This window comes from Coregonus lavaretus (assembly GCF_964263955.1).
Source record: "Coregonus lavaretus genome assembly, chromosome: 22".
NCBI lineage: Eukaryota > Metazoa > Chordata > Actinopteri > Salmoniformes > Salmonidae > Coregonus > Coregonus lavaretus.
In genome coordinates this window covers 25348494-25613673 of record NC_140009.1, presented here as the reverse complement: position 1 = coordinate 25613673, position 265180 = coordinate 25348494, and the positions used below count along the sequence as shown (strand labels likewise).

Genomic DNA, 265180 nt, shown 5'->3' with positions numbered 1-265180 from the left:
AAAAGCTTTTTTGAAATCAACAAAGCATGAGAAGACTTTGCCTTTGTTTTGGTTTGTTTGTTTGTCAATTAGGGTGTGCAGGGTGAATACGTGGTCTGTCGTACGGTAATTTGGTAAAAAGCCAATTTGACATTTGCTCAGTACATTGTTTTCACTGAGGAAATGAACTAGTCTGCTGTTAATGAAAATGCAGAGGATTTTCCCAAGGTTGCTGTTGACGCATATCCCACGGTAGTTATTGGGGTCAAATTTGTCTCCACTTTTGTGGATTGGGGTGATCAGTCCTTGGTTCCAGATGTTGGGGAAGATGCCAGAGCTAAGGATGATGTTAAAGAGTTTAAGTATAGCTAATTGAAATTTGTGGTCTGTATATTTTATCATTTCATTGAGGATACCATCAACACCACAGGACTTTTTGGGTTGGAGGGTTTGTATTTTATCCTGTAGTTCATTCAATGTAATTGGAGAATCCAGTGGGTTCTGGTAGTCTTTAATAGTTGATTCTAAGATTTGCATTTGATCATGTATATTTTTTTGCTGTTTGTTCTCTGTTATAGGGCCAAAAAGATTGGAGAAGTGGTTTACCCATACATCTCCGTTTTGGATAGATAGCTCTTTGTGTTGTTGTTTGTTTAGTGTTTTCCAATTTTCCCAGAAGTGGTTAGAGTCTATGGATTCTTCAATTACATTGAGCTGATTTCTGACATGCTGTTCCTTCTTTTTCCGTAGTGTATTTCTGTATTGTTTTAGTGATTCACCATAGTGAAGGCGTAGGCTCAGGTTTTCTGGGTCTCTATGTTTTTGGTTGGATAGGTTTCTCAATTTCTTTCTTAGGTTTTTGCATTCTTCATCAAACCATTTATCACTGTTATTACTTTTCTTTGGTTTTCTGTTAGAGATTTTTAGATTTGATAGGGAAGCTGAGAGGTCAAATATACTGTTTAGGTTTTCTACTGCCAAGTTTACACCTTCACTATTACAGTGGAACGTTTTGTCCAGGAAGTTGTCTAGAATGGATTGAATTTGTTGTTTCCTAATTGTTTTTTGGTAGGTTTCAACACTACTTTCCTTCCATCTGTAGCATTTCTTAATATTATTCAGTTCTTTTGGCTTTGATGCCTCATGATTGAGTATTGCTCTGTTCAAGTAGACTGTGATTTTGCTGTGGTCTGATAGGGGTGTCAGTGGGCTGACTGTGAACGCTCTGAGAGACTCTGGGTTGAGGTCAGTGATAAAGTAGTCTACAGTACTACTGCCAAGAGATGAGCTATAGGTGTACCTACCATAGGAGTCCCCTCGAAGCCTACCATTGACTATGTACATACCCAGTGTGCGACAGAGCTGCAGGAGTCGTGACCCATTTTTGTTGGTTATGTTGTCGTAGTTGTGCCTAGGGGGGCATATGGGGGAGGGAATGCTGTCACCTCCAGGTAGGTGTTTGTCCCCCTGTGTGCTGAGGGTGTCAGGTTCTTGTCCAGTTCTGGCATTTAGGTCGCCACAGACTAGTACATGTCCCTGGGTCTGGAAATTATTGATTTCCCCCTCCAGGATGGAGAAACTGTCTTCATTAAAGTATGGGGATTCTAGTGGGGGGATATAGGTAGCACACAGGAGGACATTTTTCTCAGTTGAGATAATTTCCTTTTGAATTTCTAACCAAATGTAAAATGTTCCTGTTTTGATTAATTTAATAGAGTGAGTTAGGTCTGCTCTATACCAAATTAGCATACCCCCTGAGTCCCTTCCCTGTTTCACACCTGGTAGTTTGGTGGATGGGACTACCAGCTCTCTGTAGCCTAGAGGGCAACCAGTGGGTCCGTCTCCTCTATACCATGTTTCTTGTAGGATGACAATGTCTGTATTTCCGATTTCTTCTCTCTCTCTCTCTCTCTCTCTCTCTCTCTCTCTCTGTCTGTCTCTGTCTCTGTCTATGTCTCTCTCTCTGTCTCTGTCTGTCTGTCTCTCTCTCTCTCTCTCTCTCTCTCTCTCTCTCTCTCTCTCTCTCTCTCTCTCTCTCTCTCTCTCTCTCTCTCTGTCTCTGTCTATGTCTCTCTCTCTGTCTCTGTCTGTCTCTCTCTGTCTCTGTCTGTCTCTCTCTGTCTCTGTTTATGTCTCCCTCTATCTCTTCTCTCTCTCTTTCTGTTATCTGTTGATGACAGAGCTGAAGAAAATGAATATGATGTAAAACAGTGGCTACTTAATAATGCTTCTGGAACATTGGGGACATGCAGTCCTTAAATTGCACACACAGCCAACAACATGATGAAAACCATCCTGTACCGTTTCATTCTGCTCTAAATTTGCATCAATGTTTTTTCTCTCCTTGAAGCTCTGTAATCAAAAGGATTGCTAATCATAAATACAGTGTGTGCAGTGAGGATTTTCAAGACAGAGATAAATGTGTAATATGCAGTGTGTGCACAGGGAATTCATGAATACAAATGCTGAGGCTCTTGATAAAACAACTGCTATTCAAACCTTGCATTAAGCTCCATCAATATCACAATGACAATTAATTAAACTATGTTCAATATAACCTTGACTTTGAACTCTTCATGTTGTTATTATGTCATTGATCTGTGTTACAGCTCCAAGATATACTTACTGTGAGTTAGTTTAAGTTACAGTATCTGCATCTCAAAGCTGCTTATTTCGATACATAACCTTATGGCGAGGTTTTGGCTTTGCTGCATGGCTAGTCTACTTGGCATGACTTGTAGCATGTAGACCTTTCCTGTAGCTATTATACTCTTCCTATAGCTGTGTTTGTTCTCAGTACCATGCTCAGGGCTGTGTTCACCCTTTGTTGATACTGTGTATTGACTGTTGATGATTTGACAGGAGTAATCAAGCATGTGGTGTGAGGGTGGGGAATGAATCAAGTCCCACTGAGAACATAGATTGAAACTGCTTTACCCATCTTCATGAGAGATAGAGAGAAAGAGAGAGGTCTTTTGACAGGGACAGAGGGACAAATCTGTATGTGTCCCTGGAGTCTTAACAAGATCACAGAGCCCAATACTGGCCAGGCTCAACATGGCTAAGCCTGTCCCATGTAACCAGTCAGTGTCTCTGGCCTGCTGGAGCAATGACATCATCAGCTGTTCCTGCTGCACTCTAATGGAATGTTAGATTGTATTCATTATGGCACACTGTAGCAAAATGCTTTAAAGCACTTGTTCAACTTAAAATGACAACAAGCTCTACATATTGTCCATTTAGTCCCCCGGGGAATTCCTAGCACCCTTTGTTCCGTTTTCTTTTGTTTGGTGCCTAATGAATACGATCCTGGGCTGGACTGGGAGGAAGGCATGGGAGCTGGGTGTTGTGTTCCTCCACCCAAAAGCCCTGGCCCTGTAGCAAGCCCTAGGGCTCTGCTAACTACTGTAGGCCACCTCTGAATCAGAGGGCTGAGTCACTGAAATGGTGATTCATTTGTCTTCCTGTGTGAGTGTATGTGTCTCTCATGATGACAGAGAGCAGTTGAATAAGCAGGATGTATTACGCATGTGTGCCTGAAGGCCAGGTTTGAGCTGACATTCAGGGGAATGTGAATGCAGTCGTACTACTGTATTTGTACTAAATCTCTCTGGCTGAGCTCAGTATGATCATCCTGATGGTGTACAGCGCAGTCCCGCCCACATCCATTTGTTCATCATACTGGTTTCCCTCCCGCTCACACAAGGAGGAATGCCTCCCACGCACACTTGCTGCAGTGCATTCAGATTATGCTCAATACTGCTCAGATTCTGCCTTGGTGTAGATTTGCTTCCAGTCAATGATCCAGTCCTCACTTGAAAGAGCTTCCAAAGAGCAGCCTGTATACCTTATCTCAATCTCACTGCTGCAGTGCATTCATTCCCTCTCTCTCTGAAAGGACATTTGATATAGTGCAGCAGTATTTCAGTGTCATACATCACAATGTGAAGAGGTGTGTAGTGGGGGTGGGGCAGGATGCATCGTCGTCCTCAAGTGACGTTTGACCCTCCTCACATTGCTCCAAGGGAAACACCAGCCATTGCCTATAACTGTACATAATTGAGACACAGATGCCCAATTTTTTGGACCTAGAATATATATGTTGTCCTGTTTCCCCCTGTGGTTCTCAGAACGTTTTGATGGAACATTCCAGTTCCATCCAGAATCATTTCAAGGAACATCTTCTGTTGTCTGGGTATAGCAGTACAGGTATAGGGGAGAGAAAGGTTATAGGAACATATTCTGTTGTCTGGGTATAGCAGCACAGGTATAGGGTAGAGTTATAGGAACATTTCTGTTGTCTGGGTATAGCAGCACAGGTATAGGGTAGAGGAAGGTTATAGGAACATATTCTGTTGTCTGGATATAGCAGTACAGGTATAGGGGAGAGAAAGGTTATAGGAACATATTCTGTTGTCTGGGTATAGCAGCACAGGTATAGGGTAGAGAAAGGTTATAGGAACATATTCTGTTGTCTGGGTATAGCAGCACAGGTATAGGGTAGAGGAAGGTTATAGGAACATTTCTGTTGTCTGGATAGCAGGTACTGGGGGAGAGCTGGGGAGGGAGGCTATTTTTTTTACTTTGCTGCAGACTCCTCATCTGGGTGGTCACGTCAGCTCTGATCATTCCACAGCCCAACAAGCAGAACAGAGCAGAACAGAACAGATCACAGGGCCCACGGCAGGACACGTTCCACTGATAAATAGAAGCCCCCTCCTCTATCTCGCTCACTCTCTTTATCACATTCACACTCTGCCCCTTCCTCGCTAACACTCTTTTTCAAACACCCGTTACTCTCTCTCTCTCTCTCTCTCTCTCTCTCTCTCTCTCACGCTCATTCACTCACTCACACACACACCACTGAATGCCTGATGTGTTTACGGAGCTAGCCTGCTCATTTTCACTGGAGTGCAGGTGCTATGCGGTTATGTACATGAGGAGGCCCTATAGGAGTTGATTAAAGAGTGGCCTGATGACACTCATCCACTTAACCACCCCTCATGTTCTCGCCTGATTAATCTGTGTAATGGCCAGCTTCACACCCTCATATCATCTCCACTGACCCCTCCAACCTTCTGTCACGTGACAGGCTTATTGATGGCCTTGGCTGTCATGGTATCTGTGATGATGCAAGCACCATGCACACAGCTCTGTAGCGCTGTCTGTCTCCTGGCAACATTCAACAGCCTGTTTATTCCACCCTACTGCTGTAACCGCATCGCCCGCCCCGGAGATGAATCCCATCTCTGTCCTGATCTATTTAGCTACCACTCTGACCCAGTGGCACTCTCTATTCCGCTCACCAACTGGCTTGCTCACAACAGCTTCCTCTGCTCTCTGCACCTGCTCCACCCAGTATCACCTGGGACAGGCTTAGCCATGTTGAGCCTGGCCAGTATTGGGCTCTGTGATCTTGTTAGGACTCCAGGGGCACAGACAGATTTGTCCCTCTGTCCCTGTCAAAATACCTCGGTTTCTCTCTCTCTCTCTCTCTCTCTCTCTCTCTCTCTCTCTCTCTCTCTCTCTCTCTCTCTCTCTCTCTCTCTCTCTCTCTCTCTCTCTCTCTCTCTCTCTCTCTCTCTCTCTCTCTCTCTCTCTCTCTCTCTCTCTCTCTCTCTCTCTCTCTCTCTCTCTCCCTCCCTCCCTCTCTCTCAGAAGCCTCACTCTCTCCCTCTCTCTCTCTCCCTCTCAATCTCTCAGAAGCCTCACTCTCTCCCTCTCCCTCTCCCTCAGAAGCCTCACTCTCTCCCTCTCTCTCAGAAGCCTCACTCTCTCCCTCTCCCTCTCTCTCTCTCCCTCTCAATCTCTCAGAAGCCTCACTCTCTCCCTCTTCCTCTCCCTCTCCCTCAGAAGCCTCACTCTCTCCCTCTCTCTCTCCCTCTCCCTCTCTCTCAGAAGCCTCACTCTCTCCCTTTCCCTCTCCCTCTCCCTCACCTCTCTCCCTCTCTCTCAGAAGCCTCACTCTCTCCCTCTCCCTCTCTCTCTCCCTCTCCCTCACCTCTCTCCCTCTCTCTCAGAAGCCTCACTCTCTCCCTCTCCCTCTCTCTTAGAAGCCTCACTCTCTCCCTCCCTAGCTTTTCCTCTCTAATTTCTTCTCTCTCCCCTTAAGAAGCCTTTGCCTCTCTTTCCTCCTCTCTCTCCTTGTGTGTTTTTCTGTCTAACAGCAGCCATGACAGGTAGAGTGTATCAAGAGCCCAACATGTTCAAGAAAGTACATGGCAGATAGTTGGGTGCCAAACAACCACCATTCAAGTGTTTATGGAATTCATATTGTTTGGATAAGAGTGAGTTATAGATGAGTTCAGGTGTATTTGAGTAAGCTACCTGGTTTGGTAATCAGCCTACTTTCAAATCAGTGGCAGAAAGGGGGATGGTAGGGTGTAAGGGATTCAAGTTAGAACCTGACTGAAATCTAATTACTATAATAGGTTTGCATGTGTGTTGTGGTTGTCACTCAAGGCTTTAGAAGAGCCATGAACAGCCCTATTACGATGGTGTATCCTTTATATAAATTATTACCGAAAGCATATAAAGGATATTTCATGCTGAAACCCTCAAATTAAACACCAATGGTATTTACTAAGTTGATGGTTTATATTTAGGATAATGTTTTACAGCTTTGTCATTCATTTTTTAAATTTGAAAATCATCTTATTTAATTATTTCATATATTTTACATGTGATAAGGCCACACAAAGGGCCAGAGATAATTTCAAACACCAGTCAAAATCTGAAGTACCAAATCAAATCAATTTTATTGGTTGCATACACATATTTAGCAGATGTTATTGCCTGTGTAGAGTTCTTATGATAAATTACATACAATCCTTGAAAGATACCAACATTCTGGTAGTTGTTTGCATGTACACACAATCACATACACAGAGCACAGCCCCTATCTCTCTCTCACACACAAATGTGTGATGCCTGGCACGTTTATCTAGCTAGTCTATCAATACATAATCACACCTTGCTAGGTAGTGTAATTTCAGACTCCTTCATTGCATCCTTCTCTCTTTCTCTCTCTGCAATGCATTTATATTCTATTGCTCCTCCTATCTTCTCCTATCCTCTTCTTCACCCTCCCTCCCCTTCTAAGCCATTCAACTGGAACGTTTTAGGATTATCTTTCCACCATTGAGAAACACTGGCTTGTTCACACTGGGTCTGGCTAAAACGGCCCAAAACAAAGAAATTCAAGAGGCCTCTGTTCTCTCTGTTGATGTATTCAAACAGAAGCCAGATCTGGACTACAAAATAATACTTGAAGAGGGAGTAGCCCGTGCATGGTTCCCACAAGGGCTTGTGGATATACGTTTCTGTTTGATAGTGTCCTTCAATCTGTTTTCATGGGTGCAAATAGGGTAAGCGAAAACAATGAATATTGTTGCTCATTTATGAGCCATAATGGCTTTGCCTTTTGCCTTAGTTTATTTCCTTGTTGTTGTACTGTTAGACAGATGGTAGTATGTTTATTGTACAGTGCAATATCCTGCAAGCTTTGTCTTCAAGAGCAGTCATTGATTAATTTATTGCCCAAGGATTGGATCAAAACGTTAACATTATATAACATTCGGATGTATGTCTCTTATCCAAGTCATTTGAATTGCCTTCAGTTGGTTAAATGGTCTGTCCTCTTGTATTTAAGTCTAGTTATTGAGGGAGACTGTGTTCTGGTAGTTTTTCTTATATGGACACCTAGTTTATAGTAGACATGTGGTTTGATATAGACTTATGGTTTGAAAGATTTGTGGGGGTTTCTCTGAGATACTGAATACTTTTCTGTGGTGAATTACTTAGATCAGCTTACTGAATCAGTTCAGATACAATAAGTGAAAAGAACCTTCTGAGTCTTGTCCTAAAAAGGAAGTAGAATGGGTATTCATCTGTTTGGATTGGCACAATTACCGGCCTTGAAGCCACAAGCAACACGAAAATGATGTGCAATATATTGAAGCCTTGATATACATATTGTCATGTTTAGATATGACACCTGTCATACTTAACGTCAATTGATGAATCAATCAATTATTCTCTCCCTCTTCCTTTCTTATTCCCGTCTACTCCTCACCATCCATTGTGAAGGAAGGCAACCTGCTGGCGGAATTGACCCAAATAACTAAGCAGCATGTCTCCTGACCCCCACACACTTCCCCTCAAGTGATGATTACTTTTGTTTGTGACACATGCCTCTCCACAACCCTGAGTACCAGAGGATGATTTATTCTCATTCTGTAGTGTGGCCTAGTGATCATCTGAGCCTGAGGACCTTTGTGTCCACATTGTCCTTTAGTATCAACAAACATTGTGCCAGTGCCCAATCTATCAATACGCCCTTGACACTATAATAGTTTGAGAGGTTGCAATGCATGAAAAGACTGTGACCTTCCATGTAGCTTTTCTCACAAGAGGATTTTGAAATGGTATGAGTTCTGTTTTCCCCTTGTTATTTCACAATAATGGTAATGCTGCTGAAGGTTAGGTGTGATTTAGTTAGCTTTTCAATGTCACAAGGTTTTATACCGTTTATTACAGTTTATTCAAAGAGTATACAGTTATACAGTGGGGGAAAAAAGTATTTAGTCAGCCACCAATTGTGCATGTTCTCCCACTTAAAAAGATGAGAGAGGCCTGTAATTTTTATCATAGGTACACGTCAACTATGACAGACAAATTGAGAAAATAAAATCCTGAAAATCACATTGTAGGATTTTTAATGAATTTATTTGCAAATTATGGTGGAAAATAAGTATTTGGTCACCTACAAACAAGCAAGATTTCTGTAACTTCTTCTTTAAGAGGCTCCTCTGTCCTCCACTCGTTACCTGTATTAATGGCACCTGTTTGAACTTGTTATCAGTATAAAAGACACCTGTCCACAACCTCAAACAGTCACACTCCAAACTCCACTATGGCCAAGACCAAAGAGCTGTCAAAGGACACCAGAAACAAAATTGTAGACCTGCACCAGGCTGGGAAGACTGAATCTGCAATAGGTAAGCAGCTTGGTTTGAAGAAATCAACTGTGGGAGCAATTATTAGGAAATGGAAGACATACAAGACCACTGATAATCTCCCTCGATCTGGGGCTCCACGCAAGATCTCACCCCGTGGGGTCAAAATGATCACCAGAACGGTGAGCAAAAATCCCAGAACCACACGGGGGGACCTAGTGAATGACCTGCAGAGAGCTGGGACCAAAGTAACAAAGCCTACCATCAGTAACACACTACGCCGCCAGGGACTCAAATCCTGCAGTGCCAGACGTGTCCCCCTGCTTAAGCCAGTACATGTCCAGGCCCGTCTGAAGTTTGCTAGAGTGCATTTGGATGATCCAGAAGAGGATTGGGTGAATGTCATATGGTCAGATGAAACCAAAATAGAACTTTTTGGTAAAAACTCAACTCGTCGTGTTTGGAGGACAAAGAATGCTGAGTTGCATCCAAAGAACACCATACCTACTGTGAAGCATGGGGGTGGAAACATCATGCTTTGGGGCTGTTTTTCTGCAAAGGGACCAGGACGACTGATCCTTGTAAAGGAAAGAATGAATGGGGCCATGTATCGTGAGATTTTGAGTGAAAACCTCCTTCCATCAGCAAGGGCATTGAAGATGAAACGTGGCTGGGTCTTTCAGCATGACAATGATCCCAAACACACCGCCCGGGCAACGAAGGAGTGGCTTCGTAAGAAGCATTTCAAGGTCCTGGAGTGGCCTAGCCAGTCTCCAGATCTCAACCCCATAGAAAATCTTTGGAGGGAGTTGAAAGTCCGTGTTGCCCAGCGACAGCCCCAAAACATCACTGCTCTAGAGGAGATCTGCATGGAGGAATGGGCCAAAATACCAGCAACAGTGTGTGAAAACCTTGTGAAGACTTACAGAAAACGTTTGACCTGTGTCATTGCCAACAAAGGGTATATAACAAAGTATTGAGAAACTTTTGTTATTGACCAAATACTTATTTTCCACCATAATTTGCAAATAAATTCATAAAAAATCCTACCATGTGATTTTCTGGATTTTTTTTTCTCATTTTGTCTGTCATAGTTGACGTGTACCTATGATGAAAATTACAGGCCTCTCTCATCTTTTTAAGTGGGAGAACTTGCACAATTGGTGGCTGACTAAATACTTTTTTTCCCCACTGTATTTAAGTGTGGTTTGTGTTTATCCAATATAATTCCATGTAGGGATGCCTGTAAAATGGAGCATGTTTGACATAACATTTCACATTCACCCAAATGAATGAATGTTTAAAACATATTAGAAACTGGGTGGTTCGAGCCCTGAATGCTGTTTGGCTGACAGCTGTGGTATAACACGGGTATGACAAAACATTTATTTTTACTGCTCTAATTACGTTGGTAACCAGTTCATAATAGCAATAAGGCACCTCGGGGGTTTGTGATATATGGCCAATATACCACGGCTAAGGCCTGTGTCCAGGCACTCTGCGTTGCGTCGTGAATAAAAACAGCCCTTAACCGTGGTATATTGGCCAACAGCTTTACTCACATTTAGAAACTGCTTCACTATAGTATAATAACCATATTATAGTGCTGTGTAGTGTAGTGTAGAGCCATGTGGGTTTCTTCATGAGCTCAGCGTTTAGAGTCTTGCAGGGGCTTAGCCGGCTCTGGAGGATCCAGGGATCCAGAGGCTAATTGGAGGGCCAGACTGACGGCCAGACTGACAGACAGGTAGACGGACCTATGATCTCACTGAAATGAGAAGCACACCAATAATAATGTGTGGGTCATAGCTTGTGAGTGAGGTTATCTAGAGAACTGGATCAGCAGGTTGAAGTGTGGAATTTCATCCCTTACTTTCTCATAGGCCTATTGACATCTTGAAAGATGTAAGTATTGTGAGTGTTATAGTATGAACAGTGTGGAAAGCTAGGTGAAAATAAGTAGATTCTCACTCTTGTGTGTCACGCTCGTCGGATATAGAGGACCAAGGCGCAGCGTGGAAGGTGAACATACTTATTTATTAAATGATACACGAACAAAACAACAAATCGATACGTGACGTCCAAAGGTGCAAAACACAAACCTACACAGGGACAGAAGATCCCACCAACACTGGACCAAGCAGCGTGTCCAGGAGCCAGCGCCAGAGGTATCGCTAAAGGACATCAACCTCGACTGGGCCTGGCCCACGGGGCGGAGAGACCCCCAGAAATTTTTTAGGGGGGGGCTCACGCCGTGGACGACGGGGCAGCAGGAGGCCGCGATAGAGCGGTCCAGCGGGTTTGCAGAGGAGGCCGCCAGGTTAAGGGGGCCACTGGTCACAGAGGAGAGGGAAAGTGTAGAGGCACGGCGAGAGGTACTGGGGTGTGTTACCAGTCCAGTCCGGCCCGTTCCTGATCCCTGCGTAGGGCCAGTGGTGTGTGTCCCCAGTACGGTCCGGCCTGTTCCTGTTCCTCGCATCGAGCCTGTGGTGCGCGTCGTCAGCCCGGCCCGGCCTGTTCCTGCTCCACGCACCAAGCCTATGGTGCGCATCGTCAGCCCGGCCCGGCCTGTTCCTGCTCCACGCACCAAGCCTATGGTGCGCATCGTCAGCCCGGTTCGGCCTGTTCCTGCTCCCCACACCAAACCAGTGGTGTGCGTCGTCAGTCCGGCACAGCCCGTGCCTGTTCCACCGGTGTCAGCTGCTCCACGCCGGAGCTAGAGCAATCCGCTCCACCGGTGTTCAGTCCAGCTCCGGCCAGCAGGGTCAGACCGGACCAGGGGTACTTTGGGGGGTTGGAGAGGGAGTGGGAATCATGCCCGGAGCCGGATCCGCCGCCAAGGCGGAGTGCCCACCCGGTCCCTCCCCTGTGGTGTTTGGTTGGCGCGGCCGGAGTCCGCGCCTTTGGGGGGGGGTACTGTCACGCCCTGGCTCTGGGGACTCTAGTATGTTGAGCCAGGGTGTGAGTTTTCATTTGTTTTTCGTTCTAGTTTTGTAGTTCTATGTTGGCCAGTGTGGTTCTCAATCAGAGGCAACGTGTATCAGCTGTTGCTTGTTGTCTCTGATTGGGAACCATACTTAAGCAGCCAGTTTTCCCACAGTGTTTGTGGGATCTTGTTCCGTGTTGGTTTGTGTTTTGCACCTGTGGACGTCACGTATCGATTTGTTGTTTTGTTCGTGTATCATTTAATAAATAAGTATGTTCACCTTCCACGCTGCGCCTTGGTCCTCTATATCCGACGATCGTGACATTGTGTTGTCTTGGCTCACCTGGCTGAAACATTGTCTGCAGCATATCAAACAGATGTAATGCCTTTGCTGAGTCACGACTTCTGATTATTATGCCTGATATAGATCTTATTGCCCAAAAGAACTACAGAGCAATGACTCTGACAGTAGACAGAGAGACCCTGAGCTCCTTCTTCACCCACAGGTCTCTGTGTATACACCTGCTCTTCAGCACAGCTGTAACCTTAACTCTGGCAAGGAAATGCTAATTGTCGTAGCAGAAAGCTAACGTTCTCGAGGCGGAGGGCAAACCGTGTTCTCTTTTCACGGAGGAGATGAAAAGAGCTGGTAATATTATTTCATCTTCGAACAACAGTATTTAAAGGTCTCTCTCATAGTACATCTGTGATTCTGATACTGAGAGACTTCTACTTGGCCTTCCCACCTCTGATGCTTAATTCACAGTTACCTAATTTGTTAGAAGGCCTTGAGTTGACTGGAACATTATTTTACATTAGATGGTTCAAAATGAACATGCTCAATAACTTGGTGGTATAAAATGGCTCTTGTATATGCTATTGTAAATACATTATTGCGGCACATTAGCCTAGTAAATTCCCATTCTTTTGATCCTCAAAGTTTAACCTTGCCACAGAGCTAAAGAAGTTAAAAGAGGATGATTTCAACACAGAGTATTTTAGACTTATGCCCTACAAAGAATGTGTGATCTGGTTGAGTACAGAATGTAAGGCTAACTGCCTTGGGTTTACACAACTCAGTGTGATGCGCAGTGACAGTAAATATTGTGTTTGACAAACTGCACTGCATTACTGTGTGGCTGATTCAGCCACTGCTGTGCGGTAGCTGCAGTATAGCTGCCCTGCATGTGCTCCTCGGTGCTCCTGTTACTGTCACGATTCATCACACAGGGTACAACATGTTCCCCGGTTCAGATTGAGATGAGTAGCCCATCATCGAGGCTTCGAGGTCATAAACTGCAGAAATGTGTTCAAAGAAGTAAACACACTGTAGAAATACTGTACCTTTCTATTGCATACCCTTTCAAGTAGCAGGCACAGTCTCACAAACCACACAAATTCAGTCTTAATGCAGACTGCTCATGATTATTGTGGCATTGTGACAGATTAAGACTGAAAGGTTGGAGCTGTTATCTATCATGTGCATATAAATTGGACTCTGAGTTCCACCAGTCCCATCTTTCAGGTGTAAAAGTCACTAATTTGTCAGGTTCGCTCAAACTGATCACAGCACTCACCTTATGCTGCTCCCTCTGAAGATTTACTGAACATGGTCAGAGTGTTACTTAGTTCACCAGGTGATTCCCTGTGACACATATGCTAGATGGCAAAGTCAGCATAAGGCCAAACAGACATAGGTTATCACCTATACTCCTGTCCTCTTAGGGAGCATTACCAGAGAATAATATAATGTATAAATGCCTTACTAACTTAGTAGGGTCGTTCCACGAAATGAGTCCCTTTTGCGTCCCTTTGATATTTTAAGTAGAAATTTGGCACCAATATTGGATTTTAAAAGCATGTCATATTGAATGAAGTGCCATTTAAAATAGACCACATAGAAAATGCAATAAATCTGATTTTTAATGAGTAAACACTTAAAGTGCCCAAATTCAGCATATTGACATGTCCGTATGTACACTCTGTGATTTCAAAAAATATTTGTACCCACTTAACCCCAAAATGTATCCATGTTTTCACCATCATTGTAAAACCCTAGTTTTGTTGCTTCGACAAAGTCATTTCTGAAGATTGTTTTTTAGTTCATGTGATTAGCGGTTCATTTTAAGGTTTAAAAAAACCTGGCCCTCATTTTAAGGTCAACCCTGTTACGTGAACTCTCATTTTAATATAGTGAAACTATACCTTTGTAAATATCTAATAGTTAAATCATTGTGTAAAATCAGGTGAGATGGTTCCACTCTTTTTAGCCATTGTCTGGTGTTTTGTAGTGGAAAGCTGAAGTGGGTCGAGCATATCACGTCAACCCTGTTACCCATAGATAGACAGGCTAGAAATGTTTTAACAATAAACCATTTTTGGTGAAGCTTGCATTCAATTGCCCCTCCCTTTTGCACACAATATTCCATTCCCCCTGTCACAAGGGGATTTATGGCTGATTTAAGATGAAATCACCAACCTTGTTACGGTCAACGCTGTTCCTTTGTTTGGCATTAAATAGGCACTTACTATAGTCCATTTTTTAATTTAACAGTTGGGATGGGAAAACATGTTTTTTATTAAGTTGAACATGTGCTGTCACTTACCCAGTAAGTGTCTTACTCTATGATAACTCCAAATCTGAGGTTTTTGCTCAATGTTCTATGTTTTAGTTGTCATTTATGTTTTTGGAAACATACAATAGCATGTTCTGTTCCAAACCAAGTGTAGGGGCTGTTGTTGGGCTGGTACACATACTCAGGATTATGGATTTAATTCATTTCCTACCTTGTTTCGGGACCATTTAACATTGTTTAATGTAGTGCTTGCTATTTTGCGCTGGGTAGTTGTTGTGGAGACTTCCAGGCCTGAAGGAGGTGCCACTAATGAACAGTTCATTGAGACAGTAAAGGAGAGCAAAATGAATTAGGTTTCAATTAGAGCTCAATACAAGAATAAACACCAACTAGTCTGTGCTATTTTATTATTTGTGGGGAAGAATCGACCAGCCGTCAAAGGAATAGATACAAATCGTCTCAAATCTTGGAGAAAAGCCACGAAGCACTAAATGTTTACAAATTGGCAGTTTAATCACATTTTTAGAGGGCACCTACAGTTGTATAACCTTAGATGTTTATGTGAAATAAATTAAACCAGGACTGCAAGGTCATGTTTATTTTGGTCTCTTTTCTGATCTCTGGGCTGTGTATCTTCATGTAGATTTTTTAGAGAAAGGATATAGTGTGTGTGTGTGGGTGCGTGCGTGTGTGTACCTGCCTGTCTGTCTGTGTGGGTCTGTGTGTGTGTCTGTGTGTGTGTGTGTCTATGTGTGTGCCTGCGTCCATGTGCTCGCGCTGTGCGTGCATGTCTGCATGTGCATGTGTGTTAATACAGTATGCATGTGTGTCTGTGTGCAGTGAGTCTGTGTGCAGTGAGTCTGTGTGCAGTGTAGCACTCTTCTTGAAGGAACATGTCATGGGACAGTTTATGCAGAGCTACTGTAAAGTATGATACAGGGTCATAACTCCATGATGACAGTGATGCTGTGCTCCCTGTGGTGTGCTCTGGTTTCTGGGACACGCGTGTGGAAGATGGCTTTTCTGTTCCTCGGGGCCACAGAGCAGTATGCATGGGGATAGAGTACCCATTTTTACTTCATTATTAGAGCTGTCTCAGAGCCTCCAAAGGAAGCCTTTCATCAGTGCTGCTCACTGAGTGGCTATGGAAAACAAATGGTTTCTGAATACCATAGAGAGCCCAAGTATCGTATTTCATAGCATATCATGTTGTAAATGATAAATGTTGTAGGATATTCTACTGCATTTTCTACATTTCTATGTATTTACAGTTGGAAGTCGGAGGTTTACATACACCTTAGCCAAATATATTTAAACTCAGTTTTTCACAATTCCTGACATTGAATCCTAGTAAAAATTCCCTGTCTTAGGTCAGTTAGGATCACCACTTTATTTTAAGAATGTGAAATGTCAGAATAATAGTAGAGAGAATTATTTATTTCAGCTTTTATTTCTTTCATCACATTCCCAGTGGGTCAGAAGTTTACAAACACTCAATTAGAATTAGGTAGCATTGCCTTTAAATTGTTTAACTTGGGTCAAACGTTTCGGGTAGCCTTCCACAAGCCTCCCACAATAAGTTGGGTGAATTTTGGCCCATTCCTCCTGACAGAGTTGGTGTAACTGAGTCAGGTTTGTAGGCCTCCTTGCTCGCACACGCTTTTTCAGTTCTGCCCACACATTCTCTATATGATTGAGGTCAGGGCTTTGTGATGGCCACTCCAATACCTTGACTTTGTTGTCCTTAAGCCATTTTGCCACAACTTTGGAAGTCTGCTTGGGGTCATTGTCCATTTGGAAGACCCATTTGCGACCAAGCTTTAACTTCCTGACTGATGTCTTAAGATGTTATATCCACATAATTTTCCTTCCTCATGATGCCATCTATTTTGTGAAGTGCACCAGTCCCTCCTGCAGCAAAGCACCCCCACAGCATGATGCTGCCACCCCCATGCTTCACGGTTGGGATGGTGTTCTTCGGCTTGCAAGCGTCCCCCCTTTTCCTCCAAACATAACGATGGTCATTATGGCCAAACAGTTCTATTTTTGTTACATCAGACCAGAGGACATTTCTCCAAAAAGTACGATCTTTGTCCCCATGTGCAGTTGCAAACCATAGTCTGGCTTTTTTATTGCGGTTTTGGAGCAGTGGCTTCTTCCTTGCTGAGCGGCTGTAGTATCTGAGGAATTTATGACTTTGTTAATGTTTGCAAATGGTAGCTTAGAGAATGTTGATTTGGCCCAGGGAGACATCTGGAGAGCAGTTCTATAGGAGTACCCTAAAGCAGAGGAAGTATGTTAGGTGACCTCCTGGGATTGGTCTGTAGGGGAAACACCCATATCAGATTACATAGGATATATACTATGGTTTGGGACAAAGGAGGTCAGAATAGCATATTTAGAATTTGGGTTGGCTGTTCTCCAGATGCCGGCAGGTATCTGTAAATTGAAGCTGTAACCCTTTGATATAAATAAAGCTTTATGATCAAAGTACAGCGTCAGCGGATTTCCTTGGTCTCACAGCATAATTAGCAACGTATTCTCGACACATTTACATTTTAGTCATTTAGCAGACGCTCTTATCCAGAGCGACTTACAGTTAGTGAATACATTTTTTTTTCATACTGGCCCCCCGTGGGAATCTAACCCACAACCCTGGCATTGCAAATGCCATGCTCTACCAACTGAGCTACATCCCTGCCGGCCATTCCCTCCCCTACCCTGGACGACGCTGGGCCAATTTTGCGCCGCCCCATGGGTCTCCCGGTCGCGGCCGGCTACGACAGAGCCTGGATTCGAACCAGGATCTCTAGTGGCACAGCGATGCAGTGCCTTAGACCACTGCGCCACTCGGGAGACACAACACGGCCTTTCAGGTTATGTCGATATAGGACTCGTTTTACTGTGGATATAGATACTTTTGTACCTGTTTCCTCCAGCATCTTCACAAGGTCCTTTGCTGTTGTTCTGGGATTGATTTGCACTTTTCGCACCAAAGTACGTTCATCTCTAGGAGACAGAACGTGTCTCCTTCCTGAGCGGTATGACGGCTGCGTGGTCCCATGGTGTTTATACTTGCGTACTATTGTTTGTACAGATGAACGTGGTACATTCAGGCTTTTGGAAATTGCTCCCAAGTATGAACCAGACTTGTGGAGGTCTACAATTTTTTTTCTGAGGTCTTGGCTGATTTCTTTTGATTTCCCCATGATGTCAAGCAAATAGGCACTGAGTTTGAAGGTAGGCCTTGAAATACATCCACAGGTACACCTCCAATTGACTCAAATGATGTCAATTAGCCTATCAGAAGCTTCTAAAGCCATGACATAATTTTCTGGAATTTTCCAAGCTGTTTAAAGGCACAGTCAACTTATTGTATGTAAACTTCTGACCCACTGGAATTGTGATACAATGAATTATAAGTGAAATAATCTGTATGTAAACAATTGTTGGAAAAATTACTTGTGTCATGCACAAAGTAGATGTCCTAACCGACTTGCCAAAACTATAGTTTGTTAAAAAGAAATGTGTGGAGTGGTTGAAAAACGAGTTTTAATGACTCCAACCTCAGTGTATGTAAACTTCTGACTTCAACTGTATATCTATGCAATCTCACTCTCTCCTCTTTCTCTCTCTCTTTCTCTTCCAGTGCATGAGGGACCCAGCTCTGCTGCTGACACATTTAGAGTTTAGCCTGCTTTGCCACAACCAGGAAGATGTCGGGGTCCTACGATGAATCTGCTGCTGCTGCTGACGACGCTATGGACAGCTTTTGGGAGGTACTTCAGAAACACCATCCATACAGGTCATCTGGTCTATGAAGGAAAACCTATAGGCCTTTATCAGCCAAGTCACACACAACGCTCCCTCTTTAGGAGACATGAGTCATAGGCATCTCTGGCCAACATTCTCCTCTCTCTGTTTGAAAACGTTCTTGACAACAGAAAACATGATACTATAGGTTGTGTAATTTCATTTCCATGAGGATCCATAGGAATATGGTTGGTTAATCCAGTACGTTGGTGTTGTTGCACAGAAAATATCCAATTAGTGCTAATGAATTCACTATAGCGCACTATAGAGTCCCTTTTGTGTCATCGTAGGAGGAGGGTCACAGAGACAGACAGAGCCTCTCAGTTAGAAGCAGCACTGAGGCAGCCATTCAGCCCACATGCACCTGCCCTAAGATCTATATACGGCCAAGAAAGCTCTGGCCACAGCATACTGAATAGCATAATGACTCTCGTAGGTCTAGATGTTTTGTTTTAAAATGAAAAACAGACACTGTACCCCACACCAGTCCCTCCCAGCCTAGTGCCCATCCTCTCTGAGTGGACTGAGTGGTCTGTGTCTGTGGGCTGCATTCCTGTCTCTGCCTCATCCTGTCAGTGTCCTATCCCTGATAATCTGTCTGCCTGCATTAGAGCAGAGTAAAGGATTATAGCAGTCAGTGCACGAGCACTCGCACAGGGACGTGCACACACAGGGACACACACACATACATGCGCGGGCCATTACACACTCAAAGCCGCTGCCATTGCATAACTACACATGCACAGGCACGAGCCGTCTGTCCCCCTCCCCCTCCCTCTGTCATGCACCATGAGCTCACGCCCCCTGCAGGCACTGGGGGGAGGGGCCTCAGAGGTCAGTACTGACTATGTTAAGGTGGCATCTCTTAAGGTGGTATGAGAATGATGAAAGTGAGTACAGGTGATTCTTTATTGTTACTCAAGAGTATTAGTAGATAATATATAATTTTCATCACTACACCAGAGTTATACAATTTATTTTATCTCCATTTCTTATTTGACTCTCTCAAGAGAGAAAATGATTTTACAGTTTATGTTGGCCCCTCAGATTAGTTATTTCCATCTAAAGATATCTTAGTGCTCTTAGAGATTTGGCATATTGAGAATTGCACTTGCACATTTTAGATGTTTTTTGTGTGCAAATGACTGCAATCATTGATATGTAGGGAAGCCTTCTGTTTTGCTCTTGTACCTCTATAGTCTAACCTCCTCTGACCATTCTCAGGTGGGGAACTACAAGCGTGCCGTCAAGCGGATTGACGACGGCCACCGGCTCTGCAATGACCTCATGGGCTGCCTTCAAGAACGTGCCAAGATTGAGAAGTCCTATGGTGACCAGCTGACCGCCTGGTCCAAGAGATGGAGACAGCTGATCGAGAAAGGCCAGTATTGGGATTGGAGGGGTTCAATCAATGAACCAAACCCTACTGTGTTGATTAGAAGCTACTCATATGGTGGTGTCTGTTTTGAGGTCTTCATCCAATGTTAAATTCATTTGATTTAACTCACTGCTCAGCTCCACTTGTCCCGATTGTATTGTGAGTGTTTTCTGTAAGATGATGAGGCTTAGCTTGTGCGAGCTGGAACGGCTCATAGGAGCAGGAGCCTATCTCTTGTTTCTGTAGCGTGAGGCAGCTTGATGTACAAGTACACCCCCTGGACAGGACGATAGTCTATCGCAGGGCCTTACCCCCAATCTATCTCCTTAATGCTGAAGGACAAGCAGAGACGCATCGGGTCCCATTTCTACAGTCTTTGGTATGACTCGGTTGGGGATCGAACTCCCAACCTTCCAATCTCAGGGTGGACACTAACCACAAGGCCACTGAGTTGGTCACATTCATATTTTCAATCATATTTTCTTCCACCTATATGTTTTGATTGAATGTCCCCCTGTGATATTGTCTAACCCCAGGACCCCAGTATGGCACTGTGGAGAGGGCGTGGCTGGGTGTGATGACCGAGGCTGAAAAGGTGAGTGAGCTGCACCAGGAGGTGAAGAACAGCCTGCTCAACGAAGACCTGGAGAAGGTCAAGAACTGGCAGAAGGAGGCCTACCACAAGCAGATGATCGGAGGCTTCAAGGAGGCCAAAGAGGCCGACGAGGGCTTCAAGAAGGCCCAGAAACCATGGGCCAAGAAGCTCAAAGAGGTAAGTGGACAGGAAGGGAAGGGAATCTGTTGTATCCTCCTTATTGCAACATCATGTGTACTTGCATTGCTAACATGAATATCAATAACTTTTAGAGTGATCGGGAAAACCACTTTATTATTAAATACAAAGTGGACAATTCAGTGACTGTATGAATGTGAGTAGGTATTTGACACACTTGGCTGTCTTCATGACTGACCTCTGAGACTACAACTGGTTGATTAGTCCATTTGGTTGTGCGTCAGTCTGTCTGGCTACAAAGGTACTGCATGGGGGTAGGATGGGTGACGCAGACATTACACAGCTGTCATTGGACTGGGACCCACTGGAGTCAGGCCTAATAGTGTTTAGGCCAACATTAAAACATTGGCCATTTGAGCTACCAAACAGCTAGGTACTATAGCTACAGCACCGGAGAAGATGGCTGCCGTTTTACAGCCCTCTAACCAATTGTACTATTATGTGTGTTTTTCCGCGTTATTTGTAATTTATTTTGTACATAATGTTTCTGCCATCGTCTCTTATAACCAAAAAGAGCTTCTGGATATCAGGACAGCGATTACTCACCTCCTATTGGACGAAGATTTTTTCTTCAACGAGGCGGCCGCGAAGGATATCATACAGACACCCGACAAGGCCCAAATCCCCGTCATTCGCGTGAGGAAGAGACGGAGATATCGTGGACGTAGATCGGGGTGCCTTGTAAGGATCCGACGGCGAGCGAGTAAACTGCCTCTTCCATCAATCCTATTAGCCAATCTTCAATCATTGGATAACAAATTGGATGACCTAAGATTACGGTTATCCTACCAACGGGACATTAAAAACTGTAATATCTTATGTTTCACCGAGTCGTGGCTGAACGACGACATGGATAACATACAGCTAGCGGGCTATACGCTACATCGGCAGGATAGAACGGCTGACTCCGGTAAGACAAGGGGTGGCGGTCTGTGTATATTTGTAAACAACAGCTGGTGCACAAAATCAAATACTAAGGAAGTCTCGAGGTTTTGCTCGCCTGAGGTAGAGTATCTTATGATAAGCTGTAGACCACACTATTTACCAAGAGAGTTTTCATCTATATTTTTCATAGCTGTCTATTTACCACCACAAACCAATGCTGGCATTAAGATTGCACTGAATGAGTTGTACAAGGCCATAAATCAACAGGAAAACGCTCATCCAGATGCAGCGCTCCTAGTGGCCGGGGACTTTAATGCAGGGAAACTTAAATCCGTTCTACCTAATTTCTACCAGCATGTTAAATGTGCAACCAGAGGAAAAAAAACTCTAGACCACCTTTACTCCACACACAGAGACGCATACAAAGCTCTCCCTCGCCCTCCATTTGGCAAATCTGACCATAACTCTATCCTCCTGATTCCTGCTTATAAGCAAAAACTAAAGCAGGAAGCACCAGTGACTCGGTTAATAGAAAAGTGGTCAGATGACGCAGATGCTAAGCTACAGGACTGTTTTGCTAGCACAGACTGGAACATGTTCCGGGATTCTTCAGACAGCATTGAGGAGTACACCACATCAGTCACTGGCTTCATCAATAAGTGCATCGATGATGTCGTCCCCACAGTGACCGTACGTACATACCCCAACCAGAAGCCATGGATTACAGGAAACATCCGCACTGAGCTAAAGGGTAGAGCTGCCACTTTCAAGGAACGGGACTCTAACCCGGACGCTTATAAGAAATCCCGCTATGCCCTCCGACGAACCATCAAACAGGCAAAGAGTCAATACAGGACTAAGATTGAATCGTACTACACTGGCTCTGACGCTCGTCGGATGTGGCAGGGCTTGAAAACTATTACAGACTACAAAGGGAAGCACAGCCGCGAGCTGCCCAGTGACACAAGCCTACCAGACGAGCTAAACCACTTCTATGCTCGCTTCGAGGCAAGCAACACTGAAGCATGCATGAGAGCACCAGCTGTTCCGGATGACTATGTGATCACGCTCTCCGTAGCCGATGTGAGTAAGACTTTTAAGCAGGTCAACATTCACAAGGCCGCAGGGCCAGACGGATTACCAGGACGTGTACTCCGAGCATGTGCTGACCAACTGGCAAATATCTTCACTGACATTTTCAACATGTCCCTGACTGAGTCTGTAATACCAACATGTTTCAAGCAGACCACTATAGTCCCCGTGCCCAAGGACTCTAAGATAACCTGCCTAAATGACTACCGACCCGTAGCACTGACGTCTGTAGCCATGAAGTGCTTTGAAAGGCTGGTCATGGCTCACATCAACAGCATTATCCCAGAAACCCTAGACCCACTCCAATTTGCATACCGCCCCAACAGATCCACAGATGATGCAATCTCTATTGCACTCCACACTGCCCTTTCCCACCTGGACAAGAGGAACACCTACGTGAGAATGCTATTCATTGACTACAGCTCAGCATTCAACACCATAGTGCCCTCTAAGCTCATCACTAAGCTAAGGATCCTGGGACTAAACACCTCCCTCTGCAACTGGATCCTGGACTTCCTGACCCCCAGGTGGTAAGGGTAGGTAACAACACATCTGCCACACTGATCCTCAACACGGGGGCCCCTCAGGGGTGCGTGCTCAGTCCCCTCCTGTACTCTCTGTTCACCCATGACTGCATGGCCAGGCACGACTCCAACACCATCATTAAGTTTGCCGACGACACAACAGTGGTAGGCCTGATCACCGACAACGATGAGACAGCCTATAGGGAGGAGGTCAGAGACCTGGCCGTGTGGTGCCAGGACAACAACCTCTCCCTCAACGTGACCAAGACAAAGGAGATGATTGTGGACTACAGGAAAAAAAAAGAGGACTGAGCACGCCCCCATTCTCATCGACGGGGCTGTAGTGGAACAGGTTGAGAGCTTCAAGTTCCTTGGTGTCCACATCACCAACGAACTATCATGGTCCAAACACACCAAGACAGTCGTGAAGAGGGCACGACAAAGCCTATTCCCCCTCAGGAGACTGAAAAGATTTGGCATGGGTCCTCAGATCCTCAAAAAATTCTACAGCTGCACCATCGAGAGCATCCTAACTGGTTGCATCACCGCCTGGTATGGCAACTGCTTGGCCTCCGACCGCAAGGCACTACAGAGGGTAGTGCGTACGGCCCAGTACATCACTGGGGCCAAGCTTCCTGCCATCCAGGACCTCTATACCAGGCGGTGTCAGAGGAAGGCCCTCAAAATTGTCAAAGACTTCAGCCACCCTAGTCATAGACTGTTCTCTCTGCTACCGCACGGCAAGCGGTACCGGAGTGCCGGTACCGCTTATGCATAGTCACTTTAACTCTACCCACATGTACATATTACCTCAACTACCTCAACTAGCCGGTGCCCCCGCACATTGACTCTGCAACGGTACCCCCCTGTATATATAGCCTCCCTACTGTTATTTTATTTTACTTCTGCTCTTTTTTTTCTCAACACTTTTTTTGTTGTTGTTTTATTTTATAAATGCACTGTTGGTTAAGGGCTGTAAGTAAGCATTTCACTGTAATGTCTGCACCTGTTGTATTCGGCGCATGTGACCAATAAAATGTGATTTGATTTGATTTATGTGTTAGTTCTGTTTTGTGTACCATAATGACTCTTGCTGCGTCACTCATCCAAGCTGAGCATCAGAGAAGAACATTGCCCTTGCAACAATAACTAAATTAAGCCACCGGCATGCTTAGATTTAATAGTATTTTTACTATTTATCTATAGGGATACTAAGATTCTATACGTGCTTCCACAGATGGAGACTGCTAAGAAAACGTACCACATGGCGTGTAAGGAGGAGAAACTGGCCGCAACCCGAGAGGCAGACGGGAAGACACAGGCCTCCGTCACAACTGACCAGCAGAAGAAACTCCACGAGAAAACAGACAAGTGCAAACATGACGTGCAGAAGGTGAGACAGCGAGGCTCAGGGTCCAACAAATGGAAAAAAATGACATGACAACCTTTTTTGTACAAATGTATGAAAATGTAAGACTTCCAGCAGAATTTACGCCATACAATTTGACGTTGTGCATATCAAACATTTACATTTACATTTTAGTCATTTAGCAAACACTCTTATCCAGAGTGACTTACAGTTGGTGCATTCACCTTAAGATAGCTAGGTGAGACAACCACAACCAAACAGGTGACAATTCAATTTTATCTAGTGTCATTCCAACTGTTTGAAAATATATATAGTGCTATTAACACTGTGGTGAGTGTGTGTGCTATTGCAGTATACTAAGTACATCATATCTCAAACAGACTGATCATTATTTTGAGTATCTGTTTCTGTTAGTGGCTCAAGTGAAATAAAGCTGTGAAAAAACAGAATCAATGCAGGACTATTTAGGACGACTCAGTGAGATTACCGTGGTGATCACACAGGACATAATCCAGCAGGGTGGATCTCCCACTATTCACGGAGCCCTGGTAATGACAAAAGCAGATTACTCTGAGCCAGGGAGAGTAAGGTGCTTACAGTATAAACATACGGTGTACGGATGCAGGTTGCTTGGTATTCAACCCAGAGTGCAAAATGTCTGATTGTAATGGCGTCATAATGACATCATTATCTGTCAGAGCTGATGTTGTCCTTATCATCCCCCAGGCTAAGGAGAAGTATGAGAAGTCTCTGTCGGAGCTGAGTGCTGTCACGCCCCCATACCAGGAGAGCATGGAGCAGGTGTTTGACCAGTGCCAGCAGCATGAGGTCAAGAGGCTCACCTTCCTCAAGGAGATCCTGCTGGACATTAAACGCCACCTCAATCTCACTGAGAACCAAAGGTCAGTGACTGGTGTTGTCCTCTATCGTCCCATACTTACTGTAGCCCATGCTCTATTACATAACCTATATCAACCTATCTTCCCACATGGCCTTTGAATGAAAGGGTTACAGAGGAAAACATTTCAGTTGGTACAGTATCAGACCTGTGTTCAAATACTATTTAGGGTATTTCAATTACTTTTAAAGACATTTTGAAGTAAATATTTTGATATTTTTTCTTGGAAAATAAAAGTAGTTGAATATTGGAATGTCTTTGGAAATACACTTGGAAAAGTATTGGCGTGTATTTCAAAATACACAGACACAGAAAAGTGTATTTTCAAATGCAGATATTTAAATACTCAATGCATTCGAACCCAGGTCTGTTTGGTCGTAGGGGTATTTGAAATAATGTAATTGGAAATACAGTATGTACGCTGTATACTGTACAAGCCTGGGTTAAAACACATGAGTATTTAAGTATTTGTTATTTAAATGTTTATTTTCTGAGTATTTATAAATAATGTGGCCAAATCAGCTACTTCTATTTGAAGTATTTGAAAATAATTTCAAATAACCTTCTATAAATAGCCAAGACGATTTACTTACAGTGCATTCGGAAAGTATTCAGACCTCTTCACATTTTGTTACGTTACAGCCTTTTTCTAAAATGGATTAAATCATGTTTTTTCATCATCAGTCTACACACAATACCCCAAAATGACAAAGCGAAAACAGGTTTTTAGAAATTTTTGCAAATGTATTACAAATAAAAAACAGAAATACCTTATTTACATAAGGATTCAGACCCTTTGCTATGAGACTCGAAATTGAGCTCAGGTGCATCCTGTTTCCATTTATAATTTTTTATTTTATTGTATTTTTATTTAACCTTTATTTAACTAGGCAAGTAAGTTAAGAACTAATTCTTATTTACAATGATGGCCTAAATCCTTTAGATGTTTCTACAACTAGATTTTAGTCCACCTGTGGTAAATTCAATTGATTGGACATGATTTGGAAAGGCACACACACCTGTCTATATAAGGTCCCATGTTGACAGTGCATGTCAGAGGAAAAACCAAGTCATGAGGTTGAAGGAATTGTCCGAGACAGGATTGTGTCGAGGTACAGATCTGGGGAAGGGTATCAAAAAATGTCTGCAGCATTGAAGGTCCCCAAGAACACAGTGGCCTCCATCATTTTTAAATGGAAGAATTTTGGAACCACCAAGACTCTTCCTAGAGCTGGCCGCCTGGCCAAACTGAGCAATCAAGGGAGAAGGGCCTTGGTCAGGGAGGTGACCAAGAACCCGATGGTCACTCTGTGGAGATGGGAGAACCTTCCAGAAGGACAACCATCTCTGCAGCACTAATCAGGCCTTTATGGTAGAGTGGCCAGACGGAAGCCACTCCTCGGTAAAAGGCACCTGACAGCCCGCTTGGAGTTTGCCAAAAGGCACCTAAAGGACTCTCAGACCATGAGAAACAAGATTCTCTGGTCTGATGAAACCAAGATTAAACTATTTGGCCTGAATGCCAAGCATCACGTCTGGAAGAAACCTGGCACCATCCCTACGGTGAAGCATGGTGGTGGCAGTATCATGCTGTGGAGATGTTTTTCAGCGGCAGGGACTGGGAGACTAGTCAGGATCAAGGGAAAGATGAACGGAGCAAAGTACAGAGAGATCCTTGATGAAAACCTGTTCCAGAGTACTCAGGACCTCAGACTCGGGCGAAGGTTCACCTTCCAACAGGACAACAACCCTAAGCACACAGCCAAGACAATGCAGGAGTGGCTTCGGGACAATTCTCTGAATGTCCTTGAGTGGCCCAGCCAGAGCCCAGACTTGAACCCGATCGAACATCTCTGGAGAGACCTGAAAATAGCTGTGCAGCGACGCTCCCCATCCAACCTGACAGAGGTTAAAAGGATCTGCAGAGAAGAATGGGAGAAACTCCCCAAATACAGGTGTGCCAAGTTTGTAGCGTCATACCCAAGAAGACTCGAGGCTGTAATCGCTGCCAAAGGTGCTTCAACAAAGTAAAGGGTCTGAATACTTATGTAAATGTGATATTACAGTTTTTTTTTTTTTATGAATTTACAAACATTTCTTAAAACCTGTTTTTGCTTCGCCATTATGGGGTATTGTGTGTAGATTGATGAGGGGAAAAAACGATTTCATCCATTTTAGAATAAAGCTGTAACGTAACAAAATGTGGAAAAAGTCTAGGGTTCTTTCCGAAAGCACAATATAATGAAATTGGTTTCATTTACACAACAGCAAATCTGCCTTGACAAACAAATCTACATTAGTGTAGCTAATTACAGCATTGATCTCTTTAAGTGCTTATCTGCATTATTTTCTGTTATTAGTTGAGTCTATGGATTATTTTAAATATCACATTCAGAGGGAATCTACTCCCAATGTGCTTGATTTATGATGTCGCTTTCATTACAGTTAATTTCAAATAGATTAATTTCAACACATTTCAGTCTTTCGGTCACAACACCAATTACGCTGATGATGCAGTTAATGACATTTCAGCCAAATTGCACCATGTCAGAGGTAATGCTTGTCATATTCTTGGCTGTGAATCACATTGCATGTGATACAAAGCCAGGTTCCATGGTGATTGGAATAAGGAGTTCATTCAAGCTGTTTCCTGGGTGTTTGGTCTTGGTTTATGATTAGTATGGAGGATGAGTGCATGCTTTTATAGTGTGGTGTGGAGTACTAAGAACACTGGCCTTTCGGACCACAGTATTGGTGATACATAAATCAACCATAGACAGGGAATGGTAAGCTAGCAACTACAAATCCAGGCCTCAGCTCCCTCTAATACACTCATGCAAATACAGACAGCGTGTCTCAGTGACAGCAGTGAAAGCAGAAAAATCCCTTTTAACTTGAATCGTCCATTTGATTGTCCATCATAGCATCTTACGCTTATATTTTTTGCAATATCACCCATGAAATGTCATCATCTGTAGAGCTTGACTGTCAGTGATTCTGTGTTTCTGTCTCCACCTTCTGGTGGAATAATGCCGTCTGTCGTGACTCTACCTCATATCTCACTACGCCAATTTGAATGCAAATGTGCTGTGTGTGTTCTGTGTAGCCTCACCTCATGTTATGAATTGGCCCGAATTACCTTGTCTTTGAACCATTCCACTCTGTTGTTCTGAGTACTGGAGCTTCATAAACAACTAGAAACCCTCCAGGAAAACAGCACCATCAGCGCTGGACAGTTGGCACTGGCAGCCCTACTGTATTATTGTCCCTTAAACAGGCCCCCTCTCTCTCTGCGTGTCACAATGTGCTCTCTGTCCTCCTCTCCCCAGCTATGGCACGGTATACAGAGAACTGGAGCGCACCATCCTGGGTGCCAACACACAGGAGGACCTGCAGTGGTTCAGCAACCACCATGGCCCTGGCATGCATATGAACTGGCCCATGTTTGAGGTACTGTACTCTGCATTACATCAACATAGTTGTCTGTTCAGGAATATTTATAACAACATGTAGGCTAGCAAAGGTTCAGGTATTTATATACATTTCTCCCCAGATACAAGCATGCATTTTTAATAACACAGTTCAATACAGTTGCTTGTAGTTGGAAGATTGTTGATTTACTGACTGATGTAAAAGGAAAAGTTAAGGCCATTGGCCAGATCTGAGTCTCCGCTTCAGTATAGACTTTCAGAAGTATTTATCCTCTGCTCTGCCTTCCAGGACTACAACCCAGATGCCACTGCTGCTGTTGTTAAAAGGGAGAAGGTGCAGAAGCCGGCTGGGGCCCCACCAACCCCCAGCACTGACCATGTCGCACCGCCTGGAGACCGCGGCAGGTGAGAGGACCACTCCACTGGTCAAACTACTACTGACAAACACACACACACACACACACACACACACACACACACACACACACGCCAGGGTTCATCAATATCTCTCATGATGCCATATAATTTGTTTTTCTATCTTCCTTCAATTGATCAGCATCAGCACTGATCATGTGGCACTGCCTGGTGACCGTGGCAGGTGAGAGGACCACAACACTGATCAAACACTACACACACCATCTACTGCCACACACCATCTACTGCCACACACACCATATACTGCCACACACACCATCTACTGCCACACACCATCTACTGCCACACACCATGACTGCCACATACACCATCTACTGCCAAACACCATCTACTGCCACACACACCATCTACTGCCAAACACCATCTACTGCCACACACACCATATACTGCCAAACACCATCTACTGCCACACACCATTATTTTTATTTTTTATTTTTAGTCATTTAGCAGACGCTCTTATCCAGAGCAACTTACAGGAGCAATTAGGGTTAAGTGCCTTGCTCAAGGGCACATCGACAGGTTTTTCACCTAGTCGGCTCGGGCATTAGAACCAGCGACCTTTCGGTTACTGGCACAACGCTCTTAACCACTAAGCTACCTGCCGCACCATCTACTGCCAGACTCACCATCTACTGCCAAACACCATCTACTGCCACACACACCATCTACTGCCACACACCATCTACTGCCAAACACAATCTACTGCCACACACCATCTACTGCCAAACACCATCTACTGCTACACCGGGACCTACCCTAGTCAAACCATTTAAATGGCATCATACACCCTGGGATCTAACATGCCTTTTGTTTGCTGTCTCCATTTAATTAACTGGATATATATTGATTATATAGATGTCTTTCATTTACTCTGTTAATTACAGTTGCTCTAGTCTACAGTAGTCTTGTTTGTATTTTTCATGAAATTCTCCTGATCAAACCAATGTATCTTCCTAACCGTTCTGTTGCAGTGTGAGCAGTTATGAAAAGAACCAGGCCTACTCCACTGATTGGTCCGATGATGAGGCGCCTGCAGCCCATTCAGGCGGTGAGACCAACGGGGGTGGGAATGAAAACTCCTTTGAGGAAGACTCTGGCAGTGCCGGAAAAGGGGGTGCTGGGACCGGAACTGCGTCTGGGGTCCGGGTGCGTGCTCTGTATGATTATGACGGACAGGAACAAGATGAGCTCACCTTCAAAGCTGGTAAGCAACGACAACACTTCACCATCTTTGATGTCTCTTGATTTGGCTACGATGTATTTCCAGTTTAACCCTATTCTTGGCCCTAAGATTTGAGTCCAACAGTGCAGTTTAGCTCAACTATCAGTAGCTCAATTGGTATAGCATGGCGCTTGTAACGCCAAGGTAGTGGGTTCGATCCCCGGGACCACCCATACGTAAAAATGTATGCACACATGACTGTAAGTCGCTTTGGATAAAAGCGTCTGCTAAATGACATATTATTATTATTATTATTACCACATGGTTTATTATGGCCAAGCTGACTTGATAGGGGGGTGGAGATGAGGTCACAGGAAATGACCTGCTATCTCTGTGCATTCCATTCCAAAGCCACTCTATTCCCAGAGGAAGATAGTAGTGATTAGTCAATAATGGCCACATTCTACTTCCTCCAATTACAGGCACCTGCTAGTCATTAGCAATTGTCTTCTGACTGTCCCTATATTAGAGGGTGTTAGTAGGGCCTTCATAACAACATGATGCACATCCTGCCTGATCTTTGCTAATAGTGACATGATAAAGGAAAGAACAAAGATGTCTAAATGTACTATTGACCATAATATTGTTCAGTCGTGGAAAGAGCATAGAATGCATGTTGATTAAGGAGATGTACATATGTTCTTCACAGGTGATGAACTGACCAAGACTGAGGATGAAGATGACCAAGGCTGGTGTCGAGGTCGCCTGGATACAGGCCGAGAGGGACTGTACCCGGCCAATTACGTTGAGGAGATTTAATGACCCCAGAGGAGGAGGATATGCCATTGGAGGCAGCTCAGACTGTCCCATCCAATCGCACTGCACATAGCCAGAGACTTACGAACAACACATCCCTTGCCCAACAGATGCGCCAAGCAGTCTTGACTAAATATAATCTTAGTAACGTAAGAAAAGACAATATATAAATATTATATTTATCCAGTATTTGAGGTGGGGAGGATTTAAACACTAAAACAGGAGCAGCATTTATTCCAGTCTTCACAAACTCAAACATAACATTGAGCCAATGCAGGGACACATTTTGCATATCTGTGCTGTGTTTGATATAAAGATCATGCAGATGATGTAACTTTTTTTTTGCACTACATTCTCCTGTAACAGTGTGACAATAATGTAACCAATTATACCTACCTACCCGTTTAACCAGAACAAGCTACTAAGCCTACATTGTGTATATATGGCGCCATTTTGTGTAGCATTTTCAATGCTGTGTGTTCAGTCCTCATGCTTACATTGGGAATGCTGTGTATTGTTAAAAGTACCACAAAATGTATCCTAGATTTTATTATTTAATTTTTTGTGATTTGGTCTAATCCCTTTTACCAGTGTGTGCATTGCTACAGTATGTGTTTATCTCTGTTTCTCAGTTGGTTTGCTGTAGCAGCATGTGCTATGCAACATGCTTTCCCTAAACCTCCAAGCCATATTAAGGCTACAAGATGCAACAAATCCGCTGATATGAAAACCAATGCAGAGGATCAGAGTTCACCATTAGACACAGACAAAGCATTGGAATAGCACCACAAGCTTGTGTCTGACTTCATAGCCGGAAGTGGAGTTGGTGTATAGACAATTTTTCTCTCTTCCCATCACCACCCTTGAATCATAACATCTAATTTCAATTAATTGCAGGGTATTATCTAGAATTCTGTATTTTCTTGGTCAGTAGGCAAGATATTATCACCAGCTTTCTTTTATTTTATCTGTCAGTGCTGACAAGAAAGATTTGATTGTTCAGGTGATGTAATCAGGCATATTAAATGTAAATGTAGTTGTTTTCAGGATATAGGAAAAATGGTTTTGAACTATGTTCGTGTTTGATTCTTGTCTCCTGGTAAGATAGGGGCATCAATCTTGATGGTGCCATGCTGCAGATCCTGGTCTTAAAATGGGAATGTGGACATGAATGTAGTTGTAGGGGCCTGGAAGGAGACATGCTGTTTTTAACTAGGCATGTTGTATTCCACTGTCATAGAGAACCCTACAAGGCAAAAAGCACTTATGAGCCCATTCACCTGGGGCCCGATTCTGACTTAGGAAATGTATGCCCTTTCCTACACATGCCTTTCCTATGCACTACTCAGTAGTTGGTATTCATACTTACCTTGTGAAGGGGCGTCACGGGCTTTGCAGGCGTGGTTCCCTTGTGCGCGCTGAATACATTTAATTCAACCGCTAAAAAAAACCTCCCACTTGCTGGCCAACAGATTTTCTCGTGCAGTTTACATTCAATAGGGTTTTCAGTACATTTATCTTAAGCCATCCCTTTAAATACGGTGTACCTTTAATTAGAACTTTGTCAACAGACTAGAATACATGGAGAGAAGGGGTTCAGAATATAGGGATCAATGAAAGAAAGCCATCTAAATATATGCATATTCATCTCCGTTTCAGCACCAACTGGTAGATTTAAAAATACTCTGTTCTTGTAGATTATTTAGGCAACTTGTAGGGTTAGGAAAGTATGTATGAATAATTTTTTGTAAAAAGTTTTGGGAACCTTTATGCACTAAATATATTGATGACTCAAAAATACAGTGGTTTGATTCATTCTGAAGGTTGTCATATTCAAGTTCAATCCATGAAATATTGGAAGGTGTAATAATTTTTTAATAAAGGTTGAACAATAGTCCTATAAATCTACCCTAATTCTCACTAATCATGGAACTGTATGACAATGGTCCAGTCGTTGTGAACTGTGCGCCAGGCTCCAGGTTTAACCTGCTATGTGTGGTCTGAGTTCCATAATGATTCAAATAGGATACATGTCCCAAATTATTGCACAATGTTAGCCTAATATGATCCACTAATGCTACCGAGCCTCAGGAACAACTACACAGACGTGGCAGAGGAAAGAAAGGTAAACAGAATGGAATTGAATGATGCAAAATGTAGGCTACACATTTTTGAAAAACGGAACACTAAAGTGACAGTTATAAATGTATGTGGGTATTACTGACGGTGCCTCCCGATAGTGGCTAATATTTAACATTATACAAATTGTAAAATAAAAAGGAGAAAATACCGGGTATATAATTAAAACATTCTAATGTGTATACATCATCAACTAGGCAAGTTCAGCCCTACAGAAGCCTATAGCTTGGGTCTCCAAATTTCATCCACACAAATTATTAGGTACACAATTAAATCTGTAAATAATGTCCCAGCTATTTATAGCCTATTTCACTGTGGAAAAGAGGCAGCAATACATGTCATGTTGATATGATTTTCAGTTTGCTTCCATATGGCTGGTTTCACATTCGTCTCCAGGGATCATAAGGAAAAATTATCTAAAACATTTTCTATGTGTATTTACAATCCCCTTCTCCAAACGGATTACTCATTTACCTAGATCTTATCAATAGCTATTATCTATTTATAAATTACAGTGCATGGAGAATGCTTTTTCCAATTGGAACCGGTAGGTTCGCTACAGATTATTCATGGTTTCCTCGCGCGTAAAGGTAGTGGAATTATTAAGGAATTATGTCAAGGTCAGAATACGGTGTATCTGTAGACACACCTTAATTTCTTAGATCTCTACCCCGAACGAATAGCGGGTGAATAGCATGATATTCTCATGCTTAAGTTCAAGGTCAGAATATGCAAAGAGAGAAAAGTGCATAAAAATGGAATTAGGTTCCATTTACGCGCATTTAACTCGGGTCAGAATGACCGAAATCTGAAATGCATAAAATGATTTTCTCCATGCAATAACTCCCATATCACAAAACCCTGTCATACAACTAACTGCTTCCTGTTGTCTCAGTATTTCTTTGATCATTTAATATGTGGTCCACAGGGGGAAGACGAGCGCATACCACAGTGACTACAGTATATCAGAAATAATGTATTTGTCAGCAGTAATTAACTCTACTTTAGATTGCTCCTGGTAGTATACTTCACATGCACACACCTAACTCAGCCCCTGCTTTAAATATATATACTGTATATACAGAAAATACTACAGTAACGTTACTTGCTGAGAAATCTAGCTTATCAGATGTCCGATGCAAATATTGTTGCCAATGGTGGGCTATCTAAATCAGACATGCAATAATGTTGTGAGAGCAGAATGCTTTGCACAGAACATGGGTCATGGACATGAGGTTAGACCTCAAGTTTTATGTCATAGAACATTTATGTAGTGGCAAGATGTGTTTAGGTTATGGATTCAGAGGAGAATTCACCAGGTCTTGGTTTCACTGTTGAGAGAACACATCACCTGCTCACAAGTTATGTGTCTTAGTGTAAGCTGCCTAGCAAAAATAACTAATATCATCGAATGATCTTATATCCTTTACACACACACACACACACCTCGAGTAGATCTTTTTGGGGAAAACAAACATCTTTATCATCCAGCGTGTATGAGTTGTGTAATTGTAAAGAGAAAAAAAAAGGACAAAAATGCAAGTGATCAATTACTAAGACAAAATGTAGTGTCATACATGCAAATGTGTTACAACAAAATAACAGCAATGGAAAGCATATTAAGTAATAGGTACCATATCGTATGAATTGCATCGCAGTGGAATTGTCAATGTACCATATAAGAGCGTGATGTTACCCCACGCTGTCAGATTTGTATATGATGATGTAATTTAAGGATTATATTCTATTGTAACTGTACAACTGTGTTGAGTTGGAAATTAAACCTAACTACGTTGAGGCAGTAAAAATGGTGTATATGTAAATGTTTTTTATGTTGATTTTTCTCTTCCTTATGCACACAATGGGGCAACGGCTCATGTTGTGAAACCCCTGTATTAGCAGACGTATGTATGTTTATAGTTAGTGATGTAATTGTATCTCCTAACTGGTGTAGTGCCTGTTCATCTTAATGTTACACAAGGTTCATTTAAATATGCATAAAGATTATTATGATTATGATAATAATTATGATATTCTGAATCAAAGTTATTGTGATGGTGTCAATATTACGATATTGGTTTGAAAGGGGAAAACAAGTTTGTTGAGAATACAAACAAAACGTTTTGTGTCTGTGTGTGTTTTTTGAATGGATTTTGACTGTGCGTTATGGGTTATGGTATGCTTGATGAAAAAAGCATAAAAACACACATTATTATGTCATGTTATTTTAAACACATTCAGTATTTAAATACATTCTTACACACAGATTCTCATTTATAAATATTCAATATTATATTCCAACATTTGTATGTATCCAGTCACTAATCTCTGTCACTGGTGTTCGTCTCTACATACAGATCCTAGCACTTGAAATGTGGCAGTGGTATTGAAATGCTTATATTACAGTAGTTCACTGTATTTACACATTTCTATTAGACTTTATTCTTCCACCAGGGAATGGGCACTGGAGTCAAATCATTTCTCTTCAATTCAATGAGATCGGTGATATTACAAATGTACATCAGGATCATAATTGGCCCTATGTGGTAAACAGCTGTGACTGTGACCTATGAAGTGGCCTTAACATTGGACTACTACTAGAGATCAGTAGTGAACATATTAAATCCATTCTATAGTACATTACATATTCACCATAGCTTAGTCCCCTGTAGTTTCCAAAGCAAGCTTCAGAGAACTAATTATGTCAATGTAACATGTGTAAGTGCTATGGGTTGTAAGGAGGGACATGTTGAAATGTAAATGGCACTAAAAAGAGCAACCATTACAAATGAAAAAATAAATAGTAGCAGATGTACTGGTGATTCATGTGAGTTCATAATCAGAGAAAAAGTAAACAAACATGGAATTGATATTTGTGAAAATGAAATATTGGACAATTAAATATAAAAATTGTTTAAACAATATTGGAAATGTAAAACATTACATATCTAATGCAACGTGACAATAAATCCCCATATGCAATCAGGTTACACATAAGAATATTGAAATTAGGCAGGAGTGCACAATGCAGGAGGCAGTCTATACAGTGCATTGTTTTTGCTGGAGCTAAAACAGCAGTTAGAGGCTTTTTTTCATTTAGTTGTCAACAGTCATCATCACCACTCGTCTTCTCCTCTTCTGGCTGGCTGCTCCACAGCTTCATACAGGGTGGACAAACTGATAGACCAGTCTCTGGGACACATCAGGTTTGCGGATGATACCCTTCTTGTAGTACTGTCGGATAGAGCGACTCAGCTTGTCATAGTTCATAGCTGGACGGTTCTTCCTGAGGCCCCATAACCTGGCCACATGAGCCGAGTTTTCAATTTTGAAGATACCTGATGAATATAGGAAAAATAGAATGCAAGAGATGGAACATTTCACCTTTTTCAGCAACCAATGGACAATAAGCCCCAAATAACCCAAGTCAGCTCCCATGGCCAAATTCTCTCACCCTTACAGTGTACATTTTAGGACACCCTCAGCCTTAAAACCCCCATGCAGTCTTTTTATTTTTAAATCATCACTATATGTCTAATAAATCACTGTGTGTGTTTATTTCATGAAAATAATTCCAAATATATTTTTATAATTTATTTCCCTGAGCCTCCTTTTGCCATTGAAATGCTCAGTCTGATCCTGTGGGCATGTTTATAGAAATGTAAATATATTTATATACACCGCCCTGATTGGCCCATAGGATCGTCTTGAATCTAGAGCCTACCCAGCTTACCCTTTCAAAGTAGGAGGAATCATATGCAAATAAAAGATGACTGGTCATTGGTCAGAATAATCAGATCAGATTGTGATGTCATGATCTGGGCCAAAAACTCTATCCCACCTGAACAGGCTGAAATTCCAGGCTTTTGTCTTGTTCTTTTTTTTGGCAGCTCTTACACAAAAAGGGCATAATCATCATTTTCACAATTTCAGTGTTATTTTGACCTTGTAGTGTTGAATTAGCATTTTAAAAAACTGGAAAACCACATTTTTGACTTCACTGCCCCTTTAAACCCAGGAGTGTACCCTAACATGTACACCATACACCTGTCTGCCCTCTCCCACCTTTCCCCTGCCCACTCACCTTTCTCCTTGTTGAGCCAGCGGATGCATCGTCCATAGTTGTGTGGCTTGAGGAGCAGCTGTCTAAGGAACTGCCACAGGTGGATGGGCTGGCTTGAGCAGGAGGAATCAGCCTCTGGATACGTCTCCTCAGCATCATGTAACCTGGTATCTCCTGGTGTGCAGCACTCCTTCATGCACGCAGCTGTGACAAAAACATCATTGAACAGGATTACACATTTTGTTATCTCAACATAAGACTAAGAAAATACCTGAAAACTATAGCACAATCTATATAGTGAATAGCCAAGTAGTCCTTTGGCTTGTGGCTATAAAACATTCAATACTTTTCAATGGAATGACCCACACCATAAATGAAATACATGCCATATTATATACACTAAGTGTACAAAACATTAGGAACACCTGCTCTTTCCATGCCATAGACTGACCAGGTGAATCCAGGTGAAAGCTATGATCCCTTATTGATGTCAAATGTTAAATCCACCAATCAGTGTAGATGAAGGGGATGAAACAGGTTAAAGAAGGATTTTTAAGCCTTGAGAATATTGAGACATGGATTGTGTGTGTGCCACTCAGAGGGTGAATGGGCAAGACAAAAGATGTAAGTGCCTTTGAACGGGGTATGGTAGTATGTGCCAGGCGCACCGGTTTGAGTGTGTCAAGAACTGCAAGGCTGCTGGGTTTTTCACGCTCAACAGTTTCCCATGTGTATCAAGAATGGCCCACCACCCAAAGGACATCCAGCCAACTTGACACAACTGTGGGAAGCATTGGAGTCAACATGGGCCAGCATCCCCGTGGAATGCTTTCGACACCTTGTAGAGTCCATGCCTCGGCTATTCTGAGGGCAAAAGGGGGTGCAACTCAACATTAGGAAGGTGTTCCTAATGTTTTGTACACTCAGTGTATATATACCACAGTCCGAATAACGGATCCGTTCAAGGTTGTCAGTTGCCCTACCTGATCTCCAGATGTCCAGGTGCGCAAACAGCAGGTCTCCACACTGCATTGAGCGCTGCCTGAAGTCCTCCTCTGTCATGGAGCACAGGTCCTTCCCACTGAGCTCATGGAACACCTTGCCCACCTGGGGTAGTCTGTACAGGTGCTCCGTCCACAGCAGCCACTTCTGAACGTTCCCACAGTTCCACTCCATGGGTTCTGCAGAGGCGATGAAGTGTTGTAAGTAAGCATTTCACTGTAATGTCTACACCTGTTGTATTCAGCGCATGTGGCAAATACAATTTTATTTTATTTGATTCATGATTGACCAATCAATGTTAAACATTTATCCACAGCAAATTGTATCCATCATATATACAGTTACATACAATGGCACTGTTGGCACTCATGCAAATGCATAGGTTACCCATTTAAACGAAGGGTGGTGTATCTTTACGGGGGAGATGTGTGTGAGTGTACATTGTACTGTATGCAATTTCTGAACTCATATTTGTGTTCCCAATGACAGGTAGTGAGTGATTGAGCATGTGAAATGAAGCATGTGAAATGATGAATTGTCAACAGAGCCATTTGCACAGGGCGGGGAGGCCACAGACACTTCTGTCATTGCGCTTAGCCCAGCGTCAGTGGTATTCAAGTTTCAAGTTTCAACGTTTATTCAAGTTTTGAAGTTTATTCGCCATGTGCACAGGATACAACAGGTGTAAAACAGTACAGTGAAATTCTTACCTTGAGAGCTCTTTCCCAACAATGCAGTGATAATAATAATAATATATTATTAGCATAGAAGTCCTATTTATTACGATAAAAGTCGCAGTATAAAGAAAGGGCAACCTACAGTAAATGGTGACCTTTACTGTTTTGTTTGCTTTGATATAAGTAAGATCTGACAGTAGATAATGGGGTATTTCAACAGTGAGAGTATTGCACAAAAGGTTATATTTTCTCAGTGCTCTTTTATCCTTATTCTCTGTCAATCTACAGACAGTGACAGGTCCCATGTTCAACTGTGGTGAACATGACAGACCCTGAGACTGATGGAGACATGTTGTCTATCCCTTTTGGAGAACGTAACATATGATACGGTAGCATAGTTTACAGCACAGTAATAACAGTAATAATAACCATAATACCATGGTAACAATATGGTAACAAATTATAGGCACACAATAACTTCATAGTTAAACAGTTTTCTTACCTGGGGTAATGTTGAGCAGCTTGCAGGCGGTCTCTATGTCCTTCATTACCTCTCCCAACACCATGCTCTGGACCTGCTCTAGACAGCGTTCCTCCACCTGTCCCTCCAGCCCAGAGGGGACCCCCAATCCCAGGCCCACCCCCAGGCCCTGGCTGTCGATGACAGGGCACTGCTCCAGGGGCTTACAGGGGGGCTCAGGGGGCGCTGTCTCTTTCTTCTTCAACAGCCACGAGCTGTCTTCAGTGAGGAGCATGTCGGAGCAGGGCAGGAAGACTCCTTGCAGGCTACGTTCAGGAACAATGTGTTTAGGCACACTTATCAGTCCACGGGGCGGCTTGGTGTCCTCCTCCTCCCAGGCCCTCAGGGCAGACACACTGTAGGGGTAGTCATTGAAACTCATCAGGGGAAGGTGCACTGTGCGCCCCACGCGGTCACAGCCTGGACTCCCCATAGCTTCAACAGTGCTGGAGATCAGAAAGGAAGACTTTCATCAGGCATGTTATATAAAGGGATACACCAAAATATCCTTTCCGAATGTCTCATGAGGCATAATTGGAAACAATAGTGAACTCGATGGCAAACTGTTCATATATTGACATAGTAAATTACAGGTGTAAGAACAGTGTTTTTTTTTATCATGTCTGGTGACAAAACATTAACTGTCATCCAGAAGTGACACTTACAATTTTATATTCCCTTTGTTTGACTGACTTATTTTCCTTTACAATTCAAATGGCAAGCTTTTCCCTCAGACAGTGCTGTCTTAATGCTTCATTGAAACCATATCCAAATGTCAAAATATTTAAACAGTAGTAATCCTAAAGCAAACATGACATTTCATTAATGTTGTTTGTTCTGTTGGTACTTTCTTTGAAATGTTGAATTAACCAATCTCTTTTCATAAAAACAAGACTTCGTTATGTAGAGTAGCACGTTTGTGTATGGTGTGTAAGAATTTCAAAGGGCTGACTTTTTGTCATGTTATCAGTAACCTCTTCCCCTAGTCAGAGCTATAGAAACCCTGAAAGTCGCTGCAAGGCCAATGCAGACGCTGCATGGTCAATCTGATGTCTGCATTGGCCGTGCAGCATTTACGGTGATACGGCCTCCGCAGATGTCAGGGCATTCATACTTTAAGCGCTTCGTGGAGCAGCGCAGAGCTGTTGATCAGAGCTGTTGTGAGGGATGTTGTCAAGGAAGTGAGTTTGTGTTTATACAGGACCTCCCGCCCCCACCTACCACAAATAATGTACTTACATTCAGTAATCTTACTCTGATTTGTCATCCTAAGGGTCCCAGAGATCAAATGTAGCATAGTTTTGTTTGATAAAAGCCATTTTTATATCAAAATGTAGGAACTGGGTTCTACAGCTTGAACCCCTGCTGTCTCTGGCTCCACACCCACTCCGCCCGGCCATCTAGAGGTGTGAAGGTTAGTGTATAAGCTAATGATCCATCATGTATGACATTCCTGGGAGTGTTTAAACTTACATTTTGTACCACCATATCATTTTTATATGTTCTCTATAGTTATGTACTTGAAAATGTATCAATTGACCAATTCGGCACATTTGGGCAGACTTGATACAAAATAGTCCAGTATTGCAACGCTTCACTGGATCAATCTGAAACTTTGCGCGCACACTGCTGCCATCTAGTGGCCCAAATCGACATTGTGCCTAAACTGCAATATTATATTGTGGCCTTTCTCTTGCATTTCAAAGATGATGGAACAAAAAATAATAATAGAAAACGCATGTTTTTTTGTTTGTATTATTTTTTACCAGATCTAATGTGTTATATTCTCCTATATTAATTTCACATTTACACAAACTTCAAAGTGTTTCCTTTCAAATGGTATCAATAATATGCATATCCTTGCTTCAGGTCCTGAGCTACAGGCAGTTAGATTTGGGTATGTCAGTTTAGGCGAAAATGGGAAAAAAAAGGGTCCGATCCTTAAGAGGTTAATTGAAACGATAATAAAGAGGTCACCACTCTGTTTTGGTTTTTAAAAAAGCTGAAGGATGGGCCTGGAGGAATGTAACCACTTTCAAATTCATAGACAGAGCTATGGATGCAAGGACCGACCATCCATGATATCAAAATGATCGTTTTAACCATGTTTTAAGGCTATACAGCGCTTGTTTACCTTGACATCGTTTACAAACATTGGATTAAAACAAGCTTATATTTTGGGTTCTGATGGGGTAAACTCATGAGACATTTATAAGTTATATTCTTCGAGAAATCAGACCCCTTGACTTTTTCCACATTTTGTTACGTTACAGCCTTATTCTAAAATTGATTAAATAAAAGTTTTTCCTCATCAGTCTACACACAATACCCCATGACAAAGTGAAAACAGGTTTTTGAAAACAGAAATACCTTATTTACAAAAGTATTCAGACCCTTTGCCATGAGACTCTAAATTGAGCTCAGGTGCATCCTGTTTCCATTGATCATCCTTGAGATGTTTCTACAAATTTATTGGAGTCCACCTGTGGTAAATTCAATTGATTGGACATGATATGGAAAGGCACACACCTGTCTATATAAGGTCCCACAGTTGACAGTGCATGTCAGAGCAAAAACCAAGCCATGAGGTCGAAGGAATTCTCCATAGAGCTCCGAGACAGGATTGTGTCGAGAAACAGATCTGGGGAAGGGTAACAAAAAATGTCTGCAGCATTGAAGGTCCCCAAGAACACAGTGGCCTCCACCATTCTTAAATGGAAGAAGTTTGGAACCACCAAGACTCTTCCTATAGCTGGCCGCAATCAAGGGAGAAGGGCCTTGGTCAGGGAGGTGACCAAGAACCCGATGGTCACTCTGACAGAGCTCCAGAGTTCCTCTGTGGAGATGGGAGAACCTTCCAGAAGGACAACCATCTCTGTAGCACTCCACCAATCAGGCCTTTATGGTAGAGTGGCCAGACGGAAGCCACTCATCAGTAAAAGGCACAAGACAGTCCGCTTGGAGTTTGCCAAAAGGCACCTAAAGACTCTCAGACCATGATAAATAAGATTCTCTGGTCTGATGAAACCAAGATTAAACTCTTTGGCCTTGAATGCCATGCGTTACATCTGGAGGAAACCTGACAAAAACCCTACGGTGAAGCATGGTGGTGGTAGCATCATGCTGTGGGGATGTTTTTCAGTGGCAGGGACTGGGAGACTAGTCAGGATCAAGGGAAAGATGAACAAAGCGAAGTACAAAGATATCCTTGATGAAAACCTGCTCCAGAGCACTCAGGACCTCAGACTGGAGCGAAGGTTCACCTTCCAACAGGACAACGACCCTAAGCACACAGCCAAGACAACGCAGGAGTGGCTTCGGGACAAGTCTCTGAATGTCCTTGAGTGGCCCAGCCAGAGCCCAGACTTGAACCCGATCGGACATCTCTGGAGAGACCTGAAAATAGCGTTGCAGCGACGCTCCCCATCCAACCTGACAGAGCTTGAGAGGATCTGCAGAGAAGAATGGGAGAAACTCCCCAAATACAGGTGTGCCAAGCTTGTAGCGTCATACCCAAGAAGAGTTGAAGCTGTAATCGCTGCCAAAGGTGCTTCAACAAAGTACTGAGTAAAGGGTCTGAATACTGAATATTTCAGTTTTTTATTTTAAATGAATTCTAAAAACCTGTTTTTGCTTTGTCATTATGGGGTATTGTGTGTAGATTGATTAGGAAAAATAATAATTTCATCAATTTTAGAATAAAGCTGTAACAGAACAAAATGTGAAAGAAGTCAAGGGATCTGAATACTTTCCGAAGGCACTGTATGTCATTTACGTTTTTTTCAATCACTTTGGCAAATTTTTCATATGTATGTGGTGTATTTTCAAAACTCTACAAAACTCTAAACTGATAACACCTGTAATGTCCCTTATCTTATGTTCAGAACCCTTGATTAGAGTTAATAAAAACAATATGGTGCCGATACACATGGTCGCCTGGTTCCTGGCTCCTAAGCAACTTAGCAGTGTTTTTTTTTGTGTGTGTTATTCCTCACATTATCTTCACAAGCATTTCTCTACACCCGCAATAACATCTGCTAAATATGTGTATGCGACCAATAAAATTTGATTTGATTTTCGGTGAAATACCATGAGAACATTTTGTTTAGTCACCAATACATAAAATTTACATTTACGTCATTTAGCAGACGCTCTTATCCAGAGCGATTTAAAGTAGTGAGTGCATACAATTTTCATACTGGCCCCCCGTGGGAATTATTATTTTTTTTTATTTAATTTCACCTTTATTTAACCAGGTATGCCAGTTGAGAACAAGTTCTCATTTACAACTGCGACCTGGCCAAGATAAAGCAAAGCAGTGCGATAAAAACAACAACAACACAGAGTTACATATGGGATAAACTGTTTAACTGGTCCCCCATGGGAATCGAACCCACAACCCACAAATCGAACCCACAACTCTGGTGTTGCAAGCGCCATGCTCTACCAATTGAGCCACACGGGACCAAATAATAATAGGCTCATTATTTAGTCATTTTAACTACCATTTAATCCAATAGCAAAAAATACAAGATACACATTTCGAAACGTAAATGTTTTCTATACAGTAAATTACTATAACTTCACATGCACTTTTTTTTTTGCAAACCGATGGCAGGTTGGGACCATGTTGAGAAATATGTCAGTCTTACGCTTTCATTATCTTTATACAGTACATACATGGAACAAATCATCAGAAATAAGGGTATTGTGGGGATATTGTAAAGCAGTTGGCTACTGTAAAAACATATATTTGTGTAGCACAGTGTTTGTATGCCATTTCTGCCCTATGTAACATTGTAGAAGATCACCTTTTTAAGTGACTTCTAAGCTGATAGAGCATCGTCTCTCTCCTTGGCAAAATTAATCAGTTTACAGTGTATCAATGAAATTCAGATTATGAGTGGAATATATTGTTATACACAACCCAGGTATTTTAGCAGTGCATTGTACAACACACTATAATTCCAAATGGTAGCACATAGTGACTCTTTCCACTTTGTCATATTGAAGCACACTGGTTAATGGAGGATGATGATGTAGTATTTACACCCACATCCATATATGATTTGGTTTTACCTTCCAACATAAATGGATTTCAATTAATACTAAAAATATAGAATTGTACAGTGTTCAGCACTTATTAAACTTGATATGTTTTTGGTACTTTTACCAATTTCTCTCCCCAATTTCGTGATATCCAATTACAGTCTTGTCCCATCGCTGCAACTCCCCTACGGACTTGGGAGAGGCGAAGGTCGAGAGCCATGCGTCCTCCGAAACACGACCCTACCAAGCTGCACTGCTTCTTGACACACTGCTCGCTTAACCCGGAAGCCAGCCACACCAATGTGTAGGATGAAACACAGTCCAACTGGCGACCGAAGTCAGCTTGCAGGCGCCCGGCCCACCACAAGGAGTCACTAGAGTGCGATGGGACAAGGAAATCCCGGCCGGCCAAACCCTCCCCTAACCCGGACGACGATGGCTTTTTAGGTCACCAAAACTTATTTGAGGTTAATTGCAAAAAGAAAGTACCTGCCCTCACAGCATATTAGACAAAAGGTGGACAATGAATAACCCAGCCCATATCCATGGTGTGAGTAACAGCTGAAGTGGAGGTGGCATTATATCCTCTGACGTGCTGGTTTAACCGCAACAGCTCATAATACTGCCCTGGCCGTACTCACATAGTATAGAATGATCCAGCAAATGGGAGGGCTCAGATGAAAAACTGTTCATACATCCAATATTGAGATTGTTGAGAAGTGCTGTGCCTCTGTGCACTAGAACCAGAATGTACCAACCTATGTATGACTTGTGCTGTATCTTGCTATTGACACTAAGGTGTATAAATGACAGTATAGTACAGCTGTATGATAAAGTGTGAAATGCTTTTTTATTACTATTTAGTGCTTGAGGGGTTTGGGCAGATGGCTTATCATTTCCAATACTACGTGTAACATAATTGGTGAGTTATTACAGGGAAGTTAAAATAGCAGGAGGTCATTATTGACCAAATATTGTAAAATGGGGGCCTTCTATGGAAAATGAAATAGCTCAATAAAGGGAAGGTATTGTTTGAGTATAACATCATGTACAAATCATGAATGTTTTCATAGTTTGAGAATTGAGATTGATTGATTCTAATGAAGAATGTAGTGTCTTACAATCACGCTCCATTTCTATCTTTTCCTGGTGGGTATGTGTGCGTGTGTGTGTGTGACTATTGTATACACATGAAATAAATACTGCTATAGAACAAAGCACTGGGTTAAAAAATACACCTTGATAGATAACAATGGCTAAACTGATATCAGAGGCATTCAGTCCATATGAAAGATATTTGGTCATTTATTACTCACTGCATTCCCCTACACATTAAACAAAGGGAGGGCTACTTTAAATTCACACCTATTTCTTTATCTAGCTACTTTACTAGCATTAAAAAATAATTTATCAGTGTGTATGTGTGTGTGGGTGCATGTGTGTGTGTGTGTGTGTGTGTTCTTCTAACCCTCCAAACAGTATTCAGGCACACATTCATTAGAAGAGGGTGGTTAAACTCTCATTAAACCTGTTGAACTGGTTTGGTGTCCCTTGGGGCCTGCTTAATAAAACTGAAAAACATTGCTAGTGTGTGATTAACCTGTGCACACTAAAAAGCAGTTTTGTGCACTTGCCATGGACGCAAGGAAAAATAAGGAAATGTCTGTGCATCAAAAGGAAAAAGAAGACGTGAACTTTATATCCGAGGTGCATGAAAATGCCACAAGAAAGAGAATCACCTCTGATATTGCAAATAAAATCGGAGTGAATTCGTAATGGCCAGAAACAGTAACAGAGTGAAAAAGTGAATACAGTGTTTCCTTCAAACATACAGTACATCATCAGTGTCTTGATTACACTTTGTCTAGTACAACTGTGACCCCTTCTGTAAAGAGTGGCCTGGTAGATACAGCACTCCAACAGTCCACTGCTACAGAGTAAATCCCTGGCTGAAACTTTTCCTATCAAACTGGTTCCATAGTTTGTTATCCTCAAGAATATAACTCATATTAATCATACTGATCAAAATCTCCACCATCCCCACCTTGCATAGTTCAAGCCAGTCTACCACTTCAATATAAAAAAGTCCTCCTCAATATCTGTCCCAAACCCAGGCGTGCCCATAGACGTACCTGGTCAGAGGTGCAGGCTGCTGATGATGCCTGAGCTGGTAGACTGTCACTCTGGATATCTGTCTTCGCGTCTGTCAAATGACTTCTTGTACAGGTGCTGAAGAGATCCACAGCGAGTCACAATACAGACAGGCAGAAGCTCAAGTCCCAAGCTCCTCTGGTGGTGGATGAGTTGAATATGTATGCTCTGCTCTAGTGGTCTTCTCTGGTTGGCTGTTTCAGTCTTCAGGTTGTAACAGATGATTGTGGCCCTCAGGTCAGGAGGCAGTAATGTGTCAGAGAGAGAAAGGGTGATTAGGCAGGATACCTGGAGCCGTGTCTCAAACACTCTCAGGTGGTCGGAGCACTTTCTTCTGCTCTGACAGTTGAGAGAGAGTCCTCAGCTGGCTTGCTTGTTGGTGTGTGAGGTGAGGTTGTTGGTCATCATGGCCAGCCAGCCTTATCTGTGATAAAGTTCTCACAATACTGACAAATTCATGCCAGAGGGTGTGTGCGTAGGAATGCTTGCTTCAATGTGACTTCAGGTCATATTTATAAGGAGCTATTTTAACCTAAGTAAACAGTATGATGAATGTGGTTCTACCTAGCTTCAGGTGTATGAGCAACTCTGTGACGACATCTGTAACTTCCCTCCCCTCTTAAGAAGAGTGGCAGTTAACTCTTTGCTGTCAGCCATGGCTTCTCATAGTGAAAGGATGAGTTTCCTAAACGTGTTCCCTTCAGTATTTTGATGTAATCTATACAATGTTTGTGATTTGTGAATAAAACAACATCCCATTGGGCTGAGAGAATTTTCAAAGGATTCTTATCACTCAAATATTTACATAATGAACCAGGCTGCATTGTCTAAGCCAGGTAACACCACATTTGCCTACCAAATGAGAAATTACATATATGTTTTTTAAAATCCAAGCGTTCTACTTTTTGTGATTTTAAGTGAAGTTGATTTTTTTTTTTTTATAGAGTCGCACTGTCACGCCCTGGCTCTGGGGACACTTGTATGTTGAGCCAGGGTGTGAGTTTCCTTTGTCGATTCTAGTTGTTGTGTTTCTAGGTTGGCCAAAGTGGTTCTCAATCAGAGGCAACTAGTGTCAGCTGTTGCTGGTTGTCTCTGATTGGGAACCATATTTATTCAGTCTGTTTGCCACAGTGGGGTGTGGGATCTTGTTCCTGTGTAGGTTTGTGGTTTGCACCTTTGGACGTCACGTTTCGATTTGTTGTTTTGTTCGTGTAATCATTTAATAAAAAAATATGTTCACCTTCCACGCTGCGCCTTGGTCCTCTGTTCCCGACGATCGTGACAGAAGATCCCACCATAACTGGACCAAGCAGCGTGAAGAGGAGAGAGGTTGGACGTTGGAGCAGTGGAGTAAGAGTCTCGACTGGGCCAAGCCAAGTGAAGAGCAGAGAGGTTGGACTTTGAAGCAGTGGAGTGAGTGTCTGGCTAGAGACATGGAGGCCTGGTCCAAGAGGAGAGCCGCCCATAATTTTTTTAGGGGGGGGCTCACGCCGTGGACGACGGGGCAGCAGGAGGCCGCGATAGAGCGGTCCAGCGGGTTGGCAGAGGAGGCCGCCAGGTTACGGGGGCCACTGGTATTAAAGGGGAAGGAAAGTGTAGAGGCACGGCGAGAGGTACTGGGGTGTGTTACCAGTCCGGTCCGGCCCGTTCCTGATCCCCGCGTAGGGCCAGTGGTGTGTGTCCCCAGTACGGTCCGGCTTGTTCCTGTCCCTCGCATCGAGCCTGTGGTGCGCGTCGCCAGCCCGGTCCGGCCTGTTCCTGCTCCCCGCACCAAGCCAATGGTGCGCGTCGCCAGCCCGGTCCGGCCTGTTCCTGCTCCCCGCACCAAGCCAATGGTGCGCGTCGCCAGCCCGGCCCGGCCTGTTCCTGCTCCCCGCACCAAGCCAATGGTGCGCGTCACCAGCCCGGTCCGGCCAGTTCCTGCTCCCCGCACCAAGCCAGTGGTGCGCGTCGCCAGCCTGGCCCGGCCAGTTCCTGCTCCCCGCACCAAGCCAGTGGTGCGCGTCGCCAGCCCGGCCCGGCCAGTTCCTGCTCCACGCACCAAGCCAGGGGTGCGCGTCGCCAGCCCGGCCCGGCCAGTTCCTGCTCCACGCACCAAGCCAGGGGTGCGCGTCGCCAGCCCGGCCCGGCCTGTTCCTGCTCCCCGCACCAACCAGTGGTGCGCGTCGCCAGCCCGGCCCGGCCTGTTCCTGCTCCCCGCACCAAGCCAGTGGTGCGCGTCGCCAGCCCGGCCCGGCCTGTTCCTGCTCCCCACACCAAGCCAGTCGTGTGCGTCGTCAGTCCGGCACGGCCCGTGCCTGTTCCACCGGTGCCTGGTCCGGCACCGGTCAGCTGCTCCACGCCGGAGCTGGAGCAATCCGCTCCACCAGTGTTCGGTCCAGCTCTGGCCAGTAGGGCCAGACCGGACCAGGGGTACTTTGGGGGGTTAGAGAGGGAGTGGGGATCATGCCCGGAGCCGGATCCGCCGCCAAGGCGGAGTGCCCACCCGGTCCCTCCCCTGTGGTATTTGGTTGGCGCGGTCGGAGTCCGCGCCTTTAGAGGGGGGTACTGTCACGCCCTGGCTCTGGGGACACTTGTATGTTGAGCCAGGGTGTGAGTTTCCTTTGTCGATTCTAGTTGTTGTGTTTCTAGGTTGGCCAAAGTGGTTCTCAATCAGAGGCAACTAGTGTCAGCTGTTGCTGGTTGTCTCTGATTGGGAACCATATTTATTCAGTCTGTTTGCCACAGTGGGGTGTGGGATCTTGTTCCTGTGTAGGTTTGTGTTTTGCACCTTTGGACGTCACATATCGATTTGTTGTTTTGTTCGTGTAATCATTTAATAAAAAAATATGTTCACCTTCCACGCTGCGCCTTGGTCCTCTGTTCCCGACGATCGTGACACGCACACTCTCTATATACAATGGGATCCGAAATTATTGACACCCTTGATAAAGATTAGCAAAAATGACTGTATAAAATACATGATTCAAATACTGAGCTATATTGTCTGCTAAAAACAAAGGGAAATTATATTATTCTATACTAATACAATTGCTCAGAGAAAATAATAAAAAAAATCTCAAAAAGGTAGAGGTCTAAATTATTGACACCCATGTTTTCATACCTCACCTTGCAAGGATAACGGCACTGAGCCTTTTTCTGAAATGTTTTCTGAGTTGGAGAACACATTGGGAGGAATCTTAGACCATTCCTCCATACAGAATCCTTCAAGAGCCTTGATATCCTTCGTCTGTGCTTGTGGACTGCCCTCTTCAGTTCAAACCACATATTTTCCATGGTTTTGAAGTCCGGAGACTCAGATGGCCATTGCAAAATTTTGATTTTGTGGACAATTAACAATTTATTTGTGTATTTTGATGTGTGCTTGGGGTTATTGTCTTGCTGGAATATCCACTTGGGGCCACGTTTTAGCCTCCTGGCAGAGGCAACCAGGTTTTTGGCTAAAATATCCTGGTACTGGGTTCATGATGCCGTTGACCAAGGGCCCCAGCACCAGTGAAAGCAAAATAGCCCCATAGCATCAAAGATCCACCACCATATTTTACAGTAGGTATGGGGTTCTTTTCTGCTCATGCATTCTCATTTCGACGCCAAACCCACCACTGGTGTGCATTGCCAAAGGGCTTTATTTTAATGTCATCCAATAAATGTAAACGCCTGGAGTTTGCTAAACAGCATTGACATATGGATTGGAACCGGTGATTTGGTCAAATGACATACAATTCTACACAGTTTGCCATGAGGCAAAGATAACAATTTGCAGTTTCATAGCTAATCTCATGCTATTCTACACATTTTGCCATGAGGCTGAGACAATGTTGCTGTTTTAGAGGTAGAGTCAGCTAAATCACGTTGCAACGAGCAGCACCGCAGATATTGAGATGAGCAAGATGCAAGACTTCGCTCTCACACAGTCACACACAGTATCTGCACATGCAGACTGGTTCGCTTAACACTGTTAGAGCGTGGTATGTACAGGACCAAAACAGCGGCGAAGTTAAGGCTTGTGCTTCAACACTCTCAGTTGTTGCGGAAATTGACCCACCCTGCTGTTTACTTTCTGCATTTTACAATGAGTTCGAGATAATTTTGCATTTTTAAAGCTAATTTCCTGCTATTCTACACATTTTGCAATGAGGCTGAGGTTTTACAGCAAATTTCCTGTAATTCACAAATGTTTTGCCATGGTTTATGACATGTTCATATGCTATCTGGGGAGGGGGGGGTGACTTCCAGGGGGCCCACAACCCCCTCCCCCCCAAAGAAAATATACAGTGCCTTGCAAAAGTATTCAGACATCTTGGATTTCTTCACATTTTATTGTGTTACAAAGTGAGATTAAAATGTATTTAATTGTCATTTTTGGTCTAACATCTACACAAAACAATCTACACAAAAATTCATTTTTTAAAGATAAATAAAACATTCATAACTAAAACATAGTTGTTGCATAAGTATTCAGCCCCTTTGTTTAGACAAACCTAAATTAGTTCAGGAGTAAAATTTGGCTTAACAAATCACATAATAATAATAATAATAATAATAATAATAATAATAATAATAATAATAATAATATGCCATTTAGCAGACGCTTTTATCCAAAGCGACTTACAGTCATGCGTGCATACATTTTTGTGTATGGGTGGTCCCGGGGATCGAAGTTACATGGACTCACACTGTGTGAAATAATAGGGGTTGACATTATTTTTTTATGAATAACCCTTCCTCTGTCCCCCATACATACAACGTCTGTAAAGTCCCTTTAGATAAAAACCTGGTTGCCTCTGCCAGGAGGCTAAAACTTGGCCGCAAGTGGATCTTCCGGCAAGGCAATAACCCCAAGCACACATCAAAATCCACAAAGAAATGGTTTATCGGCACAAAATCAACATTGTCTGGACTTGAAACCCATTGAAAACCTGTGGTTTGAATTGAACAGGGCAATCCATAAGCGTAAACAAAGGATATCAAGGATCTGGAAGGATTCTGTATGGAGGAATGGTCTAAGATCCCTCCCAATGTGTTCTCCAACTCATAAAAGACTCAGTGCCGTTATCCTCGCAAGGTGAGGTGTTGAAAGGTATTGAAAACAGAGGTATCAATAATTTTGACCCCTACCGTTTTGAGATTTTTTGGTTTTACTTGTTAAACAACATCTATTTCTCCGAGCAATTGTATTAGTATAAAAATAATATAATTTCCCCTTTTTTAGCACACCATATAGCTTAGTAATTGCATTTTTTATTTTACAGTCATTTTTTCTCATCTTTATCAAGGGTGTCAATAATTTCTGACCCCACTGTATACAGTATATTTTTCTCCTTTAAATAATTTGGAGTACATAGCCTATAGGGTGTACTTTGTAAAAAAAAAATTATAACCCTCCTAAACAGCACAAATGACTACAGTAATAATGGTTGGAAATGTATCAACTTTGTGAACATTTGCAACACATTTACAAAATGAACATTTACACCACATAACTATTTGTTTGTCCTTTTCCTGGATATAGTGTTACCTAGCCTATTCAACAATGGAGGACAGCCATGATCTGCAAGAGAACAGAGCCACACCTGGATATTCTTTGGATCGCTACAGTGTTGTCGTACTCATAAAGTATGTCTGTGTGAAATAATAGGGGTTGACATTATTTTTTTATGAATAACCCTTCCTCTGTCCCCCATACATACAACGTCTGTAAAGTCCCTTTAGATAAAAACCTGGTTGCCTCTGCCAGGAGGCTAAAACTTGGCCGCAAGTGGATCTTCCAGCAAGGCAATAACCCCAAGCACACATCAAAATCCACAAAGAAATGGTTTATCGGCACAAAATCAACATTGTCTGGACTTGAAACACATTGAAAACCTGTGGTTTGAATTGAACAGGGCAATCCATAAGCGTAAACAAAGGATATCAAGGATCTGGAAGGATTCTGTATGGAGGAATGGTCTAAGATCCCTCCCAATGTGTTCTCCAACTCATAAAAGACTCAGTGCCGTTATCCTCGCAAGGTGAGGTGTTGAAAGGTATTGAAAACAGAGGTATCAATAATTTTGACCCCTACCGTTTTGAGATTTTTTGGTTTTACTTGTTAAACAACATCTATTTCTCCGAGCAATTGTATTAGTATAAAAATAATATAATTTCCCCTTTTTTAGCACACCATATAGCTTAGTAATTGCATTTTTTATTTTACAGTCATTTTTTCTCATCTTTATCAAGGGTGTCAATAATTTCTGACCCCACTGTATACAGTATATTTTTCTCCTTTAAATAATTTGGAGTACATAGCCTATAGGGTGTTCTTTGTAATTTTTTTTAATAACCCTCCTAAACAGCACAAATGACTACAGTAATAATGGTTGGAAATGTATCAACTTTGTGAACATTTGCAACACATTTACAAAATGAACATTTACACCACATAACTATTTGTTTGTCCTTTTCCTGGATATAGTGTTACCTAGCCTATTCAACAATGGAGGACAACCATGATCTGCAAGAGAACAGAGCCACACCTGGATATTATTTGGATCGCTACAGTGTTGTCGTACTCATAAAGTATGTCTGTGTGAAATAATAGGGGTTGACATTATTTTTTTATGAATAACCCTTCCTCTGTCCCGCATACATACAACATCTGTAAAGTCCCTCAGTCAAGTATTGAATTTCAAGCTAAGATTCAACTGCAAAGACCAGGGAGCTTTTCAAAATCTCATAAAGAAGGGCAGTAATTGGTAAATGGGTAACAATAACAAATCAGATATTGAATATCTCTTTAAGCATGGTCAAGTTAATAATTAAGCTGTGGATTATATATTAAACCACCCAGACACATCAAAGATACAGTCGTCCTTTTGAACTGAGCTGCAGGACAGGAATTAAACTGATCAGCGATGTTACCATGAGGTCAACAAGAAAGGTGGAGGTGTATGTTTCATGATTAACTACTCATGATGTGATTGCGGTAACGTACAGGAACTCAAGTCATTTAGTTCTCCCGATCTGGAATACCTCACCATCAAAAGCCGACCGCATTACCTCCCGAGACAATTTTATTAGATCATCGTCACGGCCCTGTATATTCCCCCCAAAGCTGACACCGCGATGGCTCTAAGGAACTTCACTGGACTTTGTGCAAACTGGAAACTGTATATCCTGAGGCCACAATTATTGACTTTAATAAAGGAAATCTGAGGAAAACGCTACTGAAGTTCTATCAACACATCTCCTTCACTACTCGCTCATCGAGTACTCTTGACCATTGCTACTCCGCCTTCCAGGACGGCTACAAGGCCCTCCCCTGCCCTCCCTTCGGTAAATCAGATCACGCCTCCATTTTGCTACTCCCCTCCTATACTTAAACGGGAAGCACCCGTGGTAAGGACTGTTCAACGTTGGTGTCACACCCTGATCTGTTTCACCTGTCTTTTGCTTGTCTCCACCCCCTCCAGGTGTCCCCCATTTTCCCCATTATCCCCTGTGCATTTATACCCGCGTTTTCTGTTTGTCTGTTGCCAGTTGGTCTTGTCTCGTCAAGCCTACCAGCATGTTTTTCCGTACTGTTTTCTCTAGTCCCTGTTTTCTAGTCCTCTCGGTTCCGACCATTTCTGCCTGCCCTGACCCAGAGCCCGCCTGCCATACCATTCTGCCTGCCCTGTACCTATATGACTCTGACCTGGTTTACAAACTTCTGCCTGCCCTGAACCTGAGCCTGCCTTCCGCCTTGTACCTGTCGGACTCGGACCTGGTTAAGAACCTCTGCCTGTCCTCAACCTGCCCTTTGCCTGCCTCCTGTGGTTTAATAAACTACTCTGTGTATTGAACCTTCCGTCTCCTGTGTCTGCATCTAGGTCATATCCTGAGTCGTCTGACCAATCGGAATCTATGCTTCAAGATTGTTTTGATCACATGGACTGGGAAATGTTCCAGGTTGTCTCCGAGAATAGTATCAACGTGTACACTGACTCTGTGAATGAGTTCATCAGGAAGTGCATAGATGATGTTGTTCCCATTGTGACAATTAGAACTTATCCAAACCAAAAACTGGGGATAGATGACAGCATTCGTGCAAAACTGAAAGCGCGAACCACCGCATTTAACCACGACAAGGTGACTAAGAACATGGAAGTGTACAAACAGGCCAGCTATGCCCTCTGTAAGGCAATCAAAGAGGCAAAACGATAGTACAAGGACAAAGCCTTGAGAGGCTAGTTAAGGATCATATCACCTCCACCTTAACTGACACCCTAAACCCACTACAATTTGCATACCACCCCAACAGATCCCCGGATGACGCAACCGCCATCACACTGCACACTGTCCTATCCCATCTGGACAAGAGGAATACCTATGTAAGAATGCTGTTCATCGACTACAGCTCAGCCTTCAACACCACAGTGCCCTTCAAACACATCACTATGCTCGGGGCCCTGGGTCTGAACCCTGACCTGTGCAACTGGGTCCTGGACTTCCTGACGGGCCAACCCCAGGTGGTGAAGGTAGGTAACAACACCTCCGCCATGCTGATCCTTAACACGGGGGCCCCAGAAGGCTGTGGGGGTATGTGGTATGGCAGTGCCCAGTACCAGGACATTTTAGATAAAAACCTGGTTGCCTCTGCCAGGAGGCTAAAACTTGGCCGCAAGTGGATCTTCCAGCAAGGCAATAACCCCAAGCACACATCAAAATCCACAAAGAAATGGTTAATCGGCCACAAAATCAACATTGTCTGGACTTGAAAGCCATTGAAAACCTGTGGTTTTGAATTGAACAGGGCAATCCATAAGAGTAAACAAAGGATATCAAGGATCTGGAAGGATTCTGTATGGAGGAATGGTCTAAGATCCCTCCCAATGTGTTCTCCAACTCATAAAAGGCTCAGTGCCGTTATCCTCGCAAGGTGAGGTATTGAAAACAGAGGTATCAATAATTTTGACCCCTACTGTTTTGAGATTTTTTGGTTTTACTTGTTAAACAACATCTATTTCTGCGAGCAATTGTATTAGTATAAAAATGATATAATTTCCTTCTTTTTTTGCACACCATATAGCTTAGTAATTGCATTTTTTATTTTACAGTCATTTTTTCTCATCTTTATCAAGGCTGTCAATAATTTCTGACCCCACTGTATACAGTATATTTTTCTCCTTTAAATAATTTGGAGTACATAGCCTATAGGGTTTTCTTTGTAAAAAATGTAAAATATAAAATAACCCTCCTAAACAGCACAAATGACTACAGTAACAATGGTTGGACATGTATCAACTTTGTGAACATTTGCAAAATGAACATTTACATAACTATTTGTTTGTCCTTTTCCTGGATTTAGTGTTACCCAGCCTATTCAACAATGGAGGACAGCCATGATCTGCAAGATCTGGTCTGGGCGATTCATAAAATAGAGAACTAGATTGGCGGTTGAAGGGCTTTTGGTCTCTCATCCCAGGACTGAACCACTGCCGTTGTGCCCTAGAGAAAGGGATGGCTTTGTAGTGGGTCTTGGGTGTCAGGTAAGGTGGAGGTGTGTCACGGTTTCGGCCGAGGCTGCCTCTCTCCCTTGTTCGGGCAGGCTTCGGCGTTCGTCGTCTCCGGAATTCTAGCTGCCACCGATAGATGTTTCATGTTCGTTTGCTTTTGTCTGTTTGTTTCCACACCTGTTTCTGTTTTACGTAATTAGTGTCCTATAAGTTTCTCGTTGTGTTTGTCTAGTGTTGTGTATGATTGTTTCCGTCAGTGTTGTGTGTTGCTCGGTTGAGCGTATTTCTCCACTGTGCTGGAGCTTAGTTGCACTTGTGTGTGCACCGTTTCATTTTGTCGCACCTGTTAGTGCGCATTTGCCTTTCGCCTTCGTGCGTGGTTTTGCTGTCGGGCTTAGTTGTCCTGTTGCCTGTGTTGGGCTAGTAATACAGCTTTTGGAACATTCAGTCTGCGTCCTGCATTTGATTCCTACACTACACCATACTACACGCCCTGACAAGGTGACTTGATCCTTAACTAGTCATAGTAGGAAGACATAGTTATTGTATACAGTGGCTTGCGAAAGTATTCACCCCCCGTGGCATTTTTCCTATTTTGTTGCCTTACAACCTGGAGTTAAAATTGATTTTTGGGGGGTTTGTATCATTTGATTTACACAACATGCCTACCACTTTGAAGATGCTAAATATTTGTTATTGTGAAACAAACAAGAAATAAGACAAAAAAAACAGAAAACTTGAGCGAGCATAACTATTCATCCCCCCAAAGTCAATACTTTGTAGAGCCACCTTTTGCAGCAATTACACCTGCAAGTCTCGTGGGGTATGTCTCTATAAGCTTGGCACATCTAGCCACTGGGATTTTTGCCCATTCTTCAAGGCAAAACTGCTCCAGCTCCTTCAAGTTGGATGGGTTCCGCTGGTGTACAGCAATCTTTAAGTCATACCACAGATTCTCAATTGGATTGCGGTCTGGGCTTTAACTAGGCGATTCCAAGACATTTAAATGTTTCCCCTTAAACCACTCAAGTGTTGCTTTAGCAGTATGCTTAGGGTCATTGTCCTGCTGGAAGGTGAACCTTCGTCCCAGTCTCAAATCTCTGGAAGACTGAAACAGGTTTCCCTCAAGAATGTCCCTGTATTTAGCACCATCCATCATTCCTTCAATTCTGATTAGTTTCCCAGTCCCTGCCGATGAAAAACATCCCCACTTCATGATGCTGCCACCACCATGCTTCACTGTGGGGATGGTGTTCTCTGGGTGATGAGAGGTGTTGGGTTTGCGCCAGACATAGCGTTTTCCTTGATGGCCAAAAAGCTCAATTTTAGTCTCATCTGACCAGAGTATCTTATTCCGTATGTTTGGGGAGTCTCCCACATGCCTTTTGGCGAACACCAAACGTGTTTGCTTATTTTCTTCTTTAAGCAATGGCTTTTTTCTGGCCAGTCTTCCGTAAAGGCCAGCTCTGTGGTCCTATGGACAGGTACTCCAATCTCCGATGTGGAACTTTGCAGCTCCTTCAGGGTTATCTTTGGTCTCTTTGTTGCCTCTCTGATTAATGCCCTCCTTGCCTGGTCCGTGAGTTTTGGTGGGCGGCCCTCTCTTGGCAGGTTTGTTGGGGTGCCATATTCTTTCCATTTTTTAATAATGGATTTAATGGTGCTCCGTGGGATGTTCAAAGTTTCAGATATTTTTTTATAACCCAACCCTGATCTGTACTTCTCCACAACGTTGTCCCTGACCTGTTTGGAGAGCTCCTTGGTCTTCATGGTGCCACTTGCTTGGTGGTGCCCCTTGCTTAGTGGTGTTGCAGACTCTGGGGCCTTTCAGAACAGTTGTATATATACTGAGGTCATGTGACATATCATGTGACACTTAGATTGCACACAGGTGGACTTTATTTAACTAATTATGTGACTTCTGAAGGTAATTGGTTGCACCAGATCTTATTTAGGGGCTTCATAGCAAAGGGGGTGAATACATATGCACGCACCACTTTTCCGTAATTTATTTTTTTGAATTTCTTGAAACAAGTTATTATTTTCACTTCACTTCACCAATTTGGACTATTTTGTGTATGTCCATTACATGAAATCCAAATAAAAATCAATTTAAATTGACAGACGTAGCAATAAAAAAGGCAAATTCAAGGAACCTCCAAAGAGGCTGAAAAATGTAATCTCTACAAATAATTTACAGGACACCTAGAGATTACTATTCCCAACTACAAAAGACTACTCCTTTTTTTCTCATTGGTTTTTAGGAGCATATACCCATGTGGGTGATTGAAAGATGAACTGAGGTCCACACTCCAGTCGAGTTGGTGGTGGTAATGCACCTTAAAGTTGGCTGCCAACCGCCATATGAAATCCAAAGAAGAAGAAGAAGACTGAAGGAGGAGAGATTACTAGAAACTAACTAGGTTTACCCTTTTATCTGCAGATTAATTGTCAGAGTAGAGGACCTTGTGCATTTCAGGTAAAATAACAACCCAATGTTTATATCCCAGGACAAATTAGCTAGCAACAACAAGCTAGCTAGCGAAATTGGCATGAATGTTTCATGCATTTCGACCTGTCCCCAAATTAAAATAGTTGGTTCAGAGTTCCTTTTTGATATTTCAACCTGCGTGTCCTGATCACGACTGGTGTGGATGGACAAAATCAACATGCGTGCGATGGCGCACGTGGATGCACGCACGCGCCCGGTCTAGTCAGCATGCTAGAGACAGAATATGGAGAATGAACAGAGAGCATCTTCAAGTCCCGACATGTATTAAATACATACACTACCAGTCAAAAGTTTGGACACACCTACTCATTCAACGTTTTTTCTTTATTTTAAAATTTGTTTACATTGTAGAATAATAGTGAAGGCATCAAAACTAAGAAATAACACATATGGAATCATTTAGTAACCAAAAAAGTGTTAAACAAATCAAAATATATTTTATATTTGAGATTCTTCAAATAGCCACCCTTTGCCTTGATGACAGCTTTGCACACTCTTGGCATTCTCTCAACCAGCTTCACCTGGAATGCTTTTTGGTAATTTTATAAATCACTATTTTAGAAAAAACCCATAACAAATCTTTACAAGATAAAGAATCTAATTACATTTCTGAAATTAAGCAGGAATATTGTCACACCCTGGCTCTGGGACTCTATATGTTGAGCCAGGGTGTGTTCATTCTATGTGTTGTATTTCTTTGTTGGGAGTTCTAGTTTGTTTATTTCTATGTTGGCCTGAGTGACTCCCAATCAGAGGCAACGAGTGTCAGCTGTGGCTGGTTGTCTCTGATTGGGAGCCATATTTAAACTGTCGGTTTTCCCTTAGTGTTTGTGGGATCTTGTTCCAGTTGGTTGTGTTTAGACTTAGGACGTCACGGTATCGTTTGTTGTTTTGTTATTCGTGTGTGCACTTTAATTAAATAAAGTATGTTCGTTCAACACGCTGCGCCTTGGTCTACTCGATACGACGTACGTGACAAATATGATTTTTTACTTTTGAAGAGAGCCAACAAATACATTTTCAACTCACATAATGGCAAACAAACCTGGTAAACATCTTGCAGCCCTCACAAAACAAATACACACCAGTTATAAAAAAGAAAGATACAAATGCATTAATTAGAAACAACAACCCGATTAATTACAATTTTAAACGTTTTTATAAAATCTATATAAATCAGTTGGACTGATCCTACAGCCTTCTTAGACTCAACAACCCTGAAGCAATTATCATCAGAAAAAAAAGAATCACTAAAAACAGAGATCACCCAAAAATAAATATTAGACACTTTTCAAAAATTTGCTTGGAGAAAAGCACATGTATCAAACAGTTATTTCAGTTATATTAAAAACAGGAACATCTGGAGAGTCCCCTGCTAAGTTTAATAAATAAAATAAGTAGAAGTAATTATATTTATTCTCGGTAATACCAATTACCCCACCAAAGACATTCTTTTAAAAAAGTATACTTGTTAATAAAATACTTTATATGAGTTACTATTGGAACCAAGACCTAAAAATAACTGATATTGGCACAAGGTTGAGGGAGCGTTGGAACATAACTAACAAAATACAGTTAACTAAAATGTATGCTTAATCCAGTATAAACTAAAGTATATAATGTATTTCACACTAGCGACAAAATTCAGAAATTCTACAGCACAATCGCAAAGTCAGACCTTAAGTGTAAAACTAACAATTACTCAATAATCTATGCCTTCAGGGAATGCTATGAAGTCCAAAAGTTATGGGAGGAGTTAGAAAGTTGGCTGTCAGAAGTATTACAATGTAAATTTACTTTTAATCCGTCTGTTTGCATATTTCAAGACATGGCATATGAGGGTGAAGTGAGATGGGTTGGAAAATAATTTTCTTGTCAATCATCTTGAAAAAACATATACTTAAAAACTGGAAATCAACCAATCCTCCATCATTAACATAATGGAAAGGTCAAATTGTGTTATTATCTAAATCAGGGGTGTCAAACTTAATCAGAGCAAGGGCAATATTGAAAAAACAAAATAACAAAAATGTAGCTAGGTTGTGTAACATTAAACTAAAAACATTTTTTTATTTTTTATGTTGCACTGCATGGATCACCAGTGCAGTTGAATGCAGCATTTCTGTATGGCACACTCAAAATGTCTTGTAGTTGATAAACCAGCCTAGGTTACTGCTTAAATGTTGCAGTAATAGGCCCACATGTTTCTCCTTTGCATTGTGTTTTGTTGCAGGTTTTGTTTTTCGGTTATTAATTGTCAATCTTTAAAAACCGAATCCATACTGCAACATTTTAGTAGCCTAGCTAGGACTGTGGCATTTGTCTGTCTGTATACGTTCCTTCCGCTGTGCGGTAAACTGGACACACTATATCAGTGTGCAATTGGCAGTGCAATTGAAGTTGCATCAGCCTGTAATTTTACAGTGGTGGAAAAAGTACCCAATTGTCATACATGAGTAAAAGTAAAGATACCTTAATGGAAAATGACTCAAGTAAAAGTGAAAGTCATCCAGTAAAATACTACTTGAGTAAAAGTCTAAAAGTATTTGGTTTTAAATATACTTAAGTATCAAAAGTAAATGTTCTCTTGATAAGTGCATGAATTGGACCATCTTCCTGTCCTGCTAAGCATTCAAAATGTAACTAGTACTTTTGGGTGTCAGGGAAAATGTATGGAGTAAAAAGTACATTGTTTTCTTTAGGAATGTAGTGAAGTAAAAGTAAAAGTTGTCAAAAATATAAATAGTAAAGTAAAGTACAGACATCCCAAAAAACGACTTAAGTAGTACCTTAAAGTATTTTCACTTAAGTACTTTACAACACTGTAATTTCATAATTACTCAACGGTTGACTCATTTATACTTGCTAGTGTGTCCTATTGTCCTTTAGTAGTAATGTATACCCGCATGGTGTGTGAATCCTTTATCTTATAACTTTTTGACAACCAAGATGACATTTTCTGTAGGCTACAGCAATGACCATTGGAACCGAAACTTGGCATGGACATTTAGCCTACAAAATGTTTAAGCCTTCGGTGCGGTAGAAGATTCGGTCAGTGCCATTGGTGATAATATGATAAGGCTCACTGGCAGGCTCATGTGTGGGTGTGGGTATGTGGGTCTGGGAAGAGAGGTGTGTGTTGGCAATGCACTGCCGTTTATCGTGCAGCAAATTGGCAGTGCTTGCTGTGACTTGTAGTTAAGCGCATCTCTGGCTATATGTAAGCGGGCAAAAATGCGTTGACAACCCAAATCATTGCGCCGGCAAATATACATTTGTCACGGGCCGGATTCGCCCCACTGGCCTTGTGTGTTGACACGTGATCTAAATGTTGAAAGTGCGTGGGCGATGGAGAGAAACAAAATGGTGCAGTTTGAGGCCATGTGGTGGAAAGTGTTGCTGGCGCTTCTAGAAGGGGGTGTGAGCAGGTGTGTCTGGGAAGGTGTGATGTTGTGGATGTCTGTGTGCTTCTGTATGTTGTCATTTTTATGTATATGTTTTGTTTAAAAAATAAAATCTTACAAAAAAGAGAAAGGCATTTAACCCCAAAATTGCTCTCCACCCTGGGGCACAACAACGCGCCCTCCCCTCTGACCCAGGGCGGGCATTAGGGGCCTGGCCCGCCCTACCGTACCGCCTTGCCCATCCAAATAAAATATTGAAATATTGGTAATTTCTTTGACAGAGACACGCGCAGTATAGACCATTCTTGATATACACGGGAACCTGTGGAGCGTGTAAAACCCAGCACCTACTACCATACCACGTTCAAAAGCACTTCCATTTTTTGTGTTGCCCATTCACACTCTGAATGGCACACATACACAATCCATGTCTCAATTGTCTCAAGGCTTAGAAATCCTTCTTTAACCTGTCTCCTCCCCTTCATCTACACTGATTGAAGTGGATTTAACAAGTGACATCAATAAGGGATCATAGCTTTCGCCTGGATTCACCTGGTCAGTCTATGTCATGGAAAGAGTAGTTCCTAATGTTTTGTACACTCAGTGTACAGTTGAAGTCGGAAGTTTACATACACCTTAGCCAAATACATTTAAACTCAGTTTTTCACAATTCCTGACATTGAATCCTAGTAAAAATTCCCTGTCTTAGGTCAGTTAGGATCACCACTTTATTTTAAGAATCTGAAATGTCCGAATTATAGAAGAGAGAATGATTTATTTCAGCTTTTATTTATTTAATCACATTCCCAGTGGGTCAGAAGTTTACATACACTCAATTAGTATTTGGTAGCATTGCCTTTAAATTGTTTAACTTGGGTCAAACGTGTCGGGTAGCCTTCCACAAGCTTCCCACAATAAGTTGGGTGAATTTTGGCCCATTCCTCCTGACAGAGTTGGTGTAACTGAGTCAGGTTTGTTGGCCTCCTTGATCTCACACACTTTTTCAGTTCTGCCCACAAATGTTATATAGGATTGAGGTCAGGGCTTTGTGATGGCCACTCCAATACCTTGACTTTGTTGTCCTTAAGTGAAAGTGGTGCAGAGTGGGGGTGATGTGTTCCCAGGGTTTGGTGCATGTGAGGACCCTAGCAGCAGAGATCTGGACGTACTTAAGCCTATCCAGGGCTTTGCTGGACACCCTGAATAGGACTCCATTGCAGTAGTCCAGATGTGATGTAACAAAGGCATGTATGAGGGTCTCCGCTACCAGGTCTGTGAGGGATGGTCAGAGTCGGGAGATGTTACGGAGGTGGAAGAAGGTGGATTTGGTGATGGATTTCATGTGGGGTCCAGGATGACACCCATTTCTGACCTCAGATGATGGGCAGATGGAGCAGCCGTCGATAGACATCACAAGGTCACCCAATTTCTTTAGGAGAGCCTTGGGAGCCACCAGCATGACCTCTGTTTTGACAGTGTTCAGTTTGAAAATATTAGATGCCATCCAGTTTTTTATGTCCTGGAGACTGTTGATCAAAGACGGGGGAGGGAGGTGAGAGGTGGGTTTGGTGTGAGTGTAAATCTGTGGGTTTGGTGTGAATGTAAATCTGGTTGTCATCTGCATAGCAGTGTAAGTTAGGACCATAGAGGCGGATGATTTGGCTCAGGGGAAGCATGTAGATGATGAACTGCAGGGGTCCAAGCACGGAACCTTGAGGCACGCCTTGGTTGACAGGGGTTGGGGGCGATTTGGAGTCTCCAAGGGACACAAATTGCTTTCTGTCAGCCAGGTAGGACTGGAACCAGCTGAGCAGAGTTTCGGTGATGCCCAGAACAGTTTCCATGTAGTCGAGAAGGATACTGTGGCAGACAGTGACAAATGCAGTGGAGAGGTCAAGGAGGATGAGGATATTGAAGTGGCGAGAGTCAGCGACAATGTGGAGGTCGTTGTTTACTTTTACCCGTGCAGTCTCTGTGCTGTGCTTGGCCCAGAACCCCGATTGGAGAGGTTCGTACGGTACAGGTCGTAGTTGGTCATGTGACATTGTAGTTGGGTGGCAACTGCTCGCTCCAGGATTCTGGCAAGAAACAGGAGTTTGGACAAAGGATTGACATCTAACTTGGATAACATTGGTTTTAGGTCATTTTTGCCTGTTATACTATCTGGTTAGTTACATTATTATGATTCACATATATCTAGCTGATAATTATGAAGTAAAATGTTTGCTTTGTGTATATCTTGTTTAGTCTCTATTGTTGCCATTGTTCTGGCTGGAAGAAGGTTCAGTTAATGGGGAGATGCAGCGTGAGGTAATAGGGTAGGGGGAGTGTGAGTGCTTCTCAAATTAAATGTTTTATGCGTTCTCCACACTCTTGTCCTCACAAGAACGTACTCAAGAGAACATTCTCGGAGAATGCACTTGGAACATGAGAGTGTGTAGTATGGTAGTATGCATATTGAGAAACGCCCAACTTGATGGAAACATCTCTGGTGGGAAGATTTGCATATTTTATTTATGCAGATTTTAGAATATTCACAATAAATCTGTTGCCAATTGGATGGAAACCTAGCTAATGATAATGATTGTTTATTTCACATAAGGGAACATGCACATCTGAGGAACATGCTTCATGAGAGTAGGTATACTTAGGATAGCTGAAGCTGCTGGTAGATGGATTCAATTTTAGACCCAAAAAAAATTAAACGTTCAGAAACTTATTGCAGAGCTCAAGAGAGCCAGTGAGGAGGGAGGGGGGAAACAGAAGCAATTTGCTGCCAGAAACAACTCACAAGATACAGATCAGGGAATTTTCTAAATGTGAAACCTACTTCCTTGAAACATATTAACTGAAACTGTCGTTGTTGCATCCAAGACGATTAATTGCAGGCCTTTTCCATTGTCTGATATGGCTACTTGCCAAACTATATTTGCTCATGACAACAGTTTGCGGTGAAGTCGTGGAGGTTCTGCCATTTTCCAGTGAACAGTTTTAAATCCCCCCATTTCATGTTAAAGAGCGATATCACCAGGATCAAATGACACTAGGCAATGCAGCCTTCCACAGGGAAGTACACATGCAAATTTACCTCTTTCCCCCTCGGGATGTCTTCCTGCAACTTCTAGCAATCTTCCATCTACAAGTATCATGCCAATCAAATCTTAATACATAGTTGTCAAGAGTTAAACCGTCCAAGTACCAGGATATGCTTTTATTTGGAAAGGGGGTCAACTTTGGGTGAAATCATTTTGAAAGGGTTAGAGAAATGATAAGAAGTCTCGGCACAGCTATCGAGCAGCCTGGTGAGGTTGGGAACTAACTAACTAACTAACCAGTCAGGGTTAGGGGTAAGTTACAGTCAGTGTTCTTGATTATCATGCATGCTCAGAGCCAGGGGACAAAGGTACAGTACAAGAGACTAAATCTTGGCCCAAGGAATCACAATGACCAATTCATCAGGACTTGGATGTGTGAGGACTGGACTGAAAAGACAGAAACATTTATGAGATGTTGAAGGATCTGTTACTGAAAAGGTGATATGCCTTATTTAAATGCTCAGGGAACTTGTGTAACATCAACATAGTAAGAGAACAAGTGCAAATGTTTGCTTAAACAAAAGAGCAATGTTTGTGCAGTTCTATTGAAATATTCTAAAGAGCACAGTCAGATGAATCATCTTGGAATAGTAAGTTGACAGACACATCTAACATTTGAGTGTTGGTTTGACACCAATTACAGATTTTCCCCTTGGTTACCTATACCAATGAAAATATTTAAAAAACTAAACCTGTCATGGAAGTTGTTGATGCATATTCAATGGGCCCCACCTTGCAACAACATACACTTTCTTTTTGTAATATATTTTAATTGAAGAGTTGAAAGTGCAGAAGAGTAACAACGCTGTTACACTTCTATTTTATATCCCAGATTGAACACACATTTATGAATAATTGCATTAATCAAGTGTGCAGCACTACGTACAAAATGGTTTAGACAATAAGCTCCTGTATAGTTTGAATTGCTATCCTTATTTTGTTTGTCTATATACTATGGTATTTACGGTATGCTATTAGCTGCAGTCACGTAAATCAAATCAAATCAAATTGTATTTATCACATCCGCCGAATACAACTGGTGTATACATTACAGTGAAATGCTTCCTTACGAACCTTTCCCATCAATGCAGAGTTTAAAAAAATAGTAACTAACACAAGAGGGACAAAATAAAATACACAAGAATGGAGCTATATACAGGGAGGGTAAAGTGACTAGGCATCCGGATAGATAATAATAAGAGGAAAATAAAGAATAAAGAGTAGCAGCAGCAAATTATGAGTGTAGAGGTGCATGAGTGTGCGTGTGTGAGTGTGCATGTTTGTTTGTGTTGTGTCGATATATGTGTCTGTGTGTACAGTTGAAGTCGGAAGTCGGAAAACTTGTTTTTCAACCACTCCACAAATTTCTTGTTAACAAACTATCGTTTTGGCAAGTCGGTTAGGACATCTACTTTGTGCATGACACAAGTAATTTTTCCAACAATTGTTTACAGACAGATTATTTCACTTATAATTCACTGTATCGCAATTCCAGTGGGTCAGAAGTTTACATACACTAAGTTGATTGTGCCTTTAAACAGCCTGGAAAATTCCAGAAAATGATGTCATGGCTTTAGAAGCTTCTGATAGGCTAATAGACATCATTTGAGTCAATTGGAGGTGTACCTGTGGATGTATTTCAAGGCCTACCTTCAAACTCAGTGCCTCTTTGCTTGACATCATGGGATAATCAAAAGAAATCAGCCAAGACCTCAGAAAAAAAATTGTAGACCTCCACAAGTCTGGTTCATCCTTGGGAGCAATTTCCAAACGCCTGAAGGTACCACTTTTTTTTATTTATTTAACTAGGCAAGTCAATTAAGAACAAATTCTTATTTACAATGACGGCCTCCACCGGCCAAACCCGGACGACCCTGGGCCTATTGTGCGCCGCCCTATGGGACTCCCAATCACGGCCGGTTGTGATACAGCCTGGAATCGAACCAGGGGGTCTGTAGTGACGCCTCAAGTACTGAGATGCAGTGCCTTAGACCGCTGCGCCACTCGGGAGCCCTTCATCTGTACAAACAATAGTACGCAAGTATAAACACTATGGGACCACGCAGCTGTCATACTGCTCAGGAAGGAGACGCGTTCTGTCTCCTAGAGATTAACGTACTTTGGTGCGAAAAGTGCAAATCAATCCCAGAACAACAGCAAAGGACCTTGTGAAGATGCTGGAGGAAACAGGTACAAAAGTATCTATATCCACAGTAAAACGAGTCCTATATCGACATAACCTGAAAGGCCGCTCAGCAAGGAAGAAGCCACTGCTCCAAAACCGCCAAAAAATAGCCAGACTACGGTTTGCAACTGCACATGGGGACAAAGATCGTAATTTTTGGAGAAATGTCCTCTGGTCTGATTAAACAAAAATAGAAATGTTAATGACCATAATGACCATCGTTATGTTTTGAGGAAAAAGGGGGTGGCTTGCAAGCCGAAGAACACCATCCCAACCGTGAAGCACGGGGGTGGCAGCATCATGCTGTGGGGGTGCTTTGCTGTAGGAGGGACTGGTGCACTTCACAAAATAGATGGCATTATGAGGAAGGAAAATTATGTGGATATGTTGAAGCAACATCTCAAGACATCAGTCAGGAAGTTAAAGCTTGGTTGCAAATGGGTCTTCCAAATGGACAATGACCCCAAGCATACTTCCAAAGTTGTGGCAAAATGGCTTAAGAACAACAAAGTCAAGGTATTGGAGTGGCCATCACAAAGCCCTGACCTCAATCCTATAGAAAATGTGTGGGCAGAACTGAAAAAGCGTGTGAGAGCAAGGAGGCCTACAAACCTGACTCAGTTACACCAGCTCTGTCAGGAGGAATGGGCCAAAATTCACCCAACTTATTGTGGAAGGCTACCTGAAACGTTTGACCCAAGTTAAACAATTTAAAGGCAACGCTACCAAATACTAATTGAGTGTATGTAAACTTCTGACCCACTGGGAATGTAATGAAAGAAATAAAAGCTGAAATAAATCATTCTTAAAATAAAGTGGTGATCCTAACTGACCTAAGACAGGAAATCTTACTAGGATTAAATGTCAGAAATTGTGAAAAACTGAGTTTAAATGTATTTGGGTAAGGTGTATGTAAACTTCTGACTTCAACTGTACTTTCTGCCCTGGGAGTTGAACACTTATTCAGATTGAAGAGTGACGTAGCAAAAACATTGCTCAGCTATTAAGATTTTTACTGTAGGAGTGTTGGGCTCAACGAGACAATTCTGTTTACATTGTCCTTCTTGGAGGGGGGCAACTCTCGGGCGAGGGTCGTGTGCTACCTCCGGTGGTCGAGACGTGAGAAATTCACAGCTTTACATTACAGTAATACATCTATTCTCAGGATTTTTTTTATACCTCTCGAGAATCTCCTTCAATCTCCTGAAATGTTTTAGTCTACTGTATGTGGAAGCTATCCCATACCTCAGACATAGGCTTTATGTAGCTTTACCTTCTAATAATGACATTTATGTCCTTGTCTAACTCCTTGTCTAGTTATTCATAAGATTTTCAGTATTTTAATTTGACCATGCCAAAAATGTTGATCAGTGCCACACCTAAGATACAATCACCCAGACTGATGGCTGGGATTAATTTATGAATGAGCCTCTGTTACATTTGGTGCAGGGAAAGTAATCAGTTATAGTGTAGTGGGAACCTGAACAAAAACCAGTGGCTTTAGTCATCATAACCTTTGATTTGGAAAGCTTATTGACATTAGTAGAGGAAAAGTTACAGTTGATGAATGCAAGTTATTCATTCTTAAGCTGCTTGCTTGGTAAATGTTACAGGCATCAATTTCCACTACCTGTACACAATAAATACATGTTTGTGTCTTTAGTGCATGATTAAATGTGATCAGTTGAAAAAATTTAATTTGGAGAGAAATGTATTACTGTTACTGCAAAACTAGTGAAAGCAAGATAAAGTATGTAAAAAATAAAGACCATGGAGAAACGGCCAGCATTTGGTTTTCAGTGATAATTTAATCATACAAATGTTAATTCAAACATACAGGAAAAGGGCTTTTATTTCTTTGCTCTGACTCTGTGTCTCATAAATGTGCTGCTGTAGAACTCTAGCGCCAAGTCATCCATTCACCACTCTGACCCCTGAAAACTTCATAGAAAGAAAAGAAAAATCTACCAAACCCAAAAAGAAGCAAACATATCACTCAGTACATACATGACATCCGATTGTAAATGAAAAAGATAAGAATGGGGATGTGTCCCAAATGGTATGGTACCCTATTCCCTATCTAGTAAGGGAACTATAAAGGGAATTGGGGGCGATTTGAGACGCAACCAGGGAGATTAGAGGGCAGTGTATACGTTTTTTTTTACCACGAGGAGAAATGTTTCTGTCATTACCATGCTTCATAAGTTTCAAGAGCACATGCAATTGATCTAAGATATTTCCAACTGCCTTCAGGGAAACTGTTACCTTGGCAGATTAACCATGACAGGAGGTGTGGTTCTGGACAATGATACTGCTGTGACATTGTCATAGTACACACAGTCATCCCTGGGGGTAAATGAGTGTGCTGCTGTTTGTTGCAAAGTGAATATTTGAAAAAGGTAATCTCGCTAGCCAGGTTGTCAAAGTCTTCACTGGTTGCAGATGGAAAGATAACAAAACCAAGAGGTCAAGGCATGTAGCCTTCCAGGCATGAAACTGAAGCGAAAAGACAACTGGCCATCATAAGGAGCAATAGTAAAATATCTCACGTTTGGGCTGGAGGCCAAACTACTCAGTGCATAGAGATTAGCCAGTTAGTGCAAGTAACTTAAAGGTCATGAACAGTCAAAATCATGTTTTTCATGAAATTGAATGAGATTTGGATGAAACTAGAACAAAGTATGATGACCAAAGTATGAAAAATGACCGTTGCTTCTACAATGATAAAGTTTGATCATAAAGTTACTGGTCCCCTCCCCCATGTCAAACACTTGGATTCATTATTAAGGGGAGAAGGTGTCATCACCTTAACTCTCATTTTAAGTACACTAATGGTAACATGATATTCTCTTACCTAATTTATATAATTACCGCCTTGTAACCAACATCGGAGAAGGCGTGTTTAAGGAGGGGCTTGGTTTATATAGCTAGATAGCTACTCTACTGGTGCCAACACTTTACTGTAGGGTATCAGCAAATATAATTAAAAGTTTCCCCTATTCATCTGTGGAAAAGACACATATGTCTCCCCATTCATCTGTGTCTGGTGTTAGCTAGTTTCTGGCTAGCTAGATCTTCAGTCAGCATGGAACAAAAGGGGGGGGGGGGGGGGGGGGTCGTTCAAAACGTAGTTCTGACGTAGTTGTCATGTCAACACATCCGTCAGTGCTGCTGTGAACCGCATCACAAGAGACATGCCAAATGGGAGATGTATAAAAACTAATTATATCATTGATGCAAATTTCAATGTTGTTTGAGTTGCTTTATGTATTACCAAATTAGCTTGAGATAATTGTATTGCAACACCGCTCACTGCATCCAAGTTGCTTGACATAGGCATTTCAAAGAGCTGTCAGTCAAGCCGAGCTGTCAGTCATGAATAGAAGCGCCCTGCCCACTCAGCCTGTCTCTTCAAACTTCCTGGTAGTTAGCCATGAGAGAAAAAGTACTTTTCTGAATGACTGTTCAGAACCTTTAACACATTCTTTACATAACTGTTGGGGAACTAATGAATTGACTACCGGTACAAACAAATATTTAAATGAATGAGTTGTTTAACATTTTAATGTCTGAGCAAGAGGACACTAATTGTGAATTCAGAATTTTCCCTCAACAGTTTATTCCAAAGCCCAGGACAATGCATCATTAGCAAAATTGCTAGAAAAATCAGAAAACATTATTAAATCAAGCTGTCTTTTTCAAGGCAAATGTATAAGATCTTTGGGCAAAATAAGCAAAGATGCTTCAAAACAACATAGCTCTACATTCAGCAAATACATTCAACTCAAGATGATAAAAGCCAGAAACGTCACTGCTTTGCAACATGGGGACTTTTGCAATCTCACAGAACAAATGAAGCCATATGAAAACAAATTGAACCTACAGGGTGGTGATTCAAATCTACTTTCCACTTATTGACCCTGATTTGAGTAGATGTTAGTTCATGTTTCTTTTTTGTTGTTGACAGGACTGGGCAACTGCAATTTTGATAAAGACCTCCCTCTAGTGGATGGATATACTTTAGCTCAACTTCAGAGTAACATAATCAAAAGTGAAGCTACAGCAAATAGTGAACAGGATTTGTATGTGAATAAGCTGTTCTTCATTTGATGTTACCAGAAAACATCAACAACAACACATACATATCAGGCTGCTGAATTTGTGGAATTACTCTCCTGTCCCTGAAAAGTATACACTGTGAAATTAGGATAAAAAAGTAAGAAGAGAACAGAGATTACATTTTTAAAAGTCAGTTTAAGAACTAGAGGACCAGTACGCAAAATAAATGGCTTTTCCTCCCTAGTCTGTCTCTTTCAGGTTGCAGAACACACGCAAACACACCCACCCACGCGCAAGCACACTGACGCAAACAGACACACACTCCTCCTTTCAACACTGTAGTCTCAACTGCATTCAGACACGACAACTAAAAAACAAAAAATAAAGATCAGAAAAAAAACCTCTCTCATCTCTTTTAAAAAGATTTGTAGCACTCTCATTTTTAACTTAGCATTCACACATGCATACACTGGATGTGGGATGTTGTTGGTTGAGTCGTATGCTGGGACAGAACAGAGCAGCTTTGTCTTCTGGTTTCTGTTTGTTTTGCGGTAAAGTGGAGGGGGGACTTTGCATAAGTGTTTATATGAATCTCAGGATACTCCACCAGCCACAGGTAAAGCCTCCTCCCTCATTAGTTGGTGTGAATCCAGGAACACAGTGCTGCCTGGCTGTGAAGATGTTTCCCATGTTTTAAGACTGCCCAAAAGGATAGGGTCCGTGAATACCCTGTGGGGAAAATAAAGAAACATTTTGTGGATATAGAAAAATATTAATAAATACAAAGTTTTGGTTATACTGATGAGCTATAGTATATTAAACATTGAAGGGTATTGTTGCTTCATTAGGCCTTACCTGGCTGTAAGTCACTACTGATAGGTTGCTTTGGAGACCGTTTGTTGCTATATTCACAGAGTTTTGTGACCGTCCATTTTGCTCTTGCTGCATTTGGTCCGGGCCACCCTCCCAGGTGTCCGCGGGGTCCTTGAGACCGCTATCGTCACGGTGACTGTTGTCGTTGCTGCCGGCGTGTTTCTGTGGAGAGGCGAAGGGGTTGTAGTCTCCCTCCACGTTGCGGGCAGGCTGGGTGTTAAACTCTGCCTGGAAGGAGGACAGCTGCTGCGTCACACCCAGGAGGCCTCCCACCTCCACGCTGAGGATCACCCAGATCACATCTACAGTGGGGAAAGAACAATGTTAACACTCCACTGGGGGAAAGGTCTTCTAAAACTACACCCAGTATAAGCATTAGACCTTCAATATATTCAAGTGATGAAAACGTTGCCTTTGGTGAATTCAACATTAGACTGCGGTAACACGTTACATCAAAGTATACTTTATAAAGGATGTAAAAAAGGTTTATGAGTGGTTTAAACAATAAATACATTTATAGATAGTTTATTAATCTGTAATAAACAGTTATAAACAGTTATGTGCTAGTCATTTAGTTGGTTGCTAAATAAAGTTTCTCACCCCCATAGAAGAGTCCGGTGGCTGTGCACATCCTCCACTGGCCTTGGTACATGCCAGGAGCCACTGGGCTGCGCATCTGCACACTGACGTCAGCCATCTCCTGGGGGTCTAATGAGCGCACCATCACCATGTTCACATGACCAAACTGGTCCCCTCCAACATACTTCAGACATACCCCAGGGGGCCACGACTCTGTTCCTGCAAGAGACAAACAAATTACACATGAAGAAATTAATAAACCATAACCTCAATTGCCAGCCGCAGTAACAATCAGTAGCTTGTTAGGGATGCTGTTTACTACTAGGGTGGAACTTCAAAGCCTGAGAGCTATGAGAGCACAATAAGGCCTTGTCAACACTGGCTGTGACTGTGTGCAGTTCCTAAAGGGTCTTTTCACTTCAACCAACCTGTGTTCTGTATCCTCCACGTCTTAGTGAATGGTGTGTCAGGGGGAACAGACTCCCCCTCACCGATCGTCACATCCCCAACAAAAGACATGCATGGTGCATTGATGTTGGGGCTTTCAAAGTCATAGTAGGCTCCGATGGCTGCTTGTAAGTTCCTATGAGAGACGTAAATGGGGGAAAGGAATGGATATCAGTTAAAACACAACTATCCCCGTTTTGATGCACAGGGTGGAGGTTGAAAAGAGGGGGAAATAAAGCAAGGAAATCAGAAGCAAAAAGATCATATTTCTACTAAAGGAAGGGCTGTTTATTGAAGTAAACTTAACCCGTTACGCTCGTACCCGTATACGGGTTGAAAATGGCAGATTTGAGCACATAAGTGCCTGAATTCAGCTTGGTCTCATAGATTAGACGTAGCATATTAAACGCAAGTATACTGAACAAAAATATAAGAAACAACAATTTCAAAGATTTTACTGAGTTACAGTTCATATAAAGGAAATCAGTCAATTGAAACAAATTCATTAGTCCCTGATCTATGGATTTCATATGACTGGGAATAGAGATATGCATCTGTTGGTCACAGATACCTTAAAAAAATAAAAATAAAAAATAAGGTCAGAAAACCAGTCAGTATTTGGTGTGACCACCATTTGCCTCATGCAGCGCGACATCTCCTTCACATAGAGTTGATAAGGCTGTTGATTGGGGCCTGTGGAATGTTGTCCCACTCCTCTTCAATGGCTGTGCGAAGTTGCTGGTGATTGGCGGGAACTGGAACATGTGGTCATACACGTCGATCCAGAGCATCTCAAACATGCTCAATGGGTGACATCTCTGGTGAGTATGCAGGCCATAGAAGAACTGGGACATTTTCAGCTTCCAGGAATTGTGTACAGATTTTAGCGAAATGGGGCCGTACATTATCATGCTGAAACATGAGGTGATGGCGGCAGATGACTGGCATGACAATGGGCCTCAAGATCTCGTCACGGTATCTCTGTGCATTCAAATTGCCATTGATAAAATGCAATTGTGTTCATTGTCCGTAGCTTATGCCTGCCCATACCATAACCCCCACCGCCACCATGGGGCACTCTGTTCACAACGTTGACATCAGCAAACCACTCGCCGGTTTCTATTTAAAAAAACGTTGAGGCGGCTTATGGTAGAGAAATTAACATTAAATTATCTGTCAACAGCTATGGTGGACAATCCTCCAGTCAGCATGCCAACTGCACACTCACTCAAAGCTTGAGACATCTGTGGCATTGTGTTGTGACAAAACTGCACATTTTAGAGTGGCCTACCTTTGAGCTACTTTGCATGTTAGCTAACCATTCCCCTAACCTTAATAGTTTAACCTAACTTCTAAACCTTACCCATAGCCTAGCGAATGTTAGCCACCAAGCTAACATTAGCCGCAACAAATTGGAATTCGTAACATATACGTTTTGCAAATTCATAACATATGTGAAATGGATGATGGACATCTACAAATTAATACATACCATATGAAACACACACACACACACACACACACACACACACACACATACAGTGAGGGAAAAAAGTATTTGATCCCCAGCTGATTTTGTACATTTTCCCACTGACAAAGAAATGATCAGTCTATAATATTAATGGTAGGTTTATTTTATCAGAATTCTTTCTGATTGAGAGGGGGTCAAATACTTATTTCCCTCATTAAAAGGCAAATCAATTTATAACATTTTTGACATTTGTTTTTCAGGATTTTTTTGTTGTTATTCTGTCTCTCACTGTTCAAATAAACCTACCATTCAAATTATAGACTGATCATGTCTTTGTCAGTGGGCAAACGTACAAAATCAGCAGGGGATCAAATACTTTTTTCCCCCTCACTGTATATATATATATATTTTTTTTAATAAATATAATTTCTCTGCTTGAGGCCCCCCTCATACTTGGCTCAAAGCAAAAAAAAATCCCCATCAACATCCGTCTGCAATGATAGGTGGCCGAGTTTGTCAGACCAGGAGACATCCCGGAAAATCGGTCTTCTCACAGTACCGGGCCAACAAATGAATGGAAGTGAATAGGGCCTTTCCACGTAAAAAGGTATACACTGTGTGCACAATTATTAGGCAAGTTGTATGTTTGAAGATTCATTGTATTATTTAACAACTACAGTGCTCTCGGTCAATCCAAAATGTTAATAAAACCTCAAACCTGAATATTTAAGAAAGTAAAAGTGAGGTTTTGGCTTTCTTTGGAGAATATCTGTGTGCGCACAATTATTGGGCAACTATTAGTGTGCAGAATTATTATGCAACTAAATGAAAAACAAAAAGTTCCCCATCTCACTTGTTTATTTTCATCTGTTAATGTGAGAATAATAAACAAACAACTCAAAATTTACAAATAAACATTTGACATTTTCAGTGACCGATATAGCCACCCTTCTTTTCAATAACAGTCATAAGCCTTCCATCCATGGCGTCTGTCAGTTTCTTGATCTGTTGATAATCAACTTTTTGTGCAGCAGCAACCACAGCCTCCCAGACACTGGTCAGAGAGGTGTACTGTTTTCCTTCACCGTAAATTGACGGTTTAAGAAGGGACCACAAGTTCTCAATAGGGTTTAGGTCAGGTGAGGAAGGGGGCCATGTCATTACTCTTTCATCATTAAGGCCTTTAATGGCTAGCCACGCAGTGGAGTACTTTGATGCATGCGATGGAGCATTGTCCTGCATAAAAATCATGGTCTTCTTGAAAGATGCAGACTTTTTCCTGTACCACTGCTTGAAGAAAGTGTCTTCTAAAAACTGGCAGTAGGTTTGGGAGTTGAGTTTGAGTCCATCTTCAACCCAAAAAGGTCCAACTAGCTAATCTTTAATAATACCAGCCCATTCCAGTACCCCACCTCCACCTTGCTGGCGTCTGAGTCGAAGTGGAGCTCCGTGCCCGTTACGGATCCAGCCATGGGCCCATCCATCTGGTCCGTCAAGAGTCACTCTCATCTCATCAGTCCATAAAACCTTTGAAAAATCTGTCTTCAGATATTTCTTGGCCCAGTCTTGACGTTTCAACTTATGTGTCTTGTTCAGTGGTGGTCGGGTTTCAGCCTTCCTTACCTTGGCCATGTCTCTGAGCACTGAACACCTTGTACTTCTGGGCACCAGGTAGGTTGCAGTTTTGGAATATGACAGCACTGGAGGATAATGGGGTTCCTGGTAGCTTCACGTTTGATTCTTCTCAAATATTTGGCAGTTCATTTGCGTCTTTTTTTCTCTCAACACGGTTCTTGCGACCCTGTTGACTATTTGCAACAAAACGTTTGATGGTTCTGTGATCACGCCCCAATTTCTTAGCTATTTCAAGAGTGCTGCATCCCTCTGAAATACTTTTTACCATTTTTGACTTTTCAGAGTCAGTTAAATCTCTTTTTTGGCCCATTTTGCCTGAGGAAAAGAAGCTGCCTAATAATTATACACACCTTGATATAGGGAGTTGATCTCCTTAGGCCACACCCTCCATCATTACACATCACCTGATATGCTTAAATCCAATAAGCATTCCAGTTTATACAGCTTGGAGTTGGGAAATATGCATAATAAATGATGATATGGTCAAAATACTGACTTGCCTAATAATTGTGCACACAGTGTACAGGTAATTCCATGGTAAATTACGATTTATATTTTTCTGAACTTTCTTATACATCTTTCAGATATTAGTGCTTTTGGAAAGTATTCAGACCCCTTGACTTTTTCCACGTTTTGTTACAGCCTTAGTAAAAAAAGAAATAATAATACTTTTTTTTAATCAACAAACACACACACACAACCCCATAATGACAAAGCAAAAACGTTTATTTGTAAATGTTTTAAGGGTATTCAGACCCTTTACTCAGTACTTTGTTGAAGCACCTTTGGCAGTGATTACAGCCTCGAGTCTTCTTGGGTATGACGCTACAAGCTTGGCACACCCGTATATGGGGAGTTTCTCCCATTCTTCTCTGCAGATCCTCTCAAGCTCTTTCAGGTTGGATGGGGAGCGTCTCTGCACAGCTATTTACAGGTCTCTCCAGAGATGTTAGATCGGGTTCAAGTCCGGGCTCTGGCTGGGCCACTCAAGGACATTCAGAGACTTGTCCCGAAGCCACTCCTGCGTTGTCTTGGCTGTGTGCTTAGGGTTGTTATCCTGTTGGAAGTTGAATCTTCCCCCCCAGTCAGAGTTTTCATCAAGGATCTCAATGTACTTTGCTCCGTTCATCTTTCCCTCGATCCTGACTAGTCTCCCAGTCTCTTCCGCTGAAAGACATCCCCACAGCACGATACTGCCACCACCATGAGTCACGGGTAGGGATGGTTTCAGGTTTCCTCCAGACGTGACGCTTGGCATTCAGGCCAAAGAGTTCAATCTTGGTTTCATCTGACGAGAGAATCTTGTTTCTCATGGTCTGGGAGTCCTTTAGGTGCCCTTTGACAAACTCCAAGCGGGGATCATGTGCCAATTACTGAGGAGTGACTCCTGTCTGGCCACTCTACCATAAAGGCCTAATTGGTGGAGTGCTGCAGAGATGGTTGTCCTTCTGGAAGGTTCTCCCATCTCCACAGATGAACTCTGGAGCTCTGTCAGAGTGACCATCAGGTTCTTGGTCACCTCCCTGACCAAGGCCCTTCTCTCCCCGATTGCTCAGTTTGTCTGGGCGGCCAGCTCTAGGAAGAGTCTTGGTGGTTCCAAACTTCTTCCATTTAAGAATGATGGAGGCAACTGTGTTCTTGGGGACCTTCAATGCTGTAGAAATGTTTTGGTACCCTTCCACACAATTCTGTCTCAGAGCTCTAAGGACAATTCCTTCGACCTCATGGATTGGTTTTCGCTCTGACATGCACTGTCAACTGTGGGACCTTATATAGACAAGAGTGTGCCTTTCCAAATCACGTCCAATCAATTGAATTTACCACAAGTGGACTTCAATCAAGTTGTAGAAACATCTCAAGGATGCTAAATGGAAACATCGGAGCTTAATTTAAAGTCTCATAGCAAAGGGTCTGAATACTTAAGGTACTTCTGTTTTTTATTTTTTAAACATTAGCAAAATACAATTTAAAAAAACTGTTTTCGCTTTGTCATTATGGGTTATTGTGTGTAGATTGATGAATAATTTTTTCAGAATGCACTGTAGGAGAGACAAGTTTGATAACATATTTGACCATCTTGTTTTTCCATGTATGAATCTGTTATTAAATGTGTTTCTATGGGCTAATAGCAGTGAGGCCAAATTCAATGTTTCATGAAATATTTGTTATATACAGTACCAGTCAAAAGTTTGGACACACCTACTCATTAAAGGGATTTTCTTTATTTTTACTACTTTCTACATTGTGGAATAATAGTGAAGACATCAAAACTATGAAATAACACATATGGAATCATGTAGTAACCAAAAAAAAAAAAGTGTTAAACAAATCAAAATATATTTTATATTTGAGATTCTTCAAAGTAGCCACCCTTTGCCTTGATGACAGCTTTGCACACTCTTGGCATTCTCTCAACCAGCTTCATGAGGTAGTCACCTGGAATTCATTTCAATTAACAGGTGTGCCTTCTTAAAAGTTAATTTGTGGAATTTCTTTCCTTCTTAATGCGTTTGAGCCAATCAGTTGTGTTGTGACAAGGTCTCCTGTAGCTCAGTTGATAGAACATGGCGCTTGCAACGCCAGGGTTGTGTGTTCGATTCCCACGGGGGGCCAGTATGAAAAATGTATGCACTCACTAACTGTAAGTCGCTCTGGATAAGAGCGTCTGCTAAATGACTAAAATGTAAAAGGTAATAAGGGCTTTTTTCTAGCTTTGCACGACTTCAGCCCTGCCCCTAGGAGCCTGTTTCGAACCGTCCTCGCCGTGCACTTCACACCCCAGCTGCCGTTTGCCATTATTTTTGTAGGTCACTTGATGTCATTCTACATTTACATTTAAGTCATTTAGCAGAAGCTCTTATCCAGAGCGACTTACAAATTGGTGCATTCAACTTAGGACAGCCAGTGGGACAACCACCTTTATTTATTTTTTTAAAAATTGGTTGGGTTTCAAGTGTCTCTGGACCTACAGTTGTTGAGTGACATTCGAATGAGTTGGCGGTCATCCCGGTCAGTAGAGTCGTTTTCGCCCTCTGCCGGTCTGTAGCTTTGTTGTCTCCAATGTCTGTTGCTTGACCTTGTTCTTATGAACCGCCATCTTTGAAATTTTAAGGATGGAAGCAACCTGACGCTCACTGTATCCCTCTGCCAGTAAAGCCAGAATTGAACCCTTCTTTTCCTCACCCAAAACGTTCCTTTTCAACTCTTTTGGCAATAGTTATTTTTTTATTAATATTACTTTTGAGGTACTATTAGCACTGTTTTTGCCATCCAGCTGGTCCTATTGCAAGAGGACAGTGATGACCACAGCAGTGGTCTTTATACTTTTCCTCGTTAAATAAGATTTGGTTCAGGTGATCACCTAATCAGCACCTAATTCAGTAAAATGAGGTGTGCCTGGGTTGGAATTCAACAGACACTGGAATGGAATGGCTATCATACATGTAGAGATGCTGATTTAAGAAAAATGTATATATATATATATATATATTACTTTTTTTGCGTGGCGTGCTAAGCCTTGGCTGGACGTTTATTATCTCACTTATTTTTGCCGGTTAATTTTAAAAAAAATAAACTGGACAAAATAATTGAAATTGCATGCATTCGTTTCGAAATTGCATTGGTATTCATTGCAACGTTGTAGTTCAAGGTATGTCAAATCCTGATTAGCCAATGGGCTTTCATGATTTTGCAGGAGTTTCATATTATTAGTTCAGCGCTAGACGACCCGCCTCGCCTCTCTCGCCAAATTCAAAACCAAGGAAGCACTGAAGATTGGTTATATCTGTAGCTCAGCTGGTAGAGCACGGCGCTTGTAACGCCAAGGTAGTGGGTTCGATCCCCGGGAACACCCATACACAAAAATGTATGCACGCATGACTGTAAGTCGCTTTGGATAAAAGCGTCTGCTAAATGGCATATTATTATTATTATATTATTATTATTATTATAAGATGAGATTCGTTTTCACATGGCTAGAAGCTAGCAAGCCTTATTTTGTTATTTAAAAAAGTTCAGGGCACAAAATGTCATCAGCAATGAAAGAAAAGGCAGATGTCCGCTCATTTATTGCCTCTTGGATAAATATGGATACGTTTTACTGAAGGACCGGTCTGTTTGCGCTCTGTTGTAAAACTGTTGTTCGTCGGACATGAAGTGTACAGCGTTATTTTGAAACGAGACATGAGAAAAACTTAAAGGATGAGGTGGACACGGCTGAAGGAATCAAGAGGGCCGTGTCCAGGTATGAAAAGCAAAGCAGTGTGTTTACAAATCTACATGCAGTCAAAAATCAAGCTACAGAGGGGAGCTATAAAGTTGCGCAGTGTATTGCTAAACATGTAAAACCATTTACTAATGGGGAATAAATATATCAAGGAGGCTTTCCTCAGTAGTTCGCAGGCTTTATTTTATGGATTGCCTAACAAAGACAATCATCTCAAAGATAAAAGACTGAGTCAGGTTTGTAGGCCTCCTTGCTTGCACACGCTTTTTCAGTTCTGCCCACTAATTTTCTATAGGATTGAGGTCAGGGCTTTGTGATGGCCAATCCAATACCTTGACTTTGTTGTCCTTAAGCCATTTTGCCACAACTTTGGAAGTATGCTTGTGGTCATTGTCCATTTTCAAGACCCATTTGCGACCAAGCTTTAACTTCCTGACTGATGTCTTGAGATGTTGCTTCAATATATCCACATAATTTTTCTTCCTCATGATGCCATCTATTTTGTGAAGAGCACCAGTCCCTCCTGCAGCAAAGCACCCCCACAGCATGATGCTGCCACCCCCGTGCTTCACGGTTGGGATGGTGTTCTTCAGCTTGCAAGCACCCCCAAACATAACGATGGTCATTATGGCCAAACAGTTCTATTTTTGTTTAAATCAGACACACTAATAAGGACAGGGACACACTGATAACGAGAGGGAGCCAAGCCCACTGAAGCCACCACCCCTAAAGGCCTTTACTAACTAACAAGCCGGTCAACAGGAATTACATGCTCTGAGAAGTTTTTTTAGTCCCTTTCAAAATGTTCCTTGCTCATACAATTTGGCCAGATGTATTTTAGTGGACATTGACCTTTTGAATTATGCATGTTCCTCAGAGCAACACTACAGAAATGCTGCAAGCTGAATGTACAGCAACATACCTACTGTCATACGTGAGTGCAGCAGTTCTAATTTTAGACAGCGCATTCTGGAAGTGCAAATACATAGTCTCACATGATTCCAAATCAAGGCCTTCGAATGCCCATTTGCCATGATGTTGTTAGTTAACTAGTCCTAGTCAGTAGCAAAGCAAAACTGTAAAAATTTAACAGTCAATGAATGGGGTTATAAAGTTCACAACCATGGAAGATAAACTGTCCAGTAACATTACCAAGGACAAACAACGGCGAGACATGATGATGTGTATTGTGTACATAGTTACATTAATAAACAAATTGTGAAACGTTTCCACAGCAGAACACTGCTGTGTGGGGGCAAAACTTCCACCTGCAACATTGCTGCATGTGAAACTTGAACTGCACAACATGCTGACTGCAGCACGTGCCCATGATCTAAAGGAGGGTCTTGGTACCATAGAGATCCTATTAAATTACTAGAGGGGCTATGTCATAACCCTTAAAAGTTCCAGAATGGTATGAAAGCGGCAGCCATTATGGTGGTCAGGGAGAAATCCAAAACAGTCTAATTGGAATGAATGGCAGTAGAGGCATTGGAGATGCATTTCCTGCTTTACTTATGCAGGAAAATAAAAGTAAGGCATGTGATAAGATATTGTGGAATATAATTATTGTCAACCTAAAATATTGTCAAAGTTAGGCCTATAAATAGTTTATACAGGTGTTATACCAATTTTCTGTATAAATAGCTTTAAAATATATGTAGACAGATCATAAATGTCTTAGTGTTTGTTTTCTTGTAAAGCTGTGTTATAATGATACAATATCAGTAATTGTTGCATTTATAAGTCCTATCATCAACTGATTTCAGCCAGTGTATGGCTGTGGATTGACTGCACTGTATGTATGGAATGTTGGCATATCAGCAGTTAGCCCAAGACGTACTCTTAAGGAGCCTACGGTTACTCCTTAAGGTCCAAGGAAGTTATGTTATTTTCAAAGGTAGACTGGCTCTGGCAGCCAAAAAGTCTATCTAAACGTGAAATGATTCTCAATTGTGATACGGTTCAAGAAACATAAAGCCCTTTACTTTCATATCACATCAAAATAATTTCACAAATGCTAAATATACACTTACTGTACACTGTTTTAACCGGCTTTATCACAGTTGCAACCAACAGTATTTTTCAGTGACAACACGTTTCTGGCAGGCTTCTTCTGTTGCACACAGGTGTTCGGAGCATGCTAGATAACTAATTATCACAGGTGTTCCCTCTGTCTTCCGTAAACATGCGCTGTAACATGGAGATATGGCCATGTGGGAACGCTAACCCTATAAAAAGGTGTGTATCAATTTAACCTTTTGACAATTATTTCTCGCTGATATGAAAGGTCCTTATGCTTCCAAAACCATACCGCAAGCGATGCGTGTTAATGTTCAGAACGAGCATTGGGGCTCTTAACAAAACTCCTCCGTACAGAAGACACATCCAATGACTCCTCTAGTGTCTAAGCCTGGGGGAGGGTTCTACTAAGCTAACATATGGAATTGTTTTAAGATGGCCATAGCAAGCATCATTTAGCTATTTGATTTGGAATTTTAGGACCCCTTTAGGCATAGAAAATAACCAAATTATTTGATGAAATACTGAATTTGGCCTTACTGCTATTAGCCCATAGAAACGCATTGAATAACAGATTCATACATGGAAAAACAGCTAGTCAAAGAAAATATCAAAAGGAAGTTTTGAAGTGTGGTACCGGGCTAACTTCAGGTGAGTCTTGTGGGTGTCCTAGTGCAACTGACATGTATGTCTTCGTGAGAGACTCACCTTTCGATAGAGGTGTCATAATAGTTTGTTGTGTTATCGTATTTTGCCTATTCCACTGTTTGTAGAATGCATACTGGCATTTGAATATAGCGCGGGAAAAGGGAATCCGGACACACTGTAGACTTTTAAATGTGGTTGTAGATGCATGACACGCTTGGAATTCCATGATCAGAACTCTATGATCAGAATACTAAAGCTGCATGAACTGTCAAGTCTAGACAAAGCCTTAAAGCTACAATATGTAACTTCTTGGGCAACTACCAAATTCACATAGAAATGTGAGTTATAGATCTGTCATTCTCGTTGAAAGCAAGTCTAAGACACGGTAGATGTTCTATGTGAGCTATTTATATGCTACACGTTCTTATGTTTCGTTTTTTTGTGTATTTTACTTTCGGTTTTTATTTTTCACACCAGCTTCAAACAGCTGAAAATGTTTTATTTTTGGTTTTGGTTATATTTCACAGTGGTTTAAATGGTACAATGATTCTCCATAGAATGACTGCTTCTTTTGTTACATAAACTGAAATTAGGCAAACTATTAGAATTGTAGCAACCAGGAAATGTCCGCATATTGCACCTTTAAACTGGTTGGCTGGCTAACAAACATGCTGTGCATATAATAATACAATTAATTGTTTTACACAATATCTTATCACAGCACTGGCAGACCATGGCTGATCTATACTCTCCCTAACCGGCAAAACGGCTGACCTTTTATACTGTCATAATAACAATCATGTCCATTCTGGTATTCTAATTATATGCTTGGTAACTTGTTGTGACCTAGGCCGGGGTCTTGTAATGCCTGGACACTTTCATGTGGAAATAAATAAATGTATTGTTGAAAAAGAAAATCAGAGTGGACCAACGAGCCTCATTGGTTGTAGTTGCCTAGCTAGCTATGATGACAACTCTTGCTAAAGATGCCAGGCTAACGTTAATTCAAGAAGACCCTCTCCAGACATTATAATTAGTCTGACGGTAACATACATGTATACTAGAAAATGCAGATATGCAATTTACACGTCCCCCAGTAACGTTATAGAATGATAGTAAATAGACCCACATCTCATCTGTCAATGATATTTCAACCAAGGAAGTCCTAGCTGTAGCCAATTAGCTAGCTAGCAATCCAAATGACAATCCAATTAAATACATTTTACATCTAAGAATAGACACACAAAATAGTTGTTGCTCGTTGAATTGTAAATAAAAATAAAAATCACAAACAAACTGTTGGCTGACTATCCGTTATGCAACTAACTAACTAGCTCAATCCTCTACCTAGCTAGCTAAGTTAGCATTAGCAAACACAGAGAGGCCACAAGTCCCCGAGCTCACCAATTGGTCATGTCCAGGAAGAAGGCGCATCCAGCGGGGTTCAGTTGAAACCCAAGCAGTCTCTGAAACTCGGCTATGAGGATGTCTTTATCGGTAGTGCCCATGCAGCTAAATTTCTGCATAAGCTCCGGGTCCAGATCCAAATCCATGCCCTCCATCGCGGATTTCCCTGACAAGGGACAGGGTTCCTTTCCTAATTTAGTCCGAGGCCTCAACTTGTCATAAAAAAAAAGTCAACAACAACCCAAATGCGCATGACAGTGACAATTCTACGACTGATGCCGCGTTCAAAACAACTGGGAACTCGGAACTGGGTACTCGGAAATCTCCGACTTCCAACCTCAGTGCGTTCAAAACACTTGGGTACTCGGGGAAAAAAATGAACCCCGACTGGGAAAAATCGATTTAAATGATCATCCGACTCGGAATTTCACCTCGGGAACTTGGGCCTCTTTCTAGTTTTTAAGTCGGAGATTTCCGAGTTCCCTGTTCTGTTGTTTTGAACGCAGCATACGTCAAACCATAGCCTATCCAAGAGGGTCGATGTAGCGAAATAATCAGCAAACTCGGAGGTCACACCTAAAACTGTCAACTATTTATTTTAGTTTCCTTAATAGATTATATAATCTGTAAATCGCTGCAACTATGAAACAGATACACTGTATTTTGTAATCGAATCCGCGCAGCGCCCAGCTCTGGCCGAACCTCTTGAACTAAGCCAGGTTGGCGTTCCAGGTCGCCTACATTGCAGATGTACTGCGCATTATCAGATCTCAGAATAACTTTTTGCACTACAAAATTATTTCTTATAAATGCATGCAGTATTCACAAAATGTAATGCCAAATGGCCAATACAGAAATGTGTCATACAATTTACAAGACATTGATTCTGTGCCCGTATTGTTTGCATTATGTGCAATACCGATAGTGGGGGGTGGTGGCGCTGCAGTTATTATGCGGACCCTCATGAGGACAAGTCTCCTCTCGCCTTAAAGCAGTCGTTGTTTACATAGACTTCCGGTAAAGGGAAAAGGTTTTTCAACGTTTGTTGTAAACCAGGCTGATCAAAATGCCGAAGTAAGTGTTTTATCTTTTGACTCTCAGTTGCATATTTCATCCATTATAAAGGGATTTTACCTTAATGAACACTGGACATGTATATCTAATAGATGTTCAGAACTAATGGAAGTTAGTTGTCTAATTTAATCGGCTTCAGCCAGAGCTTCAATCCTGGGAAGGAAGTGTAGCCAGTAGCAGCAGTATGATCATTCATAGCATACCTGTTTTGCTCCCTGATCATACTTTTATTTGGTTCTGTTATGGGAGCTGAAACATTTGCTCTGACGATTTTGTCCAGAGGTGTAGAGGTTTTTATACTCTGGTTCTACCTACATTGATGAAGTTGATCTAGCACTCAATGTCTGTTTATCCATCAGGTTTTATTGTGACTACTGTGACACCTACCTAACTCATGACTCGGTAAGTCTGCACAACATTGCTAGTAGAAGTGTTTCCTGATTGTATGTGGTTGATTCTGTCTTGAAGCCGCATGTGATGAGTATTTATTCTCTAACCTTATTGTATATTCAGATTGTTTCAAGGTCAACATTGATGACTGTTCTGTGTTTGGTAGCCCTCTGTGAGGAAAACACACTGCAGTGGCCGCAAACACAAAGAAAATGTAAAAGACTATTACCAGAAATGGATGGAAGAACAAGCACAGAGCCTCATTGACAAAACAAGTGAGTAACACAAGAAAAATACATACTTTGACCAGTCTTTTTTACCTTGACGTGTTCAGCCACCATGACCATCTTAGGTGAAGAGGGGCCGGAAGGCTATTATGTCAGGAGTTCTAACTAATTTTGTTTCTCTTAGCTGCTGCCTTCCAACAAGGGAAGATGCCCCCAACACCATTCCCAGGAGCCCCACCTCCAGGGGGTGCCATGATCCCGCCACCAAACCTCAGTAAGGGCACTAGCGCCATGTACATTTCAGTTAGTATGCAAAGAGCACATCCAAGCTCGACCAAATTCCTCAGTTGGAGAGTAAATCTTACCACTCATTTACAAAAATGACTTTATATACACAAATATTTTGCCACTAATAAAAGGTCTGAGTTTCCTGGTAGTTATTGTTGTTGATTATGTTTTACCAATAGATGGCCCACCACGTCCAGGGATGCTACCAACACCCCAGATGGGTGGTCCTCCAATGATGCCCATGATGGGCGGAATGGGACCACCCCCACCTGGAATGATGGGTGGACCAGGTAGGATAACCTCAAACGGTTATTTCTGTGATATACAGTGCATTCGGAAAGTATTCAGACCCCTTGACTTTTTCCCCATTTTGTTACATTACAGCCGTATTCTAAAATTGATTAAATATTTTTCCCCCTCAATCTACGCATGATACCCCATAATGACAAAGCAAAAACAGGTTTAGACATTTTTGAAAATATACACTACCGGTCAACATTTTTTGAACACCTACTCATTCAAGGGTTTCTTTATTTTTACTATTTTCCACATTGTAGAATAATAGTGAAGACATCAAAACTATGAAGTAACACACATGGAATCATGTAGTAACCAATAAAGTGTTAAACAAATCTAAATATGTTATATTTGAGATTCTTCAAATAGCCACCTTTTGCCTTGATGATAGCTTTGCACACACTTGGCATTCTCTCAACCAGCTTCACCTGGAATGCTTTTCCAACTGTCTTGAAAGACCGCCGTGTCTTTGTGAGACAATCCCCCGACCTCAACCCAATTTGAGATGGTTTGGGATGAGTCGGACCGCAAAGTGAAGGAAAAGCAGCCAACAAGTGCTCAGCATATGTGGGAACTCCTTCAAGACTGTTGGAAAAGCATTCCAGGTGAAGCTGGTTGAGAGAATGCCAAGAATGTGCAAAGCTGTCATCAAGGCAAAGGGTGGCTATTTGAAGAATCTCAAATAAACAAATATTTTGGTTACTACATGATTCCATATGTGTTATTTCATAGTTTTGATATCTTCACTATTATTCTCAATGTATTTCTGTTTTTTATTTTTAATACATTTGCTATAATTTCTAAAAACCTTTTTTCGCTTTGTCGTTATGGGGTGTTGTGTGTAGATTGCTGAGAAATAATTTAATCAATTTTAGAACAAAGCTGTAACGTAACAAAATGTGGAAAAAGTCTAGGTGTCTAAATACTTTTTGAATGCACTGTACATACATAGACTCAAACAAGGGACGAGTGTGCTTCAGAGTTTGCCAGTATTGAGGAAACGTACTACCATCTTAAACTAAATAGTATCATCTGAAAACAGGAATGATTAAAACCATAACCTGTAAATGCTTTCTTTCCTACATTCTCAGGTATGCGACCTCCAATGGGTGGCCGAATGCAGATGATGCCTGGACATCACATGATGCGACCTCCCGGTCACCCAATGATGATGCGGCCAATGATGGCACGGCCAGACCGATAAACTCTCCCCGACTCCCTCAAACACACACTGTGGGTTTGTTCCACATGATCAGTAAATCTTATGTTCTCACTTCTCCCCTAAAGTAATTTGATTAGGGAAATCTATGGTTGATTAAGTTGGTCTAAAATATTTCATGAAGTCGCTGACAAGTGCCACAGTCCTCACATGTATCCACTTGATCTTAGAATCATTGTTAATTTTATGTCAAACTACAAAGTAGATTTGAAGGTGAGGAACAGATTCTGTGGAACTAACCTTTTGGCAAATCCCTCCCCACTCTACAGCTGTCTCTTGGACTTCACTTTACATAATACTGTTTTGGTCATCATTTCTTTGCTGTACTCTCACCCATTTTCCCTGGATGGATTTCATTTTTATTATGCTACAGATTTTATAACGATCCCCTCTACTCATTCCAATTTCCCTGCTCATCATTGTTAGTTTGGTGTCTTGGCACATGCTAAAGACAACAGGAACGTATGAAAAGGTTGTTGAATGTGTTTCTATCATTCACCTAGAAGTGTATTAAGTTCTATGTTTTTATTTTCAGTTGGCAGTACCAGTACGATGAAGCATTGTATCAACTGTTTAAAAAAAAATAGCTGATGCTATTGACTGTGAATTTATTTTATAACGGTCTATTAAACGAAAATGATAACTTATTTGTCTGGTCGATAAGGTTTTCGTCTCTTTGAACATTTGAACACCAAGTAGTATTTTGTATCCCTTGCTGTTCGGTATAAATTCAGCAGATGGCGCTAACGGAATATTTGTGGCACTATGTTTTTTGCTTGCTATGTTTTATGGGAAAAATACAATTACACAGAAATTACCGGTGGTGAATGAGAGGTAGCTTGTCATTTCGCTGAAGATGAGGTGGAGTGGAATGTGAAGAGAAGATACCTATACGCTAGCTAGCTACAAATAACTAAATGATTTAGATAGCTAGCTTATTCTCCCCAACACCGCAATGGCAGGAATAATCAAAAAGCAAATATTGAAACATTTGTCCAGGTAAGAAAGATTGCTAGCTAGCTTGGCTAACGTTAGCTAGACATCTGCTTTAACTTGGATGGGCCAGCTACGTGTAATACTGGCTAGGTATGTCAACCAAAGATGGCCAGATAGCAGGATACTTGTGACACAGCCCACTAGTTATGTCTTGTGTGTTGGATAAATCTGCTGGCAATCTCGCATGCTAGTAGTGCAACACCAAGCAAGGCTGATGCATAGCCTTGCGTGCCAACAGACATTTTAGTGGAAGATAGATTTTATTAACGTCAGTCACCTTACATAACGAATCAATACTGCTGACTGTAAATAAAATAATCCAGCATAATGGTACCATTTCTCAGGAGTGTGACTGTGTAATAGAGTATGAATGGAGTGGAACTTATTATGTTTACCTTCAAGTTCTCTGCTTGGACCTGATCACAGTCAGTCATTCAACAGAGATGCAGACTTTTCAGGACCTGTCAGCAGTGAGTGCCTATGGACGGGACAGCGGTAATTTACAGGCACAATATAAGCACCTGAATTGGACTTAAACAATAGGGTAAAAAACATTTAGAAACAATTACCGAGGTCCGGATAGAGAACAATGAAGCTCAAGTGGCTTCAGGACTATTACTACATTCCTGTCCCTCGTTTGAGTCAGGTTATGAGAGCACATGTTGACTGTGGGTGTCATTCCATGTCAGTGATGAACTGCCATCAGCCCTTCATTCAGTGTAATTTGTCTTCACTTACAGTGGATAGAATAACTTGGCATTACACCTCACAAGGATCTCATCATGTGATAGAATTAACATCAATTAGTGTGCCTGCCACTGCTGAATGAGTGTAGTGCTGCTGCTGTGCTATTTTGAGATGGTATTTTATTTGTTGATGTCACCGATGGGCATTTGAAATGTTTTGACTGTTCGAGTACTCGCATGATTTTTTTTCTCGAGTGCTCAAATAAAATAAAATAGGTGTGTCTTGACCACCATTTGCCTCATGCAGCGCGACACATCTCCTTCGCATAGAGTTGATCAGGCTGTTGATTGTGGACTGTGGAATGTTGTCCCACTCTTCAATTGCTGTGTGAAGTTGCTGGATATTGGCGGGAACTGGAACACACTGTTGTACACGTCGATCCTGAGCATTCCAAACATGCTCAATGGGTGACATGTCTGGTGAGTATGCAGGCCATGGAAGAACCTGGACATTTTCAGCTTTCAGGAATTGTGTAGAGATCCTTGTGACATGGGGTCGTGCATTATCATGCTGAAACATGAGGTGATGGTGGCGGATGAATGGCACGACAATGGACCTCAGGATCCTATCACGTCATCTCTGTGCATTCAAATTGCCATCGATAAAATGCAATTTTGTTCGTTGTCTGTAGCTTATGCCTGCCCATACCATAACTCCACTGCCACCTTCCAGACATCAGCAAACCGCTCGCCCACACAACGCCATACAAGTGGTCTGTGGTTGTGAGGACGGTTGGACGTACTGCCAAATTCTCTAAAACGATGTTGTATTTGTATTTATTATGGATCCCCATTAGCTGCTGCCAAGGCAGCAGCTGCTCTTCCTGGGGTCCGGCAAAATTAAGGCAGTTATACCATTTTAAAAACACTACAATACATTCATAACAGATTGGTGTGTGCCCTCAGGCCCCTACTCCACCACCACATATCTACAACACAAAATCCATGTGTGTGTGTATAGTGCGTATGTTATCGTGTGTGTATGCATGTGTCTGTGCCTATGTTTGTGTTGCTTCACAGTCTCCGCTATTCCATAAGGTGTATTTTTATCTGTTTTTTAAATCTGATTCTACTGCTTGCATCAGTTACCTGATGTGGAATAGAGTTCCATGTAGTCATGGCTCTATAGTACTGTGCGCCTCCCATAGTCTGTTCTGGACTTGGGGATTGTGAAGAGACCTCTGGTGGCATGTCTTGTGGGGTATGCATGGGTGTCTGAGCTGTGTGCTAGTCATTTAAACAGACAGCTCGGTGCTTTCAACATGTCAATACCGCTCACAAATACAAGTAGTGATGAAGTCAATCTCTCCTCCACTTTGAGCCAGGAGAGATTGACATGCATATTATTAATGTTTGCTCTCTGTGTACATCCAAGGGCCAACCGTGCTGCCCTGTTCTGAGCCAATTGCAATTTTCCTAAGTCCCTCTTTGTGGCACCTGACCACATGACTGAACAGTAGTCTAGGTGCGACAAAACTAGAGTCTGTAGGACGTGCCTTGTTGATAGTGCTGTTAAGAAGGTAGAGCAGCGCTTTATTATGGACAGACTTCTCCCCATCTTAGCTACTGTTGTATCAATATGTTTTGACCATGACAGTTTACAATCCAGGGTTACTCCAATCAGTTTAGTCACCTCAACTTGCTCAATTTCCACATTATTTATTACTATATTTAGTTGAGGTTTAGGGTTTAGTGAATGATTTGTCCCAAATACAATGCTTTTAGATTTTGAAATATTTAGGACTAACTTATTCCTTGCCACCCATTCTGAAAATAACTGCAGCTCTTTGTTAATGATGATGCTTCCATTAAAGAACACCCTCTGTGTTCTGTTAGACAGGTAACTCTTTATCCACAATACAGCAGGAGATGTAAAGCCATAACACATTAGTTTTTCCAGCAGCAGACTATGATCGATAATGTCAAAAGCCGCACTGAAGTCTAACAAAACAGCTCCCACAATCTTTATATCATCAATTTCTCTCAGCCAATCATCAGTCTTTTTGTGTCAGTGCTGTGCTTGTTGAATGTCCTTCCCTTTAAGCGTGCTGAAAGTCTGTTGCCAATTTGTTTACTGTAAAATAGCATTGTATCTGTTCAAACACATTTTTTTCCAAAACTTTACTAAGGGTTGGTAACAGGCTGATTGGTCGGCTATTTGAGCCAGTAAATGGGGCTTTACTATTAGGTAGCGGAATGACTTTTGCTTCCCTCCAGGCATGAGGGCACACACTTTCTAGTAGGCTTAAATTGAAGATATGGCAAATAGGAGTGGCAATATCGACTGCTATTATCCTCAGTAATTGTCCATCCAAGTTGTCACACCCCGGTGGTTTGTCATTGTTGATAGACAACAATAATTTTTTCACCTCTTCCACACTCACTTTACGGAATTCAAAATTACAAATCTTGTCTTTCATAATTTGGTCAGATATATTTGGATGTGTAGTGTCAGCGTTTTGTTGCTGGCATGTCATGCCGAAGTTTGCTAATCTTGCCAATGAAAAAATAATTAAAGTAGTTGGCAATGTCAGCCGGTTGGAGGCGGCTTATGGTAGAGAAATGAACATTCAGTTTTCTGGCAACAGCTACGGTGGAGATTCCTGCAGTCAGCATGCCAATTGTACGCTCCCTCAACTAGCACGCTCAGTAACAGGGATGTAAACAAATGTGTGCACAAAATGTGAGAGAAATAAGCTTTTTGTGCGTATGGAAAATTTCTGGGATCTTTTATTTCAGCTCATGAAACATGGGACCAACACTTTACATGTTGCGTTTATATTTTTGTTCAGTACATGTTTAGGAGGGGGTTATAGCGTAGGCTAACCAATTCTGAATGGCACTAGCAGTTCGCAAAGTAGCTTAAGCTGATTTATTTCAAAACTGCAGCTCGTTGTTGGAACACATTCTCCTACTTCAGTCAACCAGTCTATTTTGAATTTGTAAAATAAATGTCATTTTGCAAGGAATGTAGCTTGTGTGTCCCATCAGTTAGATACGTTTTTATAGGTATTTATTTCTGTAGGCCTAACGGGAGCTTGTGTGCACACTCAGCATGCGTGTGGAGGGAGCGGTCGGAACGCAACTGAGTGAATGAGACACTGAGGGGAAAGGGAATTTAGGGAGAAGAACAGTGTGATGCTTGGCTTGGTTTATTTTTTTGTTGTGCCCCGCAAATGCACATACACATGCACAAATGGAACACTAGAGTTAAAGCAAATTAACGTTGTTTTCAAGACAAAATTTCACTTGCCCGTTCGGGCAGCCACAAAGCACATTCCACCAAATAGTTGTACAATATTAGTTTTTTTTATCTCTGGTTAAAGATCCCTGCTTTGACGTCTGTTCGAGTACTCATGCCCATCCCTAGTCACAGAGTGTCTGACTGTTCTCTCCCTGCCATACAGAGGAGCTGAATCTGGACATGCATCAGTAAAGTGATTTGGGTATTATGCTACCTTGTTACTTTTTATTTCGTATTATTTTATATTGAATATTTTTGTGATTTTTATTTGGGTATTCTTTCTTCAAACTGCATTGTTGGTTAAGGGCTTGTAAGTAAGCATTTCACTGTAAGGTCTACCTACACCTGTTGTAATCGGCGCATGTGACAAATACGATTTGATTTGATCTGTGCAAGATTAGATTAGAGAATAGAGACGGTTACTCATACTGTTGTGATTGTGTATATCAGACAATAGCCATAGGGAAGGCTAGGCTGCATCCCACTTACTGAAGCCACTACGTAGGCTTACAACGTCATCATCTGTCTTTAAATGTAGCCTACAGTTGCACACCTTTGCATTTTGAGTTACGTAGAAGCGTCAAGCTTTTGTTTGCAGCAATACCGGTTTAGGCCTAGCTCTGACTGTTCTCTCTCTTCTTGCATGCCTGGCAATTACTCTCACTCTCTGAAGGTAAGGGAAGGGTTTTTGTGTTGAAATTTGTTGAGCGCTCACTCAGCTCAGCTGTATGGGGCAAAGGCTAAGAGGCATTGGCCTAACTCCAGTGTGTCATTTTGACACACATATTTTTGCTTTGTCAATTGTGGTGACTGTTAAATAAATCAGAAAGATTGTTCACTACACTAGATAGGAGGTAAAAGAGCAAATTCACAATGACATTGAGAACATACTGTAGCCTCTCAACTGCATTCTGACAAATGGTAAATGTCCTCACCTTTTCTCTCTGTTATTGGACAAAATTAGGATAATGGCTTATTTATTGATTTGTCTTTGGTAATTAGCCTGAAGAGCTCCGGGTCTGTCTATCCGACTGAGGGTTCTCCCTCCCTGTACTATGGACATTCGGCTATCACTATCAACACTAACTATCAGCTGTACTATGGACATTTGGCTATCACTATCAACACTAACTATCAGCTGTACTATGGACATTCGGCTATCACTATCAACACTAACTATCAGCTGTACTATGGACATTCGGCTATCACTATCAACACTAACTATCAGCTGTACTATGGACATTCGGCTATCACTATCAACACTAACTATCAGCTGTACTATGGACATTCGGCTATCACTATCAACACTAACTATCAGCTGTACTATGGACATTCGGCTATCACTATCAACACTAACTATCAGCTGTACTATGGACATTCGGCTATCACTATCAACACTAACTATCAGCTGTGGAAGACCATCGCCTAAAACAAGACCTGCCACTGCCCGAACCCTACATTTTGTTTTGTTTTGTTTTTAAAGTGTCTTTGAGATTCTCTTTGTAATGAAAAGCGCTATATAAAAGACATCTATTATTATTGGAAATTGTATCCAGCCTTTGGTGTGGCTTAGGGCTTTATTTCGTCAGAGACACAATGTTGCTTTCGACTGTAGCTTATTCAAGACTACGAGTGTATTAGTATGACTGTTTCATTCCCCCTCCTTGCATAAAATATAATAAGGACTTGTCAGAAAACATAGCTCTCTTGGAGTGTTAGCACACAAGAGAAACTGTACTAGAATAGAATAGCTAGCTTTGCCGTTTCAGTGCTGCAAGTGTTTGGAAGATGCAAACATCATGTTTGAGTTTGTCCTCTAGGTCAGTTCCATGTTACCCAGTCAGCAACGCCCCGGCCCTGCGGAACTGCCCCACCCACTCAGCAACGCCCCGGCCCTGCGGAACTGCCCCACCCAGTCAGCAACGACCCGGCCCTGCGGAACTGCCCCACCCAGTCAGCAACGCCCCGGCCCTGCGGAACTGCCCCACCCACTCAGCAACTCCCCGGCCCTGCGGAACTGCCCCACCCAGTCAGCAACGCCCCGGCCCTGCGGAACTGCCCCACCCAGTCAGCAACGCCCCGGCCCTGCGGAACTGCCCCACCCAGTCAGCAACGCCCCGGCCCTGCGGAACTGCCCCACCCAGTCAGCAACGCCCCGGCCCTGCGGAACTGCCCCACCCAGTCAGCAACGCCCCGGCCCTGCGGAACTGCCCCACCCACTCAGCAACGCCCCGGCCCTGCGGAACTGCCCCACCCAGTCAGCGGTCTTGTTGTGGCACTGTTTTGTTGGCCAAATCGAGTGGAGGTCAACCTCAGTGCACAATTCTGTTATGTCCAATTTCCACCCAATCCATTCCTTAACTCTCACTCAATCATGGTCTTTCCCTGGGCAGAATGACAACAGAATCAAAATCACCAGGCTCAACCAAGCGCCGGACACATCACCGCTAGTGACAGGCTCTGTTACTGAGATGACCGGGAGCCCTGTTTTGGCTGTGCATATCATATAAAACAGGAAGATAACATCTTGGCCTAAAATTGACCAAATCTAGGCCCTATGTTGTGGCAAAAGATCGGTAGAAAGGGATATGACAAGCTTTAAACCTTGACTATAACAAAATGTTGCTTTCAAAAGCTTTTTTGACCTTTCCACATTCCTTGTGTCTTCAACCCCATTGGACATGAGACTATTAAACACTGACCAGCACTGTACTGAAAACAGCATCCTCTCCAGCTCCTCATGAGTTATTCTGGAGTATTTTGATTTTGAGAAGAGGGAGGATTGACATACTTCCCTGGATTTTACATGGGGCCTGTGAGCAACAAGCGTCAAGTGAAACACTGAGTTGTGCTGCAAAGCTTAACCCTCAGGTAGTTTGTGTCGACTTCATGGTGGACTCCCACACACTGTAGTAGACAGGAGCTGCTCTCCCACAGCAGAGGTTAATGGGGTGCTCAGCCGTTTGTGGCTGGTTGGCTTCCCTCTGTTTTGAGAGAATGCCCTGAAGTAGACGTCTGTTATGAAGTGATTTGAAAGGCTAGTTAAGGACCATACAGTGAGGGAAGAAAGTATTTGATCCCTTGCTGATTTTGTACGTTTGCCCACTGACAAAGACATGATCAGTCTATAATTTTAATGGTAGGTTTATTTGAACAGTGAGAGACAGAATAACAACAACAAAATCCAGAAAAACGCATGTCAAAAAAGTTATAAATTGATTTGCATTTTAATGAGGGAAATAAGTATTTGACCCCTCTGCAAAACATGACTTAGTACTTGGTGGCAAAACCCTTGTTGGCAATCACAGAGGTCAGACATTTCTTGTAGTTGGCCACGGAGGTAGTTGGCCAACTACAAGTAGTTGGCCAAGGAGGTTCTCACCCAATATTTGACGGTACATGGCCCCGTCCATCGTCCCTTTGATACGGTGAAGTTGTCCTGTCCCCTTAGCAGAAAAACACCCCCAAAGCATAATGTTTTCACCTCCATGTTTGATGGTGGGGATGGTGTTCTTGGGGTCATAGGCAGCATTCCTCCTCCTCCAAACACGGCGAGTTGAGTTGATGCCAAAGAGCTTGATTTTGGTCTCATCTGACCACAACACTTTCACCCAGTTCTCCTCTGAATCATTCAGATGTTCATTGGCAAACTTCAGACGGCCCTGTATATGTGCTTTCTTGAGCAGGGGGACCTTGCGGGTGCTGCAGGATTTCAGTCCTTCACGGCGTAGTGTGTTATCAATTGTTTTCTTGGTGACTATGGTCCCAGCTGCCATGAGATCATTGACTAGATCCTCCCGTGTAGTTCTGGGCTGATTCCTCACCATTCTCATGATCATTGCAACTCCACGAGGTGAGATCTTGCATGGAGCCCCAGGCCGAGGGAGATTGACAGTTTTGTGTTTCTTCCATTTGCAAATAATCGCACCAACTGTTGTCACCTTCTCACCAAGCTGCTTGGCGATGGTCTTGTAGCCCATTCCAGCCTTGTGTAGGTCTACAATCTTGTCCCTGACATCCTTGGAGAGCTCTTTGGTCTTGGCCAAAGTGGAGAGTTTGGAATCTGATTGATTGATTGCTTCTGTGGACAGGTGTCTTTTATACAGGTATCAAGCTGAGATTAGAAGCACTCCCTTTAAGAGTGTGCTCCTAATCTCAGCTCGTTACCTGTATAAAAGACACCTGGGAGCCAGAAATCTTTCTGATTGAGAGGGGGTCAAATACTTATTTCCCTCATTAAAATGCAAATCAATTTATAACATTTTTGACATGCGTTTTTCTGGATTTTTTCTGTCTCTCACTGTTCAAATAAACCTACCATTAAAATTATAGACTGATAATTTCTTTGTCAGTGGGCAAACATACAAAATCAGCAGGGGATTAAATACTCTTTTCCCTCACTGTATCTCCTCCATCTTACCTGACACCCTAGATCCACTACAATTTGCATACCGCCCCAACAGATTCACGGATGACGCAATGGCCATTGCACTGCACACTGCCCTATCCCACCTGGACAAGAGAAATACCTATGTTAGAATGCTGTTCATCGACTACAGCTCAGCCTTTCAACACCATAGTACCCTCCAAGCTCATCACTAAGCTCAGGGCCCTGGGTCTGAACCCCTTCCTGTGCAACTGGGTCCTGGACTTCCTGACGGGCCGACCCCAGGTGGTGAAGGTAGGCAACAACACCTCCGCCACGTTGATCCTCAACACGGTGGCCCCACAGGGGTGTGTGCTCAGCCCCCTCCTGTACTTCCTGTTCACCCATGACTGCGTAGCCATGCACATCTCCAACTCAATCATTAAGTTTGCTGACGACACAGCAGTGATAGGCCTGATTACCAACAACGATGAGACAGCCTACAGGAAGGAGGTGAGAGCCCTGGCAGAGTGGTGCCAGCAAAATAACCTCTCCCTCAATGTCAACAAAAGGAAGGAGCTGATTGTGGACTAAAGGACACAGCAGACAGAGCACGCCCCCATCCACATCGACAGGAGAGGGTCAAAAGCTTCAAGTTCCTTTGCGTGAACATCACTGAGGACCTAAAATGGTCCCTTCACACCTACAGTGTGGCGAAGAAGGCACAAGAGCGCCTCTTCAACCTCAGGAGGCTGAAGAAATTCGGCTTGGCCCCTAAGACCCTCACAAACTTCTACAGATTCACGATTGAGAGCATTCTGTCCGGCTGTATCACTGCCTGGTATGGCATTTGCATTGTCTGCAACCGCAGGTCTCCCCAGAGGATGATGCGGTCAGCTGCTAAACTGTACGCAACCAATAACATTTGATTTGAGTTAGCAGGCTATGGGCACATCTGTGAGTGATCACTGTCCGTGATGTGCCTTGATCCTGGTTGATGGACAAGGGAAGCTCACTTTGGTACTAAAAACATGTTTTTACTCAGCATATTTCATACTGTCTGGTACATGGCTTAAACCCTTTTTTTTTTATCAAGACAAATAACACTTTTCCAGGATACATTTTGTTCTCCCTTTCATTCATAGCCAGGCCATTATGGGTTGAATAAGCCCTAGAATTGTTGTACCTCTTAAAAACAATGCTAATCCCCAAAACATTGCTGTGGCCTAGTTTTAATGAATACCCTGATGGTCTGTGTGGTGTTCCAGATTACAGCCTATTCTTTATTATTTTCACCCGAATATATTACAATGCACGGCATTGTTAAAAGGGTTGGATCCCCCAGATAGGACGTGTTGGATGCTGTGTTTTGAATAATATATATTTTTTTCTTCTTCTCATTATTGATCTTGGTTAGTTTACATCAAAGCTACTGAGTGTGCAGGCTTTTGTCCAGCCCTGCTCTAAAGGCTGTAACAAAACCACTGCGTACCCAGTAGCTCTCCAGGAGGCAGTGTAATAATATAATTTATTCAACTTTTAAAGTGATATTCATTACATAAAGAAATCTCAAAGCGCTGTAAATCAACAACAAAAAACAAGCTATTTAAAAACAAGATCATTAATCATCATGTGTAGTTCAAGAGATTGAGAAAGTTCATGGCTTGATTGAGGTCAGTGGAGGGAGGAGGTGGTCAAAGGGGAGACGTGTAGGGTAACATGGTCTATTTTCAGACATGGACATTTCATTATGGGTTGCTAAAGTGGTCTTGAGGAGAGGGGTGGAGTGAAAGTGCTCCTTCAGGGAGAGAGAGGGTCCAGGCTATGTGCACTCAGTTTAACAAGGTTCTAGAGCAGATTTTTACATTAACCTAATAAAAACAGTTCTGTAAGAATGGGGTTTGGGCAGTAGGCCTAATGCATTATCACAGCATATTGGCTATATGCCTGGCCTGCCAATATTGTTCTTCTCAGACCATATTATATTTCAAAACACGAGCTTTGATTACAAAATAGATCAGTTGGTGTAGCACCTGCGAGGCACAGCTGAGCATAAATTGAAATAATTTGCAAATAATTTGCTTTTTTATTTTACTGGACTGATGGTACCTGCATCTGATGGTCATGGTGCTTTCAAGACAACTGGGAACACGGAAAAAAAACTAGGTCAAATAATGACGTCAGTGATCTTCAGGTTGGAAAATCGGAGGTCTAAAAAGATGGCAGAGTTTCCGACTTGGAATTCAGTTGTCTTGAACGCACTGAAGTCGGAAGTCGGAGATTTCCGAGTTCCCAGTTGTTTTGAACACGGCGTTAGTCTCAGCGGAGGTAGGGAGGGAGGGAGAGAGCAGCAGAGGGTACGTCTCTCATGGTCCTTGCTCTGTCCTTCCTTTCCTCCGGTGAGACTGACCAGAGAGAGGGGACACCGTCTTCCACCTGATGGCAAAAGTCGAGTCGCACCCCACCGCATCTGCCTCATGCACAAATTCATGTTGTTCCTATGACCAGAGAAAGTGAAATATTCCTCGACTTTAAAATAAACACGACGAGCTGCTAATAATAATAATAATAAAAACACAGGGCTATCGATACACTTGGCTACTCATTCATTGTAGCTGCAGCGCGAGGGGATGTAGGGAGAAGAGCGTTTTGTAATAGTGTTGAATAAAAACAGTGACAGTGCTGAATAAAATGTTTAACATGAACTCACTCATAAAAACAGCATCTCTTTGCTGTGTTCTTTGGCAGTCTCTCTGTGGTCATGGTTTTAAAAGTGATTCAATCTTACGTAGGCTAGTATCAAACTTTGCGTTGGCGGGGTTTGTGGAAGCGCTGTATGCACAGTGATTTGAGCTATCCGATTGGCCAGCGCAGTAGGCGAACTCGATTTAGCCATAGATAGCGGAGTTTGTCTTTTAGACAAATGAAATGGTTAAAAATGGGAACACTTTGCTTACCCAGTGCGCAGGGCTTTTGAATCAAGTGCACCAACCGTCAACAGCCCAATTCGGATCCGAGTTGGACCACATGTCCCGGATTGTGCAGGACAGTCCCGCATTTGGGCCCTGCCGTCCCGCAACCAAACAATCATGTCCCGCATTTTATCAACACATTCAGACACCACTCATTTAGAAAAAATGGTCAATTTGTCCCGTATTTCAGTCAGACATTCTGACCTGTCCCTTGCAGTCACGTTGCGCTTATGAAAATGCATATATCATAAGGATGTGGTAGCCTAAGCCTACTGGTGAAGCCCAGTTCTCCAGTCGTTCTTGAGATCTGGTATTCTGCGCCGCGCAAGAGGAAAAGTAATGTAATTGGCCTATCATCAACCAATCATATTTCTCAAACCCTTTCAGGCTAAATTCCAGCTAAACTTGGAGAGGACAGTTAGGCCTAACTACTTACGAAAATGTGATTTCCTTATATGAACTGTAATTCTGTAAAATATTATAAATTGTTACATGTTGCGTTTTATATTTCTGTTCAGTATAAATAGCTGTAGACTGAAAGATAAGGTAATTTCATCAAACTTTTGAGGCTCTGCATGCTCATCAGTTGCTCATTCAACAAATTTGCTGCTACTTCACTCAATTCTGTTTTTAAAAGTCTCCCTTCCTAACTGTTTTACATTCCCTGAGACCAACCAGAAAGTTTCTTGGCCAAATATTTGCAGATTTTGTGGTCTCTCGTTTCTGCATCACCAAATTTTGCGCAGGCAAAAGAGTAGGCTAGGTGCGCTTCTATTGCTCATTCGTTGCACGGACTGCAGGAGCTTCGCTCCGCCACTTCAGGTCAAAACAGAATCAATGTCTTGTAAGAGCACATAATGATTAATTAGTATTTGACATAACATATCGAAATGTATAGTATGAAAAATGTATGCACTCACTAATTGTAAGTCGCTCTGGATAAGAGCGTCTGCTAAATGACTAAAATGTAAATGTAAATGTATAGTAGGGCTGACTCCATTTAGTCGACTGGTCGATTGTTTGGTTGGTAGGCTGTTGGTCGACCAATTTTTTTTTAGTTGAGCACTATATTTAAAAAAGATCTCATGGTATAGCTGTCTGATTCGTGCCTGTCTGAGTGGACTAATCCATTGTGGAGGCCGTGGGGATGGCACAGTCCATCACTCAAAGACGTGCTACTGAAATTGTATATGGTTATAGTACAATTTCGGCAATTGCATTCACAAATGAATGTGACCATTTTTTGTCTTTGCTGTAATAAAGGCTTAGCAAAAATTTTTTACAACAGACTCTCTGGTACGCTTATAATGCATTTAGTGTTGTTTACATCGTTCCAAACGGTCAGAGAAATTATATTGTAATCTATACAGCACCTGTTTGGCACACATAATATGCACGCAGCGCTTGCTCCATACCTTATTTTTCTTGATCTCCAGTATTTTCCACAACTAGTCAAATGTTTTTATTCATGTAGGCTACACTGTCCCGCAAAATCATCCTGTTGTCCCGCATTTGGGTATTTTAAATGTGGTCACCCTAGATCCGACCCCAAAACATGTCAGAGCTGAGAGTGAATCGGCTCCAAATTGGGTCGGGCCTGTATCCGACCCAAATGGATCCGAAAGATAAAAAAATGCAGCTTTATTGCCGCGCAATCCAGCGGAATTGTTTTGACTAGTCTGGCAGTGAACTTTAACATGCGTTTTCGGTTGTATCTAAAATAGGCTAATTGATTTGTGGTCTACAGCTTAGTATTTTTATAATGACATCCCTATAGTTAGATATTGAATATTTGAGTTGGATAATTTTTTTATTATCATCGCGAGCCAGACTGAGCGCAGCGAATAGTTGTAACATAATATTTTGTTTACTGAGCAACATTACAATCTAGCATATTTAACTGTTTTCATCAACACTGATTTAGACTAAAAGGTAGGCTGTAGCCTGTTTGACCAGCAAGCTTCAAAATCAATTCAGAAAGTATTCACACCCATTGATTGTCTTTACCACATTTTGTTTTTACAGCCTGAATTTAAAATGGATTAAATTGAGATTTTGTGCCACTGATCTACTACACACAATACCCCATAATGTCAAAGTTGAATTATGTTTTTAGAAATGTTTACAAATTCATTCAAATGAAAAGCTGAAGTGTCTTGAGTCAAGAAGAGTGAAGAAATGAAAGTTCACAGAAGTAAGAAAAGTTAGACCTACCAATTAGTTAGTGTTTTTAGTGATATCAAGTTTGTTTATGAATTATTTGGTGATTAAAACTCGAATTCTGTTGACAAATTGGTAACGAAATTACCGAAAAATCAGTAATGGAATTATTGCAATCCATAGTAGTCACAAACCACAGTTGGGTCACCTGCTACTGTCCTCTCTTCCACTGGCATACTGTTATGTTCAGCTCATAACTGTTTTCTCTCTTTCTGTCTTCTTGTGGTAAAAGCAAGACTGTGAAAACAGTCTTCTCTCGCTCTTCTCGCTCTCTCCAGTTAATGTCACCTCTTCCGGCTCTTACTGACACCTACCATGACACATACCACCTACCCTCTTTCTATTTACTCTAACAAGCATCCTTTCCCACTGAACCAATCATAGATGTTTGTTTCACAAGTTTGGACAGCACAATACAGTACAGTAGAGCACACAAGAGTAAAGTACAGTATAATGTACTGTACTATACATATTTACTGTACTATGCTGTACTGTGATGTCCAAACTTCTGACACATAGACGGCTATGATTGGTGTGGGAAATTATTCTCTTATATTTTAGATGTGCTGTTAGCTTAATAAGAAAGCATTAATGATTAAACATAATAGGTTTGTGCTGTACTGATATAGACTGTTTAACATAACAAGCTGTGATTCATGTGAGGAGCTGTTAGGGGGTAGGGAGAGATAAGACTTGTGATTCACTTACACAAACACTACCTCTTTGTTGAACTGCCCAAGGACATATGTACAAAGTGTACAGTTAGAGTGGGAAAGTACAGGAAAACTGTGTCTATGGGTGCTGACTCTCTGGACAAGTTGCAAAACAACTGATGCCTGGCAACAGTGAAGCGCCAAGGGGCTGGGACCAGCCTGTGCGCCAACGATAGTCTGAGTAAGTCTAAACCACGCTCAGTCTCTACTCTGATAGGCCAGCAGGGAGCAGGAACTATCTCTGTCAGAGTATTTAAAGAAGAACTTATAACAATGGACCAGTTCTCTGTCTGCCCTGCGTGGTATTTCAGTGGACCCGTATATACGAACATCATATTTACCATTGAAGTGTTTTGCATTAATTAAAATACTAGTCTATTTTAGAAGACGTGTATTGACCTCCTTTTTGTTCCAATACCAGATTTGAATTGACGCAACTTAACATTGTTTTAGATTTGGTCTGGTCCGGACCAACCAAATGTGGTCTTGTTTAGGGGTGGAGGTCATTAGAATAATAGCCAGTGTGTAGAATAATACACAAATATGCAAAAGAAGGATACTGCATTTTTCTACCTTTGTGTACCTATTCAGGATACATCACCATGAAGATAATGACATTCATTTCCATAATTATGCATTTCTGTATAGTACAGATCAGGGACCCATAATGTAATTCCGTTAGCGGCTGTAAATCCACTTCACCTACTCCTGTAGTTCATTAACCAAAATATATTTTTTTTAACTCAAGGTGTCATGTCATAGCTGACACCCCATTCTTTCTGTAGACATATTTGAATCATAATTCAGAGCAGATATGTATACGTTTTTGGAAAACGTGGTCGCATAAAAAAAACTGAGGGAGATTTTACTTATATTCTGTTACCAAACTTTGCATCTGCACAGTTCTTCCAGTAAATGTGTTAAAATTGTATGGTTTGTTAAACTTTGAAATCAATGGTTTTTGTTTGGCATACATTTTAAAGTGAAAAATCTGTCAGTTTCCGTGGAATTGCCCTACATCTGATGACTGATAACAGGCATGCTCCTTTACTGGCAGGCTAATTCAAATCTTGCTGGACTTGGGTTGATGCTCTACTCTATGCTGGTATCTCAGCCCTCTCCTTAATAAAGGCATGCTGTTGGAAGTTGCTGTATACCAAAGGCTGCACTAGGCCTATTAGGCTACTAATCAAGCCCCTGACATCATCTTGAACCAGTGTTTCACTTGTCTCAGTAGCATTACCCAGACAGTGGACAGTGGACTGTGAGTCAGTCCATCACTTTAGTCAGACCTCTTGTGCATTGGCATTTAGCTCTGTTACCACCAGCCAAAACCCAAGCAACACCAGCCTTTGTGTTGGAGTCTGAAATGTCAGGTTTTAGTTTTAAGGAGTGTGCAATTAAGGTCATAATTGTCAGTCATGGTGAGTGTGGTAGATTGGAACACTAACTGGTCGGTTTGTTGCCACATACTGGTAATCATCTTTTCAGAATATGTTACAGCTAGCCTACTCCTCACCACCGTTTCACTGTGTGGTTTTGCTCTGGCAAATGTCTCAGCAGTTAATTTTAAGCTGTAGTGGAGGGTAAGGTCAATGAAGCCAGATGGAGAGCTATGGTGGGACTCTGGCCAAGACACAGACTGTTACTACAGCCTGGGATTCAATTATATCTACAGCATGAACCTCACAATTACATCTCACTGCCAATATCACTGCAAAAAGCTGACCTTGGTCCGACTATCATCTCATTTCAACCTCCGTGTCTCACATAGCCTCCTAAACCACACAAACATATGTAAAAAAAAAAAATATATATATATATATATATATACATATGTGAACGCAGCAATCAGTGTGTTTTATGTCACACACACACAACGGTTTCCTGAACTAACCTCTCTCTCTCATTCCTTTTGTATGAAGGTTCACCAAGAACCTGTCCCCAGACAAGATCAACCTGAGCACGCTGAAGGGCGAGGGCCAGCTGTCCAACCTGGAGCTGGATGAAGAGGTGCTGCAGAACATGCTGGACCTGCCCACCTGGTTGGCGGTCACCCGGGTCTACTGCAACAAGGCTGCAATCAGGGTGAGACAACCGTGTTCTTCTGATAATAAACCATGTCAAATCCATATCAGTCTTTCCCTAGGGCTGTGGCAGTCATGTCATTTTGTCAGTTGGTTATTGTCATGCAAAATACTGCCGGTCTCACGGTAATTTACAGTTAATTAACATAAACACGTTTAGCATCTCCAGGCCTCCACACATACAGCATTGCCTAGGGCTATACGTTCCCTCCCAGACTCATGGATATACATTTTGGAGCATAGCATAAGGTAACCAGTCCATCCAGTATGCATAATAATATATCCACACTCAAAGGCGATTACTCGAATTTGTTAAAATTTTTTGTATAGGCTAGACCAGTTATGTACCAAAGACATCTTAAATCAGTTTTGTTGTATGTTTTTCTGCCATGTGTAATATGCGGTAGACTATGTATTGTATAAGGGGGGTAGGGGATGGTTGGGCTCATAAGCCTATGCATACAGTGCATTCTGAAAGTTTTCATACCCCTTGACTTTCTCCACATTTTGTTAATTTACAGCCTTACTCTAAAAGGGAATCATTTTTTTTCTTCTTATCAATCTACACACAATACCCCATAATGACACAGCAAAAACAGGTTTTTAGAAATGTTTGCTTAACTTAAAAATAAATAAAATAAATAAATATAAAAGTTACATAAGTATTCAGACCCTTTACTCAGTACTTGGTTGAAGCACCTTTGGCAGCGATTAAAGCCTCGAGTCTTCTTGGGTATGACGCTACAAGCTTGGCACACCTGTATTTGGGGAGTTTCTCCCAATCTTCTCTGCAGATCCTCTCAAGCTCTATCAGGTTGGATGGGGAGTGTTGCTGCACAGCTATTTTCAGGTCTCTCCAGAGATGTTCGATCGGGTTAAAGTCCGGGCTCTGGCAGGGCTACTCAAGGACATTGCTGCCACTACCATGCTTCACCATAGGGATGGTGCCAGGTTTCCTCCAGACATGACGCTTGGCATTCAGGCCAAAGAGTTCAATCTTGGTTTCATCAGACCAGAGAATCTTGTTTCTTATGGTCTGAGAGTCCTTTAGGTGCCTTTTGGCAAACTCCAAGGGGGCTGTTGTGCCTTTTCCTGAGGAATGGCTTCCGTCTGGCCACTCTACCATAAATGCCTGATTGGTGGAGTGCTGCAGAGATGGTTGTTCTTCTGGAAGGTTCTCTCATCTCCACAGAGGAACTCTGGCGCTCTGTCAGAGTGACCAATCAGGTTCTTGGTCACCTCCCTGACCAAGGTCCTTCTCCCCCAATTGCTCAGATTGGCGGGGCAGCCAGCTCTAGTAAGAGTCTTGGTGGTTCCAAACTTCTTCCATTTAAGAATGATGGAGGACACTTTGTTCTTGGGGACCTTCAGTGCTGCAGGGATGTTTTGGTACCCTTCCCCAGATCTGTGCCTCGACACAATCCTGTCTCGGAGCTCTACGGACAATTCCTTCGACCTCATGGCTTGGTTTTTGCTCTGACATTCACTGTCAACTGTGGGACCTTATATAGACAGGTGTGTGCCTTTCCAAATCATGTGCAATCCATTGAATTTACCACAGGTCGACTCCAGTCAAGTTGCAGAAACATCTCAAGGATGATCAATGGAAACAGGATGCACCTGAGCTCAATTTCGAGTCTCATAGCAAAGGGTCTGAATACTTATGTAAATAAGGTATTTCAGTTTGATTTATTTTATAAATTAGCAAACATTTCTAAAAACCTGTTTTTGCTTTGTCATTATGGGGTATTGTGTGTAGATTGATGAGGAACTGTTTTTATTTAATCAATTTTAGAATAATGCTGTAACGTAACAAAATGTGGAAAAAGTGAAGGGGTCTGAATACTTTCCGAAGTCACTGTGTGCTCTAATATGTGTATGGGTGTTTGAATTAATCATCACCTTAGAAAGCGCTGTCCATTTCGTTGTGTTAGGCTTTGAATCAACATCCACAACAACCATGTTTTACACTCAGTTTCAACCTGCTGTTGAACTTCTTTCATTTCATCTAATTGATCATCACAGTGAGGTGAGTTTTAAAAGCACACACTGTTTTGATGACAAGTGTTTGATGTGGTTTTCGTTGGCATTTGCATTGATGTCAGTGTGGTTAGGGGGACAATAGAGCCCTGAGTACCAGGCCATTAGGACCTGATGGTCGTTAGCAAGTTGAGTACTACCAACGCATGTCCAGAGTGCATAAGAGGAGATTACAGTGACTCAACGGTCACGTGGAATTTTACTGCGGTCATGACTCATGACTGCCGGTGTGGCGGTAATACGATCACCGCAACAGCCCTATCTTTCCCCAATGGAAATTGCTGCATACAGATAAGAAAGGGTTTTCCAGAATTATATCACTGCATTAATTTTGTAGTTAAAGCTTGAATCCTTAATGGTGAAACAGCCACGTCCGTTTGCCACGTCCGTTACCGCAAACAACGAAAACAGTGTTTTCCCCCCTCAGATATCATTGCACGCGTTATAGAAGAGCACAATATGTACTGCAATTTTTTTCCCCATGCTGCTGACACAAAAACAATAAGAGCGATGGTGGGGCGGCCAGTGGCACTGTTTCCCCCTACTGCGGATTCCATCTTTAATGTCAGTATATGCTGACCAAAGGAAGATTAACATGAAAGCAGTAAAGCACTGCCAAGCAAAACATATGGTGAGTGGTTTGACAAGACCATGTTATCGTGGTTTCACTGTGTAGCCTTTAGCTCCATCAATGAAAGCCACAGAGGGCATAAGCTACACACGCTCCCTGCCAGCAGTCCAGAGATAAGCAGTACTGCTGTCTGATAACACTGAGATCAGTGCACACATCTCTAGACCCATTGCTATCTCCAGATAACAGAGAGAGAAACAGTGTGGAAGAACACAAAAGGTCAGAGGCTAGCAACAGCACCGGACATAGGCCTGAATGGAGCAACCTGTTTAGGGAGATGTGGACTAGATCAGAGGAGATGAGCTCTGCGTGGGTTGCCTCTTGAGGGCCCTGGTGTCCCTTTTATCTCCAATATTACTAGTTTGAAGCCAGTCTAGGTCAGATATTAGTCTACAAGGAGAGGTCTAAAAGCACAAGCCTCATTGTTTCTTGGTGTAGGCTATCTTGTGCACAGTGAATGATAAACATTACAGTAGAACAGTGCTGAGGAAAGTGTTTGTGCATGACTGGTCCCCTGCTGTTTTGTCTCCCTTAGATACAATGGACAAAGTTGAAGACCAGCCCTATATGCCTGGTATGAATTCTGCTCTTTGTTCTATTCCTCCATGAGTTTGTTGACTTTTCTCTTTTTCTTTCTCTCGCTCTCTTTCTGTCTCTCGCCCTTTCTTTCTCTTGTAACAGATTGTATGGTTTCATGTTGTTATACTGCTATCAGGGTGTGGCCTCAGGCTATAGCCTACAATGTTGACCCATGGTATCCTTGCAGTTCCTGGACAAGGTAGAGGTGGAGATGAGAACGTGTGAGGAGCCCCGCGCCCCAAATGGTCCCTCCCCTATTGCCATCACTGCTGGCCAGAGGTACGCCTTATCTGTTCTGTCTGTTTGGAACCTTTTGAGGGATTTCACTGTTCATGCTCTTTACTAGTGAAAGGATAGATACATAGTTATATGCAATTGTTCATATGTTGTTAGTAATAATGTGATGTAAAGTCTAGATTCTCATCTTTTTGCAGTGAGTATGGCTTTGCTGAGAAGGTGGTGGAGGGTATGTCAGTCATCATCAACTCCATCACCATCAAAGTGCAGTCCCGTGCCTTCCATGCTTCCTTCGAGCTCTGGCAGCTCCAGGGTAACAGTCTCAACCCCAAATGGCAGAAAACTGACCTCCGCTACACCCGCATCACAGACCCCAAGAGAGGAGAGGTACACTCACATAATTAACTTACCACGATTATATTGTATTTATACCACCTGTGTTCACCTTCCTTCCTGTCAAGCCACAGTATATATTGTACAGCATGTCCAGGTTACATGATACAGTTAGTACAGCATGTCCAGGTTACATGATACAGTTAGTACAGCATGTCCAGGTTACATGGTACAGTTAGTACAGCATGTCCAGGTTACATGGTACAGTTAGTACAGCATGTCCAGGTTACATGGTACAGTTAGTACAGCATGTCCAGGTTACATGGTACAGTTAGTACAGCATGTCCAGGTTACATGGTACAGTTAGTACAGCATGTCCAGGTTACATGGTACAGTTAGTACAGCATGTCCAGGTTACATGATACAGTTAGTACAGCATGTCCAGGTTACATGGTACAGTTAGTACAGCATGTCCAGGTTACATGATACAGTTAGTACAGCATGTCCAGGTTACATGGTACAGTTAGTACAGCATGTCCAGGTTACATGGTACAGTTAGTCTAGGCTACAGAGTCACTGTATCTATTTTTCAGGCCAGCAGTAAATCACTTAATTAGGCCTATTGTTTAGTGTTTTATTTAATCAAGATTTTCTGCCCCTCTAAATGAGATCCAGTAATCAAGTTATCAGGAAATGCATATGCGTAAACCTCAGTGATTACCTCTTTTACATGGTCTCCCTGTTTGTCTCGTAAAGACAAAGATTGTTAGGCCAGTGTACTTCTGGCTCCACCTATACACTGGTTCCTTAATATGTATATTGTGTCTGTGTCTGTCTGTCTCTGTGTGTTTTGTCCAACCTTCCAGGTGTTGACGTTTAAGGAGATCAACTGGCAGAGTCTGCGTATCGAGGCCGATGCCATAGAGAGTGAGGACCAGGACCTGAACAGTACCCCACTACGCCTCATCACCAACCAAGGACGCATCCGCATCGCCCTGAAGCGCAGGGTAAGACTGGACCATGGGGGTGGGCTTTACTTGATGTGACTTTTCCCCAACAGTTTACCCATGTTACACTTTCTCAAATGCAACTGTTCTCATGGTGTATCAGAGGTAAATAAACAAACAACCATTGTGTCATTGTAAAATGATGACTAACCAGTAAAATGGTTGTCTTATGACGACTAACCAGGTTTCTCCTGTCTTTAATCATACCCCAGTTGAAGGACTGTAACGTGCTGGCCTCTAAGCTGTTCTTCATCCTGGACGACCTGCTGTGGGTGCTGACGGACTCTCAGCTCAAAGCTGTCATCCACTACGCCAAGTCCCTGAGTGAGGCCATGGAGAAGTCTGCCCAACAGAGGAAGAGCATGGCCGCAAAGTCCCTACAGGTACCATCCTCCCACCTTTCTCTTATATTTGTTAGAACCAGTACAGAGTCTGCAGCCCACACTTATTTTGCCCTGCAGTTCTTTGTCAAATCTAACTATATTACTGAACTGCTGCCTATCTACTCACTTAAACATTTTGTCTAGATATTATAATAGTCTGTGTAATAATTGCAGTCATATTGCTGATATTATTCTCTCTGTGTTAGACTGCACCCCCGTCCCCTGGTATCCACGCTCTATGGACAGACCCTCCACCCTCTCCCAGTGGTGGTTTTCCCAGTACCCTGGACCAGTACTTTGATCAACACGACGTCAAAGAGTCCTCCTACCACACCTTCATCTCTCGTCTGGACCTGCACATATGCAACGACAGTTCCTCAGCAGACCCCGGTTAGTCCCACAGACACCCCAAAGATATGCCATGCACAGAATTAGATTATAACCTATGAACCTCAAACTCAACTCTGTACCTTGAAGCCAGTTCCACTGCGTTTTATAATTGTTGCCCTCTAATCAGGGACTCGTTTAGAACTGGGACACCAGGTGTGTGCAATTAATTATCAGGTAGAACAGAAAACCACCAGGCTCCAGACCTCGTAGGGTAAGAGTTGAATAACCCTGACCTTTGTAGCTTTTCTGCCTAAAGTGATCTTATCTCTACTTTCTGGTTGTCTTTAATTTAGACAATTAGTGGGTGAAAACATGCTTTGGTGATGAAATTTCACTTCCTATTGTTATAAAACACATTTTACCAAGACAAATATGATTCTTCATGTTCTGAATTGTTCAGTGGTGTCTTTTCTAACACATCATTAGCATTATATCCAAAAAGTTGGATTTCGTAACCTAATACATCCAATAATAAGCACCTCTGACAGAGCGGTGAAGCGCAGCGACTTTTGAGGATTTTACATGGTGGTGTGGTGGTCTTCTGCAAAGTTGTTTCCACGGGTTGCAAAAAGCTAAATGAATATGACACGAGCTGAATTAAATGTAAAAGGCTTTGAAAATAAACAGCTTGCGGTACGTTCAGTGCTCCGTTGAAATTTCAGAGATACGCTTGTTTTTCAGATAAATCTTTATATGGAAAGCGTATACTAAAATATGAAAATACTACATTTCATGTCTCAAAATCGATATCGGTCTTACCTCTATATTGTTTTATGTCCTCCGGATTGGATAAAATGACGAGTTCAACGGTGAGCCTGTCAGTTTGCCTTAATTTTCTCACAGCATCCAGCCTAGCTGACGCAATGCTGTTTTCTAGATTGTTGACCACTTTTTTTCTCTGGCCATCCTGCAAGGGTAAAAAACTCCAATAACTTTTGAACAGATTATGATAGAGCAGGGGTTCCCAAACTTTTTTGGGCCACGACCCCGTTTTGAAATCTGAAAATTCTCGCGACCCCAACCATGTGAAAAAAATAATGTCATTAACAGCCAATGTTTACTTTTTTATTTGGTGCTATGGCAGTCAATTGAAAAGCATTCTAACAGTATTTCTGATTGTCTTCTCAACTCATCATCACATACTTTTAATGTGGGGCTATGACAGTCAATTGCAAATTAGTCTGACATAACATCTCTTATCTCACCATCACTAATGAGATGGCTGTGCTTGATGCATATCGTGTCGGAGCTTCTCAAAGTCAGGGGGAGTGGTCGACAGTGCTCACCTCATCTCTGCTGTCACATCCAACCTGGATCGATATTTGGTTTTAATGCAGACGAGAGCGCTGAATCCAGCTTCACACAGATATGAGCTGGCAAAGGGTAGCCTGCCATGAGTTTTATGGTGTTTCAAGACAATTGGGAACTCTTTAAAAAAAATACGAGATCAAATCATGACGTCAGTGCTCTTTAGGTCGGAAAGTCGGAGCTCTAGAAAGAGGCCCGAGTTCCCGAGTTGGAATTCCGAGTTGGATGGCTATTGAAAACTATTTTTCCCAGTTGGAGCTCGTTTCTTTCAGAGTGTCTTGAATGCACTGAAGTCGGAAGTCGGAGATTTCAGAGTTCCAAGTTCCCAGTTGTTTTGAATGCGGCATTAATGCGCAGAGGGAGACTGCACGGTATTCCCTTTGAGTCAGGAACCAAAACTCCTAGGTAGTGACCCGTGAATGCGTTGTCTGCAGCATTCGGTCACATGACAGCTCGACCAGCTGTTCGATTTCACTAACCGGCATGTCGATTGACCCAGGATCACAGTCAAACGGATTGGGAAGTAGGTCCCAAAGTGCTCTTCCAAGCGTTAGAGGTGAGCAGTCATCACTCGTGTGGGCACTTACTGATGCTGTTTTTTTGTCATTTTCTTTTCATTACACAGAAAGTCAGCCAAGTCTTTTTTTTTTTTTTTTTTTTTTTTTTTTTTTTACATCCATTGGGAATGACAACAGTTCCTCTCTCAATGTGAAAAATCTTTCCAACACTCCCCCTGGATAACCACTAAGCCTAGGTGTGAAATAGGAGACAAATTAATAACTAGAGCGCAGAGGCCTGCCCACCGTCCCACCATAGATGGAGCCCCATCTGTGCAAAAGCCTACCATTCGATCCCATATGGAATCTGTTTTTCGTCAATATAGCCACGCAGCACACTGAACTGTGGAATATGTGGTTTCATGCTCGGGAATCGTAAAACAGAACATATGTCCTCGTGAATAGCTTCCCCCAACATGTATAGCGAACAAAAGTCAATGCATCTCGGCCCTCACAGCTAACGTCCATTTAGAGAGCATAAGCTGGGGAGTTTGAGTCGTTCAGTCAGAGCATAAATTATTTGTCTGACAAAGGTATTGATGTGAGTTTCTGTGCCTCTAACTCCCCACACATTGTTTTCACCATATCAGTTGCGTACGGTAATATCAAAGTCTTTGTAATAATGTGTAGTTTCATAGCGTAGCGGACATAGCCATTCACCGTGGGAAGGATTCAAGTGCAACGGTCAAGTGCGGCCTTTTCCCATGATCTAAGGGCACTCTCGTTTTGAATTTTATCTTTTAGATTTGAATACTTTTCATTTAGATTTTTAAGGTTAACCACATTACAATGATTTTGAGATAGAAAGACGATATTATAATATATATATATTTTTGTATATATTATTTTATTCTTCAGGATTTTGGAAATTCTACCAAGATCACTTTTTTTCTTTTTTCTTAGAGGAGTATCTACACAATTAACATATTATTTTACCCATTGGTCAAAAGATGCGTTTTGATTGGACACCCTCCAATTAGGCTCTTGATGGTGAAACTTAGTTGTCAGAGGTGAACAAAGCTTTTGACCTCTGACCTCTCATGTCACACAGATGAGCCTCCTCCTCCAGGCTCCCAGGGTGCAATGCAGCTGACCTTCCGCAAGCTGGGTTTTGACTACTACCCCATCCACAGGCCTGGTGAGTGTACTTCCCCCTTTCGGTCAAGAGACTTGTGCTCCTATTTGTTATAATTAGAGCTCACGTTTATTCACTGCTGTCCACAACGTCCTTTGTTAGTGCTCACACTGAAATCTCAACCTCCATTCAGACTTCTAGTAAGCCTATTCTCCATTCATTCATGCAAGCTAATAGCCTTTTTGTACATAGTCCCCCCATTTTGGGGGACCAAAAGTATTGGGACAAATTCACTTATGTGTATTAAAGTAGTCAAAAGTTTAGTATTTGGTATAGCAGGCAATGACTACATCAATCTTGTGACTACAAATTTGTTGGATGCATTTGCTGTTTGTTTTGGTTGTGTTTCAGATTATTTTATGCCCAATAGAAATGAATGGTAAATAATGTATTGTGTCATTTTGGAGTCACTTTTATTGTAAATAAGAATATAATATGTTTCTGAACACTTCTACATGAATGTGGATGCTACCATTATTATGGACAATCCTGAATGAATCGTGAATAATGATGAGTGAGAAAGTTACAGATGCACAAATATCATACACCTCCAAAAAAATGCTAACTTCCCCTGTTATTGTAATGGTGAGAGGTTAGCATGTCTTGGGGGTATGATATTTTGCATCTGTAACTTTCTCACTCATTATTCACGATTATTTCAGGTTTATCCGTAATCATGGTAACATGATTCCTAGTATATGAAACCTCAACCTCCATTCAGACTTCTAGTAAGCCTCCTCTCCATTCATTCATGCAAACTAAAAATACTTGAAGTTGATGTGTATAACTGGCATGTTATATATTTTTACTAGGATGAGAGATGGAATCTTTTCAACAATAACCCTGGTGATGCACTGGATCCTGTTGTATAACCCTAATGTATGACTTTGAATGATATGACCTGCAGGTGATGGCTGTCGGCATTGGGAGCGTCACTGTGGGGCGATGGAGGCCCGGGCCCAGTGGGCTGGCATACTACTGCAGGAGTTCCAGAGGAGGGTGGAAGTGTCAGGGATCCCTGGGCCACACTCTGAGGTCCCCAACCAGGCCAAGGACTTCCCCGCCAAGAGGGCCCAGGGTGAGACTTACTACAACACACTGCCAGGTTATCTTACTGTAGTAGGAATCTGATCCACCAACAGACATACACTATATATACAAAAGTATGTGGACCCCCCTTCAAATTAGTGGATTCAGCTATTTCAGCAAAAACCTTTGCTGACAGATGTATAAAATCGAGCACACAGCCATGCAATCGCCACAGACAAACATTGGCAGTAGAATGGCCTTACTGAAGACCTCAGTGACTTTCAACGTGGCACCGTCATAGGATTCCACCTTTCCAACAAGTCAGTTCGTTGAATTTCTGCTCTGCTAGAGCTGCCCCGGTCAATGTGAAGTGGAAACGTCTAGGAGCAACAACGGCTCAGCCACGAAATGGTAGGCCACGCAAGCTCACAGAACGGGACCGCCGAGTGCTGAAGAATGTATTGTGTAAAATCGTCTGTCCTCGGGTGCAACACTCACTACCGAGTTCCAAACTGCCTCTGGAAGCAACGTCAGCACAAGAACTGTTAGTCGGGAGCTTAATGAAATGGGTTTCCATGGCCGAGCATCTGCACACAAGCCTAAGATCACCATGCGCAATGCCAAGCGTCGGCTGGAGTGGTGTAAAGCTCGCCGCCATTGGACTCTAGAACAGTGGAAATGCGTTCTCTGGAGTAATGAATCGCACTTCACCATCTGGCAGTCCAACGGACAAATCTGGGTTTGGCGGATGCCAGGAGAATGCTACCTGCCTGAATGCAGAGTGCCAACTGTAAAGTTTGGTGGAGAAGGAATAATGGTCTGGGGCTGTTTTTCATGGTTCGGGCTAGGCCCCCTATTTCCAGTGAAGGGAAATCTTAACACTACAGCATACAATGGCATTTTCGACAATTCTGTGCTTCCAACTTTGTGGCAACAGTTTGGGGAAGGCCCTTTACTATTTCAGCATGACAAGTCCATACAGAAATGGTTTGTCGAGATCGGTGTGGAAGAACTTGACTGGCCTGCACAGAGCCCTGACCTCAACTCCATCGAACACCTTTGGGATGAATTGGAACGCTGACTGCGAGCCTAGCCTAATCGCCCAACATCAGTGCCCAACCTCACTAATGCTCTTGTGGCTGAATGGAAGAAAGTCCCCACAGCAATGTACCAACATCTAGTGGAAAGCCTTCCCAGAAGAGGGGAGGCTGTTATAGCAGCAAAGGGGGGGGGACCAACTCCATATGAATGCCCATGATTTTGGAATGAGATGTTCGACAAGCAGGTGTCCACATAATTTTGGTCATGTAGTGTACCTAGTGATGAGAATATATGGTTAGTTACAAGTCACAGACACTGATGCTAAAAGTTTGACTTATGATATACACAGATGGACAGCCCACCCCCACGGCTAGCCCGCCTGAAAGGGAGCAAATCTCCAAGAGGAACTCAATAGCACCTCCTCACCCGGGGAACCCTTTTAAGAGGCTCCGCTCCAGCTGTGTGGTGGTACGAATGGATGACCTGGATATCCATCAGGTGAGACAGGACTACCTATGTACATCTCTCCGTAAGGCTTCTTCTGACATTTTGTTTTCTGTAATAAAGGCAGTCAAAGTATGCCATTCATTCAAGCTATCAATGGCAAGGACAGAAGACATTGAATGCAGCATGTTGCACAGAATAGAGACCGGTTGAAGACAGGAAAGCCATGTGAAGAATATGGAATACTCTCTATGCACTATTACATTAATTCCTAACCTGGCAATGTAGTTTTAGTTATATTACAGTAAGCGGGGAAAACCCTTTTCTCCTCGCCACGCTCGACTGCCCTAAAGCTTGTCAGCTGTGACGTAGAAAACCCCTGCAAACACAAATAGAGCTTAGCAGTTCCTACTTTTACAGCCATAGAGGAAATCCGGTATAAAATGCAGCATGACAAGATAATGGTTATTTTGGGGTTGAGTTGGTGGTTGTTCCCCTTTTTCTCTGAAAAAATAAATAAATATTTTTAAGTAAGACCTGTGTCATTTCATGAGATTGAGCTCCAGAGGTATTGGGACAGTGACACATTTTTTGTTGTTTTGGCTCTGTACTCCAGCACTTTGGATTTGAAATGATACAGTGACTATGAGGTTAAAGTGCAGATTGTCAGCTTTAATTTGAGGGTATTTTCATCAATATCAGGTGAACCGTTTAGAAATTACAGCACTTTTTGTACATAGTCCCCCCATTTTAGGGGACCAAAAGTATTGAGATAAATTCACGTGTATTAAAATAGTAAAAAGTTAAGTATTTAGTCCCATATTCATAGCATGCAATGACTACATCAAGCTTGTTACTGTACACATTTCTTGAATGCATTTGCTGTTTGTTTTGTTTGTGTTTCAGATTATTTTGTGCCCAATAGAAATGAATGGTATTATTGTGTAATTTCAGTCACTTTCATAGTAAATCAAAGTGACTGAAGCACAAATATCATACCCCCCCAGAAATGCTAACCTCCCTTGTTATTGTAATGGTGAGAGGTTAGCATGTCTTGGCGGTATGATATTTCTGCGTCTAACTTTCTCACTCATCATTATTGACGATTCATTCAGGATTATCCATAATCATGTGTTTAGAAACATATTATATTCTTATTAAAGCTGACAGTCTGCACTTTAACCTCATAGTCATTGTATAATTTCATCCAAAGTGCTAGAGGACAGAGCCAAAACAACAACAAAATGGTCACAGTCCCAATACTTTTGGAGCTTACTGTAGTTAATACTGCATTAAGTTCCTCTTAAATTACTTTCACTCTGACAGTCAGAAAACTCATCATTACTTCACTCCAATGCCAATTTTAAGTTTTCGTGTGAGAAAAGCACTTTAGAAATCAAATTCACATGAATCATTATTACCATCCCCTCCCCTCAAACAGGTGTCTACAGGGGGACGCCACAGCAAGACCCAGTCGTTACTATCCTGTAACCGCAAGGCCCTCAACCTAGCAGACAGTATACCAGCCATCCACCTGCAATTCACAGAGTATTACTTCCCTGACAACCCCGGTTTGCCTGGTATGAGCTAACCATATACTGTTGTTTGTGTTTCTTGCAAACTGGTATTTAGTCAATATCCTAGTAAATTATTCAAACGGTAGTTTCTTGCTGATCCTCCAATTCAATATTCAGTTCTCTTGTGTTGAAATACTTTTTCCACATTTTGTTACGTTACAGCCTTATTCTAAAATTGATTTTTTTATTATATTTTTTTATCTCAGCAATCTACACATAATACCCCATAATGACAAAGCGAAAACAGATTTAGCATTTTTTTTGCAAATGTATTAAAAATAAAAAACAGATACCTTATTTACATAAGTATTCAGACCCTTTGCTATGAGACTCGAAATTGAGCTCAGGTGCATCCTGTTTCCATTGATCATCCTTGAGATGTTTCTACAACTTGATTTGAGTCCACCTGTGGTAAATTCAATTGATTGGACATTGGATTTGGAAAGGCACACACCTGTCTATATAAGGTCCCACAGTTGACAGTGCATGTCAGAGGAAAAACCAAGCCATGAGGTCGAAGGAATTGTCCTTAGAGCTCCGAGACAGGATTGTGTCGAGGCACAGATCTGGGGAAGGGTACCAAACATTTCTGAAGCATTGAAGGTCCCCAAGAACACAGTGGGCTCCATCATTCTTAATCGGAAGAAGTTTGGAACCACCAAGACTCTTCCTAGAGCTGGCCGCCCCGCCAAGCTGAGCAATCGGGGGAGAAGGGCTTTGGTCAGGGAGGTGACCAAGAACCAGATGGTCACTCTGACAGAGTGCCAGAGTTCCTCTGTGGAGATGGGAGAACCTTCCAGAAGGACAACCATCTCTGCAGCACTCCACCAATCAGGCATTTATGGTAGAGTGGCCAGACAGAAGCAGTAAAAGGCACATGACAGCTCGCTTGGAGTTTGCCAAAAGGCACCTAAAGACTCTCAGACCATGAGAAACAAGATTCTCTGGTCTGATGAAACCAAGATTGAACTCTTTGGCCTGAATGCCAAGCGTCACGACTGGAGGAAACCTGGCACCATCCCTACGGTGAAGCATTGTGGTGGCAGCATCATGCTGTGGGGATGTTTTTCAGCGGCAGGGAAGACTAGTCTGGATCGAGGCAAAGATGAACGGAGCAAAGTACAGAGAGATCCTTAATGAAAACCTGCTCCAGAGCACTCAGGACCTCAGACTGGGGCGAAGTTTCACCTTCCAACAGGACAACGACCCTAAGCACACAGCCAAAACAACGCAGGAGTGGCTTCGGGACAAGTCTCTAAATGTCCTTGAGTGGCCCAGCCAGAGCCCGGACTTGAACCTGATCAAACATCTCTGTAGAGACCTGGAAATAGCTGTGCAGCAACACTCCCCATCCAACCTGACAGAGCTTGAGAGGATCTGCAGAGAAGAATGGGAGAAACTCCCCAAATACAGGTGCGCCAAGCTTGTAGAATCACACCCAAGAAGACTCAAGGCTGTAATCGCTGCCAAAGGTACTTCAACAAAGTACTGAGTAAAGGGTCTGAATACTTATGTAAATGTGTATTTCCATTTTTTTAGTTTTATAAATTTGCAGACATTTCTAGAAACCTGTTTTTGCTGTGTCATTATGTGTAGATTGATGAAGAAAATAAACAATTTAATTAATTTTGGAATAACAAAATGTGGAAAAAGTCAAGGGGTCTGAATACTTTCCGAAGGCACTGTATATCCCTCTCTTCATCCCCCTCTCCTTCCCCAGTACCCAATACGAACCTGTATGCCCAACTGAACGGCCTACAGCTGTGCCTGGACCCAGCCAGTCTGCTGTGGGTCAACCTGTTCTCTAGGGGCCTGCTGCATACCCTGGAGCAGGTCAAAGCCTTCTACCACCTCCAGGACAGTGGCAAGGCAGAGGAGCACATGGACATGCACATGGACGCAGCTCAGATCAAGGTGAGGCTGGTTGAATAAACCCAGACCAAGCTGTCAGAAGGAGAGTTGCATCGTTGCAGTCAGTGTCCCTTTTGGCAGCAGGGTATTACAGCTCATTACACAACTTTAAGTAATTTGAAGTGTTTCTAGTGTTGCTCATGAAAACTGGATGAAAACCTGGAAAACCTTCCAGATGTTTGCCCTTCGGGACTTTTGTGTAGAAACACTACTCTATTTGGTAATGAGTATGCAGTTCACAGTTTTGTAATATTTATGTCTTTCGTCTTTATGATGAACAGTTTTCTTTCCAATGAAATGAAAGGGGCACATCATTTAAACGTTGGTGTTGATGTTATTGCAAGGTTAGTGTATCAGGTCCAGGAGATGACTGTGTTCCTGTTTCTGTGCCTCCCCCCTGTCTGTCTGCAGCTGATCATTCCCCTGGAGTCGTCCATCATGGACCACCAGGACCGGCCCCAGTCCCTGAGCATCACCGTCCCCCAGACGGTCCTCAGCAACACCCGCCACGGCGCCCGGACCGACCTCCACACCACCTACAGCAGCTTCTCCACCTGCCACTTCTTCCAGTCAACTCCCCCCTGCTCCTTCCCCCGAGACCAGAGCTTCTTCCTCCCCCTACCCTCTGCCTTCCTCCAGCACTCCCTGGAGATGGAGCCCCTGCCCCTGTCTGAGAGGAGGCCCCTCAGGGCCAAGGATGTCTGGTTCCTCAGCCTGTCCAGTCTGTCCATGAGCTTCGAGGGGGCGCGGAAAAGCAACAGGGGCAGAGCTCACCCCTTCGTGGAGCCTTTCACCATTTCTGTGTGGATGTGTCGTCCGTCTGAGTTTAAGGGCAGTTCCCTGGTCTCCTCCCCCAGTGAACCAGCTCCTGTTGATCCCGACCATAAAACCCCAGAGCAGCAGGAGAACCACCTCCCGCCCAACCTGGAACACAACCAGGACAGTCAACAGGAGGCTCCAGTGGCTTCTATCCATTTCCTGGCCCAGGCCATCACACCTGTCAAGGTGTGGCTCAACCACTACCAGTATGTTGCCCTGTTGCGGATGAAGGACACCCTGGCCAGGCTGGGGGATGAGCTGGGCCGGGACACCAGGGACGCTAAGCAAGCCAGGGGCCAGGAGGCTGACCGCCCTACGGTGTGCCTAGCCCTCCTAATGGACTCAGTGGAGCTGGGGCTCCTGCTACCACCTGCAGCCACTGAACCAGAGGAGGAGGAGGCCCACACCCCAGGGTCTGAAAGCCCCAGCCTGACAGACTCCGACCTCTCCCCCACTCACCAGGCTACATTGCCAGGCCCTCTGGAGGATAGTGGGATAGGAAACGCCACTGCCACCGTCAACAGCTCTCCTCCCCTTGAGCAGGAGGTGGATGGTGTGGTAGAGGAGGCCAGCGAGGCAGTAGAGGGCATGGAGGGGGAGATGGCCCAGGGGGATGGCAATGGTCCTGTTCTCTCTCCTCCCTTCTCCCCTGAACACCATCCCTCTCTCCTGTCCAGGGACCCCTCTACCTTCAGCCTGGAGGGAGAGCTGTCCACTGCCCTCACCGCCACCAAGGACGTCACCAAAGATGCCTTTAGCGCCTCCCTGGACCTGACTAAAGGGGCGTTCTCCATCACAAAAGATGCCTTCAGCTTCATGAGTCGCGGGTCGGGGATGAGCAAGCTGTTCAATCCACAGGCAAAGTAGGTTTCCCAGCATGCTCTCCTGCTGTGCTGTTGTCATTACACCATATGGTTCAGGTCCATAGTGTAAACTGTATGGATGTGGTTTTACTGGTGTGAATGAACATAAAGGCCGTTGACCCTAACTCACCCTGTTTCTGTTTGTGTAGGGAGCAGCGCCCTGAGGAGGGGTCCCCCATGGCCAGCCTGCGGCTCCAGTCCATGAACCACTCTTTCTCACAGCACTCATTTGACAGCGCTATCCTGGACGGCAGCCTGCCCAACGACCACCTCTCAGTGGAAAGCGACACCAGCGAGAACTTTGTCATCCTCATGGATGGTAACTCCCCACAATATCATCAGTCACTTTAATACCATCCAAACTATACAACACATGTGCGTATTGTATCAAGGGAATGCAGAACATTAAAAAAAAAAGATACACTATCTATCTAGTAAGATGATTAAAACAATAGGCTGCTTAATCTTGAATCCCCCTGGCCATAAGTAAGAGTTTTGTTTTTCTGTTGTGGTTTCAGAGTCAGGAGTAGAGTCCATGATGCGACCCAACGGCACCCAGGAGCCCAGTGGAGGCAGCCCTGCCCTGGGGACAGAGGGGGGGTCCTTAGCTGACCTGAGCAGCTCCCTGTCCCAGAGCATTGAGGACATCACACAGGACACAGTGGGTCCCATTTACATACACACGCTGTCCAGTGTGACATTACAGAAGCATTGTCAGCATTTTCACTGTATATGCTCAGCAATCATACTGTAAGCTGAGCAATGCAGAATTCTTATTGTGGTTAAATGATTCTGCTGTGCTGTGCAGACCTCTGTGTTGTTGCTGGTGCTCAGTGGGATGGCCTGTGTGACGGACCTGAAGGGAGAGGACCTGGTGGTGGCAGTGGAGGCCCAAGACCTCACCCTCAGACAGATGGGCAACGTCAAGGTCTCTGACCTGCTGGCCGGACTGGTGCCAGGTAACTGCAAGCTACGGATGGAACTATATGCTTTTATTCATTCTGGATGACCGCCAGAGGCAGATTTGGATAATAATCCAGCGTAAACATTACCTCTGACAGTCACCGAAAATGAAATAGAATTTATCTACCTAAAGACCCTGCACCTTACTTAGCATCAGTCACACTCAACATCTGTCTCAACACACTGGCTCTCAATTTCAAATAAAAATGGTTCCTTTTGTCAGAGAACACTGTCCTCCCAACCCACATTCTCTCAGATTCCCTGTGAATCACCTGCACACACAAAAAAAGAAAAACGACACCTTATGGAACAACGCGGACTGTGAAGAGGCACACAGGCACACTCACACACAGGCTAGCACACGCATGCTACACACACATACAGTGGCTTGCGAAAGTATTCACCCCCTTGGCATTTTTCCTATTTTGTTGCCTTACAACCTGGAATTAAAATGGATTTTGGGGGGGTTTGTATCATTTGATTTATACAACATGCCTACCACTTTGAAGATGCAAAATATTTTTTATTGTGAAACAAACAAGAAATAAGACAAAAAACAGAACTTGAGCGTGCATAACTATTCACCCCCCCCAAAGTCAATACTTTGTAGAGCCACCTTTTGCAGCAATTACAGCTGCAAGTCTCTTGGGGTATGTCTCTATAAGCTTGGCACATCTAGCCACTGGGATTTTTGCCCATTCTTCAAGGCAAAACTGTTCCAGCTCCTTCAATTTGGATGGGTTCCGCTGGTGTACAGCAATCTTTAAGTCATACCACAGATTCTCAATTGGATTGAGGTCTGGGCTTTGACTAGGCCATTCCAAGACATTTAAATGTTTCCCTTTAAACCACTTGAGTGTTGCTTTAGCAGTATGCTTAGGGTCTTTGTCCTGCTGGAAGGTGAACCTCCATCCTAGTCTCATCTCTGGAAGACTGAAACAGGTTTCCCTCAAGAATTTCGCTGTATTTAGGGCCATCCATCATTCCTTCTATTCTGACCAGTTTCCCAGTCCCTGCTGATGAAAAACAAGGGGATGGTGTTCTCGGGGTTTAGAGAGGTGTTGGGTTTGCGCCAGACATAGTTTTCCTTGATGGCCAAAAAGCTCAATTTTAGTCTCATCTGACCAGAGTACCTTCTTCCATATGTTTGGGGAGTCTCCCACATGCCTTTTGGGGAACACCAAACGTGTTTGCATATTTTTTTCTTTAAGCATTGGCTTTTTTCTGGCCACTCTTCCGTAAAGCCCAGCTCTGTGGAGTGTACGGCTTAAAGTGGTCCTATGGACAGATACTCCAATCTCCGATGTGGAGCTTTGCAGCTCCTTCAGGGTTATCTTTGGTCTCTTTGTTGCCTCTCTGATTAATGCCCTCCTTGCCTGGTCCGTGAGTTTTGGTGGGCGGCCCTCTCTTGGCAGGTTTGTTGTGGTGCCTTATTCTTTCAATTTTTTTATAATGGATTTAATGGTGCTCCGTGGGATGTTCAAAGTGCCTGATATTTTTTTATAACCCAACGCTGATCTGTACTTCTCCACAACTTTGTCCCTGACCTGTTTGGAGAGCTCCTTGGTCTTCATGGTGCCGCTTGCTTGGTGGTGCCCCTTGCTTAGTGGTGTTGCAGACTCTGGGACCTTTCAGAACAGGGGTATATATACTGAGATCATGTGACAGATCATGTGACACTTAGATTGCACACAGGTGGACTTTATTTAACTAATTATGTCACTTCGGAAGGTAATTGGTTGCACCAGATCTTATTTAGGAACTTCATAGCAAAGGGGGGTGAATACATATGCACGCACTACTATTCCGTAATTTATTTTTTAGCATTTTTTGAAACAAGTTATTTTTTTCATTTCACTTCACCAATTTGAACTATTTTGTTTATGTCCATTACATGAAATCCAAATAAAAATTCATTTAAATTACAGGTTGTAATGTAACAAAATAGGAAAAACGCCAAGGGGGATGAATACTTTTGCAAGGCACTGTACATTTTAATATTGAATATATTGTGGTATTATACATTTTGTGTTGTAGAAATGTAGTGGTTTTTTTTATGTGCTTGGACCCCAGGAAGAGAGCAGCTAATGGGGATCCATAATAAATACAAATTCACACTCATATTGTGATTTAATCACTCCTGTAATCACCTCACTCTCTCAACCCAGTGTAACTACTAAAGACTCTCAATGCTACTATTAGACCACTCCGCATCCATAGTACCCATTCTCTGACTACACAACACACAATTTTTTCCATGATGTCTGTAGCTCCTGGTGGGTCTACCGTGGGCCAGAGGCAAGGCTGCAGGGCAGCTCCCATGGTGGGCATGCGGATGGAGATGGGTCCTTCTGCAGCGCGGCATGGTTCCCTGTCTGCGTTGGTGGGTCACCTGGAGCTGGGAGTGCGAGGCTGTCGGGTGGAGCTGTTGGTCTCTACCCTGGCCACCCTGGGGCCATTCCTGGAGGATGAGCTCAGTGGCGATGTCCAACCCATTAAGATCCGGCTGGAAAACGTCACCATCACTCTGAAGGTCAGCTGGTGACAGGGAGACAATGGAACTCTGTTGGGGTCAGATAATGTTATTTGACGTGTAGCCTATGTTTTTATACGTGGTAAGACCCCAACAGTGTTCCATAGGATACAGATTGAATAAATGACAGTTAGCCTGCCATCCATGCAATGGAGTTAACCAGTGTTTCCCCCTCCTGTTTAGGATGATGGTCCCAAGATCTACCCCACGGCCCCCCAGCCCCAACCTGCCACCTTTACCGTGGACCAGGTGGTTGTAGAGCGATCTGATGACGGCATTTTGAGAATCAAAGGTGATTGGGGGAGAGGAGACAGACATATCTTTGAATATCACTATGATTACAATGATTTTGTCTCTCACTGCTTGAATGACATGCAATAACAGGAGTCATCTGTATTTCTAAATATGTATTGTCTGTCTTGCAGGTGGTGAAGGCCCAGTCCCAAGAGACTCTGTAGGTGGTGCTGTGGTATGTATGGAGAAGCCAGACAGTTTTTGTTCTGTCCAACAATAGCAGATCTCTACACCCACTCATTCTGGCTCACTCAGTCATTACTCATGAGATTATCACAGGGTTTATAAGATGAGTGACTCAAAGAAAAACAGCCATTGAACCAAAACACAAGCCGTCAACAAAAACATGATTGTGTTAGGGTATCACCAGTGTCAGTAAGGATTAGGCTAGTTCGAACCACCATGTAAAATGAAAGCGTAGCATACAGTGGGGAAAAAAAGTATTTAGTCAGCCACCAATTGTGCAAGTTCTCCCACTTAAAAAGATGAGAGAGGCCTGTAATTTTCATCATAGGTACACGTCAACTATGACAGACAAATTGAGAGAGAAAAAATCCAGAAAATCACATTGTAGGATTTTTAATGAATTTATTTGCAAATTATGGTGGAAAATAAGTATTTGGTCACCTACAAACAAGCAAGATTTCTGGCTCTCACAGACCTGTAACTTCTTCTTTAAGAGGCTCCTCTGTCCTCCACTCGTTACCTGTATTAATGGCACCTGTTTGAACTTGTTATCAGTATAAAAGACACCTGTCCACAACCTCAAACAGTCACACTCCAAACTCCACTATGGCCAAGACCAAAGAGCTGTCAAAGGACACCAGAAACAAAATTGTAGACCTGCACCAGGCTGGGAAGACTGAATCTGCAATAGGTAAGCAGCTTGGTTTGAAGAAATCAACTGTGGGAGCAATTATTAGGAAATGGAAGACATACAAGACCACTGATAATCTCCCTCGATCTGGGGCTCCACGCAAGATCTCACCCCGTGGGGTCAAAATGATCACAAGAACGGTGAGCAAAAATCCCAGAACCACAAGGGGGGACCTAGTGAATGACCTGCAGAGAGCTGGGACCAAAGAAACAAAGCCTACCATCAGTAACACACTACGCCGCCAGGGACTCAAATCCTGCAGTGCCAGACGTGTCCCCCTGCTTAAGCCAGTACATGTCCAGGCCCGTCTGAAGTTTGCTAGAGTGCATTTGGATGATCCAGAAGAGGATTGGGAGAATGTCATATGGTCAGATGAAACCAAAATATAACTTTTTGGTAAAAACTCAACTCGTCGTGTTTGGAGGACAAAGAATGCTGAGTTGCATCCAAAGAACACCATACCTACTGTGAAGCATGGGGGTGGAAACATCATGCTTTGGGGCTGTTTTTCTGCAAAGGGACCAGGACGACTGATCCGTGTAAAGGAAAGAATGAATGGGGCCATGTATCGTGAGATTTTGAGTGAAAACCTCCTTCCATCAGCAAGGGCATTGAAGATGAAACGTGGCTGGGTCTTTCAGCATGACAATGATCCCAAACACACCGCCCGGGCAACGAAGAAGTGGCTTCGTAAGAAGCATTTCAAGGTCCTGGAGTGGCCTAGCCAGTCTCCAGATCTCAACCCCATAGAAAATATTTGGAGGGAGTTGAAAGTCTGTGTTGCCCAGCGACAGCCCCAAAACATCACTGCTCTAGAGGAGATCTGCATGGAGGAATGGGCCAAAATACCAGCAACAGTGTGTGAAAACCTTGTGAAGACTTACAGAAAACGTTTGACCTGTGTCATTGCCAACAAAGGGTATATAACAAAGTACTGAGAAACTTTTGTTATTGACCAAATACTTATTTTCCACCATCATTTGCAAATAAATTCATAAAAAATTCTACAATGTGATTTTCTGGATTTTATTTTCTCATTTTGTCTGTCATAGTTGACGTGTACCTATGATGAAAATTACAGGCCTCTCTCATCTTTTTAAGTGGGAGAACTTGCACAATTGGTGGCTGACTAAATACTTTTTTCCCCCACTGTACATAAAGTGCTTATTCGTGATAGCACAGTCCCTACAATAGTTGCATTGTACTTATGTTGGTTTTTAACCTTAAATGTGTGTGAAATGGTTGATATAGAAACACATGTACTCCTGTTCTTGTCTGGTTATCTTATTAAGGCTAAGAGGGGCCAAATCAGGGCAGCAATTACAGCTGATGAGATTTGGCTACCTGCCCTAGCAAATAAACATTATTTAGAAGTGAAAAGCAATAAAGACAACAACCTTTTCCCTACAGAATACGTTCCTGGAGTCCCAGCTAACGGAGGCTCAGGCAGCCCTCTCTCAAGCCCTCACTGACCGAGAGCGTCTCCTCCTGGAGGTTAGGAAGTACCACCCCATGTTTGACCTGTGACAGCTTTACTTCCCCGGCCAGCAGAGGGCAATATACTTGCACTGCATCAATAAGGGTGTAAAGGAACTGAAAGAAATGTCTGGACAAAATTAGCTCTGTCTGGACCCAGGCATATGACAATTTCTAAAGAACAGTGATGAGCACATAACAGTGGAATCCACCCTGGTGGTTCCAAAGTTCAAGCTCTTGTAATGAATTGCACAAAAAAACAGTGTGTCACTTCCAGAGAACACATGTAGTAAACAGGAGCCCTATTGTAGTCACTCTTTACAAGCTAAGGTATATGACAGGTATTTCTGTACATAAAAAGCAATTCACACCTAGTTTTAATTTAAACCACCATAGAGAATAGTTAACTCATTATTGTGCTGCATCTCACTGGCCATCTATCTTTAGCAAATCTTTGATTTGAAGAACACATGCCAAAAGAACTGTCAGTTTAGTAGTTTTAAGAGTCCGTTGATGTTGTTTCCTGTACAAATCTTTCACTGTCAGGCATGCCCTGTGAAGACCACTAGAGTTCTAGGAATGTTGGTGTGTGGGTTTACAAACACCCACCAAGCTGCAACTATAAAACTGCTCACTAATGTAAAGTAGATCCTGTCCATAGTTGTACATAACTGTAGGTATGTACAGTTAGTAGCTGGTGTTTTAGATGCATTCATGTAACATTATTTAGGACTATTGTGTATTAAATAGAAGAGTAGGGAAAGAAAAACACTGACTTCAAGCAGTACTGCACTGTATACATGGAGCTCCTGTCTATGGGATCACCAGACACACCTCCGCATACCTATCCTTTTGAATGGTTGTGTATCAGAGAAGGGGAAAGCTCTCTCCACTCTTCTCAGACACCAGGTCAAAACATTCCCCAGTGTTATTTTTCTTTCCATTATAAAAAAAAAAAATGTATATGAATTTTTGTTACTGTAACACTAAATTTGCATTCTTGGTTGAATGTTCAGATGACACATGCTTTTTGATCTTTTGAGGAAAGTTTACACAATAGTTACAGTACATTAACTGGTTTAGTTTGTTACTTGAGAGGTGTACCCTGCACTCAGACGGGTATGACTTGATCTCCTTTACTCACCCATCTGCATGGAAAAACACCATCTAGGTATATACTAATACCTCACTGACCACAGCTGTGGTCCATCCATAGAATTAGACTTCTATAAGTCCTTCTCCTATCCCTAACTTTTAGATACAGATGAATGGATTGGGGTATATTAATCTATGGTTAGAAGCACCTGTTTTGGATCCCAATATGGATGAAATGTAGTGTTATTATTTTGATATGAACTGTTACAGGCAGTCATGAATATTAACTTTTTGCAGCTTTTTAAAATAATTTTTGATAAGACAGTGTGGCTACTAGCCATCTCAACAAACACATTACACAGCCATCAGATCAAAGAATAGATAGAGATACTGCATCTTAATTGCGTATATATACACAAAGTATGTATAATACTAATGCTTTTATCTACACTAAAACTGACAGGTGCACTAATGCCAATGTGTTGTTGTATTCCACCCATTGGGTACCTTTCTATTACTATGTAACACCTGTAAAGCCTTTGTACTAATTGGAGTTATATTATTTAATGTGGTTATTTAATTAGATTTTTGATAGTAATTATAAGATATCTAATGTGGAGGTGACAACGTTTATTATTTGTATGTTTTTTTTTTCTGTTGTCTCAGAAGATTGGTACTTGGTCCTGATGACAGAGAGGATAGACATTGGGTTAACGTTACTTAGATCAAAGTCACACTCAGCAAAACAAGTGTTAATAGTGAGAAACTCAAATGGGTCAAGAAGAGGCTTGTGTATGTGGTATGGTGCTAACAAGTTAACTAACCCTCAGTTGAGCTTTTAGCATCTTCTCCACTCTCTTCTGAGTGGAACTGCAAGACCTCTGGTGGCCATAATAATATACCACTGTACCAAGCCTCCGGGTCTGTTTCTCTGGTTGCCTTCCGATTTTAATGTATGAATGACAGTGTTACATTCTGATTGAGGGCTGTAGAATGAAACAAAGGATGAATTCTGTTTTACCCATAGCCTGAGAACAGTTTTGAGGTTTTTTTAGTTATTTTTTATGCAAAAGTACCAATGCCTAAGGTTAACAAATTAACAATTGTCTAATGTGTCTGTTTTTCTCCCCGTCATGCATGTTTGTATTTGAACATTCCTTCAAGGTCACATTCAGTGTAACAAAGCAGTGATTCCGTTCTCAATAATATCAACAACTCTCAGAAAATACATACTGCTCCCCAATAATTTTTTTGATTGTAGATATTTGCTTTTAGTTTTTTTGCATGGCCTTGTCTGTCAGTAGCTAGGTTTCCATCCAATTGGCGACAGAATTTAATGTGAATATTCTATCATCCGCATTAAAACAATATGCCCATTTTCCCACCAGAGTCGTTTCCATCAAATTGATTTGTTGAGGTTAAAGGTTGTGCGTGATGATGTAGTTAGTGCACATAAAAATAACTTTTCCCATTGACCAAATAAAAAATAAAGTTTTCATCGGATTTTCAACTCTACGGATGGTTTTGTCACAAAAAATGTTGCGTTATATAGGTTGTTTAAGCAATAAGGCCACAAACCCCGAGGTGCCTTATTGCCATTATAAACTGGTTACCAACGTAATTAGAACAGTACAAATAAATGTTTTGTCATACCAGTGACATACGGTCTGATATACCACAGATTTCAGCCAATCGGCATTCAGGGCTCGACCCACCCAGTGTATAATTAAGAACAACAAGCGACGCGTGCGCTACTATGGGGCAAAACAGACAGGGTTGGCTTAGACACTTGACCAAATGTACACTTTATTTTGTCTCAAAATGTATTTATTTTTAAACGTAAATACATTTGCAAAATGAGCACTTGTCTCTCAAATACATTGTTACAGTTATTGGTTAGCTAGCGAATTTTTGCTATATTAGCATAGACATGACATTGGTCAAAACCCTCCAAACAAGATCAATAACAAGATACAACCAGAGAGGAAGAGGCGAAGCGAGAGGGATAACTTGGCCCAAAACCTGTCTTCTCCAGATTAGGTTGTTAAAAGTGTACTGATCTGAGTAGGACACGTGACAACCCGGTAACTTTGAGAAAAACCACTTTATATAGTTGTGCCTGGTCGTCACTAGCTACCACAGCCACAAAGTCAAACACCGCCTATTTCTAAAATGTATCTTCTTAAAATGTGATTTTAAACGTAACCTCAACCACACTGCTGACCGTATGCCTAACCTTAAAATAAGACCAAAAAGCAAATTGTTGTTTTCATACATTTTTACGTAGCAAATTTTGACTTTGTGGCTGTGGTAACTAGTGGAACCCGTTGCGCTCATTGGCTAGAATGGTCCCACCGCCTCCAGACAGCCTTCCATTTTTGTAGACGTTTCTTTTCATTGTTTGAGCGGCCACTAGAGTATCTAGTCGATATAATGGATAATCTGTGATACGAGCTGAAACGAGCCACCTTTGATTCCCCACATGGCAGCTTCTTGTCATTGCTGCTAGCTATCTGACCTTTCAGAATCATAATGCACGCCTTCCTGCCGCATCGATGCGCGCACATAATTTTCTTGACGTTGTCAGCCAACCCGTCTAAACCTGGTTATTGTAAGTGATGTGGAAGGAAAATTATGTCCCTAGTTAGAAAACTGCAGTTATCTGACTGAATGTGACTAAGCTCGTCTAAAATCCACCCCCTCCTTAGAACAACCCTGTTAGCCCTCCCTGTCCGCAGCAGGGTGGCCACTCAGCCCCCAGCTAGCTCCCTCTTCACAGGGGACAGCCTGTCAAGTTACACTTCTGCTCCCCCTTCAACTTGCCTGGGTTACCATGACAACACAGCCTCGATCCAGCCAAATAGTGCCATGCATTAATAAGGGGTGGGACTGGGATACTCCGACCCTTTAGTTATCAGAATGACTTTGCAAAAATACTGTATTCTCATTGTCGTGGAAGGAGTGAGTGTGTGCATGTTATAACTGAACTGATTGTTCTTTTGCTATATGTGGAATATTTGCACTTTTAAGTTTGGTACATTCACTGGAAATTGCACTTGCTTAGTGTGACAGTGAGAGAATCATCCCTGAGAAGATAATTACCTGATAACAAAATTTGTTGAGCCACTTTTTTATGTAATGTTTGTGTAACACTTGCTTAGAATTCCTCACCTAAGATAGTTTGTCATTGCATCATGCAATAAGACCCATGTAAACTTGGTTCTGTGAACCAAATGAGTATGTGAGAATTTTTCAAAGTGATAAAATATCAAACCAACCTTTATTTGTGTGCCCTCTATTCTCCTAGTGTAGGTTGGTGACTGAACTGATTTATTGGCCAGAGAGCAGGTTTGAGGTTAGTGTCTACAACATGCACACACAAGCTCAATTTACGAAACTTCACCTGTCATCTAACGAGAAGATAATACATAATTAACAAATGTCATTTTATTTATTGAAATGTGGCCCATAGTTATCAACCCGAGTTCTGTATTAAAATGCTTTAACTGAAACAAAAAAACAACTTTTTCCCATGAGGCACTAGAATGGACCAGTTTTGGATACATAATTTCAACTTTATGCTTCAGCAACAGCTCAAACAATAAAGCGTAAAATATACAAACACTAAGTAGATCTAATATTTTCATCAAACCTTGATGCTGTTCTATTATTGACAAGTATATCCAAGAAATACCCTCAACTAACACAGTGGTTGACTTTGGAGTTGGACTATTCCTGACAGCAGTATACTGCATTTGCCTTCATGGCCAAACATTCTCAATGCCAGTGGACATTAGAATAGAGAGAATGAACATGATAAAGTGGTGTGTAAGTTGCCACTATCTGAAAGGTGGAATACATCCCAGCTTGGCTCTGTCCGTCTATAATCAGCAAGGCATGTGTGGCTCAGTGGAAGAGAATGTTCTTGTGCTTTATATTGGGGATCTGCTCTCTGCTCTTCAGCCTCCCTCATGTGCTTGGGCTGCAGGGGAGGCATGTCCCCCCACTTCTCACACACGTCCAGAGCTGCAGGGCCAAACAGAAGCATGTCAGTAGTCAAAATGCCTCAAAGTCTTTGTTGGTGGAGATGCAAGACAATCAAGATATCATGTCTGGTCAATATTAACCCAGTGATGTCCCTTACTCACCTTCTTCCACTATTTCTCCAGCAAAGACCTTGGAAATACCGGACATGGCGATAACCACATTTTGAGAGACTGAGGATCCTGTGATGGACTGTATCAGCTGTATCAACCAGGTAAAGACAACATATGTTGAAATACAGCATACATGCATCAGTGAATTTGTTGATTTGAAATTGAACTGAAATATTACATTCAACTGCCTAAAGGTCTTACCCTCTTGATAGCAGCTTTGGGGAAGGCCGAGCGTCTGTACATCTCATAGCGGTTAAGCTGCTCCTCGGAAAAGGAGGAGACTAAAACCCTGGACAACACGAGAGGGAAAATTTGTCATGTACGAATGCTTGCAACAAATATCTTTGTGCAGTTACCACACAAACACTTTGTTAATAGAATGTACAGTATCTGAATCTTACTGCATCTTCTGTATCTCATCCTCGTCAACCTTTTGGCGCCTGTCCTTTTTCTTCTCAGGCTCTACTTTCAGCTTTTTGGAAGCAGGATGACCTGCGGTTCCCTCATCCTCAGCCACAGAGTCCTTCAGCAGGTCATGCAAAGTAAACAGAGGATTGTAGATATTGTACGGAAGATGTAACAAATAGTTGACTATATCTTGAATGCGGCTCGTGAGCTCTGTTGGAAGGTTGTTGTAGGGTTCCAGTACTTTTGGGGCCATTTTCTATATCATGACACTCTTTATAAGTTATAGTTATTCCAACACACTGACCTGTTTGTTTTCGTGTATGATTGATTGTGAGGATGTATCTTTTGATTCAGTGTCTGCAGAGGTCACGGGCACTTCTTCAGTGTCTTCGGTTTTAGGGCTTTCTCCAGCAGCCAATGATTGCTCAGAGTTGGATTCAGTCTTTATCCGAGCCGGGTCTGCCATAGCTCATTTGAAATCTTACCATCCGAGCCGGGTCTGCCATAGCTCATTTGAAATCTTACCACACCAATCGAATTTATAATTCTGCAACAGTCAAAGCAGCAATGGTTGACTCGAGAAACAACAACAAAATAACTTCACAGCTAGCTACGCTCACTTACACAAAATTCTACGAGGCTAGTATGTCGTTAGATGATCGTTAGCTCCTTTGGCAAAATACTAGCTAAAGTGCGAAAGTGAAATGTTTTGAAGCAACACCAAAATAAAAATTTGAGAACATTCGCGGCCGGAAGCTGCTGCTGAAATCCACTTCCTTTTCCCGTGTCGTCACTAGTTACCACAGCCACAAAGTCATAAACCCCGCCTATTTCTAAAATGTATTTTTTAAACCTAACCTTAATCATTTTAGTCATTTTAGCAGACGCTCTTATCCAGAGCGACTTACATACTTGATGAAAGAGGCACTTCACACTGCTAACCTTATGCCTAACCCTAACGTTAAATTAAGACAAAAGCACATTTTAATTTTCATGAATTTTTACGATATAGCCAATTTTGACATTGTGCTTGTGGTAACTAGTGACAACCCTTTTCAAACTTTATTGTTCTTTATTGAGAGAACACTGAAAACAAAATTAGAAATTTTTTTTTTCTGTCTTTTCTCTGTCAGTTGAGTAAAGATACACACACTCAGTTATCTTTGGTCCAGTGCTTTAGTGGAGTATGTCTATTCAACTAGTCATACATGTTAAAATGCTTGGCTTGTAAATGGGAAATAAAATACTATGCTTTTTTTCAGATGATGCTCTGGCTAAATGTCATTTGGTAATGGAAGTTTTTAAATTATATCAATATGTCAATACCCTCCATTATTAACTGGAAAATACATTTAACTCGCTGGCACCCACATATTTTGTGTTTTATGATCCTACAGTTTTTTTTTTCAGGAGAGATAAAGGATGTCAACACAGCTGATTATTGAATGTACAATCATGTGCACATGCACAGTGTACTGTGCACTTATTGTATTTAGTAGAAATATATATGTTGTGCATATTGGTAATAGAATAGAATAATCACCAACTAATTCACAAAAATGAGAAATTATGAAAAAAATGACTTGATCGACGTCAGATAGGGGCAGTTTCGAGGAAGTGACGCGCACTTGAGACTGGGCGAAGGAAGTTTGCTCCGTGGTACTGAACGAAACTTTTCCCTGGAGCTACAGTGGAAGGTCAGAACAATCCTGGAGAATTTTGCTGCTGGGGGAGACTGATCCAGTCGTGCGGGGAACCATTGTTTTCATCGGCGTTGAAAGAACGAGTACGCCTGTGAGATTGGTAGAGGAGAGCAAAGGATTTTTTCTCCCGTCTTCTAAACCCCTCTTTCCCCAATCCTCCGACCCCCTACTCTATCCGAGATGGGGAAGGAGCAGGAACTCTTAGAGGCGGCGCGCACAGGGAATCTTGCCGCCGTGGAAAAGCTTCTCTCTGGGAAAAGACAATCGACTGGAAGTGGCAGTGGATCATCGGGGACTGGTGGAAGCAGCAATAGCAGTGGTCACAATGCTTCTCACCCGCTTTCCAGCCTTCTCAGGTAGGGGAGATCAGTGAATGAATGGGAGGCAGAGCGCGAGGTGTTCCGACCAGGAACGTCGGTGCTCATGGGCACGTTGTAAACGGCACAGCCACATTCAGTAAACAACCCCCCGGATCAATCAGTTTATTGTATTTCGGTTGTAATTACAGCAGCGGCTATTCATTTGTTAGTAAGCATCCATGCAGTGGACCCTTGCTTCGCCATGTTTAATAACACATCCACGTTGCCATGCACGCGCAATAAAGTGCCTCTTTGTTAATGATCGTCAGTGAAAAATAAATAAATGGAATGCAACATAAAACTCATTACATACTCAAAGATATTCATATGTAATAGATTTCAACCTCTAGTCCTCATTTGTTTGTGTGGGCAGCTAAACTACTCAATGGGTTTTGGTTTGTCTAGACATTTTGGACCATTGAGAAAAAGTCTACGAACGCCATAACATAATTATAAAAAAAAAATTTTTTGTCACCGGTGCAGTGAAATGTATTGTTTTATACAGGGTCAGGCATAGTATTACGGAATTAGGGTAAGTGTCTTGCTCAAGGGCACATCGACAGATTTGTCGTATTGTCGGCTCTGTATTCAAACATGGGACCTTTAGGTTACTGGCCCAACGCTCTAACCGATAGGCTACCTGCCTATTAATGTCTGACGCCAGACCCATTAATTTTCCTATGCCACGGTGAAATTGGTTTACATAAACCACGAAAAAGGCAATGAAACAGGATCTTTCGGTGAAATGGGTCATGATTCTTCCCCCTACATTTTGTTGCACCATGCCCTCCCGAAACTTGTCTCTACTAGCAAGTGGGAGGAATGGAGTTTATGTCGGTGGACTGGGCAGTTGCATGCTATTTGTACGTTTTTTTCCATCTTGCTCAAGGTTATTAAATAAATAATACATGTTGTGCTTTTGGGATTAGATAGATGCCCACTGAGAGTAGTGAGAAATAATGTCAGAGAGACTAATTTTGGTGACACTCGTTCTACAGCCCTTTCAGGTAAAGGTTGCATGAGAAATGGGACAAAGGGAATACACAATGACCTAGGCTAACTCAAGCTCTATGAGACACTGGGCTAGTAGTCATTGCCCTGGGACCTGTGGTGCCCTTTATTGTGTACTCAGTAACATGCCTCAAGGTGCTTTTTAAAGAGGCCATGGTACATTATGGTGCATGCTTGGTAAACAAGAAAAAGGGCAGTGTGCTGTTGGGGTAGTGGAAGCACCTTGTCTGAAACTAGGCTACACACAAGGACCAACCCTACAGAGTAAACATGGAAAAGATTGGGGATAACATGTTGAGAACATGTATCTCTTGAGGTCTATGCCACAATACACATGCCAACGAGAGAGGTTTTTCATTATTTCCTGTTTTTCACGCTAGGACTAGATAAACCAGTTGCAATTAGAATGCTGGCCACACACAGATGCATAGCAGCCCTGTCAATCAACCTCCTAAAAGCCTCATCAGGGTGCCTACAGCCCATGGCTGAGACAAGTGTTTGCTAAAAGCCCTTAGGTGATGTATCACTGTGCTACTCATGCCAGGCTGTACACTACACTGAATGTACTCTAGCTAATTACAATAAACCCTATTAATCGGAAATCCAATTCAGGGATATCATGATGCATTCAAGGCTGCCTCCATCCCTGCCTGTCTGTTATGGATCTGTGGGCGGACACGGACTGAAGAGCCCATTGTATCAAATCACATTTTATTTATCACACACGCCGAATATAACTGGTGTAGACTTTACAGTAAAATGCTTGCTTACAAACCTTTCTCAACGATGCAGAGTAAAAAATAAATAAAAAGTTACTAACATGAGGAATAAAATAAAAGACACAAGAATGGAGCTATATACAGGGAGTACCAGTACCAGATCAATGTGCAGAGGTATTTGAGGTAGTGGCCCAGGGGGAGATTTTGCTATTGTATGTGACATTTGATTTAGCGCATGTAATGAAAATGACTACGCTTAGGGCACATGTGACAAACTCATTCCACAGAGTGTTTTTGGTCCACCCTTGCACTTGATTGATGAATTAAGGTCACTAATTAGTAAGGAAATCCCCTCACCTGGTTGTCTAGGTCTTAATTGATGACCAAAAACCTGCAGACACTCGGCCCTCCGTCGAATGAGTTTGACCCCCCTGGTTTAGGAGCATCGATGTGAAATTACCATACTGATTCAGACATCGGTTCAATAGAGTTCTTTCACTAAAGATGGTTGGTCTGTGTAGTGTGCAGCTTGCTCAGCTTATTTACATGGTGGAAAATAACTGATGTTTAGGCCTAGGCCCACATCTGTGCATGTTCAACTTTCATGTTGAACTACTTCACCTGCAAAATGTGGTTGTTGTTACAACTGACGTAGAAATTTGACATGGTGCAATATTATTTCCAGAAAACCCATCTAAGTTGTTGTTACACTGACATCTGTTCATAGCACGGCATAGGTAGTTGCCCTTCTTTGCATAATGCATGCAACAGTATTTTTGTATTCCCACAGTAACTGTCAGCATTGGTGATGGTGTGTTGTGTTTGTGCAGAATTTTTGCCATTCTTCCTTTGGACTGGAGTACATGTTGAGACTTGTGGTGTTTTTGTAGCCAGGCAGGAGCACAGCTTCGCTCTGCAGAATGGCTGCTCTTCCTGAACACCTGAATGGAAGATACAATTGAACAGACACTGAGTCCATCATGTTCAGAAGCACCACATGTGCTTTGTGTTACTCTGAAACAGAAATAGATGGAATGACACTGACACTGGATAGCATTCCGCACGGCTATCATGGTGAGAGACAGGGAGCCCAAGGCGTCAACATTACCTGCTCAGCATCAATAATAACCTTCCAGTCTGAACAGCAGCAGACTGACGCCTGATAAGGCTTTCCTGTTTACCATGGTTGGGTTCAATGACATTTCACTGCCAGTCAATGCCAGAATACGCATGTGGTATTCAGTTGACAAGTTCCTGAATTGACTTCCATTTAAGTAGAATTTACCTCTGTTATTTTAGATTGCTTATATGGCTTTTTGACTGCCACTGTGCAAACCTCTCTACAATAGAACATGTGATGGGGCCTAGGCTATGTGTGAGTGGATGTAGTTTAATCTAGTTGCTCAAGATCAACAAAGAAGCAGAAGTGGTGAAGCACTATGTCATACACTAACTGCAAGCTATGCCTTTACAAATAGTGTACTGTACACTTATTGCAACATACTGCCAGGATCTCACTCTGGCCCCATGATCCGTCTTGATCCTGGAGGTTCACAGGAAGAGCTCCTCTCTGGCACTTCCTGTCCCAGGTTGTCCAAACAACCCCAGCTGCTGTTGCTGGGCTGGAGGCCGGGGTAAGCTGAGTCCATGGCAGGCCAGGGAGAGAGAGGGAGCCTGGCCTGCCCATTGAGGGGAAATTAACAGAGGAATGCGTGGAGCAGCACTGACAGAACTGACACTCACAGAGTGTAGCCAGATGAAGGGTTGTGTGTTGTCTCCTAAATTCACAGCCAGCTCCTTTCTCCCATTGACACAGCACAGAGAGGATCGCTTTTCATATTTATCAGTCCCCAAGGAACGGTTTGGGCTTTTTCTAGACAAAGTGTCCAAATGGATAAAGAGAGCTGTCAGTGCAGTGGTACAAAACACCTTTTTAAATGCATTCCCTTTTCTCCAAATTGACTGTTTTAATAGTACTGTAGGTCCTCAGTCAGTCAAGGAAGCTGAATAGACTTTGGCTATTTTGTACCTAGATACTGTGGCAGTCGGGATTAGGTTGTTCAAGTAGGCCAACTGAAATGTAAGCTTGTGTTTAGCCTCTTTGTCACTGTTAGTGAAATGTCATTGTGGGGAAGTGGTCAAGGGACAGGACCTGTTGCCAGAGGAGATTTTAGGAAGTTTGAATTAAGTTTTTGCATTGAGTGACTCAGAGTGTAGGCTACATACACACTGAGGCCCCTAAGTTCTGCAGGTTTGTTGGTCTTGTTTTGCTAAAATATGCATAAAAAACACATTTGAAGAAAAATGTGGGCTAGACAGAGCTTGCGGAGTGCAAACGTCAGATGGATCCTAACCAGTAACCACAGAGGAAGGTACTGGGAGGAAAGAGGCGTGTGCCAGCCAGGCTCAGCTTGCTCAGCTGTGGAGGTCTCTTCTGCTCAAATCAGAGTGGTGATTATAATAAGCCCAAAGCTGCAATTGTGCAACAACAGTCGCAGCAAGTGAATTGTGCTTCCTCTCAAATCTTCTTGCATGTAGGGTTTCTGGTCGGTCCCTGCGTAGTTGGACCACCCTTGTGGCTTGTGCTGCTATCTCTCGTCAGAATTTCGCCCTGTTAGCAGTGTTGGGGAAGCTACTCAGAAAATGTAACTTGCTAGCTACCAGCTCCAGACCAAATAGCCAATGACATGTTAGCACATATTTTAGCTTAGTCCAGAGGTTTTCAAACCGGCAACCCAGGGATCCCCTCATGTTAGCCAAAAAAATACATGTCTTATCATCAGGTGAATGATAATGACAAGTAGAAGTAATGCATTTTAAAATGAATAGATTTGGTAGAACGTTTCATTATTTTGACCTCCCCACAGTTCATTGGAAGAGGAAGTGTAAACTCTGACATACAGTACCAGTCAAAAGTTTGGACACACCTACTCATTCAAAGGTTTTTCTTTATTTTTACTATTTTCTACATTGTAGAATAATAGTGGAGACATCAAAACTATGAAATAACACATATGGAATCATGTAGTAACCACAAAGTGTTATATTTATAGTTTATATTTGAGATTCTTCAAAGTAGCCACCTTTTGCCTTGGTGACAGCCTTGCACACTCTTGGCATTCTCTCAACCAGCTTCATGAGGGATGCTTTTCCAACTGTCTTGAAGGAGTTCCCACAGATGGTGAGCACTTGTTGGCTGCTTTTCCTTCACTCTGCAGTCCAACTAATCCCAAACCATGTCTAATGGGTTGAGGTCAGGTGATTGTGGAGGCCAGGTCATCTGATGCAGCACTCCATCACTCTCATTGGTCAAATAGCCTTTACACAGCCTGGAGGTGTGTTTTGGGTCATTGTCCTGCTGAAAAACAAATGATAGTCCCACTAAGCCCAAACCAGATGGGATGGCGTATTGCTGCAGAATGCTGTGGTAGCCATGCTGGTTAAGTGTGCTTTGAATTCTAAATAAATCACAGACCGTGTCATCAACAAAGCACCCCCGCACCATCACACCACCTCCTCTATGCTTCATGGTGGGAACCACATGCGGAGATCATCCATTCACCTACTCTGCATCTCAAAGACACGGCGGTTGGAACCAAACATCTCAAATTTGGACTCATCAGACCAAAGGACAGATTACCACCGGTCTAATATAATTATTGTAAAATTGACTGTGTCCATAAAATGTATATAGTATGTATAAGCCTGAAGTAGCAGAGGAATGAAGTAAGAAGGCTCCGTAAGAAGCATCTCAAGGTCCTGGAGTGGCCTAGCCAGTCTCCAGACCTGAACCCAATAGAAAATCCTTGGAGGGAGCTGAAAGTCTGTATTGCCCAGCGACAGCCCCGAAACCTGAAGGATCTGGAGAAGGTCTGTATGCAGGAGTGGGCCAAAATCCCTGCTGCAGTGTGTGCAAACCTGGTCAAGACCTACAGGAAAAATCTCTGTAATTGCAAACAAAGGTTTCTGTACCAAATATTAAGTTCTGCTTTTCTGCTGTATCAAATACTTATGTCATGCAATAAAATGCAAATGAATTACTTAAAAATCATACAATGTGATTTTCTGGATTTTTGTTTTAGATTCCGTCTCTCACAGTTGAAGTGTACCTATGATAAAAATTACAGACCTCTACATGCTTTGTAAGTAGGAAATCCTGCAAAATCGGCAGTGTATCAAATACTTGTTCTCCCCACTGTATGTATGTATGTGTGTGTGTGTGTGTATATGTGTGTATAAAAACATATGTTGGATTGGAAGTGATGCAGACAATTACATTGATGGAAGTTACAATCTATCTGCAATATTAAAGCTGATCTACCCCCTAAAAAAACAACTAATGAACTTATCCTCTGCAGCAGAGGTAACTCTGGGTCTTCCATGCCTGTGGCGGTCCTCATGAGAGCCAGTTTCATCATAGCGCTTGATGGCTTTTGCGACTGCACTTGAATAAACTTTCAAGGTTATTGACATTTTCGTTATTGACTGACTTTCATGTTTTAAAGTAATGATGGACTGTCGTTTCTCTTTGCTTATTTGAGCTGTTCTTGCCATAATGGACTTGGTCTTTTACCAAATAGGGCTATCTTCTGTATACCACCCCTACCTTGTCACAACACAACTGATTGGCTCAAACGCATTAAGAAGGAAAGAAATTCCACAAATTAACTTTTAACAAGGCACACCTGTTAATTGAAATGCATTCCAGGTGACTACCTCATGAAGTTGGTTGAGAGAATGCCAAGAGTGTGCAAAGCTGTCATCAAGGCAAACTGGCTATTTAAAGAATCTCAAATATAAAATATATTTCGATTTGTTTAACACTTTTTGGGTACTACATGATTCCAAATATGTTATTTCGTAATTTTGATGTCTTCACTATTATTCTACAATGTAGAAAATAGTAAAAATAAAGATTAATCCTGTAATGAGGTGTGTCCAAACCTTTGACTGGTCTGCTAAATGACTTAAATGTAAATGTAGTGTATATGTTTTTATACATTTTTTGTTCAATAACAACAAAAGTGGTTGCAATGGAATGATGCGCACATTTAAACAAACAAGGCCATTTGGCTTCTCTGTTATGCATGCATGTTCTATCTTTCATTTAGCATGACTGGTTTGTCCACTTTGTGCAATTTAATGTTCATATCTGTCCGTGGCAGAGAGGCAGTGAATCAGAGGGTGTCGTGATGAGTATTCACTCAGTCATTTCAGCCACTCGAGACCATGGTGTCTCCATAGACCATAGAGCTCTCTGCAGGAATCACTTATGAATTCCTAGCATCTGTCTGTGGTTTAATATAAACAGCAACATGACACTATCCACTCAGGCATGTGGTGAACCAGGAAGAGAATGCAAATGAAATGGTAGTTCAGTGGAATGAATGCCTGTCACCCAGGTAGTGTCTCCAGTAGCTAAGAGCTAAGTTAGAAGTTTGGCAAAAAGCATGCGATGAGTGTCATGTTCAGGGGATGGAAGGGTGACCTCTGAACTACTTCTTCCTTGTTCCATCCAGGAGAGAGAAGTGGTAGCTGGGAAATCTAACACCCATGTGTTGACATTCCTGAAGTATTTGAATTTGGGATGACAGTTTGAATGTGAGGCCATTTAAGATTTACAACCAGCATGTTTGTCTTGTCAGAGAAAGCTGGAGAAAGCAGTAGGCTAATAGACGTAGGTGGCAGGCCTCCTTTACCCATGATGAATTCCACAGATGTGGGGAGGAGTGTGTGGGATGAAGACGGAGAGATGCTTCTGTGCAGAGGCCTCTCTTGGCCCTGTCATGTGACAGTGGCAGATTATCTTTGCTGTGACCATGACCATTGCTGTAAACTATAAAAAAATATATTTATCTCTCTCTCTCATATATATATATATATATATATATATATATATATATATATATTAGATATACCGTGAGGGGGAAAAAGTATTTGATCCCCTGCTGATTTTGTACGTTTGCCCACTGACAAAGACATGATCAGTCTATAATTTTAATGGTAGGTTTATTTGAACAGTGAGAGACAGAATAACAACAACAAAAATCCTGAAAAACACATGTCAAAAATGTTATGAATTGATTTCCATTTTAATGAGGGAAATAAGTATTTGACCCCTCTGCAAAACATGACTTAGTACTTGGTGGAAAAACCCTTGTTGGCAATCACAGAGGTCAGACGTTTCTTGTAGTTGGCCACCAGGTTTGCACACATCTCAGGAGGGATTTTGTCCCACTCCTCTTTGCAGATCTTCTCCAAGTCATTAAGGTTTCAGGGCTAATGTTTGGCAACTCGAACCTTCAGCTCCCTCCACAGATTTTCTATGGGATTAAGGTCTGGAGACTGGCTAGGCCACTCCAGGACCTTAATGTGCTTCTTCTTGAGCCACTCCTTTGTTGCCTTGGCCGTGTGTTTTGGGTCATTGTCATGCTGGAATACCCATCCACGACCCATTTTCAATGCCCTGGCTGAGGGAAGGAGGTTCTCACCCAAGATTTGACGGTACATGGCCCCGTCCATCGTCCCTTTGATGCAGTGAAGTTGTCCTGTCCCCTTAGCAGAAAAACACCCCCAAAGCATAATGTTTCCACCTCCATGTTTGACGGTGGGGGTGGTGTTCTTGGGGTCATAGGCAGCATTCCTCCTTCTCCAAACACGGCGAGTTGAGTTGATGCCAAAGAGCTCAATTTTGGTCTCATCTGACCACAACACTTTCACCCAGTTCTCCTCTGAATCATTCAGATGTTCATTGGCAAACTTCAGACGGGCCTGTATATGTGCTTTCTTGAGCAGGGGGACCTTGCGGGCGCTGCAGGATTTCAGTCCTTCACGGCGTAGTGTGTTACCAATTGTTTTCTTGGTGACTATGGTTCCAGCTGCCTTGAGATCATTGACAAGTTCCTCCCGTGTAGTTCTGGGCTGATTCCTCACCGTTCTCATGATCATTGCAACTCCACGAGGTGAGATCTTGCATGGAGCGAATAATCGCACCAACTTGTCACCTTCTCACCAAGCTGCTTGGCGATGGTCTTGTAGCCCATTCCAGCCTTGTGTAGGTCTACAGTCTTGTCCCTGACATCCTTGGAGAGCTCTTTGGTCTTGGCCATGGTGGAGAGTTTGGAATCTGATTGATTGATTGCTTCTGTGGACAGGTGTCTTTTATACAGGTAACAAACTGAGATTAGGAGCACTCCCTTTAAGAGTGTGCTCCTAATCTCAGCTCGTTACCTGTATAAAAGACACCTGGGAGCCAGAAATCTTTCTGATTGAGAGGGGGTCAAATACTTATTTCCCTCATTGAAATGCAAATCAATTTATAACATTTTTGACATGCGTTTTTCTGGATTTTGTTGTTGTTATTCTGTCTCTCAATGTTCAAATAAACCTACCATTAAAATTATAGACTGATTATTTCTTTGTCAGTAGGCAAACATACAAAATCAGCAGGGGATCAAATACTTTTTTCGCTCACTGTATATATATATATACAGTGGGGAAAAAAAGTATTTAGTCAGCCACCAATTGTGCAAGTTCTCCCACTTAAAAAGATGAGAGAGGCCTGTAATGTCCATCATAGGTACACGTCAACTATGACAGACAAATTGAGGAAAAAAAATCCAGAAAATCACAATGTAGGATTTTTTATGAATTTATTTGCAAATTATGGTGGGAAATAAGTATTTGGTCACCTACAAACAAGCAAGATTTCTGGCTCTCACAGACCTGTAACTTCTTCTTTAAGAGGCTCCTCTGTCCTCCACTCGTTACCTGTATTAATGGCACCTGTTTGAACTTGTTATCAGTATAAAAGACACCTGTCCACAACCTCAAACAGTCACACTCCAAACTCCACTATGGCCAAGACCAAAGAGCTGTCAAAGGACACCAGAAACAAAATTGTAGACCTGCACCAGGCTGGGAAGACTGAATCTGCAATAGGTAAGCAGCTTGGTTTGAAGAAATCAACTGTGGGAGCAATTATTAGGAAATGGAAGACATACAAGACCACTGATAATCTCCCTTGATCTGGGGCTCCACGCAAGATCTCACCCTGTGGGGTCAAAATGATCACAAGAACGGTGAGCAAAAATCCCAGAACCACACGGGGGGGACCTAGTGAATGACCTGCAGAGAGCTGGGACCAAAGTAACAAAGCCTACCATCAGTAACACACTACGCCGCCAGGGACTCAAATCCTGCAGTGCGAGACGTGTCCCCCTGCTTAAGCAAGTACATGTCCAGGCCCGTCTGAAGTTTGCTAGAGTGCATTTGGATGATCCAGAAGAGGATTGGGAGAATGTCATATGGTCAGATGAAACCAAAATAGAACCTTTTGGTAAAAACTCAACTCGTCGTGTTTGGAGGACAAAGAATGCTGAGTTGCATCCAAAGAACACCATACCTACTGTGAAGCATGGGGGTGGAAACATCATGCTTTGGGGCTGTTTTTCTGCAAAGGGACCAGGACGACTGATCCGTTTAAAGGAAAGAATGAATGGGGCCATGTATTGTGAGATTTTGAGTGAAAACCTCCTTCCATCAGCAAGGGCATTGAAGATGAAACGTGGCTGGGTCTTTCAGCATGACAATGATCCCAAACACACCGCCCGGGCAACGAAGGAGTGGCTTCGTAAGAAGCATTTCAAGGTCCTGGATTGGCCTAGCCAGTCTCCAGATCTCAACACCATAGAAAATCTTTGGAGGGAGTTGAAAGTCTGTGTTGCCCAGCGACAGCCCCAAAACATCACTGCTCTAGAGGAGATCTGCATGGAGGAATGGGCCAAAATACCAGCAACAGTGTGTGAAAACCTTGTGAAGACTTACAGAAAACGTTTGACCTGTGTCATTGCCAACAAAGGGTATATAACAAAGTATTGAGAAACTTTTGTTATTGACCAAATACTTTTTTTCCACCATAATTTGCAAATAAATTTATTAAAAATCCTACAATGTGATTTTCTGGATTTTTTTTTCTTATTTAGTCTGTCATAGTTTACGTGTACCTATGATGAAAATTACAGGCCTCTCTCATCTTCTTAAGTGGGAGAACTTGCACAATTGGTGGCTGACTAAATACTTTTTCCCCCCACTGTATATAACTCAGCAAAAAAAGAAATGTCCTCTCACTGGTGTGGCCAACAGCTGCATTAAGTACTGCAGTGCATCTCCTCCTCATGGACTGCACCAGATTTGCCAGTTCTTTCTGTGAGATGTTACCCCACTCTTCCACCAAGGCACCTGCAAGTTCCCGGACATTTCTGTGGGGAATGGCCCTAGCCCTTACCCTCCTATCCAACAGGTCCCAGACGTGCTCAATGGGATTGAGATCCGGGCTCCTCGCTGGCCATGGCAGATCACTGACATTCCTGTCTTGCAGGAAATCACACACAGAACGAGCAGTATGGCAGGTGGCATTGTCATGCTGGAGGGTCATGTCAGGATGAGCCTGCAGGAAGGGTAGCACATGAGGGAGGAGGATGTCTTCCCTGTAACGCACAGCGTTGAGATTGCTTGCGATTACAACAAGCTCAGTCCGATGATGCTGTGACACGCCGCCCCAGACCATGACGGACCCTCCACCTCCAAATCGATCCCGCTCTAGAGTACAGGCCTCGGTGTAACGCTCATTCCTTCGACGATAAACGTGAATCCGACCATCACCCCTGGTGAGACAAAACCGCGACTCGTCAGTGAAGAGCACTTTTTGCCTGTCCTGTCAGGTCCAGCGATGGTGGATTTGTGCCCATAGGCGACAACGTTGCTGGTGATGTCTGGTGAAGACCTTCCTTACAACAGGCCTACAAGCCCTCAGTCCAGTCTCTCTCAGCCTATTGTGGACAGTCTGAGCACTGATGGAGGGATTGTGCGTTCCTGGTGTAACTCGGGCAGTTGTTGTTGCCATCCTGTACCTGTCCCGCAGGTGTGATGTTTGGATGTACCGATCCTGTGCAGGTGTTGTTACACATGGTCTGCCACTGCGAGGACGATCAGCTGTCCGTCCTGTCTCCCTGTAGCGCTGTCTTAGGCGTCTCACAGTACGGACATTGCAATTTATTGCCCTGGCCACATCTGCAGTCCTCATGCTTCCTTGCAGCATGCCTAAGGCACGTTCACGCAGACGAGCAGGGACCCTGGGCATCTTTCTTTTGGTGTTTTTCAGAGTCAGTAGAAAGGCCTCTTTTAGTGTCCTAAGTCTTCATAACTGTGACCTTAATTGCCTACCGTCTGTAAGCTGTTAGTGCCTTAACGACCGTTCCACAGGTGCATGTTCATTAATTGTTTATGGATCATTGAACTAGCATGCGAAACAGTGTTTAAACCCTTTACAATGAAGATCTGTGAAGTTATTTGGATTTTTACGAATTATCTTTGAAAGACAGGGTCCTGAAAAAGGGATGTTTCTTTTTTTGCTGAGTTTATATATAGTGTGCGACTCTTTATTTTGATAGTTTACAGATTATTCGCCGTTATACAGCAAAATAATTTTCTCTGGGTGTGCGCCATTTCATGCTTTTTTCATGACCATTGCTGCCGCTACACATCTATAAATAGGTTGTTTCACTGCATAACTTTGATTGTGCTCACTGTTCATCTTTTAAAAAACAATACGACTGTATGTAAGAAAAAGGCTAGTTTTAAGTCCTTGCCTTAAATGATCATCATTGTGGACTGAGGGCCTAAACCGAATAGAACCCTCCCCCAATTGGGTTATCAAATTAGATTTTGAGATTTGGGTGGGTAGTTTCCAGAAAGACAATTACACAACTTTTATGTCTCAAGTGTTCCAATGTTATTTTCTCTGCCCAAAATGAGAAGGCAGAAATAGAAGCTAATCTTGACAGGAAAACTACAGCGCATTAGTTCCAGATAAGAACTTGGATCCCGACAGAAACCAGTGTTATTTATAGGCTCCCACTGCGGTTACTCTGTTAAAACAAATGGAAAAGGCCCCCGCCTCGCCACTCTGAGCCTGGTATTTCACAAGAGAAACAGACACCTCTAATGAAACCTCCACTACGATGTGTTTGTTTGTACGACCCTTCTTTCACCCCACAGAGTGAGTAGCCTCAGTAGCACTGGAGGACAAAATGTGTGTCCTCCTAAAATGAGAGACAGAGTTGTGTGTGTGGCGTGATGTGTGCATTAGTATTTGAAAAGGTCTGTTTGTAACTAGGTCCAGAGACATACATTAACAGTTTCATCCAGGCATGTTTCCGAGCCCTGGCAGCATGGGAGCTCCTGCCCCAGAGGTTATGGTCTCCCTGGCCTGGCCTGGTGTGTCTCCCTCTCTGTCTCCTTCTCCCTCCCTGCTGCTCTCAGTGGTCTCCTGCCCACCTGCTGGGACCCCAGCCAGACTTCTGAAAGCACCAACCCCCTACTCCCAGACTTCAAAGATGTTTTACTTGGAGTCAGAGAAAATTGTCCTCAATAATATGCACACAGGCTACCAATTAGCCCCAGCTCGTTTTAACTTCTGCTTTGCTGACATTTTCTTGCTTTTCCAAGCTCAGTCTTGTTTATTTTGTGTGAGGAAGTATTTTTATATTAAGAAATGTCAATGCTAAAATGGTTGTCTTGAACAAACCAAGCTAATCTGTATTCTCCAGAGTCTATGTGCACTTCCCACCATCATATTGATGTGAACATTGATGGATACACTGTTATTAGAGCAGGTTTCTTCAGTTTATTCTGGACTGGTGGTAGACGTAAACATTTTATTATTCACTTTCTGAACTGTTGAGATCCTCTCTCACTCTCAATCTCACTCTTCAATTCAATTTCAATTCAATGTAAGGGCTTTATTGGCATGAGAAACGTATGTTAACATTTCCAAAGCATTTGAAGTTGATAGTAAACAAAAGTGAAATAAACAATAAATATTAACAGTAAACATTAAACTCAGAAGTTCCAAAAGAATAAAGACATTTCAAATGTCATATTATGTATATATATATATCCAGTCTCTCTCTCTCTCTCTCTCTCCCCCCCCCCTCCTCTCCCCCCCCCCCCACATCTCTCTCTCTCTCCCTCTCTCTCTCTCTCTCTCCACACCTCTCTCTCTCTCCACACCTCTCTCTCTCTCCACACCTCTCTGTGCATACAACATACGTCTGATGTGGTGTCTGTGGCCAACATCTAGCAGAGCTGGGAGGAAACACAGAGATACACAAGGAGAAACCTTGGGTCGTCGGCATCACTGGGAATTGCTGCTGCCTGGTCCGTCCGGTTGGATTGTAGCTGAAACTAAAAAGCAGCTTTCTCTTTCAAATAAAATGTTGGTAGAGGATATAGCAGGGGTCTCCAACAGGTCGATCGCCGCCCACCTATGAGTAGCTCATCAAACAATTCTGAAAATACATGCAATTTTCATGTGTTCCACCGCAAACTGTCATAAACATATCTCACAAGTATCAGACATTGCAAGCTCCCAGCTACTATATAATCAACTCAACATTGACATTATCCCACTCCTGGCTACATTTTTACATTTTTAGTCATTTAGCAGACGCTCTTATCCAGAGTGACTTACAGTTAGTAGGCTAGCCACTATTGGCTTAAAAAGCCAAACCTAACGCAATATCTGCTCATTAATTTCCAGAAATATTGCCCCTGTCTTGTGGGTTAACAGAAATACTTTCCCCAAAACCTTCTCAACTAAATGTTAACTGCAAAGTAGGCTTACCTGGCAGAGGTATATCATGAATAAGTATTCAGTCCCCTTGACTTTTTCCACATTTTGTTATGTTACAGCCTTATTCCAACATTGATTAAATAAAAAAAATTCCTCATCAATCTACACACGATACCCCATAATGACAAAGCGAAAACCATTTTTTAGAAATGTTTACAACAAAAAAACAGATACCTTTTTTATATAAGTATTCAGACTCTTTGCTATGAGACTCGAAATTGAGCTCAGGTGCATCCTGTTTCCATTGATCATCCTTGGGATGTTCCTACAACTTCATTGGAGTCCACTGTGGTAAATTCAATTGCTTGGACATGATTTGGAAAGGCACACACCTGTCAATATAAGGTCCCACAGTTGACAGTGCATGTCAGAGCAAAAACCAAGCCATGAGGTCGAAGGAATTGTCCAAAGAGCTCTGAGACAGGATTGTGTCGAGGCACAGATCTGGGGAAGGGTACCAAAATATTTCTGCAGCATTGAAGGTCCCCAAGAACACAGTGGCCTCCATCATTCTTAAATGGAAGAAGTTTGGTACCACCAAGACTCTTCCTAGACCTGGCCGCCTGGCCAAACTGAGAAATCGGGGGAGAAGGGCCTTGGTCAGGCAGGTGACCAAGAACCTGATGGTCACTCTGACAGAGATCCAGAGATCCTCTGTGGAGATGGGATAACCTTCCAGAAGGACAACCATCTCTGCAGCACTCCACCAATCAGGCCTTTATGGTAGAATGTCCAGACGGAAGCCACTCCTCAGTAAAAGGCACATGACAGCCTGCTTGGAGTTTGCCAAAAGGCACCTAAAGACTCTCAGACCATGAGAAACAAGGTTCTCTGGTCTGATGAAACTAAGATTGAACTCTTTGGCCTGAATGCCAAGCGTCACGTTTGGAGGAAACCTGGCACCATCCCTACGGTGAAGCTTGGGGGCAGCATCATGCTGTGGGGATGTTTTTCAGTGGCAGGGACTGGGAGACTAGTCAGGATCGAGGGAAAGATGAACGGAGCAAAGTACAGCGAGATGCTTGATGAAAACCTGCTCCAGAGTGCTCAGGACCTCAGACTGGTGCGAAGGTTCACTTTCCAACAAGACAACGACCCTAAGCACACAGCCAAGACAACGCAGGAGTGGCTTCGGGACACGTCTCTGAATGTCCTTGAGTGGCCCAGCCAGAGCCCGGACTTGAACCCGATCGGACATCTCTTGAGAGACCTGAAAATAGCGGGGCAGCTACGCTCCCCATCCAACCTGACAGAGCTTGAGAGGATCTGCAGAGAAGAATGGGAGAAACTCCCCAAATACAGGTGTGCCAAGCTTGTAGCGTCATACCCAAGAAGACTCGAGGCTGTAATTGCTGCCAAAGGTGCTTCAACAAAGTACTGAGTAAAGGGTCTGAATACTTATGTAAATGTGATGTTTCAGTTGTTTTTATACATTTGCTAACATTTCTAAAAGCCTGTTTTTGCTTTGTCATTATGGGGTATTGTGTGTAGATTGAGGAGGGGGGGGGGACAATTAAATCCATTTCAGAAAAAGGCTGTAACGTAACAAAATGTGGAAAAAGTCAAGGGGTCTGAATACTTTCCGAATGCACTGTATAATTTGTATCGATAATTAGTATTTTGCTAACTTTGCCATGAAATGAGCAGCAGCAGTACAGAAGCATCGCTGGACCGGCACATTAGACGGCACATTCCTCACTCGCTAGATGCACAATTAAAGGGCTAGATGCACAACTAGTTTTCTTCCAGAACTAACAAAATGTGTCTTGATGCGATGTAGGGATTGACATGGACTCAGAACATCCAATTTGGTTGTTTCTCTGAAAAATAATAAAAATCTAAAACCAGGAAAAATAAAACTGAGAACCTAATTTGGGAAAATACAAAACATATAATTTTGGGGAAAAATCACAGATTTTATAGGGCCTCCTTTAGAGTTGTTTATTAACCATTATTTGACCAGTTATATTGACAGAAAAGAGTGCACTACTTTCTCTTGTACTCTAAGGACCCGGGGAAGAGTTGCAGGGCCGAAAAGACGAAGGTGCCTATTTGAAAGCTAGAAAAAAATGAGTAGCTCGTGACACGTTTACTTTTTTGAAGTAGCTCTCATTCTAGAAACGGTTGGATACTCTTGGGATATAGCATGGAGGGTGAGGTTGGCAGGGCTGTGTAGTTACTTCCATGGCATCTGTTGGGAAATCAGCGTGGGAAACGCCAGCCTGTTTGAGGGACATGCTGAAAGAAAATTATTCTTTTCTCACACCATCTGATCCTCTTCATCTTTCAAATTCTGTAACTTTTTTTCCCATCTCTTTGGCACCAGTGTGTCTTTGTTAGGGGACGTGGTTTTTCTGGTTTTCCTTTGGCCCGTTAACATGCTCTGCTATCAGAGCGGCGTGTGGCATAAGCGGTTTATCCTTGCCTCCTGCATCACAGATGCTGTGTGAAACAGACGCTCACTGAGAGTTGTTCACGTGCCATAAAGACTCAATCATGCTGCACAGCCATACACACAGGCTGAAATGTTGGTAAAATATTCTGAATTAACAACTAGCTAAAGCTGTAAACTAACTCTGATTGCTAATGAGCTAAACCTGACAGACTGCCTCTGTCCATAACTATTATATGTTCATTGCAGGGATTTTGCTTCCACTCCCTATCGACTGTAAGGCATTGGGTATCATTTCTAGGGCTTCAGTGATTTGGCCGAAATGCCTAGTACTGCTGAAATGGCATTGAGCTAATGCCAATGATGTCCCTCTTGTCAAACATCTCATTGTGAGTGATTTTAGGACTGCTTTTTAAAGTCAGAGCTTTGTAAGCTCTTACTCTGGAGGTTTTTTTGCTGAATGCAATATTCTAGTAAAGAAATGCAATGTGTGCTTTCCAGGATAAATTGTAATTTCCATGTAAAAGGACCAATGACCAACATTGTGTGAAGTTCATAGGAGCATGTCAAATTGGGTTTCAAATGAAATCTAAGAGTCTTGAGAAATTAAGGCATATTTAAAATGTTCTACGATTTTTGCTCCTACAAATTTGGAATAAGCAAAGACTGTTTTTTTTTCACACAGATGGAAAATGGGTCTTAGAAAACATCTACCAGAGAAAGTCTTAAGATATTACAAATACATCAAAACCTACTTACATGCAATGTTGCCTCATTTTTTTTAGGCACTGAGCAAATTTCTGGTCTGCTGGGCGCAAACTTGAACATTGTGAAAATGCTGTGCAACTTCCGCCGCGTTTACTGTGAACACTGAGGCTGTATTCGCTTTAAGTTACAGTTTTAACAGTAGTCAAGTAGGCTACTGTGGCTATTTGATCATAATGTAGGCCTACAAGAGTGGTCTACCATCAAAAACAATCGACAAAATCCCATAACATTTTAACATGGAAATAGCTCTTCTATCATTCAGCCTATAGTAGCAGCCAATGTGTGGTGTTTAATGTAGGCCTACATTCCATGAGAGTTTTGAAAAAAACATGCAGGGCTTGACATTAACTTGTTTATCCACTTGTCCTTTAGAGAAGGTGACTGGAAATGTTGTTGTTTGATGCAAGAAACTACTTAGCAAAATAAAATGCATCATTATTCCCATACCATTATTACATAGAATCAGACAAATCATGCTACCCTCTGCCTATTGGCTACTTAGCTTATTCAAGCCTGTCTCAAAATACAACACTGCCCCTTTAAGACAAAAAAAAGCTATTTACCAGACACACTTTTCAAAGATGGCTAGAAATGCACGTTTTGTGCTCTTGTTGGATGCAATCACTCTCCCATTGCTGACTACACATTATCTATGAATGTGCTAATGACTCACTAACTAGCAAAGGAAATGCAAAAATGTGCACACTTGGCTACATGTAGCTCTCGCTTTGATCTCAAAACAAGCGCATCTACTCATGTCCGCTCATGCTGTAAACACAGTCCAGTTCAAAGTGAATGGCACAGATCCATACAGTGCCTTCGGAAAGTATTCAGACCCCTTGACTTTTTCCACATTTTGTTAGGTTACAGCCTTATTCTAAATTTATTAAATATTTTTTTTCCCCTCATCAATCTACACACAATACCCCATAATGACAAAGCAAAAACAGGTTTTTAGAAATGTTTGCTAATTTATTAAAAATACAACACTGATATTACATTTACATAAGTATTCTGACCCTTTACTCAGTACTTTGTTGAAGCACATTGGGCAGCGATTACAGCGTCAAGTCTTCTTGGGTATGACGCTACAAACTTGGCACACCTGTATTTGGGGAGTTTCTCCCATTCTTCTCTGCAGATCCTCTCAAGCTCTGTCAGGTTGAATGGGGAGCGTTGCTGCTCAGCTATTTTCAGGTCTCTCCAGAGATGTTCGATCGGGTTCTTGTCCGGGCTCTGGCTGGGCCACTCATGGACATTCATAGACTCGACCCAAAGCCACTCCTGCGTTGTCCTGGCTGTGTGCTTATGGTCATTGTCCTGTTGGAAGGTGATCCTTTGCACCAGTCTGAGGTCCTGAGCACTCTGGAGCAGGTTTTCATCAAGGATCTCTCTGTACTTTGCTCCGTTCATCTTTGCCTCGATCCTGACTAGTCTACCAGTCCCTGCCGCTGAAAACCATCCCCGCAGCATGATGCTGCCACCACCATGCTTCACCGTAGGGATCTTGCCAGGTTTCCTCCAGACATGATGCTTGGCATTCAGGCCAAATAGTTATATATTGGTTTCATCAGACCAGAGGATCTTGTTTCTCATGATCTGAGAGTCTTTAGGTGCCTTTTGGCAAACTCCAAGCGAGCTGTTGTGGCTTTTACTGAGGAGTGGCTTCCGTCTGGCCACTCTACCATAAAAGCCTTGATTGGTGGAGTGCTGCAGAGATGGTTGTCCTTCTGGACGGTTCTCCCATCTCCACAGAGGAACTCTAGAGCTCTGTCAGAGTAACCATCGGGTTCTTGATCACCTCCCTGACCAAGGCCGATTGCTCAGTTCGGCTGTGGGGCCAGCTCTAGGAAGAGTCTTGGTGGTTCTTGGGGACTGTCACGGTTTCGGCCGAGGCTGCTCCTCTTCCTTGTTCGGGCAGGCTTCGGCGGTCGTCGTCTCCGGAGTACTAGCTGCCACCGTTCTATGTTTCATGTTCGTTTGGTTTTGTCTCTTTGTAACACCTGTCCCTTGTTTGTGTTTGATTATGTTCCCTATTTAGTTTCGTTTGTTTGGGTCAGGTGTTATGCGTGATTGTATTTTGTCAGCTTGCCACAGAGGAGTTTGTTCTCTCTCGTTTATTGTCATTTTCGAGAGTTCGCACTGCGTGCGCTTTTTCTTGTTTTCCGCACTGTGTTTGTGCGTAATTGTTCGCGCCGCCCGGTTGGGTTGGCGACTCTTTACCTGTTTTTGGAATTACTAAAGTCTGTTGAAGTCATCCTGGTTCCTGCGCTTGATTCCCTACACTCATCCACACACAGCACTCTGACAGAATCACGCATCATTCCATGGAATCAGCAGGAGCGACCGCGCCAACAGCAGGTATGGAGGAACGTCTTCGTGGGCAGGAGGATCGGATTAACCAGGTCTGTCATGCCCTGGAGGGGGTGATGAACACTCTCCACCGATGGGAAACCAGCGGGGTACCCACGACCCCACCTACCGAACCATCCCCATCGGTCAGTCCTCCTGTCCCATCTCCGGAACCCAGTGGGATTCGGCTCTCGCTCCCGAGGGCGTACGACGGCTCCACTGCCGGGTGTCAAGGGTTCCTGCTGCAAGTGGAGCTCTACCTCGCCACCGTACACCCGGCGCCCTCGGGACACGAGAGCGTCTCAGCCCTCATCTCCTGTCTCACCGGCAAGGCGTTGGAGTGGGCCAACGCCGAATGGAGGAGAATGGACGCCGCTACCACTACCTATGCGGAGTTCTCCCGCCGCTTCCGTGCTGTGTTTGACCATCCACCAGAGGGGAAGGCGGCGGGGGAGCGTCTGTTCTACCTCCGACAGGGGATGAGGAGCGCCCAGGACTTTGCCTTGGAATTCCGGACTCTAGCGGCCGATGCAGGGTGGAATGAGCGGGCCCATATAGACCACTTCCGTTGCAGCCTCCGGGAGGACGTCCAGCGAGAGTTGGCGTGCAGGGACACCTCGTTGACCTTTGACCAACTTGTCGACATGGCCATTCGGCTGGATACCCTGCTCGCCACCCGTGGACGTCCCGGGTGGGGTTCGCCCATTCCACTCTCCAGCACCTCCGAGCCGAGCCCTATGGAGCTCGGGGGTGCTGGCGCTAGAGAACGGAGGAGTAGGAACCCGAGGGGGGCCGTTCCCTGCACTAACTGTGGCCGTGGAGGGCACACCGCGGCTAGGTGTTGGGGAGGGTCCCCCGGTGGAGGAGAAGGCAGGTCACGCATTGGGGGGTCCCCCCAGGTGAGTAGGCGCCCTACTTACCCAGAGCTTTCTGTCGTGCACCTAACCTTGCCTGTTTGTTTTCCACAGGTTGCACCTCGTTCCCAGCATAAGGCGCTGGTAGATTCAGGCGCAGCTGGGAATTTTGTAGATCGCCAGTTTTGTATAGAGTTAGGGATTCCCCTCCTTCCAGTTGATAAGCCTTTCCCTGTTCATGCCCTAGATAGCCGTCCGTTAGGGTCTGGGTTGATTAGGGAGGTCACAGCGCCCCTTCAAATGATGGCGCAGGAGGGTCATGAGGAGACGATTCAGCTCTATCTGATTGACTCTCCTGCGTATCCGGTAGTGCTGGGCCTTCCCTGGTTGATGACCCATGACCCTACTATTATGTGGCGAGAGAAAGCTCTTAAAGGGTGGTCTGCCCAGTGTGAGGGGCGGTGTCTGGGTGTTTCCATAGGGGCGACCTCGGTGGAAAGTCCGAATCTAATGACAGCACTGCATATTCCCCCCGAGTATGAGGATTTGAAACTGGTGTTTAGTAAGACTAGGGCGGGGCAGCTGCCGCCTCATAGACGGGGGGATTGTGCGATAGATCTCCAGTCAGGAGCAGCTCTCCCGCGGAGCCATGTGTATCCCTTGTCTCAAGAGGAGAGGAAGGCAATGGAGACGTACATCGCTGAGTCTCTGAGACAGGGATACATACGGGCCTCCACTTCACCCGCTTCCTCGAGTTTCTTTTTTGTGAAGAAAAAGGATGGAGGTCTGCGCCCGTGTATTGATTACCGCGGTCTCAATCAGATTACGGTGAAGTACAGCTATCCACTTCCTCTGATTGCGACTATGACGGAGTCACTGCACGGTGCGCAGTTCTTTACAAAATTGGATCTCAGGAGCGCATATAACTTGGTGCGCATTAGAGAGGGCGATGAATGGAAGACAGCGTTTAGCACGACTTCCGGACACTACGAGTATCTAGTCATGCCATATGGGTTAATGAATGCTCCCTCAGTCTTCCAATCCTTCGTCGATGATATTTTCCGGGACATGCAGGGACAGGGAGTAGTCGTGTACATCGACGACATTCTGGTGTACAGTCCTACCCGAGCAGAGCATGTAGCCCTGGTGCGCCGAGTATTGAGGAGGCTGTTGGAGCATGACCTATATGTCAAGGCAGAGAAATGTCTGTTTTTCCAGAAGTCGGTCTCCTTTCTGGGTTACCAGTTGTCTGCGTCAGGGGTGAAGATGGAGGTAGACCGGGTGTCAGCTGTGCGTAATTGGCAGACCCCAACCACTGTGAAGGAGGTGCAACAGTTCTTGGGTTTTGCGAATTATTACCGGAGGTTTATCCGGGGTTTTGGACAGGTGGCAGCTCCCATAACGTCTCTGTTAAAGGGGGGTCCGGTGCGCTTGCGGTGGTCAGCTGAGGCGGACAGGGCTTTTGGGAGACTGAAGGACCTGTTTACCTCGGCGCCGGTGTTGGCGCATCCGGATCCCTCTTTACCGTTCCAGGTAGAGGTGGACGCGTCAGAGGCCGGTATAGGGGCCGTCTTTCCCAACGTTCTGGCACTCCACCTAAACTCCGTCCCTGTGCGTTTTATTCTAAAAAGCTCAGTCCGGCGGAGCGGAATTATGACGTAGGAGACAGGGAGCTGTTAGCCGTGGTACAGGCCCTAAAGGTGTGGCGGCATTGGCTCGAGGGGGCTCAACACCCTTTCCTCATTCTAACTGACCATCGTAACCTGGAGTACATCCGGGCAGCTAGGAGACTGAATCCTCGCCAGGCCCGCTGGACTATGTTTCTAGCCCGGTTTGTGTTTAAAATCACATACATCCCTGGGTCCCAGAACGGGAAGGCAGATGCTCTGTCTCGGCGGTATGACGCGGAGGAGAGGTCCGTTGAGCCCACGCCCATACTACCAGAGTCTTGTCTGGTTGCACCGTTGGTGTGGGAGGTTGATGGCGAGATCGAGCGGGCGTTACGCACCGACCCAAGTCCTCCACAGTGTCCAGTGGGTCGGACGTACGTTCCGCTCGAGGTACGCGATCGCCTCATTTGTTGGGCTCATACGTCCCCCTCCTCTGGCCATCCGGGTATCGGCCGGACAGTGCACTGCCTTAGCACGAAGTACTGGTGGCCAACGTTAGCTAGGGATGTGAGGATTTATGTCTCCTCCTGTTCGGTGTGTGCCCAGTGTAAGGCGCCCAGACATTTGCCCAGGGGTAAGCTACAACCCCTGCCTATTCCACAACGACCCTGGTCCCACCTCTCGGTGGATTTTGTTACCGACCTTCCCCCCTCACAGGGGAATACTACCATCCTGGTCGTTGTGGATCGGTTCTCGAAGTCCTGTCGTCTCCTTCCCATGCCGGGTCTACCCACTGCCCTACAGACCGCTGAGGCTCTGTTTACCCATGTCTTCCGGCATTACGGGGTACCCGAGGATATAGTGTCTGACCGAGGCCCCCAGTTCACCTCCAGAGTGTGGAGAGCGTTTATGGAACGGTTGGGGGTTTCGGTAAGCCTTACCTCGGGTTACCACCCGGAGAGTAATGGGCAGGTTGAACGTGTTAACCAGGAGGTGGGTAGGTTTCTGAGGTCTTATTGCCAGGGCCGGCCGGAGGAGTGGGCGAGATACGTTCCGTGGGCCGAAATGGCACAGAACTCTCTCCGCCACTCCTCCACCCAACTAACCCCTTTCCAGTGTGTGTTAGGGTACCAGCCGGTTCTGGCACCTTGGCACGAGAGCCAGATCGAGGCCCCTGCGGTGGATGAATGGGTACGGCGCTCGGAGGAAACATGGAACGCTGCCCACGTACATCTGCAGCGGGCCATCCGTCGGCAGAAAACGAGCGCCGATCTCCACCGCAGTGAGGGGCCTGTGTACGCACCTGGAGATCGAGTCTGGCTCTCGACCAGAAACCTGCCCCTCCGCCTGCCCTGCCGGAAGCTGGGTCGGCGGTTTGTGGGGCCATTCAAAGTCCTGAGGAGGTTGAACGAGGTGTGTTACAGGTTAGAACTGCCTATTGACTATAGGAATATTAACCCCTCGTTCCATGTGTCTCTCCTCAGGCCGGTGGTAGCTGGTCCACTCCAGGAGTATGAGATAGAGGAGACTCCTCCGCCCCCGTTGGACATCGAGGGGGCTCCGGCGTACACCGTGAGGTCCATCCTTGATTCGAGACGCCGGATGGGGGGTCTTCAATATCTCGTGGAGTGGGAGGGGTACGGCCCGGAGGAGCGGTGCTGGGTGCCAAGGAGGGACATATTGGACCAGTCCCTGCTGACCGAGTTCCATCGGGGTCATCCTGCGCGCCCTGCTCCGCGTCGTCCGGGTCGTCCCCGAGCCCCGGGTCGGCGCACGGCTGGAGCCGCGCGTCAAGGGGGGGGTACTGTCACGGTTTCGGCCGAGGCTGCTCCTCTTCCTTGTTCGGGCAGGCTTCGGCGGTCGTCGTCTCCGGAGTACTAGCTGCCACCGTTCTATGTTTCATGTTCGTTTGGTTTTGTCTCTTTGTAACACCTGTCCCTTGTTTGTGTTTGATTATGTTCCCTATTTAGTTTCGTTTGTTTGGGTCAGGTGTTATGCGTGATTGTATTTTGTCAGCTTGCCACAGAGGAGTTTGTTCTCTCTCGTTTATTGTCATTTTCGAGAGTTCGCACTGCGTGCGCTTTTTCTTGTTTTCCGCACTGTGTTTGTGCGTAATTGTTCGCGCCGCCCGGTTGGGTTGGCGACTCTTTACCTGTTTTTGGAATTACTAAAGTCTGTTGAAGTCATCCTGGTTCCTGCGCTTGATTCCCTACACTCATCCACACACAGCACTCTGACAGGGACCTTCAATGCTGCAGAAATTTGTTGGTACCCTTCCCCAGATCTGTGCCTCGACACAATCCTGTCTCGGAGTTCTACAGACAATTCCTTCGACCTCATGGCTTGGTTGACTCCAAGTTGAATAAACATGCCTTGGCCATGTGTTTTGTTGCCTTGGCCGTGTGTTTTGGGTCATTGTCATGCTGGAATACCCATCCACGACCCATTTTCAATGCCCTGGCTGAGGGAGGGAGGTTCTCACCCAAGATTTGACGGTACATGGCCCCGTCCATCGTCCCTTCGATGCGGTGAAGTTGTCCTGTCCCCTTAGCAGAAAAACACCCCCAAAGCATAATGTTTCCACCTCCATGTTTGACGGTGGGGATGGTGTCATAGGCAGCATTCCTCCTCCTCCAAACACGGCGAGTTGAGTTGATGCCAAAGAGCTCAATTTGGGTCTCATCTGACCACAACACTTTCACCCAGTTCTCCTCTGAATCATTCAGATGTTCATTGGCAAACTTCAGACGGGCCTGTATATGTGCTTTCTTGAGCAGGGGGACCTTGCGGGCGCTGCAGGATTTCAGTCCTTCACGGCGTAGTGTGTTACCAATTGTTTTCTTGGTGACTATGGTCCCAGCTGCCTTGAAATCATTGACAAGATCCTCCCGCGTAGTTCTGGGCTGATTCCTCACCTCCACGAGGTGAGATCTTGCATGGAGCCCCAGGCCGAGGGAGATTGACAGTTCTTTTGTGTTTCTTCCATTTGCGAATAATCGCACCAACTGTTGTCACCTTCTCACCAAGCTGCTTGGCGATGGTCTTGTTTGTAGCCCATTCCAGCCTTGTGTAGGTCTACAATCTTGTCCCTGACATCCTTGGAGAGCTGTTTGGTCTTGGCCATGGTGGAGAGTTTGGAATCTGATTGATTGATTGCTTCTGTGGACAGGTGTCTTTTATACAGGTAACAACCTGAGATTAGGAGCACTCCCTTTAAGTGTGTGCTCCTAATCTCAGCTTGTTACCTGGTATAAAAGACACCTGGGAGCCAGAAATCTTTCTGATTGAGAGGGGGTCAAATACTTATTTCCCTCATTAAAATGCAAATAAATTTATAACATTTTTGACATGCGTTTTTCTGGATTTGTTGTTGTTATTCTGTCTCTCACTGTTCAAATAAACCTACCATTAAAATTATAGACTGATCATTTCTTTGTCAGTGGGCAAACGTACAAAATCAGCAGGGGATCAAATACTTTTTTCCCTCACTGTATATGGAAATGGTCGATTTGCATATAAGCCTACTGTAGCTCTGATTGGTTATGGTGCACCGGTCTGTGTAGAGTGTGGACCTGAGTCCTGCTTGTCAATGCAATAGAATCCTAATCCGATGTGTTCTGCCTGCAACAAAATCTCTTGCATAGTTTGTTTTGTTTCGGTATGTTGAATTGAAAGTTGCTAATATTGTGTTGATTCTATCACAATTCCAACAGTAAAGGGAAACGTTGATAGCGTTAACTAATGGGGAAAACTCTAGTTGCGTGAAGTTCAATCTCTTGCTTCTCTGCACGGGCTGATATTTCTTCTGCGTGGCAGTCCCGGGGGAGCTGCACACCCACGCAGCTTTGAGGGAACATTGCTTACATGCTTTCTGTAAGTTTAAGAAACATTGCCTGTGCCTAAATTCCTTTACCAAAAACAAACATACACTACATGTCCAAAAGTATGTGGACACCTACTTGTCGAACATCTAATTCCAAAATTATGGCCATTAATATGGAGGTGGTCCCCTCTTTGCAGCTATAACAGCCTCCACTCTTCTGGGAAGGCTTTCCACTAGATGTTGGAACATTGCTGGGGAGACTTGCTTCCATTCGGCCACGAGCATTAGTGAGGTCGGGCACTGATGTTGGGCGATTAGACCTGGCTCCCAAACGACGTTCCAATTTTTCCCAAAGGTGTTCAATGGGGTTGAGGTCAGGGCTCTGTGCAGGCATTGTCATGCTGAAACAGGAAAGGGCCTTCCTCAAACTGTTGCCACAAAGTTGGAAGCTTATTTAAACAGCATGATCATTCCACAGGTGCACGGTGTGCTGGGGACAATAAAAGGCCACAAATGTTTTGTCACACAACACAATGCCACAGATGTCTCAAGTTTTGAGGGAGTGTGCAATTGGCATGCTGACTGCAGGAATGTCCACCAGAGCTGTGCCAGAGAATTGAATGTTCATTTCTCTACCGTATGTCGTTTTAGAGAATTTGGCAGTTCGTCCAACCCACCTCACAACCGCAGAGCACGTGTAACCACACCAGCCCAGAACCTCCACATCCGGCTTCTTCCACTTGCGGGATCGTTTGAGACCAGCCAACCGGACAGCTGATGAAACTGTGGGTTTCCACAACCCAAAGAATTTCTGCACAAACTGTCAGAAACTGTCTCAAGGAAGCTCATCTGCGTGTTCGTTGTCCTCACCAGGGTCTTGACCTGACTGCAGTTCGACGTTGTAACCGACGATGGCCACTGGCAGGCTGGATAAGTGTGCCCTTCATGGATGAATCCCGGTTTGAACTGTACCGGGCAGATGGCAAACAGCGTGTGTGGCGTCGTGTGGGCGAGCGGTTTGCTGATGTCAACGTTGTGAACGGAGTGCCTCATGGTGGGGTTATGGTATGGACAGGCATAAGCTACCGACAACGAACACAATTGCATTTTCAATGCACAGAGATACTGTGACGAGATTCTGAGGCCCATTGTCGTGCCATTCATCTGCCGCAATCACCTCAAGTTTCAGTATGATAATGCATGGCCCCATGTCGCAAGGATCTGTACACAATTCCTGGAAGCTGAAAATGTCCCAGTTCTTCCATCTCCCGCATACTCACCAGACATGTCACCCATTGAGCATGTTTGGGATGCTCTGGATCAATGTGTATGACAACGTTTACCAGTTCCCGCCAATATCCAGCAACTTCTCACAGCCATTGAAGAGGAGTGGGACAACATTCCACAGGCCACAATCAATAGCCTGATCAACTCTATGCGAAGGAGATGTGTCGCGCTGCATGAGGCAAATGGTGGTCACACCAGACACCTGACTGGTTTTCTGATCCACGCCCCTACCTTCTTTTTTGTAGGTATCTATGACCAACAGATGCATATCTGTATTCCCAGTCACTTAAAGTACTTTTGAGCGTTCAGGACGTTTTGGCGTTCTGAAACAATGGACTTTGACATCAGTAGGGGAACCAGTCAAGCAACTGCAACATACACTGAGTGTACAAACGCCTGCTCTTTCCATGGCATAAACTGACCAGGTGAAAGCTATGATCCCTTATTGTTGTCACATGTTAAATCCACTTCAATCAGTGCAGATGAAGGGAAGGAGATAGGTTAAAGAAGGGATTTTAAGCCTTGAGACAATTTTTTGGTATTTTTGGTTATTTTATTAGGATCCCCATTAGCTGTTGCAAAAGCAGCAACTACTCTTCCTGGGTTCCACACAAAACATGAAACATGACATAATGCATAACATTATTAGAGAACCGCTCAAGGACAGAACTACATACATTTTTTATTTATTACAAAAGGCACACGTAGCCTACATATCAATACATACACACAAACTATCTAGGTCAAATTGAGGCATGGATTGAGACAGGTCCCCTGTAGCTCAGTTGGTAGAGCATGGCGCTTGCAACGCCAGGGTTGTGGGTTCGTTTCCCACGGGGGGCCAGTATGAAAAATTTATGCACTCACTAATTGTAAGTCGCTCTGGATAAGAGCGTCTGCTAAATGACTAAAATGTAAATGTGTGTGTGTGTGCCATTCAGAGCATGAATGGGCAAGACAAAAGATTGAAGTGCCTTTGAACGGGGTATGGTAGTAGGCCAAGCGCATGGTTTGAGTGTGTCAAGAACTGCAACGCTGCTGGTTTTTCACATTCGATAGTTTCCCGTGTGTATCAAGAATGGTTCACCACCCAAAGGACATCCAGCCAACTTGACTCAACTGTGAAAAGCATTGGAGTCAACATGGGCCACTGTTGCATGACAGCCATCCAAAGGTAGGCTACCTCTTTGAACTACTTATTGCTAGTGATTGATTTATTGAAATTACCTGAGTAGTACTTGAAAGTTGGCCATGGCGCTGAAAATGCGGAGACGGGGGCGTTTAAGTAGGGTTGCAAAATTACGGGAACTTTCAATAACTTCCCTGTTTTTCCAGACATCCGGGTTGGAGAATTCTGGATTTCCTGCTTATTCCCTCCTGATTCCAGGAATCCTCCAACCGTGATTTCGGGAAAAAACAGGGAATTTATTCAAAGTTAGCAGAATTTTGAACCCTACGTGCAAGTCTATTACAAGAAGCGCCCGGCCCATCAATCAGGAGAATGGCGCATTTCCGTGTCAACCAGCAATTTTAGAATAATCTGAGATGGTGGGTGTCATGGCTTGTTGAAATGACATGGAACGACTCAGCCCTGACATGCACAATTGTCAGTCTTACCTCAAGCTGCTGTACGCTACAGCCCTGACCTCATTAAGTCAATGTGATTCAGTATAATCCACTGTGGGAGCTAGGACATTGGCAGGTAGAGTAGTGCCAGTCTCTCTAATGGGGACTGGAGACTGTGTACAGTACAGGTTGTGGACATTGTCACTGAGGGGCTTGCTGAGCTACTGTTTGGCAAATGGCGCATCTGGTCTCAATGCCCGACCGGCATCCGTCCCTCCGCTTAATTAAGCCCAATTGCTCTGGCAGTGTCCCCGCTATGCGCAAGGCACCGCTGGACAGCCTGCCCAAGGGCACTGCCGCACCGCTAATCCCTAGCTGTGTGGTCGCACTGCTTAATTGGCCTGAGGACAAATCTGTTTATTTGACACTGAGGCACAGCCTCACCTGGTCTTTCCTCCCAGCAGTACAGCAACCAGATCCCTTTAGTCCCAGGACTGCTGCTTTCCCCTTCCACTGCTCCACTTCACCTTGTCATGTTGTAGTACTGTTGAAATTGAGTTTGTTTTGACATAACTACTAACTTGAAAACCACAGGGTTGTTTGGCTCACAGTACTGTAGATGCTGCTGTAGTGGATCCGAAAGAGACAAAGACAGATGGCAAGAAGAGGGCAGCAACAGAGGCTAAAAAGGGATTTCCTTTAGAGATTTTGGGAGATTGACACAGAGGATAAACGCAGAGAATGGGGTCCGTGAAGACGTCTTGGGCATCCGTGAGCAGCTTCAGCAGTCCTCTCCTTATACACAAAGAATGCAAGATAGAGGGAGAGGGGTATTATTATAATTCGTCCTTTTACTGGCCAGGCTTTGTGCAACGCGGCATTACAGCCCCCATAATCTCTTTCAGACTTCAGCCTCATCAAGTTGATATTCCCTCAGGGAAGTTAGGGATTAGCTCTTTCCTTTCAAAGAGGAATTCTTCAATCAGTTGCCATGCATCATACTCCCTCCCCAACCCCAACCAAATCAACTCCATTCTGTCCCCCCCACCCCCCTTCTTTAAGCGCTGACTGTCCCTCAGTCCAGTTGGTTCTGAATCGCTCTAGCTATAAGAGAATGAAGTGGATTGTCAAGTGCCACTGGCACTGACTCATGCCTTTTGAGTTCCGCCCTGTTAAGATGCTCAGGGAGGTGGTGAGCCTTACACTTAGAGGTGACGCTAGAAGGGCCTCTTGCTTCCACATTTTAGGCTGTATTTCAAACTGCTTCCAGTAAGTGTCTATCCTGCATTCTATAACAGCCTTTCATGCTTGCAGTCAGACCTTGCATATACTGTATGTAATCATGCAGGCAGCACAACCAGACCAGAGCAGTTCTCTGATTTTGGTTATGCATTATTTGCAGTAATCTGTTATATAAAATATTTTTTATTATCTGGGACAGCAACTAGCAAGCGGACATTTTTTGTTTTTTCTTCCGCTCAGTTTTTGTGTGTGATATGTTCAGTGGGCATGAAACTGGAAATGTGCAAATCCAGTGTCCTGTGCAGTACTCCTCACTACTTAGCTGAGGTGCTTGGGGGTACTGGTGTGGAGGGATTTGCATTGGACCTCTAGGGGATTTCCTTCTCCTGGCAGAAGACTACACTTTCCCTTCAGAAAGTATTCACACCCCTTGACTTTTTCCACATTTTGTGTTACAGCCTGAATTTAAAATGGGATAAATTGCGATTTTTGGTCACTGGCCTACACACAATACCCCATAATGTCAAAGTAAAATGATCCATTTTGTCAACTGGTCGATTGTTTGGTCGATAGGCTGTTGGTCAAGCAAGATTTTTTTTATTCCAGCAGTCGCGAATATATGTTTTTTATGGCACACGAGACACCCGTCTGATTCATGCCCGTCTCAGTGGACTAATGCATTGCGGAGGCACACCAGTATAACCACTAGTACATTTACTGTTCTAATCTACAATGTTACGGTCTTTTACCGTTCTCATTGTCGGAATGGACACGTTGTTTGCGGACCGCACAACCTAGGCTACGCTTGTGTGGAAACGTTGTAAAATACCAAGAAGACCGTAAATGTTCCTGAGTGGCTGAGTTAGTTTTGACTTAAATCTGCTTGAAAATCTATGGCAAGACCTGAAAATGTTTGTAATGATCAACAACCAATTAGACAGAGCGTGAATAATTGTTTTAAGAATAGTGGGCAAATGTTGCGTAATCCAGGTGTGGAAAGCTCTTAGAGACTTGCCCAGAAAGACAGGCTCACAGCTGTAATTGCTGCCAAAGGTACTTACACAAAGTATTGACTTAGGGGTGTGAATACTTATGCAAATGTAATTTCTGTATTTCATTTTCACTAAATATACAACTTTCTCTCGAAAAACATGCTTTCACTTAGTTATTATGGGGTATTGTGTGTAGATGGTTGAAAAATGCATTTAATCAATTTTGAATTCAGGCTGTAACACAACAAAATGTGGAATAAGTCAAGGGGTTTGAATACTTTCTGAAGGCACTGTATATCCTCCTCCTTGGTCGCTCTGCTAGTGTAGCACTAGCCTGTGCCGCAGACTGAGCCACTGGTATCTTCCTGTCCTGCTGACTGTGATGCCTGTAGCAGGCATATGGGTCCATACAGGCCTGCAGTTGGGGTTGATTAGGCTATGGGAATGACTGCTGATGTAACACTATATAGGGAAGGATGAATCTTAAAGCATCTCTACTTCGTGGTGCAGAGCTTCGACCTGTATTATTCTGGAGGCTAGAATGGAGAGACTTATTTAATGAGACTTCTCCGATTGGGTTATTGCAGGCTGTTCTGAGTTATTATGGGAGATGTATTTTAGGGGGCAAAAGCAACCATTACAGCCAAGTGACAAAAACGAGTGGCTCATGAGAGCGATGCCAGTGTGGCGCTATGAAGGGAGCATCCTGTTGCGCGTTTTCTCTTACTGTCTTGTGCCCCCCTCTCCACTGGCAATGGTGATGTCACCATCATCGCCCCATTCATAAGACCTTTCTGAGATTGAGCATCATGATGTCAGCACTGTAAAGTATGTGTGTTGCGTGCCCGCCCTCAGTTACTTTTTCAGGTTATGTGCGCATGTATGATATGGATTAATGTTATGTGAACTCTGTTGCCTTTTTTTTTATCTGGGTCAAATGGTTTTATTTTGGCTAGATTAAATGGTAGCATGGTGCTGCAGCAGCATCATGATCATCCCTACTCTTGATAGAATCCCTCTCTAGGTTCCACTTAAGTGTGCTTTCTTCTCCTTCTCCTTTCTCTTCATGTGAGCCATCCCATCTCTCCTCTCTCAGACCATTGTTTTTCCAGTGCTGGGCTGGGATTTTCTTGTCACATGATTTATTTAGAATGTGCTCACTGTGCAGTCACATCCCAGTGGTACTGTAGGCCTGCTGCTGGCATGGCATGCTATCCTCCCAGGACCCAGGCTTCCATTTGCCTGTTTAATTACTCCCTCTATCTCTCTATCTGCTGATTAAAAGAAACAAGCCATCTCAGCTGACAGCTGAGTTCAGTTTTAAGTGGATGAGAGATCTACAGCTATATACCATTAGGCCTGTATATCCTCCAGTCCAGACCCTTCAATAAAAGCTCTCTAACCACATTTGATGCAGTGGGGGTGGAACAAAGTGATCGGGGGGTGGGTTGATAATGACATGAATGCACTATAATTATGTGCATACAGAAATTAGGTTATTTTTCAGATTGTGTTACACAAATATTGGATAACTATGGCCATTCCACTGCACTGAGGCTGAACAGAGAAGTTTTATTATGATCGAGTAGTGTTTTCCAGGGCTATGTTGATAATGACTGAATTAAGTTACTATGTTCCTTCCTGATAGGCCTATGTTTGCTCTAGGCACTGAGTGACTCGGCATGGTTTGCACTTGTATGTTTGTTGATGTAGAGGGGGGGTTTGTGGATGTGGCTGAGCTATCAGGTCAGTGACCACCAAGCACCATATGACACCAACCTTGCTGCCCACCTGCTGTGTTAGTGTTTGTGTGTACATACTGTACCAACCCCCTCCCTCCTCCACTGCCTAGTGCTGCTGGGTTGGCCCATGCTTCCTCATTCCTTTCCCTCAGTCCTGTGGTAGAATTCCTTAGGGAATGCCTCCCACCTGGGTTTGAGCTGGCCTGGGCTAGGCTGTGAACCATGGTTCACAACAATACAGCTTGACTGCCATCAACACTGAGGGGCTGGGACCTGAGATGTTATCAGTTTTGTTCAGCCACACCCACCTAGTATTCTTTGCCCTGTATAGGCCATCCCTCGGGCTGTGTGGGAACACACTCAGATCTCATTCAGCAGGGAGATAACATTGTGGATCATTCAGATAGAAATGTAGGTAACTGCCAAAATAAAGGAAACACCAACATAGTGTCTTAATAGGGCGTTGGGCCGCCAGAACAGCTTCAATGCGCCTTGGCATAGATTCTGCAAGTGTCTGGAACTCTATCGGAGGGATGATCCACCATTCTTCCACGAGAAATTCCATCATTTAGTGTTTTGTTGATGGTGGTGGAAAATGCTGTCTCAGCCGCCGCTCCAGAATCTCTCTTAAGTGTTCAATTGGGTTGATCTGTTGACTGAGACACACACTTTAAACCCCCTATGCTCCTTCGAGACCCCTCTTCTTTCAAAGTCACTGAGATCTCTTCTTCTAGCAGTGGTAGACAAAATATCTAATTTACATAAGTATTCACACCTCTGAGTCAATGCATGTTAGAATCACCTTTGGCAGCGATTACAGCTGTGAGTCTTTCTGGGTAAGTCTCTAAGATCTTTACACAACTGGATTGTACAATATTTGTCCATTATTCTTAAAAAAATTATTCATGCTCGGTCAAATTGGTTGTTGATCATTGCAAGACAGCCAATTTCAAGTCTTGCCATAGATTTTCAAGCAGATTTAAGTCAAAACTGTAACTCTGCCACTCAGGAACATTCATTGTCTTATTGATAAGCAACTCCAGTTTAGATTTGGCCTTGTGTTTTAGGTTATTGTCCTGCTGAAATGTGAATTAATTTCCCAGTGTCTGGTGGAAAGCAGACTGAACCAGTTTTTCCGCTATGATTTTGCCTGTGCTTAGCTCCATTTAGTTTTTCAGGATATTTTTTATCCTGAAAAACACCCCAGTCCTTAACAATTACATGCATACCCATAACATGATGCAGCCACCACTATGCTTGAAAATCTGGAGAGTGGTACTCAGTAATGTGTTGTATTGGATTTGCCCCAAATATAACACTTTGTATTGAGGAAAAAAAGTTAATTGCTTTGCCACATTTTTTGCAGTAGTACTTTAGTGCCTTGTTGCAAACAGGATGCGTGTTTTGGAATATTTTTATTCTGTACATGCTTCCTTCTTTTCACTCTGTCAATTAGGTTAGTATTGTGCAGTAACTACAATGTTGTTGATCCATCCTTAGTGTTATCACAGCCATTAAACTGTGTAACTGTTTTAAAGTCACCATTGGCCTCATGGTGAAATCCCTGAGGTGTTTCCTTATTCTCCGGCAACTGAGTTAGGAAGGACGCCTGTATCTTTTTTGTAGTGACTGGGTGTATTGATACACCATCCAAAGTGTAATTAATAACTTCACCATGCTCAATATGTGCCCTTCTATGCGAGGCATTAGAAAACCTTCCTGGTCTTTGTGGTTGAATCTGTTTTTGAAATTCACTTACTCCTGAACTTATTTAGGCGTGCCATAACAAAGGGGTTGAATACTTATTGACTCAAGACATTTCAGCTTTTAATTTTTTATTAATTTGTAAAAATTTCAAAAAACTTAATTCCACTTTCACATTATTGGGTATTGTGTGTGTGTAGGCCAATGACAAAAACATCTCAATTTAATCAATTTTAAATTCAGGCTGGAACACAGCAAAATGTGGAAAAGTCAATGGGTGTGAATAATTTCTGAAGGCACTGTAAATTATGTTGAATGATAAAACATGCATCTCATGCAGGAAATGGAGTCGTCCTCTTTTTTTGTGACGTTTCTATCAGCAACATTTTACACCGTTTGCCTACTGAACAGTCTTGTGTTGGTTCTCTTTGCTCACACTAGCTTTAAGCTCTTCCCTCACCTGAATTATACTGTGTGAGGGTTACATGATCTAATGTTCCCTCTTTCTCTCCACAGTATCTGGAGGGGTCCTAATGTGAACTGTGTGGACAGCACTGGATACACTCCTCTACACCATGCTGCCCTAAACGGACACAGGTAGGTCTATAGCGAGTCCTGTTCTCTTGTCATGATAGTTTAGATTGATTGCCATTGGTGTGAGTGGGCCACCCTGTGTGAAATGCAGGGCTTGACATTAACTTGTTTTGGCACTTGTCCATTGGACAAGTAGGACCGGAAAAAAAATGTTTGTCTTTTTTAAAATCTATATATATATATATATATATATATATATATATATATATATATATATATATATAATTTTTTTTTTTTTTTTACTTGTCCGAAAGCTCTCTTGTCCAACAATTTAAAACAAATCTGTAACACCATGTGCCAAAACGGTGACTGAAAAGTGTATTGTGTCATGCAAGGAACCACTTCATTATTATCACTGGTATTGACAATGGAAGGCTGTTGGTCTATGATCCCATATATTATATCTCCTGCCGTTGTGGCCTTGAGCAAGTCACCCCACAAAGTAAAATACTGCACTGATAGGCTACTGTATAAAACATATGTGGTCAACCCTCCATCTGGAGAGCTACTGGGTCTGCAGGCTTTTGATCCAACCCTGCTCAAACACACCCGAGTCAGCTTATCAAGGGACTCTTAAGCAGATTATTCTTTACAATGTGTTAGAGCAGGGCTGGAGCAAAAGCCTGCACACCCAGTAGCTCTCCAGGACTCTCCTGGAGGATGGTTGGCGACTCTGCAACATTACAGCCCAATACATTTATGTCTATATATAAAATAATTCCCTCATTCAATGAACCAGGGATCAAATGGCTAAGGTGGGCGACTTCAAAGCAAGGTAGTAACTAAGACGTTTATCTATTTGTATGGCTAGAATATGCAGTTTTCAGGGGAGAATATGAGTTACTTGTCAATTAGGCTAATCTAACAATATTTTTTTACGTTGTCAGAATTACATGGCCAGTATTGAATAGAGGAAAATCCCAGTTTTCCAACGGTGTCAGAATTATTTCACCCAATTTTGAGCGCTTGAGAGACTGTTTTACAACCGGAGTATGCAGCATTAGTTTCATCAACTGCAAACCCGTATCATGTGTGTGACGGCCATTTGTGGATGTACACAAGTGACCGTGGGAAGTTGTTTAGGACATTGGATATGACAATAACATTAATACATGCTAATACCTAAATAGTTAACCAGCGAGATGACCAGCCAAACTACACTATATGTTTGTCTGTTGTTTGTCATTATTTTACCCCCCCCCCCCCCCCCCCCACCCCTCCTCACTGGCACGCACACAGGTGATGTACACACCATTACTTTTGCAGGAATTTCATTGTTGACCAGAAATGAACTATAACTGGGCAAATAACTCACTAACTAGCAATGAATATCAACAAATGTGCACACACGGCTCGCTTTAATCAAAAAAATGCATCTTGTGACTGCATGATTGATGGACCGCTCGTGCCTGTCAATGCAGGCCTACAATAATCATTTTGCGATGCGCTCTGTAGAGATTGGGAGGACAGTGCGCAACACATCGCATCCACGTGAAACTTGTTCATTCAGACAACTTAAATCTATATTCTGCTTGTCCGACAATTTGTTTGACTTGGCCTTGGCAAGAGGACAAGCATTAATGTTGAGTCCTGAAATGCCATAATTATGTGGTAAACAATGACACAGTTTACTGTCAACATTACCTACGTAATGAACCTGTTCAACTCTTCTGACCCCGTTTGTCCCATCCACAGTGAGATAGTGGAGGCGCTGCTACGTAACGAGGCCTTGACCAACATCGCTGACAATAAGGGCTGCTACCCCCTGCACCTGGCCGCATGGAAGGGGGACCAACAGATCGTCAGGCTGCTCATTCACCAAGGCCCCTCACACCCCAAACTCAACGAGCAGGTCTGACTTCCCCCCCACTACCTGTAGCTCCTTTTTCCTTCTCACTCTCCATGTTCCCCTTCCCCACGCCTCGATGAATCAGTCTTCCTCTGCTCAGAGTAGCAATGTTTTAGTTATTTTTATTAGTCTGATCTGAGTATGTGAAGGAAGGAACAGGTCTGTGCGGTTAACACCCCATAACTCTTCACAACACTTCCCTTGTTAACTAGTCAGTGAACTCTAGTGTTACTCCCAGAGATCTAGCCTATACAGCTCATCATTCATTTACACTATTGACCTCACTGAGCTACTTTCTATGTAATTAATTTTTAACTAAGTACAATATGGACGGTCTTACTCGACTCACTCTGTCTGTGGTTTGCTGAAACCATTTGCCTTTCTTTGAGAATTGATTTTTTTTTTTTGAATGCAGTATGACATAGCTTGTTTTTTCAGTGCAAGAACATACACATGAACTGCATTGCATCATGAGTTCAAATGAACTTATTTGTCTTGAAGTAACTTGACGGCAGCCAAGTGAATGTGTCTTGATTTGATCTGGTTGTTATGTTGTGATGTGTTAAAACCAGGCATGGTGTGTAGAGACTGCTAACTGCACAGCCACCAGCAGCACCTTCAGTCTTTAACCTGTCCTGTCTGTGATCTCAGTATCTTTACCATTTGGGAAGAAATGACCCATTTTATGAGGCAATGGAACAAATGCAATCATAGCCATAGAGCCAAGATGCTATTGCTAAAGTCCAACATCACTGCAGTACTTACCAATAGTACTTCAGAGACATTTGAGTGTAATAGACTCCCACTGTTTGCAGCCATGTTCATGTATTTCTTTGATCCATTGCCAACTCATTTTGTGTCATTTCTCTTCACCACTATGCCTATTCATGACACCTGTTCATTCATTAACTCAACTTTGTTCATATTTCTCTTAATTTATTTTGACTAATTTTTGCAACTGACTGTCATTCATTGCCTGTATGTGAGTGAAAAACCATTGCCTCATCTATCTTCCCTCCTAGAGCTCCTCTGTAGAGCACAAAGAGTTGAAACGCTGTGGGCCCTTTGACCTACATATTAATGCCAAGGTGTGTACCCAGACAGACAGACAGACAGACAGACAGACAGACAGACAGACAGACAGAACGCTGCTGCCCTATTATGCTCTTTCTTGCTTCCAAAGTACTCACACAGCTAGTTGCGCACCAGCTGTTAGCATTGCTTGGGTTTGATGCTTGGGTTTGATGCTTGGGTTTGATGCTTGGGTTTGATGCTTGGGTTTGATGCTTGGGTTTGATGCTTGGGTTTGATGCTGAGCTTTCACTGCCAGTCTGTTTCAAAGATATGGGAACTGGACACTGACTTTGACTTTTTCTGGGCACATTTCTTTTGATTTCTTGGGGTTCTCTCTCTAGATAGTTCTCTAGATAGTTTCACCTTCGGGCAGGGGTGAAAGTAAGTCGGTACGGTGTCACGGCAAAATAAATAGTGGGGGTACGCCGTACCGGTAAAACATGAGCCCAGCACAATAATTAAAACAAAATGTCAACAAAACTGTAGACTATTACACCACTTTTGATCATTACCCCATGTCAGACGCATGAAAAATGAGCGAATGGACTTGATTTATATCCTACACTTTAAAATGCAGTGTAGTTCGACCAGAACACTGACATGTTTGCCAAGGCAGAGATGAGTGGCCGACATCGAGACGCGCGCCGACAGCAGTAGACACATAAATTCTGGCCTAATGACAATCGCCAAATGTCCTTATACTTTTTGGTGTTTTGTGTAACAAATGTCTCTTTCCATTCACCACTGTTTGGAGGCTGGAAATATGTTGCGAGTGGATGAACGTGCACGGGTAGCCTAGTAAAGGAGTCTTTTGAAGTGATTGTTTGACAATCAGATGAAAACATCATGTCTGGCTGCGTTTATGCCACAATAAAAGGTAATACATTTTAAAAGTTTAAATGATAAATCTTTACGACTAGGCCCTCAGAGATCATGTTGATATTATACAGTATATATAATTATATGATTAGGCCCATAAAACATTTTGGAGGTCTGTACGGGGAAGAAATTAATTATACTGTCACCCCTGCCTTCTGGTAACTGAGAAGAAATTGTTAAAGGTGATTTGCAATGTTATTACTGCTGTTGTTGTTCCATAGTCAGTTTTCCTGTTTACACAGTCACGTGACGTTGAAGGACTTTGATGTACATCTCTTTGGGATTATCCTCTGTCATTAGTCATGAATATGAATTAGTCCCTTGGGGACAGAATAGGGCTGTGGAGGTCATTACATTTTGTCATCCGGTTATTGTCATGCAAAAGACTGCCGGTCTCACGGTAATTTACCGTTAATTAACATGAACACGTTTAGCATCTCCAGGCCTCCACCCATACAAGACGCTGATGCGGACCTTTGGAACGGAATATGAGTTGGCCGACTGTAAGTTAGTTATCTGGCTTTGTGCCATGCCATATGCTGTAGGCTTGTTCATTTAGATCACAAGATATGCTTATAAGTATCGTGCATTTATTTTATTTTATATGATTTTATAGTAAGAAGAATATAATTTCACTTAGTTGAATAAAATAGAAAGGATATTTTTCCCATTACGGAACGAGTGCGCATATGAAGTGGCTATGTTGAGCGTAAAAGTGATCATTTGAAAGAGGTCCTATATGCTATATAGATTTAGAGTTATTTGGCAACTTTAGTTGTGAATAATACAAACCTTAGAATGTCTTAGAAATCAAAGGATAATGGGCTGCATGATGCGACTATAGGCTATTGATGATTTGAGAAAGTAGCAAAAAAAGCTTGTGCTCTGTTCCTTGCCTCAGCCTGCACAGCTGTTCTCTCATCAAGTGATCATATTTTCACCCATCAGACTATTCTCAATTTAATCTTGTCTTTACTAATATGTAAAATTATGGGCAGGAACAGGGGCAGGGAAAAAGACACGTCACCTGTATTCACTCAAATAGTGAATGGAGGCTGCGCGCTTTCCCACAGGTCCGTTTTTCAATGATGCCCGGTAGGGTACTTTGGTTTTATAACGGAGCATGTGCTTAATATGAGCAGCTGAGAAATAAATAAGTACACTTACTTCACTCCACGCATCAACCACTGTTTGAGGAGTATTCTCTCGCTGCACGACAGGTGATATTCCGCCCAAACTCTGTATGCCATGGGCTCTCCAACCTTCTTCCTGCAACTCCCAGTGCTTAATTTGGGAAACCAAGTGAAGTCTGTTCGGGAACATCAATAGTAACATGTTTTCAGAACGAAACATATTTCTCTAAACTGTTGACAGCCCATCTGCACGCTGGAGAAAGGAATAAAGGAGAGAGAGGAGGAGACGGAAACGCATGGTGGTGAGATATTCTATATAGCTAAAGGTAATGTGTCAACCAATTAATTATGAAAATATAAAATATTCCCTATTACTAGGCTATTCAAAATCAAATACAAATTCACTAATTGTAAGCTGCCCTGCACAATCAAAGAACCAACAGCATCGCCTAGGGCTATACGTTCCCTCCCAGACTCATGGATATACATTTTGGAGTAGCTCAATTAGGTAACCAGTCCATCCAGTATGCATAATAATATATCCACACTCAAAGGCGATTACTCACATTTGTTCAATATTTTAGTATAGGCTGGACCAGTTACAGTTGAAGTCGGAAGTTTACATACACTTAGGTTGGAGTCATTAAAATTCGTTTTTCAACCACTCCACAAATGTCTTGTTAAAAAACTATAGTTTTGGCAAGTCAGTTAGGACATCTACTTTGTGCATGACACAAGTAATTTTTCCAACAACTGTTTAGAGACAGATTATTTCACTTATAATTCTCTGTATCACAATTCCAGTGGTTGACTGTGCCTTTAAACAGCTTCGAAAATTCCAGAAAATTATGTCATGGCTTTAGAAGCTTCTGATAGGCTAATTGACATCATTTGAGTCAATTGGAGGTGTACCTGTGGATGTATTTCAAGGCCTACCTTCAAACTCAGTGCCTCTTTGCTTGACATCATGGGAAATTCAAAAGAAATCAGCCAAGACCTCAAAAGAGAATGTGTAGACCTCCACAACAGTCTGGTTCATCTTTGGGAGCAATTTTCAAATGCCTGAAGGTACCACGTTCATCTGTACAAACAATATTACGCAAGTATAAACACCATGGGACCACGCACCCGTCATACCGCTCAGGAAGGAGACGTGTTCTGTCTCCTAGAAATGAACGTACTTTGGTGCGAAAAGTGCAAATCAATCCCAGAACAACAGCAAAGGACCTTATGAAGATGCTGGAGGAAACAGGTACAAAGGTATCTATATCCACAGTAAAACGAGTCCTATATCGACATAACCTGAAAGGCCGCTCAGCAAGGAAGAAGCCACTGCTCCAAAACCGCCATAAAAAAGCCAGTCTATGGTTTGCAACTGCACATGGGGACAAAGATCGTACTTTTTGGAGAAATGTCCTCTAGTCTGATGAAACAAAAATAGAACTGTTCGGCCATAATGACCATCGTTATGTTTGGAGGAAAAAGGGGGATGCTTGCAAGCCGAAGAACACCATTCCAACCGTGAAGCACGGGGGTGGCAGCATCATGCTGTGGGGGTGCTTTGCTGCAGGAGGGACATGGCAAATAGATGGCATCATGAGGAAGGAAAATTATGTGGATATATTGAAGCAACATCTCAAGACATCAGTCAGGAAGTTAAAGGTTGGTCTCAAATGGGTTGGGCTCATAAGCCTATGCATAAGCTCTAATATGTGTATTGGTGTTTTTAATTAATCATCACCTTAGAAAGCGCTGTTTGTTTTGTTGTGTTAGGCTTTGAAAAAACATACACCTAACAACCATGTTTTACACTGTTTCAACCTGCTGTTTAACTTCTTTCTTCAAATTGATCATCACAGTGAGGTGAGTTTTAAAAGTAGGATAGGCCTACTGTTTTGATGTGATTTTCGATTGCATTTGCATTGATGTCAGAGTGGTTAGAGGGACAACAGAGCCCTGAGTACCAGGCCATTAGGACCTGATGGTCAGTAGCAAGTTGGGTACTACCAAAGCATGTCCAGAGTGCTTAAGAGGAGATTACCGTGACTCACGTGGAATTTTACTGCGGTCATGACTCTTGACTGCCAGTGTTGCGGTATTACAGGCACTGCAGCAGCCCTAGGACAGAACCACAACTTGGAATGGATGCATGTATGTTTATCCATCCTTACAATGAGATTTTAGTGACGTAGGTGTTGTGTGTCTGAGTCACTTCTGACCTGTTCGTGTTCCTTGGTGTTTGCTGTTTACATTTTACTTTGTGTGCTCATGTTTGTCTAGGTTCATTTATGTCCTGCTTAATGTATAGAAGCACCATGAATAAAAAAATAAAAAAATAAAAAATAATTCTTTCACCTTTATTTAACCAGGTAAGCCAGTTGAGAACAAGTTCTCATTTACAACTGCGACCTGGCCAAGATAAAGCAAAGCAGTGCGATTAAAAACAACAACAACACAGTTACATATGGAATAAACAAAAACAAAACGTACAGTCAATAACACAATAGAAAATCTGTATACAGTGTGTGCAAATGTAGTAAGTTATGGAGGTAAGGCAATAAATAGGGCATAGTGCAAAATAGTTACAATTAGTATTAACACTGGAGTGATAGATGTGCAGAAGATGATGTGCAAATAGAGATACTGGGGTGCAAATAAGCAAAATAAATAACAATGTAAATAACAATATGGGGATGAGGTAGTTGGGTGGGCTAATTACAGATGGGCTGTGTACAGGTGCAGTGATCGGTAAGCTGCTCTGACAACTGATGTTTAAAGTTAGTGAGGGAGATAAGTGTCTCCAGCTTCAGAGATTTTTGCAGTTCGTTCCAGTCATTTGCAGCAGAGAATTGGAAGGAATGGCGGCCAAAGGAGGTGTTGGCTTTGGGGATGACCAGTGAGATATACCTGCTGGAACGCATACTACGGGTGGGTGTTGCTATGGTGACCAATGAGCTAAGATAAGGCAGGGATTTGCCTAGAAGTGATTTTATAGATGACCTGGAGCAAGTGGGTTTGGCGACAAATATGTAGTGAGGGCCAGCCGATGAGAGCGTACAGGTCACAATGGTAGGTAGTATATGGGGCTTTGGTGACAAAACGGATGGCACTGTGATAGACTACATCCAATTTGCTGAGTAGAGTGTTGGAAGCTATTTTGTAAATGACATTGCCGAAGTCAAGGATCGATAGGATAGTCAGTTTTACGAGGGCATGTTTAGCAGCATGAGTGAAGGAGGCTTTGTTGCGAAATAGGAAGCCGATTCTAGATTTAACTTTGGATTGGAGATGCTTAATGTGAGTCTGGAAGGAGAGTTTATGGTCTAACCAGACACCTAGGTATTTGTAGTTGTCCACATATTCTAAGTCAGACCCGTCGAGAGTAGTGATTCTAGTTGGGCGGGCGGGTGCAAGCAGCGTTCGATTGAAGAGCATGCATTTAGTTTTACTAGCGTTTTAAGAGCAGTTGTAGGCCACAGAAGGAGTGTTGTATGGCATTGAAGCTTGTTTGGAGATTTGATAACACAGTGTCCAATGAAGGGCCAGATGTATACAAAATGGTGTCGTCTGCATAGAGGTGGATCTGAGAGTCACCAGCAGCAAGAGTGACATCATTGATATACACAGAGAATAGAGTCGGCCCGAGAATTGAACCCTGTGGCACCTCCATAGACTGCCAGAGGTCCAGACAACAGGCCCTCTGATTTGACACATTGAACTCTATCTGAGAAGTAGTTGGTGAACCAGGCGAGGCAGTCATTTGAGAAACCAAAGCTATTTAGTCTGCCAATAAGAATGCGGTGATTGACAGAGTCAAAAGCCTTGGCCAGGTCGATGAAGACGGCTGCACAGTACTGTCTTTTATTGATCGCGGTTATTATATCGTTTAGGACCTTGAGCGTCGCTGAGGTGCACCCATGACTAGCTCGGAAACCAGATTGCATAGCGGAGAAAGTATGGTGGGATTTGAAATGGTCGGTGATCTGTTTGTTAACTAGGCTTTCAAATACTTTCGAAAGGCAGGGCAGGATGGATATAGGTCTGTAACAGTTTGGATCTAGAGTGTCACCCCCTTTGAAGAGGGGGATGACCGCGGCAGCTTTCCAATCTCTGGGGATCTCAGACGATACGAAAGAGAGGTTGAACAGGCTAGTAATAGGGGTTGCGACAATATCAGCGGCTAATTTTAGAAAGAAAGGGTCCAGATTGTCTAGCCCAGCTGATTTGTAGGGGTCTAGATTTAGCAGCTCTTTCAGGACATCAGCTATCTGAATTTGGGTGAAGGAGAAGCGGGGGGGGGCATGGGCAGGTTGCAGCGGAGGGTGCAGAGCTGGTGGCCAGGGTAGGGGTAGCCAGGTGGAAAGCATGGCCAGCCGTAGCAAAATGCTTATTGAAATTCTCAATTATCATAGATTTATCGGTGGTGACAGTGTTTCCTAGCCTCAGTGCAGTGGGTAGCTGGGAGGAGGTGCTCTTATTCTCCATTGACTTTAGTGTCCCAAAACTTTTTGGAGTTAGTGCTACAGGATGCAAATTTCTGTTTGAAAAAGCTAGCCTAGCTTTCCTAACTGATTGTGTATATTGGTTCCTGACTTCCATGAAAAGTTGCATTTCGCGGGGGCTGTTCGATGCTAATGCAGTACGCCACAGGATGTTTTTGTGCTGGTCAAGGGCAGTCAAGTCTGGGGTGAACCAGAGGCTATATCTGTTCTTAGTTCTGAATTATTTGAATGGGGCATGCTTATTTAAGATGGAGAGGAAAGCAATTTTGAAGAACATCCAGGCATCCTCTACCGACGGAATGAGGTCAATATCCATCCAGGATACCTGGGCCAGGTCAATTAGAAAGGCCTGCTCGCTGAAGTGTTTTAGGGAGCGTTTGACAGTGATGAGGGGTGGATGTTTGACCGCGGATCCATTACGGACGCAGGCAAAAAGGCAGTGATCGCTGAGATCCTGGTTGAAGACAGCGGAGGTGTATTTAGAGGGTAAATTAGTCAGGATGATATCTATGAGGGTGCCCATGTTTACGGATTTAGGGTTGTACCTGGTAGGTTCCTTGATAATTTGTGTGAGATTGAGGGGATCTAGTTTAGATTGTAGGATGGCCGGGGTGTTAAGCATATCCCAGTTTAGGTCACAAGCAATTCACATATGGTGTCCAGGGCACAACTGGGGGCTGAGGGGGGTCTGTAGCAAGCGGCAACAGTGAGAGACTTATTTCTGGAAAGGTGGATTTTTAGAAGTAGAAGCTCAAACTGTTTTGGCACAGACCTGGATAGTATGATAGAGCTCTGCAGGCTATCTCTACAGTAGATTGCAACTCCGCCCCCTTTGGCAGTTCTATCTAGACGAAAATGTTGTAGTTTGGAATGGACATTTCTGAATCTTTGGTGGCCTTCCTAAGCCACTGCTAGAACATCAGGGTTGGCAGAGTGTGCTAACGCAGTGAATAACTCAATCTTGGGGAGGAGACTTCTGATATTAATATGCAAGAAACCAAGGCTTTTATGGTTACAGAAGTCAACAAATGATAGCGCCTGGGGGGTAGGAGTGATACTGGGGGCTACAGGGCCTGGGTTAACCTCTACATCACCAGAGGAACAGAGGAGGAATAGAATAGGATACGGCTAAAGGCTTTAAGAACTGGTCTTCTAGTGCGTTGGGTACAGAGAAAGGGGGCAGATTTCCGGGCGTTGTAGAATACATTCAGGGCATTATGTACAGACAAGGATATGGAAGGATATGAGTACAGTGGAGGTACACCTAAGCATTGGGTAACTATGAAAGAGAGAGCATCACTGGAGGTACCAATTGAGCCGGTCTCCGCGTGTATAGGGGGTGGGACAAAGGAGCTCTCTGAGGCTGGTTGAGCGGAACTTGGAGCTCTACAGTGAAATTGTATAAAAATAACTAACCCAAACAGCAATAGGCTAGGCATATTGACATGGGAGAGAGGCATAACGCAATCACAGGTGTTATTCGAGAGGGCTAAGACAACAACTGGTAATGGCGACGAAAGTTTGGGCTGAGGCTAAATAGATCAACAGGATCAACATTTTAATCTAGCCTACTGACAGAGGCAATGTCACCTTCACAGCAAATTGAGGCTAACACCATCACTGGAGTGTTCAAAGTTCAAATCTTGTGTTTTGAGGAAAGCGTCTCCTAAATTAAGCAATTTTTTTAATGGTGTCACATTTCCTCAGTGCTAACTTAAGCCTCTTAGCTTTGGGTGCCTTAAAGTGACATACAGCATATGTTTTACCAAAAACTGCATCATGGGGTTGGGACCATCTTACATGTCCTCTAGTGCTGTATAATTATTGCTCTTCTTAATGCAAACATTTAGGATGTGGTTTAGTTGACAGACTGACCAGTTGTTGTCTGTGGGGGTTAGGTTCGCTGTTGGTTTTGGAATACAGTAGGATCGGCTCCAATACCTGGCCACAGCAGACCTAAATAATGGATAAGCTGTAATGAATACACTGTAAATCAGAAACATGGATGGATGCAGTCTGAATGGATGCTCTGGCAGTGGTCACGGTGGTGGTTATTGTGATGGCATCATATGACTGGGGATCTCTCTCTGGGTCCCCCCACAGAGCCTTCCAGTTCCTACCATCTCAGTAGTGTTGCTAGAACCAGAGAAACGTCTTCCAAGGAGAGGGAGCTTCTCTGTGTACCTGTCTATTTACATCAATGTCAGGCAGAGCGTGCTCTCTGCTCAGTGTGTGTCTCTCCCTCTCTCTGTTTTTCTGCCTGTGAGTTTGCACCACCATGGAAGAGAGCAAGGGAGAGGTGGGACATCGTCATGGTAACCGCGCCACGGCTGATTGGTCGTGCAGCGGCGGTGACTGACCCAGCGGAACACAGACCAGGAGTTAGCTAGCTAGAGATGGTATGGGCGGTTGTGGGTATGGGCATGGGTTTATGGAGGAGGGGCCTTTAAGTGCAAGCTCTCCCACTCAGGGAAGCACCGTAGCTCATCTTGGACACTGCTCAAACAGCCCCTCTCTCTCAGGCCTCCTTGCCCCAGTGCTTCCCAACTGTAATGTTTATTTAGCTTTGCTACAGCAATGCTCTCCTAGTGTTAACATCTACAATAGGCTTGCCACTTTGATGATATTCCGATAGTGCCCCAATAAGGAAAAGCGATTAATCGTAGATGTGGTAAAGAGGTCAATCGAACTCGACCAAAACAATGGAATTGCCATGAAAACACGTGGGGGAAAGATCCCCAAACTCCTCATTGCCCCCAGCAGAATTATCCTACATTTAGGTTATTGTTTATATGTGTATTTCACACTATGTTGAGGTGAAAATCGAAGTATAATGCTTGTATGGATGTCAACCCCAACACTTGTTCATGTCATCATCACCAATCAGCTGCATTACAGTTAAAAATGACTTTGACTACCACCACCGGTTTCTGTATGCTAGCTATGCTAACCAGTTTATATGAACAGGAGTTAGCATTTAGCAGTCACTTCTTCTAAACCTGAAAGGGACAGCTTCTAAATGTTATGCAACGAAAAAAGTCCAATTTGGATATATTTGGCTGAAGTAACCACATTGTGGCCCTGTTACGAATATCCAGATTTGTTGAAGGTGCGCCAATCTGGTCAATGGAATGGTCTGCATTCCATTAACTCCTTTAGCGCATCCATGGAAGCTTGATTGTGCCCCCAGGGAGCCCCTCTCACCCAGACCAACCTAGATAACCTAGATTTGTCTGTTAATATTCATCTAGGGAGTAAAATATAACACTTAGTCATCGTTTCCCTGCTTAATGTTATTCTCTGTCTCCTATTTTAAAAACAATGTTTTCTATAGGAAAAGCCTGGTGTCTGATAGTGGTGGTATTTGCAAGGTACGTGCTGCTCATGATGAAGTATTTCAATGCTGCATGTCTAATAGTCCTCTGTCTCCAATATAGGTCACCTGTCTAACAGAATGTACCTTCAGATGGTTGGCTTACTGCTGTAAATATGAACACAGACACAGTCACGCAGCCAGCTTCCCAGAACTCTATAGAGGGAGAATGAGATGGCAGTAGCACTGACTTAAAGACACAGTGTAATATACACACTGCTTGCAGTAGACAGACCGTGTCCTGAAAATAATACCAGAGAACCTAAAAAGAGAACCGGGTGGAATTTCAGCAAATTCAGTCAGGCTGTGTTTCACACCAGGTATGAGACCTAATAATGAATGACAATGTGATGTCTTTATCAGAGTGGTGAGCTTGTCTGAGGAGGGGAGGTCTTGCTTGCCGCGGACACACTCCTAGCGTTCACACTGGCTGCAGCTCAGCCGTTGTGTACATCTGTCTATTGCCACACATCACATCCGACACTAGCCCCTTTTCTCTCTCATATCTGCCTCATCATTCATTTCTCCACTGCCATACAGATATTACATGCTTGAGACTGAGGAGGGCATCTGTCCATTTGATAGGCAGGTTGCCTTTCTGTTCATTTTCTTGGAAGCATAATCACATGCAGTATATGTTTGGTTTTGTGCTGTAGAACCAGCTGTTGCTTGGTATTTGGTATTAGTTTTTGGAGGGTATTTTATTAGGAACCCCATTTAGCTGTTGCAAAAGCAGTGGCTACTCTTCCTGGGGTCCTTCTTCCTTGAGGCCAGTGGGGGAGGAGAGAGAGAGGTGCTGGAGAAAGCAGAGATGTGTATCTTGACTATCTTCAGTCTCCAGGCATCTGAGATGATCTTGCCTAGTATCTGTGTGTGTGTTTCTCTCTTGATATGTGTGCACTGCATGAGAAACAGAGATTTACAATTATGTGTGTGTACTGCGTGCAGCGGTGTGGGCAACCCAGTGGCTGCAACAGCTCCTTGCCCCTCCATCCCCCGCCCCCCTCGGGGCAGAGAGTGACGTAATCCCGCCTATCCTTCGCGCCGCGTGAGCACGTCACATGCCAGAGGTCACTAGTCGCTCCGCGTTAGCATCTCAGCCAGTAGCCCTACCTACGTTTCTTCTCTTCCGGAACTGGAACATTCTAGTGTGAGTGTGACTGGCATCACAACAGGCCAGAGATTAGGCCTGATCTCCACATGTTCCTGGTTAGTGTTCTGTTGAGCTTTTCAAATGTCACAGAAAAAGCGCTTTAATCTGAGTCTAGATTAGGACAAAGGCACATTTGTCATGTACCGTACTATTGTGGAATCTACGACTGTCTGTTCATACAGGGTTCATATTGAATGTAGTGTCCAGGAATACCTACACACTAACACACATACTTGATTTACATAATGTACTTATCCTTGTCTTGATTGTAGCTGCCCATTACATCAGTCAACTCTGCCCTGTGGATGACCAGGACGTGTATGTGTGTGTGTGTGAGGCTTTGTCCTTTATGTTAGCATTTGAACGACGTGGACCCCTGTGTGCAGTAAGCTAGTGTGGAGTGAAGGAGGCGGCTCAGGGTAGGTCTGATTCATGCTGCTCACCCTCCACTCTGCATCGGCGCAGAGGCAAGCCATGGCTAATACGATCAGATGTTGTCAGACTCACAGCCATGGAACGAACAGCACTGGCCACACTTCTGGGATGGAGAGGAGGGGAAGGGATCCTCTCGAGTCTCTAACCTCATTGGTGATGCTGTGATTTGTTTGTGTCTTAAAGCTAGACTCTGATCATGTGTTCATGCCATGGCAAATCTGTCTCCCATCTTGCTGTAAGTCTTAAGAAAGTCTAGGTTTTTGCAGGTAGTATTCAATAGGCCATTATCAGTGGTTAGCCAGCACACATACTGTGTGAAGGTTGAAGCTGGTTTCTATTTGGATATTGTTATGGCTGATTTATCCAGGCTTTGCAAGTATACCCAAGGCTATAGAACATGTTCCTCTGAAGTAGCCCGCATCTAACAGTAGGGAGTAAATCTCTTTTTATAACGCTTGGGATGACAAAACAGTTGACGGTGTGTCACAGATGCGAGACGGCATGCTCCTTTGTGTGTGGTCGTGCCATGCCCCTGCAGCAGAAAGAGGGAGAGAAACAGACAGAGAGAAAGAGAGGGAGACCGAGAGAAACCAAGAAAGAGAGATCCAAACCTTAATTTAGACCAAAAACACATAGGAGAAGCAGGAAGAAACAAGTCGTCAAATCCCAAACCGACAAAACCACAGCAGAATTAAAGTCGCGGAAGCTTGTGGTTTATTTCCACTAACAGAGGCTTTTTGTTTTCGAGTGTTTTCGTCTGTGCTGTGGTCTTTATTGTGTTTGTGTAGTGCAGTTCACACAAGGCCAGACTCAGCTACTCTCAGCCTGTCTTTCCCTGTCTCTCCAGAAAAGCAGGTGGCGTTTTGTTTTCCCTCAGCTCTGATCTTATTTTTTTTACTTTCTCAGGGGGGAGGGGCCAACACCTGTCCTGGGTGCCCTGTAACCTCCCCCTAACCCACAGTCCCTGTCTCATGGCCCTGCTTCGGTGACTCCATAACTCCACAGGCCCAGCTGGCACCTCCTCCCATAGGGTGTGATCCAACCTGGCACACTGTGTGTGGGTATTCTCCTGCCAGCTGTCGGCTACCCCGCTGTGGCATGACTGACACTCCGGGCACATTTATTGTTGATTGGCACAGAGAAGCTAGGCTAGGGGGGTCTAGGTTAATTCATTACCTTTAGGCTTGCATTATGTTTATCGTTAAACCTGTATGCAAAACCTGTATGTTTGCTCTCAGACCTGTCGTCGACAGCATACTGCCTGTAAGCCAGGGGTTCCCAAACTTTTTTGGCCCGCGACCCTATTTGGATATTTAAAAAAAAAAGAGCAACACCACCATGTAAAAAAACGAATCAACGGCCATTGTTTACTTTTTTAATTAGGGCTATTACACTCTTACAAATCAGTCAGAGTGCTCTTGACAGTATTTCAATCTGAAGGAAGTATTGTTTGAAGTGACTGAAATTCATCAGAATGGTATTGGGAAGTTCAGAAGATCATCAGGCATTAGTTTTGTATAATCTTCTGTGTAGATAAGAACATCATCATTGATTGATTGTTATTTTCCCCCCAGTTAGATTTAGTGCCTGGTCTTGTCCACTCTGTTTTAATGAGTCCTGCGCAGCTTATAGGCATTGTAGAGGGAAACAGAAGACGTGTTCCTGAGTTTTTGTAGCTTAAACGGTTGAAAGGATAGAGACACATTTGTAGGAAGAAAACAGAAACCGCTCTGTTTATTACAACCGCATCTAGCGGCTACTGGAGGTTACTGAGGTAACCCCCGTTCTGTGAACCAAGCTTGGTTTTAAAATGTTTTATTTCAGAGCTTCTCTCGCTACCCCATTTTACATTTTAGTCATTTAGCAGACGCTCTTATCCAGAGAGACTTACAGTTAGTGAGTGCATACATTTTTCATACTGCCCCCCCGTGGGAATCGAACCCACAACCCTGGCGTTGCAAGCGCCATGCTCTACCAACTGAGCTACAGTTGGGAAACGCTGCTGTTAGCCATTGAGATGACTTTGGAGTGTTCCCAGTCTGCCCTTCTATGACCTAGCATCACATTCCCTTTGTAATTAATGTGAGAGGGCATATATCATTTATATATCTATCAATTGTTCTGAGTTGGATATGCAATGGTTATTAAGACCATTATTCAGTTCAGCTGATCCGTCAGGCTCAATGTATTGTCCGCCCTCTTCTGGCTGCTGATGGTAGTACTTGTTAATAAGAGTGGAGATTTGAAAACAAGCCCCTACTGAGTATGCTGCTGACATAGGCTAGATGACGTTTGTAATGATGTTAACATGTTGTTACAATATTAATATATGGCTCTGATCCTCTATTTCAGTGTGAAATTATCTCTAATATTCTCTATATGATATAGAGATTACATTTGGCTACGGCATATGCTGCAACTCACTCAGGCTTTATTGCTAGTATTGTGGTTGCTTTTTGAGTGGAAAAGCCTGTTTGTAATAATATTGTTATAATGTTGTCATAGTGAACATGTTGGTTTGATCCTTTCTGTCTGCACTTGGAGATGATCTGTATTTAAAGATCTTTCCTCTGTCCGTTGCACTCAGTCTGCCTTCCTGTGTAGTTAGAAATTTGACCTTAGTTTTGCCATCATGTCTCTGTTACTAGTCAAGCCAAATCCCCATCCATCCACTGCTCTGCTCTCAGGGACACTGACTGTATTTACATGAGTCTTGTCCCTCTAGCACTCTAGCTCGCTGGGTCGCCCTGGTAACGTATGCTTGCTGCCTCTGCATGTGAAGCGCTGCATTGATCACACTCACCACGCTTTGTGCCCGTCACCACAACACTCACCTCTCTCTCACACTGGTGGTCACCTCTATCTCTGTCTGCATGAAGCAGTTACTTAAACAACCAAGCAACACATGACGTATTGTCATCACAGAAGTGTGTCTTTCCTGAGTGTGGTGGCCTTTACTAAATGTCAACAGACTGTCCTTTCATCACATTTATAGCAGGCCATGCCCTATAAGAAGCAGCTGTTAGCCAGCTCTACTCAACAGGGACTGTTCCCAATCACGACTTCAGTCCCCACTCCCCAGCATTCTCCCAGCACCCCCTGCTCTCAGCCAGCCAGCGCTCCTGATTGGTGCTCCTGAAAAACTGCTGATGCACAACCAAATTTCTAAATTGCACCTATTGTATTCTACTATTCTAACCATCAACAGTAAGTTGAGACCCCAGTTGAGTTCCTAAACATTGGCCACCTTTTTGGAAATCGATCCGCGGGCCTACAAAAAATGTGGGCCACCAGTTGCCCATCCCTGATCTGACCATGACTCACTTAATGGCCCCTTCCTTCCGTTCTCCCAATACCCACCACTCCTACCTATTTCTCAACCTCCTCTATGTTGATGCTCACCCCTTGCCTCCCATTCCTGGTCCCCCCCCCCCCCCCCAACAGAACAACGATAATGAGACCCCCCTCCACTGTGCCGCCCAGTACGGCCACACCCAGGTGGTGCGTCTGCTGCTGGAGGAGCTGACCGACCCCACCATGAGGAACAACAAGTTTGAGACGCCGCTGGACCTGGCCGCACTCTACGGCCGGCTGGAGGTGGTCAAGCTGCTGCTCACCGCCCACCCCAACCTTCTCTGCTGCAACACCAAGAAACACACGCCGCTGCACCTGGCGTCACGCAACGGACACCTGGCCGTGGTGGAGGTTCTGCTAGCAGCCGGCATGGACATCAACTACGAGGTGAGGACTGAGGAGAGCACTGGGTCTGTTGTCTCTCCTGCATGCTCAATGATCAGTTTCAGTGTGTTGGTGTGAGAGTGTCCATAATAATATTTTGTATAGTAATATTTTGTATAAACACGATGTATGTTGTGATAGTGTCAAATTATGTTGGATCATTGATGGCTTCATCTGCTGTTTGCAGCATTTAGGCCTACATATACTGATAGACTCTTGATACAAACCTCTTGAGCTCTTTTATTTAGGCTAAAGAAACAGTTTTAATGGGGGCTTTTGGCACTCTCCCCTTCTTATACCAAACTGTGCCATCCATCTGTCGTGTCCAACCTACACTCCCCTCCTCTCTGCTCTATAGCAGGTCTGGGCCAATGTCAAGTGTCCTTCAGGCTCTGCTTCCTGCAGGTTTCCATTAGCATGGTGCTACGAGTAGGAAAATGATCTAATTTGATTCCTCAACCAAATAATTGTCCATAGCAAAACATGCAGGGGTGGCGTTCTGCGGGGTATAAATAACTCGTCAAACTTCTATTTCACGCAGGTCAACCCTGCCCTGTGTGTTCAGGAAGTATCCTGCAGGTTTAGCATTAAGCTGTATGTCCTAGCTGACCAAGATAAGAGGAGTGGAATCAAAGTCAAAGCAGTGAGGTGGTGTAGTACCTGTTCCTCTCAGCAGGGAGGGTTAGGGTTAGAGATCTGACCTCTGCTGTGGTGTATGTTGCTGGCGGGGAGTCTACTTTGATGTCTTTACATGTTTTGTTATTGCTCAACCTCGCACTGTTTCAATTATGGTTTTATTATGGTGTGTTTGTTGTGTCTCTCTGCAGACGGAGAAGGGCAGTGCCCTCCATGAAGCAGCTCTCTTTGGGAAGACTGACGTGGTGCAGAAACTGCTGAGTGCAGGTCAGACACTGATGCCTACAAGACACAACACAACACATTTTTATAACAGCCGAATAATGCAGATATATGGCCTAACCCTCTCCTCAGCTGTCACTCCTCTCCTAATCCCCTGCTCTGTCCTCTGTGTCTCTCCTCATGTCTCTGTTTGTCCTGCTCCAGGGGTTAATGTGAACATGGTGGACGACAAGGGCCTGACAGCGCTGGACACTGTCAGAGAGATGCCCTCTCAGAAGAGCCGGCAGATAGCAGCTCTAATCCTGGGTAAGAAATACAGACCGAGATCAATGGTTCCCTATGGGATTTTAAAAAAGGTTACCTTGACCTTACCTTGACCACGAACTGATTTTTTTTTTAAAAAGTATGTTTTTATCTGACTAATTATGTTATGCAAATGACCTTTTCTTCCCTATCTCTCCTAAGGTCATATGTCAGGAAATCCCCCTGTTTTAGACTTGCCTCCTCCCCCTGTCCCTCCGCCTAATGAGAGCCCTAGCCCGAGGACAAAAGGTATGACATAGCAATACAGAAAACCTTAAGTTGAGTGAGCAGTGACAGGATAAGGTGTTAACACGTAACCACCAGCCAAGGCTGTGTACTGGTGTGAAGCTGTGCATGTCCAATATATTAAAATGTGTATGTGTGTTGTAGGTGAGCTGGAGTTGGTGAGTGAGCTGATCTCGGGGCTGGCCCCGGGGCCTGAGGAGGAGAGCCCGTATGAGGCTCTGTTCGAGGCCACCTCCTGTCACTCTCTGGACAGCCTGGCCAGCGGCAAGTCCTCCGACAGGGACTCTGGACGACCTGACAGTGAAGCCGGAAAGGTTGGTCTGGAACTGCCTTACACCACAGAAACACACAACATGTGACAGAGGTTTGTGTGGATGGGCATCTAAAATACTTTTCCTCCACTAGAGGGCAATGGTTCTCTGCATTGAATTGTTGAGTGGACTGGACTTACAAATCTTCCTGTCAGAAATTTGACAGCATATTTCTTAAAGCCTAAATCTATGTTTGAATTCAAGGCTCCAGTTCTCATCTTTTCAGCCAACCTTGTACTTCAAGATATATGTCATTCTAATGTCTGAGCACAGTCTGAGCACAGTCACCGATTTCATTCTCTGTTTGTCAATTACAGAAAGATCGGCTGGCTCACCAATCTCAACATGCCCCAGGCCAGGAAGAGGAGGTCAGTATCTATGGTCATTAGAGCTCCTCTTTGCAGTACTATGTTGCCATTACTATTGGCCAGAGTACTGATAGGCTTTACCTGGAATGTCACTGTTGGCATGTGGCATTAGCAAATGTTAGTCAACTACTTAGAATGTCAGTGGTGCTGCGGACGATTCTCTCCACATCTGTGCAAATCACACAAACCCTTCATGAATATGAATCTGAATGTGGCGTTGGTTAGAGCAAGGAAGAGAATAGGAGGCGGGATGGGGGTGAAGTGAAGTAGAAAGGTACTGGTTATGGGAGAGAGGGAGCAGGCTCGGTCTATTCAGTGGCTGACAAGGGGGTAAACATGGTAGCATGAGACTGTTGTGGAATCATGGAAAAGTACTGCCAGTGTTGGGATTATATATATGGTGTTAGTTTGAAATACACTAGTGCCGTTAGTCACACCCTTTTAATGAATGGCTTCCCCTTAAAAGCTAGGGTAGTGTTTACCCAACTGTACAATAATCATATATGCACTCCACCCTCTGTGGTTTTGGGGTAATTTTGGAATTTTTTAGCAGCCCCATATACCATAATTCCTGCTTCTTTAGTGTGCTATGCATGAGCTGACAACTGTGGCCAAGAGTCTTAGAACAACCATTAGAGGGCACTCGGGAGGGACTTTCACCTCACTGTAGGAGGTACCAGCATCACAGGACAGTGAGAAAAATATTGATTAGCCTTATACAAATGATAATGATGCTTTGTTGTTGACCTGACTTCCCTCTACCTACAGGCCCTGTACACTAACAGCAGCATCGATGAGAGAGGGGAGGCAGAGGAGGAGAAGGATCACACGTATGAACTGCTGCTCTCCGCCCAGACCAAAGTCCCCCAGTGTGCACAGGACCCCCCATCCCAGAAACATACAGGTACAACATACAGTTGAAGTCGGAAGTTTACATACACTTAGGTTGGAGTCATTTAAACTTGTTTTTCAACCACTCCACAAATGTATTCTTAACAAACTATAGTTTTGGCAAGTCGGTTAGGACATCTACTTTGTGCATGACACAAGTAATTTTTCCAACAATTGTTTACAGACAGATTATTTCACTTATAATTCACTGTATCACAATTCCAGTGGGTCAGAAGTTTACATTCACTAAGTTGACTGTGCCTTTAAACAGCTTGGAAAATTCCAGAAAATGATGTCATGGCTTTAGAAGCTTCTGATAGGCTAATTGACATCATTTGAGTCAATTGTAGGTGTACCTGTGGATGTATTTCAAGGCCTACCTTCAAACTCAGTGCCTCTTTGCTTGACATCATGGGAAAATAAAAGAAATCAGCCAAGACCTCAGAAAAAAATGATAGACCTCCACAAGTCTTGTTAATCCTTGGGAGCAATTTCCAAACGCCTGGAGGTACCACGTTCATCTGTACAAACAATCGTACGCAAGTATAAACACTATGGGACCACGAAGCCGTCATACCACTCAGGAAGGAGACGCGTTCTGTCTCCTAGAGATGAATGTATTTAGTGCGAAAAGTCCAAATCAATCCCAGAACAACAGCAAAGGACCTTGTGAAGATGCTGGAGGAAACAGGTACAAAAGTATTTATATCCACAGTAAAACGAGTCCTATATCGACGTAACCTGAAAGGCCGTTCAGCAAGGAAGAAGCCACTGCACCAAAACCGCCATAAAAATGCCAGACTACGGTTTGCAACTGCACATGGGGACAAAGATCGTACTTTTTGGAGAAATGTCCTCTGGTCTGATGAAACAAAAATAGAACTGTTTGGCCATAATGACCATCGTTATGTTTGGAGGAAAAAGGGGGTGCTTGCAAGCTGAAGAACACCATCCCAACCGTGAAGCACGGGAGTGGCAGCATCATACTGTGGGGGTGCTTTGCTGCAGGAGGGACTGGTGCACTTCACAAAATAGATGGCATCATGAGGAAGGAAAATTATGTGGATATATTGACGCAACATCTTAAGACATTAGTCAGGAAGCTTGGTTGCAAATGGGTCTTCCAAATGGACAATGACCCCAAGCACACTTCCAAAGTTGTGGCAAAATGGCTTAAGGACAACAAAGTCAAGGTATTGGAGTGGCCATCACAAAGCCCTGACCTCAATCCTATAGAAAATGTGTGGGCGAACTGAAAAAGCGTGTGCGAGCAAGGAGGCCTATAAACCTGACTCAGTTACACCAGCTCTGTCAGGAGGAATGGGCCAAAATTCACCCAACTTATTGTGGGAAGCTTGTGGAAGGCTACCCGAAACGTTTGACCCAAGTTAAACAATTTAAAGGTAATGTTACCAAATACTAATTGAGTGTATACAAACTTCAGACCCACTGGGAATATGATGAAATAAATAAAAGTTGAAATAAATCATTCTCTCTACTATTATTCTGACATTTCACATTCTTAAAATAAAGTGGTAATCCTAACTGACCTAAGACAGGGAATTTTTACTAGGATTAAATGTCAGGAATTGTGAAAAACTGAGTTTAAATGTATTTGGCTAAGGTGTATGTAAACTTCCGACTTCAACTGTACATACAGTGGGACAAGGAGTGTAGAAAACGGTTAGGATATTCCAATTCCCTTCATGGTTCCTGACCAATAGCAGTTTATGTGGGAGTAAACATTGCACCCTCAGCCTGGAGAATAAGGAGCACTTGCTAACCTTTCACCTCTCCCGCACTCCAACCACACACAGCCCTCCCTGGTGCTTTACAAAGTGGGACCCCTCATTCTTAACAGGATTACACCAGGGCTGGAAAGGAGCAGGGGTCAGTTTCCCAACCGCTCCCTAAACCCCTCCTCTTTTGCTCTGTCTGGTAGGAACCCTGTCCCCTAACACAGCTATGGTTTAAACTCATCACCAGTAGGACAGAGCCTGGAATATGCTGCTTACATATGATATCCTACTCAAAATCAAATCAAATCACGTACACAGTTTACAGCATGTATAAATAGAGCAGTGAAATGCTTGCGCGCTAGCTCCATCAACATTTGCAGTAGTCAGGATGGTCCATGCTGTATCGGATGACTCATTCCTTAGCTTTTGAATGACCCATGTTTAATTGGATTAAAGGGGATTATTTAATTAACAGCTAATTGAAGTCCCTCTCTGTTGATATACAGTGCTATGAAAAAGTATTTGCCCCCTTTCTAATTTTCTCTACTTTTGCATATTTGTAATACTGAATGTTATCAGATCTTCAACCAAAACCTAATATTAGATAAAGGGAACATAAGTGAACAAATAACACAACAATTACATATTTATTTCAGAAACAAAGTTATGCAACACCCAATTCCCCTGTGTGAAAAAGTAATTGCCCCCTTACACTCAACAACTACAGGAAGCATTTGGTTGGAGTCATTGCAGCTAAAGGTGGCACAACCAGCTATTGAGTGTAAGGGGGCAATTACTTTTTCACACAGGGGAATTGGGTGTTGCATAACTTTGTTTATGAAATAAATATGTAATTGTTGTGTTAATTGTTCACTTATGTTCCCTTTATCTAATATTAGGTTTTGGTTGAATATCTGCTAACATTCAGTATCACAAATATGCAAAAGTCGAGAAAATTAGAAAGGGGACAAATACTCTTTCATAGCACTGTAGATGTTTTAACAGGCCCCCAGGCTTTCTGTTCTGTCACATTCATAATAAATTAATAGGATGTCATTAAATACTGTCATAGGAATGAATGTGGAGGGTCTAATTGCTGATGTAATCACGTCCCTTTTTATGTGGATGAATGACTGTTGGCAAAAGGATGACATCCAATCCTTAACTTGCAGTCCTCCGTAATGTTGTTAAGATGTTAAATGGGTTGGTTGGAGGAAGGTTTGTTTTCAATGGCTGCTTAATAGGCCGCTATTCTCTCTGTTTTAAAAGTGTTCACCAACACTACCCATTCTACCATATGCATAAAACATGAGCTTCATTATACTTCCCTTTCCTATTCACTTTGTATAATATCACCCCTGGAAATCTTGAGAAACTGAATTGAATAGAAATTAAAGGGTATTATATTAATTGACTGCCTTACTCATGATGACCTAACTAACTGCTGTCTGTCCTGTCTCCCCAGATGAGAACGCTACTTCCCAACAATCTTCCAACAGTCTTCCACCTCAGGTATGACCTGCTGTACCTCTGCTGTACCTCTCCTCTCCCCTCCTTCTCTCATCCTTCCATCTCTTTCCCATGCAACCTGTCATCTGAGTCAGTGTAGAGAGCGAGATTCCAGCAACAGGCTCTAGCTTACCTGTGCTCAGAGTATGGAACACTGTGACGAACAAGAAGTTATTTACAGCCAGCTAGCTACATATCTGTTTCCCTCAGTCACACACTACTTTCCTCTCAGTGGCACAGAGCAAGACATTGACCCAGAGCAAGACATTTACATTATAGATTTTAGTCATTTTAGCAGACGCTCTTATCCAGAGCGACTTACAGTTACATTTAGTGAGTGCATACATTTTTCATACTGGCCTCCCGTGGGAATCGAACCCACAACCGTGGCGTTGCAAGTGCCATGCTCTACCAACTGAGCTACATTGACCCAGAGCAAGACACTGACAAAGGGCAACGGAAAAGGTCCCTGGGCTCCTCCACATTCTGCTTTGACATGTTTCTCTAAACATTTATTTTCCCTCTATGGTGCTGCTCCATGTGAGGTGTAAATCTCTCCACATACAGGTACTTCATCAGGCAATATGGCTCCCTGACCGAGGTCCTCTGTCAATTTCTCTCTGTTTAGTGACTCTGTAGCCGATCCTGGCCACCGGGACTCCTGGAGATTTACAGCCTCACCCTCGCTGCTCTCTTCTCTCCATCTCTTTTAATTCCTCCTTTCCTGAGATGTAACTCGAGGACCCTATGAAGCTGTGCTTTCTATTTATTATCCTATCATATCTATTTATACTGCCTTTTTATTATCCAGTTAGCTGCCACAAGGTTTTATCTGCGTTGCCCTCTCCTCCTATAACCTCTGCTCACATCAGTTTTCTTCCAATTTGGAGTGACTGTCCATTTGGTGCCTAGTTATAAAAAAACAAGTCTCAGTGGCTGGCTGGCTGACGTCCTCTGTGTTCTAATCAGCAGCCAGCCGTCTGAGGCTATCATCCATATTAGGAATGATGATGCATGGCAACTGTCGCTGGCGGCGGCAATGGAAGCAATCACTGGGACACTTTCTTCACTTAATATCAGAGTGTGGGGGTAATTAGAGCTGTGGTAATAGTCTGCTTTGCTGTATTTAGTGTTTTATTAGGATCCCCATTAGCTAGTGCTAAAGCAGCAGCTATTCCTGGGGTCCACACAAAACATAACACATGACATATTACAGAACATTAATAGAACAGCTCAAGGACAGAACTACATACATTAAAATAAGAAAACATGCTTTCGTACATTTATGCCTTACATTTCCATGTATCATGTACTAATAATCATCATCAATGTTAACGGCTATACTACGGCCATTCATTTTTACCATACATGCTCTACAGATACAATTGCTTTCTCTAAGCTGGCCATGATATCCAAATCTCACTGCGCCAGTGTTCTCTAAACATTAGGAAGTCTCACGATACGATAACAGCAACAATTCCTGTCCTTGTACTTTCAGCAGTCTGACGCCAATATTATTAACAGATACCGTATGAACTTTGAGTCAAACATTGAAGTCTAAGATCCTCAATTTAGCACAAATAGACACTGGCAGAATCATGTGTTTACCATCCTTGGTCCTTCTGTCTGACGTCAGTATTATGCATAATCATATGATGCATAGATGCTATTGAATGTAAACGCAACACGTCACTCACTATGATGGCAGCAGTGAGTGTGGTGGTGTTTTTAGTTGTGATTGACCGCTGTCAGTGTGGTGGTGGTTTTAGTTGTGATTGACCGCTGTCAGTGTGGTGGTGGTTTTAGTTGTGATTGACAGCTGTCAGTGTGGTGTTAGTCCCCTGTAGCTCAGTTGGTAGAGCATGGCGCTTGCAACACCAGGGTTGTGGGTTCGTTTCCCACGGGGGGCCAGTATGAAAAATGTATGCACTCACTAACTGTAAGTCGCTCTGGATAAGAGCGTCTGCTAAATTACTAAAATGTAAATGTAAAAATTTGATGGTTTTAGTTGTGATTGACAGCTGTCAGTGTGTTCATCATCTCTCCACTGGTCTCCTCCAACAGCGGAAGCCCACTGCCCCTAGTGACCTCAGACCGTCAGGCCAGACGGGCGACACCCTGAAGCCCGCCGGACCTCCTGTGGTTGGGCCTGGACGGACGGGCCTCCGTCCCACTGGTGGTGAGTTACACACTCACATGCTCTACCTGCTGGACGGCAGGTCCCTGGTGTGGGAGGTTTGTTTCTAAGCTCCACATTGACCATGTGAGGCCTAGAACCACAGTGCCCCAAAAAACGAATCTTACAGAAGTAATTACTCACTTCTATACTACAGTTAGAGCTCCCAGGTCATGAGCAAATATGTGTTCTCATCTGACTCTGAGGAGCCAAATGAGAGAGGCTATTTGCTTGAGGAACAAGCCTGACTTCGCCAAACATAAGCCATGCATGTCGCTCTAACTGTAATGTGAGAAATGCATTAGCATCTGACTGCAGCGTGAGATTGGTCGGGTTGGGTTAGTGCTGCCTGGGAGTTCCAGAGGCTCAGCAGCTCTGGGTCTGGATTAGGCGTGTTTAGAACAGGCTGATTGACATTCAATGGCAAGCCAGCTGTAGAAAACTAGTTTGGTTTGTCACGTGGAACAGAATTCCTGATCAGATTTGACCATATTCCTATCTAAGAACCCCCAGCCTACTTACTTTAATACAGTACTAGTAAAGCAGCATATACACGTTGCGTTGGTTGGAGATGATGGGACAATTTCTCTCTCATTCTCTTCCCTCTAGTTCTGTGTTTATCTTGCTGCGTTCTCCCGTTCTCTCATACGGACACCATAGAAGACTCATGCATATCCAAGCAGGGAATAATCATACACACAACACAGACACATACCGACACATACAGTGGGGAGAACAAGTATTTGATACACTGCCGATTTTGCAGGTTTTCCTACTTACAAAGCATGTAGAGGTCTGTAATTTTTATCATAGGTACACTTCAACTGTGAGAGACGGAATCTAAAACAAAAATCCAGAAAATCACATTGTATGATTTTTAAGTAATTCATATGCATTTTATTGCATGACATAAGTATTTGATCACCTACCAACCAATAAGAATTCCGGCTCTCACAGACCTGTTCGTTTTTCTTTAAGAAGCCCTCCTGTTCTCCACTCATTACCTGTATTAACTGCACCTGTTTGAACTCGTTACCTGTATAAAAGACACCTGTCCACATACTCAATCAAACAGACTCCAACCTCTCCACAATGGCCAAGACCAGAGAGCTGTGTAAGGACATCAGGGATAAAATTGTAGACCTGCACAAGGCTGGAATGGGCTACAGGACAATAGGCAAGCAGCTTGGTGAGAAGGCAACAACTGTTGGTGCAATTATTAGAAAATGGAAGTTCAAGATGACGGTCAATCACCCTCGGTCTGGGGCTCCATGCAAGATCTCACCTCGTGGGGCATCAATGATCATGAGGAAGGTGAGGGATCAGCCCAGAACTACACGGCAGGACCTGGTCAATGATCTGAAGAGAGCTGGGACCACAGTCTCAAAGAAAACCATTAGTAACACACTACGCCGTCATGGATTAAAATCCTGCAGCGCACGCAAGGTCCCCCTGCTCAAGCCAGCGCATGTCCAGGCCCGTCTGAAGTTTGCCAATGACCATCTGGATGATCCAGAGGAGGAATGGGAGAAGGTCATGTGGTCTGATGAGACAAAAATATAGCTTTTTGGTCTAAACTCCACTCGCTGTGTTTGGAGGAAGAAGAAGGATGAGTACAACCCAAGAACACCATCCCAACCGTGAAGCATGGAGGTGGAAACATCATTCTTTGGGGATGCTTTTCTGCAAAGGGGACAGGACGACTGCACCGTATTGAGGGGAGGATGGATGGGGCCATGTATCGCGAGATCTTGGCCAACAACCTCCTTCCCTCAGTAAGAGCATTGAAGATGGGTCGTGGCTGGGTCTTCCAGCATGACAACGACCCGAAACACACAGCCAGGGCAACTAAGGAGTGGCTCCGTAAGAAGCATCTCAAGGTCCTGGAGTAAGAAGCATCTCAAGGTCCTCCAGACCTGAACCCAATAGAAAAGCTGAAAGTCCGTATTGCCCAGCGACAGCCCCGAAACCTGAAGGATCTGGAGAAGGTCTGTATGGAGGAGTGGGCCAAAATCCCTGCTGCAGTGTGTGCAAACCTGGTCAAGACCTACAGGAAACGTATGATCTCTGTAATTGCAAACAAAGGTTTCTGTACCAAATATTAAGTTCTGCTTTTCTGATGTATCAAATACTTATGTCATGCAATAAAATGCAAATTAATTACTTAAAAATCATACAATGTGATTTTCTGGATTTTTGTCTCTCACAGTTGAAGTGTACCTATGATAAAAGTTACATGCTTTGTAAGTAGGAAAACCTGCAAAATCGGCAGTGTATCAAATACTTGTTCTCCCCACTGTAGCTACTAAGCATGCTGTGTCTGTGATAGAGATGTGTGCTGTTTGGGGACTCTAATAGAAACAGAAGTGGGCCCAGTCCCTCTCCATTTCCATCTGAAAGCAGCTGCCTCTCAGGGATGGGAATTAGGGCTCTGCTCACGCTCCCTGCTACTCTCTGCCCCCTCCCCGTCACATCTCTCCCCCTCCATATTGTGTGTGTGTGTAGACTGTTCTCTCTGCCACCGCACGGCAAGCAGTACCAGAGCACCAAGTCTAGGTCCAAATGGCTCCTTAACAGCCTCTACCCCAAGCCATAAGACTGCTGAACAGATAATAAAATGGCTACCTGGACTATTTGCTTTGACCCCCTTTTTTACGCTGCTGCTACTACTGTTTATTATCAATGCATATTCACTTTACCCCTAACTACATGTACATATCACCTCAATTATCTCAACTAACCTGTACCCCCGCACATTGACTGGGTACCGGTACCCCCTGTATATAGCCTCGTTATTGTTATTTTATTGTGTTACTTTTAAGAACTTTAGTTTATTTTTTATTTTAAAAAGATTACATAAAAAAATATTTTCTTTCTTACTTAAAAAAAACTGCTTTGTTGGTTAAGTGCTTGTAAGTAAGCATTTCACGGTAAGGTCTACACATGTTGTATTCACGCATGTGACAAATAAGATTTGATTTGTATGATGGAGACATGCTACAGTGGGGAAAAAAAGTATTTAGTCAGCCACCAATTGTGCAAGTTCTCCCACTTAAAAAGATGAGAGAGGCCTGTAATTTTCATCATAGGTACACGTCAACTATGACAGACAAAATGAGGGAAAAAAATCCAGAAAATCACATTGTAGGATTTTTTCTGAATTTATTTGCAAATTATGGTGGAAAATAAGTATTTGGTCAATAACAAAAGTTTCTCAATACTTTGTTATATACCCTTTGTTGGCAATGACACAGGTCAAACGTTTTCTGTAAGTCTTCACAAGGTTTTCACACACTGTTGCTGGTATTTTGGCCCATTCCTCCATGCAGATCTCCTCTAGAGCAGTGATGTTTTGGGGCTGTCGCTGGGCAACACGGACTTTCAACTCCCTCCAAAGATTTTCTATGTGGTTGAGATCTGGAGACTGGCTAGGCCACTCCAGGACCTTGAAATGCTTCTTACGAAGCCACTCCTTCGTTGCCCGGGCGGTGTGTTTGGGATCATTGTCATGCTGAAAGACCCAGCCACGTTTCATCTTCAATGCCCTTGCTGATGGAAGGAGGTTTTCACTCAAAATCTCACGATACATGGCCCCATTCATTCTTTCCTTTACACGGATCAGTCGTCCTGGTCCCTTTGCAGAAAAACAGCCCCAAAGCATGATGTTTCCACCCCCATGCTTCACAGTAGGTATGGTGTTCTTTGGATGCAACTCAGCATTCTTTGTCCTCCAAACACAACGAGTTGAGTTTTTACCAAAAAGTTATATTTTGGTTTCATCTGACCATATGACATTCTCCCAATCCTCTTCTGGATCATCCAAATGCACTCTAGCAAACTTCAGACGGGCCTGGACATGTACTGGCTTAAGCAGGGGGACACGTTTGCACTGCAGGATTTGAGTCCCTGGTGGCGTAGTGTGTTACTGATGGTAGGCTTTGTTACTTTGGTCCCAGCTCTCTGCAGTTCATTCACTAGGTCCCCCCGTGTGGTTCTGGGATTTTTTTTCTTGTGATCATTTTGACCCCACGGGGTGAGATCTTGCGTGGAGCCCCAGATCGAGGGAGATTATCAGTGGTCTTGTATGTCTTCCATTTCCTAATAATTGCTCCCACAGTTGATTTCTTCAAACCAAGCTGCTTACCTATTGCAGATTCAGTCTTCCCAGCCTGGTGCAGGTCTACAGTTTTTGTTTCTGGTGTCCTTTGACAGCTCTTTGGTCTTGGCCATAGTGGAGTTTGGAGTGTGACTGTTTGAGGTTGTGGACAGGTGTCTTTTATACTGATAACAAGTTCAAACAGGTGCCATTAATACAGGTAACGAGTGGAGGACAGAGGAGCCTCTTAAAGAAGAAATCTTGCTTGTTTGTAGGTGACCAAATACTTATTTTCCACCATAATTTGCAAATAAATTCATTAAAAATCCTACAATGTGATTTTCTGGAGAAAAAAAATCTCAATTTGTCTGTCATAGTTGACGTGTACCTATGATGAAAATTACAGGCCTCTCTCATCTTTTTAAGTGGGAGAACCTACACAATTGGTGGCTGACTAAATACTTTTTTCCCCCACTGTATGTCAGTAGCAGCAGAGAGGGACCAGAGCACCTGTCACACACACTTTGTCTTCCTCAGCAGGAAGGAATCTCAGAAGACGTCCAATAGATTCCACATGCCTCCTGTTTCACAGGCATCTTACAACGCATAGTGCACTACTCTCACACACGGAAGAAATTGGGTGCTAAAGAGATTTCACATACCCCATAGTGATAAAGTTATCTGCCGTAGTCATAACAATATCCTATGACTATCAGGTTATGTGGCCTTGGCCAGAGTCAACCCATACGTAAGGCTAACATCACTAGATAGAAATGCTAAGTTCTTAGGGCATATCTATTTTGCTAGTGAAAACCACATATGCGTTTATCGATTTCTGCCTGCTGTGGGGACCTGGGGAGAGTAGCCTCTCTGGCCTTGCACTTGGCCAATAGTGAATGACTGGAATTCGGGTGTTCTCCAGCACACACTCAGACTAATCAATGTATGTCTCATATGTCACACAATGGATAGTTTACATCAACAATGTCCATTATAAAGTACTCCCCTTCTCGTAATTATACACATGCATACATAAAAGTTCCCCTCTAACAAATAACGTCAAATGGAATAATTTGTTTTCTTCCATTAAGATTGAGGTCAGAATATCAATACTTTTGCCTGTAGTTCTAAATTGAATTCTAACATATGACAGACAGAGCTAAATATGCTCTCCAATCTGAGTAACGAAAAGCAATTTCCCCAGGGCCTGGAAATACATTTACTTTGGTCTGCAGACTGTCTGTGACATCAAACACAGCAGTAACTGAAGACTTAGCATGACATCACTTGTAAAACTCGCAGCTCACAAGGCCAAATGAAACACACACACACACACACACATGTTCTGGAACCAGTGACCTCATCCCTCCATAAAAGCTGTGTAAATATCCGTTTGTCTTTCATTAGGGGTTACTGACTGGCTCAGTGTTTCCAGCCCCAGTCAGACCGTTGAATCTTGGGGAGTATAGTAGTCTGGGTCCTGGGGTTTAAGGAAATGGTTACTAGAGCTGGGACGATAAACCGAAAATTATTGACACCGACCATACCGATCACTTATCGCAGGCATTTTGCTGATATTGTTCATTACGATAAGTAGCCTATACTAGAGAGATGTGAAGTTTGAAATGAAATAAGTTTGCTAATATGGGTGATTGTTAATTGGACAATTGATGGCTACAACCATCAAACTAGTAGTTTAAAGGATAATAAAATAAAACTGGTGCACAATCATTTTACAAACGTATCATTCTATTTATCGATATCGCATCAATTCAGGCAATTTATCACAATTTATATGGAGTTTTGGCCATATCGCCCTGCTCTAGGGTTAGCCCAGTGGGGTATTGTTGGAGGGAGCCATAGCGATTCGCTCATTGGGCGTTCACGCTCTCCAGCTTCCAAGGACTGGGTGGGTGTTTGGCTGTGGTCTCTCCATATGTTTATACACACACACACACGTACATACACACACACACACACACACACTGGCACACATATCTTTCCAAATTGAGTAGCAGGCAGCTGAGCGTAGATGGGCACAGGGCGGTGGTACTCTGCCTCACTGCAAATGGCCTGTGAGCTAAACAGTGCATAGAGAGCATAGTGTACCAGCTCCTAGTTGAAATGTATTTATCACTACCCAGCTGACATACAGGGTGGAGTAACTGTTACTGTTTCCCCACGGACAGATATTCATCTCTAACGCAGCAGCTCTTTATAGAGTTTAATATATCCCTTTGATAGCTGTTTGAATGACTGAATGGTATTGGCTACCCTATGTCCTGTTGAGAGAGAATGCTTGGTGTATCTGCAGTCTCTGTCAATCTGTCCTCTGCTCTGAAGGAAAAGCTAAAACAGACCAACTGGGTCACTGCCCCGCTGTGACGTCACTGACACTGTCCCAGTTTCCCTGTCACCAAACACCACGACCCTCTCACCCTGAATGTCAGAGTGGCAGTGAGAACACACACACACAGGGCAGTACGGCACAGAGCAGGCCCCCACCCTACTCCAACACACACACACTTACCATGTGTCAGACTCCGAAGCCTAATTACCAGGATTGTGTCTAAGAGTCAGACTTTTGAGTGGATCGAGTGTTCCCAGAGTTTCCATTCCCGGAGCTGCAGTCAGCGGCCAGTCAGTCAGCGGCCAGTCAGTCAGCGGCCAGTCAGTCAGCGGCCAGTCAGTCAGCGGCCAGTCAGTCAGCGGCCAGTCAGTCAGCGGCCAGTCAGTCAGCGGCCAGTTGGGGGCTAGTCAGTCAAGGACTAGTCAGTCAAGGGCTAGTCAGTCTAGTCAGTCGGGGGCTAGTCAGTCGGGGGCTAGTCAGTCGGGGGCTAGTCAGTCGGGGGCTAGTCAGTCGGGGTCTAGTCAGTCATACAGCTGCAGCTTTGTCTCAACACAGCTCCGGCTCAGGAAGAAGTACTAGCTAGCAGGGAGGGACAGAGGGGGGAGCTTGACAGGCAGAAGGGGAACAGAGGCACAACCTGGCTCAACTCTCATCCTGTGGTCGATTTGATGGCGGAAAAACAGGCTTGGGTGGCAGTAGCTCCTTGGAGAGCGAGTGAGAGAGAGAACCTGTTTTTGTGAGGTGAAAGCGTATTGTTTTCAACTGAATCAACTGTACAGAATATACTCAAGGCGGAGGAAGTACGTTTCTATTTGTCTATATGTTTTAGTGTGTGTGTGCGCGCGCACAGTATATGCAGTATGCTTGTTGTCTTGCTCATATCCTGTTTCTTCCTCTGCTGATTTCCTGTGGGGATTCCTCAGTGCTTTATCATTGCTGTAGAACCTGACCTCATACAGGGGCTGCTGCTGGTTAGCTCATAGGGATTGAGACACAGAGAGAGACAGGCAGGGATGGAAAGAGTGAATGAACTGCAGAGCATTGAGTAATGTAACAAACTTCCAAGCACCCGGAGAGATGTCAGATGGCTGCAAGCTGGGATTGGAATTCTGTAACTCTCCAAGTGCTTCGGACAGCATTCTCTAGGTCTGCCTCTCGCTCTCTTTCCCTCTCTCTCATGCCCATTTGAAAACAATCACAGATCTGTTTCTGGGGCTGTGTGGGTGTTGTTCCTATTAGCCCTGGTAGATATCTCCCCTCTGTCTCAGTCTGGCCTCCTGCCTTCCCTGACGCACAACTCCTTACTCCCTGCTCCCTCTTCTTTAGTCTCTCGCCCTAACTCTCTTTCTCCCCTCTCTACTTTGCAGATAACTCCCTGCTCGGCCAGGACCTGGTCGCAGTACCTGAAGTGTTTACAGGCCTCCTGCACGGATCCTCGCCCGTCTTTGACTGTCGGGAAGAGTCCCTCAGCAGCCTGCCAGGTGGAGTACTGACACAGTCCAGCCAACAGCCCGCGCCAGCTCCAACGGCACCCACCAAAGCAACAGAAGAACCGCCGCCGCCTCTGCCTCCTCCAAGCAATCCAATCAACATGGCTGCCATCCTGACAGACTGTGACCCCAAAGCCATCTATGCCACCGTGTCCAAGGGGGAGCCCAGGGACAGAGACAGGGACTTTGGGTCTGGGGCTGTGCCTGCTGGCAGGATGCGCCCCCCTGGGGATTTGAAGCTGGCTCGCAGCTTTTCCAAGTCGGACTCAGACCTGCTGGTGTCGCCGCCTAGCGAGGAGGAGGGAGGGCTGGGCAGCCGCAGCGAGTCCGTCTCTAACTGCAGCGCAGCCAAAAAGAGGCTGGAGAAGTCACCCTCGTTCGCCTCTGAATGGGACGAGGTAAGAGCTCAGTCTCACTGTTTGTTTGTTAGATGTTATTATATGCTTGTTGCTATTGATACAGTCACATGCCCTCTACTATATACAGAACTCTAGCCCTCCAGCGTTAATAGGCCAGAAATCAAGGGGGAATTCTATACCATAGTGTCTGAAGTGACACTATAGACCTCATCATGGAGTTGTCATGTAGAGTTGGAGGGGTTAAGCTGTATTCAGCTACAGTCAGGAACATTAGGCATGCATGAGTGATATCCACACAAATCCCTCTCTTTAGCCAAGTTAGCTCTCTGTCAGGAAATCATTCATATCTGCCATTTTCTGCCTGAAAACTGTATAATAACCCTGCTGGAATAGGAACCCTACCTAGTCTATCACTGCAGTAATTCTGTCGCTGAGAAGATCATTTTCTTGATTTTATATATCCAGCCATTCAGAACTGAAATAGCCTGTCTGAGGGGCAGATAACGAAGAATAAAGAAGAGAGAGAGATATTAGAAGTGAAGAAAAGATGGGGATAAAAAGTGAGGATGAGCGGAAAAAGTAACAGGATAGATAGGTCTAGACAAAAGGTTTGGGAAGTGAGAGGAGGAGAGGGCCATTGAGCTGTAGCTCTATCCTCCATTCAGGACTGACCCCGCCTCCTCAGGTTGCCATGGTGTTACACTCCAACGTAACCTGAGTTCACCTGGAGATGGGCACACTGTTTATAGAGCTGCCTGGAACACAGACACACATTTTCCATTCAGTATTCTAAAATAGAGCCATTTGCAATAATTGTTATCCACAACAAATTGTGAATGCATGTAACTGCACCATTATAGCATTTTGAGATGCTATCTGCATGGATCGTTGAATCCACCTTTGATTTTTTGTCTTCCCTCTGTTTAGTGATTCGGTATTTAAATGCATTGTCTGCAAACTGGCAATGTAACGTCTCCACATGACTCCATTCCCCTATTCTGTCTGTGGCAGAATTATGCCATGATGCATCTGTGATGCCAGGCAGAGAGAGTAAGCCATGGGCTCAAGTAGCAGCCTCTCCACGGTGACCAGATCACGTTGCTCTGCGGTCAGTCGGTGTTCCTTTACACAACCCTAGAGATGGGGTCGATATCTTGGCTCATTGTTTCTGTCATTAGTATGCAGGTGGCCAGAGCAGAGCCTGCCTGTGTGCCCGACCTTGAGTGTCCTGCACAGCAGTATGCTTCTATACTGAACAAAAATATAAACGCAACATGTAAAGTGTTGGTCCCATGTTTCATGAGCTGAAATAAAAGATCCCAGAAATCTTCCATATGCACAAAAAGCATATTTCTCTCAAATGTTGTGCACAAATTAGTTTACATCCCTGTTAGTGAGCATCTCTCCTTTGCCAAGATAATTTGTCCACGTGACAGGCATGGCATATCAACAAGCTGATTAAACAGCATGATCATTATACAGGTGCACCTTGTGCTGGGGACAATAAAAGGCCACTCTAAAATGTGCAATTTTGTCACACAACACAATGCAGTTTTGAGGGAGTGTGCACTTGGCATGCTGAATGCAGGAATGTCCACCAGAGCTGTTGCCAGATAATGTGTTCATTTCTCTACCATAAGCCGCCTCCAACGTCATTTTAGAGAATTTGGCAGTACCTCCAACCGGCCTCACAACTGCAGACCACGTGTAACCACACCACCCCAGGACCTCCACATCCGGCTTCTTCACCTGCAGGATCGTCTGAGACCAGCCACCCGGACAGCTAATGAAACTGAGAAGCCCTTTTGTGGGGGAAAACTAATTCTGATTGGCTTGACCTTGCTCCCCAGTGGGTGGGACAGTCCCCTATGTGGGTGGTCTAATGCCCTCCGAGGCCCACCCATGGCTGCGCCCCTGCCCATTAATGGGAAATCAATAGATTAGGGCCTAAGGAATTTATTTCAATTGTCTGATTTCCTTATATGAACTGTAACTCCGTAAAATCATTGAAATTGTTGCATGTTGCATTTTATATTTTTGTTCAGTATAGATGACCCCTTTCCCTGACCTCACCAGGAGGGGTGGCGGAGCAGGGGAGAATTTTGTTTTTGTTCCATCAGCCAAAATAATTGATAGTCGACCCCAAGTAGAACCTTTTGTGTCCCACCTCCATCTCAACTGAGAGGAATGATAGCAATAGCTAGGTTATGGCTGTATCCAAAATGGCACCTTTTTCCCTATATAGTGCACTACTTTTGGCCAGGGCTCTGTATAGGCCTAGGGAATAGGGTGTCATTTCGGACTCACATATGACTCAGACTCAGCCCCAGTAGTATAGCTGTGATGACAGCTGTAGAGAGGAATTAAGGGGGGGACAGTCAGTGTGTGACACACAACCACCACTCAGGGAACTGAACCACAGATCATTATCTCAATAGCCTGTTTATCTGAGCCAGTGAAACCTCCCCTCAACACACTCACCTATTTAATAGCCCTCATCTAGAAAGGCTATTACACTCTTGACAGAGAGGAGGTGGGAGATGAACTGAAGGGAACAGACTTTCGAATCGAGACCGCAGTCATAAAATTCTGTTTGCACAGCTGTAAGACAAGAACACTTTTTAAGAAATGATTATATAAACCCTACTTTCATGAAGCAACTGTTGAAATGTTTGCTCTGAACGGTCTGTTTCACAACCGTCGTCAAGGTCATTCAGAGTTCACCTTCTAAATAGATACGTCGTTCTTCAATATCGAATTACCTCACTTGACTAACAAGACTTACATGCTCACTCAAAGTGACTCCAAGTTGACAGTTCATTAGAAGTTGCGCGGAATGAACTTTGTCCCATTAGCTCAAAGTGTTCTGTCAATCCAGTCACCTCCAGTAGGCAGGTCTTACGGTTATCACTGGTTCTTCTTCCTGTAGTGCAGAGCAGTCAGGCCCAAGTGGGTAATGGTGTCACCAGACTGGAACAGCTTTCTGCTTGAATCTTTAATTCTCCTGCTGAAACTTTCAGCAATATGTGACTACTTTATAGCCTCCTGATGATAGTGTAGCTTCTGGGGCTAGCCTACATTATGAGTGAGACAGGAGTCAGATCAGACACTGCACTGTAATTACCCACAGTTTGATTAACACCTCACCTCATAGAGTCATCGAGCTGGGAGATGTCATGTGGCCTTTCCTAGAGGCAGGCTGTGAATTAAGTCAAACCTGGGTGGTGATAGGAGGAGACCTCGTTTAGGTTCTTTGGCCTCTTGAATGCCCTGATCTGTTTTGAGTTATTGTACCGCCTTTAAGTAGTGCCGTTTTTGGAGATCTGTCTTTGAAACCTACAGATTTTGAGAAAATCCAGACACTTTTCATGTCAAGGTTACCAAAGATCTTAGTTCCTACAGAAGCTGACGTGTCCCAGGCAGTCAACACCCATCATTGCCTTCTTGTCTGTGTATGCACAGGCTCCCTGTCAATCTCTCTGTCACCCCCTCAGCCTGCAGGATTTCAGCTGGTCAGATAGGATCTCTCATTGTGGTGTAGCAGCCCGAAGAGCTGCCACACTGTTGACAGTTTGCTCAACCACATAATGCAGAAACTCTGAGCTGCAGTGTTCAAGATAACAGCCCAGCGCTGCCTTTCAACGCATCACACGGATTAGCATGTAGCCTATGCGTATTTGTGTGTTTGTGTGTGAGAGAGTACAGTATGCAAGTTATTTTCTGTGGCAAGAAATAGTTCATTTTTCTGCATTTTTGATGTCCTCGTCTTCATGACTATTCATTGCCTTTTTAAGTCTATTGAATAGTTAATCCATTTTTCTTTCACTAGGAGTGGGTGGACTATTACTAGGGCTGTGATTCTCTGTCACCCAGGAAGGGTTGTGCTGGGTTACAGGACACCTGACACATCACCTATTCTACAGTTTTCTTTGAAAGTGTGCCTAGATGAAAAAATTAGAAAAATTTATTGAAAGAGAAGAATATAAAAAAATCCTACAGTACTCTTCAACCTATTGCAGTCTCAGAGGAGCTGGGTTAATATTAATGAGCTCTGAATCTCAGATCTTTGCTCTGGAACACCGAAGCACACTGACTGTGCCTCTCCTCATATGTTTCTCCTTTCAAGAAAACATCAGTCAGGAAAAGTACATTGCACCACACCATTCATGGAAAGTGCATTGCAAGTTAAAGCAATAGGCAGGCAAACTAACCAAAGGTTTGGTTGTTTTAAAGTTTCCTTGCCCTTTTGTTTTGTATTTTGAATAGCCTATCCTCTGAAAGTAGGGCAGTTTTTCTTCCCCTTTTCTCTATTGTGTTTTCCTTCCCTCTCTCCTGTCTCTCCATCTGTTGCTGTGAGGATAAGAGAAGCAGCCTGCTAACGGGTGCAGGCGGCCATCTTGCTGGTCACGGCTGGCTGCTCTGGAACACTCTACTGAGCTGTGTGACAGTGTGTGGGCGAGGGGTCCCAGGACACCAAAAAAGCTATTTAATTGTGTGTCTGGGTCTGCTAACTCTTCCTTTTCTCACACCCTCTTCTCTTTCTCTCTCTCTCACACACACATACACACACACACACACACACACACACACACACACACACACACAAGACTATAGCCTGCCTCTTCTTGCAAGGCGACAATGAGATTTGACTTGCATGAGGTCTTGGCCTACATGCCCGCATTTAAGGGTGTGTGTGTGTGTGTGTCTGTCTGTTACGGTGTGTGTGTGTCTGTCTGTTAGGGTGTGTGCGCTTGTGTTTAAGGCGCATGCTAATGCAGGTTTGTCTCGGTCTTGGGATCAGACTGAACATGACAACCCAGGGGGCACATTGTGTGGGCCAGTTAGAGTAGATCCACAGATGGGAGGGGAGTGAGAGAGCGACGTATTGACAGACTAGAGAAGAGAGGGCAGTCATCTAACAGCCCACTTCACTTTTGCTTCGTTTTCTGTCCCGCTCCCCACGGATCCAATGACCACTATGAAGCCAGCCTTTGTGAGTATCAATTATCTGATTTACATAGTGCAGCTCAAGTCTTTTCATTTACCTGCCATTTAATGGGGTTGATAAATTGTGTTGTGTAGTTCTTTCTTTAAAGGGTCAATCAGCAGTTGAAACAATAACAAAGTGTCTTCCCCACCACTGTTTTGGTAAAAAGATGGGGGATGCGGCTGGAGAAATGTGATCACGCTCAAATTCATGGATGCAAGGACTGACCATCCATAATAAAAAAAAAAGTATAGTTTTAACCATGTTTTGAGGCTAAACGGTGTTTGTTTACATTGACTTTGTTTACAAACATTGGCGTAAAACATGCTTATATTTTGGGTTTTGATGGAGTATGACAGTTGAACTAAGCTCATGAGGCATTTCTAAGTTATATTCTTCAAGAATCAATGGGTACATATAATTAATTTATAAGTCAAAAAATTGACGTAGCAACTGCTTATTGCCCCTTTAAGGATAGGCCTTATTTCCAGATAAATATTTGCTTTTGCATTTGATTAACTTGAAATTGGAGTATAAAATGGGAAAAAGCCAACGAGCTTGAAAGATTTATCTTCTGTGGCATTTTAAACTCCACAGGCTGTGTTTTGAGATTATATCCATGTTGCTATGATATTGTTCTGCATCTGTTGGCATGTTGAATGTAAACTCTGGTTGTTTAGTGATGGTTAAGCTCTTTTTACAGACTCTCTGTGTGCCTGAGAGGAGAGCGCTAGAGACCCTGGATAATAAGAGCAGTGAATCTCTCATGCTGTATGGGACATGCTGCTGGGATCAAAACAAACTCTGTATGGTGTGTGTCATCACCGGGGGTGGTCAGCGGGGGACTCTGTACACTTATCCCTAATGGAGAACCACAAGGACCCTCTGGACTTTTGAAGTGTGATAATAATATGCCATTTAGCAGACACTTTTATTTACATTTACATTTTAGTCATTTAGCAGACGCTCTTATCCAGAGCGACTTACAGTTAGTGAATATTTATTTTATTTTATTATTTTTTATACTGGCCCCCCATGGGAAACGAACCCACAACCCTGGCGTTGCAAACGCCATGCTCTATCAACTGAGCTACATCCCTGCCGGCCATTCCCTCCCCTACCCTGGACGACGCTGGGCCAATTGTGCGCCGCCCATGAGTCTCCCGGTCGCGGCCGGCTGCGACAGAGCCTGGATTCGAACCAGGATCTCTAGTGGCACAGTTAGCACTGCGATGCAGTGCCTTAGACCACTGCGCCACTCAGGAGCTTTTATCCAAAGCGACTTACAGTCATGCGTGCATAATACATTTTTTTTGTGTGTATGGGTGGTCCCGGGGATCGAACCCACTACCTTGGCGTTACAAGCGCCGTGCTCTACCAGCTGAGCTACAGAGGACCACGGGGGACTCTGTAGAACTCTTATAGAACAGACAATCCTCTGAAGATATGGCTGGTGGATAGAGAGGACACTCATTCTCCCCTACCTTTTTCTTTGTTTGGACCATTCTGGGAGTTGTCCTCTGTAGTTGGATTCCATTCTGGGTGTTGTCCTCTGTAGTTGGATTCCATTCTGGGAGTTGTCCTCTGTAGTTGGATTCCATTCTGGGAGTTGTCCTCTGCAGTTGGATTCCATTCTCTTATGCAGATTTGAGCTTCAGAGTAGAGGCCTTCACGGGTCCACAAAGTTGGACCTGTTCCGAAATGGACATGGGGCTTTCCCATCCGGACCCAATATGCTTTCCCATCCTGACCAGAGGACAACTAGACCTGTTCCGTATAGACCTGGTCTGATCCAGACCTGATCCGATCCGAGTGAGGGAAGCAGCAGAAAATAAAATGTTTTAAGCTACTTTATTAACCTGAGCTGATAAACCACCAGGGAGAGGAGGTAGTGAGAGGTGACGCTCTAGCAGCGGCCATGCTGTGTGTGTATGCTACTGTGAGTGTGAGCGAGTGACACGGGGAACAGGGAGGGAGAGACGAGAGACCGCAACCAACCAAGCCGACTTGCGCTCTAGTAGACTAATAGCTGCCTTAGCTGGGTTATTTATCATCCAATATAATTACGTGGTACCTGTCTTGACTGCATCAAACCGGGAGAAGCTAGTTAAGCTAGCTAGCTAGGCTAATTGAGGCTGCATGAGCTTTCTCATCCTACACAGTTACAAACAACTCCATTCAGAATATAATGTAGCAGCCTACCTGTTGACTCTGGGTCATTGTAGCCTATCCTTCCCTTTTAACTTTTAATTCCATCATTTTAATTCCATCTTCCATTGATTAGATATCTCCCAACTTTTGCCCCACACAGAGGCTCAATGACTGTAGCCTATTGCCACTTTGATTACTTATGATTGGCCAACAACAACAAGCTACACGTGCCACTTTCGTGAAAAGCAAAAAGCAGCAGCATAAATTATATAATTTATCTCTCTCTCTCTCTCGCTCTCGCTCTCTCGCTCTCTCGCTCTCACCCTTTCTACTGCAGTAGTCACGTTCGGATCTAGAGTTGAAGTCGGAAGTTTACATACACCTTAGCCAAATACATTTGAACTCAGTTTTTCACAATTCCTGACATTTAATCCTAGTAAAAATTCCCTGTTTTAGGTCAGTTAGGATCACCACTTTATTTTAAGAATGGGAAATGTCAGAATAATAGTAGAAAGAATGATTTATTTCAGCTTTTATTTATTTCATCACATTCCCATTGGGTCAGAAGTTTACATACACTCAATTAGTATTTGGTAGTATTGCCTTTAAATTGTTTAACTTGGGTGAATAGTTTCTGGTAGCCTTCCACAAGCTTCCCACAATAAGTTGGGTGAATTTTGGCCCATTCCTCCTGACAGAGCTGGTGTAACTGAGTCAGGTTTGTAGGCCTCCTTGCTCGCACACACTTTTTCAGTTATGGCCACAAATGTTCTATAGGATTGAGGTCAGGGCTTTGTGATGGCCACTCCAATAACTTGACTTTGTTGTCCTTAAGCCATTTTGCCACAACTTTGGAAGTATGCTTGGGGTCATTGTCCATTTGGAAGACCCATTTGTGACCAAGCTTTAACTTCCTGACTGATGTCTTGAGATGTTGCTTCAATATATCCACATAATTTTCCTTCCTCATGATGCCATCTATTTTGTGAAGTGCACCAGTCCCTCCTGCAGCAAAGCACCCCCACAGCATGATGCTGCCACCCCAGTGCTTCACGGTTGGGATGGTGTTCTTCGGCTTGCAAGTCCCCCCTTTTTCCTCCAAACATAATGATGGTCATTATGACCAAACAGTTATATTTCTGTTTCATCAGACCAGAGGATATTTCTCCAAAAAGTACGATCTTTGTCCCCATGTGCAGTTGCAAACCGTAGTCTGGCTTTTTTATGGAGGTTTTGGAGCAGTGGCTTCTTCCTTGCTGAGAGGCCTTTCAGGTTATGTCGATATAGGACACGTTTTACTGTGGATATAGATACTTTTGTACCTGTTTCCTCCAGCATCTTCACAAGGTCCTTTGCTGTTGTTCTGGGATTGATTTGCACTTTTCGCACCAAAGTACGTTAATCTCTAGGAGACAGAACGCGTCTCCTTCCTGAGCGGTATGACGGCTGCGTGGTCCCATGGTGTTTATACTTGCGTACTATTGTTTGTACAGATGAACGTGGTACCTTCAGGCATTTGGAAATTGCTCCCAAGGATGAACCAGACTTGTGGAGGTCTATAGTTTTTTTCTGAGGTCTTGGCTGATTTCTTTTGATTTTCCCATGATGTCAAGCAAAGAGGCACTGAGTTTGAAGGTAGGCCTTGAAATACATCCACAAGTACACCTCCAATTGACTCAAATGATGTCAATTAGCCTATCAGAAGCTTCTAATGTCATGACATCATTTTCTTGAATTTTCCAAGCTGTTTAAAGGCACAGTCAACTTTTGACCCACTGGAATTGTGATACAGTGAATTATAAGTGAAATAATCTGTCTGTAAACAATTGTTGGAAAAATTACTTGTGTCATGCACAAAGTAGATGTCCTAACCGACTTGCCAAAACTATAGTTTGTTAACAAGAAATGTGTGGAGTGGTTGAAAAACAAGTTTTAATGACTCCAACCTAAGTGTTTGTAAACTTCCAACTTCAACTGTATATGGGTCCTTCCAGACAAGTCAGTTAAAATTATGGGTCCTTCCAGACAAGTCAGTTAAACATACTCGAGACCCGTGACAATCATAACAGATCTGACCCAGACCCGTGACATTATTTAGAATTCTGGATCCGGACCCGCTCGGTTCTCGGGTGTTCGGGTACAGGTGGATCCGTGAAGACTTCTACTTCAGAGATAGTGGAAGGCATTCATACGAAGTTTGCAAGTCATTGATGACAAGATGGTGCTGTTTTCTAGCTCCTAGACAACTTTGCTATTACTGCACTGTTAAAGCTAGAAACACAAGCATTTTGCTGCACCTGCTATAACATCTGAAAATCTGTGGATGCGACCAATAAACTTTCATTTAATTTTGATTTGGAATGAACTGTGCTATCTTGATATATCAAGTGTTCTGGGGACTGTTGATAGCCACTGTGCATGCATCAGTGTAGCCTAGAGGGGGTGATCTTTGTGTTCAGGCTCTCTAAATGGCCTCTCCTCTCTGCTCTCTCTCCCTCTTCTCTCTCTCTCTCAATTTTTTATTTGCGTCACTCTGACCAACCCCCCTCCCACCTGGTAGCAAACCCACTCTCTCCTTAGCTGTTGACCTTTAACACCCTGCTGACCTCTGACCCCTGGTCATTGTAACAGGCAGATGCTGCTCATAGAGACTAGAGCCCCTCACAATGGGAGACTCTCTAGGTCTATTTATGGATTAAATCTGTAAAACCCCACACTGCTCTGCAGCTCTCGTTCCTCATCTCTGATATTAACTCTCTCTAGTCTGTGCTGTGTTTCGCCATGAGTATCTGTCCCAGTGGGAAGCCTCCTTGGTTGTGTGTAGGTCTATAAGCGCTCCCTTGGTTGTGTGTAGGTCTATAAGCGCTCCCTTGGTTGTGTGTAGGTCTATAAGCGCTCCCTTGGTTGTGTGTAGGTCTATAAGCGCTCCCTTGGTTGTGTGTAGGTCTATAAGCGCTCCCTTGGTTGTGTGTAGGTCTATAAGCGCTCCCTTGGTTGTGTGTAGGTCTATAAGCGCTCCCTTGGTTGTGTGTAGGTCTATAAGCGCTCCCTTGGTTGTGTGTAGGTCTATAAGCGCTCCCTTGGTTGTGTGTAGGTCTATAAGCGCTCCCTTGGTTGTGTGTAGGTCTATAAGCGCTCCCTTGGTTGTGTGTAGGTCTATAAGCGCTCCCTTGAGGAACCACAAGGCTGTTATATCGGCGGCTCAGATAAGGATTTATTTACTCAGCCTCTCACAGTATATTAGACCTGCCTGTCAAGGCCTCTAAAGGGGATTGGACCAGGAGTTCCCCCCTTTACCATATACCATTTCTATTTCGGATAGGGAGAGCCGAAATCCCCAGGTTGAATGGTGCTAGCATAGTGTTTTTTTGTGTGTGTATGTTTAGGAGCTCAGCTTGATGTGTCTACATCTGTGTGATATCACCAATCACTGCTATTGGCACCTTGGGAGTCTCATGCTGGAGGGGGGTGTCAGGGTAACGTCCTGAGGTTGAAAGGAGGACATAGAATGCAGACTCCTCCATAAGATCCGAGGGTGTAGCATAGCATTAGTCCAGTACTTTCCCCTAAGAGCCACAGCTCCTAGACAGATTACCAGTGTACAGTACAGACAGAGACAGGGGCTGCTGGGGTGGATTGGCCAACACTGCTCATTACTAGGAACTGATGACCCTCCCAAGGTTTTATTCTTAGGCAAACACAGAGCCTGGAGCACTTAATGAAGCCACAGTCCTGTCATCTTTATTGTCCCAATTTGCCACAGTTAGAGCTTTATGTATCCATTTTACAGGAGATCCAGCATTCCTCCACAGAGTAATTATTGTCCCAATTTATCAATCTCTCCTGTTAATTACAACATAAGGGCTGGAAGGGAAGACATTTTACAGTGAAGCTTATGAGACCATGGACGTTTGTTATAAACATTGAGAAAATATATTTTGCACTAGCTATAAATAGATATTTGGAAAATACAGTATGTGTCCTTTTGAATAATAGCCTACAACAATGTTCATGACCGTATTACCCTTTCCTGTCTTTTATCCAGCATGATTTATGGTTATTACATCTAGCTGTTGTTCAAGTTCATTGTTCTCATTTATTATTTGTATTTATGTCTCATTACCAACTCTCCTCTATCCCGACTGAGTCCTATATAATAAACTTGTCCTGTTTGAAAATAAATATCACTGTCCATGAGTGTCAAGATGGTTAATTGAATTCACATTCATGAACACATACATAGCCTGTCTATCTGCGGTAGAGATTGGTTTCCCATCAGCATGGCGATATACAATGGGAGGAGGGATCTGTCATTCCATGCTGTGTACATTGTAAAGATATCAATGCCAGCGCCATGGATTGGACTGCTTAATGAGGAGGGAGGGGAAAAGAGAATAGAGTGGGATCATAAGCTCAGTGAACCCCCCTATTCCACAGATGGTTCAGGCTAACCTCTCTTGTCCCCCTTCTTTTGAGCATCTGCCTCATCCTTAGTGAGCACACAGAGAGGAGAGCCAGTGTGGAGGCTGGGATGGAGAAGCAGCAGATGATGATGGGAAGTTGGGTCCCCTCTCTTTCAAATCACCTGACTGAGTCAGCCAGCGTTTCGCTAGCTGTCATAAAAAGTCCCATTTGCCAGCTGTTGCTTGTGTTTCTGTTTGTGATTGTTATGCTATTTTAATTTTTGTTTGTCAGCAGAGCCTCCAGTATTGTTGTAAATGGCAGAAAGCACATACCTTTTTTTGACACCTGGAGGGTAAAACCCTCAGTAAAACGAGAGCTATCTCGGATGGCACTGCGTGGGGAGGTTTGTGAGTGTGTTAAAGCTGTTTCTGACTCGCCCAGCTCCTGATCTGTCTAGGGTGACGGTGAGGCTGGTTATTGTTCTGTATGGAGTGTTGCTCCTCACAGTGTAGGGTGGTAGAATTGGGAGATAGAGCATGAAAGGGATCAAAGTCATTTCTCTCTCATCTCCATCTTTCACACTGCATTGAAGTGAAAATGCAGTGTCTTCCGTGCAGGTAATCGTGATTAACTTTCAAAAATGAATAATGGAAAAGGCGACTTCAGAAGAGTAATACCACACACACACACACTACCACACACTTCAGCTCTTTAAATGATCGTCAGGATGGCTGTATGATGCCGGTTCATAGGTTTACAAAATTGTTTTGATGCTGTAATGACCTAATATGCATTAAGATCTTAAACAGCCGGGCATCGCTCATCAACAAAGTACTCTCACAATTGCAGTTCAGTTTTTGATGCAGGATGTTCTTCTTTTCAGTGAGAAACTTTGCCAAGGCCATATGGGACTTTTGTTTTATGTTTTCCATTTTGAGGAGTCTGGTCTGGTCTCACACATTTTGCTCTGCTGGGCCAAAAATGATTTGTGGATAGAAATGAACATGAAAATGAAAACAACCTGACTCTCTCTCAGCAGATGCCTCCTACACTACCTCTTCTGAGATCTCAGTCCTTTGAAAGTGTAAGAGCGCACGTCCTTCATACATCTTTTGGTCCTCCTCTGGTCCTCTTCTCTTTCTGTGGTGGGGCCTTCCTCTTCTTCTTTTTGATGAAGGTGAATAGGAGTGTTCTTTTTGGGAATAACCTTTTTGGGATACTCTTTTAACTCCATCAGTCTAACCTGTAGTCTGTTGTTCACTGCTTTGTCTGCAAGGCAAGCCCCTAGTGAGTGAGATTCCTCAAAGTATACTCGTGGTCAATTGCTAGACATTTCATATTCACCTGGTTTTATTGTGTCCATCATTGTTAGCTACCTCTTCCCATGATGATTGAACAGTAATCACTCTCAACACTAATTTCCACTCTTATCTTTTTGCTGGGAATAATGCATGGACTCTTCAAGTGGCAAACTGACTAAGGTATCCAATTAAAATAATTTCCAAGGTAGTCTTCTCCTGTCAAAGTGGGGCTAATGCATCACTCTCCTCTTCCACTTTAAGGTTACATAAGAGGCCAGGCCGGTTCTTTGTGCATTGACCTGAGAAACGGACAATCACATTTCTACAAACTGGGAAAAAAGCACATATCATTAAAAGTCCATTATTCTGGTCTAATGTGTATAATTTGGGATAATTCCCCTTATTTCAATTAGTCTACTGTAGTGGTACAGAACAGTAGATGGTAGTTATGCTGTTTACAGGAGTGTATTTTTGTGCCTCTAGGCAGCATGCAGTCTCTACCAGAGGTGAAATCAGACAATATGCTAATGTAACCCTTAGCTAATTTCTGAGAGAGGGGGGAACAGAATCTGCACTGCATCTGACCTCCCACCTGGATGCAGTCGAAAAAGAATAGAGAGAGCTCTTTCATAAATGATAAAGTGCTTTAGGCAGCGAAATTCCATTGCTTTTAAAGTTTTAGCCTTTTTCTTTACAACTGTTGCAAAATAACTGTTGATATTTGACCACATCATCAAACACAAGGATTTTCACATCAAAACCATAAAATTAGTCCTGTGTGAAATAACTTCTCTCATTGAAAGTGATCACAGATCACTGATAAAATGAAGTGTCAGTCGTGAAATAACCATCCATTCCAAACTATGAAAAAGGGGCCTCGTAGGAAAAGAGCCTGTCTCTCATGACAGAGCACATACTATCCTGTATGGTGGAGATGAAAGTGTTTGGCTGACAGTGGCTGACAGCTCTGACAGCAGTCTTTGTTGGCCCTCCTCTGTCTCTGTCCCCATCCCAGGGCTGGCTGTGACAGTGGTCTGTGGTGTGTGACAGGTGTAATCTCCCTGCTGTACGGTCCGCTGCTGCTGTTTCTTTGCTGTGCTGCTGAATGAGTGTCGAGATGGCTCTGGGGGTGTCTGCGTGGGTGTATGTGGGTTTGCTTTCATGTGCATGGGTGATTTGTGTACCCGTGTATCCTCTCTATAGTATAGGTGGATGATGCACGTGATGGGGAAGGTGTGTACTGTGTGTATCAGAGGCATGCTCAGTTGGGGAATATTCAATAACAAGTCTCTCTTGGGTTTGCATGTATCGCCTGGTGGTGGTCATATTGTGGTCTATTGTAAATTTAGAAAGCAGACAGCAGGAAACCCAAAGGTCCCAGAAGTAGGGAAATAACACCTAAATCATCTTTATGATGCAACCCCAGTTCCTTTTCTCCAGTGAAATGTGTGTTCTGTCCCACTGAAGTCTGATTCAGTTTGCCATCAATTACTGTAAATGAATTAATGAAAAAATGGCTCGCTCCTCATGCTGTAATATTGAGACTAGCTACATTGTTACATTGTTTTGGCTGCAGGCTGCAAAGACTCATAAGAAAGAAATGTTGAAATGAAATGAACCAGGCTACACTGCAGTCCCTCTAAAAATACAGTTGTAGCATGACACTCAGTCATTTTGTATCAATTCTTACTAACATGTCTATATATTGGTTAGCCAATTCTCTTCACATAGCCCCCAGGTCTGTCTGGCCAGCAAGATTATACATTATTTGTCTACCGTTATCTTAAAAGTTTTCAGGGTTCATTTGAAGTAATGTAGCCAAGTTCTGCTTTGATAAGGGTTCATTTTGGGCTACTGTACTGCAGTGTGGTGTTCAATGCATGGGGGTAACTCTTGTCCCTTTGGTGGTGAGAGGTGTGGCAGCCATCTTGTCTTGTCCTCTGACGCTCTGCTCTGTTCCTCTCCTCAGATTGAGAAGATCATGACACTGATTGGTGCAGGCATTGATTTCTCCAGAGACCAGCAGTACGCTACACCAGGTAAGATGACAGTCCCTCACCCTAAGCATTTTACATGACTAAAGATATTATCATAGCATATGCAATTCATCCACTTACTCCGCTTAGTGAAGATGGTACAGGTTAAATTTCCCGTCACTTTTATTTAAGAACATCCATACCTAAATTCAACTTTTATTTCCCTGCACTACTGAAAACTGGATTTTGAACTAAACCTATTCTAATATACACTACGTGACCAAAAGTATGTGGACACCTGCTCATCGAACATCTCATTCCAAAATCATGGGCATTAATATGGAGTTGGTCCCCCCTTTGCTGCTATAACAGCCTCCACTCTTCTGGGAAGGCTTTCCACTAGATGTTGGAACATTGCTGCGGGGACTTACTTACTTACATTCAGCCACAAGAGCATTAGTGAGGTCGGGTACTGATGTTGGGCGATTAGGCCTGGCTCGCAGTCAGCGTTCCAATTTATCCCAAAGGTGTTGGATGGGGTTGAGGTCAGGGCTCTGTGCAGGCCAGTCAAGTTCTTCCACACCGATCTCGACAAACCATTTCTGTATGGACCTCGCTTTGTGCATGGGTGCATTATCATGCTGAAACAGGAAAGGGCCTTCCCCAAACTGTTGCCGCAAAGTTTGAAGCACAGAATTGTCTAGAATGTCATTGTATGCTGTAGCGTTAAGATTTCCCTTCACTGGAACTAAGGGGCCTAGCCCAAACCATGAAAAACAGCCCCAGACCATTATTCCTCCTCCACCAAAATTTACAATTGTTCTCCTGGCATCCGCCAAACCCAGATTCGACCGTTGGACTGCCAGATGGTGAAGCGTGATTCATCACTCGGCCATGGAAACCCATTTCATGAAGCTCCCGGTGAACAGTTCTTGTGCTGACGTTGCTTCCAGAGGCAGTTTGGAACTCGGTAGTGAGTGTTACAACCGAGGACAGGCGATTTTTACGCGCTTCAACACTCGGCGGCCCGTTCTGTGTGCTTGTGTGGCCTACCAGTTCGCGGCTGAGCCGTTGTTGCTCCTAAATGTTTCCACTTCACAATAACAGCACTTACAGTTGACCGGGGCAGCTCTAGCAGGGCAGACATTTGATGAACTGACTTGTTGGAAAGGTGGCATCCTATGACGGTGCCACGTAGAAAGTCACTGAGCTCTTCAGTAAGCCCATTCTACTGCCAATGTTTGTCTATGGAGATTGCATGGCTTTGTGCTCGATTATATACACCTGTCATCAACGGGTGTGGCTGAAATAGCACAATCCACTCATCTGAAGGGGTGTCCACATACTTTTGTATAATATAGTGTACTTTACACACATTTACATACTTTACATAAATATGACAACTCATTCTCGTTAAGACTCAAAACCCATCTTTCTAATGTCCAGCTTTGTATTATCTTTCCTATAGTCAGCGCTGCATGTTGATGGGTATATATAGAATAAATAAATGAGTTTATTTTTTCTAGATTTTATGTTCCTTTTATCCTCTTGTGTAATAAAATCCATCCCACAGTTAGAATTAAGTGCTCTGTGAATCCAACCCTGTGTCCCTGATGCTTTAAGATAAAACTCTTCATTACACACTTGGCTATTTTGGCCGAGATGATTCAACAAGTACCTCATGATTTTTAGTATTTTCCATTTCACAGCTTTCTGTTTTCTTCAAAGCCATATCGATTAGTCTTAATAAAGTGTATAATGCAGCTGGCATTGTTGTTCACGCCTTGGAATCCTATTTGTGCTTGTGTGTGAACCCACCACCACCACCACTTCATGTGTATGCTATTTGGGCTTTGTAATGGTCCCTGGAGACCAGTCATTTGATCCATGTGAATAGCTTAAAGCCGGGGAACTGAGCCGGCTATTGAAAGATACAGTAAATGCCTGAATAATGATACCCACACTGACGGTATAGAGAGCATGTGGGAAGTGATGAATGGAGTGATGTTAGTGATGACTGAGTCAGAGACACAAATGTACCATCCGGGTGGACAGCTGGCTCTTTGAATAGCACATAAGAGGGACCCGTTATAATAGTGGGTCACAAGCGATTACTTTAGTGCCAGTGAAGGACATGGCCATATTTTGAATGTAGATCAATAGTTGAGTTGAATCGACCATTGTTAGAAATGACCTTCAACAATTCCCAGTGTGTTATATGTAGCCTAAGCAGAAGGTTTAAGGACATGGATCCATTTGGCCCACACTGTGGCTGTCCTTGGTTTAAGGCTGTCTATTCAGACACTGTTTTCTGACTCAGATTGGTACCCCACTTCTGCTGGTTTTGCCCTTGTTTCCTTTGTGGCTGTTGGACAAAATGGCTAAACTAGGACGGGACCAGGTGCATTACCGTAAATTGGATTTACTATATACCCATTTTAACAAATCTCTTTGCAGTCACAGTGCAGTGAATACTGTATACCACACATGTTAGCCTGCAATACTGTCTGCAGCACACCTATAGCATGAAGCTGGCCTGTCCTTTAGGACTGATGGATGGTCACTCGGGGACTGTGGTAGTGAACCAGAACCATGGCCTCAATCCCTGTCAGCGTCCTCCCCATCCTCCCATTTTCTTCTCCACAATATGCTTCTCCTTTAAAGTCACAGAAAGAAGATGAACTAGCCTAACCCTGACTCTTAAGCTGACGGCTATATTCCAATGAAAAGAGAAAAAATGAAAACAGTTGGCCATCTCGTTATTGCATTCTGGCAGTTTTTTGCTTGTTTGTTGTGGTCTGCATTGAAGTGAGCTGTTAAAATATGAACAAGCATGTATGTTAGGGGATGAGCTCATTTTCCCTTGCAGACTTGCAATAAGGCAAGAATTAGGCAAGCCCACGGCAGTAAAGCTGTTGTTTTTACCCTTGTCTGCTCCTGCTGTGGTCCATGTGTTGTTTGGGTTGTTAACCTGCCACTGAATTAGATCCTAATTCAACTACAGCATCTTAACCACCAGTTAGACCCCCTCAGCTCCCACCATAGAGGTAAAACTGGTGCTATCTCTATGGCTCCCACTCCCCCAGCACTATCTCAATGAGCAGTAACGGTGCTTGGGTAAAATCACTGGGGAAGCCAAGCCAGGGACAAAAAGCCATATTACACTTATGTGTTGTGATAATTGCGTTTGCTCTATAACCTGTTAGTTCATATGCCTTGCCACCGTGATATATAGGCTTAAGGCCGAGACAATCAGAAGACAGTGGTTTAATCACAAAAACGGAGTAAGGGGCCTAGACATCTGTCCGGTGAAGTCCACATAATCCAGGTAGAATCAGGAATTCCCCAGGGCAGCTGTCTAGGCCCCTTACTTTTTTTCAATCTTTACTAGCGACATGCCACTGGCATTGAGTAAAGCCAGTGTGTATGTATGCAGATGACAACACTATACACGTCAGCTTCTACAGCAACTGAAATGACTACAACACTTAACAAAGAGCTGCAGTTAGTTTCAGAATGGGTGGCAAGAAATAAGTTAGTCCTAAATATTTCTAAAACTAAAAGCATTGTATTTGGGACAAATCATTCACTAAACCCTAAACCTCAGCCAAATCTTGTAATGAATAATGTGGAAATTGAGCAACTTGAGGTGATTTAAACTGCTTGGAGTACCTCTGGATTGTAAACTGTCATGGTCAAAACATATTTATACTTCACAACCGGCCGTGATCGGGAGTCCCATAGTGTGGCGCGATATTGGCCCAGCGTCATCTGGGTTAGGGGAGGGTTTGGCTGGGGGGGCTTTACTTGGCTCATCGCGCTCTAGCGACTCCTTGTGGCTGGCCGTGCGCCTGCAGGTGAACTTTGTTTCCACTGACACATTGGTGCGGCTGGCTCCCGGGTTAAGCGGGCGGGTGTTAAGAAGCGCTGTTAGGTGGGTCATGTTTCGAAGGACGCATGACTCGACCTTTGCCTCCCGTGCCTGTTGTGGAGTTGCAGCGATGAGACAAGATCGACATTTGGGAGAAAAGGGGGTAAAAAAAATTAAAAATACATATTGATACTACAGTAGCTAAGATGAGAAGTTTGTCCATAATAAAGCGCTGCTCTGCCTTCTTAACAACACTATCAGCAAGGCAGGTCCTACAGGCCCTAGTTTTTTCGCACCTGGACTATTTTTCAGTCGTCTGGTCAGGAAAATTACAATTGGCTCAAAACAGTGCAGCACGGCTGGCCCTTAAATGTGCACGGGGTGCTAACATTAATGATATGCGTGTCAATCTCTCATGGCTCAAAGTGGAGGAGAGATTGACCTCATCCCTACTTGTTTTTGTAAGAAGTATTGACATGCTGAATGCACCGAGCTGTCTATTTAAACTACTAGTACACAGCTCAGACACCCATGCATACCCCACAAGACATGGCACCAGAGGTCTCTTCACAATCCCCAAGTCCAGAACAGACTATGGGAGGCGCATAGTACTACATAGAGCCATGACCACATTAAACTCTATTCCCCATCAGGTAACTGATGCAAGCAGTAGAATCAGATTTATAAAAACAGATAAAAATACATCTTATGGAACAGCAGGGACGGTGAAGAGACACACACACACACAGGTATAGACACATGCATACGCACACACACGCTAGCACACGCATTCTACACACACGTACATTGTAATATTGTTGTATGGTGGTATTATACATTTTGTATTTTAGCTATGTAGTGCTGTAATAATGTTATATGATGTACTGTTTTATATTTTGTTTTATGTGTGATGTAAGTGCCTTAATGTGTTAGGACCCCGGGAAGAGTAGCTGCTAATGGGGATCCCTAATAAATACAAATACAAAGCATTTTACATGTAACAAACAGTTACAATCTATCTGCAATATTAAAGCTGATCGACCCCCCCCAAAAATTAAAAATTAAAAAATTAAAAAACAGCATGACCAACAGCATGGTCAAGCAAGTTAATGTTTCCGACATTTTCGGACTACTAAACAACCATTACTTTAGAACCACGGAGAGTTACCGCAGGTCGAAAAGAGCTGCCTCCACTGTTCCAACACCATTTTAAGTTCAATATTTCAACATCATCAAATCACCTGTGCTTAGTTTAATACAGAGACAACTAAAAGATACCAAAAACAATTTAGTCCAATCAACGTAAGCTAAATATCATGTGGCTGTCCATGGTACTGATTTGTGTGTGCGTGTGCGTGCATGTAGAAAAAACATGTTGACTCACCCTACTTGTAGAGAAATGCCAATGACATCCTCCTCTTTCATGTTGCCTAAAGCGTCTATCACTCTGTCATACAGTACACGCTTTTAGTTTTTGTTGTCCTAGGCTACCTGGCTAAAATACTTGCTCGCTAGCCTAACTTCCTTTCATGGGTAACGATGCGCCAGGCCAGCTAGTTAACATTAGCCTACTATATCTAGCTACATATTGAACTTCCATCCTCTCAGGCCGGGGTACAATGTATGAATTTATGGTTGGCCAGTATGGAGAATTAAGTAAAACCACAAGTCCAAATCCCTATCTCCATTCATGGCTACTTTAGGAAATCGACAATTTTAGCTAGCTAGCTAGCCACCAGAGGACAACGACACAACGAGATGCAACAATTCAAGTTTTTTCTGTAAATTACATTCTGCTTTTGATGTGATTGGTGTGAAGCCTAATTCAAACTGGCTTCCCTTGACACTTTCTTTTTGGTGCGCCAGACCATTCACAGTTGAGCTCACTTAGTTTAGCTCAACGCTGATTGGCTATTATTTTATTGTAAAAAAATATGTAAAATATGCTTGCTGGCGTCCCTTGCATTCAATGCTATGGGCGGCAACAATGTCATATTATTTTTGACCAGACAGCATCAGATAGATGGGCTTGGGCTACACATACAGAGACAGAGGGGCTCTGTCTCACTCGCTCGGATGCTTTCTCCGGTGAGATACATTCAGCCTCTTCCGAAATTGAAGGAAAATTATGAAACACAGAGAGACACAATATTTTTTTTTTGTTGTGGGTCAATGTTTTGGGGAAGCCTGGCTTCCCTTGGCAATCATGTGTACACGCCACTGCTGTCAGGAGATCTTCATGGGACCTGCAGCTAGGAAAGACTTCTTTGAGAAAGGCTATTTTTTATGCTCACCATGAGAAGATGCGCTGTACTGTTCTCTCTCTCTCTCTCCTGATCGAGCCCAAAGTATTCCAGTGTTTTCCTCTTTCTCCACAGTAGTGGTGGTAGCTAGCAGGGGGTGCTGTGAAGTTCCCTCTTGCTGGTCCCTATAATACCAGTCCCAACACCCATGTCCTTCATTTCCTGCTAGCTGATGAGTTTCTTAGCAAGGACAGATGGAGAGATATTGAGAGTAGGAAATAAAAAACAAAAAATAATTGAAATCAGAAGAGCAGGGAGCAAAAGTGGATGTAGTGAGGGACAGGGGTCCATGTAGGTGCTTGGAATGGCAGCAGCTCACATTCACAGACAATGAACAGCAGCCCTGCAGTGTATCAGAGAGAGAGGGGGGAGCGAGAGAGGGAACGGGAGGGAGGGAGTAATGGGGAAGCGTGAGTGAGAAGAGGAGGGGAGTGAGAGCGAGCAAAAGAGAGAGGGAGATAGAGGAGAGGAATCGCAGGCAGAAGTACAGTGAACAGTCAGGACAATGGAAGGACACCACCCCGAGCATCTCTAGGATTGTGTGTGGACCGTTCGTTTCCCTGAACACCTTGTGTGGTGTATCGGAGTTTAAACAGAAGGAGCTGCCGTTTTAAGGGAGGGAGCCAGTGACTGACACTGTGTGCATGAAGAGTGAGCCTGAAGAGCAGTGTAGCATGGAGACTTGAAACGGGTCTAAAAAGCCGGATGAAGTATAAGACTCTGGATACTTGCTAGATTTGTTCCTGTGTGCTGGCTGTGGAAAGGACTGAAGTGTGTGTGTGTGCTGTGAGGACTAAAGTGTGTGTGTGTGCTGTGTGGAATGACAGGAGCAGAACTCTGTGTAGGATAGTGTCAGGGTTTGTAGTAGCATTTATATAGGGTACCAACCCGTATTGATTGTAATATAGATCGTTTTTGTATTACAGTCAGTTGGAGGATTTTATATATTTGTATTGATGAGTTAGATATATCTAATACGTCATTGAGGCACAGAAAAAACATAGCTTCTCAAGTGCTCCTATTTAAATATTTAAATGATTTGCAATTCATTTGAATGATACGAGACCAACTGTATGAGTGGCGATGGCAGATGGCTGAACTGGGGGACAGATTATTTTAGCTGGAATGTTTTAATATTCAGCTATGCCTTAAATTAGTCATGTTGATCACAAGTCATGAAAGTTTCTGACCACTTAGGATTCTAAACCATTAGGATTAACGCAAAGGTTCATGCTTTGAGTTAGCTTTTATCAGAATTAACTAGTTAATGTATTAGATTAAATTGTTCACAGGTCCAGAGTCAAAGCACCATCTCAGCAGTTACTCATCACAGCATAGTGTATTCCCTGTTTCAGGAGCCACAAGGAGGCCTTGAGTTAATACCAAGCATAGCTGGTACACTTGATTGATTCATCATAGTCATCTAAAGCTCGTTATCGTCACTCCAGGGTTTTCTATTAGTACCTCCCTGTCGCTCCTGTCTGCCACGCTGGGTTTGCTGATTCACACGTCATGTGATCCAGGTGGGAGATTCCTGCCTGGTGTGTGACAGTGTGTGTGACCTGCTGACTGTGAAGAGGACTGGGGAGGAACGGGGATGGGCCATGGGATGCACAGTTCTAATCACCCAGCTCCCTGCTCCTGCTGCTCTGTGCGAGTTCTAAAGAACTTTTCACTGTGCCGGAACAAATCGCTTAACTTCTGTGATTCAGAGACACTCTCCCTCATTAACAACTAGAGCAAATTAGCAGGAAGATGAATCTGCATGCTTGCAACTTTAGACAGAATAGCCTATTTCCTGTTTTAAGAGAACTCATCTTGGAGTGTTAATGCAATTTTTGTGGATATGGAACATTTTGTCTATGGTTGTCGTTCTAAGCAGAACAGTGTTACACGTGTGGCTGTTCTTGACTCTGTTCAATCTACACCTGTTTTTGAGTGGGTTTGAGCTGGTGAACACAGCAGTCTGGACACAGGACTCATACTGTTAACCAGCAGAGGGGACCCCAAACCCCCTCGACACCCAACCCCCTAAGCCCCTGAGACCCAGGGGTTCGTTATTAAACCCGATCTTAAGTCAGTGGTTTGGCCCCCGCTGCTGTGCGGGAGCCGACGCCTGCCTGCTGTGGTGCCACCGCCAAGCTGTCTCCCCTGCCCTCGTGGTGCTGGTGCGCTCGGCTCTGCTGGCCCAGGATGATGTGGCAGTGCCATGTGTCGTCGTCAGAGTGCCGCTGCTACCGGCTCAAAGGCTTCTCCCTGCTCAAGCGCTTCCCTCTATCTACAGGTGGGGCGGCTGGGCGGCTGCTGGACCAGCCCGTGGGAGACTGGCTGGAGCACGTGGGGCTGCCGCAGTACGAGAGCAAGCTGCTTCTCAATGGCTTCGACGACCTGCACTACATGGTGAGTCACTAGTACACACACCCCTCCTTCCTCTCTCGCTCTCTCTGTCCTCATATATTGTACCTACGCCTCACTCCTTCTGGGCTAATCTGGGGCTGTCTCATCCCCTCCTTTTTCTCTCACCTTCTCTGTCCCACTGTCTCTCACCGTCTCTGTCCCACTGTCTCTCACCGGCTTTGTCTCACTGTCTCTCACCAGCTCTGTCTCACTGTCTCTCACCGGCTCTGTTTCACTCTCTCACCGGCTCTGTCTCACTGTCTCTCACCGGCTCTGTCTCACTGTCTCTGTCTCACTATCTCTCACTGTCTCTCACCGGCTCTGTCTCACTGTCTCTCACCGACTCTGTCTCACTGTCTCTCACCGGCTCTGTCTCACTGTCTCGCACCGGCTCTGTCTCGCACCGGCTCTGTCTCACTGTCTCGCACCGGCTCTGTCTCACTGTCTCACACCGGCTGTCTCACTGTCTCTCTCCTGCTGTCTCACTGTCTCTCACCATCTCTGTCTCGCTGTCTCTCACCATCTCTGTCTCACTGTCTCTCACCATCTACAGTGAGGGAAAAAAGTATTTGATCCCCTGCTGATTTTGTAAGTTTGCCCACTGACAAAGAAATGATCAGTCTATAATTTTAATGGTAGGTTTATTTTAATGGTAGGTTTACAGTGAGAGACAGAATAACAACAAAAAAATCCAGAAAAACGCATATCAAAAATGTTATAAATTGATTAGCATTTTAATGAGGGAAATAAGTATTTGACCCCTCTGCAAAACATGACTTAGTACTTGGTGGCAAAACCCTTGTTGGCAATCACAGAGGTCAGACGTTTCTTGTAGTTGGCCACCAGGTTTGCACACATCTCAGGAGGGATTTTGTCCCACTCCTCTTTGCAGATCTTCTCCAAGTCATTAAGGTTTCGAGACTGACGTTTGGCAACTCGAACCTTCAGCTCCCTCCACAGATTTTCTATGGGATTAAGGTCTGGAGACTGGCTAGGCCACTCCAGGACCTTAATGTGCTTCTTCTTGAGCCACTCCTTTGTTGCCTTGGCCGTGTGTTTTGGGTCATTGTCATGCTGGAATACCCATCCACGACCCATTTTCAATGCCCTGGCTGAGGGAAGGAGGTTTTCACCCAAGATTAGACGGTACATGGCCCCGTCCATCGTCCCTTTGATGCGGTTAAGTTGTCCTGTCCCCTTAGCAGAAAAAAAACCCAAAGCATAATGTTTCCACCATGTTTGATGGTGGGGATGGTGTTCTTGGGGTCATAGGCAGCATTCCTCTTCCTCCAAACACGGCGAGTTGAGTTGATGCCAAAGAGCTCGATTTTGGTCTCATCTGACCACAACACTTTCACCCAGTTCTCCTCTGAATCATTCAGATGTTCATTGGCAAACTTCAGACGGGCATGTATATGTGCTTTCTTGACCTTGCGGGCGCTGCAGGATTTCAGTCCTTCACGGCGTAGTGTGTTACCAATTGTTTTCTTGGTGACTATGGTCCCAGCTGCCTTGAGATCATTGACAAGATCCTCCCGTGTAGTTCTGGGCTGATTCCTCACCGTTCTCATGATCATTGCAACTCCACGAGGTGAGATCTTGCATGGAGCCCCAGGCCGAGGGAGATTGACAGTTATTTTGTGTTTCTTCCATTTACGAATAATCGCACCAACTGTTGACACCTTCTCACCAAGCTGCTTGGCGATGGTCTTGTAGCCCATTCCAGCCTTGTGTAGGTCTACAATCTTGTCCCTTTAAGAGTGTGCTCCTAATCTCAGCTCGTTACCTGTATAAAAGACACCTGGGAGCCAGAAATCTTTCTGATTGAGAGGTTGGTCAAATACTTATTTCCCTAATTAAAATGCAAATCAATGTATAACATTTTTTACATGCGTTTTTCTGGATTTTTTAGTTGTTATTCTGTCTCTCACTGTTCAAAAAAACCTACCATTAAAATTATAGACTGATCATTTCTTTGTCAGTGGGCAAACATACAAAATCAGCAGGGGATCAAATACTTTTTTCCCTCACTGTATGTCTCACTGTCTCTCACCGTCTCTGTCTCACTATCTCATCTTCTGGAACTCTGTCCCTTCTGTTCTACCTGCCTACGTACTTTCAAAGTCAGTCAGCGAGTCAGTCTTCTCCTTCTCCTTCAATGGGTATTCATCAAATATCGATGCAGCCATCCATTAGCCTTAGCAGATCCCATTAGCTTTCCCTGTAAATTCCAATTGACTTAAACCCCCCTGATATTCCTGCCTCCCCCTTTCATTCAATCACACCTTTTTGATTCTCCTCTCTGCATTAAGACCCACTTCCTCAAGGGGTCCTGTCCTTCCTTGTGTAATGTCTTTTTGAGAGATGTCATTCACATGCAAGCCTTTTGTTCAATCACAAAGGTTATGCCTGAATTGCATGATGATTAAGCTTTTCCTTTAAAATATTTGAAAAAGGTGTTTGTTTATGTAGCAAACATTCCATCCAATTTGCCTCGTTGGAAAATTGAATACAGTTCATACTGTACATTAAATTACCTGCTCAGATGACATCAACAACGTTCATCTCAGAAAGGTAGGCCTTTAGCCTAGCCCTCCTGACAGGACTGAAACAGTTAATTGGTTTGATGCCTGGATCAGACTGGACGTTGATTAGATTTATTGGGGCCCCTCCACTCAGTGGCTGTCTGATTTAGATGATGTTCACATGGCTGGTGGTGACAGAGGGCATTGGCATCACATCCCAATAATGTGATGTTCTTGTTTACTGGGCCAGCGGCTCTAAATACCTCTTTAAACGCAATTAAACCAAAGCCTTTAAAGATAAAAAGACCAGCGAACTCCCTAGGCTCCCTTTCTATCTCTCACACACACACTGACAGTCAGTCACAACTGCTTTGAATAAATGACTGTCAAATATTTTCAAAGACTCTGCCATAATAAAAAAGAGCTGCAGTCAAGAACACGTCACAGCACAGCAGATGGAGAAGTCAGGCTTGAGCAAGGGGGGCACGTGGAAATGGTTAACACGTGAGCTAACTAGGCTCTGTGTTAACAGAACAGAGAGCTGCACAGTTCACACCAAACCTATTCAGCCTACTCCCAAGTTTTCAAGTCCAACATGACCTGTGTTATCACCCTGCTGTCAGCAGTTATGTGTTTGATGTCATTATTGCTGTTGGGAGCACCATTTACCTCCTACCACACTCTCACCTTACAGCTGCTCAGCCAATATCGGCACGGTCTCAAATTATTTCACTCGCAATCAGTTGGCTGCCTGAGTACCAGCTGCTGCCTCACCATAATATAACTGTATCTCAATAACCGGCGGGCTGGTGTTGCCGGGCTGACGGGGGTTATCCAGCCCCCAATGTGCTGTGTTGTTGTTTTCCAGCCCTGTTTGGTTTTTTACCAGCTGCAGGGGGTATTGATGCAGGGGAGGATGGAGGTCCCAGCTGGCCAGGCAGGGGAGTGGGCCGCTAGATGTAAATTAGAGGGCCATGTTGTGGAGACATATCCCATCTCACCAGGGCTTACCTCTGTGTCCTACACACACACAGCTTTGTTTTTGTGAATTCTCAGGACTTTTTGGGGAGTAAAATGTATTCCCATTTAAAATCCTATTTTCCCTAACCCCTGAACCTAACCTTAACCCTAACCTTAACCCTAAACCGAAAATTGCATTTTAACAAATTCAGGACATTCTGGTGACTTGTCAGGACATTGTGGTCCTGATAAGGTAGGAAAACATGTACACAAACACACACACACCTCCCCTGAAACATTCATCTCACTCTCAGAAGAGAGTGTGTGTGTGTGTGTGTGTGTGTGTGTGTGGTGTGTGTGTGTGTGTGTGTGTGTGTGTGTGTGTGTGTGCTTCCCCCTTAAAATATTTACAGTGACAGTCAAAGGTGCTGAATGTGTCCTTCCCTACTTAGAGGTGACAATTTATGCATTACCCATCGTTTTTAGCAGAGTGTTTGTAAAGGGATGCAGTCACAGCACTTTCTGTTTCCAATGTTTTCCCTCTCTTCTCCAGACAGTGAAGGTCAATGGGAAGTGTTGATTGTCTGCCGTGGTAACAGTGATTTACGTGAGGGACGGTCATAAATTGTAGCCGGAGTGGGTCTCCGGTCTATGGAACAGACAGCATTTCCTTGTTCTCTCTCGTTGTATTTCCTGTTCATTTTTATCCTCCCTCAGTGGTTTTTCTTGGTCTCTGATCTAGTCACGCTAGGCTGGATAAAAGTCACCCATGGCTTAAACACAACCTCAGAGGCAGCAGCCTGACCATGAGCTGTTTGGCCTGAGTTTATGATTCCCAGCCCTGGCCCTGGCCTTGTCTATATTGGCACTTTGGTTTGATGACTGAATGGACCAGCTGTGTCAGAGTGGATACGCTAAATTAAAATGCACCTGCTATGATTATCTTTAATGAACTGCTACATAATGGGAGCATATTCAGCATAGGCCAGCAAATTGCAGATCATTCTCCAGTGTGATTTTAGAGGGCTGCTCTCTCACACCTCCTGATTTGTTTATTTCTCTTGGTTTATGCACAATCCAGCTCAGCCCTTTTGAAATTATAACACACAGACAGACGTTTGTAAAGAGTGTCTGGACTCTGGAGCTTGGGGGAAGGATGTGGTGTTGGGAAGGGGTGACAGGTTTTGGGATAAGATTACTCAGCCTTTCTCTCTCTCCCTCTCTCCATCCCTCCCTCTCTTAACATCAAAACCTGTCACCCCTTCCCAACACCACATCCTTCCCCCAAGCTCCAGAGTCCAGACACTCTTTACAAACTTGTCTGTCTGTGTGTTATCATTTCAAAAGGGCTGAGCTGTATTCTCTGACTAGAAGCTCTAATCTGTCTCCTCTTCTACTCTCCCTCCCTGCCTTCCTCACCCCTCCCTTATCCCCTCATTTTCTTCCTCCTCTTTCTCGCAATTCTCGGCACTGCCAATTTCCTATCTATTTTACTGGTCTCAGAACACCTGCTTTGCTCCATTCTATAGGAGGGATTTGGACAAAAGCAGTAACATTTTTGTAACATTGCTTCTTGTCAGCTATTTCAGTAAATGGTGACCTTTTAAGGGTTCTCAATTTGTGCCTTGAAATCTAAAGTTCCCTGTTACTTTCCAAAGTGCTTCCACCCCCAGGACTCAGTACCGTCTCTCAAATGTGTGTGGATTGGTTTGTAATCAATCAAGCATTTCAAGCTTGAGACGCATATAAACAAATAATATATTTACCCAGGGATGTGACAGTATTGGCTCTACAACAAGTACCATTTCATGCATGCTAAGCACCAGTGACTCTACATCCCTCCCTATGCACTATCCATGTGCTGTCAGAAAATGAAATGACATTTTCCCCCCTTCAAATCATACTGACTGCACAACAATACATGTGAAATTGAAGCTTTTACCCCTTGTTATGGGGTGAGTCAGTGTTGTAGTGTCTTGATGTATGGTGTACAGAGCAGCCTTGACAGTTCCTAATTAAACTCAATTTATTCCAGCAGTCAGAGTACTGTGATCTCTCCTTGGCCGCTCCCAGCACCCAGTGATTGTATTGCGTTGTCGGATACAAGCGAAGGAGAAGCCCTTTATAAAATAAATGAGATGCGTTTCTCTATTGACCCAGAGAGAACGAGTCGAAGAAGCAAGCAAGTATCACTTCTAAGACTCTCTCTACTCTGCATGCTGACAGTTAAACTGGTAATGCCTGTCGCAAAAAAATGACACTTCTTCTTTGTACATAAATTACTAGTCTAAGTCAAAGAGCATCGTACTAGTGGCAGGCGGAACTGTGAGAGAAACAAGAGTGAGTTGGCCTTCACAACGTTTGTTCATCAATGCAGTCAGAAATAATTAATTTCCTTGAAGTCTCTGAGGTCAGCAGAGGAGTCGCAGGCACACACAGTAGCGGTAATGATTGCCCAGGGAAGAGGCTTAGACTGCTGCTCGGCTTGTAATCAAACATCACAATGATGGCAATGAGCTACATCAGAGGAGAGGAGCAGCCAGCCAGCCAAACAGTCTTCCTCTGTGAATACGCCAGCCTGTGTGACCCTCACAGTCCAGTCTGTCTCTCTTCATCTCTTCTGTTTCTTTGTTCTCTCGGCACAAATCAGTCACATAATGAACACACTGCAGCCTCTGATGACTAGGTAATGGTAATATGGTAATGGCAGGACAGACTTACTGCCATGCCTGATCAACTCAAGGATAGCGGAGGAAGGGCCTAAGTGATTTTTACATTGTTGTTGTGTGCATTTAGACATTTTAAAAAGGATTCGCTCAAAGTTGGAAGTTAATTGATTGCATACATAACCCCACACAAACACAACACATTTGACGCCCCTCCAGGCATTTTCTTCTTTAGTTGGCATAACATACTGTAGGAGGGCTAGTCCATAGCCAGGCTAACTGCCTCAGTCCCCCATGGCCCTGCTTCTGAGAGTTAGCACTTAGTCTGGAGCAGTCATGCCCCTCAGGTGTAACACTGGGCAGAACAAGCCAAGCAGAGAGAATGCAGAATTCGAATGAAGGACCAGGGAGAGCAGAGGGGGTACTGAGATGTATGGAGTTGTACTGAGATGTATGGAACGGAGGAGAAACTATGACAGAAAAACAACAGTTTGATCGATTAGGTACATTCTATGTTGTAACAAAGGTTAGCAAGGACTGTTTTTGAACAAAGCATTGTGTAATTGGGGTAGAATACTGTAGGTTCCTATACAGCTGGTCCTTCATGTCTCTGTATAGTTTAAAAGTAAGGTAATTTGTAGGAGTTTTATAACTTTTTGAGGTCCCTTGCATTGTTGAATTGAGTTCTGTTCCCTGGTGGTATAATCTAAGATGTCCTTTATCACCCCTCTGGCGTTCTGTCTCCTTTCATCATTCACTGAAGCTTATCAATAGCACACAGGACTGTTTGGCTTCCCCTTACTCACCCTTAGCACTTGTTAGAAAATGTTTTGCATTCCCTGAGATGAATAAGTCAGTTTTGATCATTTTGTGTCGAGCTCATTTGATGTAGAGGTTACTGATTTATAAACACCCACGCACACTCACATGCTACTTTACTATGCATTAAACATACTGTACATTGCACATACTATGCATACCAATGGATGGACACAGGTACACAACAACATACACATGCAGTTCATGGTTCGGTCCCCTATACTGAAGTCAGCTCCCTCTCTGTAATGTATTCTCACTATAACCTGCAAAGAGAGAACATTAGTCAAAGTGCATTAACGAGATTTCCCCATAGAGTTCCTAGTCATTTGAGTCTGATTGAGACTGTTTATCACAAGTTCTCCTGCAGTTTGAGGCCATGGGTGGAGGGAATAGAATAATCCTTATACAGGGGGAGGTTGAGGTGAATGTTGCATTTTGTCTCACATCAGGCAGTTGGAGAATTTCATCCACTCAATTGCCTTTTATTAGGAATTGGATAATCCCCTTCAAGTGTCCTTTGTCAATGAGGCAAGGGCACTCCTCTAGTCGCTGTGGTAACTTGGGTAGATGTGGGGTGTTGTCAGAGCGGTTTTAGTATGAGTGTCAGGATCAGAGAAATGCAGTCAGCCAGGGATGAGGGATTGTGTGTTACTGTGTTAGACTTAGAAATCAGCTCTGTGTCGAAATGGATGGAACCCCCTGCTCCATCAGTGACTGACAATAACACTGCAAACACACAACATTTCTGATTGGTCAGACCAGCGTTGAACAGTCCTTACCACGGGTACTTCCTGTTTGAGTTTCTGGCCATAGGAAGGGAGGAGCAGGCTGGAGGTGTGATCTGATTTGCAAATGGGAGGGCCTTGTAGACATCCTGGAAGGGAGAGTAGCAATGGTAGAGAGTTTTTGAAAGGCGAGTGGCGCAGGCAATGTGTTAAAACTTCGCTAGCATTTTCTTCAGATTTGCTTTAATAAAGTCCCCAGCTACAATAAATGCGGCCTCAGGATATACGGTTTCCAGTTTGCGCAAAGTCCAGTGTAGTTCATTGAGAGCCGTCTGTAACAATGTATTTGAGAGACAACAAGTGCTCATCAAATACAAATGTATTTATGTTTTCAGTAAATATTGGAGACAAAATATAGTTTACATATTGTCAACAATCTATGCCAACCCTGTCTGTTTTGCCCCATAGTTGTGCACGCGTCAGTTTTGTTGCTAAACAACCAACCCATCTATTGAGAACAACATTATGAATGTCTTATGAATGCTATCACTCTGTTGAATAACTCACCCTTTACATTTTTTATCATCATATGGCCTCATTTGAAAATAAACTGATATGTATTATTTACCATTGGCTTGGAGCATTTTGCCACTCACTGACTCCCTGGCCCAGCAGTAGCAGTATACCAGTCTGTGGCAGTATGTGTTCCAAAGAGCTCTTTGGTATACTGTACCTGTGTTGGGTAACGTTATTGAATCCTGGTGCTGATGTGAACGGTAGCTCCTCCTCCTTTAGCATTCCAAACACAGTATCAGCAGTGTGCTCCAAACACTCGTTGTCTAAATGGTGTGGGCAGCTCTGCTCTGGCTTCATTCCCCTTCATCATCGGCTGGAGAGAGATTAATGAATTGATCAGTTCAGGTCTGAGTGTAGGTGTGCTCTGAGCAGTCATCCACTATGAGTTATTAGATTAATAAAGGAAACATGTTTCTTTGTCTCTGATAAAAATATAAAATAAATATTTCCCCTTGTCTTTCTTTTGAAGGTCTCTCCTCTCTCTCTCATCTCTCTCTCTACCCTTGTTTTCCCCTTTGCCTATCTCCCATAAACACATACATAATCCTAACAGAGTGGAAAATACCGGAGTCATGATCTTTACACACTGCACATGCTCAGGTTAATACAGTAGAGCCAAAAGAAAGTGCACACGCACACAGTTATATACACACATACAAACATAGTCACTCCCTAGGTGCCTGCCTCCCTGCCATGGCTGAGCCACAGGGAACAGCAGTCCACTCAGCAGCCTTTTGTCTTAATGACTAATTTCACCCCTGTATAGATTCCACTGTGCCACAGGCACACACACACACACACACACACACACACACACACACACACACACACACAACACACACACACTGATGCCCCCTCTCTCCTATCCATCTCCAACTCACTCCCCTTGCCCCTGCAGGAAAGCAGCTTGTAAGCTCCTGACCAACCAACTCTTTCCCTCCCCTCTCCATCTTTCCATCCTTCCATCCCCCTGACTCTGCTCTCATGGTGGGATTAACACAGGGCTCATACACAACACTGCAGAAGCGCCTAAGTGTGTGTCACCTCCCAAGTCGATGCTCATACAGTAGCAGACTTCTAGCAACTTAATGCACGGTGTGTACAGTACCTCGCCTAGCTAATTGGTCATTTGAGTAATGGCAAATGATTCCTCCTAATGTGACCACTTCAGGCCAATGGATGGACCCATCAAGTGACCCTGATAAATGGTGCTCGGTGGAGGGAGGCTCCTTTCAGTCCCCTTCAGCCTACTGTCCTGCCGTTCCCTGATTGATCCATTGATTAGCCATCCATTGCTCCTGCCTGGCTGTGCCAGCCTTGGAGATGGTATTGTGTGGGACTGTAGATGGGTTTGACCCCCTCTCACCCCTTTCCAATGCCTGTCTCCCTCCCTCCCCATACACTTAAATTACATTTACTCTAAGAATGTACCCCCCAATAAAAACATTTAAAAAATAAAAATAATAATGTATTGACGTTTATTTCAGTGCTGTAGTCAACTGTATGTGAACTCTATGGGAGAGGAGGGTCGAAGTTCTTGACACCCCACAGGAATTGATCCCTTCTTTCCGCAATGACAGCATTAGGGCAGGCAGATCAATAACCAACCATGTGGTTGCATCTTTGTCTTAGTCCCATTTTATTGTATTAGATTTAACCTAAAAGCCATCCAACACTAAGATAATGTGTTAGATTTCCATTGATGATATGGAGAAAACCACTACCTCCATTGAATTAATCATTGTGTTATCAAATTCCTTGTCCAGTTTACGCAGCTAAGCCTGGCGTTATGGCAACATTGAGACCATGTCGGTAGGATCATTGTGATGTATATCATTCTAACCTGACCTTCATCTCTCTCTGTTACAGGGTAGTAATGTGATGGAGGAGCAGGACTTGAGGGAGATAGGCATCACAGACCCAGGACATCGGAGGAAGATCCTGCATGCAGCTCGATCCCTACCTAAGGTTCCCCATGGCCCCAATGCAGCATTATAGCTCTACTAGCTAGTGTGACTGGCCCTGACTGTGTGAAGTGATCATTGTGTGACTGTGTGTCTCCCCATGCAGGTAAAGGCCCTGGGCTGCGACGGCAGCAGCTCTCTGTCCTCCTGGCTGGACCTCCTGGGCCTACAGGAGTACCTACACAACTTCCTGTCCAGTGGATACCGCAGCCTCGACTGTGTCAAGAACCTGTGGGAGCTGGAGATCGTCAACGTGAGTGTCTCTATGAAATTTTGTTTGAGAGAGAACATTTTGAAATAACTATTTAATTCAATAGTTAATATGTGCCAAATGACAAAATGCTCTATGGCTGTGTTTACCTGTGTCTCTCCAGGTGCTGAAGATCTCCCTGCTGGGACACAGGAAACGCATCATCGCCTCGCTGGCAGAGCAGCCCTATGAGGAACCTCCTGTCAAGCCCCCCCGCCTGTCCCAGATCAGGTGTCAGGACCTGGTATCCCAGACCTCCTCTCCCATCAGTCACATGGACTCCTATACGGGCCGCTCCATGGACCCCATCCTGCCCCTGGGGGAGCCTGGGGGGAGGAAGGGGCCCGAACCCGAATATGATGTGGCCCCCCACCGGTCCCGCAGTGAACGACACCGATCACATGAGAGGTATGAGGAGCGGCATCGGGAGCCTCGTCTGACCCTGCGACCCCCCAGCCTGGCAGCACCCTACACCCCTGTACAGAACTGGCACCACCAGCCTGAGAAGCTCATCTTTGAATCCTGTGGATATGAAGCCAATGTAAGGGCACTCTCTTCTCTTCTTGTTGTAACTCACTAATGGCTTTCTTTAATACAGATGGTCTCCCACTCTCTGTACTACTATATTAATGTGCTGCTCTCCCCTCTCTTCTCTCCAGTATCTGGGATCAATGCTCATCAACGAGCTACGGGGGACCGAGTCCACCCAGGATGCCTGTGCCAAAATGAGGGTAGGTCTAGCCTCTGTTTCTCCAGTCTCCTCATTATCAGAGAGGGACTCTTCTCTAACATTTCAGTTTATATCTGTTGATTTTTCTCCCCTTTGTTGCAACTTGTATTGTCTTAAACTTGATTCATTGTACCATCTGTTGCTCTTCATTGGGGCCTGAGCTTTCCTGATCACCCAAACTAATGTTCTCATTTTCATGCTCTACATCTCTGTCTCTCAGAGGTCAACAGAGCAGATGAAGAAGGTCCCCACCATCGTCCTGTCCATCACCTATAAAGGGGTGAAGTTCATCGATGCGGCCAATAAGGTTGGTTGGCGGGGTGCCCCCTTTTCAGCTTAGACCTGATCCATACAGCGATATCTGAGAACTAGACAGATTAGTCTCTCTCATACACACACACCCCAGCCATGGAGGCTTGACACCAGAGGAAGCTGCCCGGTATCACACCACAGCTATCACATTGATCCAGCCCAACCCTCTCCCTCCTACTAAATTTCACCCGTCTATTAAGTGTGTCTAAGACATGATAGTCCTTTAATAGGGCAGAAGGTCGAGGGGTCACAGGGTTGAAGTTTGTATTTGTCATATTGCAATTTTTGCCATGATGGAGATGTGAAAGTGATAGGTGTTATTGCCGCTGTGACTCCACATTCATCTTGGTTCCTCCTCCAAATACAGAACATCATTGCAGAACATGAAATCCGGAACATCTCGTGCGCGGCCCAGGACCCAGAAGATCTGTGCACGTTTGCCTACATCACCAAGGACCTGCAGACCAACCACCACTACTGCCATGTGTTCAGCACAGTGGACGTGGTGAGAATACCTGCCTACACATCAGCCCACTCATCTACTCTAGCCTGCAGTGACTTCATTGTATACTATGCTATTGTATTAGTTGCAGAATACATCCAACTTAAGACTGCTCATAATAGCTCTACTGCTGAAGTATTGCACTGCGGTGTGACAATTCAATGCAGAGACACTGTTCCCCTGTCCTGACCACAGAGCCTAGTTCCTCTATGTTCTCTCCTTTGTCCTCATATGGGATACTTCCCAGCCACCGTCTTTAATCCTCAGAGGAGATGTGACTCTGACTGGCAGCAGCACTGCATCACTGTTATCTTTACTCTCTAGACCCACTTATGTCACTGTGAGGTTTCACACTTGGTCAACGCTGATGGCCTTTTTCCGGAAGAGTCATGGAGCTATGTTGTCTTCACTAGACAACCATCATTCCCCACCACACCATTCCTCCTGATAAATGATTATCTGACTAAACTCTTAAGGCTTCTCACATTTAATACTGCAGGGGTCATCGAAGGCCACTGACTAAGTGCTAGAGAGTCTGGTCCCATAGAAATACAATTCATAGAATGGACATCCCCATTCAAGTCAATGGGTGTTCGTCTGTGGCTGGTTCCACCTTTCTGAGAGGTCTGCTGATGGCTCTGTGGCCTGTGTTGTCCTTCATAGGGCTGTGAACTGAATAGCCTCAGGGGTAATGCAGTAGGCTGATGACTATCTGAGGTGGGGGAGTATAATAGCCCTGAGATGTGATCAGAGCTTTTAAACAGTATTGACCAGGCTGCAACTGGACTCCCCCAGACTCCACAGGCTCATTTTTCACCAGCCCACACAATAGTACAGATCCCAGATCAGATCAAAGGATATAAACAGACATAAAGTTCATCAGAAACACAGAGGAATAAGCAGTGATCTGTTTTTCTTAGGGTGGAGTTGTTTTGTCACTTAACTTTACAATAATATGTTTGGTGTCTCACTGGAGTGGGTTGAGCTGCCCAGTGGTGCTGTATGTGTCAGGGACAAGGAGGAGCATCAGAGGAAGCCATTAAAATCCATCTTTCTTTTGTAAAAAAAATCAAGGACTTTTGGGGTGTACAAATAAACACACCACAGACACACATGGACCCCCCAATGTTTTTGTCTCAGTCTCTGGTCCTGAGTGTGTGTTTACCTTCACCTGCTCCTATCCACTATTTAGAATCTGTCCGAGTGTTTTAATGTGATGCAGCTCCCAGTGGGTTTTCAGTAGCAGGTGTTTGCAGTCGGGACAGAGCGGGAACAGCTTGCTGTCTCGCTACACTTCCTCTCTACCTGACAGCTCAGCCTGCCGCTGAGTTGGGTCTGTTTACAAAGTGGTGCAGGCAAATAAACATAACAAATTAAGTCTTAGATTGCATTGTCTGACTAAGAGCATCTCTCCTGGAAGTTACTCTTCACTGGGATGAGATTGTGGCTTGTTGTGTTTCATTCACTCAATGTGTATGCTTTTAAATGCATACTTAGCCCTTGCCTTGTCTTACCTAGGAATTAAAGATGCAGCATATGCCTATAGTGAATTTGATGTTTTACTTTCATGATGACTAAGACTCAGTCTGCCGTTAGACTTCTCCACTTCAGTCTGAGTGATGCAGCAGCTTCCTATTCAGGAGCACTGGTGCATGTCTGTCTGTCTGTTGATATGAGAGACTGGAGGAGGGAGTAGAATACTGAGCAGGATTCTACATTCTGTCTCCACCCCCTCTGGTAGAACCTGACCTATGAAATCATCCTGACACTGGGACAGGCGTTTGAGGTGGCCTATCAGTTAGCTCTCCAGGCCCAGAGGACCAAACAGCACCAGGGCATCCCAGCAGGACCCGGGACAGAGGTCATCGAGACCAAATCCAGCCGGCCCGTTCCCAAACCACGGGGTAGCGTAAGGAAATCAGGGGTGAGTTTGTCACACACACACACACACACACAATTCTCTTCTGATTTGGACAGGAAACAAACAAGTAATTTATCAAAATTAGCCTGCAGCTCCTCACATCATTGTGAATACATTGTGAAAATCTGTCAGTAGCATTAAAACATTTAATGAATGGATTGCCACTGAACACATACGGCTGGTGGTACCTTAATTGGGGAGGACGGGCTCATTGTGATTGCATGAACGGAATAAATTGAATGGTATCAAACACGTGATTTCCATGAGTTTGATACAGGTAACTGCCAAAATAAAGGGAACACCAACATAAAGCATCTTAATAGGGCGTTGGGCACCACGAGCCAGAACAGCTTCAATGCACCTTGGCATAGATTCTTTAAGAGTCTTGGAGTGATGCCTCAACATTCTTCCACGAAATTCCATCATTTAGTGTTTTGTTGATGGTGGTGGAAAATGCTGTCTCAGGCGCCGCTCCAAAATCCCTCTTAAGTGTTCAATTGGGTTGATCTGGTGACTGACACACACACACACACACACACACACACACACACACACACACACACACACACACACACACCCTTTGAACCCCCTATGCTCCTTTGAGACCCTTCTTTCAACATCACTAAGATAATGGGCAACTGGCCATTTTTAGACATGACCCTAAGCATGATGGGATGTTTTAATTGCTTAATTAACTCAGGAACCACACCTGTGTGGAATCACCTGCTTTCAATATACTTTGTATCCCTCATTTACTCAAGGGTTTCTTTATTTTGGCAGTTACCTGTACCATCCCAGCCACTATTCTGAGCTGTCCTGCTCTCACCAGCCTCCTGTGCCACTGAATGATAATGTGATGATCACAGGGCTGCTTAGACTATTTATTATATATAACAAACAGAAGGTGTGTTCATACACAATCCTTTCCCTTAGGAAAATTGTGTGATTTTGGCATAGCATGAAAACAACACAATGACGAACACCCCTAAAAACAACCTACCACACCGTCATCATAGCTGTGCTTTGGGATTAATAGATATATACTGACGCTACTAGCAGAGGGGTTTCATTCTGGAAAGCCTTTCTCTGCAGGAGGTATCAAATGGCAAGTGCCACTCCCATCGCTCCCATCGGTACACATACCTGAAATCAACACATCTCATGTCCCCCAGTTGCTGGACTAAGCAGGGTGTTGTGAGAATCTGTCCCTTCTTCCTGTTCTGTTTCAGTCCTCCCCATTCTGTTGTTCCATCCTCCCTGGCCTTTTCTTATTTCTTCTCTCTCTCTTGTCTTTTCACTTCCCCTGTGTTAATGTCTGTCTGTATGTGTGTCTCTCTCTCTCTCTCTTCCTGGCTGTCCTCCTGTACTGGCTGTCCTGTCTCTCTCCAAGGACTCTCCTCCCCTGCTGGACAGTCGCTCCTGCTGTTACTGTCACACCTGCACCACCCACCGTCCCTCCTTCCTCCCGCTGCACAACTCTGCCAGCCCTGTTGCCCAGGTGCTGCTCTCTCCCTCTCTCCTCATCCTTCTATCATCCACCCTTTCTACATCATTGTATGTGTTACTGCCTTGGCTTGATCTATCCCCCCATTACCAATCCTTTACCAAAAGCTCTCACATTTGTATCTCCTCCCCTTCAATCCATCCACATTACTCCTTTGTCTCTCCTCTTCACGCCTCATTTCCTCTCTGTTTTTGTCTCAGTGGGGTTCCCATCCTGGAGTCACATTATTATTTTTTTCTTTCAAAAGATGACGTCATTTTGAGACGCCATCAGTTCTCTGTTGGTTACTGTGTTGTTCTTTACTAGAACCCTTGATAGTTGTAAGGCCCTTGGGAGCCCCCTAGAGGTATAAACATTCCAGGTTGGGAATCAAACTTGATTTGGTGATGTGGTATATCTTGGTCCTCACTGGTTCCTCTGTTAAGGTTTTCTTACTCACGCTTAGTACTTTTCACTGTGCTTCAATGAGTCATCAGTTTCTGTCATGATCTTTTTGTTTGCACAACATGTTCAGTCAATGGAAACCGGGACCTTGAATGACTAAGATGTAGTTCAGCACACTAATTGCATTTATTTGTCGGACTCTCTCACCCTAAGAAGTGTCAAATCCTGTACCTGTATCTGATCCCCCCCTCCAGGTGGACCCGTTGGACCTGGAGGTGGACTCCCAGTCCCAGGGCAGCACCACGTGGCTGGTGGAACCTGTCCCCAAAGATTCCAAGAGGACCATCAGCACTAAGTATGAGACCACCATATTCTGAGTGGACCTGATTCCTCTCCTGGGCCTGACCTGACTTACTGTACCTTTCCTCCTCCTCCTGTGTGCCTTTCACTGTCACTCTACGTCCTGCCTCTCTCTCTGGGCCAGACCCGTCCTGCCCTCCTCTGTCTCTACCGCACCCCTCTGCCTACACCTCCTCTCCTCTGTCTGCTGAGAGACTCAACTTCTCTCCTCCCCCTGTCTGTCATTTAGTCTACCATTATGAGACCTACCTCTTCTGTCCTTGCCTCGCCACTGCCTCTCCCCCTGACCACAGCTCTGTTTGTGGGGACTAACTGGACCACTCCTCCTGGACTACACCTTGGTCCCTGCTCCTTTCCTCTGTGTTAAACTGCTGCCTCCTCTGGGCCCTCAATCATTGCTCTGTGATCATCATACGGTATGTTCCTAGGCATTTGGTTCCCATTGCCTCTGTGAAGCATGATACTGTACCTTGTCTTTCCACTTCCCTCACATTGACACGGTTAGTTCTGCTTAAAGTGTTCTAATGTATGGTGCTGTTATCCAGTACCCTAGCTGTGATGTGTGTAGGACAGCTAATGTAACCCACAAATCCAGTCACTGATTAAGGTTGTTCAGTGGCGGCTAACTCCATTCTACCTCCCCACTCCTCACCATTCCTCTTTCCCTCTTACAAACTACTATCCTTTCTTTTATTAATCAATCTTGTTTTCTACTCTGGGTGCTTTTCCTGCTCTACCAGGCGACGGCCACTGTGAGGCACTGTTGACAAACTTTCCCCCTCCTTGTTTTCGGAACTTTAAACTCCTGACTCCAGTGCTCAGAAAAATATATATGATTCTCTACAGCCAAGGATCAACTACCTGGATGAACATTGTTTCCAGAAGATTCATCTGTGAGAGACTCCCTGTTCCATTGTTGTAGTTCTATGCACATTAGTAGGAACATTGGCTGTTTCTCTGCAAGGGGATGGAAGACAACCCTGGAATAAGCCTGACTTATTTACGCTCTTTGTGTAGGTTTCCCCGGACTTAATCTGAGTCCAGGAAACTGGCCCTCTGTGTCATACTGCCAAAGTAGGCTAGGGTCCAGCACTGTGATAGGAGATCTCTACTGGGGGATAGATAGGACCCCTTCCCTTTTTCCACATTTTGTTAAATTACAGCCTTCTTCTAAAATGGATTAAATAAAAACATTTCCTCATCAATCTACACACAATAACCCATAATGACAAAGCGAAAACAGGTTTTTAGACATTTTTGCAAATGTATTAAAAATCAAAAACAGAAATACCTTATTTACATAAGTATTCAGACCCTTTGCTATGAGACTCGACATTGAGCTCAGGTTCGTCCTGTTTCCATTGATCATCCTTGAAATGTTTCTACAACTTGATTGGAGTCCACCTGTGGGAAATTCCATTGATTGGACATGATTTGGAAAGGCACACACCTGTCTATATAAGGTCCCACAGTTGACAGTGCATGCCAGAGCAAAAACCAAGCCATGAGGTCGAAGGAATTGTCCGCAGAGCTCCGAGACAGGATTGTGTTGAGGCCCAGATCTGGGGAAGGGTACCAAAAAATGTCTGCAGCATTGAAGGTCCCCAAGAACAGTGGCCTCTATCATTCTTAAATGGAAGAAGTTTGGAACCGCCAAGACTCTACCTAGAGCTGGCCGCCCGGCCAAACTAAGCAATCGCGGGGGGAAGGGCCTTGGTCAGGGAGGTGACCAAGAACCCGATGGTCGCTCTGACAGAGCTCCAGAGATCCTCTGTGGAGATGGGAGAACCTTCCAGAAGGACAACCATCTCTGCAGCACTCCACCAATCAGGCCTTTATGGTGGAGTGGCCAGACAAAAGCCACTCCTCAGGAAAAGGCATGACAGCCTGCTTGGAGTTTGCCAGAAGGCACCTAAAGACTCTGACCATGAGAAACAAGATTCTCTGGTCTGATGAAACCAAGACTGAACTCTTTGGCCTGAATGCCAAGCGTCACATCTGGAGGAAACCTGGCACCATCCCTATGGTGAAGCATGGTGGTGGCAGCATCATGCTGTGGGGATGTTTTTCAGCGGCAGGGACTGGGCGACTAGTTAGGATCGAAGAAAAGATGAACGGAGCAAAGTACAGAGAGATCTTTGATGAAAACCTGCTCCAGAGCGCTCAGGACCTCAGACTGGGGCGAAAGATCATCTTCCAACAGGACAACGACCCTAAGCACACAGCCAAGACAATGCAGGAGTGGCTTTGTGACAAGTCTCTGAATGTCCTTGAGTATGTTGTGGTCTTTGTTGGATTCTGTAAACTGGGTTGACATTGTAGTGTGATGGGTGCAGAAATTATGTTTGGATTTATTTGCTTTGCTTTAGATTTTAAAAATGTTTTACTTGGTAATTTACCTGAAAATAGCTGTGCAGCGACGCTCCCCATCCAACCTGACAGAGCTTGAGAGGATCTGCGGAGAAGAATGGGAGAAACTCCCCAAGTAAAGGTGTGCCAAGCTTGTAGTGTCATACCCAAGAACCCTCAAGGCGGTAATCGCTGCCAAAGGTACTTCAACAAAGTACTGAGTAAAGGGTCTGAATACTTATGTAAATGTGGTTAAAAAGAGGCTGATATATATGCAGATTAAAAGTACAGCATTACATAATGTTGCTAATACTTTAGGGATAGTGCATTCAGTGTTCTCATTTGAAATCATATCACTGTTTGCATCGATCTAAATTTCAAAGTCATCGCCATATTCCAAGTAGTGCCAAGATCCAATCAACCCACTCTGTTCAACTAATCAGTGGAATAAGGGACTTGACTTTTCCTACTCATACAGTACCTTCTTTATGTTCATCATGTTGTCATTAATGCCTGTCTGTTTGTTTTACTATTCACCCTGCCTCAGTCGATATTCAGTGCTAACATGGAAGCGGAAGTTAATCATTATCTAGAAAAATCAGTTATTTTGATTTTGTTTTCAGTTGGCTCAGTCATGTTTTTACATTATTTTAACCCCAGTGCTGTGTTGGTGTGTGTCTCCCTTCCATGTAGCTGACTACCATGACCAGACACCCAGCCAGAGTGAGAGGTCAGGGGTGACCCATACCCATGGGGTTGTGTTGTTGGGCAGGATGCTTTTTTGGAACCAGGAGAAAGGCCACTTTCCATGCACCCTTCCTACCAGTAACACTGGGGACTGTGCTTGCATACACCAGGAAGGCCCTACCTCCTCTCTGACACCCCTGGCCCTCTCCTCATGCTCCACTCCTTCTCACCTCCACTGAGAGAGGTGTTCAGCTCCAGGGGTCAGCGCTGTAGCTCTGTATCAAACAGACAGGAAGTCAGCCCCCAGGCAGTAGGCCCAAACAACCAATATCCTCACTGCATCCACTTACTTACGCTGGAAAATGGACTCCATATGTCAAAGCTTGGTCAGTTATCCAGAGATTGAAAGGTGGGTGTTTGTTTGGTAGGCATCTCTCTTTCAATGTGAAGCACTCGACTTCAACGTCCCTCCTTTTCTGTTTTTGTTACAAATGAAAACATGTTTATCCTTGACAGGCCAGTGAATGCTGTTCAGACAGTGTATTCTATCAATGGGGGTACGAGAGTGTCATGTTCCCAGTTGTTGTTTTTCCCTGACATTTTGTGACGTGTATCCATTCCATGAGAGGTGAAGATAGATGCCTCTCTAGAGCGATCCCTCACACAACTCTCCCTCAGAGGGGCCTTTCCCATACACATACATGTGTCTTCACTGAGGGCTACGCTAAGCTAATGTTTACTCTGACAGGGAATTTTATAAAGGTACAGACAGTGGTAATCAACATAAAAATAGTTTTTTGAGCAGACAAGTAGATCGAGATCTACCTGGATATCTCAATGGGAAATGGGAGACAGATTTAGATAAAGGAATACATTAAAGTTGTCCTCGGTATGCTTTACTCACTAGGGTACGATTGGGCAGAATAATTACAATGAGAGATACAGCAGTTCACAGGCTTTCTCCTGTCCCTCCGTTCAAGCACCGGGTCAGTTACATCAAAGCAGCTCTTTGTTATCTTCATTTTCTCATTCATAACACACAGAACCGTGATAATTAATGAAATAGTGTACAGGAGGAATTATCTGACATGGATGAAGTTTGGAGGGCCGTTCAACTGACACTACAGCAACTTTTAAAAAACGGGGATTGTCTTTTTGTATGTTTTAACTGTTCTGATACTGGAAACTATAGGACCTGTTAGGAGGTACTGATGGCCTTTTATTCCCCCTGATTCTATTTCTGTTTTATTTTAAACTAGTCAATCCAGAAAACCAGTCATGTAAGATTGTAGGTACAATATGGTACACAGCGTTTTCTCCCCATATGGTATCTCTCCTGGTACGTTGACTGTTTTGGGTACTCTGTGGTCAGCTGGAGTGTTGAGCCTCTGTGGGTACATAAACTAGCTATATGGTACTCACTCTATATGATACAGCTGTCTTTAGCTGGTTGATGTGAGCACCTGCAGCCATCAACCTGATCCTGTCTCCTCGTTTGCACATAAGGATCATGGGTAGTACAATGGGACTATTCTGATGATATTGATGAAGACTATGATGATGATGAGAACAATGATATTGGATTGTAAATTAATCTCTAGCAATCTGTATTTTGATACTTGAATGATTTTGCTTTTATAGATATCTATATATATGTATGTATGTACGAATGTAATTGTTTTGCCACATTTGTCGAAAAGAGAAAAAGGACTGTCTTATAAAGTGCAACATATCATGATACCCTACGATTGAAAACAGACTGAGAGAAAGAACTCAGAGGGACCTCACTACGGAAACAAAGAAAAAAGATTGTAAATAATCTTGGGCTTCCAGTCCTTTTTTATGACTATTATTTTCCATAATTGTACAACTAATAAATGAAGACATTATTAACCAGATTCCTCTGGTCTTTTTTTGTGTGTGCTTGACAATCATTCAGCCATGAAGAATTTCATACTATTCTTGGTACTGTAGGCTTACATTTGTGTAGTCACAACAAGACAGAGAAAAGGTAATGATGATAGTATGATGAACCAACATGATCACGTCTTAGCATGGTTACCTGACAGGCTTGGTGTTGCATCTACTGACACAATCAAGTTGGTATTCAGACAATTACCAAACTGAATTCCCCTTTGGACTTTAGTGGTTAATGTTTACTGAAGGCCAGGATAGTCAATAACATAAAATCTAACTACATTTGTATAAAAATGTTTCATTTTATTGCTTTACACTTTTAATGTGTAACTATAAAAGCTGAAATGTCCCGTGCTTATCGGGTGTCAATAAACATGTAAGAGCTTGTGTGTGACGGGAAAAGGCAAACCTGTGACTTTCTGAGAACGGGTAGGCGTTAGTTTTGTATTGCCCGGTGCCCTGAGTGGGCAGAGCTTGCACATTTTAGACCATCTATTGGTTCTTAAGTGAAATCTTCACACATCCGGCGCACTGGGATGCAAAACGAGCGTGCCGGTATTTTTCAAGACACAGCTAAAGAAAGTACGCAATCAGTTTACAGGATTACAGAGCTTCATGGTCGTCTACACCTGCTGTATGGAAACTGGAGTATTTTGAAATGAAGCTTTACACCTACACGTTATTTCTCATATATCTTACAACTGTTAATGCAGGTAAGGTCTATTGCTTTTTCATAAGTGGATTGTTGGAATGTAGTCTTGCTGAGAATTACTAATTGATCTCTCACCTCACAGGTAAAGGTTCCCACTCTCTGTGGGCGTTAGCGTCACACATACTTGGAGAGACAGAGTTTCCTGAATTCTGTGTTTTGTGGATGCTGGATGATATTCAGGTGGGATACTATGACTCCAATTCCTGGAGATTTATCTCTAGGACCGATGGGAACACAGATGAGTACGAAGGAGTAGCTCAGGGTGTGTCTTGGGACATGTACCTCAGCATGAGGAAGCGGTCGTCCCTCTTACAGCACCGCTTTAACTCCACAACAGGTGAGCAAACTGTAATAAACAGATGTTTCTCAGATTCCGACAAGCCGGAGCCATAACGGTTCCCCTAAATGGACAGTAATATTGTGGGGTTCGATAAATGGACATAAAGGGGCACTCAAAGAGCATTAGATAGAGATTAGATTCATGCTATGCATTGGCCACACATTGCAATTTAAATTATTGGTAGAATGAGGAAGTAACAGGAAAAGAGTGGATCCATATCTCTCTTGTTAAGTTGCGTCAATTCAAATCTGGTATTAGGAACAAAAGAGGTCAATACACGTCTTCTAAAATAGACTAGTATTTTAATTAATGCAAACCACTTCAATGGTAAATATGATGTTCGTAAATACGGGTCCACTGAAATACCACGCAGGGCACTCAGAGAACTAAGCCATTGTTATGAGTTCTTCTTAAAATACTCAGACAGAGATAGTTCCTGCTCCCTGCTGGCCAATCAGAGTAGAGACTGAGCGTGGTTTAGACTTACTCAGCCTATCCGTTGGCGCACAGGCTGGTCCCAGCTCCTTGGCGCTCCACCGTTGCACACTGTTGCCAGGCATAAGTTGTTATCATCACAACCTGTAGAGTCAGCACCTTTTTGCAGTACACGTCCTTGGACGGTTCACAGATCACAAAGAGGCAGTGTTCGTGTCTGTGAGAAATACAAGTCTTATCTCATCCTACCCCCTAACGTTCCTCACATGAATCACAGCTTGTTATGTGAAACAATTTATATCAGTACAGTACAAACCTTTTATGTTTAATCATTAATGCATTCTTTCTAAGCTAGTCATCACATCTAGATCCCCACACTCTCTATTCTGTGACCATAAATATGGGGAGAACAGGGTAAATTGAGCCAGTGTAAATTCAGCCACCCCCATTATCTAAAATCTAGATAACCAAACAGATTTTAACTATGGTGTCAGAATGAAATATATCGGTTTCCATGGATGCCCAAGATCTTGAAGTGTATACATACATACAGTACCAGTCAAAAGTTTGGACACACCTACTCATTCAAGGGTTTTTCTTTATTTTTACTATTTTCTACATTGTAGAATAATAGTGAAGACATCAAAACTATGAAATAACACATGGAATCATGTAGTAACCAAAAAAGTGTTAACCAAATCTAAATATATTTGAGATTTGAGATTCTTCAAATAGCCACCGTTTGCCTTGATGACAGCTTTGCACACGCTTGGCATTCTCTCAACCAGCTTCATGAGGTAGTCACCTGGAATGCATTTCAATTAACAGGTGTGCTTCTTACTGCGTTTGAGCCAATCAGTTGTGTTGTGACAAGGTGGGGGGGGGGGGGGGTATACAGAAGATAGCCCTATTTGGTAAAAGACCAAGTCCATATTATGGCAAGAACAGCTCAAATAAGCAAAGATAAATGACAGTCCATCATTACTTTAAGACATGTTTCTTCAAGTGCAGTCACAAAAACCATCAAGTGCTATGATGAAACTGGCTCTCATGAGGACCGCCACAGGAAAGGAAGACCCAGAGTTACCTCTGCTGCAGAGGATAAGTTCATTTGAGTTACCAGCCTCAGAAATTACTGCCCAAATAAATGCTTCACAGAGTTCAAGTAACAGACACATCTCAACATCAACCGTTCAGAGGGGACTGTGTGAATCAGGCCTTCATGGTCGAATTGCTGCAAAGAAACCATGAATAAAGGACACCAATAAGAAGAAGAGACCTACTTGGGCCAAGAAACACGAGCAATGGACATTAGACCGGTGGAAATTAGTCCAAATTGGAGATTTTTGGTTCCAACCGCCGTGTCTTTGTGAGACGCGGTGTGGGTGAATGGATGATCTCTGCATGTGTATTTCCCACCGTAAAGCATGGAGGAGGAGGTGTTATGTTGTGTGGTGCTTTTCTGGTGACACTGTCTGTGATTTATTTAGAATTCAAGGCACACTTAACCAGCATGGCTACCACATCATTCTGCAGCGATACGCCATCCCTTCTGGTTTGGGCTTAGTGGGACTATCATTTATTTTTCAACAGGACAATGTAAGGGCTATTTTACCAAGAAGGAGAGTGATGGAGTGCTGCATCACAATCCCCCAACCTCAACCCAATTGAGATGGTTTGAAATGAGTTGGACCGCAGAGTGAGGGAAAAGCAGCCAACAAGTGCTCAGCATATGTGGGAACTCCTTCAAGACTGTTGGAAAAGCATTCCAGGTGAAGCTGGTTGAGAGAATGCCAAGATTGTGCAAAGCTGTCATCAATGCAAAGGGTGGCTATTTGAAGAATCTCAAATATAAAATATATTTTGATTTGTTTAACACTTTTTTGTTTACTACATGATTCCATGTGCGTTATTTCAGTTTTGATGTCTTCACTATTATTCTACAATGTAAAAATAAAGAAAAATTATTGAATGAGTAGGTGTGTCCAAACTTTTGACTGGTAGTATATATATATATATATATATATATATATATATATATATATATAATAAAGTGAATACTATAATTCCCTTACCACAGTTATGGTAAATGTAATAAATGGCTCAATTGACCTCTCTCTGCTAAGTGTTAAATAAGCTGGACAGCTCATGTTTTAAAATTGTTTTTTGTCATTATTATCGAAAATATTGGTTCTTTGCTTTTAAATTATTACAGGAATATTTGTTCATCAGAGACTTGTTGGTTGTGAATTGATGGGCAATGAAAAGCAAGGCCAACTCATGATAAAGGAAGCGTTCAATGGAGTTGATGGAGGTGTTCTCAATTTCAACAAACTGCAGTACAATTACCATCCTAAGTGGCCAGAACTTGAGTTTAATCAACAAAGGACACATTACGTTCAAATGGGTCTTGACAAGGTTTATCTCCCTATTTGCATTAAATCATTAAAGGACTACCTGAAGAAAGAGGAGAAACTTGTCATGAGAAAAGGTAGGCTTTGTGGACTATAAAAATAAATAGAGTCATGCCAATGCATAAACAATAGAACCAAATATTATTGTTATGCCATTATTATACCATGTGTAAAAAGCATCAGGAATACAACTGGAGCAAATCTACAGTTGATCCATTGATACACATTTCCTCCTCCTCAGTGCATCCTAGAGTAAGACTCATTTAAAAAGAAAGCACAGATTCTGAAGGGTCCAAGATCACCTGCCTGGCCTTTGGTTTCTACCCCCGCCACATCAACCTCACCCTGCTGAGAGACGGCCAGCCTGTGGCAGAGCATGAGCTCACAGGGGGGCAATCGCTGCCAAATGGAGACAGGACGTACCAGCTGAGAAAGAGTCTGACAATCAGTGTCCAGGAGCTGAGAGAGAGACACCACTACACCTGCACTGCCACTCACCTCAGTATGGACAACAAGCTTGATGTCAGTTGGGGTAAGACTAGGAGTCAAGGGATGCTCTGACATACAGTATCATCAGATTATGTGCTTTTTAGCAAACACTATGGTCCACCTCTGTTAGAGATAACAAATTACAAAGTTGTTCCAATAATAAATATTAGTCATGTAATACTGTCATGTATACATCATTTTTACAATATAATGTAATGATAATCTTGTGTTTGTTTTCATTGACAGATCCTGATACTGGCCCAGATAGCGCCTTCATCCTTCCAGTTGCAGGGACGGCTTGTTCAATAGGGCGATATGGGCGACGCACTGCCAAACGGGAAAAGGAAGGGATTTTTTTTCTAATCAATTATATCACGGCAACAGCAGTTATCAGTGTTCACGTCTGATCTGCCAGCCACTAAATGTCAAATCAGGCTAAAGTCGTGCTTCAAATGGCCCCGCCCGTTTTTGGGGCGATTTCAGTCAAGTTGAAAATCGCCCAGAAGTCTCTCATAGCCTGTCATGTAAAATCTATTTTTTTCACATTTCAAAGCTTTCAATACATTCTCTATGGGTGTCTGTGGGCTTGCACTTACGCGCTTTCGTCATACGTGACGTAACGTTGAACGTAACTAAGACAATGGCGGCTAGAAGCGTCTCTGTTGCGACCTGCAGTGCGGCGTTATTTTATGTTTTTAATTTGTAGACTTAGTTTACAAACATTCTGCCAACCATGGATTTCCAGTGGTTGGTTTTGGACTGATCTTGTTGATCGTGTACATACCCGCTACGAACGGACTAAATAATGAAAACGCTGCTGGCAGCTGAATCCCAATACAGCTGGGAGACTTGGCTGGATGAGTCCCGGACAGAGAAGTGGAGCCGGCCACCTTCACCCTGGTCAGAGCGGACCGCGATCCTGGTAAGAGAGCGACTCTGTACCCCGACATTGAACTGCTTTCTGTGTCATTGCGACCTTACTATCAATTCAATTCAATTTAAGGGCTTTATTGGCATGGGAAACGTGTGTTAACATTGCCAAAGCAAGGGAAGTAGATAGTAAACAAAAGTGAAATAAACAATAAATATTAACAGTAAACATTACACTCAGAAGTTTCAAAAGAATAAAGACATTTCAAATGTCATATTATGTATATATACAGTGTTGTTACAATGTGCAAATAGTTAAAGTACAAATGGGAAAATAAATAAACATAAATATGGGTTGTATTTACAATGGTGTTTGTTCTTCACTGGTTGCCCTTTTCTTGTGGCAACAGGTCACAAATCTTGCAGCTGTGATGGCACACTGTGGTTTTTCACCCAGTAGATAAGGGAGTTTATCAAAATTGGGTTTGTTTTCGAATTCTTTGTGGATCGCTGTAATCTGAGGGAAATATGTGTCTCTAATATGGTCATACATTTGGCAGGAGGTTAGGAAGTGCAGCTCAGTTTCCACCTCATTTTGTGGGCAGTGTGCACATAGCCTGTCTTCTCTTGAGAGCCAGGTCTGCCTACGGCGGCCTTTCTCAATAGCAAGGCTATGGTCACTGAGTCTGTACATAGTCAAAGCTTTCATTAAGTTTGGGTCAGTCACAGTGGTCAGGTATTCTGCCACTGTGTACTCTCTGTTTAGGGCCAAATAGCATTCTAGTTTGCTCTGTTTTTTTGTTTGTTCTTTCCAATGTGTCAAGTAATTCTCTTTTTGTTTTCTCATGATTTGGTTGGGTCTAATTGTGTTGTTGTTGTTGTTGTTGTTGTTGTCCTGGGGCTGTGTGGGGTCTGTTTGTGTTTGTGAACAGAGGCCCAGGACAAGCTTACTTAGGGGACTCTTCTCCAAGTTCATCTCTCTGTAGGTGATGGCTTTGTTATGGAAGGTTTGGGAATCGCTTCCTTTTAAGTGGTTACTATCTGCCCCGTGAGTTCCCCCAATTGTTTGTTACCGTTGTGTACTGTTGATAATCACAAGTTTACTGGAGAACTGAGACCAAGTAGAGACTTTGGACAGGGTGGATATGGTATAATAAAGGCAGTTTATTCAGAGGTAAAGATATCTGGAATCGCGTGCACGGACTCGTGCACGTGTGTAGGTCACCTAAATCATCAGAAAAATTGCCCCTCCTGAGAATTTTTTCAGGAGCCGCCACTGTCCAGTTGTCCTGGTGATGGCAGTTGTGTTAATTCTGATTGGGGGCCTTGTTTTTGGCATGTGGAAGTGGAAACACACAGGTGAGTTGGGGTTAGAAGAAGAGAATCGTGGCTACAGATGCAGAAAGTGTTTTGATGCTGATAACTTCTGTATTTGGAGTGATGGATTTCATTGGTTGAACTAATGCAATAACTGATTAAATAAGGCTGCCCTCTTGAGGTGGAGAATGGTCTTACATGGACATATCATCCATGGATTGATGAAGAATTGAAAAACTGTATGGTTGAAAGAGATGGGGCAAAAGGAGTGTCTAATAAGTCTGGCTGCACATCTGACTTACTGCAAATTAAGAAATTATGTGACTAAACTCAACAAAAAGAATAAATTGTTTTTGGAGTACTTTAAATGAAATTATGGGCAGACAGACAAATTCAACTCAATCTTTCATTGAATCCAGATGGCTTATCACAAAACCATTTTATGTTGCCAATAATTTTGGCAAAGTGGGCAAATTTTGGTAGGAAATGCCAACAACGAACAGTGAGCCATCTTATTCATGCATTAAAAAACAAATAATGTAAGAAAAGCTTTGTAAGTTTGAATTTTGTAAAGTTAGTGTGGGAGAGGTGGAAAATTTGTTATCGATCAATAATGACAACCTCCTGGCATTGACAACTTCGATAGAAAGCTACTGAGGATGGTAGATGACTCTATGACCACTCCTATCTATCATATTTTAATCTGAGTATAGAGGAAGGTTTGTCCTCAGGCCTGGAGGGAAGCCAAAGTCATTCCACTACCCAAGAGCGGTAAAGCGGCCTTTACCGGTTCTAACAGCAGACCTAACAGCTTGTTGCCAGCTCTTAGCAAACTGTTGGAAAAAATTGTGTTTGACCAAATACAATGCTGTTTCTCTGTAAACAAATTGACAACAGACTTTCAGCATGCTTATAGAAAAGGGAAGTCAACATGTATTGCACTGACACAAATGACTGATGATTGGTTGAAAGAAATGGATAATAATAATAATAAATAAACTGTTAGATTTCAGTGCAGCCTTTGATATTATGGACCATGTTTTTTGGCTTTTCAACCTCTGCCATATCTTGGATTAAGAGCTATCTATCTAATAGAACTCAGAGGGTTTTCTTTAACTTAAGCCTCTCTAATGTCAAACATGTAGGGTGTGGTGTACCGCAGGGCAGCTCTCTAGGTCCTCTACTCTTTTCTATTTTTACCAATGACCTGCCACTGGCATTAAACAAAGCCTGTGTGTCCATGTATGCTTAGTGGTTAAGAGCGTTGTGCCAGTAACCGAAAGGTCGCTGGTTCTAATCCCCGAGGCGACTAGGTGAAAAGTCTGCCGATGTGCCCTTGAGCAAGGCACTTAACCCTAATTGCTCCTGTAAGTCGCTCTGGATAAGAGTGTCTGCTAAATGACTAAAAATTTAAATGTAAAAATATACATGTCAGCAACCACAGCTAATTAAGTCACTGAAACCGTTAACAAGGAGTTGCAGTAAGTTTTGGAATGGGTGGCCAGTAATAAACTGGTCCTGAACATCTCTAAAACCAAGAGCATTGTATTTGATACAAATCATTCCCTAAGCTCTAGACCTCACCTAACGGGGATCCTAATAAGATAGGACATGTCCCATTGGTGACCTACCTGTGTCAATGTGTTTTTCTAGGCTTTCCTCCATTTTCTGGACATATATACTCTGCTGCCAAAGATACTGGTAAGTATGTTTAAATTAATTTTTTATTTGTCTCTATACCATATCATTATGGCTTGTACTCAATAATTCCTGTCCAATACTACTCATATCGTAACGTGTTAACCATTCTCCTCCAGAGACAGAACAGATCAACTAATCTTTAGAGACAGAATCAACAGATTATTGATACTACTGTACTCATACCATTTCTGCTGAAGATGAAAGGAAGTGGATGATGGTCACCTATTTCAAAAGTGAAATGAACAAATCCAGAACTAATCAACAAGCAAGCTTTGCACTCCAGTGATGTCCAGGGTAACTCACTAATATGGTTAATGGCACAGAGATAGCCTGAACTGTGTAGCTGAATGTTATACAGTATGATTTCATCAACATACAAGTTTTTATATTTTTTTATTTTACCTTTATTTAAACTGGGTCTCTTTTACATGGGAGCTCTGCATATACAATTTCATAAGACAAATCAAATACAATATAAAACAAGTAAGTCCATCCATTGTATTGCACCATGCACTTTCAAATGAGGACTGTAGGAATCATTAAAAGTCTGATATCTGTAACTGTAGACTATTACCTGTAGTGTATTGCCAGTCTTGCCATGTCTGGCAATTATCGAAAAATGACCACAATGGAAATAAGTCCAATGAGAAATAATATATAATTTTATTGTGTTATATTTTATACTGTAAAATGTAAATAATAGTACATGTACTAGCTGTATAATATGTATTTCTTAAATTGTCAAATAAATTCAATGAATCAATCCATGCTTTTTCATCTGAAATTGTTCAGAATAATCCATAATTGATGGAGGTGCAAATTGACAATAAGGCTCAACTCCCCCCATCCAATTTGAATCACTGTATGCTCTCGCTGAGTATGTGGCAGAAGGTAGATCGTGTATCACTGACCTAAGTATCCTAAAACCACCAAGGAGGATTAAGCCACCACTAATTTATAGGGATTATGCCTGTGTTATTTTGGTTAATCATTGACCTGAAAATAGGACAAGAGAAGGACTGTACTACACAACTGTCTCATGTCACTCCGAAAGGTTTATCTACTAGTTATATGCCCATAGGTAAGTACTAGAGTGAATTCAAAAAGTCATTACTGAGAATGTGTTGCTCTCCTCCCTCTGACAGAGAGTGTATGGGTAATGATTTCCCATCAGCCCTTCATCTCTCTCCAGAACAGCATTCCTGCTATTCTCCAAGCCTCTCTGTGTGCATGTTTGTGTGTGTGTGTGTGTGTGTGTGCGTGCGTGTGTGTGGAAATACATGCTATTCTGGAACAGCAGGGTGCACCATGTCAACACAAGACGTGTGTCAATAAAACACCTCAAATAAGTCCCCTTTTATTCAATATTGTATACACAACATATTTTATTATATATATATATACAGTGAGGGAAAAAAGTATTTGATCCCCTGCTGATTTTGTACGTTTGCCCACTGACAAAGACATGATCAGTCTATAAATTTAATGGTAGGTTTATTTGAACAGTGAGAGACAGAATAACAAAATCCAGAAAAACGCATGTCAAAAATGTTATAAATTGATTTGCATTTTAATGAGGGAAATAAGTATTTGACCCCTCTGCAAAACATGACTTAGTACTTGGTGGCAAAACCCTTGTTGGCAATCACAGAGGTCAGACGTTTCTTGTAGTTAGCCACCAGGTTTTCACTCATCTCAGGAGGGATTTTGTCCCACTCGTCTTTGCAGATCTTCTCCAAGTCATTAAGGTTTCGAGGCTGACGTTTGGCAACTCGAACCTTCAGCTCCCTCCACAGATTTTCTATGGCATTAAGGTCTGGAGACTGGCTAGGCCACTCCAGGACCTTCATGTGCGTCTTCTTGAGCCACTCCTTTGTTGCCTTGGCCGTGTGTTTTGGGTCATTGTCATGCTGGAATACCCACCCACGACCAATTTTCAATGCCCTGGCTGAGGGAAGGAGGTTCTCACCCAAGATTTGACGGTACATGGCCCCGTCCATCAACACTTTGATGCGGTGAAGTTGTCCTGTCCCCTTACCAATTGTTTTCTTGGTGACTATGGTCCCAGCTGCCTTGAGATCATTGACAAGATCCTCCTGTGTAGTTCTGGGCTGATTCCTCACCGTTCTCATGATCATTGCAACTCCACGAGGTGAGATCTTGCATGGAGCCCCAGGCCGAGGGAGATTGACAGTTCTTTTGTGTTTCTTCCATTTGCGAATAATCGCACCAACTGTTGTCACCTTCTCACCAAGCTGCTTGGCGATGGTCTTGTAGCCCATTCCAGCCTTGTGTAGGTCTACAATCTTGTCCCTGACATCCTTGGAGAGCTCTTTGGTCTTGGCCATGGTGGAGAGTTTGGAATCTGATTGATTGATTGCTTCTGTGGACAGGTGTCTTTTATACAGGTAACAAGCTGAGATTAGGAGCACTCCCTTTAAAAGTGTGCTCCTAATCTCAGCTCGTTACCTGTATAAAAGACACCTGGGAGCCAGAAATCTTTCTGATTGAGAGGGGGTCAAATACTTATTTCCCTCATTAAAATGCAAATCAATTTATAACATTTTTGACATGCGTTTTTCTGGATTTTTTTGTTGTTATTCTGTCTCACTGTTCAAATACACCTATCATTAAAATTATAGACTGATCATTTCTTTGTCAGTGGGCAAACGTACAAAATCAGCAGGGGATCAAATACTTTTTTACCTCACTGTATAATACATGTTTTTTGTTCCTATTAGCCTATTTGTTAGTGTGTTTAACATTATTCATGTTGATAAACAAATGATCAGCCTTATAGTGTGCAGTCAGTACACTTTATAACTTAGTAGCCTACATGAGGGTGTCTGCTCATCAAATCATGTGGTTTCAGAACTAGGAGTTCATAGCTCTGAAATCGAAACACAGAGGCACGAGTCTTCACTCTAGTTAATTAGTGACTGACTGAGCCTAATGTCAACATGGCTAACAATGCCATACCACTATTTCCCAAAGCTTACTCTCTGCTTTCCATGGCTTTAGAAAGTACTCTTGCAAAACACTTGACCCATGAACTTATATTTGTACCAAGAGCTTTGTCTTGATATGTACAGTGCCTTGCAAAAGTATTCATCCCCCTTGGCGTTTTTCCTATTTTGTTGCATTACAACCTGTAATTTAAATGGATTTTTATTTGGATTTCATGTAATGGACATACATAAAATAGTCCAAATTGGTGAAGTGAAATGAAAAAAAATTACTTGTTTCAAAAAATTCTACAAAATTAATAACGGAAAAGTGGTGCGTGCATATGTATTCACCCCCTTTGCTATGAAGCTCCTAAATAAGATCTGGTGCAACCAATTACCTTCAGAAGTCACATAATTAGTTAAATATAGTCCAACTGTGTGCAATCTAAGTGTCACATGATCTCAGTATATATACACCTATTCTGAAAGGCCCCAGAGTCTGCAACACCACTAAGCAAGGGGCACCATCAAGCAAGCGGCACCATGAAGACCAATGAGCTCTCCAAACAGGTCAGGGAGAAAAGTTGTGGAGATGTACAGATCAGGGTTGGGTTATTTTACATTTACGTCATTTAGCAGACGCTCTTATCCAGAGCGACTTACAGGAGCAATTAGGGTTAAGTACCTTGCTCAAGGGCACATCGACAGATTTTTCACCTAGTCGGCTCGGGGATTAGAACCAGCGACCTTTCGGTTACTGGCACAACGCTCTTAACCACTAAGCTACCTGCCGGTTATAAAAATATATCCGAAACATTGAACATCCCACGGAGCACCATTAAATCCATTATTAAAAAATTGAAAGAATATGGCACCACAACAAACCTGCCAAGAGAGGGCCACCCACCAAAACTCACGGACCAGGCAAGGAGGACATTAATCAGAGAGGCAACAAAGAGACCAAAGATAACCCTGAAGGAGCTGCAAAGCTCCACAGCGGAGATTGGAGTATCTGTCCATAGGACCACTTTAAGCTGTACACTCCACAGAGCTGGGCTTTACGGAAGAGTTGCCAGAAAGAAGCCATTGCTTTAAAAAAACAATAAGCAAACACGTTTGGTGTTCGCCAAAACCATGTGGGAGACTCCCCAAACATATAGAAGATGGTACTCTGGTCAGATGAGACTAAAATTGAGCTTTTTGGCCATCAAGCAAAACGCTATGTCTGGTGCAAACCCAACACCTCTCATCACCCCGAGAACATCATCCCCACAGTAAAGCATGGTGGTGGCAGCATCATGCTGTGGGGATGTTTTTCATCGGCAGGGACTGGGAAACTGGTCAGAATTGAAGGAATGATGGATGGCGCTAAATACAGGGAAATTCTTGAGAGAAACCTGTTTCAGTCTTCCAGAGATTTGAGACTGGGGACAGAGGTTCACGCTCAAGGTTTCTGTTTTTTTGTCTTATTTCTTGTTTGTTTCACCCCAAAAATATTTTGCATCTTCAAAGTGGTAGGCATGTTGTGTAAATCAAGTGATACAAACCCCAAAAAAATCAATTTTAATTCCAGGTTGTAAGACAACAAAATAGGAAAAATGCCAAGGGGGGTGAATACTTTCGCAAGCCACTGTATGTATTGTTACTAAATGATAATTGGAAATTCAGTTGCACAATGCCAAGACAAGCATTGATTTATGATTTTCATTAATAACAGGGAACAGGTATGCAAGCTACTGTATTCATCATACCAGCCTCATTACAGGGGTTTCTATTCTTCTTTTACTGCTGCTCTTTAATTATTTGTTACTTTTATTTCGTATTATTTTATATTGTATTTTTTTATGATTTATTTTGGTATTCTTTCTTAAAACTGCATTGTTGGTCAAGGGCTTGTAAGTAAGCATTTCACTGTAAGGTCTACACCTGTTGTATACAGGGCGGCAGGTAGCTTAGTGGTTAAGAGCGTTGTGCCAGTAACCGAAAGGTCGCTGGTTCTAATCCCTGAGCCTACTAGGTGAAAAATCTGTCGATGTGCCCTTGAGCAAGGCACTTAACCCTAATTGCTCCTGTAAATCGCTCTGGATAAGAGCGTCTGCTAAATGACTTAAATGTAATGTATTCGGCGCATGTGACGAATAACATTTGATTTGATATATACAAATAAATGTAAATAGCAAAACAGGTCAAACGACATGAAATACAGCTAGTTTGCTGTCTTACCAGCTTCAGTTTGAAGTGAATGCTGTGTAGTTGGCTAGCTCCTCTGAACAGTGTCCTGACGAGAGAGCACATTTTCTATGCTAGGCGAAATTGCGCATCATTAGCTCATTGTTATGGATGCATCCAAAACAGCTTAAGCAAATGCAGCTACCTTGCTGTTATTCTAGCTGCACTGTTTGACCTGACTGTGTTAGCCGTAGTTGGCTAGCTAGCAAGCAAGGGGTAAGAGCGTTGCCAGCCGGGTGAACGACTATGTCGCGTCTATAGATATAGAACAAAAAGACTTAACGACTGGGTCGAATCTCTGGCAACCTAGCCGATAGAATGAATGAATGGCCAGCTGGCTTGGCTAGCAACCCTAGATGTGTCAGGACTAAGCCTATATTTTTGTTGAGGGATGAAATAGGGGATGAAATAGTAGCCTATGAATACATTTATCAAAATAATGTTATTTATTTATTTGTTAACCCATTGTAGAAAAGCAATTGTACATTCGAGGTTGTGCAAAACAACCGTGCTAAAAAAGTTGTTTAGCACGCCCTCTTGTGTACAGTTGCTTTATATTGGCACTGGTGTTTGTGGAGGGCCAGCATACCTTGCCAATATATCCTCCAAACACCGGCTTTGAGGGCATTATCACTTTTATATAACGGGTTACCAACATACTCAAATAATGATTGACATATTTTCATTAAAAACGTTATTTTGACTGACTGAGAAAAGCTGCCTGTCTCGTCCAGATTCCGAACACTTTCATTACCATATATAGGGACAGCTGGAGATCGATTTTCAATGTTGCAAATGTCGGAGAGACAGACAGCAAGGTTATTACAAATATCTGCTGTTGAAAACCAAATGCTAGTCTAAAAGAAATGGGAGATAATGTCTAGATGCTTTTCACAGTGTAGATCTAGTATATAAATTGCCTCGCAGAGCTGATGAGACAGTGGATTGCGCAGTCAGATGGAACAGAGTAAATAGGCATTTCAACTTCATAGATTTAGCCAGTGGTAATTTATGTAATAGACACCGGCTGGAATGCGGTTTTAACCAATCAGCATCCAGGATTAGACTCACCCGTTGTATGATAGGACAACCATCATCTAGGGAGTTTTTCCTAGCCACCGTGCTTCCACATCTGTATTGCTTGCTGTTTGGGGTTTTAGGCTGGGTTTCTGTATAGCACTTTGTGACATCTGTTGATGTAAAAAGGGCTTTATAAATACAATTTGATTGATTGGTCATAAAAATGTGTTATAATGTGTGCGGCGGAAATACTCTATGCAAAGTTATTGATTTTCATAGAAATGCTAAAGACGTCAATAAACTGCCTTCATTCTCCTT

The 265180-nt window shown here is 43.3% G+C and overlaps 6 protein-coding genes and 2 pseudogenes across 10 annotated transcripts; 5 read left to right on the top strand and 3 right to left on the bottom strand.

Annotated features, from left to right (window-relative positions):
* The first annotated feature begins 7113 nt into the window (after nt 1-7113).
* Nucleotides 7114-32827, top strand: LOC311149663 (protein kinase C and casein kinase substrate in neurons protein 1-like). The gene is made up of 11 exons (XM_084186863.1): nt 7114-7346; nt 18088-18217; nt 19476-19632; nt 20166-20401; nt 24161-24316; nt 25019-25194; nt 28520-28640; nt 28911-29026; nt 29178-29219; nt 30028-30260; nt 30928-32827. Exons 2-11 carry the CDS (start codon nt 18155-18157, stop codon nt 31035-31037), a joined length of 1410 nt encoding a protein of 469 aa, XP_084042989.1. The 5' UTR covers nt 7114-7346; nt 18088-18154; the 3' UTR covers nt 31038-32827.
* A 3505-nt stretch (nt 32828-36332) lies between these two features.
* Nucleotides 36333-39868, bottom strand: LOC311149731 (SAM pointed domain-containing Ets transcription factor-like; the record flags this gene model as incomplete). The annotated part of the gene is made up of 4 exons (XM_084186941.1): nt 36333-36511; nt 37258-37440; nt 38220-38417; nt 39418-39868. 4 exons carry the CDS (start codon nt 39866-39868, stop codon nt 36333-36335), a joined length of 1011 nt encoding a protein of 336 aa, XP_084043067.1.
* A 30988-nt stretch (nt 39869-70856) lies between these two features.
* On the bottom strand, nt 70857-85415 carry LOC311149331 (protein ILRUN-like). Its single transcript, XM_084186485.1, has 5 exons — nt 84674-85415; nt 73250-73404; nt 72843-73040; nt 72225-72544; nt 70857-72098 (listed from the first exon to the last, which is right to left on the bottom strand). Exons 1-5 carry the CDS (start codon nt 84829-84831, stop codon nt 72063-72065), a joined length of 867 nt encoding a protein of 288 aa, XP_084042611.1. The 5' UTR covers nt 84832-85415; the 3' UTR covers nt 70857-72062.
* Nucleotides 85416-85681: 266 nt separating this feature from the next.
* LOC311149350 (U1 small nuclear ribonucleoprotein C-like) lies at nt 85682-88818 on the top strand. The gene is made up of 6 exons (XM_084186519.1): nt 85682-85750; nt 86110-86152; nt 86307-86415; nt 86552-86641; nt 86835-86945; nt 88044-88818. The coding sequence occupies exons 1-6, from the start codon at nt 85743-85745 to the stop codon at nt 88154-88156; spliced, it is 474 nt and encodes a 157-aa protein (XP_084042645.1). The 5' UTR covers nt 85682-85742; the 3' UTR covers nt 88157-88818.
* Nucleotides 88819-89119: 301 nt separating this feature from the next.
* On the top strand, nt 89120-128383 carry LOC311150032 (bridge-like lipid transfer protein family member 3A). Its single transcript, XM_084187274.1, has 21 exons — nt 89120-89170; nt 105354-105516; nt 108722-108760; nt 108953-109044; nt 109200-109389; nt 110202-110342; nt 110555-110725; nt 110932-111115; nt 114032-114118; nt 115023-115193; nt 116535-116683; nt 118071-118209; nt 119927-120120; nt 120529-121799; nt 121949-122118; nt 122318-122460; nt 122608-122758; nt 125033-125295; nt 125479-125587; nt 125721-125797; nt 127856-128383. Exons 1-21 carry the CDS (start codon nt 89127-89129, stop codon nt 127991-127993), a joined length of 4086 nt encoding a protein of 1361 aa, XP_084043400.1. The 5' UTR covers nt 89120-89126; the 3' UTR covers nt 127994-128383.
* A 4470-nt stretch (nt 128384-132853) lies between these two features.
* LOC311150031 (transcription initiation factor TFIID subunit 11-like) lies at nt 132854-134164 on the bottom strand (annotated as a pseudogene). Its single transcript, XR_014615675.1, has 5 exons — nt 133907-134164; nt 133596-133717; nt 133396-133483; nt 133186-133282; nt 132854-133063 (listed from the first exon to the last, which is right to left on the bottom strand). The product of XR_014615675.1 is annotated as a transcription initiation factor TFIID subunit 11-like (transcript).
* Nucleotides 134165-135274: 1110 nt separating this feature from the next.
* LOC311150145 (ankyrin repeat and SAM domain-containing protein 1A-like) lies at nt 135275-250368 on the top strand (the record flags this gene model as incomplete). Of its 3 annotated transcripts, XM_084187442.1 has the most annotated exons (25): nt 135275-135661; nt 170937-171017; nt 172710-172866; nt 173886-173951; nt 188857-189153; nt 189978-190053; nt 190213-190314; nt 190474-190560; nt 190702-190871; nt 191186-191236; nt 192005-192140; nt 195332-195378; nt 197440-197554; nt 205365-205885; nt 220659-220728; nt 229124-229239; nt 239377-239475; nt 239578-239724; nt 239846-240262; nt 240381-240452; nt 240672-240758; nt 241131-241268; nt 243007-243189; nt 245329-245429; nt 248477-250368. In XM_084187442.1, exons 1-25 carry the CDS (start codon nt 135486-135488, stop codon nt 248478-248480), a joined length of 3516 nt encoding a protein of 1171 aa, XP_084043568.1. In that variant the 5' UTR covers nt 135275-135485. The 3 variants fall into 3 exon arrangements, with proteins under 3 accessions (XP_084043568.1, XP_084043567.1, XP_084043569.1); XM_084187441.1 differs by lacking the exon at nt 248477-250368 and having other exon boundaries at nt 245329-245451; XM_084187443.1 differs by lacking the exons at nt 173886-173951; nt 248477-250368 and having other exon boundaries at nt 245329-245451.
* Nucleotides 250369-250924: 556 nt separating this feature from the next.
* Nucleotides 250925-258831, top strand: LOC311149896 (zinc-alpha-2-glycoprotein-like; annotated as a pseudogene). The gene is made up of 8 exons (XR_014615674.1): nt 250925-251100; nt 251182-251436; nt 254090-254365; nt 254530-254820; nt 255024-255077; nt 256932-257006; nt 258618-258665; nt 258782-258831. The product of XR_014615674.1 is annotated as a zinc-alpha-2-glycoprotein-like (transcript).
* Nucleotides 258832-265180: the final 6349 nt, after the last annotated feature.

Coding starts and splice junctions, on each gene's coding strand:
- LOC311149663 (XM_084186863.1), top strand. CDS start 18,155: ATGTCGGGGTCCTACGATGAATCTGCTGCTGCTGCTGACGACGCTATG. Junction 29,220..30,027: donor CTGCCTGGTGACCGTGGCAG/GTGAGAGGACCA, acceptor GTTCTGTTGCAG/TGTGAGCAGTTATGAAAAGA. Junction 30,261..30,927: donor TGAGCTCACCTTCAAAGCTG/GTAAGCAACGAC, acceptor TGTTCTTCACAG/GTGATGAACTGACCAAGACT.
- LOC311149331 (XM_084186485.1), bottom strand. CDS start 84,831: ATGGAGGGCATGGATTTGGATCTGGACCCGGAGCTTATGCAGAAATTT. Junction 73,405..84,673: donor TTCCTGGACATGACCAATTG/GTGAGCTCGGGG, acceptor CGTCTCTCATAG/GAACTTACAAGCAGCCATCG. Junction 72,545..72,842: donor CACCGGACTCTTCTATGGGG/GTGAGAAACTTT, acceptor TCCCCACTGTAG/ATGTGATCTGGGTGATCCTC.
- LOC311149350 (XM_084186519.1), top strand. Junction 86,153..86,306: donor CCTACCTAACTCATGACTCG/GTAAGTCTGCAC, acceptor TGTGTTTGGTAG/CCCTCTGTGAGGAAAACACA. Junction 86,416..86,551: donor GAGCCTCATTGACAAAACAA/GTGAGTAACACA, acceptor TGTTTCTCTTAG/CTGCTGCCTTCCAACAAGGG.
- LOC311150032 (XM_084187274.1), top strand. CDS start 89,127: ATGGCAGGAATAATCAAAAAGCAAATATTGAAACATTTGTCCAG. Junction 122,119..122,317: donor CTTTGTCATCCTCATGGATG/GTAACTCCCCAC, acceptor TTGTGGTTTCAG/AGTCAGGAGTAGAGTCCATG. Junction 125,296..125,478: donor ACGTCACCATCACTCTGAAG/GTCAGCTGGTGA, acceptor CCTCCTGTTTAG/GATGATGGTCCCAAGATCTA.